This window comes from Bos indicus x Bos taurus, chromosome 19 (genome assembly GCF_003369695.1).
Source record: "Bos indicus x Bos taurus breed Angus x Brahman F1 hybrid chromosome 19, Bos_hybrid_MaternalHap_v2.0, whole genome shotgun sequence".
In the NCBI taxonomy this organism is placed as follows: Eukaryota; Metazoa; Chordata; class Mammalia; order Artiodactyla; family Bovidae; genus Bos; species Bos indicus x Bos taurus.
In genome coordinates, this window is record NC_040094.1 from 13,624,754 (window position 1) to 13,891,364 (window position 266,611).

Sequence of the window (266,611 nt, forward strand, 5' to 3'; positions counted from 1 at the left end):
GGAAAAGCTACTGACTCTAGGATTCTGGCCTGGAGAATTCCATGGACTGTATAGTCCATGGGGTTGCAAAGAGTTGGACATGACTGAGTGACTTTCACCTTCACTTACCCTTTACCATCATCACCAATTTAAGTGCATGTTTCTGAAGAATCAGATATATTCTCCTTCTCACAGAGCACCACCATCCCAAGTTTGTGTCTTGTAAGACCAAAATTCCACAACCATGAAAGTCTCACTCCCCATTCCCTCCCACAGCCCCTGACACTGATGTCCACTTTGGTCCATGAGTTGTCAACCCCAGGATCCCCACTGGAGTGGAATCCTACAGTGCTTGCTGATGGGTTGTTTTGGAGGAGTTGAGTTTCAGTTTGAATCTCTTCCTATTTCCATCTGAAGAATCTGAATTTAGGGAGAGAATGTATGAAGAAGTGGGTGTACAAGGGACTGGGTGTCTGGGGCACAGATGAGCTAGGACCTGACCAGCTGCCTCATGGGCCCTCCTGTCCCATTTCTTGGCTTGCCTCATCTGCTTGCTCTAACTTTTTAGGCAGGCAACCTGGCAACATCTATTAAAACTTAAAGAAGGCCTTCTTCAATGAACAATGCATAAAAAATAGAGGAAAACAACAGAAGGGGAAAGACTAGAGCTCTCTTCAGGAAAATTGGAAATATCAAGGGAACATTTCGCCCAAAGATGGGCACAATAAAGGACATAAATGGTAGAGACCTAGTAGATGAAGAAGAAATCAAGAACAGATGGAAAGAATACATGGAGGAACTGTACCAAAAAGATCTTAATGAACTGGATAACTATGATGGTGTGGTCAGTCACCCAGAGCCAGACATTCTGGAGGCGGAAGTCAAGTGGGCAGGCCCACTGCTGTGAACAAAGTTTTTGGATGTAATGGAATTCCAGTAGAGCTATTCAAAACCCTAAAAGATAATGCTATCAAAGTGTTGCACTCATTATGTCAGCAAATCTGGAAGACCCAGCAGTGACCAAGGACTGGACAACGTCAATCCTCATCCCAATTCCCAAGAAGGGTATTACTAAAGAATGTTCAAACCATTGGACAATTGCACTCATCTCCCATGATACTAAGGTCATGCTTAAAATCTTGCATGCTAGGTTTCAGCATTACGTGAACCAAGAACTTCCAGATGTCCAAGCTGGGTTTAGAAAAGGCAGAGGAACCAGAGATCTAGTCACTGGATCATAGAGAAAGCTAGGGAATTCCAGAAAACATCTACCTCTGTTTCATCAACTATGCTAAAGCCTTTGACTGCGTGGATCATAACAAACTGTGGAAACTCTTATAGCAAACTCTTAAAGAGATGGGAATACCAGACCATCTTACCTGTCTCCTGAGAAACCTTATGCAGGTCAAGAAGCAACATTTAGAACCCTGTACGGAATAATTAATTGGTTCAGGATTGGGAAAGGAGTATGACAGGGCTGTCTGTTGTCACCCTGTTTATTTAACCTATACACTGAGCACATCATGAGAAATTCCTGGGTGGATGAGTTACAAGCTAGAATCAAGATAGGCAGGAGAAACATCAACAACCTCAGACATGTGGATGATATCACTCTAATGGCAGAAAGGGAAGAGGAACTAAAGAATCTCTTGATAAGGGTGAAAGAGGAGAGTGAGAAAGCTGGATTAAAACTATATATTAAAAAACTAAGATCATGGCATCTGGCCCCATTACTTCATGGCAAATAGAAGGGGAAAAGCTAGAAGAAGTGACAGATTTCCTCTTCTTGGATTCTAAAATCACTGCAGCTGGTGACTGTAGCCATGAAATCAGAAGAAGATTCCTTCTTGGCAGGAAAACTATGACAAATCTAGACAGCGTGTTGAAAAGCAGAGACGTTACTCTGCTGACAAAGGTCCATATAGTCAAGGCTATGGTCTTCCCAGTGGTCACGTATGGTTGTGAGAGCTGGACCATAAAGAAAGCAGAGCACCAAATAATTGATGCCTTTGAACTGTGGTGCTGCAGAAGACACCTGAGAGTCCCTTGGACAGCAAGGAGATCAAACCAGTCAATCTTAAAGGAAATCAACCCTGAACATTCATTGGAAGGACTGATGCTGAAGCTCCAGTATTTTGGTCACCTGATGCAAACAGCCAACTCATTGGAAAGTCCCTGATGCTGGGAAAGATTAAGGGCGGAAAAGAGGAGAGGGCATCAGAGGACGAGATGGCTGGATGGGATCACTGATGCAGTGGACATGAACTTGGGAAAACTTCGGAATATGGTGAGGGACAGGGCAGCCTGGCATGCTGCAGTCCATGGGATCACAAAGAGTCTGCCATGACTGGGTAACTAACAAAACAACAATTAAAACTTAAAAGGTTCATATTCATTCTCTGCCATTGCATTTCTGGGAATTCCATCTACACATACACTGACACATGTAAAAAGGTATATATTTACTAGGGTGTTTATTGTAACAGTACTTGTAATATTGAAACACTCGAAACAATCTAATGTTCATCAATAGGTAATTGGTTAATTATACATTAAATACACAAAATTGGCATCTTTAAAAAGATTAAGATAGAGCTGCATTCTGAGATAAAAAAAAGTCTGGAATATTCAGTTGAGTGAAAAAAGAAACTTCAGATCAATATGTAGACTATAAATAATATGTGTAAAAATAAAGGGAGTGTAGATGCAAATGTTATATGCATGAAAAATATGGTGGGTGTAGTCCCAGAAAACTGGAAAGATTACACACTTCTCCTGTGAAACAGTGAGTGTGACCTTTTGCTTTAGATATACTTTTGTACTGATAGAAATTTTTTTTTTACAATGACTGATAGTACTTTCATTGAAAATAGCTTAGGGACTTCTCTGGCAGTCCAGTAGTTAAGACTCGGTGCTCCTAATGCAGGGGTCGCAGGTTTGATCCCTGGTTGGCGGGGAAACGAAGATCCTCCAGGCCCGGAAGCATGTGGCCAGGAAAAAAATTTTTTTAAAGGTTAACTGCTTTACATAGAAGTATAATACAAGTAGGGAATTCCCTGGCTGTCCAGTGGTTAGGATTTGGTGCTTTCACTGCTGTAACCCCAAAGAACTAAGATCTTGCAAGCTGTGAGGAGGAGCCCCCCCAAAATACACACACACACACACACACACACACACACACACACACACACACACAATCACAATCTCCTACTGTGTCACCACGGGTAACAAGTCCCTAATTCTTTTAATTTTAAAATTTTTATTTAATTTGTCTGCACCAGGTTTTAGTTGCAGCATGTGGGATCAGGTTCCCTGACCAGGGATTCAACCCAGGGCCCTTGCATTGGACCACCAGGGAAGGCTAAGTCCCTAATTCTGGAAAATCAATTCTCTTATTGTGCAGTCATATTTCATACAGTGTGGGCCTCACTTTGTGGTAATCCAGTTAAACATAAGTCAGGTGCTGCTCCACCCTTTATTATACTGACCTCCTTGTCTGTGACTTATACTTCTTTGGAAATTACTAGAATGACTCTGCCCTATTTCTGTGCCAATTTTCTGGGAGTATAATCTGAGGAACACTGTCATTTAGATTCCCCAACTGGAAGAATAAATTACATACCAATCTCCCATGCATCTTCCTTTGGTTAACTCTTTCACAGACATATAATCATAGGTAAAGCAATGGTTCCTCAAGCGCCATCTAATGCTTAAAGTCAGGGGGCTGGCCAACTCTTCAGTGGATTAAGTGAAAGATAATGAAACAGAAGAAACTAAATGATTAATACAATTCTTTTCACCATGACAGGTAGACTTTAGATTTTCTACACCATCAAACTTAAGTGCTATATCAATTTTAAGATATAATAGAGGTTATGTTTAACATCTGACTGCCTGAGACGGTGTAATACAAACCAAAGAAAGAAAATAAAGTGAAGTCGCTCAGTCGTGTCCGACTCTTTGTGACCCCATGGACTGTAGCCTACCAGGCTCTTCCATCCATGGGATTTTCCAGGAGTGGGTTGCCATTTCCTTCTCCAGGAGATCTTCCCAACCCAGGGATTAAACCCAGGTCTCCCTCATTGTAGGCAGACGCTTTACCGTCTGAGCCACTAGGGAAACCTAATACAAACCAAAAGGCAGGTTTTAATCCCAGTTTAACAGTCTATGGGGTTGCACAGAGTTGGACACAACTGAAGCAACTTAGCAGTAACATTTAAAATTCCCATCAGAAATAACTATCTGCTTCACTGCCTTCAATAATACGTTTAAATGACCTTAAACAACGGAGAAATAGTATTTCCTAGTTTTCTCTCTCAACCCATAATTTTGAGTACTACCTAATCCATGGTAAACCCTGTGATGAAGTGAAAATTTTTATGACCCTAGGGGAAGCTGGGCCTAAACCCAAGGAAGAAATCTTAAAAGTTCCTGTGTATTAGTACTGCTCTAAATCTTTCTTTATGTAGTTTATAGTCTATTCTTTCCTGAGTATTTTATAATAATTTACTATTTCATGAGATAGATTAATTCCAACCCAATCCCACCTTTCAAGTGGGGCAAGTACTAAAAAGAGATAAAACAATTTGCTTCCAGTTCTACTGTAAATCAAGTGGGTAGATAATCACCCAGGGCTGTCCTTTCTACAGCAAGGTCGCCTTTAGGTACTGATTATTTAGGACAGTAATAAAGCCAAGGTATGTTGTAATTAAACTCTTGAGGGTCTTTTCTCCCACAGCTGAGCCCTTTCTTAAGAGTCACTTCCCATTAATAATGAAAATCTACCGCAGGCTGAAGATGACTGAGTTGTTTTGTCTGAAAACCTGCGTTTGAGCCGAACTAATCACCTGGAAATTAAAGGCTTTGAAGTACATTCCCAACCCCCTTATTCATGGCCTTTTAGTAGTGAAGCTAATCTGAGGCCTTAAAATTAACTACCTTACAGTGAACTGGAAAGGGCAGCACTGTGACTAATGCCAGGCTGCTGATCTGGTCTGCCAGGAAAGATGAGTAGAGTTATTACCTTCTCTCTCTAGCAGGGCATATTATAATCTGTTGACTTTAGGAACTAAAATCCTTTTGCTGTTCCTGAATTATGTATCACCTTAAATCTAATCTAATTCAAATGATTATTTTTCAAACAAATGTGTTTTCGTATACAGACAAACTGAATTAAAAAAAGCAAGGAACTGAATTTATTCCATTGTAGGCATATACTATATTTACTTATTCATCTGTCCAGTTGATGAGACACTTGCATTGCTTCTACCTTTTGCTTATTTTGAACAATGTTCTATAAACACGGAGATATGAGTATCTGTTCCTGTCCGGGTTTTCAATTCTTTTGGGTATATAATCACAACTGGAAGTGCTGGATCACACGGTAAACCTGGGAAATTCTGCTACTGTGCTGCAAAGTGGACAGATCCTGAGGACACTATGCTAAATGAAATAAACCAATCACAAAAAGGGAAATACTGTGTGATTCTGCTCTTGAGATATTTAAAAATGATTAGCATGGCAAATTTATATTTTAACATAATTTAAAAATAATAAAGAAAAGCCCAAGGAACTCTCTTATTAGTCTTGTAACGCTCACATTTCTGGTGGGGAGCAACTCTAGCAGATAAGCTAAGCTTTTGCACTACAGCTTCCACTGGCTGTAATAGAGGGAGGCGCAGAGCAGGACGCGCCCAGGGGCAAATTGCCTCGGCGTAAGTGAAAGAAAAACCGGCGTCAAAGGGTCTGGGAATGGGATACAGCTAAAAGGAAGATGTTCTAAATTTTGTCACAAGATTCACTTTCCTTAATCACTCCACTAGGATGGAGAATTCTCTAGTGAAACCCTTAAGTCTCCTTTCCTTTCACAACTTACTTCCTAATCAAAAATGTCCTTAACGTCTGGAATGCCTCTTCTGCCCGTTCCTCTCACGAACCGCACCCGTTTCTGTCTCTCACAAACCGCACCCCTCGGACCCCGGCTCCCTAAGATTCCATTTATCTTTCAAGACGGCTCTGGGCCACAGTCAGACCAACCGTCAAGGGTTACGACCCCGCCCAGCGAGTACCACATCTTGTGGGCGGGAGGACGGCCTCAAGCGCCCCGGAAGTCACCAGTCCTCAGGCGGGCGGAGGCCCCAGGGCCTTGCGGCTTCGGATTGGCCGGAAGGTGGCGATGATGCATTACGCGCAGGGTCTGATCCCGCCCCTACGCCCTGCGCGCGGCAAGCGTGAGGCGGGGCGGAGTGGGTGGCCCCTGGCGGCCATTACCCGGAACAATCCCCGGCCTCGGGTCAGCTGACCCTCGGCGGGGCAGGCGGGAGGGAGGGGGCGGGAAGAGGGCGTGAGGAGGGAAGGGAGGGGAGGGGAGGAGAGAGAAGGGCGGAGTAAGAGGGAGGGGAAGGGGGCGGGGTGGGAGCGGGTCACGTGATTCGGCATGGAGGTGGTGGCGGCGGCCGGGAGGAGCCGCCGGGGCAGGAGCCGCACTTGTTAGTGTTGGGGGAGGTGGGGACCGGGGGACGCAGACACCGTCAGCCAGGGACGCCGAGGAGAAGGCGGGAGGGGGGTGGGGGCGAGAGCGGGCTCCGACCCCCGGCCGAGGGGATGAAGGGAGCATGGGCGCCAAGGAGTCACGGATCGGATTCCTCAGCTACGAGGAGGCGCTGAGGAGAGGTGAGGGGGGGAGGGGTCTGGGCGAGCTGCCGGGGAGGCCGGCGACGGGCCGCCCGGAGGGTGGGTGACCGGGAAGGGGAGGGGAGCTTGAGGGCGTGGGGCGCCTGAGGCGGAAGGGAAAGGAGGCCACGATGGGGATTTTTGCGGGGGAGCAGGGTCGGGTGGGAGCAGTGTTTGGGGATTGAGATCGTGTGGACGGGGGCGAAGCTTTCCCAGAGAAAGGGGTGTCAGGCGCTGGCAGGGCGCTGACCGTGCTCTCTGGTGGCGTTGTTCTGGATGTGTCCAGGGAAGTCCTCCTCCCCTTTTTCCTTGGGTGGCACCAGCCCTTTCCAGCCCCCCTTATCCTTTACTGCCATTTTCTCCTATCACTCGTTCATAAACCCTCCAGCGACATCCTAACCTCGTACCTGACAGCCCTGGCTGGAAGGCAGGGGGAAGGCGGCTGCAGTGCTCTCTGTTCGCTAGCAGAAGCCCCTTCCAGTTGTGTGCCGTCTCTGCCGTTTCCAAGGGCTTTTTGCCAGTCTCTTGGGGGGCTGTCACCATCCACTGCCTGCCACCCCCTCACCCTTTGAGCGGCTGACTTTGATGAGAACGACCTGAAATTGAGTTGTGTTTGAGGTGAGATGAGACTGGACAGCTGGTGTTGCCACAAGACCTTGTCTTCGGTTTCATCGCCTCAGACATTGGTCAGAACCTTTCATTACACTTGATCCCCCCTGTTCGCTTCCCCTCCCTCCCCATAAAATGGCATTCGGAAATCCAGCATTCTGATATTGTGTTATAGCTCCCTTTAGAGACCGGCCTTCTTGCTGCCAGTTCTAGCCTGCTGCTTATTGGCTCTGATGCACAGTATGTTGTTAACAGCCCCAACCCCCTACCACTTAATCTGATACCACTGTCCATGATCACTAAAGCACACGCTAACTGGAAGTGTCTATTGCTCAGTTTATGGCCGGAATGTGACTTAATTTTTCATGACTGGGATTTGAGAGAGAGAAAGAGTGTGTGTGTGTGTGTGTGCGCGCGCGCGCGCACGTTTGCGCTTGTATTTCTTGTTAAAAAGTAAAAAAAAAAAACATTAAGCAGCTTAGGTGTTAGGCATTATTGTTAACAGGTTTCTAAGTCAAGAAAAGTCAAGAAACCAACCATGCTCCAGGTGATGGTATTAGTAGCTGCAGAAAAAACTAGATTACAAGACAGGCATTCAATATGAGAATTTAGTAGCAAACTCTTGTTCCTATGTTGGAAGGAAAGGGCAAGTTCGTTGGGCCATCACCTGAAATTACATACAGAATTTTGATATATTCTTGGGAAATGACCAGAATAACAAAAATAACACCTTTTAGGTCTTTTTTCACCCTGTGAAACAGTATACTGATTGTTCTTATGGGCAATCTTGCTTGAACTTTTTTCCCTGCTTCAATATGAGAAAAATTCCAAATTCTTGATGTGTTTCCAGCTCTAGTAGGCTAGTCATTTCCGGGATGCTGTTGAGCCTGACAGGTCTGGCCTCAATTAGGCAATGGCTTACATGGCATGAAAGAGGACTTCAGTCAAACTGATTTCCAGCTTTAAGGTTTAGAGGTGTTTCAGTTTGAGGGTGATTTAGCTCACATTAAGGAATTCTGAAATTGAACTTTTATCTAACTCTAGCCGCATATAAAGTAAGATTCTACCATTGTAAATATAAAGGAAATTAACAGTTGGTGTATTTTAAACTGATTTGACTGAAGGTCTTTGTTCAATTTGTTAGACAGTGTCTGCTTGTTGAATTTTAAAACGTATCTTTGAAGAGGTAGCAAAATATTTGTTAAAATCTTATTAAATTTGTTTGAATTTATGTTTTATCATTTTTGCTTGCAGTGAAAAATTAAGGCAAGAAAGAGAAGCAAGCTGTTGATTAAACAGCATTTCTAAATGTAAACCAGGAGCTTTTTTTTTAAAACAACTTTTTATTTTGTATTATGGTATAGCCGATTAACAGTGTTAATTGTGAAAGTGATAGCTTCAGGCGAACAGGGAAAAGACTCAGCCATACATACGCCTATATCCATTCTCCCCCAAACTCCCCTCCCATCTAGGCTGCCACATAACATTGAGAAGAGATGAGCTTTTTAAATAAATAAAAATAAATAAAGTGGGTAATTCTTTTGATTATGATACTGTTTGTTAAATGTCAGACTTTGATACAGAATTTTTTTAGTAAGCTTGTAGAAGGAATTTATAAAGTTTTTGATAAAGCTAGAAAATAGTTTGAGAACTTTTTTGAGGCATGTGAATAATCTAAATAGGTACTAAACTTATATTTGTTAGTCTTAGCTGCTTGCTTATATTGTATAAGGTGAATGGGGAGGGTGAAGGACAAACAAGTAAAAAGCTAACTTGACAAACTACTGAAATACCTACTTGCTTGGCTTTACTTAAAAGTAGTGAGCCCTAAATAATGCCTAACCATAATTAGGTGGTATTAAAAAAAAAGGTCAAGTACGTATTGCCACCTTCAAATATGGAGTTACGGGCTGTTTATCTTGCAGAATGGGGCCTTGGAAATGTGGTGTTATGTTAACGACAGATAACACCTACTGGACCTGAGTGAAAGGGCAGTCTAGTGACTTCTTGTTTACGTTTCAGAAGCTCTCGAAATTAGAAGATTGCTTTTGGATACTATTTTAGCTACACTGTATATCAGCCTAATAAAAATTAATAATTTCCTTAAAGTATACTTTAATCTTTCTTTTTTCAAAGGAGATGTATTAGTGGTAGCTTTTATTTTTGGCTTGTATCTCTATTTTTCTTAAATAGAACACAAGCTTTCCCTTGAAGGCTTGACTCTAGTTAAATTGCATATATTATCTAAAGTATAATATACTTACTATATTTTATGGATAGTGAAAATTTTAGCAGATAAGTTCTGCATCTCTTTACCTCAGTTCTTTATTGCATTAAGTTTGAGGCCGTGTATTCCTAAAAATGTATTCTAAATGCTTGGAGCATAGCATTAAAAAAAAAAAAAAAAAGGAAGGAGTTGCAGTTTAGAGCATTTAAGAACTCAGAATATCTTCTCCAGTTTTTTAATTCTTTTTTCATGCTCCTCCTTTCCTTGCATCATTCTGGAAACAGAATTATAAGGCTTTTTTTTTTTTAAGTAAGAATTGGCTAAATTAAAATTGTCCTTAAGTGAAGTTGCTCAGTCGTGCCCGACTCTTTGCAACCCCATGGACTGTAGCCTACCAGGCTCCTCTGTCCATGGGATTTTCCAGGCAATAGTACTGGAGTGGATTGCCATTTCCTTCTCCAGGGCATCTTCGAAGCCGGGTCTCCCGCATTGTAGACAGACCCTTTACCATCTGAGCCACCTTAGCTTTTAAATTGTGGTAATACAATACAGTGGGTAAATTTCTTCCAATCCTTTTCTTTGAGTAGAATTTGGCAGTTATATTAGACTAAGCAGCTAGGTGATGTCAGAAAATTTTGTTGTGGATTCATGTTTTGAAGTGTCTCTTTGCTCATACATTCAGCAACCTTTTACTGAGCATTGTCTACTTAGACATTGAAGGAACAGAGATGACTGAGACCCCCTCTCTCATAACCTGTGTCAGTGCTCTCCACTGAAATATACAGTATATACTTCAAAGTGTATGTAGGACTAGCCATGGGAGGTGGGAATAAAATATTAGGATTTCTATTTTAAGATTCTTTTTTTGTGTTTATTTGATAATGGGCATAATAACTTCTAAATGTTTTATGTATTAAATTTATAAATAATGAACACACAATATATTAAGTGCTACAGTACTATAGAAGGGAGTGCTGTGGGAGTGCAAAGTGTGTGGGAGTATTTGGTGACCTGGAGGTGCCCTGCCACCATACTCATTTCATAGTATGTGCTCAATAATTGTTTGTTAAAGAATTTAGCACTTAAAGGTCATTGTGTTTGCTAGTGAAATAATTAAGCATGTAATAGTTGAAGATTGCAAAGCTTCCCATTTTTCTTACCCATCAACCCTAATGTGCTCTAAGACATTGACTCTTCAACCAAAATTTTATCCTCCATGTTTTATAGTATTAATATTAAATTTTCATTAGTATTATACTAACCCTGATGTGATGTTAGCTGGTTTAGTGTAACATACCATTGTGCAAATGGAAATTGAATTTCACAGTTGGTACTTTCTGGGATGCACTGTTCTCTTTTATTAAGACACCAATTTGCCTTCATCGGTATTTGCTAAGTTTACCAGTGAACTCTCTAGCATTAGTGTGGAATGGTAGGTCTAGCCTTTTGCAAGTATGCCTCATCAACTGTTATTATATGTAAAGGAGAAAAACAGAGCAGTTTAAAAAAAAAAAATTTATTTGGCTGTACCAGGTCTTAGTTGCAGTGTGTGCACTCTAGATCAGTATGTGGGCTCTAGATCCCTGACCAGGGACTGAACCTACCCGCCTGCATTGGGGGCTTCCCTGGTGGCTCAGATGCTAAAGAATCCGCCTGCAAGGTTGGAGACCTGGGTTCAATCACTGGGTTGGGAAGATCCCCTGGAGGAGGGCGTGGCAACCTACTCCCATATTCTTGCCTGGAGAATCCCCATGGACAGAGGAGCCTGGTGGGCTACAGTCCATGGGGTCGCACCCCTGCATTGGGAGCATGGAGTCTTAGTCACTGGATTAGTTTGCTTATATGTAGTCACCTAAGTAGTTACAAAGATACTGTTCTTCATAATCTCCAGTTTGACACTCCATATGGAGTGTCAGTGACAAAGAGGAGATAAATACACCAGTGAACCCTGGATTTGGGGGGGATGAGCAGAATGAGGTGACATCACTTGACTGTTAACGGCCTCCCCATTTACCAAACTGGACAGCTGTTGTTTGTTTTTTCTTGTTCATTGTTTGCCTTTGTGCTCGGTTAGTGAGACTTCACAGTGACAGCATTCAGGGTTGCCTTCCAGAAAGATGTGTAAGTTCCTTAGAGTTGGGAATATTGTGACCAGCCTATAGCCAGGTGTTCTCTCAGGAGACAGGGAAGGTTTTTGGCCCTTGATTTTATGATAGGTCACTGGAAGAGTTAGGAACGTGAATATTTTTGTTGCTGTGGCTGTAGAAAATCTGTTTTTGGAACACTGGAGTTTAATGATGAGAGTTTAAACTCCATTGTTAGCCAGCTGCAGAGGTGGAGAGATTTTTATTTGTGAATTAAAAGTTGGTGGTTTGATAGTGGTACTGAGAAGGCTAAGATGTTCTTTTTTTTAAATTATATCTTAACATTAAAAAAAAATTACATTGGAGTATAGTTGATTTATAATGTTGTCTTAGTTTCCAGTGAACAGCAAAGTGATTCAGTATTCATGTATACATATATCTATCTATTCTTTTTCAGATTCCTATCCCATTTAGATTATTACAGGAAATTGAGTAGAGTTCTCTGTGCTATACAGTAGATCTTTGTTGATGACAGTCTTTCCAAACCGTTTCCAGAAAGCGTGGCTTCTCTTTTCAGTGCTTGTTTATGCTTCCATTTTTACCTTTTGGGCTTCATGATATTTGTGTTTAAATTGGGCCACCCACTCAGCCTCTTTCCTTTCTTTTACTAAGAAAGAGCTCTTGGAGGTCGGAGGTAGATAGTTGATTACTGACCCCCAAACCTGACAAAACTAGCTTTATGATATTTACTGTTAAAGTCAGAGGCCTTCTGTTAGAAGATCCATCTATTGAAAGATGAAGGCCTTCCCTTGTCACCCATTTTTATTAGGAATTTAATATTAATATAAGGCTCTCTTGAGAAATCCCATGTTTATCACTATCCTATGAACAAGGTTCAGGAAAATTGATGGTGGTTGGAGTATTAGGAGCAAAACTGTGAGGTGTTACAGAGGAAGTTCTCCTTCTGTTTCATTTCTATAAAGTTAGATTGTGTTAACATCTTACCCCTTGCAGAAAAAAGCTTTTAAGGTCTGCTGTGGTGTCTTACCTTTTCGTCATAACTTGTAAAAGAGTCTAGAGAGATTGCATTGTGAGAAGGACTCTTGTATCAAGCTAGGCCTCTCCTAGTCTTCCATGTGACAGTAAGTGGCACCACTATTCCAACACAGTTCCTAAAGCCAAAAATCGATAGACACCCTCCCTTCTTCTCTTTCACCATCTGACCTATCCTCTTATCCCCAGTTTGTTGTCTAGTCCCGTCTGTTAGCGTCTGCTCATCTTCGCCGCCACTTCTCAGTTGCCGTCATCTCTTGCTAGTTCATGAGGTTTCCTAGTTTTACATAGCAGCCAGTGTAATCATAAAATTCAGATGGGATCCTGTCATCCCTTTCCTGTCAACCTGTTTTCCTCTCCGCCTGGAAAAACTGTTTACAAATTTTCCCATGTCTGACTCATTTTTCACACCTGAAGTCCCAGCTCTGATTGCCTCAGATCGGCCTTCTCGTATCCTCTTTCATGATACTTACACTTACTTACATGATACTTAGACTTACATGATACTTACACTTCTGTCATTGTTGCACTGTTCTGCATAGTTCACAACTTGTGATTGTTACATTTATTGTCAGTCATGATGCTGCATTCCCAGTACCAAGATAAGTTCAGTACCTGGTGTATTTTGTGCTTAGCAAATATTGCATGATTGGGTGAATATATAAATGATGTAGAGATTTGGAGAACCACATAATGTTTGTGGAGGGTAAAGTGTTAAGTGCTGACAGGGATGAGTATGCTGAGCAATATATCCATCCCAGAATTTCTTTTCCTTTCATCAACTTTGAAAAAAATGGCTAAAGGTTTTGAATCGTAGTTAAAAACATGGGATCCTTAAAAGTAATACATAGTTTAGTGTGTTTAGTTCAGGTATTTAATCTAATAATGTACATTCCTGAGTAGTCATTGAGAGACTAGAATGGCAGTCAGTACTGTGTTTATGAACGCTTAAGAATGTCTTTTAGTAATACATAGTATTTGGTAATTTTGTTCATGAAGTGATTTTTTGGGAAGAGATTTATTTATTTTCAATTTGTTTTTATACATTGATATTCATATATTTTTCATCCATAATGACAAGTATCATTCTATTGCTGGATATGAGATTAGAGTTGGAAACTTAAATGCTTCAAGTGTTGTATAGAGTTACTTCGGAAGCCAAGAATAAAATTCACATCAACATATAGAGCATTCTCACTGGTTGTAAATAATCCAAATGATTTAAAACTAAATTTTATGAATAGCTTTAAAAAAAAAATTAAGCTTATTTTTCGTACACTCCACAGCTAATGCCTTTCTTTCTCTTAGTCTTTTAGTTTTAATCTTTATCACAATGATACACACACATAATTTAAAATCAAATTATTTTACAGGGCTTGTTATGGAAACAATAGTAGTTATTCTCTCCCAGTTTTCATCCAGCCATCAGCCAATACTTTGAACACTTTAAATTTATTAATTTGGTCCTTATGTCTTGAAATAAAATGTTGAGGACTTGGCTTTTTTTTTTTTTAACACTGCTACCAGTCCCCAACACACACATATGTGCTCCTGTCCTCCCATTTTCTCTTCTTAGTGTGTGTATATTTTAATTTTGTTTAGAGATAGTTGTTAACTGTTTATATATTAGGCCTTTGTAAGTGCTCTTCTCAGCTAAGCTATTTAATGTACTATTAATAGGATTACTTTCCCTTTCCTGTACACTTTATTTCCTCTTAAATATTTCCTTATTAATTGCTTTTATTTGTGTAGGTTTCTATTTACTGTAATTCAACCCCCAGAGTTGCCACCAAATGTTAAATCTATTCCATATGTTAATAGACCTCAGATGTTCACTCAGTTCACCATATTAGAAAAAAACATTTCCTGGAGCCTTCTGGCCTGCTGCAGTCTGTACGTTTTGCCCTTGCACTTCCAGCCTAGCTGCTGTCCCGAGATCTCCTCTGCTGTCCTGTGTTGGATCCTGTTGTCTGTATACCTCCTTTCCTCTTTCTTGATTTACTCTTCCATTTTGGTGAGGCCATACCACACAGAGTGTGGCTTCTTGGTCTCTCAACCAGGGATTGAACCCGTGCCCCTCTGCAGTCAAAGCTTGGAGTCTTAACCACTGGACTGCCAGGGAAGGCCCTAAGCTGGTGCTTCCCTGAAAATTATTATTGTTTCTCTAGTCTTTAGTATCCGAGAGGCCTTCTGTGTTTTAATCAACCAATTATCTTGAAGTTCCTATTGAAAAATCCTAACACTTAATCTCCAGTCACGTGGGTCTTAATTTAAGGCTCAGGGAAGATTCATTGCAGTAATCAGAGAGATACTGGGGTGGAAGGAAGACATTGCCCTAGAATGCAGTTTTCATGATCATATATGGTTTAGTGGTAAAGAACCCACCTGCCAATACAGGAGACATAAGAGATGTGAGTTCAATCCCTGGGTCAGGAAGATTCCCCTCAAGAAGAAAATGGCAACTCACTCTAGTATTCTTGCCTGGAAGATCCCATGGACAGGGGAGCCTGACATATCACAGTCCAAGCAATTGCAGAATCAGACACGACTTAGCAAATAAATGACAACATCCAGTCGCTCAGTTGTGTCCGACTCTTTGCGACCCCATGAATCGCAGCACGCCAGGCTTCCCTGTCCATCACCAACTCCCGGAGTTCACTCAGACTCACATCCATTGAGTCAGTGATGCCATCCAGCCATCTCATCCTCATCCCCTTCTCCTCCTGCCCCCAATCCCTCCCAGCATCAGGGTCTTTTCCAATGAGTCAACTCTTCATATGAGGTGGCCAAAGTACTGGAGTTTCAGCTTTAGCATCATTCCTTCCAAAGAACACCCAGGACTGATCTCCTTTAGAATGGACTGGTTGGATCTCCTTGCAGTCCAAGGGACTCTCAAGAGTCTTCTCCAACATCACAGTTCAAAAGCATCAATTCTTCAGCGCTCAGCCTTCTTCACAGTCCAACTCTCACATCCATACATGACCATAGGAAAAACCATAGCCTAGACTAGACAGATCTTTGTTGGCAAAGTAATGTCTCTGCTTTTTAATATGCTATCTAGGTTGGTCATAACTTTCCTTCCAAGGAGTAAGTGTCTTTTAATTTAATGGCTGCAGTCACCATCAGCAGTGATTTTGGAGCCCAAAAAAATAAAGTCTGACACTGTTTCCACTGTTTCCCCATCTATTTCCCATGAAGTGATGGGACTGGATGCCATGATCTTAGTTTTCTGAATGTTGAGCTTTAAGCCAACTTTTTCACTCTCCACTTTCACTTTCATCAAGAGGCTTTTGAGTTCCTCTTCACTTTCTGCCATAAGGGTGGTGTCATCTGCATATCTGAGGTTATTGATATTTCTCCTGGCAAACTTAATTCCAGCTTGTGCTTCTTCCAGCCCAGCGTTTCTCATGATGTACTCTGCATATAAGTTAAACAAGCAGGGTGACAATATACAGCCTTGACGTACTCCTTTTCCTATTTGGAACCAGTCTGTTGTTCCGTGTTCAGTTCTAATTGTTGCTTCCTGACCTGCATATAGGTTTCTCAAGAGGCAGGTCAGGTGGTCTGGTATTCCCATCTCTTTCAGAATTTTCCACAGTTTATTGTGATCCACACAGTCAAAGACTTGGCACAGTCAATAAAGCAGAAATAGATGTTTTTCTGGAACTCTTGCTTTTTCCACGATCCATCGGATGTTGGCAATTTGATCTCTGGTTCCTCTGCCTTTTCTAAAACCAGCTTGAACATCAGGAAGTTCACTGTTCATGTATTGCTGAAGCCTGGCTTGGAGAATTTTGAGCATTACTTTACTAGCGTGTGAGATGAGTGCAATTGTGCGGTAGTTTGAGCATTCTTTGACATTGCCTTTCTTTGGGATTGGAATGAAAACTGACCACTAGTACTAAGGTATAAAACTCCACAAGGGTGGGACATGTATGTTTTACTCACTGCTGTATCCCTAGCACTTACACAGGGCCTATCATATATTAGCTACTCAATATAGATTTGTTGTTTTTTTGTTTTTAAGAATTACTTACATATATTTCATTGCACTGGGTCTTCAGTGCTGTGCTGGGCTTTCTCTAGTTGTGACGAGCAGGAGCTACTCTTCATTGTGGTGCACGAGCTTCTCCTTGCTGTGGCTTCTCTTGGGGAGCACAGGCTCTAGGCGCACAGGCTTCAGTAGTTGTAGCACTTGGGCTCAGTAGTTGTGGCACATGGGCTTAGTTGCTCTGTGGCATGTGGAATCTTCCCAGAGGGAAATTGAACCCCTGTGCCCTGCATTGGCAGGTGGATTCTTAGCCACTGTACTACCAGGGAAGTCCTCAATACATATTTGTTGAATGAGTGAATTGCATATCAAAGCATTCTTTTCTAAAAACTAGATTGAATTTTTAGAGGAAGATTGGTTTGAATATATGTGTGTGTGTGCCCAGAGGCCTAAAACTCATGTTTTCATATCTATAGTATATATGTATTTAAATGCATCTTTTACTTTTAAAAAATGGTTAGTTGTATTAGGCATGTTATTATGTCATTTTTGGCTCTGCTTTAAAGTTGGTTTTGGAATCTGTTGGTGAGCAGCTGTGGTGGGAAACTGTGATGGGTTTAGAACAGTTGTTGGATTAATAAATCTGGTTTAGAAATTCTTTAGTTTATGTAAGCATCTATAAATGAAGTCTTTCACTGTGTGGAATTTTATAGATCAGAAGTTATTCATTTTGTCAGATGTTGACTCGACCTCTTTAAAGCTGATTATGGAAGGACAAATTGCCTATTCTTTATAAGTTTGGAGGTGTAGTAAGGAGGAATTACCTAATGGTGGATCCATTTTATATTGTCATATCACTGGTACCATCTTAGAGATTCAAACAGAAGTTGATGTGTGATTACCAAGCAAATATATTTAAATTACAAAGAAATAAGACATCATCTGAATGAACACTTGGCAGTGAGTAACATCTCGTAGAAAAATGTTCCATTTTGATTGGAGCATATTTCTTATTTCAGTAGAGTGTAAAATTAAATGCAACTTCTTTTTCTATAGATCTGCTTTTATAATGCATATGTCTGCGATTTACCCATGGCCCCAGGCCAGAAACCTAGTCATCAGTTGAGACTTTTCCTTTCCTCTGTTCACATTTAATCAGTCACAATGTCCCTTTGGTGCTGCCTTCTTATTATCTTCTGTTCCTTTTCCACCTTTAAAGTTGTTGCCTTAGAAAAGACCTTCATCTGTCTCCTGGACTATTAATCTCATACCCTTCCAATCCATTATTTATTTTTCCACCAGTATAGTCTTTCTGAAATTCTCAAGTGCCTTTCAATGGAAGGTACCTGTATCCTATGGTTTAAAGTCAGTCTAGCATGGCAAGCACTCGTAGTTTCTGTGATTTGGTCCTTGCCTGAATACTCTTTACCTTTGAAAATGCTGCTTCCTAGATGTTGGAATGCTTTCTTATCACTTACATATAGTTAAGTGCACAAGTCTCACTGTACAGCTTGATGAAATTTTAGATGTGTACCCAAGTAACCACCATGTAAAATCTAGAAAAAGAACATTTCCCACACCCCCCTAGGCTCCTTCCTGCCCTCTCCCAGTTAACAGTACCCCTCAGAGGTAACCAGTGTTTTGACGTCTGTCACTGTAGATTAGGTTTGCCTATTTTTGAGTCTCGTGTAAATAGGATCATGTAATATTTGCCTTTTTGTGCACAGTGAACTGATTTGTTAAAAAGTTGAGTGTAAACTCATTTTTAAGGCCAAATTTCAAGGCTTTTCTCTATGAAGTAAATTCTTGAGAAGAGTACTAGTGTCTTGAAATTAGGGTCAGTGTGTATTATTTTTATTTCTAGAAGCTGACATAGAGGCTGACATGAATTGATGTGCATCTTTCTTCCTGTACTAGCTCCCTCATCAGATCCTCATCCCTCAAAACTGAGTCCAGGCATTAGGTCCTCTCAGAAGCCTTTGCTGATGCTGCTCCTCCTTTCCCTCCTGCTGTAATGCCCTTTTACTGTAGTAGTTACTCCACTGCATCACAGCTGCTGGTTTAATTGTCACCTCTACTTTATGTTGAGTTCTGAAATGCTTGATAATGAGAACTCTGGGATCTAGAAGGTACCTGGCAGGGCTTATATTAAAATGTTTACAGAATGAAGGGGCCAGCTTAGTGCCTTTTGAATTATGAAGAAAGCTGACAGAATAAAGCTAATAGTAATAATCTGGTAAACTGTGTTTTTACAGGATAAATTATGGTTGTTTCATGACATTTATGCAAATATTTGAATGCTCCAGGAATATAAATATTTAAAATTGAGTTACAAACTGGCTCTGAACTAAAATTATCGGAATCCATGAAGCACTTCATAGAAAATACGGAGGAAAACAGAAACACAACCTTATGTGCAAGGACTAGTAGATTTCTAATTTGTGTTATAATTCGAACCTTTGATTAAGTTTGAGTGCCCACTTTTTGCAGATGAGCAAAAAGTTTTAATGGTTCTGAGACACTCATATTTCTCATAAGCTGTAAATACTAGTATGAATAGATACAAGGGAAAAGTCATGTCAGAAGTCCATGTAATTTTTAGGAATGTTTTCCATATGATTTACACAATTTGATATTACGCCTACTTTAAAATTTTAAACTTCTCCATAATAAGCATTATCTGGGCTAATTGGTTGGTTCTCCTCATTTCAAATTTCTGTCATTTGCCTGGGTGACATTTTCTCTACTTTCATCTATTTTAATAATTTTATATTTTATGAAGTGTTGGACAAACGTGATGAGGCTGGAGTATGAATGGTTCTCATTCTACTCATGTTTTTGGACTTCTAGACTTTGCTTCGCAGAAGGCAATGGCACCCCACTCCAGTACTGTTGCCTGGAAAATCCCATGGATGGAAGAGCCTGGTAGGCTGCAGTCCATAGGGTCTCGAAGAGTCAGTCAGACACGACTGAGCGACTTCACTTTCACTTTTCACTTTCATGCATTGGAGAAGGAAATGGCAACCCATTCCAGTATTCTTGCCTGGAGAATCCCAGGGACGGGGGAGCCTGGTGGGCTGCCATCTGTGGGGTCGCACAGAGTTGGACACGACTGAAGTGACTTAGCAGCAGCAGACTTTGCCTAAATCTTCCTGTCTTCTCTAGAACATTACTGAACTACCCAGAGCTTACTACCCTTGAATTCCTGTGACTCTTAATTTGTATACTTATTATTTCAGTATTTTTACGTATGTATGGTGGTGTTTTATGTGTATTAATTCAATCTTCCTGCTAGAGTGCAAGTTTCTTGAGGAATATTTTTTCAAAAAAAGTCACTTTGCACAGGTAGATGTTCAGCATTTCTTGGGTTATCTAGTGGCTAAGACAGTAAAGAATCTGCCTGCAGTGTGGGAGACCTGGGTTCGATCCCTGGGTTGGGAAGATTCCCTGGAAGAGGGCATAGCAGCCCATTCCAGTATTCTTGCCTGGATAATCCCCACGGACAGAAGAGCCTGGTGGGGTCGCGGAGTCAGACACGACTCAGTGACTGAGCACACAGCACAAGAGAACGAGATGGTTACAGTCATTGGTGTCTTTACATGATTATGATGTGTTGTACTTTATATAAAATCAATAGTTATTTCTTAGTTTTCTTTTAAGATACACACTTGGCCCTCTGTGTTCTGTGGGTTTTGTGTCTACTGATAAGGAGGACTGACTGTATTCATTGTACTGCTCCATTTAATGTAAAGGACTTGAGCATCTGTGGATTTTGGTATTCTGGAACCAGTCCCCCACAGATACCAAGGGACCACTGTACCTTTTAAATTTCATTTCCGTGTCTTCATCTGAATCTTTAAATAACATGTGGCTCATACCTCAAACTTTGTAGGAATGTAAGTGAAGGTTACAATTATAGGTCCAAGAGAACTATACTGCATAGAGGTTCAGTATGTATTAGAAGAATTTATTAGAAGATAGGCATTTGAACACCCCACTCCAGTACTCTTGCCTGGAAAATCCCATGGACGGAGGAGCCTGGTAGGCTGCAGACCATGGGGTCACGAAGAGTCGGATACGACTGAGCGACTTCACTTTCACTTTTCACTTTCATGCATTGGAGAACGAAATGGAAACCCACTCCAGTGTTCTTGCCTGGACAATCCCAGGGATGGGGGGCCTTGTGGGCTGCTGTCTCTGGGGTCGCACAGAGTCGGACACGATTGAAGCGACTTAACAGCAGCAGCAGCAGCAGGCACTTGAGGAGGTGGCAAGAATACTGTACAAAAAAGATCTTCATGACCAAGAAGAACTGTACAAAAAAGATCTTCATGACCAAGATAATCACAATGGTGTGATCACTCACCTAGAGCCAGACATCCTGGAATGTGAAGTCAAGTGGGCCTTAGGAAGCATCACTATGAACAAAGCCAGTGGAGGTGGTGGAATTCCAGTTGAGCTATTTCAAATCCTGGAAGATGATGCTGTGAAAGTGCTGCACTTAATATGCCAGCAAATTTGGAAAACTCAGCAGCGGCCACAGGACTGGAAAAGGTCAGTTTTCATTCCAATCCCAAAGAAAGGCAATGTCAAAGAATGCTCAAACTACTGCACAATCGCACTCATCTCACACACTAGTAAAGTAACTCTCAAAATTCTCCAAGCCAGGCTTTAGCAGTTACATGAACCATGAACTTGCAGTTGTTCAAGCTGGTTTTAGAAAAGGTAGAGGAACCAGAGATCAAATTGCCAGCATCCACTGGGTCATCGAAAAAGCAAGAAAATTCCAGAAAAATATCTATTTCTGCTTTATTGACTATGCCAAAGCCTTTGAGTGTGTGGATCACAAGAAACTGGAAAATTCTGAAAGAGATGGGCATACCAGACCACCTGACCTGCCTCTTGAGAAGCCTATATGCAGGTCAGGAAGCAACGGTTAGAACTGGACATGGAACAACAGACTGGTTCCAAATAGGAAAAGGAGTACATCAAGACTGTATATTGTCACCCTGCTTATTTAACTGATATGCAGAGTACATCATGAGAAATGCTGGGCTGGAGGAAGCACAAGCTGGAATCAAGATTGCCAGGAGAAATATCAATAACCTCAGATATACAGATGACACCACCCTTATGGCAGAAAGTGAAGAGGAACTAAAAAGCTTCTTGATGAAAGTGAAAGAGGAGAGTGAAAAAGTTGGCTTAAAGCTCAACATTCAGAAAACGAAGATCATGGCATCCAGTCCCATCACTTCATGGGAAGTAGATGGAGAAACAGTGCAAACAGCGTCAGACTTTATTTTTTTGGGCTCCAAAATCACTGCAGATGGTGACTGCAGCCATTAAATTAAAAGACACTTACTCCTTGGAAGAAAAGTTATGACCAACCTAGATACATATTCAAAAGCAGAGACATTACTTTGCCAGCAAAGGTCAGTCTAGTCAAGGCTAGTTTTTCCAGTGGTCATGTATGCATGTGAGAGTTGGACTGTGAAGAAAGCTGAGCACCAAAGAATTGATGCTTTTGAACTGTGGTGTTGGAGAAGACTCTTGAGAGTCCCTTGGACTGCAAGGAGATCCAACCAGTCCATTCTAAAGATCAGTCCTGGGTGTTCTTTGGAAGGACTGATGCTAAAGCTGAAACTCCAATACTTTGGCCACCTGACGCAAAGAGTTGACTCACTGGAAAAGACTCTGATGCTGGGAGGGATTGGGGCAGGAGAAGGTGATGACAGAGGATGAGATGGCTGGATGGCATCACCGACTCGATGGACATGAGTTTGAGTGAAGTCCCGGAGTTGGTGATGGACAGGGAGGCCTGGCGTGCTGCGATTCATGGGGTTGGACACGACTGAGCGACTGAACTGACTGACTGATGCAAGTGAAAACACTGCAAGTGGATTTTTCAGCCTTTCAAAATTTTCACATTTATTAAGCTCTTCACAATTATTTCCTGATTTAAAAAAGAAAACTGATTTGATGTTTGCATTTCTGTAAAACCCTTTCTAAACACTGTGCTTGTGTATTCCTAATATTAACAAATAAAATACACTTTTCTCATACATATGAGAGAAAGCGAAATTGTACTCAATTATGATTGCTGATTGTAATAGGAATATAGCTTTATGTCTAGTACTTTCAACTATGTCTTGACCTTATTGTAAGGAACTTCTGAAATGTTTTATGTGAATTTTTGTCTCATCTTCACAGACTCGGGTGTATATGTCATTTTTTTTTCTGACTTCAGTAATGTATTATTACTATAGTAAACTACTATAGTACACTGTATATAGTATGAACTTTACTCTTTGAACCATTTAAAAGTGCATACTTCACTGCCATTAAGTACATTTCATGATACTGTGCAACCATCACCAGTATCTATTTCAAGAACTTGTTCATTAACAGAAACTCTATAATTGTTAAATAATAACTCCTCACTTCTGCCACCCCGCCCCAAGCCCCTGATAACCTTTATTCTACTTCTATCTCTGAATTTGTCTGTTCTAGGTACCTGAAGCAAAATCATGCAATATTTATCCTTTCATGTCTAATTTCACTTAGCATAATGTTTTCAAGGTTCATCCATGTTGTAACATGTAGCAGATTTCATTCCTTTTTATAGCTGGATAATATGTATATACTACATTTTGTTTATTCATCTGGACATTTGAATTGTTTTTACCTTTTGGTTATTGTAAATGATGCTTCTAGGATCAGTGGTATACACATATCTCTCCAAGACCCTGCTTTCAGTTCTTTTGATATATACCTTGGAGTGTTGTCCAGTTGCTAAGTCATGTCCAACCCTTTGTGACCCCATGGAGTGCAGCACGCTAGTCTCCCCTGTCTTCACTGTCTTTTGGAGTTTGCTTAGATTCATATGCATTGAGTCAGTGATGCTATCTAGTCATTTCATCTTCTGCCACCGTCTTCTCCTGTCCTCAGTCTTTCCCTGCATCAGGGTCTTTTCCAATGAGTCAGCTCTTTGCATCAGGTGGCCAGAGTATTGGAGCTTCAGCTTAACATTAGTCCTTCCAGTGAATAGTCAGGGCTGATTTCCTTTAGGGTTGACGAGTTTGATCTTCTTGCTGTCCAGTGGGTTCTCAGGAATCTTCTCCAGCACCTCAATTTGAAAGCATCAATTTTTTGGTGCTCCTCCTTCTTTATGGTCCAACTCTAACATCTGTACATGACTACTGAAAAAAACCATAGTTTTAACTATACGGACTTTGTGGGCAAAGTGATATCTCTGCTTTTTATTTCAATACGCTGTCTAGGTTTGTCATAGCTTTCCTTCCATGGAGCAAGCCTCTTTTAATTTCATGGCTGGAGTCACTGTCCACTCAACGTTTAACAGTTTGATGAACTGCCAAATTGTTTTCCTAAGTGTCTGCACTGTTCTACACTCCCACCACCAGTGTATGAGATTGCAGTTTTTCCATCACCTTGTCCACACTTATTTGTCTTTCTTTTTTCTTCTTCTTTGTTTTTGCTGTTTATTTTTTATTTGGCTGTGTGGGGTCTTAGTTGCAGCACATGGGATCTTTGTTGTGGCCCGCGGGCTTTGTTTGTTTGGAACGTGGAACTTAGTTCCCCAACCAGAGATCCGACCCGCATCCGCTGCATTGCAGGGCGGATTCTCCAGGGAAGTCCCTATTTGCCTTTCTTATTTTAGCCGCCCTAGTGGATAGCAGTTTTGATTTGTATTTCTGTAATGGCTAGTGATGGTTGATCATCTTCTTCTGTGCTCCGTCATTTGTGTATTTTCTTGTTTTTGAAATGAGTTGTTTGCTTTTTTGTTGTTGTACAAGTTCTTTATGCTTCCCTGGTGGCTCAGAGGTTAAAGCGTCTGCCCGCAATGCGGGAGACCTGGGTTTGATCCCTGGGTCAGGAAAATCCCCTGGAGAAGGAAATGGCAACCCACTCCAGTATTCTTGCCTGGAGAATCCCATGGACAGAGGAGCCTGTGGACTGAAGGCCACGGGGTCACAAAGAGTTGGACACAACTGAGCGACAAGAAGTTCTTTATATATTCTAGATATTAATCCCATGTTGGATATATGATTTTCAAATATTTTCTCCCTTTGTGAGGGATGTTTTTCATGCTCTTGATAGTGTCTTTGGTGGTCAAAATTTTGATGTCAGGTATTTAGTTTTGTTTTTAAATGTTATAGAGTGTGTAGAGGATAAAGCCATAAAACCCCAAAAGATTGAGCCCGCAGCTGTAGAAATCCAGAGCAGAAAGAACCCTACTTCCTATATCCAAAACACTTCCCCAAATAAGAGAATCCTTTGGACATAAATAATATGCACAGGCTGTGGGTAAATTGAAAGCAAACAATATTCATAAAGGCAGTGCTGTCTGAAATGAAAGTACTGGAGAGCCAATTTCATGATCAAATTTAGCCAGGTTGGAAAATTGGGATATTCACTGAAGAACAGTGTAAAGATCAACCTCTGTCATTGCAAGTCAGTTCAGTCGCTCAGTCGTGTTTGACTGTCTGTGACCCCATGGACTGCAGCATCCTGGGCTTCCCTGTCCATCACCAACTACTGGAGCTTCCTCAAACTCATGTGCTTTGAGTCGGTAATGCCATCCAACCATCTCATCCTCTGTTGTCCCCTTCTTCTCCTGCCTTCTATCTTTCCCAGCATCAGGGTCTTCTCCAATGAGTCAGTTCTTCTCATCAAGTGGCCAAAGTGTTGGAGCTTCAGCATCAGTCCTTCCAATGAATATTCAGGACTGATTTCCTTTAGGAAATTAGGATTGACTGGTTGGATCTCCTTGCAGTCCAAGGGACTCTCAAGAGTCTTCTCCAACACCACAGTTCAAAAGCATCAATTCTTTGGTGCTCAGCCTTCTTTATAGTCCAGCTCTCACATCCATATATGACTACTAGAAAAACCATAGCTTTGACTAGATGGACCTTTGTTGGCAAACGTGCACAAATGATAATTGATAGCCCTCACAAGGAATGAGATGTGCCTTGTGTCTTTATCAAGTCTAAGGAGGCCTAAAGCCTATGTGTTATATATGCTGTCAGAGTAGAGACCATTTTATTGTTAAGATGGTACTTAGTGATGCAAATAATGTTTATATGTCTTAAAATCTTATGTTTTTGTAGGCATTCTTTTAAAGAAAGTTTTGCTTTTTTTTTTTTTAACTTTCTACCTGGAAATAGATTGTCAAAAGTTATATCTTAATGGGCATATAGAGATTAATAGATGAGTAATACTGGGTGATAAATACTTGCTATAAGAGGTTTCTTTTTAGCTTTGTAACCTCACAAATGTAGTTCTTGCCATATCAAAATTTTACTATACCAGTGTTCTTTGTGTGATTTTATTAGAGGTTGTCAGCCACTCATCTAATGATTCTTACTTCACAAGATTTTATCTCTTGGCAGTGGCTTTTTAAATCTTAATATATTGGAGAAAACTTCTTTTCTAGACTTAAGGCTGATATTCTGTGTTAGCCTGAATATTTTTCCCCCAGCTTTTGAATGTTGTTTAACTGAGTAACCAGCTTGAATCAATGATTAATACTTTAATGTTATAATTTGGTACAATTACAGTAGAATACTCCAAGGAAGAAGTTAAATTTTCTTCATTTTAAAAAAGTTGAAAAAATCAGAATATAATTGGCAAAAAAATTGATAGGAAAAATTCAGTGCATATTCTGACCTACTGTTTTTTGATTACATATGTTGGAAGATATGGGTTATCCTTTATTTCCAAATTAATGTAGAAATTAGAAATTTGTTAGAAAAATTAAAAAAGATGAGTCAAAATTAGTATTTACTTTTTTCACCTTCCTCCTGCTGACATTTTGTGCTTAGAATTCACATCTCAATTCTGATTGGCATGTTAGACTTATTTCTGCAGCTTTCTGTCAGATTGCTTCTACCAGTGTTGATGGAATAAGGGTAATCATAACTCTGGCCTTATCCATGGAGTATACTTAGCTCTACTACATTTAAAATAGGAAAAGGAAAAACAGTATTAACCAGAGACAATTTAGTATATGTTATTTATACACTCATGGGTGTGTGTATATATGTTTGATCCTAGAATGCAGATTCCGGCATTATGCTATATAATTTATGGTGCATTATAGATATTTCTTTAAATGATCAATAATACTGTTCATGTAGTACACTATAACTTAAATTATCAGAATTAGTGTTTTATTGTTTGTAATAAAAAAACTTACCATGAATGGTTTCAAGTTTCCTTCTTGTATAACTTAAAATATGGAATGGGCCTCTTTTCTTTCATGAATTGTAATATTCCTTTCTAAATATGGATTAACTTCCAGTACTTTCTCTTTTGTGCTTCCAGTGTTGTGAAAGTACCTCTGAGGTTTCCTTAACGTTGGGTTTTTTTTGCACCTGTGCTGCTTCCTCTGGGACATCTTCATCATTTTCAACACAACCACTGTCCTTATTTGCCTTTCACTGAAAGTGAAAGTGAAGTCGCTCAGTTGTGTCAGACTCTTTGCGACCCCATAGACTGTAGTCTACCAGGCTCCTCCGTCCATGGGGTTTTCCAGGCAAGAATACTGGAGTGGGTTGCCATTTCCTTCTCCAGAGGATCTTCCCGACCCAGGGATCAAACCTGGGTCTCCTGCATTGTAGGCAGACGCTTTACCGTCTGAGCCACCAGGGAAGCCTTTCACTAAGTTCCTCTAAATGCATATCTACAATGGCAGCCCACTCCAGTACTCTTGCCTGGAAAATCCCATGGACAGAGGAGCCTGGTGGGCTGCAGTCCATGGGGTTGCTAAGAGTCGGACACGACTGAGTGACTTCACTTTCACTTTTCACTTTCATGCATTGGAGAAGGAAATGGCAACGCACTCCAGTGTTCTTGCCTTGAGAATCCCAGGGATGGGGGAGCCTGGTGGGCTGCCGTCTATGGGGTCGCACAGGGTCGGACACGACTGAAGCGACTTAGCACCAGCAGCAATCTCTTAAAAGATAGTAATATCAATATTTCCATGGTCAACTGTTTCTTCTAAATCTCCATTTATGTTCTATTTGAATTTAGCATTATTTCTTCATTTGTTTGCTACATTTTTTGTCTTTGTTGATGAGTTCCCTCTTTTGATTATTCATTTTCATAAAATGTCATGGATTTATTATGCAAGTACCTTTGCTTTCCATGTGAGAACTACGTAACAGATGCTAAGTGACCAATTATAGACATACTTTTAGAGAAGTGACAGGAATTATCACTGATGATGATGTGCCTGTTTGCATAGAGATTTTTGCACTGAAGAGATAGCAGTGAAGTTTGGACTTTATGCGTTATTTACAGTTAATATGAATATGATAACTGAAATTTAAGCTATGTTTTGGGGGGACTTGGGTTATTCAGCTAAACTGCAGTAACTGAAATTCTGCATTGTGTGGTAACCATACAAAGCAAGGACTGCCTTTGTATTAAGAAGAATAACTTTAGTTTCTCTACAGTTCATAAATGCTTTGGTGAGGATTTGATTTCTCAAGAAGGGAATAAATGTGTGTATGGTTTGTAGAATAAAAGGGACATGTGTGCTCAGGCACTCAGTTGTGTCCGACTCTTTGCGACCCAATGGACGTAGCCTGCCAGGCTCCTCTGTCATTGGGATTCTCCCTGCAAAAATAATGGAGTGGGTTGTCACTTCCTTCTGCAGCTGATTTTCCTGACCCAGGGATCGAACCTGGGTGTCCTGCATTGCAGGTGGATTGTTTACCTACTGAGCCACTAGGGAAGCCAAAGGATATGAGGCTTACCTATATAACCTCAGTTTTTCTTACACTTAAAAATTCTACGAGCTTACTGCTTTTAACATGGACAGTGTATGATGTGCTTACATTCTGTGGGTAGATTTTTAGATGCTTTTTGTTTCTTACCTACCTTGTGAAATTGATTAACAAAGATAGTGTTATTTCACCCCCAAAATTTATTAATGATTATTTGTTTTAAATTGTTTATAATTAAAATAATTAGGAACAGTTTGTGCCCACCAGTAGATTAGTAAAGTGAATTATATTCACACAATGAATATCATAGGCTCATTAAAACTGATACTGTAGAAGAATATTTAATAACATGGAATGCTGTTCAAAATATGATTCAGTGAGGAAAGCAGTATAATGTGTGATCTCAATTTTGTAAAAATGGTATACATGTAAAGGAAAACAAATTTGAAGAATATATTGTAAAATATTAACAGATTATCCCAGTGTTGTGAAGTTGACGGTGTTTTTCTTGTCTCCTTGTATGTGTGTTTTTCAAAATAGCTTAAGTTGTATTTTCTTATTACCAAAAAAAGAGGCAGTATCACGTTTTATGCCACTTCATGAATGACGTGTGTTTCTTTCATATTTAGCTGTAATAAGGAGTTCCATGTCTTTTGATATTCCGGTGGAATTAAAGTCACATTGAAATTTTAAATATTTATTTGTTTTTGACTGCGTTAGGTCTTAGTTGAGGCACGTGGGATCTTCGTGGTCATGTGCAGGCTTCTGTCCAGTTGTGGCGTGTGGGCACCAGAGCACAAGTGCTGTGTAGTTGCAGCACGTTGGCTCCCTTGTTGTGGCTCCTGGGCTTGGCTGCCCCAGTGCATGTGGGATCTTAGTTGCCCAACCAGAGATCATACTTGCATCCCCTGAATTGGAAGGTGGATTCTCAGCCACTGGACCACCAGGGAAGTCCCCCATTGTAAATTTTCTGTGACTTTTTTTAAGATTAAATTTTCAGGTTAATGTATAAATACGTTTTGTGTGCTTTCTGGCCATTATGAACATGGAGTTGTGTTTTATGAAGCTTTCAACAGCTTTTATTAATTTATTCCCTTTACCATTTAACAACTTTTCAAAGTTTTTTGTGCTGCAGAAAAATAGAGGCCTTTTGCTGGTATCACAATTAAAAGTGTTTGTGTTGACAGAATATCAGGTAAAGAGCTCTAGGACTTACTGAAAAATATTCAGTTTTTTTCAATATAATTGAAGAAATTTTTCTAAAAATTGTAGTACATTTTCTTCAAAATCAAAGTTTGGAGAATGATTTGATAGCTGCCTCTTTCGTTAGCTTATAAAGAATTGAAGATGTTTTGAGTTTATCATTAAAGTAATCTAGATAAGTTCCTATTAAACATTTGAATACTACTTTGTTAATCTGAGTTATATACAGAAGTTAAAGGTAAATTATTTTTTAAGTGTTCAAATAGAAAAAATAAAGTTGAATAGTAAGAAATTACATTTCTTTCACAAATCTCTTTTGTGTGTAACTTGTAAGTTCCTTTTGCCTTTCCCCCCTTTTAAAACCTTCATAGTTTGTTAGATTTGACAAAAGCACTTAGATTTCTTATTGAAATAAACAACTGGATGATTAATTCTTTTACTAAATGCATATGTACTGTTCTAGGCTCTGTTGTGAGTACTAGTTGTACCAAGATAAGACATGATATGACCTTCAGGGCCTTATGATTCATGTAAGATAAAACAGGGTCATGAAGGAGAGTTTGGCGATGAAAGAGGACTGAAAGATGATGAGGTGATCAGGTAGCATTGTAAAAAGTAGGATGGTATCTATTGAGAAGGAGGGAGCATTGTAAAGATAGGCAAACAGGGATGTCATCTAACAACCAATAGCACTTTTATCAAATGTGTTTAAAAATTAAAAAGCAATACAATAGAATTACTGAAACCTGGAAAAGAGAGAGAATTTCACTGATGATCCTGTTGCCTGACACAGCCAGTCATTTGCTTTTACTTTTTTTTTTTCCCAATAAATGTTTTATGTTATTTTAACCATAGCTTAAAGCTCAACATTCAGAAAACTAAGATCATGGCATCTCGTCCCATCACTTCATGGGAAGTAGATGGGGAAACAGTGTCAGACTTTATGTTTTTGGGGCTCCAAAATCACTGCAGATGGTGATTGCAGCCATGAAATTAAAAGACGCTTACTCCTTGGAAGGAAAGTTATGACCAACCTAGACAGCATATTCAAAAGCAGAGACATTACTTTGCCAACAAAGGTCCGTCTAGTCAAGGCTATGGTTTTTCCAGTAGTCATGTATGGATGTGAGAGTTGGACTGTGAAGAAAGCTGAGCGCCAACAAGTTGATGCTTTTGAACTGTGATGTTGGAGAAGACTCTTGAGAGTTTCTTGGACTGCAAGGAGATCCAACCAGTCCATTCTAAAGGAGATCAGTCCTGGGTGTTCATTGGAAGGACTGATGCTAAAGCTGAAACTCCAGGACTTTGGCCACCTCATGTGAAGAGTTGACTCACTGGAAAAGACACTGATGCTGGGAGGGATTGGGGGCAAGAGGAGAAGGGGACGACAGAGGATGAGATGGCTGGATGGCATCACCGACTTGATGGACGTGAGTCTGAGTGAACTCCGGGAGATGGTGATGGACAGGGAGGCCTGGCGTGCTGTGATTCATGGGGTTGCAAAGAGTCGGACACGACTGAGCAACTGAACTGAACCATAACATGTGCAGTTTTATATTGTCTAGTGTTTTCTGAGATGTCTATTTTTATTAGTGCCATACATGCATATAGCTCAAAGGGGTAAATAGTTTAAGATTTGTTGAATGATAAGCAGTTGCCTTATCTTCATATTTCCTCCTTCTCACAAGAGACTATATTCTAGGCATTATCTGTTGACTTCCCGACTTCTTAGCATGTGAATTTAGCTTTCTTCTCCTCCCTCCCCCTTAACCACTTCCCCATTCACCTCTCCCTATTACTTCATCCTTCCACTACAGTAATATAGTAATTTTGATGAGATAGATATTCAGTGTGTACCTTAGGACCATGTACATAATTCACAGCCACCGTTATGTAGTGAGCTATGATTTTTCTATCGCAATTTTTTTTTTCCCTTAGTGCTAATAAGGGTGGTTTTATTTGTGTTTGTTTAGTGTTCCTAAGTAAGAATCACTAATTCAACCCTATACTCACCTCTCAAGATTATCAGATGTTATCAGTTTCTTCTAATGTTTTCCTGTAGCCTTTGAACTCACCTCAAACTAGACTGGTTACTCTTTGAACCTAGTCCATAGTTAGGATCCTGGGAATTCCTTCACCCTTATCCTGGGGCTTCTCCTGTTCTAGATCTTTGTTACTTCTATTCCATATCTTCTGCTTTTTAGATTTTTCCTTGATTTGATTTCCTTGAACTTTTTAAGCATGAGTTTATCTAAAATAAATTATTAAAATTTGTAAGTCTGAAAATATATATATTTTAACAGTGTAAGACTTTTTATTTTCATAGCTGGCATTACAAATAGCATATTGATAAAAAAGACGCTGTCCTCCACAAATTCCTCACTGTTACTGTGACCACATCATTTAAGCTGTGTGGACTCTGCTTCCTACTTTTTATTTCATTCAGCAGCTGTGGATATATGTAAGGCTGAAAACATCTTAATTCTGTCCTCATACTTAACTGAAAGTTTGTCTGAGTTAGAATTCTAAGTTAGAAATCAGTTTTCTTCAGAATTTTGAAAAAGTGTTGCTTCATTTTTACCCTGGCTTCCCATTTGCTGTTGAGATATCCAGTGCCATTCTAATTCTCGAACCTTTGTATTTGTTTCTGTTTCTGGACGGTTACAGGATTTTTATCTAAAATGTTCTGAAATTTCACAATGATGTCCTTTAGTATGGCTCTGTTTTCACCTATTTAACACTAAAAACGGAATCCTTTAATCTGAACAGGAAATGAAAAAAAATTATAGATGATTTCCTCTCTTAGATTTTCTTTCTTCTTGCAGCTCTTATTTGGATATTGAATTTCTTGGACTAATCCTCTAATTTTCTTAGCTTTTTCCATCTTGTCTTTTTACCCTTTGGGGGAGATATCTTTAAATTTACCTTACAGGTTTTCAATTGATCTTTGTTTTTCTTCTCTCATTTTTTTTTTAATTTTTAAGAGTGCAATTTTTTCTTATTGAAAATTTTCATGTGGTAAATTTACATGTGGTGAAATGCACAGATCTTAAGTGTACACATCAATGAGTTTAAAAACATGCATTCATGTTACCTACACTACTTTCAAAATAGATCTTAAATATTTAGTTCAGTGAATTCTGACAAATGCTTTACAATTATGTTATTACCCAATTCAAGATATAGAATATTTCCATCACCCCAGAAAGACCCTTCATGCTTCTTTCCAATCAATTATTCCCAGCCACCAGCTGCTGCTGCTGCTAATAAGTCGCTTCAATCTTGTCTGACTCTGTGCGACCCCATGCATAGCTGCCCACCAGGCTCCTCTGTCCACGGGTTTCTCCAGGCAAGAATACTGGAGTGGGTTGCCATTTCCTTCTCCTCCACCCACCAGAGGCATCCACTTTTCTGATTTCTGTCGCCATGTATTAGTTTTGTTCATTTTTACACTTAATGTAAGTGGAATCATATTGTGTGTATCCTTTTGTGTCTGGCTTTTTTTGCTCAAAAAATGTCTGAGAGATGTGATATTCATCCATGTTGTTGCTGAGTAGTATTCTCCTATGTGAATTTAGTATTCTTCAGTAGGACATTTGGGTTTCCTCATTTTGGCTATTATGAATAAAACTGCTATAAACATTTTTGTACAAGTCTTTCTGAACGTATGCTTTCATATATACCTAGGAGTGGAGTGGAATGGTTGGGACATAGAATCGGTGTTTGTTTACCTTTATTAAAAACCATCAAATAGCTTTTCAAAGTGGTTGTATAATTTTTTCACTTTCACCAGTTTCAGTTGCTGTGCTTCCTTACCAATGCTTGGTATTGTGAGACTTTTTAATTTCAAACATTCAGATTAGTGGGAAGTGGGATGGGGGAGCCTGGTGGGCTGCCGTCTGTGGGGTCGCACAGAGTCGGACACGACTGAAGAGACTTAGCAGCAGCAGCAGTATCTCAGTGTTGTTTGAATTTGCATTTCTTTAAAGACTGCTGCTGCTGCTGCTAATATAGTCCTTAAAGACTAATAATGTTAAATACTTTTACTTGTGTGTGTTGGCTATTTGTATGTCCTTAAGAGCCCTTTTTTGTTCTGTGAATTGTGTTTAATAGTGTTGTTTTTTTTCTTCATCTTTTTTATATTTTATCTTTGAGGATATTAATGATTTTTTTTATTAACAGGTTTTTTCCCCTCACTCTATAGACTGTTTCCTAAATTTTTTTCCTGTTTTTTTTTTTTTTTTGCTTCTTTCATATTAGAGGCATTTTGCAGATGCCTAATCATCTTGTTTCTCTGCTTATAATGCTGATTAGAAGTTCTGTATTAGGCTTGTTGCTGAGCATTTTTAATGTGCCCACCCCCAACTCAGTATATTTAGGTCTTTTCTCAGAGAAAAGTCCCCTCTAGTCTTTTGTTTGGAGGATAAATTTGTGACTGTTAGATTCTGGAAGCTCAGAGGAGGAAGAGGAGAGATTTCTCTACGTTCCCATTCATATATTTATTTAGTACCCTTATTTTTAGAATGGCTTACCTAATCTCATTTATCTGATGGCCAGAGAAATGTTTCCTATCTTCTAGACAATCAGGTTTTAGTCTTTTGCCATGGCTGGGGAGGCTTAGTGGCCAGGCTGTATGAAATGGAGTTGGAGATCTCTGGAGTATCACAGTTTCTTAAATAGCTTTGAGCCAATAGCACAACTGCCTTCTTTATTCTTATGCTTCTACACAGTCTAGAGGTACCCTGGTCCGACTCATTCTGAGCCTTAATAGGGTTCTGTCATATAAAAAGCTCACCTCCTATTGTCAGCTTAGGATTCAGCTTTATTACATCTACTAAGTCCTAATATTTTATATATGTCCATCCTTTATAACTTCCAAAATTTTCTTAGCTTTATCTCCTATGCTGATTTCTTTTTTGGGGGGGGTTTATGCATTTAAAGAAAACAGTCCCTTTACTGAGTTTCAGTGGACTCTTATGCAGGGAGTGAAATTAAATATTTCAATCTAGTGTTCTTTTAATCAAACTCTGTTTTTTGTCATATAGTGTATTGTATGTTAGTTTTTCAAATTGTTATATTTTCATATTTGTAATTATTCTTGGTTGCTTTATATTTGCATTGCCTAAATTGCCTATAATTTACTGTTGCCTTAGTATTAGATATTTAAATTTATTCCAGTTTTTCATTGATTACATTATGGTGAAATGAACGTCTTCATTCATTGAAGCTTCTCCCAAATTTAGGATTATTTCTTTAGGATAGAATTCAAGAAATAACATCTTTTGTCTGAATCATTTTCTTTTTTAAAAAATTAATTTTATTGGAGTATAGTTGATTTACAAAGTTGTGTTAATTTCTGCTGTATAGAAAAGTGATTCAATTATATCAATACATGTATATATTCTTTTTCACGTTCTTTTTCATTATGTTTGTCATAGTATATTGGATATTGTTTCCTGTGGTATATATATAATAGGACCTTATTGTTTTGATATCATTTTCTGAAAGTGATATGAGTGTTGATTTTACTAAAGATTTTGTCAGAATTTGGTATTATAATTTGCGAAAAAATTATTTGCTAATTGAATAGTCCAAAATGGCAACTTATTTTATATTTTTTGATTTAGTTGTCAAACTGGAAGCTTTCCTGTAATTTTTGGTAGCTGTATTTACTCATTGTCTTTTTGTCATTTTTCTTACCAACATTTTAAGTTTAAAGAAAATCACTTTGTAGAACCTCTTTATAATAAAGACTTTAAATGTAAATTGTCTGACAGATTTGCTGTATTTTCTCCAGTTGGTTTACCATTTTATTGATTGCTTTTTGCTATTTTTTTAATATGCATAAGTTTAAAATTTGTATATGGTTAAACCTGTGAACTCTATTTTGTACACTTTGGAAGTTTCACATTTTTACTCTTTAATAGATGTAAAAAAAATAATTTGAATTTATGACTTTATATTTTTAGTATTGAGCCTTAAAAAAATTTACCTGAAATTTATTTTAGAGTGAAAGTTAGTATCTGAATTTTTGTGTTTTTTTTTTTTTTAACTGCTAAGCAATTAATCCAGTATGAGCCAGGGAAACATTTCCGTTTTCTAAAAAGTCTTTAAAAAGAATGAATATGTGTGCTGCGTCACTTCAGTCGTGTCAGACTCTGTGTGACCCCAGAGATGGCAGCCCACCAGGCTCCCCCATCCCTGGGATTCTCCAGGCAAGAACACTGGAGTGGGTTGCCATTTCCTTCTCCTTGAATATGTGTAGTAACTCCTATTTTGCCTCATAAATTTCGTGCTGATTATTCCTCCACGTAGTCTTGCCACAGAAACTTGTGTATTTTCTCAGAGAAACTTGAATTGCATCATATGTAATCTAGACTTCCCTATTTTAAATTATTTTGTTCTGCTTTGGTTGTTTGGGAAGTGTTTGTACACTTTTGGTTTTGTGTAATAACTTCAGAATGTTGCCATCTTGAAGTTGTTTATAAAGCCATGTATGGTTATCAGGAAATAGCTGACAATTATGAAGTGCTTATTGTGTGCAATAGAGAAAAGAAACTCCTAGGCTTGTTTTATGTTTATTTTTTGATGGCCAGATTCAATTCTTGGTTTTAATAGTTCGTTTTGTTTTATTTTTGTTTCTTTAGCTAGGACCTTAGTTTAAAATATATTTTCCTGATAGCCTTTATCCCCTCTACTTATAATGGCCATATAACTGGTAGCCTGTTTCTTTTGAACCAGGGCCTTTTGGTGAAAAGATTTTCTTCTAATAGTAAAGCTACTTTAGATCTTTATGTCAGGATTTCTTATTAACAATAGAACCTCTCTTTTCCTTGATTGCTAGAAAGAAAAACATAAAAACCCCACTTCATATTGAAATGAAATTTAGTGTTTATATAATTCTGTCAACTTTAAAAAATTTTTACATTAAAATAAACAACAAGCAGAACTCTATCCAGTAGTGTTGTGCAGCGTGAAATGCTTCATTATCTCTAGATACTGTGTTTTTCTAGCAGCAGAAAGGATGAAATTGTGTTTATGAAACAAGGTGAATTTGGTTATATGAAATTTTTACTTACTGTCAACCCTTGCATTTTCTTTTTATTTGTTTATTGCCTATTAGCTTAATGGTTCTCTGAGATATATAGATTTCTTTTATTTTTATTTAAAATTAAAAAAAATTTTTTTTGGCTGTGTGGGGTCTTGGTTGCTGTGCAGGCTTTTCTCTAGTTTGGGCAAGGTGAGGGGCAGGGCACCTCTCTAGTTGCAATGCACATGGTTCTCATTGCGCTGGCTTCTCTTTTGGAGCAGCGGTTCTAGGGTGCAAAGGCTTCCATAGTTGCTACTCCGGACTCTAGAGCACAGACTCAATAATTGTGACGTGTGGGCTTAGTTGCTCTGTATGTGGGATCTTCCCAGATTGGGGATTGAACCCATGTATCCTGCATGGCAGACAGATTCTTTAGCACTGAGCCACCAGGGGAGTCTATGGATTTCTTTTAAAACGTGGGTTTAAGATGCTTATCCACTTTAATAATAGCAGCATGTTTCTGTTTCTGGGAGAAAAACAGCAGCACCACAATTTTCAAAAATAGAGTCAAATTAGAATATTTTTAGAATTATAAAAATCATGAATAAATAGCAGGCTCTTAACAAATCTCAGTTATATTTATTTTTCCTAAAAATGCAGTGAAATATTCATTTCAGTTTTAGATAAAACTATTACTATTAAAAATATGATCAAATTTCTTCAAAAGGCAGAACTCTTTTGGGTACCCCTGTTCTAATTTTTCCTCTTATATATTTATTCCATGGCATTATTTTGGGTATTTTAATAAATATATATATAAAGTTTTATTTGTAAAAAATGCCTCTCTGAATGAATCCTTCTAGTAATTACTTTGTTTCCTGACAACTTAATAACCACTGCCATGAGGTCACAGTGTAGAGTTATGATAAAAGGAATAAAATTTTTGTACATAACTAGGACAGAAGTTCCTTGGGGAAATATTGAGTGAATGATTACAGGAAAGATAATTCTTTAGTTACAGATTAATTGTCTTGAAAGTTAAATCCAACTTTAAAAGTCATTTTTAAAGAAAAAAATCATTTATGAAACTAAATTAACTAATTAGAGCTTGGTTGACAAGGAAAGCTGGAAAGTAATACATATTTTCTTCATTTAAACAAAATTAACTTTCACTTGTTGAATTAACTTCCTTTTCATTTTCGTTCAGACCATAAGTTGGTAATGCTGCTGTCGGTAACTCTACCTGAGTATTTAGTAGAATAGTAGTGGCTTTTCCCTCCAGGGCTTATTGATAACCATTGCTATTAGAAAATCTGAGATAAAAAAACTGGTAAGGGACAATATCTAAAATACTCAAGAAAATTAACTATGGTATATGAATCCTTCCTATAAAAATTTGAAGCTGTTAGATTTATTATAATTTTAATTAAAAATTTTTCAGATAAAAGCATTTGTTATTACCAGGTTGGTGTGCACCTTCTTATCATAAAGTATGAGTAAAGACTATTGAGAAAATATAAAGCATAAACTCAGTTTGACAATGTAAATATGTGAATTTCTTGAAAGAATTCAAAATTGTCCCATTTAAATAATTCTTTTCAAAATTGCTTTTGGCATCTGAAGGAATAACATATAAAAGTTTGTCAGTTGTTATATGTTATTATCATTAGTAGTACTGAATATGACATTTTTTCCTGTCTTTTATTAGGCGTAGTATTTGCCAAGGCATTGATTTATTTTCAATACTCTTTCTTCTTAAATGACAGCAGTGTTGAGAATATAGGCACTGTGTGTGCTCTTTTTCACTAGTTTTCCAGGATAGTTAAAAAATTAGTTATTTCCACTCTGTATGGAAATTAAAAGAACAATAGCAAATTTCATTAATTTGTTTTCTTCTAATACATTTTTTAATTTCCAAAGTTCATTAACTTGTTCTCTTCTAAATTGGTTTTCTTTGTCATGCCTGTCATCAAGGATCTTAGTGAAACATAAAGATAGGTGAATTCTCATAGAATTGTGGGGAATTTTTCATGGTTTCTTAATTGAAAAGTATAAAAAATAACTTTAAACTTGAATATTATGGATTTAATTAGTACTGGTAGTAGAATATAGAATGTCAGGCTTTTAATTCTGTAATTAATTGCTAAAGATGTACCTGTGTTGTTATTTGTGACTTTCTTTACCAATGGGAGTCTAAAATATAAAATTTGACTTACTTGGAAGATGATGTCATTGGAGAACTGAGCTTTCATTTCTTTGCAGACATCTCAGTGAATAGTAAAATTTCTAAAAAGGAGAGATTTAGGATATGCAGTAAGTCCCCTACTTATGACTCTCCGAGTTGTGAACTTTCAGAGATGCGAAGGTGCATTTGCATATCCAGTCACATTAGTTAATTCACGTGCCTGGGATACATCGTCATGCCTGGGATACATCATCATGTGTGTGCGTCCTCTAGAAGTACTTGTGCTTTTATGTAGTTTATAGTACTGCATAGCCAACAGTAGTACAGTATCTTTTTTTCAAACCCAGATGTCTAGAAGCAAGCATAAAAGCAGCAGTGAGGTAGCTGGTACCGCTAAGAAACACCAGGTGATGTAATGATGAAAGCAAAAATGAAAATGACGGAGAGAGTGGAGTGAGGCGAAAAGATGGAATTGGAGGCCTAGAGAAAGGGCAAAGAGAGACAAGAAGAAGAAATAACTGAAGAACCAAAGGGATTCACAGTGCAGGAGACGCCAAGGGGATTTTCTTTGTTTGAGGAGGCACTGTTAGTTTTGGAGGCACAGGACCTGAACATATGACAGTATACAAAGATTGCAGCAGCCATTCTGAATGCAATCCCTTGCTACCGTGTCATCTAGATGAGCAAAGAGCTACTACCCAGGTATCACTGGATCATCTTTTCAAGATTGTTTTCAAGGGTCAGTAGAATTGAAATCAGCAAGGATCCAGAACCTGTGCCATTAACTTCAGGTGTGAGTGAAATCGCAGCTTGCCATCTGTCTCCTATTAATGATGATCCTTCAGCTGTGCCATCTCTGATCTCCCCTCCCTCCTCCAGTTCACTGGATGCCAGCCCCTGTATGCCAGCTATTGTACTTCCCACTGTACTTTTCAAGGTACTGTACTGTGATATTAAAAATATTTTCTTTAATTTTTGTGTTTGTTTTGTTAATGTACTATTTGTGTGAAATGGGGCTACTATTGGGGCTTCCCAGGTCGGGCAGTGGTAAAGAATCTGCCTGCCAGCGCAGGAGATCTAAGAGACAGTTTCGATCCCTGGGTGGGGAAGATCCCCTGGAGGAGGAAATGACAACCCACTCCAGTATTCTTGCCTGGAAAATTCCATGGACAAAGGATCCTGGCAGGCTATGGTCCAGGGTCTTGGCAAAGGGTCGGGCATGACTGAGTGCATGCACACACACACACATAGGTACAGTACTGTACTATAATATATAGCCTATTGTGTTAGTTGAGTTACTAACTTTGTCAGATTTATGACCGAATTGGACTTGCAGCTACTGCTGCTAAGTCACTTCAGTCATATCCGACTCTGTGTGACCCCATAGACAGCAGCCCACCAGGCTCCCCTGTCCCTGGGATTCTCCAGGCAAGAACACTGGAGTGGGTTGCCATTTCCTTCTCCAATGCATGAAAGTGAAAAGTGAAAGTGAAGTCGCTCAGTTGTGTCCAACCCTCAGCGACCCCATGGACTGCAGCCTTCCAGGCTCCTCTGTCCATGGGATTTTCCAAGCAAGAGTACTGGAGTGGGATGCCATTGCCTTCTCCTGGATTTGCAGATGTGTAGTCAAAACAAAACTTGTTTGTACGTAGGGAACTTACTGTATTATGTTATAAAAAAACTTCTTAAAAGGAAAGAGAATGAAAGTAGTAATTTTTTTAAATTTTAAATTCATGGATATTAAATGTGACTGGCTTAGCAGGTTTTAGGGGATGGTGATGAAAGAAACATCATTGGTTCCCTTCAGTTCAGTTGCTCAATCATGTCCAACTCTTTGTGACCCCATGAATTGCAGCACACCAGGCCTCCCTGTCCATCACCAACTCCTGGAGTTCACCCAAGCTCATGTCCATCTAGTCGGTGATGCCATCCAGCCATCTCATCCTCTGTCATCCCCTTCTCCTCCTGCCCCCTAACCCTCCCAGCATCAGAGTCTTTTCCAGTGAGTCAGCTCTTTGCATGAGGTGGCCAAAGTATTGGAGTTTCAGCTTTAGCATTAGCCCTTCCAATGAACACCCAGGACTGATCTCCTTTAGAATGGACTGATTGGATCTCCTTGAAGTCCAAGGGACTCTCAAGAGTCTTCTTCAACACCACAGTTCAAAAGCATCAGTTCTTCGGTGCTCAGCTTTCTTCACAGTCCAACTCTCACATCTATACATGACCACTGGAAAAACCATAGCCTTGACTAGACGGACCTTTGTTGGCAAAAGTAATGCTTTGCCATAGCTTTCCTTCCAAGGAGTAAGCATCTCTTAATTTCATGGCTGCAGTCGCCATCTGCAGTGATTTGGTGGACCCCCAAAATAAAGTCTGACACTGTTTCTACTGTTTCCCCATCTGTTTGCCATGAAGTGATGGGACCAAATTGCATGATCTTCGTTTTCTGAATGTTGAGCTTTAAGCCAACTTTTTCACTCTCCTCTTTCACTTTCATCAAGAGGCTTTTGAGCTCCTCTTCACTTTCTGCCATAAGGGTGGTGTCATCTGCATATCTGAGGTTACTGGTATTTCTCCCAGCAATCTTGATTCCAGCTTGTGCTTCTTCCAGCCCAGCGTTTCTCATGTTTCTCTTAGGAAACCTGAAACCAGTGTGTGGGCTGGCCTTCTCTTCCTCCATCCCTCCCTCCTTCCCATTTATCTTTCCTCCTCCCCCTTCTTTCCTTCCTTCCCTTTTTCTTGCCTTTCTGCTTCCTCCTTCCCTTCCCTCCTCGCTTTCAGTCTTTTTCTCTCTCCTCAAGAGAATCAGTACAGAGATATACGTTAGCCTTATCTGACTCAGTTCAGTTCAGTCGCTCAGTCAGGTCTGACTCTTTGCGACCCTATGAACCGCATCACGCCAGGCCTCCCTGTTTACCCAACTCATGTCCATTGAGTCGGTGTCCTTCATTCTTTCTGGAGTTATTTCTCCACTGATCTCTAGTAGCATATTGGGCATCTACTGACCTGGGAGTTCATCTTTCAGTGTCCTATTTTTTTGCCTTTTCATACTGTTCATGGAGTTCTCAAGGCAAGAATACTGAAGTGGTTTGCCATTCCCTTCTTCAGTGGACCACGTTCTGTCAGACCTCTCCACCATGACCCATCCGTCTTGGGTGGCCCCACATGGCATGGCTTAGTTTCATTGAGTTAGACAAGCTATGGTCCGTGCTTATCTGACTAAACTATTGCAAAAATCCTTTTTTTTTTTTTTTTTTGCCATCCCCAGCAGTTTGTGGAGTCTTAGTTCCTGGACTAGTGGTTGAACCCTTGGACCTTGGCAGTGAAAGCTCAGAGTCCTAACCACTGGACTGCTAGGGAATTCCATCCGCCCGCCCACCACTTATTTGGGAAGAATCTTATGAGATAGTGTCTGTAAAAATGCCTTTAAAGCATAAAATGCTAGGTTGGATACAAGGTATATTCTTTTTTTTTTTTTAAGAGATTAAAGGCACTGATGACAACTTGTCATTACATTTGGTAGATTTGCAGAGAAATTTGGGCTACTGATTGTCTTTTGACTAAGTTTTTTCATCTCTGGGGGAAAGGAGAGTACTTGGAAACATATATTGTAGAGTAGTTGAACTGATCAGTGCAGTGTTGCTGATAGCTCAAAAGTTTATGAACTAGGAGAATGATAAATTGTGTGTTTGATCTGAAAACCTGCTGGAAGCAAGTGAATGAACTAGAAAACTTGTCATCAACATATGTTAAATAGTCATTTTATATTATGGAGAATAAAAAAAGCCAAGTGAATACTTAAAGGCATTCTTTCCATGACATTTTTAAGACTCTCCTGCAGCATTTTAAGTATACAACAGATTTCCTGTGATCAAAAACTAAGTGGTGTCTTTTCTGATTTATGTTCTTACAGGCAGTTTTCAAAGGCACATTCATCCTTAGAAATTATTTGAGATTGCTAAGTGACATATTTGGCATGTTTCAGAATGTGAGCTGCCATTCTTAGTAGAAGAAAACCTGAACAACTTGCCTGTTTCTCCATTTGTGCTCTAAGCTGATGAGTTGTTATTGGTGCATTCATTGATAAAATAGCTCAGCTGTCCAGCACACATATTCCATTCTGTATTTTTTTTTCACATTTTTATGCTTGTTAATAGAAACTAACAGGAAGACACAGAATTTTCTCTTCGACTACTGCAATTTTTTATGCAGTGCAGCAAAGCTCAGGGATGCTGGGCAAGCAGAAGTAGTGGCAGATGGTTCAACCTGATGGTCTGCAAAGACAGAGTGGTTCCTTTTGATTACAGATACTGGCAGTCTGTGAAATGAAGATACTGAGCCACAGTCTACCACCATGCACTAACCGTGTGCGTGGTGGTAAAGCCAAGAACAACTTTGTATGGGCATCGTAGAAGTGCTGCATTCACTTTTCCACACACCCACACGTAGCAACACTGCCCGCATTGTATCTGTGAGTGCTAAGGCTAAACGGCATTGACGTTGCCATGCTGTTTTCTACTTTGAATTACAGATGATTTAAAACTAGTACATAAAAGCAGGGAACTAGATTTATACCTTCTCAATAACAAGAGAAATGGAGATTTATTTTCTCCATTATTTGAATAACTAACTGTACAGGGCCATACAGGATAGATTCTTTTAGAAATTTTTGTTTGAATTATAGAGACTATATAAACAACAATGAATAAAAGGCTCGGAAAAGTACAATTGTAGGCATGTAATTTGGTAGAGCCATTTGGAAGGAAGTTTGATATTTATTAAATGAAAGAAATGTGAATGACCTAGTTAGCACTTTCTAAAGAAGCATAATATATGTGTATATGTATATATTTTATTAGGAGGCATGATTTTTCATGGCAAATGTTGTATGAAGGAAAAAATGAGAAACAAGATAAATGTCCAACAATAAGTGAATATCTAGACTATCTGTAGTATTGTTGCATAACGGAATACTGTGCAGCACATAAAGGAATGAGCTACATTTCTATGAGTAGTACTTATAAAGGCATGAAAAAAGATCTGAAAGGAGGTAGACCAAACACTGAAGAAGGGTGTGGGATTGAAACTAGTGGGAGGAAGTGACAAGGATTTGGTAGTGGTGAGGCCTTTAGCCTTATGTGCGTGCAGTTTGAATTTAAAAGAAGACTGCTTTTACTTATTATTTGTGTAAAAAAAAGTTAATCAGAAAGCTATCCCAAAGTACTGTCCAGTACAACAACCACTTTGTTTTTGTATAATATCATTCATTGTGTATATATTTTGTACGCTTTTAATAATCTTTGGTCAGTTTATCTTATAAATATGTTTTCAAGGTTCTATGAAGTCTTTTTTTTTTTTTTTTTGCCATCTTTAATGATACTCTTACATTATTTCTTTAAATGAAACTCCCAGGAATGAACCATATGATCAAAGGATATGAACATTTCCTGCTCTTAAATATTTCCATATTAATTTACAAAAGGATTTTTACCAGTGTATGATGCTACCAGCAAAAGTGAAGTGCACTAACTTCATAACCTCAGCATTCAAATTTCTTCTTAAAAGCATAACATAGAGATTAACATTATGGACCCTGGAAATTGAGTCCTTGGGTGCAAATCACGTTTCTGCCACTCAGCTGCCTGACTTTGGGCAAGTGACTTACCTTTTGTTCTCCAACTTCCTCATCTGTAAAATGGAAATAATAAGTGTGTACTCTGTAGGGAAATTACAAGGATTATATGAAATAATATTTGTAAAACACCTGGAATAGTGCCTCCCATAGAGCACATGTTAGATAAAATTAAAAAATAATAATAATAATTTGGAGGCCCCTTGGAGCAAGACTGTGTCATACATATCCAGTTTGTATCTTATCTGACTTGTTTGATATTGTGTGATTCTTTTTCTTCTAAAACTTGTCACTTTTTATCTTGAAGCAAAAAACATACCATGAAAATATATAAATACATAATTTTTGAGTACATGGTATCTGTTTTAATGATAAGGAAAAAGGTACATTTATCAGAGTTAAGAGATTGTGAGTCATCATTTGATTTTCTGCCTTTGCACAAGTAAATGTCTAAATTATACCTATTCTACAGAATTCAGTTCAGTTCAGTTGCTCAGTCGTGTCTGGCTCTTTGTGACCCCATGAATTGCAGCACGCCAGGCCTCCCTGTCCATCACCAACTCCCGGAGTTCAGTCAAACTCAAGTCCATTGAATCCGTGATGCCATCCAGCCATCTCACACTCTGTCGTCCCCTTCTCCTCCTGTCCTCAATCCCTCCTAGCATCAGAGTCTTTTCCAGTGAGTCAACTCTTCGCATGAGGTGGCCAAAGTACTGGAGTTTTCAGCTTTAGCATCGGTCTTTCCAGTGAACACCCAGGACTGATCTCCTTTAGAATGGACTGGTTGGATCTCCTTGAAGTCCAAGGGACTCTCAAGAGTCTTCTCCAACACCACAGTTCAAAAGCATCAATTCTTCGGCGCTCAGCTTTCTTCACAGTCCAACTCTCACATCCATACATGACCGCTGGAAAAACCATAGCCTTGACTAGACAGACCTTTGTTGGCAAAGTAATGTCTCTGCTTTTTAATATGGTATCTGCTGCTGGTGCTGCTAAGTTGCTTCAGTTGTGTCTGACTCTGTGTGACCCCACAGATGGCAGCCCACCAGGCTCTCCTGTCCCTGGGATTCTCTAGGCAAGAACACTGGAGTGGGTTGCCATTTCCTTCTGCAGTGCATGAAAGTGAAAAGTGAAAGTGAAGTCACTCAGTCGTGTCCAACTCAGCGACCCCACGGACTGCAGCCTAGCAGGCCCCTCCATCCATGGGATTTTCCAGGCAAGAGTACTGGAGTGGGTTACCATTGCCTTCTCCGAATATGCTATCTAGGTTGGTCATAACTTTCCTTCCAGGGAGTAAGTGTCTTAATTTTATGGCTGCAATCACCATCTGCAGTGATTTTGGAGCCTCCAAAAATAAAGTCTGATACTGTTTCCACTGTTTGCTCATATATTTCCCATGAAGTGATGGGACCAGATGCCATGATCTTGGTTTTCTGAATGTTGAGCTTTAAGCCAACTTTTTCACTCTCCTCTTTCACCTTCATCAAGAGGCTTTTTGGTTCCTCTTCACTTTCTGCCATAAGGGTGGTGTCATCTGCATATCTGAGGTTATTGATATTTCTCCCAGCAGTCTTGACTCCAGCTTGTGCTTCTTCCAGCCCAGCATTTCTCATGATGTATTCTGCATATAAATTAAATAAACAGGGTGACAGTATACAGCCTTGATGTGCTCCTTTTCCTATTTGGAACCAGTCTGTTGTTGCATGTCCAGTTCTGACGCTTCCTGACCTGCATATAGGTTTCTCAAGAGGCAGGTCAGGTGGTCTGGTATTCCCATCTCTTTCAGAATTTTCCACAGTTTATTGTGATCCACACAGTCAAAGGCTTTGGCATAGTCAATAAAGCAGAAATAGATGTTTTTCTGGAACTCTTTTGCTTTTTCCATGATCCACCGGATGTTGGCAATTTGATCTCTGGTTCCTCTGCCTTTTCTAACATACTGTATGTCCCACCTGGGTTTCATTTAGTAGGATACTAAATGAAAGAGGAGGAGATACTTCTAGTGATGACAAACATTAGGTATAAGATAATGAGAAAACGGTTTTATTGAGCCCCATTGTGAGTCAGTATTGTTTTAGATGCTGTGATTCAGTAATAAGTGTAAGGCTATCAATAGAAGAATAGATAGGACATTCATTTGATCATTAAAAGAAATCTGAATCTCTATCCAAAAATTTATTGAACACCGTAGTATTTAAGATTCTTTGATTGGTGTTGGGGTACAGATTAATAAGGTCGTTTCTTTGTTCTCACGAGCAGAGGGGCGATACACAATTAAATCAATGAATACAGTGTAAGTTGTATTATTTAAAGGGTGAAGCATTGAAAAATTGATGCTAAGTAAATGGCGATGAAGAAGATCATTCTATGGGAGGAACACATAACTTTTTAGGTAGTGGGGCATGGAAGCCTTTAGAATATGCTTCTAGGAAAAGCACAAGAGAGACATTCGGCACTGTCTTTAATAGGCAGTGCAAGAGTGACAGTGAGTATAATATTGTTAGGGAATGGTAAATACAGTTAACTCTTAATCAACTCAGGTTTGAACTGCACAAGTCCATCTGTACTCAGATTTTTTCTCAGTAGTAAATACATATGTATGATCATGATTGGATGAATCTGAGAATGTGGGACTAAAGATACAGAGGAACCATGTATTCAGAAAAACTGCACATACAGAGAACCGACTATAAGTTTTATACATGAATTTTTCAATTGCATGGAGGGTTGGTACCCTAGCCTCCCCCCAACTCCCACCCCTTTCATTCATTTTTCGAGTCAACTGTAATGGAATAGTTGGAGCCTTTGTGTAGCTACTTCTCATTCTAAGTTCTACAGTTAAATTTTTCCAAAAAAAAAAAAAAGGACTTCCCTGACAGTCCAGTGGTTAGGACTCCATGCTTCCTCTGCAAGGGGCCCAGGTTTGATCCCTGGTTGGGGAACTAGGATCTCATATGCCAAGCGGCCAAAAAAAAGAAAAAAAAATATCTTCTATTTATTGCATGCTAAAACATCTTAGATCCTTTTGGTCTAAGACAAGGATTCTCATCATCAGTATTATAGTCTTGGCTAGTTTATCCAAATTCAATATAGAATAAACTCTGTAAAAATTAGTTTCATTTAAAATCTAATTTTTAGATGTAAAAACTCTTGCTTGGGGTTTGTATTCTTGATGTACAGAGTAACGTTACTTTTATTAACCCTTTACTGGTTTTCTGATTCTTTGAATTCTGCATTATCTAAATTTTTCTAGTACTGTTTCTCAGTTTTGAGGTTCTGACCTATAACTGATGTTTTTCTGATTGCTCCCTATATATTTTATATATTCAAGTAACCATTAAATTACAAGCTACCCTGGTGGCTCAGACACTAAAAAATCTGCCTGCAATGCAGGAGACCTGGGTTCGATCCCTGGGTCGGGAAGATCCCTTGGAGAATGACATGGCAACCCACTCCAGTATTCTTGCCTAGAGAGTATCCATGGATAGAGGAGCCTGGTGGACTCCATGCAGTTCTTGGGGTCACAAAGAGTTGGGCATGACTGAATGACTAAGTGCAGCATAGCACAACCATTAAATTATCTTTTATATGCTCTCCTGATTATATTAGATATCCAGATTTAGTTCAGAAGTTTTACTTTTATGCTAGGTTAATGTATCTTGTACTTACCTTTGCAATGTGTTCATGCCAGACATAATTTATTCACCACTCATTTGCTTTTTACCATTTTCCTGTGTCATGTTTGTAGAAATTTCTTTGTTTCTTTTGCGGGATTTCTGCTTTATTACTTGTGCTTTTATGTTCAGTTAACTGTTTATATTTTACCATTCTTTTCCTCTCTATTAGATACTTTGAGAACTTTGAAAGAATGGTTATTTTGACTTTTCCTTAAAAATGCGGTATTTCTGTGTTTTAGAGTCAAACAAAATACTGTGCATGCTTAGAGGGATTTGTGAAAATTTATCTTGGTAGACGTGTTCACTATAAGAAATTAGATTTGTACTATTGAGTGATTTAAATGAGATTAAGAGAAACATACTAGATTAACTGAGCAATTGAAATGTGTTTTTTAAAAAATTATTTTTTTAGTTAAACTTTTTTTTGTCTGTGCTGCATATTCATTGCTGCTCCTGGGTTTTCTCTAGTTGCAGTGCGCAGGCTTCTCATTGCCGTGACTTCTGTTACAGAGCAGGGCTTCGGTCTCAGTAGTTGCGGCACATGGGCTTAGTTGCCCTGTGGCACGTGGACTCTTTCCTTGCCAGGGATTGAACCTGTGTCCCCTGCATCGGCAGGCAGATTCTTAACCACTGGACCACCAGGAAAGCCCAAAATGTATTTTGTATATGTGTATATGTACATATATATATACAAACACACAAAAGAGAGGGTGAGCTAGTTTTAAAGTACTCTACACTTTGAGTTCTGTAAGTTTATTTGGAATTTAAAATTTATTTCTCCACAGAAACAGTGTTAGAAATGATGATTAGATTCATAGGGTGGTGATTTACAGAAATTTAAGTCACTGTGTATCTGAAATATTGTATATTTGCAATAAAAAAGTAATACAAACAATTCTGTGGGGATACTAGATGAACTACAGTAATAATAAAGTTGAAAAAGTTATTTTAAAATATATCTAAATGCTAATATTTGAATATGTGGAATACTGTTCCCTGCTAAGTCAGTGAGTGCTTTTCAGATGCAGCCTCAGAGTGTTTATCAGCTGCATTAGTCACAAAGAAGGTTAAGAGTATTCTTAGGGAATTTTTGTCTTATTTGTAAATAGCTGGGGAGTTGTCAGTAAGTCAGGTGTTTGTATTTGTAGGAATGTTCCTATGCATTTGGGTTAGATTTTTCACATGGGTAAAATCTATTCTTTTTTTAAGTCAGCCTTCTTTTGCTCAATATAACAACAACTTCATCCATGTTGTTAACTTGGTTCAGTAGCTTTTGCCTCTTCTGTGCTGAATAGTATTCTGTAATCTTAATGTATAATGATTTTTTGTTAACCTGTTCAGTGAACATTTGGGTCATTTCCAGTTTTTTGCTGTTATCAGTGAAGTTACTATGAACATTTTGTACAAGTCCTTTGGGATCGTATAGTTTTATTTCTCTTAGGTAAATACTTAGGAGTGAAATTGCTGGGCCATAGGATAGGTATGTGTTAGTAAGAAACAGCTAAACTTTTTCCTAAGCAGGGTATGCTGTTTTATTATATTCCACTGCTGCTGCTGCAGCTAAGTCACTTCAGTCGTGTCCAACTCTGTGTGACCCCATAGATGGCAGCCCACCAGGCTCCCCCGTCCCTGGTATTTTCCAGGCAAGAACACTGGAGTGGGTTGCCATTTCCTTCTCCAAACTAGCAGTGAGTAAAAGTTTCACTTCCTCTGTATCCTTGTCAACATTTGGTGTTCTTAGCCTTTAAAGTTTTAGCCATTTTAATAGTTGTGTAATAGTGTCTCATCAATGGTTTTTTTCTTGAGGAAGTTTGTTTTTTTTTTTTTAACATGGACCATTTCAACAGTCTTTATGGAGTTTGTTACAATATTGTTTCTGATTTATGTTTTGTTTTTTTGGCCCCGGAGCATGTGGGATCTTAGCACCCTGGCTAGGGATGGAACCCGCACCTCCTGACTCCTGGAAGGGGAGTCTTAACTGCTGAGCTGCCAGGGAAGCCCCTCATCAATGGTTCTAATTTACATTTCCTATCTTCTTTTATGAAATGCTCATATAAGTGTTTTTTCTGATCTTTCACTTGGGCTCTCTGTCTTTCTAATGTGCGTTAAAGGAAGGTAATAGAAGGAGTCTGATACTTAGAGATGAAGTTGTAGATGTTCAGAAGCAATGTAGTTAGTAACTCTTAAACCAGGCAGTGATGTTTTCTGTATTGATGAGACGGCTAGGGATTGGACCTTCAATGATCTCATTTGCTTTTTGTGTTTTGATGGGTAGAATTCAGAATAAGTAGAAAGCTTATTAATTTAGATTGTAATAATAGAATTTAAACTTTGGGTTCCCAGGTAGAGCCATAGCCATATCTGCCATAGCAACAGTTTGTATGAGCATTGTTACGACTCCTACGAGCCATTAGTTTTTTTGAGGGTAATATTTCTTAGAGATCAAAATCAGTACTTAACAATACTAACATTGTCCTTGATTAGCCAAATCAGTCTTTTTTTGGCCTCATGTCTTTTTAGAATAAATACATAAGCATTAAAATTAGTTTTTTTACTTTATCTTATTTAGAGTTAATTTCCTGTGTCAAAGTGAATGTCTGCTTAAAAGGAATTGATCCTTTATATTAGAAACTCTAGTTTATGGAACAAATGTTAGGCAAGATTCAGAATTTCTAACTTTGTGCCGCTTGATTAAAGATTATGAATATGTATGTGATTTTAATCCTTCAACTTTACTTTTCCCCTTCTTATCAGAGGAGAAACTCTTATGTACCATTTGACCCTAGATATATTCTGAAACTTTTTAATTAAAAAAATTTTTTTTTAATTTTAATTTACTATTTTCATCTCTGCTGGGTCTTCATTGCCGCGTGGGGTTTTCTCTAGCTGTGGTGAGTTGGGGTACTCTCCAGTTGCAGTGCGAGGGCTTCTTGTTGCAGTGGCTTCTCTTGGTTCGGAGCATGGGCTCTAAGGTACCTGGACTTCGTAGTTGTGGTGCACAGGCTTAGTTGCTGCGTGGCAGGTGGAATCTTCCTGGATCAGGGTTCAAACCCATGTCTCCTGCATTGGCAGGCAGAATCTTAACCACTGGACCACAAGGGAAGTCCATATTCTGAAACTCTTGTTTTCTGAAGTCACTAGTGGCAAAAAAAAATGCTGTTCGTAGGCTGTCTCTTAGATCTGAGACATTCAGGTTGGCCTTTATTATCTACTTGAAGTGACTTTGCAGTAGTTTTTGTTTTAAGTAGTCTGCCAGAGGCTTTTGGTAGGTAAATTCACTTTTAGATCAACCACATTAAGCATATTAAAAAAAAAATGTATTGGGATATAGCCGATTAACAATGTTGTGATAGTTTAGGTGAACCACGCAAAGGGGACTCAGCCATACATACATACATGTATCAAGGACATTTATAAATTAATAGCGGTTGTGATTTTCTTTCTACTTTGGGCATTTTCCTTCTGTATTTGGATATTCTTATTCTAGTTTGGCAGAGAAAAGCATATTTCCTAGTGTGTGTTTACTTCTGTGGTTATCTTCTGCTTCATATGTTGTTAAATTTTCATCCATGCCTTTGGAACCAAATTGTTAAATAGCAACTCCTGTCTTTTAGCAAAAATCTGAATGCATGATAGGCTTTGGCTGTATAAGAAGGATGAAGAAATAGATTGCTTGGTCCCTGCTTTCAAGAGACTTAAAATCTACTTGGAGAAATAAGACTTAACCATAACCTTTGAAAAAAAATTGTGATTTAAGGCAGTGTATAATAGGAATATAGAGTACCAATATTGTGAAATATTTTATAAGCATGTAATGAGTAGTAGTGAAGTAGTGAACTTTTAAAAAAAGCTTACCTTTACAAAAGTGGATTAAATTTCATATACTTTACATATATGTATATGATTTAAATGGAAGTTAAAAAGAGTATAGTTTCACTAGAGTTCAGAGAATGCACATGGAAATGAAAATATCCATCTTAGGTCATTGCAGAAAAAGGTTGATGACTACTGGTATAGACAAAAGAATTATAAAAGTTTAGAGATAAGCAATGTTCTGGTTTTTTTATACTGATTTTTAAGGGGGGACAATCACAATATAGACATTTATTTTCCTTTCAAAGACTGCATTCTCATCCCTTCATCTGATCCTGTAGAAGCATTTAAGTAGTTTTTCTATCTAAACTAGAAAGGAGGATTTGGCCTGTTTATTATTGGTAATATGACTATTGTATTGGTCTGCTTGGGGTGTCATTTCCTCCTCCAGGGGATCTTCTTGATCCAGGGATTGGCAGGTGGATTCTTTACCACTGAGCTACCTGGGAAGCCTATCTCCTGCTATATTCCCATCTTTATTCCTGGCTTCTGCTGAAGTAGTTGCTTAAGTTTGGGTCTCGTGGACATAACTAAATTCCTTATCAAATAGATATTAGCGTTCTCTTCAGATCAAGCCTTTATCATTTTTTTGCAGTATGGATAGGCTGAGAATTTTCCAAACCTTAAAGTTCTGGGTCCTTTTTGTTCAACAATTCCTTCCATTTATCTCTTTCTTTACATTTTACTAAAAACAAGTAAGAGGAAAACAAGTCTTCAACGTTTTGCTTAGAAATCTCCTCACCCAAATAACCAGTTTCATCACTTCAAAGTTCTGTATTCTGTAGAACACTAGAACATGACCACAGTTCAGGCAAGTTTTTTGTCACATTTTAATAAGAATCAGAGGCTTCCCTGGTGGCTCAGTGGTAAAGAATCCGCCTGCTAATGCAGAAGTGGGTTTGATCCCTTAGGTCGGATCAGGAAGATCCCCTGGAGAGGGAAATGGCAACCCACTCCAGTATTCTTGCCTAGAAAATCCCGTGGTCAGAGGAGCCTGGTGGGCTGTAGTCTATGGGGTCGCAAAGGACTTGAACATGACTTAGCGACTAAAAAACAACAATAAGGGTTATCTCTCCTCTGGTTTCTTCTTCCTCATTTCTATCTGATATCTTTTTACCCAACTGAACTTGGGTTCATTGGCCCACCACTCAGCAAAGCAGTCTCCTGACGCCAGGTAATGGTGAAAAAATGCATGGCCTTTCTTTGCAGAGCACCACGCAAGGAGAGTGCACAGCTAATGATCAAAAGACCTGAACTCCCCCTGTGACTTTCAGGCAAGGGTTTTAAAAGGCAGCAATTAGGGATTGGGGTCATGGAGTGCATGAATCAGCTAGTGGACATCCTTCTGATTGGTTGGTGGTGATATTCAGGAATCTTAATCATCAATTTTCTGGTTTCAGTCAGTTTGGGGGTCTTTGTGCTTGTGGTCATGCTTGTGGTCAGCTTGTAGTTACCACCCTCCACTGGGTAGGCATCTTAGTTTCTGTAGAACAGCTCAATGATACATGTCAGACTGTTCTCTGTATCCCTCCAGTGACTTAGTTTTGTGACTCCGTTCAAGCTATTACTTTTCTTGCTTGACTGCTTTTCCTTTGTTTCAGCATTTTCCACTTCTTTAATTGTTAACTACTTGAGTCTCCTCTTTGGCCAAAACAGAGAGGGACACAGAGGGGCTAGTACCCAGGAAGAGTCTGTGAGGTCCCACTTGGTGTCAGTCTCCTCCTTTTCTTTGATGCTCCTTGGTCACGAGGGGCAGGGGTGGTACAAGAAAGGAAATAAAGGGTTTTTTTAATTAATTAATTTTAATTGGAGGCTAATTAATTTATAATATTGTAGTGGTTTTTGCCATACATTGACATGAATCAGCCACGGGTGTACATGCGTTCCCCATCCTGAACCCCCCTCCTACCTCACTCCCACCCATCCCATTCCTCAGGGTCATTCCACTGTACCAGCCCTGAGCGCCCTGTCTCATGCATTGAACCTGGACTGGCAGTCTATTCCACATATGATAATATACAATGCTATTCTTTCAAATCATCCCACCCTCGCCTTCTCCCACAGAGTCCAAAAGTCTGTTCTTTACATCTGTGTCTCTTTTGCTGTCTCGCATATAGGGCCATCTTTACCATCTTTCTAAATTCCATAGATATGTGTTAATATACTGTATTGGTGTTTTTCTTTCTGACTTACTTCACTCTGTATAATAGGCTCCATCCAGTTTCATCCACTTCATCAGAACTGATTCAAATGCATTCTTTTTAGTAGCTGAATATTCCATTGTGTATATGTACCATAGCTTTCTTATCCATTCTTCTGCTGATGGACATCTAGGTTGCTTCCATGTCCTAGCTATAGTAAACAGTGCTGTGATGAACATTGGGGTACACGTATCTCTTTCATTTCTGGTTTCCTCGGTGTATATCCCCAGCAGTGGGATTGCTGGGTTGTATGGCAGTTCTGTTTCCAGTTTTTTAAGGAATCTCCACACTGTTCTCCATAGTGGCTGTACTAGTTTGCATTCCCACCAACAGTATAAGATGGTCTCCTTTTCTCCACACCCTCTCCTGCATTTATTGTTTGTAGACTTTTTTGATAGCAGCCGGGAATGAAGTTTTGGGTAGAGAGGTTAATCATAAACTCTGCAGGGGGAACTTGGTTTCAGTGGGATTTGGTTTCAGTCTCACCAGAATGGCATTAAGCATTCATATTCCTAACCAACATTCTGTTAATGATGTATTCTTTAAGATGTTGGAGACTTTCTCTGTAGCCCTCTTCTTTCTGAACTTGCCCTAGAATTGCCTTTGATGTCCATACTTTTGCCAACAGTTCCTTAACAGCAGTCTAAGCCTTTTCTATCAAGTATCTCAAAACTCCTCCAGCCTCTACCCATTGTTGTTGTTCAGTCGCTAAGTCGTGCCCAACTCTTTGAGACTCCATGGACTGCAGCACACCAGACTCCTCTGTCCTTCACTGTCTCCTGGAGTTTGCTCAAATTCATATCTATTGAATGGGTGATGCTGTCTAACCATCTCATCCTCTGCTGCCCCCTTCTCCTTTTGCCTTCTGTCTTTCGCAGCATCAGGGTCCTTACCAGTGAGTCAGCTCTTTGCGTCAGGTGGCAGAGTATTGGAGCTTCAGTTTCAGCATCAGTCCTTCCAGTGAATATTCAGGGTTGATTTCTTTTAGGATCTGCTTCTGCATTTTTATACATTTGTTACAGTAGCAGCTCACTTCTCAGTACCAAATTCTGTACCTATTAAACAGCTTGGGCTGCCATATCACAGGGCTTTCCTGGTGCCACAGCAGTAGTGAACTTGCCTCCCAGTATAGGAGATGTAGGCTCAATCCCTGGGTCAGAAAAATCTCCTGGCACAGGAAATGGCAACCCACTCTGGTATTCTTGCCTGGGAAACTCCAAGGACAGAGGAGACTGGCGTCTCAAAAGACTTAGACTCGACTGAGTGACTAAACAATACCACCACCATAACAAATACCATAGACTGGTTGGCTTAAAAAACAAATTTATTTTGTCTCAGTTCTGGAGATGGAAAGTCTACAAAAGTTTAGATTCTAGGAGAGTTTGGTTTCTGGTAAGGACTATTGGCTTGCAGATGGCTGCCTTCTTTCTGAGCTCCTCACATGGCCTTCTATGTATGTGGGAAGGTCCTAGAGACACTGTGAGTCATGTTTCTTCTTACGTGGACATTAATCTGATTGGCCCCACCCTTATAATCTCATTTAACAGGAATTACTTCTTAACTTAAATAGCAGAGACATTACCAACAAAGGTCCGTCTAGTCAAAGCTATAATTTTTCCAGTGGTCATGTATGGATGTGAGGGTTGGACTATAAAGAAAGCTGAGTGAATTGATGCTTTTGAACTGTGGTGTTGGAGAAGACTCTTGAGAGTCTCTTGGACTGCAAGGAGATCAACCAGTCCATCCTAAAGGAGATCAGTCCAGAATATTCATTGGAAGGACTGATGCTGAAGCTGAAACTCCAATCGTTTGGCCACCTCATGCGAAGAACTGACTCATTTGAAAAGACCCTAATGCTGGGGAAGATTGAAGGCAGGAGGAGAAGGGGACGACAGAGGATGAGATGGCTGGATGGCATCACCGACTCAATGGACATGAGTTTGAGTGAACTCCGGGAGTTGGTGATGGACAGGGAGGCCTGGAGTGCTGCAGTCTGTGGGATCTCGGAGTCAGACACAACTGAACAACTGAACTGAACTGACTTCTTAACTCCAAATGCAGTCACGCTGGGGGTTAGAGCTTCAGCATATGAATGTGTAGTGACACATACATTTGATCCATAACAGAAATGTAATTATGGTTGACCTTTGATTAACTTTAGGGGTTCAGGGTGCTGACCCACCACCCTAGTTAAATTTGGGTATAGTTAAATATGGGTTACCAATGAAATGTATGTTGATTTTCGATGCCTCTTTGTCTAATATTTTCTCTTTAACCTTTCTATTTTCACTTAATTAACTTTCTTATTTCATTTGCCTTCATTTCTTCAATCTTGTTCTACTTCTACTTCCTGCATCATTTCTTTCTTAGGCCAGCAAACTGATGGTGGGAATTTTGGTAAATATTTTTCCATAACGCTGGAGATCTCAAATCAGGGCCCAGTGGCCTTCTCTGTTATCAGAAGATGACATAAAATGAGGAGGAATGGATTTGTATGAGGGCTAATGTATATCTCTTTGGCTTTCTTTTTCAGATTTTTCAGATGTTTAGAGCATGGGTCCCCAAACCTCCAGCATTTAAGGCCTCATGATCTGATTTGGGGTCCATACGTGGAATGTGTTGCGTTCATATGAACAGTGAACACTTAGTATAGAAGTCTTAAATCAGATTTAATTTTTCATTAGCCTCCAGGTGTGCATTCCAAATTTTAAAAGTTTACATTTTATTATACTTCTTTCACACTCTTACCAGAATAACTCCTGAAAACATAAAACTCATTAGCATATTTATCACCGTAGATATTCCTTCCACTTCTTTTCCCATACTTTTCTTTCACAATTCCCACAATTTGCATTCCAGCCTCTCAAACTGTTCTGCAAACCAGTCATCTTCAACCTTTCTGAAACCAGGGACCCGTTTCGTGGAAGACCGGGGGTGGGGGTGGGGATGATTCAGGTGACTTACTCTGCACTTTATTTCTATTGTTATTACATCCGCTCCACCTCAGATCACCAGGCCTTAGATCCTGGAGACTGGGGACCCCCAGCTCTAAACATTCCTAACATCCTCTGACCTCTGTGCTCACTCCCTTCCTGATACCTGACTGTTCTTCCTGTTTCTCTGTCTTGGGCTCATTCTTAATTTTCTAGCGTGGGAATGGCCCCCTTTTATGAAACTTCCTAGATTCCTCTGTAACCTTCTGTACTCCCATATCACTTGCTTATACCATTTAGGCTATTTATTATATTCTACTTTGTGTTATTAGAATGTTACTTATGTATTCATTTATTTAGCAAACATTTGAATCCCTGGGTTCTACTTACAGACTTCAGTTTATTGTTTTGGGTTGGAGCCTGGGCATCAGAATTCTTTCAGTGCACCTCAGGTGATTCCAGGAATAAGAATTTATGGAATAAAGGTAAAACACAGTGCCCACAGACAGAGTTCAGAGCTGTGGTGGCTTGATGCTGAGATGCTGGTGGAGTGCCTCGGGAAGGTGCGTGGCAGTGCTTGCGGTGCATGATGCCTCTCTAATAGTCCTTTGGAAAACAAATGCTGAAAGCTGTTTTCTCTTGTCACCTTTTTTTCATAAAAACAAACATCCTCAGATTTCTTTTGGTTAACGAAAAGAGGTGCTAATGCAGGTTTCTCATTAAAAGTGAAGTGGTATAAAGTGAACTTTTGGAAACTGGGGGATACCTCTGTATGTGTGTACGCGTGCATGCAAAGTTGCTTCAGTTGTGTCCGACTGTTTGCGACCCTGTGGACTATAGCCTGCTTGGACCCAATGGCTTCTCTGTCCGTGGGATTCTCCAGGCAAGAGTACTGGAGTCAGTTGTTACCATGCTTTCCTCCAGGGGATTTTCCCGACCCAGCGATCAAACCCACATCTCTTATATCTCCTGCATTGGCAAGCGAGTTCTTTACCACTAGCTCTTCCTGGGAAGCCCTGCCTGTATATAATTAGTTGAAATACATAGTTTTGTTTAGCTTTCCTGATATTTTATGTAGCTGTATGGGCCATTCAGAATATGCTTGGATTACTATGTAACTGGAAACAGCTAGACAAACAGCAGTGAAATGTTTTTTCTGCTTTTGTTTATATTCTTGTTGTTGTTATTCAGTCGTTCAGTCATGTCCGACTCTCTGTGACCCCATGGACTGCAGCACGCCAGCCTTCCCTGTCCTTCACCATCTCCTGGAGTTTGCCCAAATTCATGACAACTGAGTCTGTGATGCCATCCAACCATCTCATCATCTGTTGTCCTCTTCTCCTCCTGACTTCAGTCTTTCCCAGGATCATGGTCTTTTCCAGTAGGTCAGCTCTTAGCAAGTGGCCAAGGTATTGGAGCTTCAGCTTCAACATTAGTCTTTCCAATGAATATTCAGAATTTATTTCCTTTAGGATTGACTGGTTTGATCTCCAAGGGACTCACTCTCAAGAGTCTTCTCCAACACCACAGTTCAAAAACGTCAATTCTTTGGCACTCAGCTTTCTTTATGATCCAACTCTGACATCCATACATGACCACTGGAAAAACCATAGCTTTGACTAGACGGACCTTTGTTGGCAAAGTGATGTCTCTGCTTTTTGTCTTTTTTTTTGTTGTTGTTCACTTATTATGTCTAATATATTGTCCATAGAGTTGAACTATGTACACCACCATATAGTGTGTAAATACTGACACTTTTAATTTTGCTTTTCTTTGCATTTTTTAATTCTAAAGGCTTGGCTAGGCACTTTTTCATTATTAAATGTTGGATTGAATTGCTAAGCAGTGATATCGTTTTGTTATTCCTGATCTTGGGGAAATCTTTTAATATTTCACTTTAAAGTTGGAAGAATTTTTACATGAAAGCATATGAAGTGTGATTTTTTTTTTAAAGATGTGATTTCTCAGATAAAGAAAATGCCCTGCTATTTCTAATTTGCTGAAAGTTTCATTTTGAAATAATGAAAGAGTTTTGAAGTTTATTAAATATCTCTTCTGTATCTGTAAAAATAATAGTAGATTTCCCCCCTTGTTTTATTTTCTTAATTTGATGCATTATGTTGAATTTTCAATGCTAAACTAATATTGTTTAGAAGAAATGCAAGTTGGTTGTAGCTTTGACTAGACGGACCTTTGTTGGCAAAGTGATGTCTCTGCTTTTTGATACGCTGTGTAGGTTTGTCATAGCTTTTCTTCCAAGGAGCAAGTATCTTTTAATTTCATGGCTGCAGTCATCATCTGCAGTGATTTTGGAGCCCCCAAAAATAAAGTCTGTTGTTGTTTCCATTGTTTCCCCATCTGTTTGCCATGAAGTGATGGGACCGGATGCATGTTCTTAGCTTTTTGAATGTTGAGTTTTAGCCAGCTTTTTCACTTGCCTCTTTCACCTTCATCAAGAGGCTCTTTAGTTCCTCTTCGCTCTCTACCGTAAGGATGGTGTCATCTGCATATCTGAAGTTACTGATATTTCTCCCGGCAATATCGATTCCAGCTTGTGCTTTATCCAACCCGGCAGTTCTCGTGATGTACTCTGCATATAAATAAATAAGGTGACAGTATACAGCCTTGACGTACACCTTTCCCAATTTTGAACCTGTCTGCTGTTCCATGTCTGGTTCTAACTGTTGCTTCTTGACCTGCCTACAGGTTTGTCAGGCAGCAGGTAAGGTGGTCTGGTATTCCCATCTCTTTGAGAATTTTACACAATATGTTGTGATCTACACAGTCAAAGGCCTTATATTTTAAAAATCCATTTAAAAACACCCTCTGCTACTGCTGCTAAGTCACTTCAGTCGTGTCCGACTCTGTGTGACCCCATAGACGGCAGCCCATCAGGCTCCTCCGTCTCTGGGATTCTCCAGGCAAGAACATTGGAGTGGGTTGCCATTTCCTTCTCCAATGCATGAAAGTGAAAAGTGAAAGTGAAGAAGGGTATTTGGGAGGGGGAAATTCCAGAAAGTTCCAAAAAACCACAAAACTTCAATTTGCCAGTCCTGTTACATGCAGACAACTATATATTGATAGCATCTAACCCTAACCCCGGTTGGATCCAGGGATTCCCTCAGGAGGACCGCGTTGGCGATTAAAAGGATAGATAAAAGGAGAAAGACACAGAGGCTTGACCTGACTGGTTTACGTGGGAAACTAATAAAGTTCGTGACACCGAACTTGCTCTGACTCCGGAGGCCACAGGCGCTCTCTCGAATCGCGGAAGGTGCCCCACCTTAGGCACCTTCTCGAGTGGGTCTTAGAAGCCCAGGCAAATAAGTAGTCTCAGAGAGCCCCCACGCTCCCATCATTCATCCTGAAGGAAGAACAGAGAAGAAAAGGAGAGAAAAGGAAACAAGAAAGAACGACACGGGGAGACCAAGCCTGATGAGCGAGGCCCACAACTTTATTTTCCAAAGTAGCTTTTATACCTTAAATTGTGCATAGAGAATAATAGGGGGTGTAGAGTCATGCAAGGTCAGCAGTCTTTGACTCCTATCGAAGCCAGGCTTTCTTTCTGCAAACTTATCATATGCAAAGGCTTTAGGTGATTTACATCATCTTCTGGCCAGGAGGCCTGTTAACATTTTATGACCCTTTCTTCAGAAAACTTATTTTTCTTTAAAGGTGATTAGTCTAAAGTCAGGCGCCACCCTCCGAAAGCATTAGATAAAGTTGCATTCCTATAGGGCAAAAGTGTGGTGGGCTGTAACAAGGAAAGAATTAACTCAAGGGTCCAAGGTTACAAACATTAAAGTTACTACTTACATTTCTATATAGCAACTATATTAATCAATACACTCCCAGGGACACAGTAGGTAAGGGATATGGAAACTTGGCAGCAAGCATTAGCTCAAGAAAGAAATCCTCTACTAGTTCTATTCTTAAAATTTTAATTTTCTGAGAAGCTCTGCATTGTTAGAATATCTTAAGCTTCCCGTGCCTCTCGTGGTTGGGAGGCTGTGAACAATCACATGGGTAGCTGCAGGAGTCCAAACAAACCTGTCAGGCAAGCTAGAAAGTCATCGGAGGGGTTTGAATTGAAACACTCCTATTATGCCCAGGAGATTTATTAACTAGAGCTCTAAGTTGATTTTTTTCAGAGAAAGGTGGTTGGGGATAGCCCCCGTTAATGTCAGAAGAGTTGGTGAAAGTCGTGAAATAGTAAAACAGACAGATTCTGGTTTGGGGTAGACGCTCAGGCAGATCCAGGGGGGCCCTTGAGCCCTGACTCGCCTTGCCCATCAGGGCTCTCCTGCATGACCTTGTCATGGGTGGGAACTCCCGTGCTGGCTCCTGGCAGCAGTTTACCTCACATTTATATTGTTTTAGGTATTATGAGGAATTGTTTAGTTGCTAAGTCGCGTCCAACTCTTTGCAACCCCATGGACTGTAACCAGCCAGGCTCTTCTGTCTATGGGATTTCCCAGGCAAGAATACTGGCGTGATTTGCCATTTCCTTCTCTAGGGGATATTTCAGTTTCCTGTGTTGATAGGCAGATTCTTTACCACTGAGCCACCAGGGAAGCCCATTAGAAAGGATATGGAGATGACTTAAAATACAGAGTATAAAAAAAATCTAGAGGAGGACTTCTTTAGATCATATGCAAATACTACATCGTTTAATATAAGAGATTTTGTTCCTCCCTGGATTTTGGTGAGTGGAGTGGCAGTGCTTGTCTTGGAACTGATTCCCTGAGGATACTAAGAGGTGACTTGGGTGCCTTCTTTACAATTAATGAATGACAATACTTTCTCTATGCTTGTCTGTCATACCTGCAGAAATGGCCTCCTTTTTCTTGATGTTTCTCCTCCTTGCTTTTTCTTTTCCTTCCGTCCCTTTGTTCCAGGGTTAGGTGGGTCTGCTGGGGTAGTAATATTAGTCTGCAGGTAAGGAGGAAAAAGGAGAGGGGCAGAAAAAGATTGTTCTTTTTTGAACTTTTACCTCCTCCCTCTGGACCTCATTTGTCACAACTTTCTTCCAGAGTTAGGAGTGGAAAGGGAACAGGGCTGCTCTCATTGCTGCTGGAAATCTCCTCTCCTCCTAGACTGGCATTATTGGACATCCATTCTTTTCCTGCATTTAAACCTTTATTATACACAGACACACACACACACACACACACACACATAAGTGACAGTGTTAGATTCAAATATATGTATGTTTTGTTTGTGCTCATAACCAGTTGACCACAGGTTTCCAAACTTGGCAGCTGGTGGGCCATATTAAGACTGCATATTGGTTAATTTTTTTTTTAATTAACTGCTAATACTTTTAAAGTAGAGAGATTTCACAAAAATTTTACATTCTTGGGTTCCTTATTGCTACATTGCAGCCTATGCCTGGAACTTAGTAGCAGCTTCATGCTGGGGAAGGAATATGTGTTTTCTAGGGTTCCACAGGCCCTACCTGCCCCACTTCATTTATATTACCAGTATTTCTGTTTTTGAACTTTGCATCATTAGTCTTTACTACCACCAGTAATTCCTTTTATTCTTGAACTTGTGTTCCAGAGCAGAGGAGCTACAGAATATTTTATTCATACAACTTTTTTTCCCAGTGTCGAATCTGAGAATAGTCAGGTACAAAGGAGATGCCTCATGTTTCTGGCCTTTTGTGTTGGAATTACACATGTATGTTCATTTATTTGGACAGTATTTATTGATAGTGATGGGAGAGAATCAAATGAAATTCGGTTCAGAAATAGTGGAGAGTGTTAAGTACAAGTTTCTTGTTAGTGCCCACCACCCTGCCTATGTAGTCCGTCACTGGGATATAGACTGCCTGGATGACTTCAGCGTCCTCCCCTTAGCTCACACAGTATACTGTTGCTTTCATCCTGCGCTGAAAACCAAGTAATGAGAGAGAGTGGGAAAGTCTTAGATGAGAAGGTGTTCAGGAAACACAGATTTGTGGTTACGTTTAAACCAAATCCAGCCACATCAGTCACTGTTACACCAGTTGATACAAGCTGTAAATCTTACTTCTCTATTCCCAACTGGCACAGTGGTAAAGAATCCACCTGCCAATGCAGGAGGTGCAAGAGACGCAGGTTTGATCCCTAGGTTGAAAAGATTTTCTGGAGTAGGAAATGGCAACCCACTCCAATATTGTTGCCTGGAAAATTCCATGAGCAAAGGAACCTGGTGGGTTACAGTCCATGGTGTCACAAAGAGTCAGACACAACTGAGTGACTGAGCACGCATGCATATAAATCCTACTTAGCTCAGAAGACAAGTATTTTCTCTTGTAACTGGTGATTCAGTTCAGTTCAGTCACTCAGTCGTGTCCGACTCTTTGCAACCCCATGAATCGCAGCACGCAAGGCCTCCCTGTCCATCACCAACTCCTGGAGTTCACCCAAACTCGTGTCCATCAAGTCGGTGATGCCATCCAGCCATCTCATCCTCTGTCATCCCCTTCTCCTCCTGCCCCCAATCCCTCCCAGTATCAGGGTCTTTTCCAATGAGTCAACTCTTCAAATGAGGTGGCCAAAGTATTGGAGTTTCAACTTAGGTTGTTTATATTGATAAGTTGCTATATTAGGTTTATTATAGGTCAGCTAGGTCTTGAGAATGTCATGCTTTGGATGCCCAAATGTGAGAAGAAATCACAACAAGGAGATCTTGATATGAAATATATATATATATGTGCAAATAGTCACTAGAATCACAACTAGCTATCTGCTTTGTTCTTAGTTGTACTTAGTGATGTAGTTTGGGAGCACTCTTTCCCGTTTTTAGGTGTTCTTCCCTGTGCACAACTATGTCTTTTATGTTTACTGTATTGTCATTGCTTATTCATGAGTCTGTCTCTTGGCTGAGTTCCTCGAAGGCAAACTTGGCTTATTAGTTTTGTGTTCCTCATGGCCTAGCACAGTTTTTGGGCATGTGATCAGTAAGGGCCCAGTAACCTTTAATTAATGATTGGTTGACTGATTGCATTTCAGAGGGTCTTACTGGAGGGATTCTGTTTCTGTGGTAAACACCATAATCTTTATTTTATTTCTGTTTCAGTATTTGCCTTTTCTTTGTAATTGCTTTTATCAATACTTTCGTGCTCTAATCATTAAGTGACTATCAAGTACTTTATTTTTCTTACCATATCTTGTATTTGAGTGTGAGTTGCTAATTCTCACTAATTGAATATTTTGAAAACTGATCTTGAAATCAAGGCTTTCTGTTGAATGAGGTTTGTGTTCAGTTCTCTTAAAAATTTGTGTTGATATGAGAAGAGCAAACTTTCTCCCTTATTCCCTTGTCTTTTATTCATACTTCCTGTTTGAGCGACTTTCACTTTCACTTTTCCTGTTTGAGAAAGGATTTTAGTTCTGTTCCTATAGTTTTCAATAAGATTCTAGTTGGTTTCTTAACTCTCATGAGTGTTATAGGTTAGTTGAAATGTTTCTACAGTTCCTTAGATTAAGCAAAACCTAAAGTAAAACCAGTCCTTGAGATTTATTTATTTGGCTGAGCTGGTTCTTCAGTAGCAGCATGTGGAATCCAGTTCCCTGATCAGGGATTGAACCCCGAGCCCCCTGCATTGGGAGCAAAGAGTCCTAGCCACTGGACCACCATGGAAGTCCCAAGATTTATTTTTTTGAAGGTGAAATACCTCTTTAAGATATTATCATTGTGGTCAGATGTATTAGTTTACTGTCAGACTTTCCACTTTTATTCTGGAGTCCTTTCTTCATTTCTAATCTGGTCTTGTTCTCTGTGCTTACTGCGTAGCTGTCCTCCTCAGATACCTTAATCATCCTGGAAATTTCCTTTACCTCTCTCCTGTTGCAGTCCGTCCAACTCTCACATCCATACGTGACTACTGGAAAAACCATAGCTTTGACTAGATGGACCTTTGTTGGCAAAGTAATGTCTCTGCTTTTTAATATGCTGTCTAGGTTAGTCATAGCTTTTCTTCCAAGAAGCAAGCATCTTTTAATTTCGTGGCTTCAGTCACCATCTGCCTTGATTTTGGAGCCCCCAAAAATAAAGTCTGTCACTCTTTCCATTGTTTCCCCATCTATTTGCCATGAAGTGATGGGACCAGATGCCATGACCTTAGTTTTCTGAATGTTGAGTTTTAAGCCAACTTTTTCACTCTCTTCTCTTACTTTCATCTAGAGGCTCTTTAGTTCTTTGCTTTCTGCCATAAGGGTGGTGTCATCTGCATATCTGAGGTTATTGATATTTCTCCTGGCAATCTTGATTCCAGCTTGTGCTTCATCCAGCCTGGTATTTCATATAATGTATTCTGCATATAAATTAAATAAGCAGAGTGACAATATACAGCTTTGATGTACTCCTATAAAGAAAGCTGAGTGCCAAAGAATTGATGCTTTTGAACTGTGGTGTTGGAGAAGACTCTTAAGAGTCCCTTGGGCAGCATGGAGATCCAACCAGTCCATTCTAAAGGAAATCAATCCTGAATATTCATTGGAAGGACTGATGCCGGAGCTGAAACTGCAATACTTTGGCCATCTGATGTGAAGAACTAACTCACTGGAAAAGACCCTGATGCTGGGAACAATTGAAGGTCGGGGGAGAAGGGGCTGACAGAGGATGAGATGGTTGGATGGCATCACCGACTCGATAGACATGAGTTTGAGTAAGCTCTGGGAGTTGGTGGTGGACAGGGAAGCCTGGTGTGCTGCAGTCCATGGGTCACAAAGAGTCAGACACGACTAGTGACTGAACTGAAGTGCTATAGTCAGTGTTTCCTGGATCTGTCTTCTTTCCTTTGTTTACCCCCTCATTTTGTTGTAGGGCAGTCTCCTGTAACTTTCTGGAAAAGGTACAAGAGAGTATCGTACTTTTTTCCTTGTTATATTTTTACAGTACCCTATTCTTATTTGGATGTAATTTTCTTATTCTCCTTTTCTGAAAATATTTGAAGGTTTTCACTTTTTTTCATCCTTCATTAGTATTTCTACTTACCCCTCCTTTCCCCTATTTGTCTTGGTAATTTTCTTATTGAAATCTTCCTCAATATTTGGTGTTCTTTGACTGTTCATTCTTTTTTTTTTTCAGTCTATGCTATTGATACATAATTTATATACAATAAAATGCATAGATTTTAAGAATTCAGTAAGTGAACAGTTGTTCACTTTTGTAGCCACCACCCCAATCAAATATATAAAACATTTCCACACCTCAGAATAGTTCCCTCCTATCTCTCTGCAGGTGTCTGTTTCCTACAACTCCAGTCACATACTCCCTACTTCACTACCTGTCAACCACTGTCTTGGACACCATAACTGGTTTTGCTCCTTTGCGACTTTTATATATAATGTAGTCATATGGTATATGCTCTTCTGTGTCTGGCTTATTTTGCTCAGTGTAGTTTTTGAGATTCATTTATGTTGATGCATGGATCAGTAGTTTCTTCATGTTTACTGCAGAATACTATTCCATTGTATGCTATACTGCATTTACTTCATCACCTGTTCCTTTATCAAGGGGTTATTGTTTCTAGTTTTTTTTTTCCTATTGTTAATAAAGCTCCTATGTATATTTCTGTGCAGTATTTTCTTGTGTAATTAACAAGGAGTGGAATTAATTGGGTTATAAGGTTAAGTATATGTTTAACTGTATCGTGTCGTGAAGTTGCTCAGTCGTGTCCTACTCTTTGTGACCCCATGGACTGTAGCCTACCAGGCTCCTCCCTCCATGGGATTCTCCAGGCAAGAGTACTAGAGTGGGTTGCCATTTCCTTCTCTAAGGAATCTTCCCAACCCAGGGATGGAACCTGGGTCTCCTGCATTCCACGCAGATGCTTTAACCTCTGAGCCACCAGGGAAGCAACTGTATAATGACTATCAAACTGACTTTTTATTTTAAATAGTTTATGCATTAAAAGATTGATTGGAAGACTTATATGTTTGAGTATATCCCTTGTTGTGGATGCTAGATGGCATCCAGTGTTGCTGGATGGCATCACCGATTCAATGGACGTGAGTCTGAGTGAACTCCGGGAGTTGGTGATGGACAGGGAGGCCTGGCGTGCTGCGATTCATGGGGTCGCAAAGAGTCGGACACGACTGAGTGACTGAACTGAACTGAACTGATATCCCTTGTTGACTTGTGGATTTTCCTTTTGGGAACCCAGCCATTTTTAAAAGGGAATGGCGGCATCCCCCTCACCCCATGTCGGTAACAGTAGGTCTTTGTTCTAGGATCATTTACTTTCTTCAGAGAAGAATGCTTATTGATTCTGCCCAGGGGGAGAACAGGGGGAGGGAGGGCAGCACGATGCAGATGCTGACTTAATCTTCACCTTTTTTCATACCTCATTGTCCTTCCTGTAGCTAAACCCGGTGTGGTCGAGTATGGAGCCTTTCTGTCTCTGTGTCTTTGGTTTCTTGATATATATCTACATCTAAAAGTGGTGTGCGGTGGCTAGATGGTAGATTGGTGCCTGACTCTTGTGCTTTAAGGGACCTGAGATTAGTCTAAGCACTTCTCTTGTAACTTTCAACCAATTTCTCTTCCATCCCGCTTTCTACCGCTACCCTCCCTTTTTTGTGTGTGGTAACTGGTACAGTGAATTCCGGAGCCTTTTTTGGGTGCTCTAGACAGGTTAAGTTAGTTTACTTTCTTGTCCACATTTCTCAGTTGGTTTCAATTGCTTAGGTTTCAGTTTTCATGGGTCTGCTTAAGTGAGTCACCACTCTTCCAGACACTAATGTTCCCCAGAAAAAGATTGACTCTCATAGTTCCTCAGTTCTTCTTTCTCCTATTTTCTTTGTCCTTGTGAGTTTGTGTCCTTTTTTAATTCTTACTGCAATTTTAGTGAAGTCTGTAGAGAGAAAGGAGGTAAAGAAAAATCCCACGTGTTGAACTTTCTAATTTTTCCAGAGATTGCCTTTTCTTTCTAAATTAATATTATGTTTTCCTACCTTAAATTTTCTAGGCTTGATTCTCTTTTGTTTTCCATCCTGCCTAAATTTTTATTTTGAAAATTTTGAAGGTTTCACTTGTATAGTGAACACTTTTAGGTATTCCTTGTCTGCAGGTTGGAGACAAGGAATTGTCAGATTTTATTTTTTAATAAAAATACTGTTTATTTTCAGTAAGTATGGATCTCTGGCAGTATTTTAGTGTCTGATAGTCTATTTTGTGCCTATACAATAGCTTATTCAGTCTGTCTGTTTGCTTTTGTTGTTGTTTAGTTACTCTGTCGTGTCTGACTCTTTTGGCTATCATAGACTGTAGCCCGCCAAGTTTCCCTGTCCATGAGATTTCCCAGGTAAGAATACTGGAATGGGTTGCCATTTCCTTATCCAGGGGATCTTCCTAACCCAGGGATTGAACCTGCGTCTCTTGCTTTGGCAGGTGGATTCTTTACCACTGAGCCACCAGGGAAGCCCTGTTTGCTTTTACAAATGCTTTAAAAAGTTTATGTGTATGTCTTCTCATGTTATAAGTGAATAGATTCATTAGTCATCAGTCATCATTGCTTTTTTTAAACATATTACCAAGCATTCCTTCAAATATCTGTAACCAACAGTGTATAGATTCTCACAGTGATTGATTTTTCTTGTCTTCTCTGGACTACGAACATCTAATTTGTTAGTAAAGCCATTAATGAAAAGTAGGCATACTGAAGAAATAGGTATTCCAGTCGCTGAAGGAATTTCTCCTCCATAACTATAATTTATAAAATTATCTTTCTTTTGTTTTTTCACTTTTGCATTCTAAAAAGGGGGGGGAAATCAGTAAATTGGGATGTTAATATTATGAATTTATTTTTTTTAATGAATTAAGCATTTAGTAGTTATACTTTTCTGTAGCTGCTTATTTGTGTATTAGTTCTTATTGTTTTATCATTGACCTACAGGTTGTAGAATTTGTGAACTTTCCCTCCCTACCACAGACTTCTTGACTGATAATCTGTGTGCCAGGCACTCTTCAGTCTTTATCTTGCTGGCCCTTTCTGCCTTCCTCGAGTGTGTAGACCAGCCCCTTCTTCTTGTCCTTTGGAAACTGCTTTTGTTTTTCCCAAGTATTCCTTGTCAGTCTTGTTTGAATATTTTTTTCTTTCTCAGCAGGTACTGGAAGCATTGCTTTCTTCCAGTTTTGTCTCTATGTCATTTGTGCTCTTTATTCATGACTTTAATTGCCAGCTACATGCTCATGACTTTCATCAAACCTTGCCTAAACTTTACACTCATAATTGTAAAAACTCAGTGGGTTTCCTGAAGGTTGCTCATTTTCAGTATGTCCTTATCATTTCAGTTCAGTTTAGTTCGGTCGCTTAGTCGTGTCTGACTCTTTGCGACCCCATGAATCGCAGCATGCCAGGTCTCCCTGTCCATCACCAACTCCCGGAGTCCACCCAAACTCATGTCCATTGAGTCGGTGATGCCATCCAACCACCTCATCCTCTGTCATCCCCTTCTCCTCCTGCCCTCAATCTTTCCCAGCATCAGGGTCTTTTCCAGTGAGTCAGTTCTTCACATCAGGTGGCCAGAGTATTGGAGTTTCAGCTTCAACTTCAGTCCTTCCAATGGATACCCAGGACTGATCTCCTTTAGGATGGACTGGTTGGATCTCCTTGCAGTCCAGGGGACTCTCAAGAGTCTTCTCCAACATCACAGTTCAAAAGCACAAATTCTTCAGCACTCAGCTTTCTTTACAGTTCAACTCTCACATCCATACATGACTAATCATTTAATTTTATTATTTATCATTTTTCCTTCCTCACTTTTTTTTCTTACATTCCCTTTCTATATGCTAAGACCATCCTTCAGAGTTTCTCAGGGTAGAATCCTGAATGTTATTCTACATTACTTCTACTCTTCAGTTAAGTTTCAAATTCTGTTGACTTTTCTTCTAAATAGTTCCCCAACAGCTTCTCCTTTTTCTTCTCATAGTAGCAGTCCACCTTTTGCTTCCACATTTTGCTTACCACAGAACTTGTAAACTACCTGAATTTTATCTGACTGTGTTCTGTTTCCTATCTGCCTGGAGTTCATACCTGAATTGTGTCTGACTGAATCCCTTCCTTACTGTGTCAGAACAGAATTGCTATGACTTGGTCAATGACTGCCTTAGGTTTATCTTACTACTCCCAGCCTTGTTCATTTTTTTCTGGTAACTTTATACATCCTGCTCTGTATACTTTCAAACAAACTATTATCTCTGCCTGGCATGCCCTTGTCCGTTTCGCTTGGGTTAACCTTTAAATTTCCATCCAGCCTTCCATCCATAAGTCTTTTTTTTTTTTTAATTTTATTTTATTTTTAAACTTTACATAATTGTATTAGTTTTGCCAAATATCAAAATGAATCCATCACAGGTATACATGTATCTTTCTTCTCCAGCGTGGGCTAAAGGCACCATTTGTGGTACCTTCACTTACCGCATAGTACTAAAGAATAGTTTTCTCTCCTTGTAGACAGAGATTGTTCTATTCAGTGAAAGGCTTCAATGCCTAAAATAAAGTAATGGCTCAGTAATTTTTTTGTTAGTGGATGTCTAAAAATTATAGTTTATTAGCATCATCTATTTATAGGTTACTTTCTTTGTTGAGGATGATACAGTTTAAGCTAAATTTGGGAGCATGGATAAATAGGTGCTCAAAGAGTACAAATAACATAATTTTTATTCCAGAGGAGTACATTGCTGCTGAAAAGGTATTAATGTCAGAGCCTAATGCCATTCAGCTTACCTGCTAATTGTTACCTCTTCTTTACCCCTGCCTAGAATTTGTATGCATAATTTAATGTTCTGCCAATTGAAGACAGTGGGTCAAGAATTTTCATATTTATTTTTAAGATTAAATTTGAAAATATTAGAATTATAAAAAATATCTTTGGATTTATTTTACTTATTTGGGAAGAGAAGTAGTATTTGCTAGTTTTTGTTAGGAACTGGGTTGAAAAAAAAGTAAAGATTTTGAGAGACATCTTTTCTCCTCAGGTTTCTTACCCATCTTCTGTTTCTGAATTGCAGTTACAGATGTCGAGCTGAAACGACTGAAAGATGCCTTCAAGAGGACTTGTGGACTCTCGTATTACATGGGCCAGCACTGCTTCATCAGGGAAGTGCTTGGAGATGGAGTGCCTCCAAAAGTTGCCGAGGTAATCTTCATGCTCTAAGTTTTCCTTTGAGATAGTTATCCACCAGTCTGAATTCTTGAGGGTTCTCCTGGTCTTGACCGATTTAATCTTCCCTACAGTTATTTTTCTTGCTGAGTAGGTAAATAGGTCTTGTTTTAGATGTCAATATGGCTGTGTTGTTAGAGGCCAAATGGGAGAACTGCAGGCGTGCAGCTGAGCTTCTGTGTACTTCTGATCTTTAAGAGCCGCAGATCATAATCATGGGACCATTTCTATGATTGGCTTCTTATTCTTATGAACTTTGTCACTCTGACATGTCCTTTTTATGTTGGGAGTGTTTTTATAAACTTTGAGTTTTAAATCTTTCCATATAGTAAGACCTAATTAAATTAATTCTGTAAAATTATTTTGTATATGAAACTTGTAAAGTCTTATTTAGATTCCGTAAAAAATTTTTAGGTAGAGATGCAGTGAGCTAAGTTGGTATAAATATTCCCTTTCTAACATTAAATTCACTGCCTTATGCAGTGAATAAAGTATATATACAGTTATGTAATATGTCATTTGAAAGGTGAAATGAGAATACAGTTAATAAAACTGAAAATTATAGTAAGAATTTTAAGCTTAGTGTATTTCATAAACCTTAATTCACTGTCCTAATTAGTGACGGTTGTAATTTCTAACCTGTGCTATGTGCTTTTGAGTTTATGGTTTATAATATAGAAAGTACACTTACTGCTTTTTTTATGTGTGTTTTACTTTTTTTCTTGGTGGGGATATATGGTGTATTAATTTTATCATGTATTCTTGTGTAGAATTATTATGTACTTTCTTGCTGTCTTTATTTTGGATTTATGACAATTTTTTCCTAATACTATTTATTGGGACCTTTTTTCAGTATGAATCCATCCTCCTGTTTTGTCTTAAATGCTAATATAATATAAAAATTTGGAATTTAGAATTTTTCATTTTAGGATATAATTAGCAATTTAACGCAGAGAGGGCAATGGCACCCCACTCCAGTACTCTTGCCTGGAAAATCCCATGGATGGAGGAGCCTGGTAGGCTGCAGTCCATTGGGTCCCTAAGAGTGGGACACGACTGAGCTACTTCACTTTCACTTTTCATTTTCCTGCATTGGAGAAGGAATGGCAACCTACTCCATTGTTCTTGCCTGGAGAATCCCAGGGACGGGGGAGCCTGGTGGGCTGCCGTCTATAGGGTCGCACAGAGTCGGACACGATTGAAGTGACTTAGCAGCAGCAGCAATTTAACGAATTAATATAAGTTGCCAATTAGAGGAAGGGATTTAAACTGGATCCATAGTAATTAAAACAACATTCTTCCAAATTCAAATATATACTAACTTGAGCCTTTCTTTTTCTTCAGCTTCTTCCTTAGGTCAAAATTGTCAGACTGTAAATTCGTGCTGCCGAGAAAACTTAAGTTAGAATATCTGATTTATTTCTTTGGATCATGTATAAAGATTTACATGTGTCCATCTACATATCTATAAATAGATGTCCGTTCAGGTCCTTGTTCAGTTTTTAATTGGGTTATTTGTCTTTTTAATACTTGAGTTGTAAGAGTTCTTTATGTATTCTAGATCCCGGTCCCTTATAAGATACCTGGTTTGCAAAAATATTCACTCGTCACATAATTCACTCTCTTGATGGGCTTACCCATTCTTCCTTTCATTCCTTGTTTCGTCTGGGAAACTAAGGTCACAAAGATTTACTCTTCTTTTTCCCTGTAAGAATTTTAGCTTTTACTTTTAGGTCTCATCTGTTTTGTGCTAATTTTTGTGTATGGTGCGACGAGTCCAACTTTGTTCTTTTGCAAATAGCTTTTTAGTTGTCCTGTTACCAAGTCCAAGCTCCTATTGCTCATTGCATTACAGGTCAGTAAATCAAGAGATGTGTTGTTGGTGCCAGAAATAGCAACTTTTTCGAAAAGCCAGCAGATCAGGAAGATAGATGGTCAACTAGTGTCCCAGAGAACTGTCTTATACCTGAATTAGAAGTTAGGCTTTACACTGAAAGGGGAGAGAGGGTGTGGCAGGTTTTTGCAAACTTTTCGGTACCTTTGTTCTTACAGCTGTCCAGGCAGGTCTCATCACAATGTTCCTAGACCTCCTATGAGATAACAATTATTCTCCATTCTACTTTTTATTTCTATATGAGTGAGCCTTGAGAATGGGCTCTCCTGTATGTTTCAGGCTATAGCATTCTTTTACAAAAGGTGCAGAGCCTGCATGACTAAGCAGAGGCAGCAGAGCACAAGGGTTAGAGTTAAAGGAATGGATTCAGTATGGAGTCAGGTTTCTTCCTGTCAGTTACAGTCGTAGCACTGTTTGTTGAAAAGATTATTCTTTCCCATTGAATTTTCTTATCACTGTTGTTGAAAAGCAGTTGACCATAAGCATACGGTTTTATTTCTGAATTCTCAATTCTATTCCACTGATTTCTGTCTGTGCTTGCATCAATACTGCATTATCTCGATTACGCTAGCTTTGTAGCAAGTTTTTAAATCAGAAAGTGTCATCTCCTTAGCTTTATTCTTTTTCAAGTTGTATCTGTTCTGGGTCCCTTGCATTTACATATGAATTTTAGTATCAGCTTTTCAATTTCTGCAAAAGAGGCTGCTGAGATTTTAATAAGGGTTGCATTGACTCAGAGTACAGCCATTTTAACAATATGTTAAATCTTCTGATTCATGAAATTAGAATGCCTTTCTATTGATTTAGATTTTTAATTTCTTTCAGTGATGTTTTGTAGTTTTCAATGTACAAGTCAAATGTCCATCAGTAGAACAAAATGTGGTATATCTGTAGAAAGGAATATTGTTAATAAAAAAGGAGTGAAGTTTTCTGTTACATTCATGGATAAACCTTTAAAACATTCAAAGTCAAAGATGCCAAACACAAAGACCACATAATTTTTTGTTCCATTTGCATGAAATGGCCAGGGTAGCCAACTCTATAGAAACAGGAAATTAATGGCACTTTCGTTAAAATTTTAGCTGGTTTTTTTCCTTACTTTCTTGCATAGTAGTTGCCTCTTACCCCTGTTGTTGTGGAGGAATCTGTCCTTCTTGAAATGTCAAATACAGGTTTCCCTGTTAGCTCAGCTCTCTGATATGCTCAAGAAATGTAAGATGATAGTTAAACGGTTTTTTCTTGTTTTTTTGGTTAGGAGTGACACTCTTTCAGGCTTTCTACAGCTAAGGTGAAAATGGAACTCCCTGGAGCGTCATTTATATGTGAATATTTTGTAAATTTCATTTTACCCAAAATTATTTCAGGAGTCTCTGTCCTTTGGACTATGTGTTAAAAATTATCACTGGCTAGAATAACTAAAGTAATTGTTTTACAAGAACGATCTTAATTTTAAGTTGTAAAATCTACAGTGATAGTTTCAAATTTCAATTTCTTTGCAGCTTACACATTCTTGTGTGTAAATTCTACCACAGTATTAAACACAAAAAGAATTTTATAAATGCTTTTAGTGATGGTGGTGAGCTTCATTTATTCTATTATTTACTGACCTAGGCTTATTTTAAGTGAGAAGTACTTTAGCACGTGAGTATTGATTAGTGCATATAACATAGTGTAAGTTTTAAAGTACTATAAGGAATTAAGTACTTCTGTCTTTGATCTCTGGTGTGTTTTCGTGGAACGGGTGTCTGTATAGTGTCTCATACAGTAATCTCAAAGAATGAGTGACCCCCATTAAGCTTAGTTCTGGAACAGTTTCAGCATTTGTGTAAAATGAGCCTTTTGCTTATTTCAGGCATCTCTCCAAGGCAGGCAGGTTAATAGATAGATTTCATCAACTTTTGTGTGTATTTGGGAAAAGGATTGAATTTATGAGTATGTTTCATCCTTGCAGAGTACATAGTTATTTGCTAAAGAGGAAATAGTACATTTGAAGTAGAATGGAAGTATAAATCTGGGCAGATAGTTTTGAAATTTGAATTTAGATAATAGTGGGTAGGCAGACTCATAGAATGGAAGATCTGTATTCTCTAGTTGCAGGGAAATGAGGGGATTTCTAAACAAAGTGATTAGTTGCAAAGCTAAGGAAATAATCATTCCACTGTATATAGTCATTGTGAGATCTTTCTTAAAATCCTTTGGAGAGTTTGGGCCTTAAATCTAGGTGAAGAGGGTCACCTACTCCTGGTGAGATTGTGAAAATAATGATTTGAGGCAATAGTCGTGTTTTAACACCAGTATCAGATCCCAGCGTTTGAACCTGGGTCTCCCACATTGCAAGCAGATGCTTTACCGTCTGAGCCACCAGGGAAGCCCCCCTTTATAAGAAAAGCCACAGAACCCCTTTAAGCTGCCAATTGTGGATGGAGAAAGAACTTTATTCCCTAGTTTATCAGAGCTTTTCTTTACAGTAGTAGTAATAACATAATATCAAGAGCAAGGAAAGATAGTTTTGGAATCTTCATGCAGAAGGATGCTGAAACCATCCTCTTGTTTGAACATTAAATCTTTTCCAAATTAGAGGAAAATGCACATTTTAAGCAAAAACAATCACAGACCCTGGAGTGTTTTTAGCATAGTGATCAACATGTGCAGACAAGTAACTGATTAGTAGTATATTTTGCCATTAGTATTGATAAATTTATGCTGAAGTATTCGTATTGCATTTAGGTGGCCCTTGGGATTCGAGACATGCATTTACTAGACAGTCTAGGTTTAGGGGGACTACCCATAGAATACAGGTTTGTGATTTTTTGTTTGTTTGTTTTGATGTTTGTTGATCAGTATTATTGATTGCATTCCTTTATGTTGGATTTACTAGCATCATGGATAACAACTTTCTTGACAACTCCAGTCATTGACTGTTATCTCTTGATGCTATTGATCATTGACTATTATAAAAGACTAATATATCAACCAGAGAAAAGCAACTAATGTTTTCATTTGTTACATTAAATCCTAATCTTGACCTTATGGCTAACAGGAGAAAACTAAGCAGGCTACTGATTTAAAATCTTTCCTTGGAACTAGAATCTATAAAATATCCACTGGTCTTTATCTTAACTGCATCACTTAAAAAAATTTATTAATTTGGTTGTGTTGGTTGTGGCATGTGAAATCTTCGATCTTTGTTGTGGCACACAGACTCTTAGTTGTGACATGTGGGATCTAGTTCCTCTCCCAGGGATTGAACTCGGTCGCTCGCACTGGGAGGTGGAGTCTTAGCCACTGGACCACCAAGGAAGTCCAACTGAATCACTTTTGTTCATAGTGTAATATTCATGCTAGTTCTTAAATTTTATTTTATTTTTAAAAAATATTTCTCTTTGTATGACTGGTCAAAAAAGATTCCAAAGGGTCTGTTAGATGAAGATAGTGAGAGAATATATCACTCCCTTCTTGTAAAATTATATATAGACTTTTTTAAAAAGTACATTATTGTCTTGATGGTTCTTAACTGCCAAGTTTTATCCTAGAACAATTTTTTCCTTTGTCTGTAGATACCACTTACTGAACAATGGGGTACACATTTAGTTGGCAGTTCTATAGTTCGGATGGATTTCTGGTTTCACATCAGACGGTGCTTAAAAGCTCATTGATTACACTTTCCATGGACTTGATGTAGCTTGCATTCAGTTCTTTTATCTTCTTCAGTGTTTCCACTTCTTTTTCTCCTGAGATGTTACTTCTGACAGCCCATTATTTTAGCATGTTTCTGTCGAAACTGCTGATTTTGCATTCTCTGCTGATCAGTAGCTGCCATCTCTTCTTACTTGGCTTGGTGCAGTCATTTTGGTTTTTCTCTTCTTGGCTTTCTTGAGTTTGTCCTTGTCCCTTTTCTCTGCCTGGAGGAGCTGGTGGATTCCCTGTGACTGGCTGGTCCTGGTGGCAGCTTCCAGTCCGGCAGCTTCTGTGACTCTAGGAAGTGATGGATCTATTCATCCTTTGAGGAATCACTGCACAGCTCACACTATTGTGTCAACAGTGAGTTCTAAGCACAGCTGCCTGTTACAAACGGCCTGACGGAGTGAGCTATCCTAGAGCAGTTTTTCAACAGTTTCATAAACTGTTGGAAAACAAAGTTTATAGTAGAAGAGCTGACATGTTATTAAGCATAATGGGACTAGGGAACTCCTTGTATAAAACATTGTGTCAAATACGTTACATAAATTATGAATGTCTAAGTGGTATGCCAGATGTCAAAGAAGTTACTCACTTACATTGGTACTAAAAATTACTCTTATAGAAAATAACTTATGCATAATCACTTATTTTGAATCCTGGGTATATTAAGTGAGCTATTGACATGACTAGTGAAGTAGATTATGAAAATAATTGGTATCCTTTTCAAGTCAGTCTTGATAAGACACGTCTATCCAATAAACATATTCCTTAATTGGTATTATAAGATAAAATAAGGTTGATTTAATGGATAGTTGAGAGTGTTAAAAACCTTTGCCTAAATTTAGCTGATAAAATTCAGCCAAGTTTGACTATAGAAGCTGGAAATTTTATATAAAATGAATTCTAAATGATGGGAAAAATAACAACCCAAGTTTTCTAAACTTGGGTGAATGTAGAAGGAAAGCATATTCATTGTTATCCTTTTCCCCCTTTCTGCTTGCCTATGGAATAAATACAGCTGTGTTTTATTGAGTGCCTACCTAATAAATTTCTGTTTGTAACAGAAATGGAATGGTTTTATGTTTGCCTTGTATATGGTAGTTATTATCTTTTAGACTATCATCTTTGAGTAGTATGAGTTATTATATTCTGTATTTATATTAAAATGTAAGAAGGGTTATAAAATACAGTTGAACTTTCTATATTTCCATATTTTTGTCATTAAGTGGTAAATATGAGTATCCTTTCTTAATGTACTTCTAAATGTAATTTCTTGATGCTTTATATTTTATGAGTAGCTGCCTGAAAATATGAAGAGAAAAGAATTTGTGTTCAGAGTCATTTATGCTTACAGCTTTAAGGTATACTTTTTTGTCCCTGGGTCTCTCTCAAGTCATAGGAACATCCTGAAGTACCTTTCTGAGAATCTGAGGTGTGGTCCCAAATACTCTATTATAAAAAATGATGGACATAATTGTTAACTGTGTAATGGTTAACTTTTTCATACTATATATATGTTGTGATTTTGAATACAAATATATACAATTCATATGTTGTAGTTTCAAAATATATATAACATTTTATAGTTATCTAAAATTGTGATTTTTAGGGTTAACTTTGCAATTAAGGAACATTTCACTCAATTTTGAGACTTTCACAGGTATATTCTCAGGAAATAAGTGCCTGAAGAAACAACAGTATATCCTCCTATATTCACACAAACTAATACAGGATAGCATTTTATTTATTGGAAAATGTTTATGTATGATGGCTTAAAAGAAAGTCCTTATATAGTCTATCCTTTTTTTTTACAGTGTTGTTTTTAGTAAGAGTCTCATTTATTCCCATTATTTAAAATAGTTATTTGTTGTAAAATGATTTTTTGTGAATATATAAAAGGTTTTTGAAATGAATTCAAAATCATAGTGTGTAATAAATGGGTTATAATGTGCACACTAGAATGTTACCACTGTATTTTCTCCCATGTTAATTACCTTTTCTCAGCAATGTACATTTAATAACTAATTCATATATTAGTTATTATATTTTAATAATTTATTAAATTATTTTTATATATTTTAATATATATTTTAAATAAGTCTTGTCCTATAGTTTTAGCTGTTACAGCTAAATTATTGAAGTCTTTAATTTATTCTTACTTTTCCTGAGAGTTTGATACTAGTAGAATATATTTCTTCATTAGGCAGTCGTTGACATTCTTCCTTTTAAAACAGAAGATATTGAAAATGCTCATTCTGCTCATTATAAATGTAGTATGATGTTTTTTCTGAGAGTATTCTTTTTTGTTAGACTGTTGATTCCTTTTTTTTTTTGTAATTATTTATTTATTCTTGATTGCTCCGAGTCTTTTTTGCTGGGTGTGGACTCTGCCTCGTTGTGGCAGACTGGCGCTGCTCTCGGTTGTGGTGCACGGGCTTCTTGCTGTGGTGGCTTTTCTGGTTACAGAGCGCGGGCTGCAGGTGCATGGGCTTCGGCAGTGGTGCAGGCAGGCTCAGCGGTTGTGGCTTGCGGGCTCTGGGGCATGTGGGCTTCAGTGGTTGTGGCACAGGGGCTTAGTTACTCAGCGGCATGTGGAATCTTCCTGGACCAGGGATCAAATCTGTGTCCCCTTGCATTGGCAGGCAGATTATTATCCACTGCACCTCCAGGGAAGTCCACAAGGAATTTTTTTTTAACTACTTTGTAAAATTATATTAAATGACTTAATAGTAAAAAGGAAAATTATTGTACACTCAACAGTATGAGTGAATCTCACAATAATTTTGCTAAATAAAAACATAATTGGTAAAAATAGAGCACATGCTATGATTCCATTCATATAAAATTCTTTAAAATACAGAGTCTGTCATGAAATGAAGCTTACCTAGAGACTGGGTACTGATGCTGGTGCAGAAAGAGAGGGAAGGATAATTCCTCAGGGATAAGAAACTTCTGAGGTGATAGGAATGTTTGAAACTTTTCTTGATTATGGTGATGATTTCATTGATATGGCATGACATATGACAAAACGGATAAATTGTAAACATAAAATATGTGAGGGTAATTGTACCTCAGTTATTCCTCAAAAACTTTGTAAAACATTTGATTGGATGTACTTTTTGAGCTTTTCAGGAAGAATATTTAATCTACTTGGAAAAGTGAGCCAGAAATATAAAAATTGATTATTGGCAGATGTATGGTTTCCTTTTCAGTCTTTGTTAGGATATTTGGGTTTTAGTTCTAATTTTATTATGTACTTCATGTTCTTTTAGTAGTCACTTAAGTTCTGAGGCAAAAGAACCTCTAAACCTTTCATCAAAATCATTGTAGGAATTTATAGGTTTATGACCAGCTTGACTATAATTAGAAGAGTTTGAAGTGCAGTTAAATTGTGATGTTCTTCTGTTGACTTTGAGATCTGCCTGAATTGGAGGAGAGAAGGTTGTGGGCTAGGTTAGTCTGGGAAAGTTGGAGCAGTGAAAGGAAGGAATTCTCATTGATAAATCTGGAGTTCTACCTTTTTCTCCTGATTTAAAGTCACGGGTTAAATTAAACTTTTAGAAAACAAAAGTTACAGCAAGGCAATTCTAGAATGAGATCATTGATCATAAAAGGTCTAGGATAATTAGCTTCTAAGAAAAGTATGGATAATAAAGTAGATAAGGACAGACATGGGGAGCCAGTTTGAAGATAGGGATCCAATCTTACCATCATGGATCAAGATGTGGAACAGCAAAGAAGAAAGCTAGGCAAGAAGTCTCCCTAGACAGAATTCAGGAATATTAACTCCAGGGAGAAAAATTTTCACTTGAAACTTAGTAGTTGAATTTGTAGCATATTAACAGGTTTCTTTCTTCAACCATCAGTGGGTTTATGGAAAATTCCATTTCTTCCTTCAGATGGGAATAGATGAGTTATAAAGGACAAATATTTGCTTTAAAGGAAGCTAGTGAGTAGAAGGGGAGTTACAACCCAGAACTTCAAAGACAATATTTAATTATATTAAGTCAGGGCCAAGCTAATTGAGAGGGTATACCAATAATTTACCTCACTGATGTCTAGTGACACTGTAGTTTATACTGAGTCTCTTTTCTAGTTGTGTATTTGAATAGACTTCAGTAGGCAAGATATCTTCAGAGATGAGAAAGGAGGGTATAAACTGAATCTTAGCACTTGCCATCCAGTGTGGTGGCAGCAGGAATTTACTTAAGACAGAGGTAATAATCTGGTTTGTTTAGTCATTCCTGGGAGTAGTTTATTGGTCTGACAGTCTATGAGATATAAAATAAGTAATGTACAGAGGTATTCTGAATGTTTTGTTTAGGCAAGGCTCCTTTGCTTTTGGACTTAAGGAAAAGAGAGAAGATAATGAATGTTCTATTGTCTATATTTGAAAAGAATATTTATTAGTAACTTACTTCCTGACTCTTCCATAAACATTTAATGGCATGGATTCATGACTAGCATGTAACAGTCAACAGTTTCCTGGGATATATATTTGACACAGGTCTGGGATAATTCTTAATGTGAAAAATAGTGGATTGTAGGACAAATATTAATGAAATAAATATACCAAGAATATGGAGCAACTAACATGTTTTAATTTTTTCTGAAAATAATATTTAATGTTTCCCTTTAATAATAAATTTCAAAATGTATTCTTTAACAATAAAGTAAGTTGACAGAATAGTAATCTATATAAATAAAATTAATATCTGTATCTTAGGATATCCTGTGAAAATAACCAGACTTGTGTCACAAAACTTGGCTACATATGTTTGGGGAGATAGGACTTACAAACTATTCTATATTCTGTACATGAACTTTTCATCTTTAGGATAATTTCAAGGAGAGAGGCATCTTACAGAATATCTCATACCGAGATCCAAGAATACCATGTGACTTACCACAAGTATTAAGTCTCAGCAGAATGAGAAAATAAACCATGACTTCAAATATGGATCTTAAATCAAGTTATAAGGGTAGATGGGCCGACATACAGGCTTTATTATTGATAAATAATAAACCGCCTTCTCCCACCTAAAATCCACAGTGACTAAATATATTGATTTTTTTCTTTTATGTAGAAGAATTTCAAAGGTAGGTATTCTAGGGCTTGAGTGGCAGCTGCCCTTTATCGTTAGGGTTGTTGTTTAGTTGCTAAGTTAATTTGGAAATCAACCCTGAGTATTCATTGGAAGGACTGATGCTGAAGCTGAAGCTCCAATACTTTGGCTACCCAATGCAAAGAGCCAACTCATTGGAAAAGACCCTGATGCTGGGAAAGATTGAAGGCAGAAGGAGAAGACTCTTTGCCACCACATGGACTTTAGCCTGTCAGGCTCCTCTGTCCTTGGGATTTCCCAGGCAAGAATACTGGAGTGGATTGGTATTTCCTTCTCTGGGGGATCTTCCTGACCCACTGCCATCTCCTGCTTGGCAGGCGGGTTTTTTACTGCTGAGCCACCAGGGAAAACTGTATTATTAGGGACCCAGTCATATTTGATCAGTCTTTTTGGAAGTCCATCTGTTGACTTTCAGTTTTATCTCATTGGTTCTCCCAAGTTGCAAGAGATGCTAGGAAATGTAAAAATTGTAAGTTTGAACAAGTATGATAGTATCTTAGAAAAAATTAGGGTTCTATTACAAGAAAGAAAAGAAAATAGAATTATGTAGATAACTAATGGTTTCTGCGATGTGCTGTATCGTACAGGGTGTATTATGATCCAGGATAAATAGCAACAGGAATATACTTAAATACATTGGACAGTTGAATATTTTATTTAATAAAACTGCCTTTAAAAAATGTATGCAATAAATGTTTTAGTTATAGTGTTCATATTGAATTATAGTGCTCTTCTGTTAATTGCTCTATACTTCATGTTTTATAATCCTATGAACTCTTATTTATGATCTGAATTATTATTTTTATCATAGTGATATATACATATAGTTAAAGTGGAATCAGAGATTTAAAAACAGGAATCCTTGTCCCACCTATTTAAATCTCATCATGGTTCCAGAAGCAACCACTTTCCAGTAATAGTTTCTTATATACATACCTCCATTTTCTAAATACTGTTCTTTACTCCTCACTCTTAATTTTAGATTTTATCCTTTACTTTCCAATGATGGTGGTGGTTGTTCAGTTGCTCAGTCGTGTCTGACTCTTTGTGACCCCATGGACTGCAGCATGTCAGGCTTCCCTGTCCTTCACCATCTCCTGGAGTCTGCTCCAACTCATGTCCATTGAGTTGGTGATGCCATACAACTATCTCATCCTCTGTCTTCCCCTTCTCCTTCTGCCTTCAATCTTTCCCAGCATCAGGGTCTTTTCCAATGAGTTGGCTCTTCGCATCAGGTAGCCAAAGTATTGGAGCTTCAGCTACAGCATCAGTCCTTCCAGTGAATATTCAGAGTTGATTTCCTTTAGGATTGGCTGGTTTGATCTCCTTGCAGTCCAGGGAACTCTCAAGAGTCTTCTTCAACACCATAGTTCAAAGGCATCAATTCTTTGACACTCAGCCTTTTTTATTGCCCTGCTCTCACATCTGTACATGAGTACTGGAAAAACCATAGCTTTGACTAGATGGACCTTTGTCAGCGAAGTAATGTCTCTGATTTTTAATACTCTGTCTAGGTTTGTCATAGCTTTTCTTCCAAGGAGCAAATGTCTTTTAATTTCATGGCTGCAGACACCATCTGCAGTGATTTTGGAACCCAAGAAAATAAAGTCTGTCACTGTTTCAGTTGTTTCCCCATCTATTTGCCACAAAGTGATGGGACCAAGTGCCATGATCTTTGTTTTTTGGATGTTGAGTTTTAAGCCAGCTTTTTCTACTCTCTTCTTTCACCTTCATCAAGAGGCTCTTTAATTCCTCTTCGCTTTCTACCCTAGGGGTGGTGTCATCTGCATATGTGGGGTTATTGATATTTCTCCCCACTCTGCCGGGTCTTAGTTGCAGCATGTGGGATCTAACTCCCTGATCCTCCCTGGCCCCCTGCGTTGGGAGTGCACAGTCTTAGCTATTGGACCACCAGGAAAGTTGCTTTCCAATGGTAGAAGATATTTAACATCCTTGCACACTCCATACCATGTCATCCCAATGCAATTGTATCATAACCTTTGATTAAATTGCTATTTGTTACTAATAGCATTATGACTGTGTAAATATTCTCTGCAACATGTAGTATTATTTAATTTTTTATTAATTTTTTTGTTTTTTTCCTGGAATTGTAACAGTTTCCTTCTTTTTTAAAAAATTGAGGTATAGTTTATTTACCATGTTTTATAATGTTCAACAGAGCAATTCACAATTTTTAAAGATTATGCTCCATTTATAGCTGCTATAAAATATTGCCTATATTTTTATTTGCTTAGTTTTCATACCTGTGGCTAAATCGTTCTACACCTTCCAACAGCTTTTTAGTTTAATTTTCTGTGAGACGGTAGTTAACTTTTTACACTGATCTTCTAAATGTATTTTTAGCTTAAGTATTTTAGTTGTGGTAGATTCATATATACATGTCATATCCAACTATTTATACCAGGCTGTCTGTTTCCTCTAATATTCCATGGATTTTTGTGCTTTTTGGAATTCCTTGTCCTAACCATGAATGAAAAAAAAAATTTGATGCAAGATTTAATTAGTGACGTTACCTTACTGGCTATTGGAGTAATGTGGGACATTGAGATAAAATATAGGAGGTGAATTGAGGGTGAATTTTAATCACATCATTTGCATGTTGTTAAATTACCATTAATGACAACAGTGGGAATATACTAGATATAAAATTCCATCTGTACAAAGCAGCTGACCTCAGAGGAAGGAGAAATCAGGCTTAAGAATTGTTTAATTTTATTTTTTTCCCCTCATGAAAGAAGCTGAAATATCCTTTAAAATCAGGTTAGCAGCATCTCTGAAAATGTTTTTGTTTTTTTCTAGATTCTGGCTAGAGTTTAGCTCTTCAAATAGTTTATAAATCTAAAAATCAGTTTATAATTTGTGCTGTTCATAGAAATTAGTAGTAGGCAAAATAGTTTTATGTATCGGTGACAAATTTAATAGTATTCTATCTTTGAAGAATAATTTTTTCATAAGTTTCTGAATGACAGAAGCAGTAAAGGCATTTTGACAGTTGTACAGAAAACTATACTGGCATATCATACCTCATGTTAGGACTCATCCTGAACTATTTTTCCCATCTTTGCTTTTTCTTGTAGTTACATTTTATTTTCAGAAACTTCAGATTAGGAATCAAAAGACTTACAGGAGCAGTCTTCAGAAAAGTGTATTAAACCAACTTTGCTATGTATGCCCCTTCTTTGCTTTAAATGAAATAGTAGTCTTTCTTTTCCTGGCAGCTTTTTCCTTAACAGTTTCCTAATTATTGAGGTACAATATGTGCTCTTTAATTCACCCATTTGAAGAATATAGTCAGTAGTTTTTAGTTGGTTCTCAGAATTGTGCAACCATCACCACAGTCAGTTTTATCACCCTAAAAGAAACCTTTTTTCCTCCATCCCCTCCTGTGCCAGCCCTAAGCTAACGAATATGCTAGCTACCTTCCATCTCTATAGACTTAGCTATTTTGGACATTTCATATAAGTAGAATCACATCATATATGGTCTTTAGTGACTGGCTTCTTTGACTTAGCATCTATCTTGCAGCATGTATCACTTCTTCATTCCCTTTTATAGAATAATATTCTATTATGTGGATATATCACATTTTGTTTATTGTTTATCTACGGATAGATATTCGAGTTATTTTCACTTTGGGGCTATTATAAATAACAATGCTATGAACATTCATGTGCATTTGTGTGGACGTATGTTTTCATTACTCTTGAGTATATACGTTGGATGAAATATCTGTATCTTATGATAACTCTGTGTTTAACCTTTTGAAGAACTGCCAGATTGTTCTGCAAAGTCGCTTCACCATTTTACATTACCATCAACAGTGTGTGAGGGTCCAGTATTTCTCTACATCCTTGCCAACCTTGTTATTTGTTGTTTTAGTTGGTAAGTTGTGTCCAGATCTTTTTGCAACCCATTGGACTGTAGCCCGCCAGGCTTCTCTGTCCATGGGATTTCCCAGGCAAGAATATTGGAGTGGGTTGCCATTTCCTTCTCCAGGGAATCTTTCCAATCAAAGATGGAACTTGTGTCTCTTGTGTCTCCTGCATTAGCGGGTAGATTCTTTACCATTGAGCCACCTGGGAAGCCCAACCAGAGATTGAACCCACAGACTCTTAACCACTGGACCACCAGGGAAGTCCCACTGCTCCGTTATAAATAAGGGACTTGAGCATCCATGGATTTTGGCATCTGCCAGGAGCTTGAAACCAGTCCTCCGTGGACACCAAGGGACAACTGTATGTTTGTTTTTATCATGCTGTGGGTATTGATGGGTTCAGGCTGTAAGTTCCAACCAGTCTTCTTTTGGTTGTGTCAGTGAAGGTTCCACAGCCTTTGCAGTGCTGTTTGGATCTGTACTGCATGTGCAGCCCACCCAGTGGACAGTCTGGAACCTGGGTGTTGATCTATCTTCAATTTGTAATACTGTTTAGGGTCAGATCCATGCTGGTTAGGGCCACATCCATGCATGTGCAGTTTGGAGACCCAGGAGTTGAAAAACATCTTTCCTGAGCTGCTTCCTCCTCTCAATATCCATAATACTTTTCCTTTCCCTGAGCTCCCATTTCTAGTCCTCCTATCAGAGCCAAGCCAGAGGACAACAGAGAGAGGAAAAAACCAATAATGAGAGTTTGTCTCACCTGCTTGGGACTGGAGCTCCTCTAATTGGAGAGTACGATAGGCTGAATCATGGACCCCCAAATCTCCAGGTGCTAGTTCCTGGAGTCCACATGTGGCGTGTCTGTGGAATTGTGGTAATAAATGGGCATGTTCTAAAATGCCAAGTTTATTACCTTACCTGAAACTATTTTTATTTATTTAATTGAAAAAATCTTCCTTGACTACTGGAAATAGGTTTACATAATTATGTATTCTTGGTTGTTTCTCAGTTAGAGATTTTCAACAGTGATTATTCTCTGAAAATTTATTGTGTGGGTGGCACTGTGCTAATGATGATATTGAAGGTATTTATAACCTGTCCTCTTTGGTTTTGTAATAAGTATTCTAGTTGCCCTTGTGATTTAATTAAATAAAATTGGCTGTTTACACAGTGTTTATCACATCCTCATATAAATTGTTGAGTTGAGTCATGATTTTCCCATTTCTCATAGAGTTATGTAGTATTTACCTATACCTAATAGTTAGGTGGCGTGGTGTTTAGGTCAGTATAAGCTACCAAAGGCGTAAGTTTCGGAAGATCATGATCTGAGCATTCCTGGCTCTTAGGTGGAGGGACAGGTCAAGTTAATAACAGTATAATACTGTAGTTTGCTCATTTTTTGTCTCAGTGAGAGATACTGACTATGAAGGTAGTTCTCAGAAGAGCTGTCCTTACTGCAAATTTTACGTTTAAGAAATAAGATTGATAGGAATTGCCTGCTGATCCAGTGGCTAAGACTCCATGCTCTCCATGCAGGGGACCTGGGTGTGATCTCTGGTCTGGGAACTAGATCCCACATGCCGCAACCAAGAGTTCTAATGCCACAACCAGAGCCTGCATGCCACAATGGAAGACCTGGCACAGCACCTCCCCAAAAAAATTATCACAAAAAAATAAATAGAAAAAAAATGCAAAAAATAAAAATAAATAAATGGGGATGATACAGATCAGATCAGATCAGTCGCTCAGTCGTGTCCAACTCTTTGTGACCCACCCCATGAATCGAAGCACGCCAGGCTTCCCTGTCCATCACCAACTCCCGGAGTTCACTCAGACTCATGTCCATCGAGTCAGTGATGCCATCAGCCATCTCATCCTCTGTCGTCCCCTTCTCCTCGCCCCAATCCCTCCCAGCATCAGAGTCTTTTCCAATGAGTCAGTTCTTCGCATGAGGTGGCCAAAGTACTGGAGTTTCAGCTTTAGCATCATTCCTTCTAAAGAACACCCAGGGCTGATCTCCTTTAGAATGGACTGGTTGGATCTCCTTGCAGTCCAAAGGACTCTCAAGAGTCTTCTCCAACACCACAGTTCAAAAGCATCAATTCTTCGGCCCTCAGCCTTCTTCACAGTCCAACTCACATCCATACATGACCACAGGAAATACCATAGCCTTGACTAGACGAATGTTTGTTGACAAAGTAATGTCTCTGCTTTTGAATATGCTGTCTACGTTGGTCATAACTTTCCTTCCAAGGAGTAAGTGTCTTTTAATTTCATGGCTCCAGTCACCATCTGCAGTGATTTTGGAGCCCAGAAAAATAAAGTCTGACACTATTTCCACTATTTCCCCATCTATTTCCCATGAAGTGGTGGGACTGGACGCCATGATCTTCATTTTCTGAATGTTGAGCTTTAAGCCAACTTTTTCACTCTCAACTTTCACCTTCATCACGAGGCTTTTTAGTTCCTCTTCACTTTCTGCCATAAGGGTGGTGTCATCTGCATATCTGAGGTTATTGATATTTCTCCCGGCAATCTTGATTCCAGCTTGTGTTTCTTCCAGCCCAGCGTTTCTCATGATGTACTCTGCATATAAGTTAAATAAACAGGGTGACAATATACAGCCTTGACGTACTCCTTTTCCTATTTGGAACCAGTCTGTTGTTCCATGTCCAGTTCTAACCGTTGCTTCCTGACCTGCATACAAATTTCTCAAGAGGCAGATCAGGTGGTCTGGTATTCCCATCTCTTGAAGAATTTTCCACAGTTTATTGTGATCCACACAGTCAAAGGCTTTGGCATAGTCAGTAAAGCAGAAATAGATGTTTTTCTGGAACTCTCTTGCTTTTTCCATGATCCAGCGGATGTTGGCAATTTGGTCTCTGGTTCCTCTGCCTTTTCTAAAACCAGCTTGAACATCAGGAAGTTCACGGTTCACATATTGCTGAAGCCTGGCTTGGAGAATTTTGAGCATTACTTTACTAGCGTGTGAGATGAGTGCAATTGTGAGGTAGTTTGAGCATTCTTTGGCATTGCCTTTCTTTGGGATTGGAATGAAAACTGACCTTTTCCAGTCTTGTGGCCACTGCTGAGTTTTCCAAATTTGCTGGCATATTGAGTACAGCACTTTCACAGCATCATCTTTCAGGATTTGGAATAGCTCAACTGGAATTCCATCACCTCCACTAGCTTTGTTCGTAGTGATGCTTTCTAAGGCCCACTTGACTTCACATTCCAGGATGTCTGGCTCTAGGTCAGTGATCACACCATCGTGATCATCTGGGTCGTGAAGATCTTTTTTGTACAGTTCTTCTGTGTATTCTTGCCATCTCTTCTTAATATCTTCCGCTTTTGTTAGGTCCATACCTTTTCTGTCCTTTATCGAGCTCATCTTTGCATGAAATGTTCCCTTGGTATCTCTGATTTTCTTGAAGAGATCTCTAGTCTTTCCCATTCTGTTGTTTTCCTCTATTTCTTTGCATTGATCATTGAAGAAGGCTTTCTTATCTCTTCTTGCTATTCTTTAGAACTCTGCATTCAGATGTTTATATCTTTCCTTTTCTCCTTTGCTTTTCGCTTCTCTTCTTTTCACAGCTATTTGTAAGGCCTCCGCAGACAGCCATTTTGCTTTTTTGTATTTCTTTTCCATGGGGATGGTCTTGATCCCTGTCTCCTGTACATTGTCACGAACCTCATTCCATAGCTCATCAGGCACTCTATCTATCAGATCTAGGCCCTTAAATCTATTTCTCACTTCCATTGTATAATCATAAGGGATTTGATTTAGGTCATACCTGAATGGTCTAGTAATTTTCCCTACTTTCTTCAATTTAAGTCTGAATTTGGCAATAAGGAGTTCATGGTCTGAGCCACAGTCAGCTCCTGGTCTTGTTTTTGCTGACTGTATAGAGCTTCTCCATCTTTGGCTGCAAAGAATATAATCAATCTGATTTTGGTGTTGACCATCTGGTGATGTCCATATATACAGCACTGGATCAAATAATTTTGCCATTTCAAAGGACTTTTAAAAAATCTACAAGAGTAAGTTCCAAGACAAAATGAAGAGGTATATGTCAGTTTCTGATTAAAGTTCAACAAAATGTTGGTGCCAAGAAAGATCAGTTAAGTTGTTCTTTACTGTCTCTCCATTTGATGCCTGGCACATAGATAATATTTGTTATGTGGGGTGTAATTTTATTAGTTTTTTGGCTTTATAAATAATTTCTTTCTTTCTTTCTTTTTGGCTGTGCTGTGCAGCGTGTGGGATCTTAGTTCCTAACCAGGGGTTGAACCCATGCCCCTTGTGTAGGGGGCACAGAATTTGAACCACTGGACAGTGAGGGAAGTCTCAGTTTGCTTCTTCTTTTTAATTGGGAAAGTGTTATATTATTTTTTGTTTTCAAATACATTCATGTTGTAAATGTGTCGATCTGTGTGGAATTTTTTTCTGTGGTCACTTGCCCTTTAGGAGAAAAACTAGCTATTATAGCTAATAGTAGAGAGAAAATATTATGTAGAATACATTTAACAGAAAATTTTTCCTAAAAATTCTTTCTGTGATACATTTACTCAAATATTAAGATCTGTTCGTCCTAAACTTTTTAACTGAAATTTTTAATGAGATAAATACAGATTCACATGCACTTAATAACAAAGAAAAGAGCACTTAATAACAACAATAAAAATATATTTTGCCAGTTTTTCGTGAAGATAACATTTTCCAGATGCAAAAAAACCACAGCCAGGTATTGTCACTGGTATTATCCACTGATCTCATTTCGCTTTCCGTGTGTGTGTGTTTAATTCTGTATAGTTTTATAACTGTGTGGGTGCATGTATCTACCATCACAATCAAGATACTAGATAGTTGCTAAAGTCATCAAAGCTTGATAGCTTGATAACCTGTGGGTTTTCTGTTGGTAGAAGTTGCAGCATGGAACCACATGCAGTATGATTTACCACAGTCCATTTATCAGTCTTCCAGCAAAGTTCCTTTGGTTTCTGGTTCTGATTGGTCGGGGGCACTTCTCATGATACCTTTAGTTCCTAAGAGTTGAAGTCCCTCATTCAAGTATGTTTGGGGATCCTTTCGTTTGTCCAAGAGAGCCCTGAAAAAGGGTCAGCAGCTTAATTGTACTGGTATTTTGAAAGCACTGTATTGAATGTTTTTGGACTGAAAAATAGTCCCCATTACTGATTTTCATTGTCTCTTTTTTCCCCTTACTAGGATCAGGAATACTTTTTTCAGTCACCCATAAGAACCACATTAAGCCCTCACCAGCCTGTTTATTTGGAGGATAATAGGGCATTTATTTCATGTCCTTGAATCCCAAAGAGATATGACCTGGGCTTACGATGAGCCTTTTCTCTACTAGGTCACTTAGAGCATCATGCTGTAATGACCAAGGTGGTTCATTTTATCCTTCTATGGATAATTTCAGCTGAATCCCAAACTGGCAATAACAGAGTTATATATGATAACGTGGTTTGCAAACATTACAGGAGGTACAAATAAAAGTAATTTGTTAATTTGAAACCAGACCTTTCCCTCAGAGATACTATATGACTGTGAGAGACTTTGGTGGTTGTTTATTAATATTATATGCTGCTTTTAGTATTATACTTTGAACAACCACATAATTCTGTTAATGGGGATATTAACTTTGAATACTTGGTAAAAATTGTGTTTGCCTAGTAAATTCACAGTTTTTTATCTTTTCATTTAACTTACACATTTGTATATATTATGTTTTTCACGATGCCAGTACTGATGTTACTACCATTTTATGAATGAGAAAAAGATACCGAGTCTTAAGGATGTTAGGTTACTTGCCCCAGTATTAAACCTAATGAGATCCAGGATTCAGGTCCAGGTATCCAAATCCTTATTAGCTACTGTTCTGTGTTGCCTCCCATGGATGATGATAATAACTAAAATTCATGGAGTTATTTACTATGTACCTGGCTTAGAATAATTATTTTATGTAAATTATCTCATTTAATTTTCACCATACCATGTGGCTGGTGTTATTATTAATAGCACCATGGAGGTTGGTAGTCCCATTATCTAGACTAGCAAATTGAAGTTACATAATTTATTTGACCATACAACTCCTAATTAGAAGAGCTAGGATTTGACCCCAGATCTTTTTGGTTCCAGAGTTGGTAACAATTATGTTTCACTGAAAACTTACCTGCAGTTGCAAGAACCTACGTTTGTCATGTTAATTCTTTTACCCTCATAAGATGCACGACACTGCCTTCTATTGAAAAACCGTCTTCTCTGGTGACCATGGCTTCATTTCTTACGTGATTTATATCCCTGTCAGTGTGATATGGCCAGTGAGGACAATTAGAAAATATATCTTTTTTTTCTTGTTCTCTTTCTGTACTTTTAAACAAATGATACATTCTCATGGTTCAAAATTTATAAAAGAACAGACGGTGAAAAAAATCTCCTTTCCACCTAGTCCCCTAAGGCCACCTCATTTCCCTTCCCAGAAGGAAGAATATTTCTTACCAGGATTTTTTTCCTTGGCCTTAGTGTGCAGCTTGTGGAATCTTAGCTACCTGACCCAGCCCCTGGCAGTGAACCGAGTCCCCTGACAGTGGAAGCGTGGAGTCCTAACCACTGGACCAACCGCCAGGGAATTCCCTCTTACTAATTTTTGATGTATCCTTTTAAGAGTTAAGATATATCTTAAAAGTGTGAATTGGGATATTTACTCTATTTTTTAAAAATTGCCATCACAGCAGTTTCTTTAAATTTCTAAAACAATTTGTTATCCTGGAATTTACAGAATCTAACTCTTGGGATTTTTTGTTTGTTTTGGTAAGAACACTTAAGTTCTCTTAATGAATTTGAATTAGTAGTATATAATGTATTAATAGTATTATCAACTATGTTCATGTTGTACATTAGGTTCTCAGACATCCTCCTTCATCTTACAGCTGAGAAGTTTGTGCCTTTCTCCCTTCCTGTCCTTGTTTCCCCCAAGCCTTGGTAACTGCTTTTCCACTCAGTTTCTAAGAGCTTGACCTTTTTTTTCCCCTTGAAAGATTCCACATGTCAGTGACACCAGAAGTTTTCTTTGCCTTTATGGTTTATTACTTGTAGTATAGTGCCCTCAAGCTTTATTCATGTTGCTGCAAATGGCAGGATTTTCTTCTTTCTTGTGGCTGAATAATGCTGCTGCTGCTGCTGCTGCTAAGTCGCTTCAGTCGTGTCCGACTCTGTGTGACCCCACTGTAAATGTATGTGTGCTTAATCGCATCTGACTCTGCGACCCCATGGACTGTAGTCTGCCAGGCTCTTCTGTCCATGGGATTTTTCCGATAATCATACTGGAGTGGGTTGCCATTTTCTCCTCAAGGGGATACCACATCTTTATTCATTTATCCATTGATGGATACTTAAGTTGTTTCCATATCTTGGCTATTGTGAATAATATTTGCTGCATTGAAAGTGGGAGTACATATATGTCTTTGACATCCTGTTTTTGTTTCCTTGGATATATTCCCAGAAATGGGATTGCTGGATTATATGGTAATCCTATTTTTAATTTTTTAAGGAACCACCATATTGTTTTCCATAATGACTGTACCAATTTACATTCCTGCCAATAGTACCCTGGGGCTCCATTTTCTCCACAGCCTCACCACTTTATTTTTTTTCCCAGTTTTATCAAGATACAAATTGACATCCAGCATTGAAGTTTAAGGTGTACAGCATAATGATTTGACTTACATATTTCTTGAAATGTTGCCACAGTAAATTTAAACATCTGTCATTCTATATAGATATAAAAAAGAAAAGAATTTTTACTCATGAGAAGACCTCTTTTAATTTGCTCTCTTGATAACTGTCATGTACACCGTGCAACAGTGTCTCATCTTTTTAATGATAGCTATTCCAACAGGTGTGAGGTGATATTTTCTTGTGATTTGATTTGTATTTTCCTAATGACTAGTGATGTACCTAATGTACCTGTTGGTCATTTGTATGTCTTTGGAAAAATGTCTATATTCAGTTCCTCTGTCCTTATCCAAACCCAGTTTCTTTTTTGTTTTGTTTCTTTTGGCTATTGAGTTCTTTATATATTTTGGATATTAACCCCTTATCGTACACATGACTTGCAAATATTTTTCCCATTGCTTCATTGCCTTTTCATTTTGTTGTTGATCTTGTTTGCTGTGCATAAACTTTGTAGTTTGATGTAGTTATTTATTTTTGTCTTTGTTGCCTGGAATGAATGTGTGTTTGGGTTTGTGTGGTGTTTCTCAAATTTGCCTGATGATAAGATATCCCAGAATGTTATTTATTTGTTGAATGCATATTTTTGGCTACTGAGGGAAATAGGAATATAAGAATATCTTGGCACAAAGACATCTCAGTTCTTAAAACTGGCATTTTAGAGCCCACATATTCTTAAATGTAGCTACAAGGGAGCAGTTGCATATGACAGCGCCTTGCAGTTCTCTTAGTTTGGCTATTGACTTCCCTCCAGGTTTATTTTTACCAGTAACCGGTGTACGTTTGTGCAGAAAGAGTGCTGTATGCTCAATTACTTCTCTTTTTAAAAATTTATTTGATTAACGCATAGTTGCTTTACATCACTGTTATTAGTTTCTAGTATACAGTAAAGTGATTCAGTTCAGTTCAGTTCAGTTCACTTCAGTCGCTCAGTTGTGTCCTACTCTTTGCGACCCCATGAATCGCAGCACGCCAGGCCTCCCTGTCCATCACCAACTCCCAGAGTTCACTCAAACTCACGTCCATCAAGTCAGTGATGCCATCCAGCCAATCTCATCCTCTGTCGTTCCCTTCTCCTCCTGCCCCCAGTCCCTCCCAGCATCAGAGTCTTTTCCAATGAGTCAACTCTTCACATGAGGTGGCCAAAGTACTGGAGTTTCAGCTTTAGCATCATTAAGTTACACTTATATTAGGTTGATGCAAAAGTAATTGCGGTTTTGCATTAACTTTGCCATTTGATATTGAAATACATTCTTAAATAGATGTGGTTTCATGATACATTACTTTAATGCACAATTTCTTGCTTTATGTTTTTTGCTAATGAATTATTACTTGCTGTTTATTTTACGTTTATTTGGGACTAGGGATTTGTTGATCTCCTTTGCTGTGCATAAACTTTGTAGTTTGATATAGTTATTTATTTTTGTCTTTGTTGCCTGGAATGAATGTGTGTTTGGGTTTGTGTGGTGTTTCTGAAATTTGCCTGATGATAAGATATCCCAGAATGTTATTTATTTGTTGAATGCATATTTTTGATGTTAGACAACAAGCAAATTCAAGCGATTTTGTTACTCAAGTTCAAAATGGGTCGTAAAGCAGCAGAGACACCTTACATCAACAAAGTGTTTGGCCCAGGAGTTGCTAATGAATGTACAGTGCAGCGATGGTTCAAGAAGTTTTGCAAAGAAGATGAGAGCCTTGAAGATGAGAAGTATAGTGGCCGGCCATCAGAATTGACAACAACCAACTGAGAGCATAACATCAATAAGCTGATGATCTTACAACTTACATGAGAAGTTGCTCAAGAACTCAACATTGATCATTCTAAGATCATTTGGCATTTGAAGCGAATTGGAAAGGTGAAAAAGCTCGATAAGTGGGTGCCTCATAAGCTGACCACAAATCAAAAAAAATTGTTTTGAAGTGTCATCTTCTTTTATTCTACACAACAAGGAACCATTTCGTGATCAGATTGTGATGTGCGATAAAAAGTGGATTTTATGCAGCTACCAGTGATGACTGACTCAGCGCTTGGACTGAGAAGAAGCTCCAGAGCACTTCCCAGAGTCAAACTTGCTCCCAAAAAAAGGCTCATGGTCACTGTTTGGTGGTCTGCTGGCTGTTGGCTGTCCGATCCACTACAGCTTTCTGAATCCCAGCGAAACCATTACATCTGTGAAGTATGCTCAGCACATTGATGAGATGCGCCAAAAACTGCAACGTCTGCCGCTGGCATTCTTCTCCACGACAATGCCTGACTACATGTTACACATCCAGTGCTTCAAAAGCTGAACGAATTGGGCTACGAAGTTTCGCCTTATCCTCCATGTGTACCTGACATCTCACCAACTGATTACTACTTCTTCAAGCATCTCAACAACTTTTTGCAGGAAAAATGCTTCCACAACTAACAGTACGCAGAAAATGCTTTCCAATAGTTTGTCAAATTCCAAAACAAGGATTTTTATGCTACAAGAATAAACAAACTTATTTCTCCTTGACAGAAATGTGTTGACTGTAATGGTTCCTATTTTGATTAATGAAGACGTGTTTGAGCCTAGTTATAACGATTTCAGATTCAGGGTCCGAAACTGCTATTACTTGTCACCAATCTTAGTTTCATGCACATTACTTCTTGACTTGAACTGATTCCTGGATGAGATTAAGACATGGAAAAGGATAACCAAACATGTTAGTATCTTGCTTGATTGATCAGTCTTCAGAGGAATGGTAGTCTAGGTTCTGGAAATGTGATTTTAGATAGATGTATTATCAAGGACATTTCTGGCATGGAGGGACTTGATTATTTCCTCTGTGGCTACTCCAGCTGCTCGTTTTTTCTTTAGCTTTCTTTTGTCTGATTAATAATCTCAGCAGTGGGACTTCCTTGGTGGTCCAGTGGTTAAAAATTCACCTTGCATGAAAAGACAGCCTTCAGAATGGGAGAAAATAATAGCAAATGAAGCAACAGACAAACAACTAATCTCAAAAATATACAAGCAACTCTTGCAGTTCAATTCCAGAAAAATAAATGACCCAATCAAAAAATGGGCCAAAGAACTAAATAGACATTTCTCCAAAGAAGACATACAGATGGCTAACAAACACATGAAAAGATGCTCAACATCACTCATTATCAGAGAAATGCAAATCAAAACCCAATGAGGTACCATTTCACGCCAGTCAGAATGGCTGCGATCCAAAAGTCTACAAGCAATAAATGCTGGAGAGGGTGTGGAGAAAAGGGAACCCTCTTACACTGTTGGTGGGAATGCAAACTAGTACAGCCACTATGGAGAATAGTGTGGAGATTCCTTAAAAAACTGGAAATAGAACTGCCTTATGATCCAGCAATCCCACTGCTGGGCATACACACTGAGGAAACCAGAATTGAAAGAGACACATGTACCCCAATGTTCATCGCAGCACTGTTTATAATAGCCAGGACATGGAAGCAACCTAGAGGTCCATCAGCAGATGAATGGATAAGACAGATGTGGTACATATACACAATGGAGTATTACTCAGCCATTAAAAAGAATACATTTGAATCAGTTCTAATGAGATGGATGAAACTGGAGCCTATTATACAGAGTGAAGTAGGCCAGAAAGAAAAACACCAATACAGTATACTAACGCATATATATGGAATTTAGAAAGATGGCAACAATAACCCTGTATACGAGACAGCAAAAGAGACACAGATGTATAGAACAGTCTTTTGGACTCTGTGGGAGAGGGAGAGGGTGGGATGATTTGGGAGAATGGCATTGAAATACGTATAATATCATATATGAAACGAGTCGCCAGTCCACGTTCGATGCACGATACTGGATGCTTGGGGCTGGTGCACTGGAATGACCCAGAGGGAGGGTATGGGGAGGGAGGAGGGAGGAGGGTTCAGGATGGGAAACACATGTATACCTGTGGCAGATTCATTTTGATATATGGCAAAACCAATACAATATTGTAAAGTTAAATAAAATAAAATTTAAAAAAAATTCACCTTGCAATGCAAAGGACACTGGTTCAATCCCTGGTCCAGGAAGACCCCACAGGCTGTGGGGCAACTAAGCCTGTGCACCACAGCTACCCAGCCCATGGGCTGCAGCTACTGAAGCCTGCACACCCTGGAGCCGGTGCTCTGCAACAAGAGAAGCCACTGCAGTGAGAAGCCCATGTACCTACAGAGTAGCACTCCCAGCAACTAGAGAAAGCCCACGACAGCAGCAAAGAACCAATGCAGCCAAAAATAAATAAAAACTAAAAGAAAAGAAAATCTGAGCAGTGGGGACTGCATAGGGCCAGGATAAAGAGGAGAAATGGACTGAGACATTCATATTGTCTTTTTATTTCCTTTTCACCGCATAGTGTATGATATTTGTAAATAATGACTGCGTTCTTATACTTAGCCCCTAAGCTTATTTAGTTCATAATACAGATGAAATGAATACATTCACAGTTGTATACTTTTAAAGTGTTCTTTAAATTATTGTTACTTACTCAGTATTTTAACCACATTATAATTTATGTAGAATTCATGGGGTTAACCAGGGAAATCTGATCATTGGTTGTAAAGGAAAATGCATTCTGAATTCTAAGCAGTTCTTTCTATAAGGTGTAGTATGTGAGTGGGGAATGATTTCCTTGTTTCTTAATAATTAAATAACTTAATAACTAATTGCTTGAGTTATTTTAAGGGCTGCTTATATGTGAAATGATACACATGGCTTTTTGTGTGTGGCTTATTTCCTTTGTGTAATGTTTTCAGCATTCATCCACGTTGTAGTATATGTTAGAACGTCATTTCTTTTGATGGCTGAATAATATTCCATTGTAACTGATAACTTATTTATTTTTTAATTAGTTCTTGGCTGTGCTGGGTCTTCATTGCAATGCATTAGCTTTCTCTGGTTGCAGTGAGCAGGAGCTACTCTCTAGACGCAGTGCTCGGACTTCTCGTTTTGGTGACTTCTCTTGTTGCGGAGCCTGGGCTGTAGGCACTCAGGCTCAGTAGTTGTGGTACACAGCCTTAGTTGCCCCGTGGCATGTGCGATCTTCCCGAACCAGGGATTGATCACATATCCCCTGCGTTGGCAGGCAGATGTCAACCACTAGACCACCAGGGAAGTGCGATAACTTTTAGTAATAGTCAGTTTTATCTCAAACATCCTTCTCTGTTTAACATTTCTCTTATGTTGTTAAAGTTTTTGTGTCTTGCTAAGTGTTAGATGTTGTAAACTGATGTGACACATCACCTTGAAAATGTAAAATATCATGAATTGAGTGAAATTTTTGATTTTCATTTACCCCCTTTAAATTTGGGGGCATTGAAACAGATATGTATATTCACCTGACCTAGTCCCAGCCTCATTTTCCGGTTCTAGAGATAGGGACGGAGGTAGAAGTCACTGGGGATTTTGGCATGTTATCATGAGTCCGTAGTTTTTGCTGTCACCACTAGAACCCCCGTTGGAAATCTACTACTACTCAGAGATGGAATTCAGCTATTTGAATTGCAAAGTGGGAACCTGAACAAGTCCTTTTCCCCTACTGCTCCTTAACCATAGTTGATATGCATAGTGGTTAATCCCATGCTGTTTGTTCTCTAGATGGAATTAGATTAGTAACAGTAGGAGAATATTTAATTCTTTAATCACTACCATGTAGCATCGGAGAAGGTGATGACACCCCACTCCAGTACTCTTGCCTGGAAAATCCCATGGACGGAGGAGCCTGGTAGGCTGCAGTCCATGGGGTCGCTAAGAGTCAGACATGACTGAGCGACCTCACTTTCCCTTTTCACTTTCATGCATTGGAGAAGGAAATGGCAACCCACTCCAGTGTTCTTTTCCTCGAGAATCCCAGGGACAGGGATGGGGGAGCCTGGTGGGCTGCCGTCTATGGGGTCGCACAGAGTCGGACACGACTGAAGCGACTTAGCAGCAGCAGCAGCATGTAGCATTAAATTGTATTAGCTTAAGCAAAAAGGTCATAGCTTTGTTGGCTAAAATTTCCAAGCTTGATCTTATTCTTCTATCCTCACATATAATTCTGACTTTTTAAAAAATTCTGAACACATTACATTTAATCTTGCTGCATTTAGCCTTGTGTTCCTGCCTAAGATGAAGTTAATTCTATATTCTATTGCCTGTTTTATTAGTCATTCCTCCCAGCTTTTGTCTTTTACGAAATTAATACACATGCCTTCTATGTCATAATCCAAATCACTGATTTGTTGTTCTTCAGTTGCTAAGTCATGTCCAGCTCTTTGCGATCCCAAGGACTACAGCTCACCAGGCTCCCCTGTTCTTCACCATCTCCCAGAGTTTGCTCAAATTCATGTCCATTGAGTCAGTATTGCTATCTAACCATCTCATCCTCTGCTGCCCACTTTTCATTTTGCCTTCAGGCTTTTCCAGCATCAGGGTCTTTTCCAGTGAATCGGCTCTTCGCATCAGGTGGCCACAATATTGGAGCTTCAGCTTTATCATCAGTCCTTCCAGTGACTATTCAGGCTTGATTTCCTTTAAGATTGACTGGTTTGATCACCTTGCAGTTCAAGGGACTCTCAAGAGTCATCTCCAACAAAAAGTGTTTAATAGTTGGCAGGTTGGCACTTCTTTAGACCTATTTTTTCCAAAAAAGATGTAGAATTTTTAATCAACACTCTTTTATATTTGAGTTTCAATGAGATTTGCATGACCCTAACTCTAATTATTCAGTCCACAATTTATTATCTAAAATATGTTGTTATTGATATGAGACCTTGTCATAAACTTTCCTAAATAAAGTCAGCATGTTCATCTTAATTATTATTAGTTAATTTAATCACTGTACCATTTTAATTTTCGGGAACATGATCTTTGTCATAACATGGACTGTAATTAACTTTTTATAACTTCTAGGCTAGCTTTATAGCTGGGCATATGAAGAAATTGGTCTACTTCTTATGTGATCTCTTAAAGGGAAAGGTATATTTTTTAAAATTTTACTTTACAGCTTTTTTTCTTCTTCTTTTTGGCTGCACTCAGTCTTCATTGTATGTCCTCTGGAGGGAACGACAGAGGATGATGGTTGGATGGCATCACCAACTTGATGGACATGAATTTGAGCAAGCTTAAAAAGTGAAGCAATTTTTTTTGGTCACACAGTGCTGCTTGCTGGATCTTAGTTCCCCACCACAGATCAAACCCGGGCCCCCTCCAGTGGAATCTTGGAGTCCTAACCACTGGACCTTAAGGGAATTCTCATAAAAATTCACTTTTATAGAGATTTGAATTGAATCCTTTTTCAAAATAGGTGTAGAAAAATATAAGAATTGATATATTCAGTTATTATTAGAAGATTGTTTCATTCACTTGAAAATAGTTGCTTCTTATATTATTGGTAAAACAAAGAATATGTCAAGTTGACCTTTTGCCAGTGCTATAGACTGTTTGTTTATTTTTCCAAATTAAACATTCATCTTATCATTGCAGGAGAATCTGAAGCATAAGATTAATTCAAGTCTAAAATTGATTTTGCTAAGATTTCTGTATAAGATTCAAAATCATTTGAAGTAAAAACAAGTGGTATCTGTATAAATTTGATCTAAAAGGACCTACTTAAGGAGAAAAAAAAGATCTATTATAATTATCTTTGAAAATGTGTTTTTCTAATGTCATTCATATAAAGAGGAATGCTGCTGCTGCTAAGTCACTTCAGTCATGTCCAACTCTGTGTGACCCTATAGACGGCAGCCCACCAGGCTCCCCTGTCCCTGAGATTCTTCAGGCAAGAACACTGGAGTGGGTTGCCGTTATATAGTGAGTGCTGAATAGCAGTAAATAGTCACATAGAATCCCTGCCTCTTATATAACTTACATTTTTCTCAGGAGAGACAGATAATTAGCAAAACATACAAAGTGAAAAATTGCTAGTCTTTTAAAACTCCCAAGTGACTATACTTTGTGTAATTTCAGCTTTCCTTTAAGAGAGTATAAACAGAAGGATATATGTCATTAGTTCTTTTGATCCTAAGCAGCCAGAGAATCACTTAAGTTTCCTGAAATAATGGGTTATAAGTAATACAAGGCTTCCCCGATGGCTTAGGTGGTAAAGAATCCACCTGCAATGTAGGAGATGCAGGAGATGTGGGTTTGAGCCTTGGGTTGGGAAGATCCCCTGAAGGTAATGCAACTGACTCCAGCATTCTTGCCTGGAAAATCCTATGGATAGAAGAGCCTGGTGGGCTACAGTCCATAGGGTTCAAAGGAGTCCGACACAACTGAGCATACAAGAAGATAGAAATCTTAGACTACAGCTATGTCTGGTTTCAACACTGAAATGAGTTCACATTCAGAAGAAGGGAATGGACTTTAGGAACTTCAAAATTGTCTAGGATCTTATGTATTTTAATTATTAGTGTGTCCCATGAATCTACTCCTAATTTCTTATAGCTGTAGCATTTTAATGGAAAGTAGGTTGGCACAATGGGACTGTAGCTGCCAACAGACCTGCATAGTGGGGTGAAATGTCTATTTTCTTAAGTGCACTCAATAATTCAGAAAATATTTGTTGTCTGTAATGTATGAAGCACTAAAAGATTTATTGCAATTTTTAAGATCTAGCAGAAGCATAAAGAAAGAAATAAAGCAGACTGAAGCATTTTGTTTTTTGAATATGCAACTGTGTTTGTTTTTTTTTTTAATAGCTGCTTTGGGTCTTTGTTGCTGTACAGGCTTTTCTCTGGTTGCCTGAGAGCAGATGCTACTCTTTGTTGCGGTGCTTGGTTTTCTCATTGCCATGGCTTCTCTTGTTGCAGAGCACGGGCGTGCAGGCCTCAGTGATTTTGACACACGGGCTCACTGGCAGTGGCTCTTGGACTCCAGAGTGCAATCTCAGTAGTTGTGGCACTGGGTTTAGTTTCCCCGTGGCGTGTGAGATCTTCCTGGCATGCGTTCATGGTTAGTCACTCATTCATGTCCATCCGTGTTGTAGCAGATTGCAAAATTTCATTCTATTTTATGGCTGAGTAGCATTCCATTGTGTATATGTAGGTATATACACACACCCCACATCTTTATCCATTCATCTGTTAATGAATACTTAGGTTGCTTCCATATCTTGGCTGTTGTAAATAATGCTATGAACATTAGGATACGTGTATCTTTTTGAGTTAGTGGCTTTGCTTGGCAATGTCAAATCTTTGGCACTTAACACATCAGAAAGAGCTCTGTAAATCAGTACTGGAGTAATGGAGGGCATGCTCGGTTACTCATGCAATTAGGTGCCTGGCCCAAAAGTGGTGTCATTTCTCTATATAACCTTTTAGCCAGAAGTTGATATATAGCCCTGTTCATCTGCAAGAAGCATGGGGGAAATGTCTCCATGCCTTATGTCCCCAAGGAAAGGGAAACTGTGTTTGTGAGAGCATCAGAATTCTCTTTTACAAATATCTAGGTCCAGTATTCTCATGCTTTATGTTCTCAGAGCATAAAAAAGAAAGTTTTTATTTATTTGGCTGTGCCAGATTTTAGTTGCGGCACACGGGCTCTTCCATCTTCATTGCAGCATTTGTTTTCTTTTAATTGCAGCGTTCGGGATCTTTATTTGTGGCATGCGAACCCTTAGTTGTGGCATATGGGATCTTGTTCCCTAACCAGGGATCGACTCGGGCCGCCTGCATTGGGAGCACCCGAATCTTAGCCACTGGCTGCTGCTGCTGCTAAGTCGCTTCAGCCGTGTCTGACTCTGTGCGACCCCATAGACGGCAGCCCACCAGGCTCCCCCGTCCCTGGGATTCTCAAGGCAAGAACACTGGAGTGGGTTGCCATTTCCTTCTCCAATGCATGAGAGTGAAAAGTGAAAGTGAAGTCGCTCAGTTGTGTCTGACTCTTCGAGACCCCATGGACTGTAGCCCACCAGGCTCCTCTGTCCATGGGATTTTCCAGGCAAGAGTACTGGAGTGGGGTGCCATTGCCTTCTCCGCTTAGCCACTGGACGACCAGGGAAATCCCTAGATTCCCTTTGGAAGTTATCATTTAGAATTATCTTCTTGTTATCCTACTTCTCTGTTACCTTAGTTCAATAATGTCCTCTAGAAAGGAACATTGAAACATTGTTAATATGAAACATTTAATCTGTGTCAAATGCAGTGATTAACTTAGTTGGAGATGAAATGAAAAAATTGTATGTATGTGGGAGTATTAGTATACAATCTTCTGGGTTTTACTTTCCTAGATGTGTCCACTGAAAAGTTTGAGAAACAGTCAATAATACCCAAGCAGCAAGCACCCTTAGTATCGTGATTGTGATCTCTAAATAGAACTTCCCACTTTAAAGAACCAAGCTGCTTGAGAAAATATCTGATTCTAGGTTTGGGTCAGGAAATTTATAAAGTGAGCTTAGAATATCTTGTTGTACCAGAAAGGAAGGAAAGTGTCAGACAGTACTTAGAGTCATAAAAAATGGATTCAGGAGCCAATTTGAAGAACAGTCTGCCTCTACAAAGGGATAGGGAAATTGATCATGGCTAAACTATGAGTGTAAGGAGATTGAAACATATCAAATATATTTTAAAAACTACCCCTTTTAAGGGGATTGAGGGAGAATGGAGATGTGTATATGTGTGGCTGAGTTCTTCTGCTGTTCATCTGAAATTGTCACAACATTGTTAATCAGCTATACCCCAGCAAAATAAAAAGTGCAAAAGAAAAAAAATATACCCTTTTTGGATACAGGTTTTGAAGACCACTCCCAGATTCATGATTCACAGGAAGGGCTCCTAGGACTGAGCATAGTCATACTCAACTATTCTGATTCATTATCACAAAAGGATACAAAGCAAAATTAGCAAAGAGAAAAGGAATATGGGGCAAAATCTGGAGGAGACCAGGTGTAAGCTTCTTCCATTCCTCTTCCGGAGGGGATATACTTAGTTTCTCTAGTGGTAAGTTGTGACAACAGGTGTGAAATGTTACCATCAGGGACGCTCTTTAGAGAGACACGCATTGCTTAGGGCTTTTACTGAAGCTGGTCACCTGGACACCTTCTAACTTATCACAGGCCAAAATTCCAAACTTCCAAAAGAAAGCAGATGTTGAGCATAAACCACATTGTTTTCATAAACAGTTTAAGCAGTTAACCACATTTAACATTTAGGGAACAGTTAGATTCAGGAAGTCTCCCCAAAATCCAAGTTCACAGATACCAGTCAAGGGCCAAACTTGAAAGCGGATTTAAGGATAACCGTCTCAAGTAGTCTATATTTTCTTTTTTCTGCACAGATACCTCTGAAAAATGCTGGGAAACCAACTCATATTTTAAAAACTGGTTAATGAAGGAAAAGAAGTGCATCTCAGGGTAACCAAAAAGAGAGATAAGCAGTCATTATGTGCCTCCTGATGAAAATACAATAGCACCAACTGGGAGATGGTTCTTGCCAAAAAATATAATTTAAACGTGATCAGTTTTCTGGGTCTAACTACCTATTTACAGGAAATACAGAGGACAGACAATATAGGTCTGTCCCAAGACCTGTTCCCAAGGTCTACATTGTCAAAATGTAGACCTTGGGAAACTCCCCAGGACAAATGTCTTTGTTTCTTCAGCAAATAAATTGTGTTGAAAAAGAGAGGGAGAGAGAAAGAAAACCTACAGATCCAGAGAGTTAAGAGACTAGCAATCAATTATATATTTTAGATCTTAAGTTGAAAAAAAAATGAGATAGTTGGAGAAATTTGAATACTAACTAGATATTTGATGCTACTAAGGAATTTTTGTAGTATTTGTCTCAGTCCATTTTTAGGCTGCTATAACGATACCATGTTCTGGGTAGCTTATAAACAGAATTTTATTTCCCATAGTTCTGGAGGCTGAGAATTTCAGGATTATGGTGCCTGCAGATTCGGTCTCTGGTGAGGGCCCACTTCCTGGTCATAGATGGCCGTCTTTTTGCTGTGTCCTCCTGTGGCTAAAGAGGTAAAGGAGCTTTCCTAGGTCTCCCATTTATGAGAGTACTGAGCCCCCTGAGTACCGCAGCTACTGAGCCCACATGCTGCAGCTACCGAAGCTCGTGCAGACCAGAGCCCATGCTCTGCAACAGGAGAGGCCACCACCACGAGAAGCCGTGCACTGCAACTGGGGAGTAGCCTCTGTTCGCTGGAACAAGAGAAAACCTGCTCATCAACGAAGACCCAGGGCAACCAAAAATAAATTTTCAAAAAAAGACCACCTGTCCCATTTATAAGTGCTTCGCCCTCATTACCTCATCACCTCCTGAAAGTCCCATTACTGGGTTTCAACATAGGAATTTGGGAAGAGAGGGATTTTTTTAGTTTTGATAATGATATTATGCGTTATATTTTAAAAATATCTTGTGAAGAGAGACAATATTTTCATATCAAATTAAGAATAAACTATAATAAGTTTTTAAATTTTATTTAGCTACTTATTTTAAAAATATTTTTGTAATGGAAATATGGTTGATTTACAATGTTGTGTTAGTTTTTGGTGTATAACGCAGTGATTCTATACACACACACTATTTTATATTCTTTTACAGGACATTGAATATAGTTCCCTGTGCTGTACAGTAAGACTTTGTTGTTTATCCATTCTATGTATATAATAGCTTGCATCTGCTAGTTCAGAACTGCCAATCTATCCCTTCTCCCTTCCCACCGTTGACAACCACGAGTCTGTTTCCTGTTTCTGTGAGTCTGTTTGTTTCATAAATAAGTCCATTTGTGTCGTGTTTTTTATTTTTTAAAATCTGTTCTTTGGCCACACTGTGCAGCTTGTGGGATCTTAGTTCCTCAACCAAGGACTGAACCTGGGTCCTCAGCATTGAAAGCACAGAGTCCTAATCACTGGGCTGTCAGGGAATTTCTTGTGTCATATTTTAAATTCCACTTACAAGTGATACCATAGTATGAAACCCATCATGAATCTATCTTTATGTCATCCTTGCTAAGGGGCCATTCTAATCTCCTCTATATCATTCCAGTTTTAGTATATGTGCTGCTGAAGTGAGCACTACAGGTTGTTTTTGTTTTTGTTTTTATTCAAGCACACAGTTAAGAGTTTGTTGTTGTGTAGACATTTCTAGAAAAATCAATTTTTCATTAACAAATTTAGATCAGCTAAATTTGATGTAAGAAGACTAGATTTGACAGTTCAGAAACTTTTGATATGAACAAAAACCAGCTGACAATCAAATATCTATTAAAAATTTTAGTGGAAAAGTGATTCTCTTGAAAATTATATAAAATGAATGAAAATTTGAAGATATTAATTTGGTTCTTTTGACTGTGAATCAAAATTGTTTAAAAAATGTAATAGTGTTTACTCAGGAAAAGTTGTATTCAAGGGCAAAGCCATGAGCTCATCAATGCTGAGTTAATTCTTACTGATAAACAGAATGGAGTCAGGCTGCAGTCTGCCTTCTGCCCTAAGAGTAGCCTTTCTCACACAGGGGCTGCTCTTCCACCTGGGTTCTAGAATGAGAAGACATGTGACACCAAGCCTCAGAGGACTGGAACTAAGGCTCAGGTAGTTAAGTGATTTGCCCAAGATTACGTAGCTGGTAAATTAGTAAAGCCTGGCTTCAACTCAGGAATTGCATCCCTTACTGCTGTCCTCTAGGAACAGTGGCATATCCTTGTACTTTATGTCCAAAAGATGCTAAAAGGAGAAGGACGAGGATCGTAGAACGTCAGTTGAAATGTGACACGGTCTTTCCTTTACACTGTACACCTACGTACATCTGCCTTTTTAACCTTCTAACTATATGGAGAGGGTTAGGTTCTTTGTATATTATAGTATAAGTCTTTCTCTTTTAAAATGCAGACTAATTCCCCAGTCTTCTCAACTAATCATATTATTTACTGGATGATATCACTGTCTGAAAAGAGGCTAGTGAGATCATTACCATAAGCATCAATTTTACACATTAGTGTAACAGTATGCCAAAGTCTCAATCCAGATGTTAATGGCTACCAAATGTTTAAGAAAATATGTTTTTTATTCTTCTTCCTTTCTAATAGCTACAGAAAATTATTAGAGGGATTTTAAAATAAAGTTTTTATAACAGATTATAGTAATAAGTTAACACGTGCCTTTTAAAAAGTGGCAACAAAATATCCTTGCTTATCCTGTATAGCCTCTTTCAGTGGATCCTAAGAACAGTGTAATGAGCATGGCACTTAATATTTCATTAATGTTAAAGTATTGTCAGTTATATGGTGACTGTTGATATAAAAATAACTTCTGCAGAGTGAAAGAAAGATATTACACATTTAATGTTAGATGCATAATGATTTCTGGAACATTAATAAAAGGTGGAAAATACATTCATCTTAGATCAGGGGATGTGGTAATTTTCTTGGGCCTGCTTTCATCATCTGTTAGATGAACTTTTGAACTTTGTGGTTTTAGAAAGTTATTGCTGTTCTTATGTTTTGGGCATGAGGGACCACTATATTCATTCCAACCAGACGTATTCAAAACAAAATCTACAATTTACAGGTACTTGCAAAACTGAAAAATCATATCTTACTCAGACTTTGTTGGTTAAGTTTACTTTTATGACTTTGCTCTCTTTGTATGAAAACCAATGAAGTGACCACATTATCAAGTTAAAGTGGAAAGAAAGGGATGCCAAAAAGTGGAAAGAAAGGGATGCCAAAAACATAGTGTCTGTAGATTGGGTTTGTGAATACTTTGAAATTTCTTTTGTTTAATCTTCAGTATATTTGACCAAAATGGTATACATCTTGCTGGGGATGTTTTTCATTTTACATGCTAAAGAATATGTGTAATTGTGCTGTGGAACAGTGAAAGAGTTAAGAGTTCAGTGTTAGGAACCTCAGTTTCAATCTTGATCCTGCTGCTTCATTGATGTATGACTTGGGAAAGGTTATTTCAGTCTCCTTGGGCTCTAGTTTTTCTCAGCCATAAAATAGGGACAGCAGTAATATCTTCCCCATGGAATTATCTTGAGGTTTAATACTGGTGAAGCAAAGCACTTGGATTAATACTAGACTTCACTGGTGGCTCAAGTGGTAAGGAATCTGCCTACAGTGGGGGAGACCGGGTTTGATCCCTGGGTCAGGAAGATCCCTTGGAGAAAGGAATGGCAACCCACTCCAGTATTATTGCCTGGAGAATCCCATGGACAGGAGAGCCTTGGGGGCTATAGTCCATGGGGTCACAGAGAGTCAGACATGACTGAGCAACTAACACAATAATATATAATTTAAAAGTATTAGCTATTGTTTTTATAAATTTATTAATGGAGTTGATGTTGGGTTAAACACTATGTGCTGTGATTAATTTCTCACTGGCATTGTGAAGACTGAGCTACAACATGGAATAACATTTTAGAATACAGTAGTAAACTTCCAATTTATCTGTCCCATGTTCTATTGTCATGTGTTTTACATATGCTATAAACACATTAGAATTTTACTGTTATTCCTTCCCTAGTAGCTCAGCTGATAAGGAATCACCTGCGATGCAGGAGACTCAGATTCGATTCCTGGGTCAGGAAGATCCGCTGGAGAAAGGATAGGCTACCCACCTGAGTATTCTTGGGCTTCCCTGGTGGCCCAGATGGTAAAGAATCTATCTGCAATGAAGGAGACCTGGGTTCGATCCCTGGGTTGGGAAGATGCCCTGGAGAAGGGAACAGCTACCCACTCCAGTATTCTGGCCTGGAGAATTCCATAGACTTTATAGTCTGCGGGGTGGCAAAGACTGAGCAACTTTCACTTTCTTTATTCCATTAGCCAGCCAATTATCTTTTAGACCAGTGAAAAATAAGGAAATTCCATATTTGATTTATTCGATTTCCTACTCTTTTTTTCTTTGTGTTGATACAGTTATTTTGTTTGATATCTTATTTCCTTCAGCCTGAAGTGCTTTCTTTTACCCTTTTATGTAGTATACGTTTGCTTCTCTGTTTTTATTTTCCTGAAAAAGTCTACTTTTTCTTTTTAAAAGGTATTTTCATTGGGAATAGGATTCTCAGGGTTTCTTTTCTTTTCTTTTCTTTAATTGCTTTAAAATTGTCATTCCACTGTTGTCTGGTTTATGTAGTTTTTGATGAGAAATGTTTTTCTCAGTGTAATGCATTTTTTTTCCTCTGGCTACCTTAAAGGTTTTCTTTTTACCTTTTGCTTTGAATAGTTTGGATACGATTAGCTGGTTTTGGGGAGTTAAAAGTGATTGTCCTACCTGTTCTCTGAACAACTTATATCTGAGGTTTTGTGTCTATTAGTTTTGGAAAATTCTCAACCTTTATCTTTTCAGCTATTCTGTTCCCTTCTCTTTTACTTCTCAGATTTCAGTTGCATGTGTGTTAAATCATTTTGTATTTTCTCACAGCCTTTGGATTTCCTGTTTTGTCCCCTCCCATCCCCACATATTTTCCCCTTTGTGTTTCGTTTGGATAATCTCAAACTTGAGCCTGTTGAGTTTGCTGTTGAGCCATTCCAGAGCTTTATAAAACTCTATTTCTATGTTTTTCCTTTGTCAGTCTGTGAGGTTTTGGGTTTTTCTCTGCTTCCTTGTGTGACTTATAATTTGTGGTGGGAAGATGGATGCTTTATATAGGACAGTAGAGACTGAGCTAAACAGTGTTTGTGCCTGGCTGAGTCTTAGCACAAGTAGTTGAGTCAGTCTAGACTTGAGTTGAGCTGGTTTTTTAGTGTGTTGTTATGACTTCCCGCAGTGCACACTACAGGCTTCAAATTCCACACTAAGGTTACCTCTTTTAGATTAGAGGCCCGTTTGCCAGGGGAGATTTGTAATGTCTGCTCTACCTTTAACTTTTGATCTTATTTTCTCTTTGGTACTGTACCTCGGAGAAGATCTCTCTACAGTCTTCCCTCTCCTTCAGTGGTAGACTGCTGTTATTGATTGCTCAGTGTTTGCTAACACAGTGGTGGAGGTGGGTGAGGGGTGCCAGGGTGGGGGATTTTCTGTTGTCCTATTGCTGTCTCAGTTTTAGGCGGTCCTTACGTCTCTGCAACTTGGAGGGTGAGACTTTCTCACTGATTCTGCCTCTTGCCAAATGGTAGGGGACCTTTAAAGGTCTGTGGCTGTGATGTTTTCCTGACCCTCCCTTAGAGATAGAGGGTACCTTCCTCTTGGGCTTCCCTGGTGACTCAGACAGTAAAGAATTTGCCTGCAATGCTGGAGATCCAGGTTCGATCCCTGGGGTGTGAAGCTCCCCTGGAGAAGGAAATGGAAACCCACTCCGGTATTCTTGCCTGGGAAATCTCATGGACAGAGGAGCCTGGTGGGCTGCAGTTCATGGGGTCACAAAAGAGTTGGACACGAATTATGCAGGGGCCAACTCGAAATAGTTACTACTCTACAAAGTATATGTGTTATATTCTTTTTATGTTTTGTGTATTCTGATTTGGAAACATCTCCCTGTGCTAGTTTCTGCTGAACATGCTATCAGTGGCACTGTAGACACACAGTTTCTAGCATCAGCTGTCATAGTGTTATTAAATATATTTATAAATATCATTTAATGAATATGTATTTTCATATGTTGACTCTTTAAGTTTTATTCCTTGAATTATCTTTAATCATGTATTTTAATGACAAATTCTTCTTGGCAGATACTAGGTCATGTTTTTTTCTTTTTTAAACTACACAGCACTTCTAACACCAAATGTGTGGAGTTTTTTCCCACATCAATCAGTTCTCTAACTCTCTGGACACCAGCTGGGTGTCCTATAAATCAATTCATTTCTGATACTAACTACCCAGAGTTAGTGCAGACATCCAGGTCTGCCCCCCACTTCAGAAGATGCCAGTTTCAGGTCCCCAACTTCTTCTACTTCTCACCAATCAGCTGTAAGTCAGGGGTTCCCATGTATCCCTCCTGGGATTCAGTAATTTTCTAGAAAGGGCTCACAGAACTCAGGAAGGCATTTTATTTACTGTTACCAGTTTACTATAAAGGATACAACTCACAAACAGCCAGATGGAAAGAGATGCATGGGATGGCGGATAGCGTGGGGCCGGAGGGACAGTTCAGAGGGAGATGGTGCACAGTACTTCCATGTCTTGGTGTTACACCCTTCTTGCACCATGATATGTTCACCAACATACCCATAGTTTAGGGCTTCTTCTGGAAGTTCCATTACATAGGCGTGTTGGTGGTTAGCTCCATTTTCAGCCCTTTGCTCCTTCCCTGACTCTGGAAAGTGGGGCTGAAAGTTCTAACCCTCTAATCACGTCATTAGTTCCTCTGACTACCAGCTCCCATTCTAAAGCTTTGTAAGCTAACCCTAACCTGCCAAGGATTAACCTATTAGCATAAATTCAGGTGTGGTTTAAAGAGGCTTATTATCAATAACAAAAGATGATCCTTTCATCTGTGGTGGTGGGGGTAGTGGTTTAGTTGCTAAGTCGAGTCCAGCTCTTGTGACCCCATGCCAGGCTCCTCTGTCCATGGGATTCTCCAGGCAAGAATACTGGAGTGGGTTGCCATTTCCTTCTCCACCTTTCATCTGTATCACTCTGGGAATTCCAAAGATTTTAGAAGCTCTTGCGTTGTTTTTTTTGGAACCTGGCAGAAGACCAAAATACATTTGTTATATGACAGTATCACACTAGGCTCTCAACACAGAACTGTTGAGTGAATGAATTTATGTGACTGCTGTTACTGTCACTTTCTTATGAATAGCTTTTCCTCTTTATTTCTGATTATTATAATATTCAATTTTAAGAGTATAAAAATGTCTTTATTTTCTTTTTCTTTTACTTAAAAGTTGAATATATTTAATGTACAGCATTGTATAAATTTAAGGTGTACAGCATGTTAATTAGGTGCATTTATATATTGTAGTATAATCACCATTGTATTTCTGAACATCCACTTACAGAATGTTGATTTTTCAAATCAAAATGATATGTAGACATTTAACAGAAGTTGAAGGAGGTTCTCTGGTCAAAATTCTTATCACATTATGGGACTATTGAAGGGGAAGAACTTATCTCTTTGGACTTTGATGAGGACTCCCAAGAGAAAGAAAATTCAGTGAGTCAGCCAGTGATACATATACTTTAGGATGGATACAGTATATTCTTGATTGAGTGTGATAACAAGGTATAAAGGAGGAAGAAGAGGGAGAAATTTAACATCTTTGCACTGAAGTTTATTAGGACCTTGTTTGGAGATGGAGATAAGATTTATTAAAGGTGATGTTACCAGCCTCAAATTCCTCAATAACTGAAATGTCTAAGGTTGGCTTTACCATTTATTTTCTCCTAGGTGATTTACTGTTCTTTTGGTGGAACATCCAAAGGACTACACTTCAATAACTTAATAGTTGGACTTGTCCTTCTTACAAGAGGCAGAGATGAAGAGAAAGCAAAATGTAAGTACTTTTATTATCTCAAAAAGTTAAAATACCACATTTATGTACAGAATAATCTACCTCAAAATTTTGATGACTGTCAAAGGATTTGAATTGATGTTTCTTCAAAGAAGATATACAAATAGCCAATAAGCACTTGAAAAAATGTTAAACATAAGTAGTTATTTGGGAAATATAAATTAAAATTACAGTGAGATACCACTTAAGTGTAAGATAGATAATGCAGCCACTTTGGGAAACTAACTGGCAGTTTCTCAAACTGTTAAACATTGAGTTTTCAATTTCATTCCTAGATATATACCCAAGGAAACTGAAACCATATATTCATTAAAAAAAAAAGTTCATAACAGCACATTCATAATGGTTACAAAATGGAAACAATCCTAATGCCCATCAACTGATGCATTTATCATAAACAAAGTGTAATATAACCAGCAATAGAATATTGCTTGACAGTAAGAAGGAATAAAGTACTCTGAAAGAGCAGAAAAAACTTCCTTTCTAGGTTGTTTGGCTGATTTAATAATTAAGTTGATGTAAGACAGGTTAAGAGGAGAAAACCAAACACTTTTCGCACGTACGTATTTGTTGTAGTCATTCGTCGTGGCTTTTCTCCCAAAGTGCAAGTGTCTTTTCCTTTTTTGTGACTGCAGTCACCGTCCACAGTGATTTTGGAGCCCAAGAAAATAAAGTCTGTCCCTGTTTCCACTGTTTCCACATCTATTTACCATGAAGCTATGCAACCAGATGCTATGATTTTAGTTTTTTGAATGTTGAGTTTTAAAAATCAGCTTTTTCACTCTCCTTTGTCACTCTCATCAAGAGGCTCTTTAGTTCCTCTTCACTTTCTGCCGTTAGAGTGATATCATCTACATATCTGAGGTGGTTGATATTTTTCCTGGCAATCCTTAGTTCCAGCTTGTGATTCATCCAGCCTGGCATTTCGCATGATATACTCTGCATATAATTTAAATAAACAGGGTGACAACATACAGCCTTGACATACTCCTTTCCCAGTTTTGAACCAATCCATTGTTCCATGTCTGGTTCTAACTGTTGCTTCTTGACCTGCATACAGATTTCTCAGGAGACAGGTAAGGTGGTCTGGTATTCCCATCTCTTTTAAGAATTTTCCACAGCTTGTTGTGATGCACATAGTCAAGGGCTTTGGCATAGTCAGTGAAGCAGAAGTAGATGTTTTTCTGGAATTCTCTTGCTTTTTCTATGATCCAGTGGATGTTGGCAATTTGATCTCTGGTTCCTCTGTCTTTTCTAAATCCAGCTTGTACATCTGGAAGTTCTCAGTTCATGTATTGTTGAAGCCTAGCTTGAAGGATTTTGAGCATTACCTTGCTATCAAGTGAAATGAGTGCAATTGTCCACGACAAACCTAGACAGTGTATTAAAAAGCAGAGACATCACTTTGCCGACAACAATCCTTATAGTCAAAGCTCTGGTGTTTCCAGTAGTCATGTACATATGTGATAGTTGGACCGTAAAGAAGGCTGAGTGCCAAAGAATTGATGCTTTCAAACTGTGGTGCTGGAGAAGACTCTTGAGAGTCCCTTAGACTGCAAGAGACCAAACCAGTCAATCCTAAAGGAAATCAGCCCTGATTGTTCATCGTAAGGACTGATGCTGAAGTTGCAGCTCCAATACTTTGTCTACCTGATGTGAAGAACGAACTCATTGGAAGAGACCCTGAAGCTGGGGAAGATTGAGGGCAAGAGGAGAAGGGGGCGGCAGATGAGATGGTTAGATAACATCACTGACCCAATGAACCTAAGTTTGAGTAAACTCCAGGAGATAGTAAAGGACAGGGAAGCCTGGCTTGCTACAGTCCACAGTGTCACAAAGAGTTGGATTCAACAATGAACAACAAATTTGTGTTGTTTTTTAGTTGCTGAGTTGTGATCCACATAGTCAAAGGCTTTAGTGTAGTCATTGAAGCAGAAGTACATATTTTTCTGGAATTCCCTTGCTTTCTCCATGATCCAGCAAATGTTGGCAATTTGATCTCTGATTGCTCTGCCTTTTCTAAACTTAGCGTGTACATCTGGAAATTCTTGGTTCACGTACTGCTGAAGCCCAACTTGAAGGATTTGAGCATTACCTTGCTAGAGTGTGATATGAGCACAATTGTACAGGAGAAGTCCAAAATTAAGATATTAGGAGAGTTTTGTTCTCTCTGAAATCTACAGGGAAGAATCCTTCCTTTTTCCTGACTTCTGGTGGTAGCCCTCAATGCTTGGTATTCCTTGACTTGCCAGTTGCTTCCCTCCAATCTCTCACTATCTCATCTCATGGTTTCTTTCCAGTGTTTCTGTCTTCTGTTCTTATAATCAGTCATATTGAATTAGGACCCAACCTAATAACCTCATCTTAATTTGATTTTATCTGCAGAGACCCTTTTTCAAATAAAGTCACATTCATGAGTACTGGGGTTAAGACTTCCAACATTTTTTTTGAGGGGGGAGATATAATTTAATCCATAACAGATGGTCAGAGCCTTCCAGCAAATATTCCCCCCTAACAGAATCAGCCATGGCATGTGGGTGGGCAGGCAAGGAACCCAGTGGGCCTTCAGAGGAATAGAATGTCTCTTCTTTCTATCACCTATGTTTCCAAATAAATTCAAATTCTCAGGTACTTGGAGATTAGGATTTCAGCATATCTTTTGGGCGGACGCAGTTCAACCCTTAACAGCAGTATTTCAAACATAATATGTACTTCTACCCAACTTTATTATTTCTTACCATTGTGTCATATTTGTCCCAGATCTTGGTTTTTTTTTTTTTTTTTTACAAAATTAAAGATCATGGCCAAGCCAAATAAATGGTATACTATACAGATTTTTCAGTTTGCTTTTTGTACTGAAGATTATTGATATTTACCATGTTGGAACCCTAGTTCCTTTATTTTAATTGCTTTATAGTATTTCATTGTGTGTGTGTCTCAGGTTACCTATTTTTTTGTTGGTAGACATTTATCTTTTTCCCCCCACCTAAATTTCGCTATTATAAAGATTGCTTTGGTGTATGTTGTACCTCATGCTGATATGTATGAGAGTTTTTCACAAGTGGAGGTGGAGTTGCCTAGGAACTGAACTTCTAGCATAAATCTTCATCTTTACATTTTGACAAGGTACTCTCCAAGGTGTTACAGTAATAGATATTCATTAACAGTATATAAGAGTTCCAGTTTATCCTAGTTTATTGCTAACACTTTGTATTGTCACACTTAAACAGTTTTTGCAAGTTTGGTATGTGAAAAGATACCACATTGCTGTTGTAATTAGCATTGGTTTTTTTTTAAGGGATAAACTGTATATTTATAAAATGCTCAGTCACTCAATAATTGTTACCTTTCTCTTTCCTCCCTACATCCACCAGGGTACTTTTAATCTATGTTAAAATTAATTCATTATTTCTTTTTCCTAGACATTTTTAGTCTTTTTGCAAGTGAATCCGGGAGCTATGTTATACGGGAAGAAATGGAAAGAATGCTTCATGTGGTGGATGGTAAAGTCCCAGATACACTCAGGAAGTGTTTCTCAGAGGTACATTTAAAGATTTACATTGCATCCCTGTGGACAGAGTATTAAATCTTAGTTGTATGAGTTTAGCTGTGATGAATAGATGTTTATGTGCAGCATATTCTTGACATTTTTGTATTTAACGGTTGAAGTTTTTTAACGATTTGTGTGCTAGACTCAAAGGTCCATGACACTTACTGCTGCTGTGTTTGTGAATCTGAAAATTCCCAGTTCTACTGTAAAGGCAACTATCTCTACTTATGGTAGATGACACATACTCCCCCACTCTCACACCAGCACGCACACACACACTCACAGGCGATCCTGCAGACACCTGAGCATTGCTTAAGTTGTGGTGCTCTTAATTGCTTTTTGTCATGAGCACGTAGAAATAGCACTCATTGGCCTTGAGCTGTAGGTGACCTCTGTGATCCATCAATGCCTATTTTATCATAAATGCATTTTATAATTTATTTTTTAATTGGTTTGCATAGTGAAATATTTGGGTTTTAAAAATTGGCCATTTTCCTGTTTTCATAAATAATATATTTTCATTGTAAAAAACCTTTAACAACAGAAAATGTATATCTTTTAACAGAGAAAATTTTTCTTTAATTTCTTTTCAGAGGTGTGCTTACATGGGAAGTCCCAAGAGGTGGCAAAATAAAGCTCTTCTACAAGTTTTTGATCCTTTCCTGCAGCACTCAGTGCTGTGTAATTTCTTGTGGCCATTTGATCCACTTCCATTTCACAGATATTAGAGTCTTTCACTGCTGTTGGTTTTATTCAGAGTTTTTATTCAGTTAGTTTAGTCACCTTCCTACCTATATAAGCACTGATTATTAATACTCCAGGCATCTGCATATATCTGGTTCTAATATCTATTTGGACTCTGGCTTTAGCTTTTCATCACTCTGGCTTTAAGTTTCCCCTGTGTTAATAGCACCTGGAGATTTCCCTTTCTTGCTTTTCAGCTTGGCTAAGTAGTTTTTGGTAGTAGTTATGGTGTTACATTTTATTCAGCAGTTCTACATGTTTGGTGCTAAAAGGATTGTCTTCCTGCATTTTTGGTTGTCTTATTGACTGGAAGTTGCTGTGATAGTATTTCAGTACCTTAAGACAAACTAGATCATGTTTTTTGTTTTTCCTCTCTAAAATTTGCTGGCCAAATTTTATTAGGAAAAAAAAAGAGTTATCTAATCTTTGCAAGCCTGATAAATTGGATTTTTCACAGAAATATCAAGTGGTTTGCTTATTTTAGGGGAGAATGTGTATTTTTTTCATTTTAATAAGGTTTATACAGACATTCCTGTTTTATAGACAGGGATTTAATTTGGTTAGCCACCCAGTTCTCTTAAAATTTAGGCACAATAGCAGGTACATATACTAAGATAATAATTAGTGCTGTACAGAAAAATTAAGTAGACCACAGGAGATAGGTGGTGATAGGGAGGCGATATCTAGGTGTAGGTATTTTGTTATGGGATGGTTAGGAACAGCTTATAAGAGAAAGGGACATTAGAACAAAGAATTTTAAGGAAATGAGTATGGTAGTAAATGGCTAGGGAAGTCTTATATGAAGAACAAGGTCTTTGGAAGAGAGGAGATCAAAGAAATGAGAGGCCAAGGTTTGGGGATACTCATGTATATAGCTATTTACATCATTAGGTACTTATGGTTGTTTAAAGAAAAAAAAGACTGTGAATGGGCTAATTTTACCTAATTCAACTATTTGATGTATTTACCTACATAATTTTTGAGTAAGGTATGTGATGTGATCCACACTCTTGCTTCTTGAGTTACTATGTTTCCAGTAACTTGAGATGAAGGAAATCCACATAGGAGTTACATTGATTTTTTTCTTATTGAATTTTTTTGGTTGTTGATTCTCATGGTGGGAATTCGTACTTTATATTGCTCTTCAAAGATGTATCAATTTCAGAAGTTTGTTTTTAATTGCCATTTATAGTACTGGAAGTTTTTTCCTAGACTGCTATTGTGATAGTTTATAAAAGATTTCCATTTTGCTTCCTTATTTAGAGCCATGACTCAAGAACATAGAAAGTCATGTTTGACAGATGGGATTTTAGTACTGCCAGTTATATGGAGTGATCCTAATGGGCAAGCAGATTAGAGAGGTCGCTTTGTATTTCACTGAGTTGCCAGGCAGTATATATAGTGTGTGATTCAGGCACAGAGGCTTTGGAGCCTGGACTGCTTGGGTTCAGATCTATCTCTGCCACTGTATAACCTTGAACATACAGCTTTCAGAGCTTCAGTTTTCTCGTGTGTAAAATGGGGATAATAGTATCTCCTATTATTGCTTGAGGATTAAATGAGTATAAAAATACTTAGAATTGTGCTTAGGGCATTGTAAATACACATTAAATATTAACTGTATGTGAAGTTGTTAGAAGCACCTATTATCATAGGCAGTTTTTTCTTAGTGGTACATGAAGGTGCGTCTTATAATAACATCTTAGCTTCATAAAACCGTTAAAACCACCATGTTCACTGGATATAAGATGCTTTTGATTAATAAGATGTGCTTTTATGTATTACTATAAAGAACAAAAAAACTACCAGTTACAATTAAAGGGTATTATTGATTTTAAGACTTATCCCAATGTCAAAGATGTTAACGTGTAAAAATGTGCCTCAGCTTGTGGAATTTATACTGCAAACCCTCTTTGTAGACCAAATGTGGGTAGAGAAAGAAAATGGATCTGATCCTCTAAACATGCAGCGATGTCCTCATGTCCCTGCAGCAAGTCTGAGTGCCATAGTCCTCCATTTAGAAAGCTAAGACTTCCAGTGTTGTCTTATTTATTTGTTTATTGGCTGCGCTGGGTATTCATTGCTGTGTGTGGACTGAATTGCCTCCAGTGAGGGCTCTCCTTTGTTGTGCTTCATCAGTTTCTCGCTGTGGTGGAACACAGATTCTAGGCCCACGGGCTTCAGTAGTTGCAGCACGCAGGCTCAGTAGTTGTGGCCCACGGGCTTAGTTGCTCCTCGGCAGGTGGGATCTTAGTTCGCTAACCAGGGATCCAACCTGTGTCCCCTGCATTGGCAGGTGTATTCTTAACTGCTGGACCACCAGGGAAGTCCCTCCAATGTTGTCTTGATTGCTTGAATTGTACTGTTAAATATTCTGAAACCATGAAGCTAAGCATATTACTGTACTTAATAGGATGCTACTAACAATATAGAAATTATTTCTACCGTAACTCTTTTAGGTTATAAGTTATTTGTATCACTTAATAGCTCCATCAGGATTATAGCTACTAGGCTCCTGAGTGTCGTTCTTCATTGTATTTCTATGTGGGTTGCTTCTGCCTTTTTCTCATAGAAATATCTGGCCCATACTCTTGGCTTCCAGTCAAAGAGATTGACTTGCACGGCCATATGATGTTTTTTCTCAGCCTGGAAACTTTTTTTCTCCGCAGATTTAGCAAGACAAGTACTTGGAAAGAAAGCAAAGAAATAGAAACCTCCTTGCTTCTTTTTTGTATTTTAGTTGACTTGTGAATGTACGTTTTCAGTGATGACTTTTGGAAGGGGACTCCTGGATAGTTTTTAATTTGCCAATGAAATTTAAAAGATTATTCATATTCCATACACATTGATTAAAATGTGCTAATTCTAACCAATGGAAGTGTTGAAGCAGGATAAAGCAAATGAAAAATGGCTTTTATTAAGTATTGAAAGAAATGCAGTTTACACTGATTGCAAGATGTACCTTAGCAAATAAAATGTGACTTAGTGGAAGTTCACTGCTTTAATGAATTGATAAAATAATTTGCAATTAGCATATAGGTTTTATGCAAATAAAAGTTCTGAAATAGTTACATTTGAAAAGTTTTTTTTCCAAATACATATATAGCCTATAATGATATTTAGATTATTCTTCCTTTATAGATAGTAGAAGGGAGTAAACATCAATTAAATGCAAATTTTAAATTGTGTAAGTTCTACGTAAGGTACCTTAAAGTTTAACTAAACCTGTGTTTTCTTGTTTTAATTTTAGGGTGAAAAGGTAAACTATGAAAAGTTTAGAAATTGGCTTCTTCTAAACAAAGATGCTTTTACCTTCTCTCGTTGGCTACTGTCTGGAGGTGTATATGTGACCCTCACTGATGATAGTGATACTCCCACTTTCTACCAAACTCTGGCTGGAGTCACACATTGTAAGTAATGGCATTTTATTGTGCTCTGTTCACTTTTTAACACAATTGCCTGGTAATAAGAGAATATGCCTATTATCAGTGTGGCTTTTTTTTCTTCCAAAGTGTAATAACGTGGAATGCTGGAGGCTTGAGTACATAACTGAAAAAGATAAACTTTTTTTGTCTACTCACTGAATACTTTCGTACTCCAAATGTGTAAATTTTTTCCCCTCACACCAAGCAATTCTCCAGTGCTCTATGGACACCAACTGCGTGTCCTACACTTCAGTTCAGTTCTGACACTGTCTGCTGGGATTAGCGCAGACCCACCCCACAGGTTTAGGTCTCAGTCCCAAAAGACTGCCCCTCTGCCCTCCCTGCTTCAGATGCCAAGTCCAGATTGTGACCTTTGCTTCTGACTGACCACCTATAAATGAGACTTCCCATGACCCTCTCCTTGGGTTTGGTAATTTACTAGAACTTCAGGAAACATTTACCTTTACTGATTTATTATATAATAAAAGCTGTATTAAAGGAGACAGATGAACAGCTGGGTGAACAGATACGTAGGACAGAATCTGGAAGGGTCCCAAACCCAGGAGCTTCTGTCCACATGGAGCTGTGTTGCCCCCTTCTTGGCATGAAGATGTGTCTAGGTGCTCTCCAGACCCTGTGCTTTGGGATTTTTGTGCAGGCTTTGTTACATAAGCATTATCAGTTATTAACTATTTCTAAATCTTTTCTTCTTTCCAGAGAATGGGGGGTTCGGGGATGGGGTTGAAAGTTCCAAGTTTCTTGTATGGCTTGGTCTTTCTAGTGACCAGCCCCTTTCCAGGAACCTACCGAGAGTTACTTCAGGCATCAGAACAAAAGATTCCTGTCACCCAGAAAATTCTGAGGATTTAGGAGCTCTTCATCAGACATTCCTGTCACTCAGGAAATTAAAGAAATGTCCTCAAAGAGAAAATGTTAGCAAGAACTGGGATCAATATCACTTATTTCACAGCAGCCCTCTACTAATTGTTCTTAACCAAACTATATTAGTTCCTAGGGCTGCTGTAACAAATTAACACAATCCATAAACTGAAAAAACAGAAATCTACTCTCTTACAGTTCTGGAAGCTGAAACCAAAGTGTTAATAGAGCCATGTTCCCTCTGAAGATCCCAGGGAAGCATCTTTCCTTGCCTCTCCCAGCTTCTTGTGAACCCAGGCTTTGCTTGACTTGTGGCAGCATAATTCTAGTTTCTGCCTCTGTTTTCATATAGCCTTCTGTGTGTGTGTGTGTCCTCTCCCCTTCTTTTAAAGACACCACTCATTGGATTTAGGGCCCAGTCTAAGTTTAGGATGATTTTAACTCTAGAACCCTAATTCGTTACACCTGCAAAGACCCTATTTCCAAGTGAGGTCACATTCTGTGATTCCAGGTGATAATGAACTTTTGAGGGATGCTGATTAGGCCACAGCACAGGCCTAAATGTTAACTTCTACTGTTCTTTTCTGTGGTTACAGAATGGACGTACTCTGGGCTTTTGCTTATGCTGCTTAACACCAGAAGGAATGCCTTTCCCTTTTATTCTCCCTGCAAACGCTAGTCATCCTTGAAGATTTAAGTCACATGCTGCTTGCTTTCCATGAAATGTTTTCTTGCCTTCCTGTGAGAAATCATCTGTCCTTCCTCTGAACTCTCATAACACTTTCTTTTGTATTCTTCTTGGATGAACTTACCACTTTCATCTTTGTATTATAATTATTTATAATATTTTATTTATTTGTACATGTCATTTCTCTTAAATCATAGAGAGTCTGTATTATTCTTTTATTCACTCTCAGTGTCAAGCCTTAAATAAGTATTTGTTGACCGAGTAGAGGACCTTGGGTATCAGGCACTGTTTGTATTTATTTTTTCTTGTAATTTATGAGTTGGCTACTAATTATTCACCAGCTGCTTTCCCTCTCATTTTTATTCCATTGTTACCAAAAATTCTGACACATAAATCCTGGCATGAATAGGCAATTAATTTGATGCTCCTACTTTTTCAGCACTACCATCTTTATTTTGAGAGGAAAGCCTTTTTTAAAAAATAGTTTTGTATAAAAAATTAGGAAATCTTTTTATACTTTAAGCTCTATCATTGTCAGTCATATGGATGTTCTGCTGAACTCTTGCTTTTATTTGTAATTGTATGGTAAATTATTTTTCTATTATTGGCTAAGGGTGTGATTACTTTCCTTGAGTGACACGTTATAGAAAAAATTGTTCTGGCACTTAATAAAATGGTAAACAAGACTTTTTAAAAATCATTTATTTTTGGTTGCTCTGCATCTTTGTTGCTGTGCTCAGGCTTTCTCTGGTTGCAGCGTGTGGGCTCTAGGGCTCTCGGGCTCCAGCAGTTGTAGCGCACGGTCTTAGTTGCTCAGCATGTGGAATCTTCCCGAACCAGGGATGGAACCCGGGTCCCCTGGATTGGCAGGCGAATTCTTATCCACTGTACCACCAGGGAAGTCCCATAAACAAAACTTTACTTCACGACTTTTACTTTTGCAGTAGTGGAGAGAGATTGGTCTTACCTCCAAATATTATAAGGAAAGCAACTTACAGCCAAGGAGCAAGGTGAGGTGATCAGTGGAAGGAAAATTACTAAGAGAAATCATCAAGGGTAGGGGAATTCTTACTAAAAGCTGGCCAAAGACTTATTCATTAAATATGGGGTATGAGGAACTTGATCAGGTATCAAAGATAGGGGATGATACAGCAGGATTCTTTGCTAAGATTCAGCTGGGCAAGCCAAAGACAGAATAAGGGGCCAACTTCTGAGCCTAGTAGAAAAGAGGGCTCAAAGGAGTGGGACTAAATTTTAGTCAAGGTGAGAGTCTCTGTCAGCTGCTTCAAGTTGAATTAGTTCTGACATACTTTGCAAACGCAAATGCTGCTTCAGTTCAGTTCAGTCGCTCAGTCGTGTCCGACTCTTTGCAACTCCATGAATCGCAGCACACCAAGCCTCCCTGTCCATCACCAACTCCTGGAGTTTACCCAGACTCATGTCCATCGAGTCGGTGATGCCATCCAGCCATCTCATCCTTTGTGTCCCCTTCTCCTCCTGCCCCCAATCCCTCCGAAAAACAGGGTCTTTTCCAATGAGTGAACTCTTTGCATGAGGTGGCCAAAGTATTAGAGTTTCAGCTTCAGCATCAGTCCTTCCAATGAACACCCAGGACTGATCTCCTTTAGAATGGACTGGTTGGATTTCCTTGCAGTCCAAGGGACTCTCAAGAGTCTTCTCCAACACCACAGTTCAAAAGCATCAGTTCTTCGGCACTCAGCTTTCTTCACAGTCCAACTCTCACATCCATACATGACCACTGGAAAAACCATAGCCTTTGTTGGCAAAATAATGTCTCTACTTTTTAATATGCTATCTAGGTTGGTCATAATTTTCCTTCCAAGGAGTAAGCGTCTTTTAATTTCATGGTTGCAGTCACCATCTGCAGTGATTTTGGAGCCCCCCAAAATAAAGTCTGACACTGTTTGCACTGTTTCCCCATCTATTTCCCATGAAATGATGGGACCAGATGCCATGATCTTCGTTTTCTGAATGTTGAGCTTTAAACCGAGTTTTTCTCTCTCCTCTTTCACTTCCATCAAGAGGCTTTTTAGTTCCTCTTCACTTTCTGCCATAAGGGGGGTGTCATCTGCATATCTGAGGTTATTGATATTTCTCCCGGCAATCTTGATTCCAGCTTGTGCTTCTTCCAGTCCAGTGTTTCTCATGATGTACTCTGCATATAAGTTAAATAAGCTGCTTATTGTTTATTTTTCAAAGCACTGTGTCAAAGATTACAGGCTTGTGTAAATTTAATCAGTCAAAATAATTATCAAAATATTAAAAATGTTATCCCATTATATGGCTCCATTTTAATTTGAAAATGATCTTTTCAGTTTAATTTTTTATCAGTTGGGAAGATTTTGAGATTTTTAATGGTATCTAAAAGTACCTGCAAGGAGATCCAACCAGTCCATCCTAAAGGAGATCAGTCCTGGGTGTTCACTGGAAGGACTGATGCTGAAGCTGAAACTCCAATACTTAGGCCACCTCATGCAAAGAGTTGACTCATTGGAAAAGACCCTGACACTGGGAGGGATTGCAGGCAGAAGGAGAAGGGGACAACAGAGGATGAGATGGCTGGATGGCATCACTGACTCGATGGACATGAGTTTGAGTGAACTCCGAGAATTGGTGATGGACAGGGAGGCCTGGCATGCTGTGATTCATGGGGTCGCAAAGAGTCGGACACGACTGAGCAACTGAACTGAACTGACTGAAAAGTACATGACCTTTGTCTTGTTAAAAAATATTTTATCTTGATTTTATGCATTGTTTCATCTGAAATAATGACCTAATTTCTAAACTGAGTGGCTTTCTCCTAGGCTCATTGTACCTACTAATATCTCTGCAGCATTTTAGCACTATTGACAGTGTTCTTGAAATTCTCTTCTCCCTTGATTTTGAAACATTGTAGTTTTAAGTTATTTCTCATTGATCAGCCTTTAGTTCTGTTCTATTCTTAACTGGCATGCATGCTTTTGCTTCATTACAGCCATTTCTTTTGCTTCATTTATCCTTCATGTCTTTGCAGATGATACCTAGATGAAGTTTACTGATCTTGAGGTATCAAACTATATATTCATTTTATTAAATGCCTCCTGGATATATATTGTAACATCTTAATTTCATATATAACACCTTTCCTTACTTTAGTCCATTTGTAGATCAAAAAAAGCAAACATCCTATTCTTCCTCCTATGATTTTTTTTACTCTCTTTTTTTAAATTGAAGTATAGTTTTTGCTTTTGTTGTTTAGTTGCCAAATTGTGTCCAACTCTTTCTGTGACCCCATGGACTGTAGCCTGCCAGACTCCTCTGTCCATGGAATTCTTCAGGCAAGAATACTGGAGTGGGGAGCCATTCCCTTCTCCAGGGGATCTTCCCGACCCAGGGACTGAGCTGGGTTTCCTGCATTAAAGACAGATTCTTTACTGTCTGAGCCACCAGGGAAGCCCTTAAATCTTTATAGCTAGGCTCAAACACATTTTTATTAATCAAAATAGGAAACATTACAGTCAACTTATTTTTACCAACGAGAAATAAGTTTGTTTATTCCTCTAGTATAAAATCCTTGCTTCAGGATTCGATGAACTCTTGGAAAGCATTTTCTGGATCCTGCTGGTTGTGAAAGCATTTTCACTGCAAAACAAGTTGTTGAGATACTTGAAGAAGTGGTAGTCAGTTGGCTAAACATCAGGTGCATGTGGCAGAAGAGGCAAAACTTAGTAGTCCAGTTCGTTCACCTTCTGAATTACTGGTTGTGTGATAGGTGGTCAAGTGTTGTTGTGGAGAACAGTCGGGCTCTTTCTGTTGACCAAAGCTGGCTGCAGGCACTGCAGTTTTAGGTGCATCTCATCCATCTGCTGAGTATGCTGCTGCTAAGTCTCTTCAGTCGTGTCCGACTCTGTGCATCCCCATAGACGGCAGCCCACCAGGCTCTCCCGTCCCTGGGATTCTCCAGGCAAGAACACTGGAGTGGCTTGCCATTTCCTTCTCCAGTGCATGGAAGTGAAAAGTCAAAGTGAAGTCGCTCAGTCGTGTCTGACTCTCTGCGACCCCATGGACTGCAGCCCACCAGGCAAGATTCAGAATGCTGTGGTGGAGCAGACTGATTTCAGACATGCACAGCAGTAAATGGCAGCTTAACAGTAAGCAACAGCAAGCAATAGCTGGAAGCAAGGTCTTAATTTCCCAGACTGGAGTCCTAACCACTGGACCACAGGGGTCAGCAGTGAAGGCTAGAGTCCCTTCCTAGTCCTTGCCTGACTAGTTAAAAACGAATTCAGGCAAGGAGGCAGAAAGTAAAGAGTAAAGTAAGAAGTTTTTGTCTTCCTTCAGGCCAGTTATCTTGCTTTGTTCCCCTCCCCCCGCTAATTTGTATCAGGACTCTCCTCTGGGGTGCACATGCACCCCTTTAGCCAAGATGAATCTTGAAGCAAAGACTTCAGGGAGGAGCAAGACTCACTGTGGCCTGGAATTATCCTCTGACTTTTGACCCCAAGGAACCTTTGTGGAAATGTATAGTGTCTCCCTTATCCTAAAAAGGGAGAAGCGGAGATCCTTCAGTCGTTTACTCAGAAAGTGTTTTGCCTCTGTCCTTGCCATAATTATTTCCTCTCCATAATTATATTTCTTCAAGATGTTTACAAGAGAAAAAGACTGGCTGTTTACCTTGTTTCTGTTGTTACTTCCATTTCGGAGGGCAATTGTAAATTCCTCAGCTGGAGCCCACGTAGCTCTTGTCTCAGGAAATGCTGACAGGGGGCCGGCTGTTGTAAATGTCCAGCTTGGAACCCATCTGTCTCCTATCTCAAGATGGGCAGCAGACCACCAAACAGTGACCATGACCTTTTTTTAATGCAAGTTTGGCTTTGAAAAGTGCTTTGGAGCTGCTTCTCCGTCCAGCCACTGAGCTGGTCATCACCAGTTTTTGTAGAAAATCCACTTTTCGTCACCGGTCACAATCCAATTGAGAAATGGTTCATTTTTGTTGAGTGGCATAAGAGAAGACAATATTTCAGAATGACAATTTTTTTGATTTGCTGTCAGTTAATGAGGCACTCACTCAGCAAGCTTTTTCACCTTTCCAATTTGTTTCAAATGCCAAACGAGTGTAGAGTGGTCGACAGTGAGTTCTTCAGCAACTTCTTGGGTAGTTGTAAGAGGATCAGGTTTGATGATTGCTCTCAATTGGTCATTGTCAACTTCCAATGGCCGGCCACTATGCTCCTCATCTTCAAGGCTCTCGTCTCATTTGCAAAACTTCTTAAACCACCACTGCACTGTATGGAAGTATTTCTTTGGAGGGAATGATGCTAAAGCTGAAACTCCAGTACTTTGGCCACCTCATGCGAAGAGTTGACTCGTTGGAAAAGACTCTCGTGCTGGGATGGATTGGGGGCAGGAGGAGAAGGGGACGACATAGGATGAGATGGCTGGATGGCATCACTGACTCGATGGACGTGAGTTTGAGTGAACTCTGGGAGTTGGTGATGGACAGGGAGGCCTGGCGTGCTGCGATTCATGGGGTCGCAAAGAGTCGGACATGACTGAGCGACTGAACTGAACTGCACTGTATGGTCGTTAGCAGTTCCTGGGCCAAATGGATTGTTGACATTGCGAGTTGTTTCCACTGCTTTAGGACCCATTTTGAACTGGAATAACAAAATTGCTTGAATTTGCTTTTTGTCTAACATATCCCTAGTCTAAAATAAATATAAAATACACATCAAGTAGTAAGTCATTAGCAAAAAAAAAATAAAGTGAGAAATGTGTATTAAAATGCTGTGTAACATAACCACATTTATTTAAGGATGTATTCCAGTATCAAATGGCAAATTTCACCAATGCAAAAACTGGAATTACATTTGCACCAACCTAATAATTCTAGTAATCCAATTTGAAGTTACCTTTGACTTTTCTTTATCAAGCTTCATATTAAATCCTATCAGTCTCAACTCAACCATATTTCTTGCATCTTTCTTTGCCACTGTCATCATTACGATAGTTTTTCTTACTTATCTGACCTGACTGTGGTTTGATAATAGGGGTAATCAAAGACGCATTTCTGTTTTTGTTTACTTAGTTTGCATAAAAGCAAAAACAAACCATTCTTACTTCCCTGCTTTGAAACCTTTGAGAAATCTTCACATTCTTAGTTTATCATTCTTATTCTCATTTCTCCTCACTTATGTTCTCAGCTTCAACTGAAGAGCACTGGTCAGTATTCCATGACCGTACCATGAACTTTCATGGCTACCCTCTCTACCGTCACTCCTAATATTCCTTCATGTAAGAATACATTCCATCTTTCAGTTCCTGACAGGTAAAATGCTTTGTCATCAATCCTAACTCAAATGTCATAACCCTTTTGTCATGCCTTCTCCATTTTTCTGCAGTTGGAATTAATCACTTTTTCTCTTTGCATTCCTGCACACTTTACTTTTGAATTAAAGTATTTAAGATGCTTTTTGCCTTACTGTAAAGTCAGTTGAAAATGGCTTTGTTTTTCAACAGAAGTTACAAGTCTCTTGAGGACAAGGCTTGTATTCTATTCATCTTTGGGTTTTTCTTAGTTCAGTTATCTATAATGCATGTTGTTGGACTGAACTGTGTTGGAAAATTTTCAACAACCAAAAGTCTGCATTCTGAGTATTGATTTAAACATTTGAATTCCCCAGGGGAGAGCAGGAGGACTATGTTGTTTTAGGATTGTAGGACTAAACCTACAGGAGGGAGAAGGACCAAGATAAATCATCATGTTTGAATAAAGTTTAACAACTTCATAGTATGTAAGTGTTCATATAAAGGCCTACCATATTTTTAGAGTGAAAATGAATTGTATGTGTCAATTTAAAGAACTGCTTAAGATTGCAAAATAGTTGTTCTTAGATCTTGCCTTTAAAACTTTTGGTTAGAAAAATTATGTGAGCTACGGAAAATTGGTTAGCAGTAACTTGAGGCGCACAGAGATCAGTCTACTTTAAATATTATAGGGAAAAAGAAGATATGTGTGTACATATAACTGATTCACTTGGCTGTACAGTAGAAACTAACTGAACATTGTAAAGCAACCATACTCCAATAAATATTAATTTAAAAAATAAATGTCAAAAAAAAAACCCCCAAACACTACATGGAATAAGCTGTCTGAACTAATTATTTTATCTCCTTCTATAATGTACCTGTTGGTTTCCTTGGTGGCTATAGAAGTAAATTGGCAGTGTGTGGTAAAAACCTGAAGAAATAACTTATGCTTTTAATTTTCTCGCTTATTTATAATATTTTTAATTGCTGACCTCTTAGCTGAATTTTGTTGTGTCCTTATTTCTTGTAAGAAGGATATACAAAAATAATCAACTATTCAACCACTATTTTGTAGTTAATGGCCTTTATCTTGAGCATTAGAATTATTTGAAGAGGGTGTTAAAAATGCAGGTTACTGGTTCTGTCTTCAAAGATTTTTTATCTGTGGGCCGTAGGGCTCTGTACTTTTAACTCTGGGTAATTCTGATATGGATGGATCATGAACTGCATTTTGGGAAATAATTTGTTATCGTTGTTCAGTCACTCAGTTGTGTCCAAGTATTTGCAACCCCATGGACTACAGCCTCCTAGAGCTTGCTCAAACTCATGTCTATTGAATCAGTGATCTCATCCAATCATCTTGTCCTCTTTCGTCCCCTTCTCCTGCCTTCAATCTCTCCCAGCATCAGGGTCTTTTCCAGTGAGTCGGTTCTTTGCCTCAGGTCGCCAAAGTATTGGAGCTTCAGCTTCAGTCTCAGTTCTTCCAATGAATATTCAGGGTTGATTTCCTTTAGGATGGACTGGTTTGACCTCCTTGCTGTCCAGGGGACTCTCAAGAGTCTTCTACAGCACCACAGTTCAAAAGCATCAGTTCTTTGGCGTGCTCAGCCTTCTTTATGGTCCAACTCTCACATTCATTCATACATGACTACTGGAAAAACTGTAGCTTTGACTATATGGACCTTTGTTGGCAAAGTAACGTCTCTGCTTTTTAATATGCCGTCTAGGTTTGTCATTGCTTTTCGTCCAAGGTGCAGTGAAAGTGAAAGTCGCTCAGTTGTGTCTGACTCTTTGTGACCCATGCACAGTCCATGGAATTCTCTAGGCCAGAATACTGGAGTGGGTAGCCTTTCGCCTCTCCAGAGGATCTTCCCAACCCAGGGATTGAACCCAGGTCTTCCACATTGCAGGTAGATTCTTTCCCAGCTGAGCCACAAGGGAAACCCAAGAATCCTGGAGAGGGTAGCCTATCCCTTCCTCCAGTGGATCTTCCCAACACAGGAATTGAACTGGGGTCTCCTGCACTGCAGGTGGATTGTTTACCAACTAAGCTATCAGGGAAGCCATAATACTGGAGTGAGTAGCCATTCCCTTCTCCAGGGGATCTTCCCAGCCCAGGAATCAAACCCAGGTCTCCTGCATTGCAGGCAGATTCTTTACCAGCTGAGCCACCAGGGAAGCCCTTCAAAGAGCAAGTGTCTTTTAATTTCAGAGCTGCAGTCACCATCTGCAATGATTTTGGAGTCCAGAAAAAGTCATCACTGTTGCCTTTGTTTTCCCATCTATTTGCTGTGGAGTGCTGGGACCAGATGCCGTGATCTTAACTTCTTACTTTGTCTATGGAAAACAGGGGTAATGATACAACTTACATCATAGATTTGTGGTAAGGAGGGCAGGGAAGGAAAAGTATTATCCTGTACTCATCTTGGGCTCATTGGGTGGGGCCCTTTCAATTAGACTAACAAAAGACAGAAAACAAGAGAAAAACATAAGCTTACTTATTACTTACTAAGTTACTTACGCACTGGAACATTTAGTGATGAATAACTCAAAGGGGTGGTTAGAGCTTGAGCTTACATAGCATCTTAGCAAAGAACGGTAATTTGTGGAGAAGTGACAAAACAAAGGAAAAGAACTTTGAGCTGCTAGGAGTGGCACATTGTGGGAAAACAAATACATGGAGAAACTATTGCCTGATGTATGTGTGTTAGTCACTCAGACGTGTTCAACTCTTTGCGACCCCATGGTCTGTCCATGGAATTCTCTAGGCAAGAATACTGGAATGGGTTGCCATTTCCTTTTCCAGAAGATCTTCCTGACTCAGGGATCAAACCTGGGTTTCCTGCATTCCTGGGAATCCTGCTGATTCTTTACTGTCTGAGCTACTGGAGAAGACTTTGGTTGATTTGGCTGGTTAATAAGATTTGTTATGTAGATTCTTTCTTCTGGTGCCATCTCCAGGTTGATAAGGATCTAGAGTTTTCTCTGGTGATTAACATCTATCCTTCCTGGTAGAAAAGTTATTATTGTTCAGTTGCTCAGTTATATCTGACTCCTTGCAACCCCATGGACTGCACACTCCAGGCTTACCTGTCTGTCCTTGACCATCTCCTGGAGCTTGCTTAAACTCATGTCCATTGAGTTGGTGATGCCATCCAGACATCTTGTCCTCTGTCGTCCCCTTCTCCTCCTGCCTTTGATCTTTCCCAGCATCAGGGTCTTTTATAATGAGTCAGTTCTTCGCATCAAGTGGCCAAAGTATTGGAGCTTCAGCACCAGTCTTTCCAATGAATATTCAGGGTTAATTTCCTTTAGGATGGACTGGTTTGATCTCCTTGCAGTCCAGGAACTCTCAAGAGTCTTCTTCAGCACCACAGTTCAAAAGGATTGATTATTCAGTGCTCAACCTTCTTTATCTTATAACTGTCACATCCATACATGACTACTGGAAAAACCATAGCTTTCACTATACGGATCTTTGTTGGCAAAGTAATATCTCTGCTTTTAATACACTTTCTAGGTTTGTCATAGCTTTTCTTCCAAGGGGCAAGCGTCTTTTAATTTCATGGCTGCACTCACCATCTGCAGTGATTTTGGAGGCCAAGAAAGTAAAGTCTGTCACTGTTTTCATTGTTTCCCCATCTGTTTGCCATGAATTAATGGCACTGGATGCCATGGTCTTAGTTTTTTCAATGTTAAGTTTTAAGCCAGCTTTTTTACTCTCCTCTTTCACTTTTTTTTTTTTAGTTTCTTTTTTTTATTTTATAAATTTATTTATTTTAATTGGAGGTTAATTACTTTACAATATTGTATTGGTTTTGCCATACATAAATCCGCCACGGGTGTACACGTGTTCCCCATCCTGAACCCCCTTCCCACCTCCCTCCCCATACCATCCCTCCGGGTCGTCCCAGTGCACCAGCCCCAAGCATCCAGTATCATGCATCGAACGTGGACTGCGATTCGTTTCATATATGGTATTAATACATGTTTCAATGCCATTCTCCCAAATCATCCCACCCTCTCCCTCTCCCACAGAGTCCAAAAGACTGTTCTATACATCTGTGTCTCTTTTGCCGTCTTGCATACAAGGTTATTGTTACCATCTTTCTAAATTCCATATATATGCGTTAGTATACTGTATTGGTGTTTTTCTTTCTGGCTTACTTCACTCTGTATAATAGGCTCCAGTTTCATCCACCTCATTAGAACTGATTCAAATGTATTCTTTTTAATGGCTTAGTAATAACTCCATTGTATATATGTACCACAGCTTTCTTATCCATTCATCTGCTGATGGACATCTAGGTTGCTTCCATGTCCTGGCTATTATAAACAGTGCTGCGATGAACACTGGGGTACACGTGTCTCTTTCGATTCTGGTTTCCTTGGTGTGTATGCCCAGCAGTGGGATTGCTGGGTCAAAATCCCATGGACAGAGGAGCCTGGTAGGCTGCAGTCCATGGGGTCACTAAGAGTCGGGCACGACTGAGCGACTTCACTTTCACTTTTCACTTTCATGCATTGGAGAAGGAAATGGCAACCCACTCCAGTGTTCTTGCCTGGAGAATCCCAGGGACAGAGGAGCCTAGTGGGCTACTGTCTGTGGGGTCGTCCAGAGTCGGACACGACTGAAGTGACTTAGCAGCAGCAAGGCAGTTCTATTTCCAGTTTTTTAAGGAATCTCCACACTGTTCTCCATAGTGGCTGTATTAGTTTGCATTCCCACCAATAGTGTAAGAGGGTTCCCTTTTCTCCACACCCTCTCCAGCATTTATTGCTTGTAGACTTTTGGATCGCAGTCATTCTGACTGGCATGAAATGGTACCTCATTGGGTTTTGATTTGCATTTCTCTGATAATGAGTGATGCTGAGCATCTTTTCATGTGTTTGTTAGCCATCTGTATGTCTTCTTTGAGAAATCTCTGTTTAGTTCTTTGGCCCATTTTTTGATTAGGCCATTTGTTTTTCTGGAATTGAGCTGCAGGAGTTGCTTGTATATTTTTGAGATTTGCTGTTTGTCTGTTGCTTCATTTGCTATTATTTTCTCCCATTCTGAAGGCTGTCTTTTCATCTTGCTTATAGTTTCCTTTGTTGTGCAGAAGTTTTTAATTTTAATTAGGTCCCATTTGTTTATTTTTGCTTTTATTTCCAATATTCTGGGAGGTGGGTCATAGAGGATCCTGCTGTGATGTATGTCGGAGAGTGTTTTGCCTATGTTCTTCTCTAGGAGTTTTATAGTTTCTGGTCTAACATTTAGATCTTTAATCCATTTTTAAGAGGATCTTTAGTTCCTCTTCGGTTTCTGCCATAACGGTGATGTCATCTGCATATCTGAGGTTATTGATACTTTCCTGGCAATCTAGATTTCAACTTCTGCTTCATCCAGCCCACGATTTCGCGTGATGTATGTACTCTGCATATAAGTTAAATAAGCAGGGTGACAATATACAGTACTCCTTTCCCAGTTTGGAACCAGTCCATTGTTGCATATCTGGTTCTAACAGTTGCTTCTTGACCTGCATACATGCTTCTCAGGAGACAAGTGAGATGGTCTGGTACTCCGATCTCTTTAAGAATTTGCCACAGTTTGTTGTGATGCACACAGTCAAAGACTTTTGCATAAGTCAGTGAAGCAGAAGTAGTTGTTTTTCTGGAATTCTCTTGCTTTTTTTTATGATCCATCGGATTTTGGCAATTTGATCTCTGATTCCTCTTATTCTAAATCCTGCTTGAACATCTGGAAATTCTTGGTTCACGTACTGTTGAAGCCTAGCATGGAGAATTTTGAGCATTACTTTGCTAGCGTGTGAAATGAGTACAATTATGCGGTAGCTTGAACATTCTTTGACACTGTCTTTCTTTGGGATTGGAATGAAAACTGACCTTTTCCAGTCCTGTGGTCACTGCTGGATTTTCCAAATTTGCTGTTATATTGATTGCAGCACTTTAACAGCATCATCTGTTAGGATTTGAAATGGTTCAGCTGGAATACCATCATTCCACTAGCTTTGTTCATAGTAATGCTTCCTGAGGCCCACTTGACTTGGCCCTCCAGAATGTGTAGGTGTGTGATCACACTATCATGTTTATCTGAGTCATTGAGATCTTTTTTGTCTAGTTCTTCTGTGTATTCTTGCCACCTCTTGTTAACTATCTTCTGCTAGGCCATACTGTTTCTGTCCTTTATTGTACCCATCTTTGCATGAAATATTCCCTTGATATCTCTGGTTTTCTTGAAAAGATCTCTAGTCTTTCCCATTATATTGTTTTCCTCTATTTCTTTGCATTGGTCCCTGAGGAAGGCTTTCTTATCTCTCCTTGCTATTCTTTGGAACTCTGCATTTAGATGGGTAGGTCTTTCTTTTTCTCCTTTGCCTTTAGCTTCTCTTCTTTTCTCAGCTATTTGTGAGGCCTCCTCAGAGAACCATTTTGCCTTTTTTGCATTTCTGTTTCTTGGGGATGGTTTTGATCACTACCCCTTGTACAGTGTTACGAGCCTTTGTCCATAGTTCCTCAGGCACTCTATCAGTTCTAATCCCTTGAATCTATTTGTCACTTCCACTGTATAATCGTAAGGAACTTGATTTAGGTCATACTGTTATGGCCTAGTAGTTTTCCCTACTTTCTTCAATTTAAGTCAAATTTTGCAATAAGGAGTTCATGATCTGAGCCACAGTCAGCTCCCAGTCTTGTTTTTGCTAACTGTATAGAGCTTCTCCATTTTTGGCTGCAAAGACTATAATCAGTCTGATTTTGGTATTGACTATCTGGCGATATCCATGTGTCGAGTTGTCTCTTTGTGTTGTTGGAAAAGGGTGTTTGCTATGACCAGTGCGTTCTCTTGGGAAAACTCTGTTAGCCTTTGCCCTGCTTCATTTTGTACTCCAAGGCCAAACTTGCACTCCAGGTATCTCTTGACTTCCTGCTTTTGCATTCCAGTCCCCTGTGATGAAAAGGACATCTTTTTTTGGTGTTAGTTCTAGAAAGTCTTGTAGGTCATCATAGAACTGTTCAACCTCAGCTTCTTCCGCATTAGTGGTTGGGGCATAAACTGGAATTACTGTGAATTACTTGAATTACTGTGATACTGATTTGGCTCACAGTATTTGGAAATACTGTGAATTCCATTTGGCTTGGAAATGAACAGAGATCATTGCATCATTTTTGAGATTGCACCCAAGTAGTGCATTTCAGATTCCTGTTGACTATGATGGCTACTACATTTCTTCTAAGGGATTCTTGCCCACAGTAGTAGATATAAGGGTCATCTGAAGTACATTCACCCATTGCTGTCCATTTTAGTTCACTGATTCCTAAAATGTCAGTGTTCACTCTTACCATCTCCTGTTTGACCACTTCCAATTTACCTTGATTCATGGACCTAACATTCCAGATTCCTATGCAATGTTGTTCTTTATAGCATCAGACTTTACTTTCACCACCAGATGTCCACAACTGGACGTTGTTTCCATTTTGGCTCAGCCTATTCATGCTGTCTGGAGTTATTTCTCCAGTCTTCTCCAGTAGCATATTGGTCACCTACTGACCTGGGGAGTTCATCTTTCAGTGAGGCCAAACTATGATAGGGGTAATAACGACCTCCTTCAGAGGACTTACGCCAGCATGCCGCAGCTCCCAGGACTGTTGTAGTCAGTGCCTCTGACCTCGAGACAGGCTACTGTCGACACACACCTCCGCCGGAGATTCCTGGACACTCACTTGCAAGTCTGACTCCGTCTCTTGTGGGCTCACTGCTCCTTTCTCCTGGGTCCTTGTGTGCACAGCGTTTTGTTTGTGCCCTCCTAGAATGTTTCCCCCGTCCTGTGGAGGTTCTGTAATCAAATCCCACTGTCTTTCAAAGTCAGATTCCTTGGGGGTTCTCTGTCCTTTTGCTGGATCCCCAGGTTGGGAAATCTGTTGTGGGTACCCTAACTTTTCCAAGAGGGCGGGAACTTCTTTGTTATAATTGTTCCCCAGTTTGTTTCTCATCTGCTTGGCAGCTCTACAGTGAAGCTAATGGTGACCTCCTCCAAGAGGACGTATGCCATATGCCGTGCCTCCCAGGTCTGCTGCAGCCAGAGCCCCTGTCCTCGAAACAAAACACTGCTCACACGTGCCTCCAAGGCAGGTCTGGCTCAGTCTCTTGTGCAGGTCACTGCTCCTTTCCCTGGGTCCTGGTAGAGGATCGGGAAGCCATCTTTTCAAATTAGGCCGGTAGGGGGAACTAGAGGGCTTTTCTTATATCTGCTGCTTCTCATTTGCCTTCAACTCAAAATAATCCTTATACTGAAGCAGCATTTCCGGTAGCATATGGTGCTACATGAAATGTTACCTTTTTTAAAGGACTCAGCATTGTGCCTGGTATAGAATAGGCGCTTTACAATGAATATGCATCCTCTCTTTTTTTTTTGGAGGTGCCGCAAGGCATGTGAGATCTTAGTTCCCAGACCAGGGATTGAACCTGTGCCCCCTGCATTGGAAGCACAGAGTCCTAACAAGTGGACCACCAAGGGATTCCCTTCGGAGAAGGCAGTGGCACCCCACTCCAGTACTCTTGCCTGGAAAATCCCTTGGACGGAGGAGCCTGGTAGGCTGCAGTCCATGGGGTTGCTAAGAGTCGAGCACGACTGAGCGACTTCACTTTCACTTTTCACTTTCATGTATTGGAGAAGGAAATGGCAACCCAATCCAGTGTTCTTGCCTGGAAAATCCCTTGGACGGAGGAGCCTGGTAGGCTGCAGTCCATGGGGTTGCTAAGAGTCGGGCACGACTGAGCGACTTCACTTTCACTTTTCACTTTCATGTATTGGAGAAGGAAGTGGCAACCCAATCCAGTGTTCTTGCCTGGAGAATCCCAGGGACAGAGGAGCCTGATGGGCTGCCGTCTATGGGGTCACACAGAGTCGGACATGACTGAAGCGACTTAGCAGTAAGGGATTCCCTTCATCCTCTTGTATTAGTAAACAGTTGGCTAGGAAATGTCAGTAAGCTTCATCCCACTTTCTCAGAGAGTAATTGTTTGGGGAACAAGCAATTTTCTAGAAATTGTTTTGGGAACAAGCAATTTTATAACAGAGGACTGTAGATCACTACAAAAATTAACTCATCCATGTCAATAGGAAGAAAATGTTTTCCTTACTAATTTGCTTTCCTTTACTTTACAGTTTATAAAAATAAAGGTATAACATACAACTCAATTGCTCCTGGCTTCAGCAAATAGCTGCTTTCTTAGTGGACTTTCCTATGAAAGCATTATCATAAAATCAGAATTACTGCTAAATTTCTTAAAGAAATTCTGACATGGGCAGGTTTATATTCTGATGACTGTGATTTATTGTATTAGTTATAAATTCTAAGCTTCTAGCTAAGCAGTTCACTGTGGACCACATTGCAGGGTTTTCCACTCAAAAATATTTGGTACATTAAACTTTTGAAATAATATATTAGGAATGTGGAAAATTGGGATAAAAATAGAGAATGTTATTAACTTGTCATTTATAAGTAGACATTTATTTTAAAGCATCAGTGACTGCATTTAAATTTGTGTAATAAGCCAAGATATCTAGGAAACAAAAAGGAGTTATAAGTTTTCACTTGTAAATAACATTTATGTTAGAGTACAGATGTATTTACTTTTTCACATATGATTATAAAGTAAAACTTGAAGTCCAGTAAGTTGAACATACTGCCATTTTTAATCAAATTTTTTCTCTTTTATGTATATCACAGATGAAACTGGGTCACTGTTTATTTATATTATTACACACTGAATACTGTATATTCAGTACAGAGTTTAGAATAATTAACTGATTTGATCTATACAAGATTTTAAATTTTGTCATGGCCAGTAGTTTTTAGAACTTAAGATTCCAAACTATTGTTACTTTACCTTTTATTTAAATTTAAGAAATTGAATTAGAACTTTTTGGATTTTTGGCAGTGCCACCCACAGTGCAGAATTTCAGTTCCCCAACCAGGGACTCAGTGAAAGCACTGAGCCCTAACTATTGGACTGCCAGGAAATTTCATGAATTAGAACTTCAGCCAAAAGGTCAAATTGTTAAACAGATTTTTATCAACAACAGATTTTTATGATATGTTTTTATTTTGTAATTTGCTACTTAAATACCTAAGATTAGATTTCCTAAAAAGATCTTTTTTGTCAAATGTTAATATATATACAGTGTTTTATTGACAAGTTAATTTTTATACATTTTGATGATATTCCGAATTGGAGAACATGTATAGATAACATAAACATTTTCTATATAGTTTAAATATTTGAAATAGTTTGGTACAGATTTTATTGGTGTTGTCATCATTATTATTGATATCTGAAAGAAGATTCTACTTTCTAAGACTAATCATTTGGTTTTTTCCTTTTAGTACCCTTTCCTCACCCATTTTGTTCATCATTATTTAGCATCACATAGTGTTGAACTTTGGAGACACAGACTATAAACTCAAAATGTAATTTGTTTTAATCAACTTTTTACAAATTTAGTGTATTGAATCCCCTACTATTGTACATGCATAGTCTTATCTAAACACAGTTTGGAAGCTCTGCTTGAGTTTGAAGGCTCATCTTTTAGATGCTTCGGAATGTCTACATTCTCACTGAACTGTCTACTAATTCTAGGTTGAATTGACATTTTTAACATTCCTTTTTTTTTTTTTTGGCAGGGGGTGGGGAGGTGTCACTCACTGGAAAGTAAAGTTCTTTCTTGTTTTTTGTCTTTTATTGTGGGTCCAGAGCATAAATCCTTCTTACAGGTTCTCCTTTTGCTTTTTTTTAATTATAGCAGAATATAACGGTTAATCTTTGTTTTTGCTTGTCTGTCCTATTGTTAGGTTGGTGCAAATGTAACTGCGGTTTCAGACCATGAATTTTAAATCGTTATAACTAGGTTCAAACACATCTTTATTAATCAAAATAGGACCCATTATAGTCAACACATTTTTGCCAACGAGAACGAAGTTTGTTTATTCCTGTAGCGTAAAAATCTGTACTTTGGGATTCTAGAAACTCTTGGGAAGTGTTTTCTGCCTCCTGCTGGTTGTGGAAGCTTTTTACCTGCAAAAAGCTGTCGAGATGCTTGAAGAAGTCATAGTTGATAAGAGGTCATGTGAATATGGCAGATGAGGCAAAACTTCATAGCCCAGTTCATTCAACTTTTGAAGCATTGGTTGTATGATGTGCTGTCGGTCCTTGTCGTGGAGAATTGGTCCTATTCTGTTGACCAGTACCAGCTGTAGTCATTGCAGTTTTCTCATCAATTTGCTGGGCAGACTTTTCAGATGTAATGTTTCGCTGGAATTCAGAAAGCTGAAGTGGATCAGACAGGCAGCAGACCACCAAACAGTGACCATGACCTTTTTTTCATTCAAGTTTGGCTTTGCGAAGTGCTTTGGAGCTTCTCAGTCCAGCCAGTGAGGTGGTCGTCACTGGTTGTCATATAAAATCCACTTTTTGTCACACATCACAGTCCTATCGAGAAATGGTTTATTTTGTTGGGTAAAATAGAAGAAGACAACACTTCAAAATGATGATTTTTAAAATTTGCTGTCAGTTTATGCAGCACATGTTTATCAAGCTTTTTTATCTTTCCAATTTGCTTCAAATGCCAAATGACTATGGAGTGGTCAATGTTGAGTTCTTCAGCAACTTCTCATGTAGTTTTAAGAGGATCAGGTTTGATGATTGTTCTCAAATGGTTGTTGTCAACTTCTGATGGCTGGCCATTACACTCCTCATCTTCAAGGCTCTTGTCTCCTTTGCAAAACTTCTTGAAACACCACTGCCCTGTACGTTCGTTAGCAGGTCCTGGACCAAATGCATTGTTGATGTTGCAAGTTATCTCTGCTGCTGTATGACCTATCTTGAATGTGAATAAGAAAATCACTCAAATTTGCTTTTTGTCTGACATCATTTCCCTAGTATAAAATAAATATAAAATACACATCAAGTAATAAGTCATTAGCAAAAAAAAGTGAAGTGAAAAATACACATTAAAATGATGTATAAAATAGCCACATTTATTTAAGAATATATTCCAGTATCAAATGGCAAAGTACAACATTGCAAAACTGCAATTACTTTTGCACCAACCTAATACTACCTGTTTTCCATAGAGATTTTTACACGTGTTTTTGCCTTTGTTTGTAATATCCTTCTGCTGCACTCATTTTTCCTTTCTGATCAACCCTTAGGTGTTCTGTGTGTACCTCTTTTTAATATCAAGACTTCCAGGGCCTATCTATCTGCTAATGTGCTCTCTGAAAACTGTGTCTCTGTTCCTTCGTTGTACTTTCCACACTAGATTAAAATGACCCATTTTCTCTTCTACTAGAATCTAAATAAAATTATTTTGTTCACAGTCATGTCTAATTTTTAGCACAATGTCAGACACACAAAATGTCTTTATGAATGTTTGCCAAATATTAAATGATCTTGACCATTGGTCCTGTTCTTTTTTCTTCCCCCCCCCCCAAAAAAATGCTTAGAAAGAAAGAAAGTGAAGTCGCTCAGTCGTGTCCTACTCTTTGCGACCCCATGGACTGTAGCCTACCAGGCTTCTCAGTCCATGGGATTCTCCAAGCAAGAGTATTGGAGTGGGGTGCCATTGCCTTCTCCAGGGGATCTTCCCGACCCAGGGATCGAAACTGGGTCTCCTGCATTGGAGGCAGACACTTTAACCTCTGAGCCACCAGGGAAGCCCCCAAAAAAACGCTTAGGAAGGTTCCAATTTACCACATGCAGACTGAGCACTTACTAAAGGAAGCACTGTGCTCCTTGTACATTGTCTCACTCAAGCCTGTACCACCTCTGAAGTTAATTTTATCTCCATTCCAAAAATGAGGAAACCACAGCTATGAAGAGTTAAAGAAACTTTTCTCAAGATCAAATAGCTAAGAGGTGCTGAAATTGGGATATTAGAACCCAGAGTGCATATTATTATCCCTTTAGAATTTGAAGACAGTTTATTGACACACAGTCATTTTGCTTCTTTAATCTTTTATGAGTGGTCTGTGACTGCAGGTAAAAGGAGGTGGCCATGTGGTAGTTGTGGTTGCGGTGAGCCATCTTCCTCAGACTTGCTTTGGACAGCCTTGCAGGCTCACTTTTCCAATTTCCTTTTTTTTCCCCCTTGGGATACCTTCAAATGATTATTATTTTGAATTTCTCTTTAATAATTAATTTCATTGGATCCAGCAAGATCATTTACCAGCAGTGAAATAGGTGATTAGAAGAACTATGATTTTTAAGGACTGCGTTTTAAATTGAGAATTTTTTTCCTTAATGATGATCATATTTTCATAGAGTTCAGGTATATTATTTAGAAGAAAATATGTGTGCTAATTCTTTCTGTAAATATGTGTTTCAAATAGTAGAATCTAGATCCTGAGGTAATTTATAAATATTTGGGGCTAATTTTAGGGCCATTGAACTCTCTTTCATTGTTTTTCTTTTCTTATCGGAGTCAAATTTATATAGTTTCTATTTTAGCATTTATTATCTCAACTAAAATATACATATTATTATATTACCTTGTCACATTTTAGTTTGCAATGTTAAGACCTTCTTTGTGTAAGAAAAAAGTACTTGAGTGATTCTTCGGCCATCAACTGCCTAGTAAATCTTCATGTCCCTTCTTCAATATCCTCTTCATTATCTTCTTATCTGGTTATAATGATGTAAGGCTTAAGTAGATTACAGAAGGTCATTGCTTTTGAGAACAGGTTGCTTTCTCAGAAATGTTGCAGAACTGTGTTACTCTTTGAAAATACTTCGTATTTTCCTGGGCCTTGTTTTTTGTTTTTAAATGAGAATCCAGTTCTGGCATTAAAAAGCGCTTTCTGCAGCTGGAGCCTTCCGGTAAGGTGGGACTTGATTAGGATGGCTCAAAGGGCAGGCCGACAACTATTTAGACTGTTGGGAATATGTTATGCTACTGTTGTGAACCAGAAAAAATTATACCCATAGGTGGGTGATAAATTCATTCCTGTTTAGCAAATAAAATAGAAGTTTTGGTATTGATTTATGAATTGCAAATAGAGTAACTACTGCCATTATTACCTCTAACTTCTTTAAGTGAAAATAAAGTTAGTTGTTTTTCTTCTCAGCAGTTCAGCTAACAACTCATAGAAGTTTCATATAATTTTAAAAATCAATTCCAGTTACAAAGTAATTGAACCTTTGCAAAGGTTAATTCATCAAGAGGTTACAATATAGTAATGAATGTAGTATGAAAGTAATATATTTGTTATTTGGTTAAATAAGAAAAAATATATGATAGTTATATTGTATGTACCTGAGACATGTACCTTGTATGAAACTTGTATCTTTTTTTGTGTCATCTTTTTTGATGATTTTTGGCTTCCCTGATAGCTCAGTTGGTAAAAAAAATCTGCCTGCAATGCAGGAGGCCTCTGTTCAGTTCCTGGGTCAGGAAGATCCCCTAGAGAAGGGAAAGGCTACCTACTCCAGTATTCTGGCCTGAAGAATTCCATGGACCATATAGTCCATGGAGTCGCAGGGTCGAACACGACTGAGTGACTTTCACTCACTTTTGATGATTTTTCTGTAAAATCTTAAAAATGAAATTTATCCCATTGATTATTTAAAACTGAACTAGGGGAAATTCCCTGGTGGTTAGGATTCAGCACTTTCATTGTTGCTGCCTGGGTTCAGTCCCTGGTTTTGGAATTGAGATTCTGTATCCTGCAAGCCACGAGGCATAGCAAAAAAAAAAACCCCGCTCTGAACTAGGATTTTGTGTAATGTGAAAAATCATACAGTGGTATAGATGATAGAATGAAATTATTAGATATAATCTTCCCAAACAGCCCAGGTGACAATCAAGTACATTTATGATTATAGTTAAATGAAGCCAGAGAACTGTGTTTCCTTTTCCTTTTTTTGATTACCTACATTTTAAATATTTTTCATGCAGCAAAATATACCACTAGTTTAATAAAAATAAGTAATACAAATTTTTAAATCAATTTAGTGTTATTAGTATTTTCATTTTTTAACTTCATAAAATACATTATCTTATATCCTTATCACTCAGTTACTTATTACTTTTAGTAAATAATAAGTGATTAGTTTCCTTTACTTCAAAAAGCAGGAAGTGGAATGTGACTGCTTTCTGACTTAGTCACTCAGTAGTGTCCAACTCTTTGCAACCCCGTGGACTGTAGCCTGACTGTTTCCTCTGTCCATGGGATTTTCTAGGCAAGAATACTGGAGTGGGTTGCCATTTCCTTCTCTAGAGGATCTTCCAGAGCCAGGGATCAGACCTAGGTCTCCCGCTTTGCAGGCAGATTCTTTACTGTCTGAGCCACCAGGGAAGCCCTTACTTCAAGTGTAGGGTAACTTCATTGTTGCTCCTGGACCCCTTCTCCATAGGTTTTAAGAGTATATGTTCTAGGATAGGCAAGGAAAGAACTTTCCAGGAGAGCATTCATCTTTGTAAATTGTGGGGACTAATTACATGTCTCAAAGCCTTTTTTGTTTGCAGCTATGGCAGGTATATAGTTATTCCCATGAACTTTTCTTTCTACTTAAGAATAAATTAGAAGAGTGTCTTTCTGAAAATCTCACTTCTTTCATTTACTGATCTATAGGATGATGTGTACAAAATTTTGTTCTCCCAGCAAAGGATTTTTATTTTTTGTTTTCAAAAAAAAGTCATTCTCTTTTAGATCTTTAGACATAGTGAACATCAGAGTAGAGTAGGGGATAGGAAGGAAAGACAGAGAAACATTAGCTTTCTGTCCTGGGAGCCCCTTGAAAGTCAAGCCAAAGGAGTAGTTTTTTTTCTTAAAATTTTATGTAAGTTGGTGGAATATGTTTTCATTTATTAACCAATTTTTATGACTATGATATTTGTATAAATACAGTACAATACATACGTTGATTTGACTATCTCTTAGATATCTTGCTGATAAGGACAAGTTTTTACCTGAAATTTTTTCTTAAAACTCCTAAGAAATAGTGTAAGAATGAATGCTTTGAAGTCACTGGAAATTTAAAATACATTGTTCTTGTCTTCCCAGGTAACTTGTAAGATATTGTCCATTAAAAAATATTTATGGAGTGCTCAAAATGTACCAGGTATTATTCGAAGTTTTAGAACATAGCAAAGAATAAAATAGACCCAAAAACCTGCCCACAAGGAGTATATGTTCTAGTTGGAGGAGACAGCAATAAACAAAACAAATGAGTCGTAGAGAGCAAAGTAAATAAAGAAGGAAAGGGGTGGAGGAATGTCATTGGATGGGATGGACTTTGGAAAATCTTGAGAATGTGACATAAGAGAAAAGATCTGAAGGAGTTGTGGAAATAGCCGTGCAGGTATCTTGGTAAATAGGGTTAAAAAGTTTTGAAGCAGAGAAGTAGCATGATTCTGTTTAAATTGTTCTTTTCAAATGACGTTTTATTCTTAGTGAAAAGTTCTCCCCATTTTTATGAATTATATGTCTTGTACTTGTTAATCTATTGTAGTCCTTATGTTTTTTAACTGCATGTATTGATTTAAACACACTTCTTGGCTGCCCACCAGGCTATTCCTAACTCAGCAGTCAAAAGTGGTGTTTGTTAGTTGGATCATGGCACTCCTCTGCTTCAGACCCTCCAGTGGTTCACAGTTTGACTTAAAATCAGAATCCTTCCAGTGGCCTGTATAATCTGACCACCGTTTTCTTGGTGACTTTATCTCCTACTACTCTCTCCTTACTATTATTATTATTCCCTCTGCTTACTAACTTCACTTTAGCCACTCTTGTTCTTTCTCTTCCTTGAGCTTTCGAGGCATGCTCTATCTCAAAGCCTCTATCCTTGTTCCTTCTGTCTAAAGTGTTTTTTCTCCATGCTTGGACCCCTTGCCTCCTTGAGATCTCTGCCCATGTTATCCTCACATTGTCAGGAGGTAACCGTCTCCAGCCAGTAGTTCTGTCCTGTGGAAATTTTGCTGAGACTGAGGCTAGGCAGTTTCATGGGCTGGCAGTTTCAATGGCTCACAGTTTTGAAGTCTCAGAATCTTGAAGGTTGCAGTCTGAAGACTCTGTGGTCCTAAGATGCTGTCATTTATGGAGTTGGAGTCTTGTGGTTGTGCAACTTCAATTCAGGGATGCCAAACATATTTTTAAAAAGCAGTGAATATTTCAGACTTGTGGGCAGTATGGCTCTTCATTACAATTATTCAACTCTGCCATTGTAACATATTAGCAACCATAAACTGTGTATGTAAATGTTATTGTGTGCTAATAAAACATTATTTATACAAACATGCATGTGGCACCCCACTCCAGTACTCCTGCCTGGAAAATCCCATGGACGGAGGAACCTGGAAGGCTGCAGTCCGTGGGGTCGCGAAGAGTTGGATACGACTGAGCAACTTTACATTCACTTTTCACTTTTATGCATTGGAGAAGGAAATGGCAACCCACTCCAGTGTTCTTGCCTGGAGAATCCCAGGGACAGGGGAGCCTGATGGGCTGCCGTCTATGGGGTCACACAGAGTCGGACACGACTGAAGTGACTTAGCAGCAGCAGCATGCAACCAATGAGGCTAGAATTTGTAGACCTCCAGATTAAAAAACTGGTAGTTTCTGGGCTCTCTGGAATAGAAACATGAGCTCACCTTCAGAACATTTGAACTAGAGGTGTACTTCGTCTAACCAAAGCTGCAGCTAAACGCCCACCCACAGTCTGTTATGATTAATGATGTCAGATGGACGTTAGGAGCCGAGCATTTCTTGTTTTCATCATTCCTTTGTATAGATAGTGGTTTCCATCTGGTATCACTTAATCTGAAGAACATCTTTTTATATTCCTTTTGGTATAGTTCTGCTGTTGATGAATTCTCTCAGCTTTTGTTTGTCAAAAAAATGCTTTATTTTACCTTTATTTTTGAAGGAGTTTTCATAGGTTATAGAGTTTAACAGGGTTTTAGTTTATTTTCTCCTTTTTGATCCTCTTCCTCTCCTCGTGCCCCCATTGTCTTCTAGCTGCCTTGTTTCTGAAGAGAAATCATTGTTTAATTCCCCTGGTTATAATGTATTTTTTCTCCCTTCTCATGCTGCTTTAGAGATTTTTTTTTTCTTTATCAGCAACTTGGTTACATCTTACCTTGGTTTGGTTTTCTTTGAATTTTTCTTACACAGGGTTCATTGAACTTCTGGATTATGGGATTATAGTTTTTATCAAATTTGAAAAATTTTCAGCTGTTAAGTGTTTTAAACATTTTCTGCCCACTCTTTCCTGGGACCCCAATACTATATATGCTGTGCTTTTAAAAATTTTTTATTTTTGGCTGTGCTGAATTTCGCTGCTGCGCAGGCTCTTCTCTAGTTTTGAGGGCTACTCTCTAGTTGCAGTGAGAGGGCTTCTCGTTGTGGTGGCTTCTCTTGTGGAGCATGGGCTCTAGAGTGAGCAGGACTCCGTAGCTGCAGAGCACAGGCTCTGGAGGACACGATCAGCAGTCATGGCACATGTGCTTAGTTGCCTCACGGCCTGTGGGATCTTCCTGCACCAGGGGTCAAACCCGGTCTCCTGCATTGGCAGGTGGACTGTTTTACCACTGAGCCACCAGGTATACTTTTGATATTTGCTGTACTTTTGATATTGCCTTATAGGTCACTGAGATTCTAATAATTTTTTCAGTCTTTGTTCCTTGGAAGGAAAAAAACCACACATATAGAATGTAACCATAATTAGAGCTTATCTGTGACTTTTTTTAAAAAGAAAATGCATTTTCTGGTGAATGAGGAGAAAAAGCTGTTCATGTTTTCATGATGCCCCTATTACTTATCACACTATAAATTCTAATCTACTTTCTTTCTCATTTATTGACTTCATAATTTGAGTTTTTTTTAATATATATCTTTTAACTTTTTATTATATAATGGGAATTAGCCAATTAATAGTGTGTTGTGATAGTTTCAGGTGAACATTGAAGGGAACTTCATTACTTTTAACATCTTTTATCCTGTTCCTTTTCATTTCTTTAATAAGTACCGAATGTGTAAGTAGTTACCATATCAACAGGATGAATCAGACATAGAATCCTTCTGTTAGGATGTTTACAGTATAGCCAGGAGAGAAAAGAAAAAAAAAAAAATATATATATATATATAAAATCATCAAATCCAGGATAGAGATTGAATATTAGCAAAAACGAGTACAGATAAAAATGTTGTGGGAAACCAGAATGAAACATCTCAGTTGTTTACGATTTACATGTTGGACTTAAAACAGCCTACTGGGGAAAAAATTCCATTTTAAAACCCGTTTTATGTTAATTTGACTTACTTTTCATTTCATTTTAGGTATAATGTGTTTGTTTTTCAGAGTTTTGTTTTAGGTAGTTGTTAGCAGTATAACTGAGAAATTAAAATATATCCTTAGAAGTTGCATTTTCAGGATGAGCTAACTAACTGCCTAGAAGAGAAGACTGAGGTTTTATGATCTTGTTTGATTTGACTCTCAGTGGAGGAATCAGACATCATTGATCTGGAGAAACGCTATTGGTTGCTGAAGGCTCAATCCCGAACTGGACGATTCGATTTAGAGACATTTGGCCCATTGGTTTCACCACCAATTCGTCCATCTCTAAGTGAAGGTAGGAATCATTCTGTTTCTATGATGTTCCTTGCTTAAACACACATGAGACCAGCTTTTATTTCTAACCAGTATATCTTAACTCTAAAAGGCCATAATGTTACAGGTTTGCAGGTTTCTTGCAAATAGTTCGGTGGGGAGGAAAATTAAATTGGGAATTAAGATTATAGTCTTGAGCGTCCTATTCTACTTATGTAACCTTGCATAAGTCAGTTTAGCTCCCTCATCGGTACATTTGTGCTAATTAGTCGCTCAGTCATGTTTGACTCTTTGACCCCATGGACTGTAGCCTGCCAGGCTCCTCTGTCCGTGGGATTCTCTAGGCAAGAATACTGGCGGGGGATGCCATGCCGTCCTCCAGGGAATTTTCCCAACGCAGGGACCAAACTAGGTTCTCTTGTGGCTCCTGCATTGGCAAGCAGGTTCTTTACCACTAGGGCCACCTGGGAAGCCTCCCTCTCACCTGTATATTCTCATATGTAAAATGTTTTGACCATGACAGTGGTTATGAAACTGTACTCCTGTGGGTGCCTCAGAAACTCACTCCTATAGTCCAGGGATTAGGGAGGTGGCCACTGAGCAGGGAAAGCTCTGGACTTCCACATACAGCCCCGCCTCTTCCTCAGCTCAAGAACCTCCACAATTTTTCTTTCACATAAGAAAGTTCACTGGGGAATTCCCTGACGGTCCAGCAGTTAGGACTCCTCGATTTCACTGCCAAGGGCCTGGGTTCAATTTCTGGTTGAGAAGTAGGATCCTGTGTGTGGCACAGCAAAAATTAAAAAAAAGAAGAGAAAGGTGCCACTGTTGTGTCACTCCTTCCCCCACCCAAAAAAGATTAGGAAACCACTGGACTGGTCCATATCTACAGTTCTCGCTTAGCCCTAAATTTCTCATTGCTATCACTTAAAAAGATGGAAATGTAAACAGTAGTTGTCGGGTGATATCACAAAAACCACATATGGTGTCTGAATACTTGGGTTTTCTTTCTGGTCCAGACCTTGTTAAACTTTGTTTTGGCAAGTTGTTTAACTCCTCCTTAGCTATGATTTTCCTACTCTTTAACTGAGGGCACAGAAGTAGAGTCTTGTAGACTATCTGTATTCTTCACATTCCCTGTGTATTTCGGAAATACTTGTTAGGGGAACCAGAAGAGATAGGACATCACCTACTTCAGAGGTGCAGTTGTGTTTTTAACCTTTTTAGAATTAGAGAGTGATAAGTCATTTTATTTGAAAATAAAATTATTTCATTTCTATGTCATATAAAAAGTTTGAAAACCACAGATTATATTATAAATTCCCTTTTATTTCTGAAATTTAAAACATTTATATTATCAAGTAGCACAAAGAAGACTGCAATACAGAATTTCTTTCTCTTATACTGTATTACTCTTTTTTTGCCTCATGAAAGAGCTTAATGGAGCTTATTAATAACAGCACAGTATATCTTTGATATGCAGTTCAACTTTTCTTCTTTTTTCCTTTTTCTTCTCATTCTTTCCAAATAAGGATAGTTGTGGTCTCTGGCTTTTCTTTTTTTTCGGTTCTTAATTTTTTTAATTTGTTTCTACTTTTTACATACTATAGTCATTTTTAGCTATAGGATTTGATATAAGATAGAGACAGGCAGGCAAACAGAACCAAACACTAAATGATAGTAATGTATTTTGCAGTCTGTTAAAAAGTTAAGTTTTATAATTATATCAGGAAAAAAAAAACCTTCCAGAGACAGTGGGAGCTACTGATAAACTTTTATTTTTAATTCAGTAGTTTATGGGAAAAAGTCATGCCTCCTTTCATAAACATGTCATTAACATTAGGAAATTTGTTGATTCTGATTTATGTTGTCTTTTCCTATTTTACAGGTTTGTTTAATGCTTTTGATGAAAATCGTGACAATCACATAGATTTTAAGGAGATATCCTGTGGGTTATCAGCCTGTTGCAGAGGACCTCTTGCTGAAAGACAAAAATGTGAGTGTGTTAAACATTGTCACAAAATTTGCAAACGATACGGAGAAAAATAGCAGCATTCATTCATGTAGAAATCATCTGTGGATTAAGGCTTAAATTTTCATTACTTTGGCAAATATCTATGTTGAAGTTCTAGTGAGGTCACTGTAAGGATTTAGTCATCTTTTTTTTTTTTTTTTTTGTACTGTGGAGTGATTTGGAATCTTTGTCATTAGTAATGGGGTTGATTTTCCAGATGAAGGTGCAGTTCATAATAAATGAACTACATCGATCATGATATCTTTGAAAATGTTAAGCACTTAGAAAATATTTTCTGGTAGTCTATATAGAAAATTTTGTATCTTACATGACTTGAATTATAGTTTATTTTCTGTCACTTCTATACATTAATATTTTATTAACAAAATGAAATTTATGATCAAAACACAATTTTATTAAATACTAAAAGTCTTTTAAACCTACTAAAAATGTTACGCCATAATTTATAAGCATTAGTATATTGCTTTAATAAATCTTAACCATATTTGAGAAAATGTAAGTTTACATTTAATTGGAATCTAATTCTAATATATTTACAAAAGTCATTATCTCTCTGTCTTTCAAAAATACAGTTTCACAAATGTTGCCTATTTTGGCTATGCTACTTGTTAGATTTCTTTTTTCTTCTTTGATATGGTATACTATTATTCCAGCATGATTTTATGATAGATTATTTGTTTCCATTAAAGTTCAAATACTAAATAAAGAGACTGACATCTTTGCTTCTCAGTTGAGGTTTATTATTGCCTTAAAATTTTTTAAAAATTGTTTTTTGCTAGTGCAAGTTAATAAGCTAGAATGATTCATTTGATGTTAATTAGCAAATGTTAGTATTTCTAATTGTTCAGTTCAGTTGCTCAGTTGTGTCCGACTCTTTGCAACCCCATGAATGGCAGCACACTGGGCCTCCCTGTCCATCACCAACTCCCAGAATTTACCCAAACTCATGTCTGTCGAGTCGGTGATGCCATCCAGCCATCTCATCCTCTGTCATCCCCTTCTCCTCCTGTCCCAAATCCCTCCCAGCATCAGGGTCTTTTCCAATGAGTCAACTCTTCGCATGAGGTGGCCAAAGTATTGGAGTTTGAGCTTCAACATCAGTCCTTCCAATGAATACCCAGGACTGATCTCCTTCAGGATGGACTGGTTGGATCTCCTTGCAGTCCAAGGGACTCTCAAGAGTCTTTTCCAACACCACAGTTCAAAAACATCAATTCTTCAGTGCTCAGCTTTATTCACAGTCCAACTCTTTCTAATTGTTAGCCTGTTGTAGATAAACAAAAAATTGAAGAGTTGAACTTGTTCCTTGGCAAAAAAAAAAAAAAAAAATAGTTGAGTGTACCTTTAATTACACTGGAGAGGGAAAATCTTTGTATGGTTATCTCTTAGTATCAGCTGGGAGTTGGTTCTGGGACCCCTCTAGGACACCAAAATCCATGAATACTCAATTTCTTATATAAAATGGCATAGTGTTTGCATATATAAACTACATATATATTCTTATGTACTTTAAATCATCTCTAGGTTACTTATAATACCTAATGCAATGTAAATAGTTGTAAATACAATGTAGATGCTGTATAAATAGTTGCCAGTGTGTGGCAAATTCAAGTTTTACTCTTGGAAACTTCCTGAAGATTTTTTAAAAATTTTTATATATTTTTGTTTTGTGGTTGAATCTGGGAACGTGGAACCCCTTGGTATGGAGGGCCAAATGTACCAGCTTGTGTTGATTCTTAATATAGATGGAATATTTTCAGCATTGTGAGAATCAATTCTGAAATGATCAGTTTAAAATATTGAAAATTAAAGGCTTGAATTACCACCTCAAAATCTGCAAGATAATGTATAGTAACTTTCAGTTCAGTTCAGTTGCTCAGTCGTGTCCGACTCTTTGCTACCCCATGAATTGCAGCACACCAGGCGGCCCTGTCCATCACCAACTCCCAGAGTTCACTCAGACTCACATCTATCGAGTCGGTGATGCCATCCAGCCATTTCATCCTCTGTCATCCCCTTCTCCTCCTGCCCCCAATCCCTCCCAGCATCAGAGTCTTCTCCAATGAGTCAACTCTTTGCATGAGGTGGCCAAAGTATTGGAGTTTCAGCTTTAGCATCAGTCCTTCCAAAGAACACCCAGGACTGATCTCCTTTAGGATGGACTGGTTGGATCTCCTTGCAGCCCAAGGGACTCTCAAAAGTCTTCTCCAACATCACAGTTCAAAAGCATCAATTCTTTGGCGCTCAGCTTTCTTTATAGTCCAACTCTCACATCCATACGTGACTACTGGAAAAACCATAGCCTTGACCAGATAGATCTTTGTTGGCAAAGTAATGTCTCTGCTTTTCAATATGCTGTCTAGGTTGGTCGTAACTTTTCTTCCAAGGAGTAAGCGTCTTTTAATTTCATGGCTGCAATCACCATCTGCAGTGATTTTGGAGCCCCAAAAAATAAAGTCTGACACTGTTTCCAGTTTCCCCATCTATTTCCCATGCAGTGATGGGACCAGATGCCATGATCTTAGTTTTCTGAATGTTGAGCTTTAAGCCAACTTTTTCACTCTCCTCTTTCACTTTCATCAAGAGGCTTTTTACTGTAGTAAATTGGATCTTATTAATATTTTTCAGTTTATAAGGAATTTAGCTCTAGATTTAGAGGCAGGATAAGGTTCTCCAGCCTGGCTAATGATTTGGAGAGAGAGACTTAGAAATGTGTGCAGGAAGCCCTACAAGTTCAGAGGACTTCCATGACATAGTCTGCTCCAGATGAAAATTTAATCCAGAATGTACTTGCTTGAGAAACTTTGTAATTTTACTAGGGCAGCTTCTAGTAATATGTATTGTACTTCAAAGTATAAAAGTGATTTCCCTCCAAAAGAGTTTCTTTTGTTTAGTTTGTTTCAAGGTGTTTGATGTTGACCGTGATGGAGTTCTCTCCAGGGTTGAGCTGAGAAACATGGTTCTTGCACTATTAGAGGTCTGGAAGGACAACCGCACTGATGATATACCGGTAAATTCTGCTTGTATATACATTTTGGTGCATGTAAACTTCACACAAACAGGAAAATGCAGTGAATAAAATTTTTAAAGAGATCAAGAATAAAGGATTTGCTTTGACTTCTAGTTGCTATATTATGCTACTCAAAATATCTGTAGTTAAAAGTACAAAATTGGGAAGAGAATTTGCCTTAGAAAATTTAATAAACTGAATGTATTGTAAATATTTGACCAAAATATATACTTTTGTTATTGTTTGGTCACTAAGTTGTGTTTGACTCTTTTGCAACCCTGTGGACTGTAGCCTGGCTAGGCTCCTGTGTCCATAGGATTTCCCAGGCACCAATACTGGAGTGGGTTGTCATTTCCTTCTCCATAGGATCTTCCCAACCAAGGGACTGAACCCATGTCTTCTGCATTGGCAGGCAGGTTCTTTACCTCTGAGCCACCAGGGAAGCCCAACATCATATACTTAGTCACTGACTAATAAAAATGATAATCTGCTTTTTTTCTAATTACTTCTTTGGGTTTCTGTTTTTACAGGAATTACACATGGATCTATGTGACATTGTAGAAGGCATATTGAATGCACATGACACCACAAAGGTGAGTGCACCTGGGACTGACTTCTTTCTAAAAATACCTCATACTTTGAATTGGTATATGTAGCTGGTATATATATTTAAATCTCTTGTACATTGTCTCAACCAAGTGCTTATTTGGACCAGTGGTTACAGTCCCTCCAAGCTGTCTCTAAAGACAGCCCATTCCGTATTTCCAATTTTAGTATATGTGCTGTCGAAGCAAGCAAAGCCTATTCCACCTTTAAACAACTCCGCTGAAGTGTTATATACATAAAAACATTTATATTTTATAAGGTAGGCATGTTATAAAAATTAAGTAAATACAGCCCATGCAATCTACAGTTTATAATCTGTATTTCTCCCATTTTAATAAGTTATAGAAAGGCTAACCTTGTACTGAGCAAAGGAAATGCTGGTAAAATGAAAACACATTGTATGATTCCATTTATATGAAGTTTGAGAATAGAGACAAAACCAGCAAATGGTAATAGGTGTTACAACAGTGGTTTTGCAGATGAGTGATTCAACTGGGAAGGGCCATAAGGAGATAATGGAAATGACTATCTTAATCTGGATACATACATTGTTTTACAAAATTTCTAAAGTAATACTGGTAAAGGTCTCTTCTGAGTTCTTTAATAGCATCCAGAATAACCATGTAATAGAAATAAGCGTGTACTTTACAAATAATAAATTCTTGAACTTAGTTTGACAACATTTATTAGTTAGGGATATTATAATAGGTTTTCTCCTGTAGCTTGCTGTGATTTTCATACAGAATGTATGAAAAATGTCATTTTTAGTACACTTTGAAACCAAAAAAGAGTAACATTAAATTATATTTTAGGGAAATGTAATATAGATACTCATTTTTTATTTTTATTAAGTTCTTTTCAATCTCTAAGAACTCTGATGAAGTTGCTAAATATTTCTAAGAAGGGGGTCTTAGAAAATTGTTAGGATTTTATAAACACTTCGACCACTTGAGTTTGTATTTGCGTCAACCTGGGGCCTTTTGTAGGTTCCATAGGTAACGTATGAACCAGAAGATAATGTGAGTTATTTCCCAGGTGTTGTCGAAAGAAGAAGATGGTTGGTGATAAATTATCCTCATTGCCATTGACTACTTTAACGAAAACTTTTAAACTTATCCTGGCTGGCCTATTTCTCAGATGAACAGATAGCACCTGCCTTAAATTGTTGGATTTCTTTCAGACAAATAATCATTAGAAGTTTAATAAACCAGATTTTACTCAAATAAAAAATGAGGGCATTCTTAATATGAGGTCTTTTAAAATACTGTTTCTCTTTCAGATGGGTCATCTTACTCTAGAAGACTATCAAATCTGGAGTGTGAAAAATGTTCTTGCCAATGAATTTTTGAATCTACTTTTCCAGGTATGTTTAAGGTAAATGACAAGTGCAGAGGGCAGTGATACCAGTAGTTCTTCATCTTTTCCATTACGTAGTAGTTAACTGCCATCTAAGCTACAAAACCATATATTATAAAAAAAACTACATTATCCTATATACTACCTGAAAGATGGTGAGATAAAGCATGAGTGCCTACTGAAGTTTCTCAAAGTCATGAGAAGTTAGGAGAGTGGAATGTAGCTGATCATGTTTATCTTAAAACTCATCACAGAGCAGAATGTAGACACAGAGAATAATTTAAATTGTGAAAGCCATTATAATTGCTATTTTTCTTCAAAGACCCCTCCTAATAAGGCCGTGGAACAGAGATGGTTCACAAATAGGCACCTGTAAATTTTTCACAAAATATTCAATCTTTCCAGTTAAGAGATTATCTTAGATGCAAAGTTATTTCTTTTTTTTTTCTAATTCTTTATAAGGTCCAAAAAAGATCAAAGGAGAAGGAAGAAAGAATAGCTGCTAGGAATGAGCAGCCAGATTTTAACTGTTTTCCCAGTTAAAATAGGTCTCTTGCTCCCATTTTAAAAAATAGTTTATGAAAAAAATAAATAAATAAAAAATAGTTTATGGTTTCCATTTTTCATAGTTTTTCATAAATACGTAAGTTGACTTAATAGTGATATTTTAGATTCTCCTTATTTTCCTTTCCTTGTAAAAGCACCCCTTGTAAAAGCACAGAAAAGTTTGGTATCTTTGTCTTTATCATGATCTTCCATTATAAATAAAGAGGTCTATGACATAACTGTTAGAATAAATGGAAATTGAACTCTTCCTAGTGGATAATTACTAACTAATGTATATTTAAAGCATATGCAATCTGATACGCTTATAATAGCCATTTAAATCATTCAGCTACTCCACTATCAGTTTTCAACAGGAATTTAAGTTGATGGCTTTGGAAAATAAAAAATGTACAAAAGTAATATAAATCACTACTGTAAACAGAAATGACTTACTTGATAATATGAAAATTGATGAGCTCTTTTTTTAATCTCACTTAAAATAATATTCTCAAATTTTAAGTCATAATTAATTATATAAACATTTCGACCACTTGAGTTTGTATTTGCGTCATCCTGTAGTTCTCAGGCAGCAAAGCATTTTGAATTTTTGTATTGGCTTGACTATTTTCTCATGCTTATCAGGGACTTGCTGTGAAAGTATTTTCCTGTGATTCTAATTTATAAATAAACGAATGCTTGAGATTTGTTTCTGTATGTCAGTGTTTCCAGCATTATATTAAACAGTTGAAAGATTTTTTCATTGAGTACCCATTTACCCATCATCTACCTTTTACTGTGCTCACTTTATCCCATATTTAGACATGCTTTTAAAACTTTACGTTCACTTAATATATGTGTAAACAGATTGCTCTGAGTTATCCCCATGGATCCAGTCTAATCACACTAATCCTTAGAAGTGGAAAACTTTTCCCAGCTATGGTCAGAGAAAAAGAGATGGCATTGGGAGCAGGGCTAGAGAGGTGCAGATCTGTTAGCTTTGAAGGTAGAGAAAGAGCCGTGAGCATAGGATTGTGGGTGAATTTTAGACACTGGAAAACGGAAGGAAGCATATTCTTCCTTTGACCTCCAGAAAGGAATACCACCCTGTTGCCATCTTGATTTTAGCCTGGAGAGATCTCTACCTTACTTTTGACCTGCATAACTGTAAAATAATAAATTTGTGTTGTTTTAAGCTATACATTTTGTGATAATTTATTACAACAGTAATAAAAATCCAGTACAGAGGGAGATAACCCATATTTATTGATTGGAAGGCTCAATGTGTTAAAGGTATCAGTTCCCCTTCAGTTGACTTAAAGATTTGTGCACTCAAAATCAGAATCCCCAGAAGCTCGTTTTTGTCACTGAGATTTTATAGAACATGACCAGAGGATTCTAAGTACACAGAAAAGTACAAGGGTCAAAAATATAGCAAAGAAGAAATTCAGGACAATGGATTTATATTACCAGATATTAGAACTTTTTATAAAATAGCAAGTGTTACAACAATGTGAAGTCTGCATAAAGTTAGATCAACCAATGGAACAACATTGAGTGTTCTTACACAGACCTACGTAGGTGTGATCACTTGATTTATAACAAAGAAGACATTGCATTGCGGATGAGAAGGGGTGGTCTTTTCAGTAAGTGGTACTGGATTAATTAGTATTCCTGTGGGAAAAACTATGCATCATTATTCATCCCATTACATGAAAAATAATTTTAGACCCTGTTACACAAAGTGAAGTAAGTCAGAGAAAAACAAATATTGTATATTAACGCATATATATGGAATCTAGAAAAACAGCACTGATGAACCTGTTTGCAGGGAAGCAATAGACATGCAGATGTAGAGAACAGAACTGTGCCACAGCAAGGGAAGGAGAGGATAGAATGAATTGAGAAAGTAACATTGACATATATACACTGTCAGGTATAAAATAGATGGCTGGTAGGAGGCTGCGGTAGAGCACAGGGAGCCCAGCCTGGTACTCTGTGATGACCTATAAGGGTTGGATGGGAGCGGGAAGGGAGGCTTAGGATGGAAGGGCTGTGTGTGTAATTATGACTGATTTGGGCTTCCCTGGTGGCTCAGACAGTGAAGAATCTGCCTGCAACGCAGGAGACCCAGGTTCGATCCCTGAGTCAAAAAGATTCCCTAGAGAAGGGAATGGCTACCCACTCCAGTATTCTTGCCTGTAGAATTCCATGGACAGAGGAGCCTGGCGGGCTACAGTCTGTGGGGCTGCAAAGAGTCAGACACAACTGAGCAACTAATGTGGCTGGTTCACACTGTTGTACAGTGGAGGCCAGTGCAGCATTGTAAAGCAGTTATCCTGCAGTTAAAAATAAACGAATTTTTTAAAAGTAATTTTAGGTAGATTATAAATCTTAATAAATTTAGAAAGTAAAGAATAAATAAAGTGTCTAGAAAATAACATAGATATTGAATGACTTTGAGGTTGCAAAGAGTTCTTAAACAGCGCAGAGCACGCCAAGCACAAAAAAAGTTTTAAGTTGGACTTCAGTAAAATTAAGAATTCTTTTTTTCAAGAGATGCCATTAAGAAAATAATAAGAATTTATTTGCTTTACTTGTGTCCAGCAAAAGACTTATGTATAGAGCATGTGTGTGCTAGTCGCTCGGTCATGTTCAACTCTTTTTGACCCCCTGCACTGTACTCCGCCAGGTTCCTCTGTCCATGGAACTCTCCAGACAAGAATACTGGAGTGGGTTGCCATGCCCTTCTCCAGGGGAATCTTCCTGACCCAGGGATCAAACCAATGTCTATTACATCCCCTGCATTGGCAGGCATGTTCTTTACCACTAGTGCCACCTGGGAAGCCCATCTAGGGCATACAAAGAACAAAAATCAATGGGAAACAAGGCAGAAGCTTAATATTAAAATGTACAAAAAACTTGAATGGGTGCTTCACAAAAGAGAATATCCAAATAGCTAATAATTATGAAAGGGGGCTAACTTATTTAGTCATAATGAAAATACATATTAAAATTGTACTTGGAATACCATTAGACATCCACTAGAATGGTTAGCCTTGAAGTGATAATGAAGCATTGTTGAAGATAAGAAAGTGTAACTTTCACATTGCCAGAAGGAATATAAATTCTTACAAGTATTGGCTGTTTTTATATATACTCTATAGAAACTTGTATATCTGAACACCAAAAGACGTAGAATAAGTTCTTCTAATCACTTCTTATTACAGCCCCAAACAGAAAATGACCTAACTCTACCTGTCAACAATAAATACATAAAAGTTAATGGTGATACTTGCATACATATGGTTTAGTTTAAAGCAATAAAAATAAATATATTACTGCTACATACAACCACATCAAGGAATCTTACACAATATGGAATGGAAAATACTGGACCAGAAAAGCAGACAAAAAGCAATCCATGGTGTGGAATTCAGGGTAGTGAATACATCAAAGGGTACTTAGTGTCTGGGAAGGAACTCAAAGTGGAACTTCGGGGTAGGTAGCAATGTTCTGTTTCTTGACTAGATGAAGGTCGTGTGAAACTAACACAACATTATAAATCAACTATACTTCAATTTAAAAACCTTTAAAAAGTATTGTCTCAACAATAAAACAATGAACTATTGATAAATGGATGAGTCTCATAAACCTAATTTATGTTACTGTTAAGTAAATTTTACCTCAAAAGGTAAACAAAATTATAAACAGGCAGGCTGATATATTTACAGGGAGCTGTACTAATGTCTATAACTTACTTTGAAATACATGCAACAATTAAGATGGATTAATAGATGAATTGAGGGATGGATAGATGAAGTATAATGTTAATGTCAGAATTAGGTAATGAGTATGAGGTGTTCAGTGTAAATTTGTTTCAACTTTTCTGTATTTTTGAAATTTTTCATGATAAAATGGTGGGGGGTGGGGAATAACTTCTTTTATAATGATTTAGAGAAGGCAAATAAATGAGGAGAAAATGAGCCTTAAAAAGCATACTTAGAACTTCCGTGGTGGTCCAGTGGTTAAGAATCTGCCTGCCAATGCAGGAGACGCAGGTTCGCTCCCTGGCCTGGGAAGATTCCACATGCTGTGGAGCAGCTAAGCTGTGGGCCACCGCTGCTGTTTCTGCGTGCCACAACTACTGAAGCCCACTCACCCCAGAGGCCACGCCCCACAACAAGAAAAGTCTCACCCACAGTGAGAAGCCTGTGCACTGCAAAAGAGAGTCGCCCTCGCTCACCTCAGCTAGAAAAAGCCCAGGCAGCAACAAAGACCGGGCATACCAAAAATTTTTTTTAAAAATTCTTTTTTTTTAAAGCATATTTAGCGCTAGTAGCATTAATGTTCTTCTTAGAGCTATTTAAGTTGAAATGCTACCTTTATCCTTCATTTCCGGTATCCTTTTCGTCTCCCCTTTACCTTTCTACCCAAGTGCCGTAGTATGCTCTTGAGATTTCAGGAAAGAAGATAATATTCTCTGTGTGAGATAATTAAGGTATATAGCATTAATGAAACATTCTAAAAAGTAGTTTTTTCCTTCCTTTCTTTCTCCTTTTCTTCCTTTCTCTCTCTCTCTTTTTTTCCCTCCTATCACAGAGATTTGGAAATTGCTTCCATTGAAATGATTTATTTCTTTAAAAAAAACACACAAACTTTAAAGTTCAGATTTGCTCAAGTGGATCATTGGTAATTCATCAGCCAAAAGCTATTGCTAGTTTAGGTTCCCGTCTAGAAGTGGATATTATATAGAGAATGTGAAATATTATATGGTCCAGTCATTGGCACCAGTGAAGTTTAATTTACCATTTTATTTCTAGGTATGTCACATAGTTCTGGGGTTAAGACCAGCTACTCCAGAAGAGGAAGGACAAATTATTAGGTAAGTTTATAGATACAGTCTGTGTATATTTTCATTAAATAGTTAAAATTTCTGACATCTGAAATATATTGTTACTGTGATGACTTGGTATATTGTATGTGTTCTGAAAGAATTCCCCCCTCTAAGTTAATTAAGGCACCCATCACCATCATATATCTTATAATGAAAATTTGTACCTTTTTACCAGTCTCTCTCCCAGCTCCTGGCAGCCTCTTTTCTATTCTGTTTCTGAATTCAACTTTTTTTTGGATACCATGCAGTATTTGTCTTTCTCTGTCCGGCTTATTTCATTTAGAATAATACCCTCAAGCTTCCTCTGTGTGTTTTTGTAAAGACATGATTTCCTATTTTGAAAGGCTGAATAAAATTCCATTTTATATATTCATAAACAGCACATTTTCTTCATCTTTTCATCCACTTTTGGACACTTGGATTGTTTCCATGCCTTGGCTATTGTGAGTAATGTTGCAGTGAATGTGAGAGTAGAGCTGTCTCTTCAAGCTGATGAAGCGATCCATATCAAGACACATTACCATTAGGTTGTCAAAACCCAGAGACAGAGCTTTTAAAGCAGTAGCAGCATAAAGATACCTGTGTGTATCCTTCATAAAATTTAAATCGCTGAAAGAAAAAGAACACTGTAGCCAAGAATTCTATATCCCGAAAAAATATTTCTTCAAGAGTGATTTGGATTTTGAAATGAATTCTTATATAGAACAGAAGCAGTAGAAGAAAGAATAGGTAAATTTGGCTTCATGTAAATTAAAAACTTGTTCTTCAAAGGGCATTGTCAAGAAACTGAAAAGAAAATCTACGGACTGAGACATAATATTTGTAAATCATAGATCTGACAAGAATCAAGTAACTAGAATATATAAAGAACTCCTACAACTCATCAACCAAAATATAACTCAATTTTAAAACGGGCAAGGGACTTCAATGCACATTTCTCCAGAGATGATTTATACAAATGATATACACATGGTTGTCCAGCAGTTGAAAAGATGCTCAAAATCGTTTGTCATTAGGAAAATGCAACTCAAAACCACATGAAATTCCACTTTGTACCTACTAGGATGTTTGTGATTTTGATGTAGAGAATTTGGGATTCTCATTGCGTCACTGGTAGAGTTTGTAAAATGGTGTAACTGCTATAGAAAACAAGTTAGTATTTCCTCAAAATTGCAATTATCACATAACTCAGTAATTCCCTTCTAGGTATTTATCTAAAAAATTGAAAATAGACACTAAAATGCTTGTACCCAGATCTTCCTGTTAGCACTGTTCATAATAGCCATAAGGTGGGAATAGCCCAAATATCAATCAGTAAGGTGAATGGATAAACAAAATGTATATATATGCCATGAAATATCACTCAGCCATAAAAAGAAATGATGTACTGATACCTGATATGACATGGATGAACCTCGCAAATGAAAGAAGCTAGACAATAAGAGGTGACGTATTATACAATTCCATTTGTATGAAATATCCAAAAGAGGTAAAACTAAACTATCAGTACAGAAAGCAGATTGGTGATTGTTAAGGGCTAGGGGAAAGGAGTAACAGAAAAGAACTGCTTAGCTGTGGTGTATGAAATTGTTTTGGAAAAGTTCGCATAACATAAAATTAACCATTGTAAAGCATATATAATATTCAGTGGCATTTAGTACAATCAGAATGTGCAGAGACCACCTTATGTTATATGAATTTCTTCTCAATAAGAATAGTGTTTTTAAAAATCACATTGTGACACCACTTCACACTCACTAGGTGTGTAATAGAAAAGACAGACAATAACAAGTGTTAGTGAGAATGTGGAGCAACTACAACCCTCATACAATAATGATGGGGAAGTTAAATGGTACAGCTGCTTTGGAAAACAGTTTGCCAGTTGCAGATTATCAGGTATTAGGTAGATAAGCAAAACATACACCAACACCCTGTGGAAAATTACTCAGTAATAATAAAAAAAAAACCACAAAGTAATAGTATCTGCTCCAACATAGATGAACTTCAAAAACATTATGCTAAGTAAAAGAGGTCCGATGCAGGAGACCATAACATTCCATTTATTTATTTAATTCCCTTGCCCATTTTAAAATTGTGAAATGTTCAGAAATGGCAATCCACTTCAGTATTCTCGCCCAGGAAATCCCATGGACAGAGGAGCCTGACTGGTACAGTCCATGGGGTCCCAAAAGAGTCGGACAGGATTTAACAACTATACAACAATATATCTAATATAGAAAGAACTCTTAAAAATCAAAGTTAAAAAAATACCCCCAAAAAATGTGTAGAAAAAAAGGACAAAAGACATGAATAAACAATTCACAAAAAAGCTATATAATGGCCCATCGTCATATGAAAGAATCAAATTGACTTTATAATAAGAGAAGTACAAACCAAAGCTACCCTGAGACATCATTTGTCTCTTTTGCACATTGACAAAAAATACTTTTGACAAGCCACTCTGCTGGCAGTACTGGGAGAACAGGCATTGTTAAACCCTGCTATCAGGAGTGTGTGACTCAGACAATAAAGAATCCACTTGCAATCCAAGAGATCTGAGTTAGATCCCTGGGAAGATCCCCTAGAGAAGGGAACGGCTATCCACTCCCATTATTTTTACCTGCAGAATTCCATGGATAGAGGAGCCGGGTGTGGGCCACAGTCCATGGGGTCACAGAGAGTCAGGCATAACTGTGTGACTTTTTAAGAGATAGAAAATAAACTAGTGGTGTCATGAGGCTGAGGGCAGTAATTTGACTAAAAAAAATGACTAAAAATAAGGCATAAGATGTCTTCTGGGGGTATCTGAAATAATCTAAAATTGGATTGTGGTAATGGTTGCACATGTCTGTAAATTTACCAAAATCATTGAGTTCTAGACTCAATTCAGATAACTTGTATGTTATTAAATTATTCCTCAGTGAAGCTGTTTTTGAAACATCAGTTGGAGGCTTAATAGTGGTATTATGACTCCTGAAATTGGCTTATCAGTGTTTCACTAATTTAATATGTGGCCATTTCCCAAGTATATCTGTTTCACGCTTTTCCTTTGAAAAGTTTCTAATGATAACTTGTGAGTGTATGGTCATCTGTTTTACACACCATTTGATGTACTGAATTTCTTTTGTATGTAGAGGATGGTTAGAACGAGAAAGCAGGTATGGTCTGCAACCAGGACACAATTGGTTTATCATCTCTATGCAGTGGTGGCAGCAGTGGAAAGAATATGTCAAATATGTAAGTAAGATTCCTATTTATCTACATTTAAAATAAGATTTTTAACTCCATCAGACTTTGTGTGACTACTGGACAGTAATAAAATGCTCCAACCTAGAAAAAGATTTAAAGGTGAAAGAAATGATGCTTGCTAAGGACCAACCTGCTTTTCTAAAAAGCAAGTTCCAGAGCAAGTAATAGATTCACTAAGAAATCAAGTACTATATACTTAGTATTTATAGCACATTATGAAAACAAAAGTGTGAGACTGTAATTCTCACTTGGACAGTGGTTAGCAATTCTGATTGCATAGCAGAATCACATAGAAAGCTTAAAAAAAAAATTCCTGAGCAAATAAATTTATAAAGCATAATTGGAGAAAGGGATTTAATTAATTTAAATAAGTCATTTTTATATAATGAAAATTTTCTTTTGAAATCTAATTTAAATGAAATGCATTTTGCTGTCAGAAAAGCTGTGAGAAGATCAATATATCTTTAATGATTTGCCAAGAGGTCTACAAACTGAAGTCCAAACATATGATTAATAATTTAAATACTCAGGCCTAATTCACAGGCCATAGGTCAGTGTGATTCTATTGTTCTGTTGTCCATACAGTTATGACTTATTTAGTTAATAGTTGAATTTAAAATACTAATGGCTCCAAATCCATACTTAATGTAGTTGCCAGTTTTTAATCATTTGTATACTGTGGTCACCATTTTTTTGCCATATAATTTCCATACTATTATTTTCTTAGTTATATAAATAACTTTATCGTTTTTATGTAAATAAATATATCTTAATATATCTTATTTTAAATCTTATTTATATCACTATCTTAAATAGAAAATCAGTGTCACATTCCAGAAGTAGAAGATCAAAATAAAAATAAATTTAATGGAAGTAAAGTATATTAAATTCCAAGTAGTATTGCCTTTTGAAGACTGATACTGAGGCCTGTTCTCTGTTAAAAAGAGAAATTATCAAGTATTAGATGGGCATATCAAGTATTCAGTTAGCACATTAACACCAAACTGAGATCCTTTCCTCAAAATAATCAAAGGACTGGAAGAGAATTGAATAGGGAATAATTTTTTCACTGTGAAGTAGAGTTATTTAAAACCCAACATAATCTGCTACCTTTCATATATTTTAAGAAAGTTAATAATTAATAGAAGATACTAACATTTGGATCTGTAATAAAGACTATGAATCTGTGTCCTTCTGAATTATTTGAAGTTTTAACAATAAAGCTATTTAACTTTTTTTAGTTCAATAGAGTTAATTGGTATGTAGAAAGAAATCTGGGTTTTATTCTCATTCTTCTTGCCACTCTTTTGATTAAATCACTGTAATTTCTTCAGAACTGGCTTTTGAAGAATCTACATATTAATAGTTTTCACCTGGCTTACAGAGGTTAAAGCGTCTGCCTCCAATGTGGGAAACCCGGGTTCGATTCCTGGCTTGGGAAGATCCCCTGGAGAAGGAAATGGCAACCCACTCCAGTATTCTTGCTTGAAGAATCCCATGGACAGAGGAGCTTCGTAGGCTACAGTCCACAGGGTCCCAAAGAGTCGGACACGACCGAGTGACTTCACTTTCACCTGGCTTACAGATCAAAGAGGCAAAAAACATCTAATAAAATATTGATAAAATGTCTCCTTGTTTTGGCTAAAATTAGGGCTTCCCTTGTGGCTCAGATGATAAAGCATCTGCCTGCAATGCGGGAGACCTGGGTTCAGTCCCTGGGTCGGGAAGATCCCCTGGAGAAGGAAATGGCAACCCACTCCAGTACTCTTGCCTGGAAAATTCCACGCACAGAGGAGCCTGGTAGGCTACAGTCCATGGGATTGCAAAGAGTCAGACACAACCGAGCAACTTCACAGGGATGCTATAATTGTATAAAAAGAATCTAAAGCTTCCACTGTGCTATTGCTATGCTGTGACTTGGAGTTTCGTTCAGTTAGTTACTTTCTAAGTGGTGCCTTCAAGCCCTCCATCCGGATATTCATCAGTTTCATCTACTAAAATTTATGTTGCTGTTTACTGAATACCACTTTACTTCCTCTAGCCATGCTGTCTGTCTCCTCAGATGCCTCTGGGACCTTTTTCTACTGGTTAGCACCTTTAGTCTTTACCTTCACTTAAAAATATCCTGATCTTTTAAAAGGACTCACAGATACATATTCTCATAGCACCTTCCTTTCTGCTTCTCCTCAATCTTAGTTCTCTCTGTTTTTCTGTGTGTTTTTTGTTCACTGATTTTTTTTTTTTTTTTCCTCACAAATAAGCTTAGTAGAAAATAGTTCTATGCAAGCTGCCTCTGCTTCTAGGGCTCTGTGTGTGTTTTCAGTCACTCATACGTGCCTGACTTTTTCTGACCCCATGTACTGCATGTAGTCAGCCAGGCTCCTCTTCCATGGAATTTTTCAGGCAAGGATACTGGAGTGGGTTGCCATTTTCCTCCTCCAGGGCATCTTCCCAACCGACAGAGGGATTGAATCTGCATCTCCTGCGTTGGCAGGCAGATTCTTTACCACTAGTGCCACCTGGGAAGCTGCCTCTCCTGATTTTTCTCTGGTCATCCAGACTCAGTATCCTTCCTAGATTCTTCTGCCACCAATCCTATAAATACTGTTCTCTCCTTATTCTACATATGCCATATTCTTGTGTTTCCAGAAATCTATATAGTCCCCAATCTATATCTCATCTCATACTCTGTCCTGAGCAATAGACTCAAATGTCCACAGAATCTCAAACCAGAGTAAGCTCATTCCCAAAACAATCCCATTCACTTATACACCTTATCTGATGAAGATGTCAACTCCCATCTAGTCGTCTAAGTCAGCATCTCATGTTCTACTTTGGAATTATCTGTGCCCTTCTTTCATACACAATTAATTGCCACTTTTTTTTTTTCCTCCTGAATCCATGCTCTCTCTCCATCTCCTTATTTCTGGTTCTAGCTTTATGGTTGAGTATCTCAGCATCTCCTGCCTAAATTATTATAGAAGTCTTCTAACTTGTGTCTCAGTTTTCACTTTCTGCCTGCTTTTTGCACACTATAGAGTTATTTTTAAAACAAAAACTGGATTATACTATCCCCTATTTAGAAGCCTCTCACAGAAAAATCCTGTCAATATAATGTCAAGTGAAAGAAAAAGAAGCAATATGCTGTATTTAAAATGTGTTTTCTGACAACAACCAGAAGGATAGTTTATATTTACTAAATGCCAGGCATTTTACATGTGTCACTCATGTAATCTTCATATAACTCTGAGATACTAATATCCTAGTTTTTACCTATAAAGAAACTGAGGCTTGTAAGTTTATTTTATGAAAGGCTGCATAGCTGGTAGGTCAGTACCCTGCCCTTAATTCTAACCGTATCCCCCACATTTATTTTTTATAGATATGTGTATATGTTCAGTCACAAAAAATAAAGGAAACACATCAAAATGTCAACTATAGTTAATGCTAAGTGATGGAATCTGAGTACTTGTGATGTTTAGTTTCTTCATGTTTTTCTGTATTTCCTATAATAACAATGTAATCTTTAATAATAAAAGAATAAATACTATTTAGCTTTTTAATATTGATAAAAACCTTCCATGATTTTCAACTTTCAGCAGAATAAAGTCTAAATTACTTGATGTGGCACAGGGTCGCTTCAGTCTGTTCCCCTTCTACCTTACCAGTTTTACTTATATACACTATTCTTCTTTGAAGAAATTAAAACTCAGTTATACATCCAAATGTTTTAAGTGCCATAGCCAGCCACAGGAGAATTAGAAACAGTAGACAGTTGGGGGATTCATTTTTGAAGGCTGCATAATTGTCAGATTATTGAATTTTACCTCTTAATTTCTGACTTCATGGTTTTTAGGATGCCAGCCCTGTGGTGATTGAGCCATCATCTGTGCTGAATGGAGGAAAATACTCATTTGGAACAACAGTACATCCTATAGAGCAGAGTGAAGATAGAATTGGAGGAGGCAGCCCAAGTTATGTGAACACCACCGAAGAAAAATTTTCAGACAACGTTTCTAGTGCATCTGAAGCCTCAGAAACTGCTGGCAGTGGTCAGTACAACTTATTTTCCATGAGGTTTAGGCAGGGTCATTTCTTAAAGTGGTACAGTTTGTCAGAGAGTATGCTTGGTGGGATATGGGCATCAGGCTTCCATTCACAGAAACAGGTTTTGAATGAAATAGTCAATTAACAGATTCTTGAATATATTAGTAGCTTTACAAAGATGAACTCTTGTATATTATACATCATTAATCTCTCAATTTGAAAATATTTTCACAGTTTTCATTGATGAGGTCAATCTTTCCATATTGTTATTAAATCATTTTGTCAATAAATTTAGATTAGAGAAGCCATTTTTGAAGAAAATCTAAATTTTTATCTCCAGAACTCTAACCATAGCGCACCTTCATTGGACCAAATGCATCCTCATATTAGATTCAGACATTCCAGGCTGGAATTTGGGAGTTATTTTGTCAACATATTTAGAAAGAATTGATAATGTTGCCCATAATCCCCTTTGGTTGTTGATACCTACCTAAAACTTAGTAGTTTTACACTTATCTGGAAGGCACTTTGCTATATTTTGGCCCAAATGAATTTAGTTGATTCCTGTTATTCTCCAGGACTCTCAGTCTTATTCTGTTGTTTCACCTTTGAGATTTTTCTTCTCCCTTTTCTGTGGAGTAAGAAGGCAAATTGAACAGAGCTAGCATTTTCTCTACCGGAGAAGGCAATGGCACCCCACTCCAATACTCTTGCCTGGAAAATCCCATGGACGGAGGAGCCTGGTGGGCTGCAGTCCATGGGGTCACTAAGAGTCGGACACAACTGAGCGACTTCACTTTCAATTTTCACTTTCATGCATTGGCGAAGGAAATGGCAACCTACTCCAGTGTTCTTGCCTGGAGAATCCCAGGGACAGGAGAGCCTGGTGGGCTGCCGTCTGTGGGGTCGCACAGAGTCAGACATTACTGAAGCGACTTAGCAGCAATAGCAGCAGCAGCATTTTCTTTACAGAACTCCTTGTAGAATCTCAGTTCAGTTTAGTCGCTCAGTCGTGTCTGACTCTTTGCAACCCCATGGAGTGCAGCATGCCAGACTTCCCTGTCCATCACCAACCCCCAGAGCTTGCTCAAGCTCATGTCCATGGAGTCAGTGATGCCATCCAATCATCCCATCCTCTGTTGTCCCCCTCTCCTCCTGCCTCCAATCTTTCCCAGCATCAGGGTCATTTCCAATGAGACAGTTCTTTGCATCAGATGGCCAAAGTATTAAAGCTTCAGCTTCAGCATGAGTCCTTCCAGTGAGTATTCAGGACTGATTTCCTTTAGGATTGACTGGTTTGATCTCCTTGCCATCCAAGGGACTCTCAAGAGCTTTCTCCACACCACAGTTCAAAAGCATCAGTTCTTCGGTGCTCTCTTTCCCCATCTGATGTTATTATAGAGATCACTCAGCAGTCCTAAAAGTGCTCTCCAGGTTCGATGCACGATACTGGATGCTTGGGGCTAGTGCACTGGGATGACCCAGAGGGATGGTATGGGGAGGGGGGAGGGAGGAGGGAGGAGGGTTCAGGATGGGGAACGCATGTATACCTGTGGCGGATTCATTTTGATATTTGGCAAAACTAATACAATTATGTAAAGTTTAAAAATAAAAAAAAATAAAAAAATTAAAAAAGTGCTGTCTTTGATCAGCTCTTCACTGTTTCTTGACCCTCCCTCAGGTCCTTTTTGATATATGCTCACTCTGCACACAGCTCAGCTCTGTGCTGTCCACGTGCGGAGCAGCACCACAAGTAGAAGGTTAAAAGTGGTTGATGACTAGAATGTTTACCAGAGATTACATGTGGTTGAGAGTTGCAATACCTTAAGATGCCATTCAGGTTCACAGCTCTTCAGTCAGACTTATCAATCATTTTCCTGTATATATTTTTCTGTTGTAACATCCATGCCTTCCTTTCAAATAGATTTATTAGGGGACAGTTTCTTCTGTCCTAGCATTCTCCATTCTCCTGTTGGCATTCTTGTTTTTGCGCCTGCTCTTTGGTTTAGAGACTTGTTATCACCCTTATCTACTAAGAACCTTTGCGGGCAGAAGAGAATTAAGGAAAGGTACGGGAGAGTCCAGCTACTTGGCTATACTTCTTCCTTTCCTATCAGAGGACATAGAATTCTTGTGAATTATTAGATATTCTAGGAGTCTGGCCAAATGTTCATTTGATAATAGCTTTTAAAACTTTTATTCTACCTAGTGTTATTCTAGGTATTTTCCAGAAAGGAATACCTCTGTGTCTTCTACACAATTACAGAATCTAAGACTGTACTGACATGTCCACAGAATAATAGCATTAACCTAATACATGGACATTGAGTTCATATCTTCAAGCCTATTTTATGTATAATAAAACAGAGATTCCGTCTTCTTTGTCTTTTACAGGTTTTCTGTATTCTGCCACACCAGGAACAGACATGTGCTTTGCTCGACAACATAACACTTCTGACAATAACAACCAGTGTTTACTAGGAGCCAATGGGAATATTTTGTTGCACCTCAATCCTCAGAAGCCAGGGGCTATTGATAACCAGCCACTAGTAACTCAAGAACCAGTAAAGGTAAGTAATTTGACATCTCTTTCAAGTTGCTAATACATTTCATTCTAAAGAGTTCAGCACACAGAAAATGTTTGTGATTCATTTTATTAACCTGTTGTAGATAGAAATGTTTCTATGAGAGTATTTTATGACTTACTACTTGCATAGACTCAGTTTAGTGATCCTTGGAAATGTTATTTTTCTTACTTAGAACAGCTGCTATGAAAATGTAGTTTCACATGTATATGAAAAAAGCTTTTTTAAAAAATAATAATACTTTTTACTGTTGGAAAGAAGTCTATGAAAGCCATCCTTAATATTTTCAAATGTTCCAGTGATTTTCTTTCAAGTGATTTACCTTGAGTTTCCTTTCTTAAATAGTTTATTTTGAAAGTTCAAAATAAAAACCTTTTAGAAAATTCTTTTTTTTTTCTAGTAATGTAAAACTGAGTAGTGACATGTGTTTATTTTCCTGTGTCTGCTGTTGCTGCTAAGTCACTTCAGTTGTGTCCGACTCTGTGCGACCCCAGAGATGGCAGCCCACCAGACTCCCCCATCCCTGGGATTCTCCAGGCAAGAACACTGGAGTGGCAACTAGGTTTTGTTAAAACACAAGAGACTAATTTTAAATCCAACATTTGGGGGAATTCCCTGACAGTCCAGTGGTTAGGACTCCGAGCTTTCACTGCTGTGGGCCTGGGTTCCATCCCTGGTCAGGAAACTTAAGATCCCACAAGACAAGAGGTGGGGCCAAAAAAAAGAGTCAACATTTACATTCCATTCTTTCTAAGGCTACATCATTAACACTAGAAGGAGGACGATTAAAACGAACCCCACAGCTGATCCATGGAAGAGATTATGAGATGGTTCCAGAACCTGTATGGAGAGCACTTTATCATTGGTACGGAGCAAACCTGGCCCTACCTAGACCTGTAAGTACAGCCAGTATTGCCTTATATAAGCAGCATTTATAATAGGGCCTTCTATTAATTCACTATGTGAACCTCACTACCCACAAATTAGCTCTTAACCATGATAGAGCTTTCAATACCTGTTCAAATTAGTTGAATAAATTTTAGGTTCTTTTATGTTCATTCACTCATTTACTCATACATTTATTGAGCACTGTATTAGGTTCTAACCACAAAATGATATTCCTTTGGGAATGGGCAACTTATATAAAGCGAAGGAAATAATCACTGGACTAAATAGAGTCAAGGAATTATGAGGCTAGGCAATTACATAAGTCATCCACATAAACACAAACTTTAGATGATGCAGAACTTAGACTGGAGCAGAAGTCTGAGAGCCAGTGCCAAGAAGTTCAGTGAATATAGAAACAGTGGTGCAGATGTTATTTCTAAAATTGTTATTCCCATTAGCCACACAGACATCCACTTAGCTGTTCTGGATTTTGAGGTTTGTCTTTTTGAAGGAGGGACATAACAAGATCACAATAGATGATAGTAAGAATTCAAAGCCAGTGAATTCTGATCGTGACCATTAATAGAATGAGTCATTTAGAGCATAAGTGAAATGCTCTGAAGTAATTTAAAGAGCTTGGAGTGTGTAACATGAAAATATTAGTTAACTCTACAGCATCATTTTGTTTATACAGTAAACAGCAGTATTCATTGCCTTAAATACTCTTTACATTATTGATGCAGTAAAATACTTTATAAGCAGATTCTTTTGCCATATCAAAAAACACTCTCCCTTATATAATGTCCAAACTAGAACTTTTTTATACCAGGAAGGTTTTACATAGATAAGATATAGTAAGTTAGATCACTTCCAAAGAGTGAAACTCTGCTGTATATCCATAGTCTATAATTTTATAATGATTTTGTTATTAATAATTATATTTACAAAAATTATGTTTAAATCTTAATCAGGAATTTACGGTTTGTATTTGTTGGCTCCAAAAGGTTTTTACTATATTTATCAACAGAACTCCTAGGTAGTTACATGTAAATATGAATATACGTAGATGTATATGCATACATATTCTTTATTTATTGGGGTTTGGGGTAGTCCTTGAATTAATCACTTAATTTCTGGGACTTTCCTGCTCTGTCTAATATTCTGTACCTGTAAGGGAATCATTGTGATAATTGGATAGATGTTTGATGGATAGATAGATGCAGTTTGATATTTTAGAGTCTGCCTGAATTCACATTGAGTTCAGTTCAGTTCAGTTGCTCAGTCGTGTCCAACTCTTTGCTACCCCATGGACTGCAGTACACCAGGCTTCCCTGTCCTTCACCAACTTCTGGAGCTTACTCAAACTCATGTCCATCGAGTCGGTGATGTCATCTAACCATCTCATCCTCTGTTGTCCCTTCTCCTGCCTTCCAATCTTTCCCAGCATCAGGCTCTTTTCCAGTGAGTCCGTTCTTCACATCAGGAAGCTTCAGGACTGATTTCCTTTAGGATTTATTGGCTTGATATCCTTGCAGTCCAAGGGACTCTCAAGAGTCTTCTCCAACACCACAGTTCAAAAGCATCAGTGTTTTAATCTCTAAATCTTAGTTTCCTCTTCTGTAAAATGGAGTTAACAATAGTATCTACCTCATTAGACTTGTTTTGATAAGTAAATAATGCATATGATTAGCACAGCATCTGAGTTATAGTAATGGTCAGTAGCAAATTTTGCCTGTTGCTGCTGTCATCATCATTATAATTATTAAATGAGTTTTTTCAAAGCCTCACAAAAGGTCATGCTTTTTAACATTGATATCAGATAAATATTAGTTAAGCTACCATTTTACTACATTAAAGCTTCATTTGCTGGTTTGACAATATTTTTTCACCTCTAAATATGATAATTTGCCTGATTTCAGGAAAAATTGCTATAAAAACACTTAAAGTATGGTGTTCCACGTTAAAGAATACTAAATATATTTGCCACAGCAAGGTTAAAAATCAATACTTTCATCGCCATGTTTACGTAAATCACACCATTTTTTAAAAATATAACTTTAATTCTTGTGAACAAGCTCGTTGACAAATTGAGCAAAGTAAAAAAGAACAAAGAAAATAAAAACCATATCCTACTCCTTAAGAAGTAATTACTATTAACATTTCAGTGTATGTCTTCCCAAACATTCCTCTGTGCCTATTCATGTACAAATTAGTATAAATAATTTTATGAAATTGAATCATATTATGCTTGCTGTCTTGTAATCTTTTCAATCTAAGATAGATGTTATTGATATCTTTCTAGGTTAATAACATAATTTATTAACCAATCACCATGGATAGACAATTAGTTTGCATCTAGATTTTCATTGTTTAAAACGATTTTCTGGTGAATATTCTCTTTTCCAACGTGTGATGATTTCTTTAAGATAAATTCCTGTAAATGGAATTGCATTTATTGTTATCCAGTTGTAGTTCAATTAGTTCATAGATAAGAATAATTAAAATGTAAATAAATATGTATATATGTTTGATTATGCATGAATGTATAAGAATTCGTTGATCTGTAATTTGCTCACAAATTCACTTATCTTGAAAAGTAATCTACACATTAATAAAAGTTACTTCATTATCAGTTCAGATTCTGCCAAAAGTATGTTTTCTCTGTAGCCTGATAACTACAGGTACAGAATTATTGATCTTTCCCCAAATCACAGTTAAACTGAAGTCCTAAGAAAATTTGACTGTTGGCTACAATTTGTAGCTCTCAGTGACTCTAGAAGAAATGGAGAGACTTTTGTTTTTCTCCATTGGTCTTACTGTTGGGGAGAGCTCCTTTTACTGCTTATTATTTAAATAGTAGTTGATAAAGCTTACAAGTGGAGCTTTTGTAGTATATATAGCATATCAGAACATGCAGAATACTTTAAAGAAATAGTCCTAAAGGTTTGGTTTGTATCATTGTTTTTATCTGGCTCTTTACTGCCCCCTCTTGATATTAAAAAATGCTCTGTTGCAGAATACATTGATTTCTAAAGCAAAAGAAAATGAAAGCCCAATTACTTGAGGTTGTTAAAGATTCTGTAAGATTTTATGTTTTAGAGAGTTTGAGGACTTCCCTGGAGGCCCAGTGGTTGAGAATCCACCTGCCAATGCAGAGGACATGGGTTCAGCCCCTGTCCTGATGAATATATCCGACATGCCACTGGTGAACTATACTCCATGTGCCGCACTACTGAGCCTGTGTTGTGGAGCCCGTGAGGGCTGTTTTAACCATGTGACTTTCAGTTTAGTACATCCAATTTAGTTGTTTTAATCATAGACAAAAAAGTATATGAACAGTCCAGTTAAAGAAAACATAGATAGTAAATTTTAACATGGAAACATTTTTGTTCTCACTACTAATACAAGAAATACAATTTAAAGTACATTTAAAATATTCTTTATATGTATTAAAGAAATTAAAGTCATGTCCAGTGATAAGGTTTTGTGACAGTAATACATTCATATAATTCTGGGAATATTGTAAATTGCTGCATTTTGGGTGGCCATATAACTTATGCAGTTAATGACATGAATGTGTGTGTGCTCAGTGATTTTAATCTTGTCCGACTTTTGTGACCCTATGGACTATCCCTCCAGGCTTCTCTGTCCTTGGGACTCCCCAGGCAAGATTGATGAATAATCCTGTACTTTTTTACTTGTGACTCCATTCGTAAGAATTTGTCCTCTAAAAGAACATCATTTTTCTATATGAGATATGTAAAAGTGAAAAGACTTATTGTGTGAAAATACTAGAATTGTAGATAATATTTAAGATTTTCCCTTTAATATTGGTATTACTTGCTTTTAAATGAAGGGGGAGAAAATACCTACCAGGAATCCTAATCCTGGAAAATGGACTTAGATGCAGGAGCCTGAGGGCCTATAAACCCATGTCATGTAAACTGGTGACTTTCTGACCTATAGGCAGTGAAGCTTTTGAACATTTCATTTTGAAAGTAAATCTCAGAAATTAGGTAAAAAATGGCAGGTTTTATTTCTTTTATAGTGATCACTTCATATATTTTAAAACAACAGGTGATCAAAAATAGCAAGACAGAAATCCCAGAACTGGAATTGTTTCCTCGCTATCTTCTCTTCCTGAGACAGCAGCCTGCCACTCGGACACAGCAGTCTAACATCTGGGTGAATATGGGTATGATGAGCCTGAGAGTGTTTCCTCAGCATTTACCAAGAGGTAACTTAAGAATGCAGCAAGAATACCGTGCATTTCCTTGAAAAAAATAAAAATGAAAACCAATTTGCTCCAAGCCTGGTGCCACTATTACTAATACACATTTTCATCTGTTTTCATACAGAATCAGAAAATCTCTTATGGGCCTTAGATCTACGGTCATGCGCAAGACTAGCTGGGGTAGAGGCAAAGTCCCAGCAGCAAATGAAAAGGGTTGTTTCCTTTTCTGGCTTGCAAACATACAAAGATAATAAGCAGAAATGAATTTTATATACTTTGTTTCTTTGAGAACAAGCCATTGTAAATTATGTGCTTGACCTCAGTTAGAGTCTGCCAGCCAGTGGCTGTTCTTTTCAACTCCACTCAGATTTCTAAGAAGTAATTTCTTCTGCAATATCCTCTTCTTGTGTGTGTGTTTTGAGTTTTTTGTTTTGGGGGGTTTTTGTAATAAAACATGATATATTTCTCATGCTAGGCCCAAGGAGCCTTTATAACAGATAATACAAAGGAAAAGATCTGTTTTTAAGAATGAAAGTGAACATTTTCTTCGAAAACATCAAGCCTATCAAAATGATATATAAATAAGTTTTCATTTTAATGTGATAGATGCAAAAAGTTCCCTTTTGATTTCTCTCTGAGGTTAAATTTTACCGATGGGCCAGGCTTGCTCTATGCTTTTGCATTACAAATATTTGAAATAGTTCTTCAGCAAAAATAATGAGTTCATCCATTTACACAAAATCTCAGACTATGTTAACAATGCCATAATGTTATTATAATCGCTATAACTTATTATTGCAAAAACCACCTATGAACCCAAACCAACCCTGTAAGTATCATCCCTTCTTTGAAATTTAGTAGGATTAGTTTTATTTCATCATTAAAGATTATATTCAGATAATATATGGAAATTCTTACATGTACTGTTTGGTAAGAATTATGCCAAAGCAGTGCCCTCAAACTTTGTCTTTAGGTAACACATTATAATCAAAAAACAGTGAAATAAGAATCTCTCTGAAACACTCTTAATTTAATTTTCCATTGAATAATATCAATAGTATTTGCCTTTCTTTCATGGCACCCATAGTACATATCTTTTTCAATTCTCTTTGAAAGATATCATGAGAGGCAAGATGTGTTGTTGCGCTTTTAGTAAGTATTCTTTATAACTCTTGTGCTGATCCTAGATTTTTGCTGCTTCTGTAAATTCCACTAGATTTGTTGGTGCTATTCAAAAGTATGAAATTATGTATAATAAGTGGCAGCCTGCTTAATGAGCTATGCTACAAAAACTGTCTAGAATTCAAATAAATTTCTTTATATGGCTTAGGACAATAGAAATTGACTTGGACACTAGCAAATGCTTATGAATCCTACAACTGTATAGTCATTATGCTCCAAATTTGTTCTTAATTTGAAATTTTATTTCTTACTAATTAGTTATGAAATCAATCATTAATCATTTTGAAGTTTATAAAAATATGCTTTCTTGCTGTAATCTTATAACTAATCCTCTGATTGTGTATTTAGAGAAATTTGCCCTTTTGTTTTCTTCTAGGATTATCCTTTGCTTGCTGATAGTAAATGATTTGCTTTGCTAGAGTTTAAAAGTTAATCGTAGTTGGGTTTTGTTCTCCATACATAGTTTTCATCTTTCTTTCTAATTTATCACAGCTATTTACTGGGCTCTTTTATTCCTTTTCGGCTTCCCTGGTTTCTGAGACAGTAAAGAACCTGCCTGAAATGCAGGAAACCTGAGCTCAGTTTCTGGGTTGGGAAGATCCCCTGGAGGAAGGCATGGCAACCCACTCCAGTATTCTTGTCTGGAGAATCCCCGTGGACAAAGGAGCCTGGCAGGGCCATAGTCCACGGGGTCACAGAGTCGGACACGACTGAGTGATTAAGCACACAATTTATTCCTTTTGAAGTGACAAGTTTCCAAACCTTACTACAGTTATCAATGACTTAATGGTAGCCTTTTTAATAGACAAAGCTACAGAAGTCGTTGTTAAATGATTTTTCAGCCTATTTTAGGTGAGTTAATTCTTGGAAGCTCTGAAAAAGTAGATGATGCCAGTGCTTTTCTCCTCTGTTTAGTAAGTAAAGACTCAAAGCACATTTAATGGGAGGGAAAAAACCTAAGGTACCATTGAATGGGTGGAAAATTACCTGGAGTGTATAATTGTACCCTTGATAGATTATATTGATACATTGAGTGTATTTTTGTTTTGGGTTGCTCAGTGAACTAAATATAATCTCCCATAGGCAGAGATGACCATTTTAAGCTTCAGCTTTTGTCTAGATTTTTGGCTGAATAGTTACCCAGGGTTTAGCAGATGGTTTTAGCAACCTGTTTTTGATTTCCATAATCTCTTGTCATTTTATCCCCCTTTTCTTTTGAAATATATGGCTAGACTTGATACATTCTTCCTTTAGTCTTTACTCTTTCCCTTTATGCCTCTTTTTGTTTGCACTTTGAGCCCTTCAGGAATTCAAGGTCATGTTTACTGTCCTCTTATTGGGTAGACAGACCTTTATGGTTCTCCCTAGTACCTTTTGATAGGGCAGTTTCTTTTTTGTCATGGGACGTTTCTTGGCTTATTTTAAAGCTCTGTTGGCCATGTAATATCTGTGCCTACTTAGAATTCTAAGTAAAAGTTTCTTGAGTAATTGTGCCACAGTGGACCAGGTAATTGGGCCACTTAATGAGAGTGAGGGATTAGCAATGCAAATACAGTTTATTTTAAGAAAGTAGATCAGGTGAATCCAATTATCCTTCTGTGGTATTCAAATCCAGTCCCATTTCCCAGTGTAAGACTCTTCCCCATTCTTTAACACTGAGTTTTGATTTTGCTATCGAGTATGACCCAGCTGAGAGCCAAGAAATCAGTGCCCATTGATATTTGCCACTCTTCTTGGATTCCAGATACTGCCAATTATTTGCGTGTCTGATTTTGTTGTTCTTCCTTTCAAAGTTAAGGCTTACTCTAAGACGCTTAGGTCTCCTGTCTTCATTTTAAAGCTTCTTAAAATTTCTTAATTTATAAAATTATTAAATCTGTAATTCTTATTTCTCATTATTATTTCCTAAAATAGTATGGTCCCCATTACTAAAAGTGGTGCTTTCTCTTTTTTTAACATTTGCCTTTTTCCTTACTGTGATTACTATGACCATAGGAAATGTCCCTTCTCCGAATGCACCATTAAAGCGGGTCTTAGCCTATACAGGCTGTTTTAGTCGAATGCAGACCATCAAGGAAATTCATGAATATCTATCTCAGAGGCTGCGCATCAAAGAGGAAGATATGCGCCTGTGGCTATACAACAGTGAGGTAAGAGGCATGTCAGTCAAGGAAAGTCCTCCTTGTTAGATCCATGTTTCATAAGTATGGAGGGTTTGTCGACATTAATTGTTCATGGACAGTACAATCTTATAAACTCATTATTATAAAGTAACAATAAATACATCTTTTTAACAAATAGTTTATTTCAGATTTGTCTTAAAGTAAGGGACACACATATTGAAATTCAAACAATACGAAAGTATGTGGTGAAAATTCTTCCCATCCTCTGACCTCTGTCTTCCATTCTCCTTAGAGGCAGTGCTTTTAATTATTTATGTATTCTTCCTAACACATGCAATATGTTTTTATTTTACTCTGAAATTGGATGGTAAGTAGTTTTAACCGGCTCTTTATCCCCTAGTTCCTTCTTTCTTACATCTTTCTTTGGTCACCATTGAGAACTGAGAAGCAGTATAGTAAAGAAAGTTAAGAGCACAGCTCCTGGAGCCTCCCTGCCAGGGATTAAGTCCTGACTCCCTCCTGTTAGTTAACTAACCAAGGACAAGTCCCTTAACTCTCTGTCACAGTTTTTCCATGAGTAAATGGGGAAAATAATAATATTTCCCTTAGGATAGTTGTAAGACTTAGATGAGTTAATTTTCCAAGCACTTTAGACAGGGTGAGTGTCAACAAAATGTATAATTCTGTTGCATGGCATTTGGTTTTACATTTTCATTTCCTAGTTAGTGATCAAGGTCCATCTTGAATACAAGCACATTTACTCAGTTTAGTATATACTTACTATATATTAATCAAAACTTCTTTTCTGTAAGCTGTTTAGAAAATCTAAACCTCAGTGAATTTTGGTTTGTGTGATCAGTCTTTCCTGGTCTCCCCAAAATCAGATATAATTTTTTTTAGAAATATAAAATATGTGTTTACAGAGTATAGATTCTTTCCCTCATTTTGCCACCAAAATTATAAGTACTTTTGAATAACTGTAATATGTTAAATGTCTGTACATGAGTTATGTACATGTACCTTCAAGGAATTTTTTAAATTGTCATTCATTTTTATTTCGGCATTTGTTTCAAAGTTAGTAATTAAATTAACAAAACATTTCCTCCTCCATACACAGAATTACCTCACTCTTCTGGATGATGAGGATCACAGATTGGAATATTTGAAAATCCAGGATGAGCAGCACCTGGTAATTGAAGGTACAAGATGGAAACATACATCTGTATTAGATTGTTAGGGGAAGAATGAAAGGTTTAATTACTCACCAATAATCTACTTCATGGGGCTTCCCAGATGGTGCAGTGGTAAAGAATCCACCTGCCAATGCAGGAGATGCAGGTTCGATCCCTGGGTCGGGAAGATCCCCTGGAGCAGGAAATGGCAACCTACTCCTACTTTGTTCTTGCCTGGAAAATTCCATGATGTTGCAAAGAGTCGAAGACGACTGAGCAGCTGAGCATGACAAGCCTACTTTATAGGTTTTTCCAGCTGGTATTTGATCAGTTTTCTTCATAGTAAAGAAAACCCATTAAACCTTTATGTAATCCTTTTGTAATGGGATATTATTTAGATTGCTTTAAGAGGAAAAACATGTCTACATTCATTATCTGGCAAGGGTGGAAACAGTTGTAAAAACAAGTGAATTCAGTTATAAGTTTACAGTTTATTAAAATTTTCAAGCTCCCTCCTTGAGTTTGAATGAGGAGATTAACATTCTTGCATTGTTAGTGATGCAGGCTTTTCATTAGTCCTCAACACTGATCAAGAAAGCTTAGCTCGAGTAACATACATTTACACACTGGCATGTATAAGTCATTGAAAACTTAGTGTGTCTTTTCTCAAGATTCATGAAACATTCCTAGCTGCCTTTGTATTAAAATGAATACTCCGGCAGTTTCACAATTTAAGAAAGAATTGTAAAAAAGAAAGAAGAAAGAATTGTGATAGTTCCAGTGTTTTAGGCTTAAGAATTTTAATTCCTTCTATTGAAGGTTGAGTATAATTTTACTTCAGGTATGCAACTGAGGAATTAGTTTACTAATTAATTCTAATCACTGACTATAAAGCCCCCTATCTAAAGAATTGGAATGGTTTCAGAGCCAATTACAAAAAAAATTTTTTTTCAGTTTCTGGTTTAGAAATAAGTTTTTGTTTTTAAACAGTACACTTGAGTGGGTGTGATTTGATTGGATAAGAGATTAACACATTATTGTCTTTCTAGTTCGCAACAAAGATATGAGTTGGCCTGAAGAAATGTCCTTTATAGCAAACAGTAGTAAAATAGATAGACACAAGGGTAAGTTTCCACTGTATTTATTTTTAAACAGATGATCTTAAAAGTATTATTTTATGTTTTCTTCTTTCAACTGTTGAAGTGTTAACAAATTGTAGCTTTCTAGCTCAATAGTGATTAGGCCCCGTCTTATTTTTCTTTTTCCTGAAGCATCACATTTCTTTCTAACCTTGCAATTAAATTATTTATTCATTTTAAAAGATACAATTCTAGGAGAGAGTTGTTTGAACTCTAAAAAACCATCAGAGCAATTGAAGAGAATCATTGCTACTTCCAGAGTACAAATGAGCATAGATCCAATAGATTATCATGATTGCCAGTGAGGCTCCGTGAAAAACTTCTACTTTAACATTGCAAGACCCAACAGAAAATTATTATCTCCATCTAACTGATTAGAAAAAGTATAAAAATCATTGCATTGAATACAAATCACTGTTTGGTCTATGACATCTTGCTGCAGCTAGGCTTCTGTTCTCATATTGTTTGTTCCAGTTCCGACAGAAAAGGGGGCCACAGGTCTGAGTAACCTGGGAAATACATGCTTCATGAATTCAAGCATCCAGTGTGTTAGTAACACGCAGCCACTGACACAGTATTTTATCTCAGGGAGACATCTTTATGAACTCAACAGGTAATCTTCCTTGAGTCATTGGCTCTTAACTTTTATAATTTTGATATGAACCCAATATTACCTAAATCTGTTCTTTATTCACCCTGAGGGAGAAAATTCTTCATCTTATTTGCCCTGTTAAGCATGAAGTAAGCTTCCCTAGTGGCTCAGTGGTAAAGAATCCACCTGCCAGTACATGAGACATGGGTTGGTAAAGAACCCACCTGGGTCAGGAAGATCCCCTGGAAAAGGAAATGGCAACCCACTCCTGTATTCTTGCCTGAGAATTTCATGGCAGAGGAGCCTGGTGGGCTACAATCCATGGGGTTGCAAAGAGTCGGACACAATTGAAGCAACTAAAGGACAAGGACCAAATGTTGCTTCTCTTGTTTTGAAAATGTATTTTGATGTGAGAAAACAGATACTAGGCATTTCTGTGTTCACATGATTGTGATTTATAAGAATCATTAAGCAATACATTTTCCTCCCAAACTTGTAGGACAAATCCCATTGGTATGAAGGGGCATATGGCTAAATGCTATGGGGATTTAGTACAGGAGCTTTGGAGTGGAACTCAGAAAAATGTCGCCCCATTAAAGCTTCGGGTAAGCATGTTAAAATAATATAAAGGTATTAAGTCTTAAGCAGCTGTTTAAGTAATTTTCTTTGTTTTTTATATTTATCTTTTAATTTTAGCTTAATGTTTTTGGGTCTTTCATAAGACATAAACTTTTACTTGTTCAATTATAAGCAAAATACTCTTATAGGCATAGTAGATAGAAAAAGTTCAGAAGTACAGTCTAAATTTATAAATTTTATCAAGTATTTTACTTGTATATATAGTAAACTTTTCTTTTTTCGACCTTCATTATTATCAGTATTCCAACTGCAAGGTAGCCCTGAGTCTAATTAATGATACTCAGTAGCTTTTTAACATTACTAAGATAATTAGTTCTATCCATAGAACAAAAAAAAAAAGTAGCAGAAAGAAAGACTGTAATTAATGAATACAAATTTTACATTAATATTATTTATAGTGAATTTTAGTAAAGTTTGGATTATTTTTTATCTTTATTTAAAAGTAAGTTGAGAACTTCCCTGGTGGTCAAGTGGCTTATTAGACTCCTTGCTTCCAATGCAGGGGGCCTGGGTTTGATCCCTGGTCAGGGAACTAGATCCCACATGTCACAATGAAGATTGATCTGTGTGCTATAGCTAAGACCTGGTGAAGTCAAATAATTTTTTTAAGGCAAGGCAAAAGCTTTTTAGGTTAAAAATTAATAATCATAGTAGCTAAAAATTTGGTTACTTATCACTTACCAGCCACTATCTGATTACTTTATGTGTATTAACTCATTTAATCTTCTAAATGGCCCCATAATATAAAGCAGTGTTACAGTCCCCATTTTATGGCTCAGGAAACTAAGGAGCCTATCCAAGGTTGCAAGCTAGTTAGTAAGTCTTCACAGTTGAACACTGGGCTATTCTGCCTCTAATAATAAAAGTTAGGATACAACAACACCAGAAAAGCTAACTGTAAAAGAAAACAGGGAATCTTCCAATGTGACCAAATGCTATTTTAATATTTTCATATTGTATCTTAAATAGCAATGGCAACCCACTCCAGTGTTCCTGCCTGGAGAATCCTAGGGACGGGAGCCTGGTGGGCTGCCATCTATGGGGGTCACACAGAGTCAGACACGACTGAAGTGAATTAGCAGCATGTACCTAAAGAACTGTTTGCCTATATTGATACTAAACCAGGACACAGGACTGGCCATAATACTTTTTTTAGTGGGCTGGGGGAGCATCATTTGATATAAAGATTAGAAAGATTTCCTGATTATCCAAAATATATTTGCTGAAATAGACTAAATACTATATTGTTTGGGCTTCCCTGGAAGCTCAGCTGGTAAAGAATCCATCTACAGTGCAAGGGACCCCAGTTTGATTCCTGGATCGGAAAGATCTGCTAGAGAAGGGATAGGCTACCCACTCCAGTATTCGTGGGCTTCCTTGGTGGCTCAGCTGGTAAAGAATCCGCCTGCAATGTGGGAGACCTGGATTCGATCCCTGGGTTGGGAAGATCCCCTGGAGAAGGGAATGGCTGCCCACTCCAGTATTCTGGCCTGGAGAATACTGTGGACTGTATAGTTTACTTATTCTCATGTCTCTGATTGAATTATGGGTATGGTCAGTCTCAATTTTATGGGATAGCAAATAATGAATTGGATTCCTTTTACATTTGTAGTGGACCATAGCAAAATATGCTCCCAGGTTTAATGGGTTCCAGCAACAAGACTCCCAAGAACTTCTGGCTTTTCTCTTGGATGGTCTGCATGAAGATCTCAACCGAGTCCATGAGAAGCCATATGTGGAACTGAAGGACAGTGATGGCAGACCAGATTGGGAAGTAGCTGCAGAGGTTTGTCACTTTTGAGTTTCTAATGTAAGCACAGATAAAATATTCTGGCCCCAAATAAGTTTTGCGCAACTTAAACACTAACTAAACTGTTCTGTGATCAGAATTTTACTGTGAAAATGAAGGAATTTTATAATTCTCTGCTTATTTCTTGTGCCATAATCCCAAAACAAAGTATCGTTAATGAACATAGAAAAACGTTTCCTTTCCACATCACACATTTTGGGGAGAGGATGTAGGAATAATTATTCAGTAGAACTTTAGGAGTCCCCATAATTGCTAAAGTAATGTGTATAGTGACTAATAGGCATATTTTATGTGCCTTTAATGGACAAAGAACTCACCATTGTTACCATGGTAAAAAGAAAGAAAAGAAAGTAGGATTTTTCATCTGAATTTAGTATTTTATATATTGAGCAAAAAGAAACACATTCTAAGGAATTTCCTGGCAGTCCAGTGGCAGAGTCCATGCTCTCATTGCAGGGGGCCCAGGTTGGATCCCTGGTTAGGGAACTAAGATCTGAGCGCTGCATGGTGTGGCCAGAAAAAAAAAGAATTACATTCTATTCAATCACTGGTTTTCTTTACTTTCTCAGTAGGCAATATATTTAAAATTATATACCTGATTTGTAAATCTGTAGACAGAAAGCTTATTTTTGAAGGAAAAATTAAGGATTATAATCTTGACATTAAATCTAATATATTTAACCATTGCCTTGAATTTTTGGAGAAAAGCTTATGTTTTGAATTTGGAGGGGATAAAAAAGTTCTCTCATCTTTTTTCTTGCTAGGCCTGGGATAATCATCTAAGGAGAAATAGATCAATTGTTGTGGATTTGTTCCATGGGCAGCTAAGGTCCCAAGTCAAATGCAAGACATGTGGACATATAAGTGTCCGATTTGACCCTTTCAATTTTTTGTCTTTGCCACTACCAATGGACAGTTACATGCACTTAGAAATAACAGGTAGGTCACAAAGTTCTGAAACATTATTTAATTCCTTTGTCTTTTACCTTGTATTCAGTCAGCTTGAATTTGTAAGTTTAGTCATTTGTTTATAGTGAGTTCTCATAAAGATTGGTAGTCAGCATGTTATAGTTTTTTAAAAATTTTATTGGACTATAATTGATTTACAATGTTCTGTAATGATAACAAGTCTGGTTTCAGGCATGATTTGAGGTTTGAAAGACTTGAACATGCGTCCATTTTTGTGCTCATTGAGTTCTCTTAATTTTAAATGTGCCAGAAGCTCTCTTGAAAAATCTTGCAAAGCCACTCACACTTCTTTATTGGGTGAACATACAAAAATAATGATTTTACTTAATATTATTTTAAACACCACCTGTTGTAGTGTGTACATATAAAAATTCTAGACAGATGTTTACTAGTTGCAAGTCTCACACACACACAGGTATAAAGCTTTCAGTGAAACCTGAATTTTACTAATAAAAATCTTTTCTCTTTACTAGTTATTAAGCTGGATGGTACTACCCCTGTACGATATGGACTAAGACTGAATATGGATGAAAAGTACACAGGTTTAAAAAAACAGCTGAGTGATCTCTGTGGACTTAAATCAGAACAAATCCTCCTTGCCGAAGTACATGGTTCCAACATAAAGGTGATATTAACTATTCTCTCTGGGAAACCCTTGATTCCTTCAAAAATCACAGTTTTCTCAATTAATTATTGTGTTAAATGACCAAGGGAGATAATAAAACACAACAAAAACTGGAAAAAAATTGTAAAGCTTTTCATTCCAGAAGAAACTAAAAGAGTTGTCCACCAGAATAAAAGAGTAAAATGATGGTGATATTTTTAAAGAAGAGAAACATGTAAGCCCAGAGCCCCCTATATGGAGTGGTCTAGCTATGTCAGTACAGTCTGAATTTACCCCAAGGACCGCCACTGCTTTGTTTTATGTCTCTTATGTGTTACTACTGTTCCTAGAATTCTTTAAGTATTTTGTGTATTTATGAATGTGTGTTCTTAATACTTATTTATAAATATATATACCTGGCCTTTAAACACACTAAGAGGGTAAAAACAAAGTGATGCAAATCACTTCTTCCTCCATACCAGCTGGAGAAAGAAGCAATAATAAATAAGTTGCCCTAAATTGAGTTCCTACCATTGGTATTATTTATATTCATCTTCAGGATTTTTAAACAAGTTCCCACCTCCTTAACATTTTTTTCATGTGTAATGCAGAGGTGAGATCTCTGGGGATTTGGGGTTTAGATTCTTGAAATGAAGGGCAAAACTTAAGTCAGTTATACACATCATACTTCCTTCCTATGAAAGAGGATAACGGTTTCTCCAGTAAAGTTAGTTTTCATTCAGTTTATCAAACCTGCATCTTTTAGTTATTTTAGAAAATTTATTCAGACATCTTGTTTGCTTTACTGATAAAAGAATCTAAGACATTTGCTTCAAATATATCAGAGATGATTCTCCATTTTGTCTGAAACATCTCCCCCTTCTCCTCTTGCTTCTTTTTCTGTAGAATTTCCCTCAGGACAACCAGAAAGTACGGCTCTCAGTGAGTGGATTTTTGTGTGCATTTGAAATTCCCATCCCTGGATCTCCAATTTCAGCTTCTAGTCCAATACAGACAGGTAAGAGAGAACTAGAGCTCTTTCTCATGATTTTAGCTTTGAATAATAGTCTAAGGGTTGTCATTCTTTTTCGGTTTTTGTTTAGGCTAAAAATATTAGAGAAAAAAAAAATTACAGCAAAAGAATGTTGGCGCCTGTAGGAAACCGTACTGAACATCTTAAATTCTTCATTTTATTAATGAGGAACCTAAAATTCAGAGAACCTAAGTTGGATAGATAGTTCTTAGCTAAATCTACCACTGGAGTTCAGATCTTTTAACCCTCTTATCTAATACTAACATGGCAACAGGTGGTATGAAACAAATGTGCTTTAGAAAACAGAATAGTGAATTTGTCTAAAAAAGAAGTTTGTTTATACTCTGATATTTATATGGTCATTCATATAATTTAATATGGTCATCCAGTTAGTCTTCTTGGCCATCGTCTCTTCTTTTTATTGTTGATAATTAGATTTCCCAGCTATCAAAGGCTTCAGAGAGAAGGGGGCTCCTCTCATAGGTGCTCAGTAGATAGTACTGATGGTGGGTTGGTGGATGATTTATTATTGCTTTTTTTGTTTGTTTGTTTATATCATTTATATCACTGTCCTATAGAACCCTCTGCAATGATGAAAACTTTCTTTAATCTTTGCCATCCAATAGAGTATCCAATGGAGAAGGCAATGGCACCCCACTCCAGTGTTCTTGCCTGGAGAATCCCAGGGATGGCGGAGCCTGGTGGGCTGCCGTCGGTGGGGTCACACAGAGTCGGACATGACTAAAGCGACTTAGCAGCAGCAGAGTATCCAGTAGTCACACCAACTGTTTAGCATTTGAACTGTGGCTAGAAAAACTAAGAAAATGCATTTGTAATTTAAAAAGCAATGTCTTTCATCAGTTTTAACAAATGTTTCATTGTGGTGGGGGAGGGTGCTAATGGGGGAGACTGTGCTTGTGTGGGGGCAGGGAGCAGATGGGAGTTCTCTGCAGGTGTTTTTAAAAATAAAGTGTTTGTAAAATATCTGGCTAGAGACTACATGGAGAAATGAATTTTTTGAGACTAAGAAAAAGAAAAGCAGAACTATTTTCATGCCATAACATAGGACTGATAAAGATTGTTGTAAAAATTTCACTTACTCTTTCTAGCAGTTACTCTTGTTTAGTCATTTAATCGAAAGTATTAGTAATGAAAGTAAAATCTAAAATGAAAGTCTTACAGTTAATCTAGAATTATTTGACCTATGATTACTTCCAGTCCTAAGTTAAAAGAGACTGTCAGTGGTCTGGGTCCCAGCAATGTTTGAGAAAAGAGGAAAGATAAAGGTACCACAAACATATGATGCTGTGCTTACCTTTGAATTTGTAGATTTCTCCTCCTCCCCATCTACAAACGGAATGTTCACCCTGACTGCCAACGGGGACCTGCCTCGACCAATATTCATTCCCAATGGAATGCCAAACACTGTTGTGCCATGTGGAACTGAGAAAAACTTCACAAATGGAATGGTGAATGGTCATATGCCATCTCTTCCCGACAGTTCCTTTACAGGCTACATCATTGCAGTCCACCGGAAAATGGTTAGTTCAATGTTAGGCAAATTACTGCTGGTCTTTCCAGTGCTATTTATGAAACAGCAGTTTCTGCCTTGGCAACATCTTCAGTGTGTGCACTTTCAATGTGTTGGTTACAGCCAGGATCTAGTATCACATCTGACAGCCTACATAGGAAATGATACTCCTCACTCACATTAAGCAGCAACAAGACAGCTGGTGCATCGGAATACTGTTGTCTCTAGAAAGTTTGTGACTCCTATATGTTCATGTCAGCGTGTACATCTTCGTTACCATATAAGTGTGGCTGCCTTAGATAAGGTTTTGTTTGTTTTGGAAGGAGAAACAAGATTCCTAGGCAAGACAAGTTGTTTCCTAGGACTGCTGTAGCAAATTGGCACAAACTTGTGGCTTAAAACAATAGAAATTAATTCTTTGACAGTTCTGAAGCCCGGAAGTCTGAAATCAAGGCATCAATATGGTTGTGCCCCTCCACAGGTTTTAGGAGAGAATCCTTCTTGCCTCTTCCAATTTGTAAATACCTGAAAATAAACTTTACAAAAAATATACAAGGTACCTATGTAGAAAACAATAAAATATTATTGCTAGAAATTAAAGAAGACTCAATTTGAAGGAATAGACTATGTCCATGGGATGGCAACCCACTCAAATAGTCTTGCCTGGAGAATCCCATGGACAGAGGAGCCTGGAGGGCTACAGTCCATAGGGTCACAAAGAGTTGATCATGACTGAAGCAACAGAGCATGCACTCATGGATTAGAAGACTCAATATTTCAAAAATAACAATTCTCCACAAACAGATCTATAGATTCAATGCACAGTCCTAATAAAAATGCAAACTCTGTATGTTACGCGTGTATGTGTATAACTTTATAAGCTGATTCTAATATATGGAAGCGCAAAGCACTAAAATAACCAAAGCAGTCTTGAAGAACAAAGAATGAGGAATTGAGCTATCAGATATCATGATTTTATTAAAGCTTCCCTGGTGGATCAGATGGTAAAGCGTCTGCCTGCAATGCAGGAGACCCGGGTTCAATCCCTGGGTTGGGAAGATCTGGAGAAGGAAATGGCACCCCACTCCAGTACTCTTGCCTGGAGAATCCCACGGACGGAGGAGCCTGGTAAGCTACAGTCCATGGGGTCACTAAGAGTGATTTTATTAAGCAATGATATTTGAGACATTGTGTTATTGGTATGAGAAAAGGCAAATAAACCAATGAAATAAAATAGCCCCCAAACAGGTTCACACATGTATGGGCACTTGATTTATAACAAAGATAGCATTACAGAGCTGTAAAAGACAACTCACTTAGTAAATGGTGCTGGGATAATTGGGTATCCATATGAAATTTGACATACCTAGATCTCACCACATAAAAATCAGTTGCAGGTGGACTGTAGAGTTAAATATGAAGGCAAAACAAAGGTGAATATGTTCATGACCTTGGTTTAGGGGGAAAACTTCTTCAGTAAGGCACAGAAAGCACTAAATATAAGAGGAAGGATTGTTAAATTGGGCATCATTAAAACTAAGAACTTCAGTTTCATCAGAAGACATCACTAAAAGAATTAAAGTCAAGCCATGGAGTAGAAGATGTTTGTAACTCATATTATCAACAAGAGCTCTCATACACTGCTGATGAGTGCACATTAATACAGCTACTTGGAAAACTAAGTTTTCTAACTGAAGATAAATAATTCCACCATTCTATTTTGTGTTTTTAAAAATGTCCATTAGTAGTAGAAAGGGTAAGGCAGTTGAGTCGTAGTCATAGAATATTATGCAGCATTGAAAATGAATGAATTTATACTTATTCCCAACATAAAAGAATCTCATAAAAATAACGCAGGAAAGAAATCAGAAACAAAAAGAAATGAAATAATATATTTATAAATAAAGCGTTAAAGACAGGGAAGATGAAATTTACTGTTTATTATGCATAGGGTATAAAACAAAGAAAAGCAAAGATATAATTACCAGAATTCAGAAAAACTGTTACCTCTAGGAGGAAGCTCAAAGAAAGCTTTGGAGTGCTGACCGAATTGCTTCTTGACCTGATTGGTGATTACACAGCTAATTACTTTGTGATAATTCTTTGAAATGTACATTTTCCCTTTGAATTAGTAACTCCCAAGTTAAAGTGATTTTTCTGACCATGTAGATGATGGTCTGTGGATCATTTTCTAGACAGGGTTGTTTGAGTAAACATCCTAGAGAATTAAGGGATATATTTGTGTCTTAGAATTTTGTTTAAGTGCAGCTCAAATCTTGTTTAAGCACAGTCCCATCAGCTAAGATCATTGGAGTGATTCATGCATTTCCCCATGTCTTTAAACAAAGCATTATCAGATTAAATATTAAGAACTCTGATGTATTTTAAAAAAATCTTTCTTACAAAACAGCTCCCTTCATCTATCATGTATGTTATATAAAGTGGTTGGTAAGTGCTTAAAGCATTATATACAGGTTTTTTTGTAATTATTGGACCATAAAGTGTGCTCTAAATTTTTACCTTTTAACCAGTTCCCTGTTTCCAGTTTACTTCATAATCTAATAGCTGCTTTGGGGAGTGCCTAAAATCGATGTGAGAGTTGAACTGTGAAGAAAGCTGAGCGCTGAAGAATTGATGTTTTTGAACTGTGGTGTTGGAGAAGACTCTTGAGAGTCCCTTGGACTGCAAGGAGATCCAACCAGTCCATCCTAAAGGAGATCAGTCCTAATGTTTATTGGAAGGACTGATGTTGAAGCTGAAACTCCAATACTTTGGCCACTTCATGCGAAGAGTTGACTCATTGGAAAAGACGCTGATGCTGGGAGGGATTGAGGGCAGGAGGAGAAGGGGACGACAGAGGATGAGATGGCTGGATGGCAGCACCGACTCGATGGACATGAGTTTGAGTGAACTCCGGGAGTTGGTGATGGACAGGGAGGCCTGGCGTGCTGCGATTCATGGGGTCGCAAAGAGTTGGACGTCACTGAGCGACTGAACTGAAAATCGATTTTACCATCTGTCCCAAGTCAACTCCCTTTCTTATTATGTGAAAGGCAATGCCATCCTTCCATGTAAAAGGCTCAAGGCTAGAGATGTTCTTAGATTTTTTCCCCCTTTTCTTCTGAAACTCTAGTATATCATGTCTTTTAATTTCTTCTTTCAAAATACTACTTGAATTTACCATTTTCCTTCATTTTCATTGCCACCTTCTTCTTTCAGACACTTTAATCTCATGATTGAATTACTTTGAAAATAGTTTGTCTTCTATTCCCTTCTACAAGATAGAAAAAGAAGAGGAATAAGGCAAGGTAACCTAAACAAGAATATCAGAGAATAAAGGGAGAAAGAATAGTGTTGTGTTGACACAACTACTAAAGGGAAGTCAACTTCAAAAAAGGGAAGAAAGAAGTGGCTACATGGACTAGAGACATCGAAAAGAATGAAAACTGAAAAGTTTGGCCAAGTAACCAAGTGAAGAAATAGGGCAAGAATTTAGCACAGTTAGGTCAAGTGAGATTTTTCAGATTAAAGAAGAAGTTGTTAGGATAGAACCAAAGAAAGATTCCTGTACAGTAAAGCTGGGAGCATTATCCCACGAAGAACTGAGCAGGTATGGGAGGTATAGGCCACAGGGCCCTGGAAGAAGTTACCTCCAAGAGGAAGAAAATCATATGAGTTTAGAAAAGAAAATAACACTGAGAAGGGTAGAGGAAAGAGATAGTTGCTTAAATCTCATTTATTTAGTAGCATAAGTCATCTACTGAGAGTTGGAGTGGAAGAAAGGTATAAGTTTAAGGAGAGAAAAACTAATCAAAGTTTTTTGATTTTTAAAAAATAGTTCTTCTGAACTATGTCTCCTTTCTATAGGTCTTATAATAATATAACCACCAATACATGAAATGGAGTCTTAAAATCATGTATTTAGCTAATAAGTGAATAACAGCAAAATAAAATACTTGGGGATCTGAAATAAGAGTCTTCCACTTAGAAACTAGTGAGTTTATAAGTTGTTGGCTTAGCTTCTCTACTACATAAAGTTCAAATTTAAAGAATTAAATGTCCAAGTGCTCAGCAGATTTTTTTTAATAATCCTGTAACTCCCAGCAGCTTTTCTATTATACTAAACTTTTGTTTTAAGTCACCATTTCCAGGCTAATTCTGTGCAGTATCTCGCATGTTAAGAAGTGATAAAAATCTCCTTTAACATCCTCAGAGCAAACATCTCAAAAGTTTACCTTTTATTCCATCATATAATTAAAATATGATTAAAAAATTTTTATATATGATTCATTGTGTGTGAGAAATGTTTATCAGAGAAAACTATGTAATTTGAAAATATTAAATGCTGAAAACCCAAGTTTGATAGAGGGCAACTCTGAAATTGGCACCCCTTCAGTGTCTCCACTTTGAATAACCATTCTCTTCACATTTTAATAAAAGATAGTTCTGTAAATAAAGAGAAGTGTGATAGTGACTGATTTGAAAATGGTAGTGATGCTTGTTCAGGGCAGTCCTAGAAGAACAAAAGAGAGGAATCAGAGGCCTCTTCTCAGCTCACTCTTCTCTTGTTTGTACTTACAGATGAGAACAGAACTGTATTTCCTGTCATCTCAGAAGAATCGCCCCAGCCTTTTTGGAATGCCTCTGATTGTTCCATGTACAGTGCATACCCGGAAGAAAGACCTGTATGATGCGGTTTGGATTCAAGTGTCACGATTAGCCAGCCCACTCCCACCTCAGGAAGCTAGTAATCATGCTCAGGATTGGTGAGTCTCTGGGCATCTTCCTAGATGTACAGTTTCCAAATGTAGAAAAAGGAGAATTTATGTTAATTCTGGGTGATTTATAGGACTCACTACAATTCAACCATTGGTTTTGGTTTTCTGAGTAGGAGAGACACTACACTTTCCTTTCATCACCTAGACGTTCCAGAGTCTTATAATCCTTATAATCTCTGATCTCTTACCTAAATCTTTCTGGCAAGTATTATAAGTAAAGAAATTTTTTAGAAGAGAATTGTTGTACAGTTCTCTGCCGGAGTGTTACCTGGCTGTTTTATCTCTTTATCTTTCTTTGCATTCCTTACTTACTGTTGACCTGGTTATCACTGACATGATACTGGACAACATGGGCTATCCATAATCATTCAGTCAATGAGTTAGACAGAAAGATGGGAACTGCTGTGACAGGCGTAATACTCATTCTTGCCCTTACAATGGTTGCCATTACAACCATGAGTCCTTATCATAGTTTCATTACCTTTAGCAGTCATGTGATAGCCACTACAAATTGCCGAATGATCCATAAAGTATATTGCTCTTATGTTATATTCTTTGTGTTGCTTCTTATTGGGGCAAGGATGAATAGTTTGTTTTTTTTTTACAGTCGGAGAACTCATAAAGCTATCTTGCAGTTAAAACATTATTCTAAATATGTTATATAGCTTATAGCTTTAGATAGTTAGGGCAAGGAAAAAGGGATGTCTGTCATGTACCACATCAGGGATTCTGATTAAAGAAGCTTCTAAATATATAGTCAGTCAACTCCTCTAAAACCATTGTGACCTTTCACTTTCCTGTGTTGTATCCGTGTTCTTGTCATAGAAGGAGTCTGGTTTAATGTGAATTAAATCTTTTGATAGAATTAGGGCTGAAAGATAACTAGCATTCGATCTCATGATTAGCTTATTTTATGAAATTTCCGTGGACCACATGGACTCTGTCAGAGACATCTGGCAGTCTGCTGTGTTTCCCCTCTACAAGCAGGGAGCCCTGAGTACAGCTGTGCAGGGCTGAAGTTAATGGGTTAGGATAACCAGCATGGAGCTGTCAATGTGAGCATACTGCTCTCACAGATGCCCCTTTTTAGGGTTACTTCAGAGAAGATGAAAGAGACTCCAGATAAGAAATGTTTCTTACACTCTGATTTATGTTCTGTTTCAGTGATGACAGTATGGGTTATCAGTATCCATTCACTCTACGAGTTGTGCAGAAAGATGGGAACTCCTGTGCTTGGTGCCCATGGTACAGGTAAAGTCACCTTCTGAAAAGAAAAATGTTAGTAGAATTGCAGCTTCAGATATTATACCTTTTTCGTAAGCTTTCCAGTTTTTAGACGTAATAAGTAGTAATGGGAAGCTTGAAATAAACTTAGGAGTTCTTCATTCATCTCTTCCCTGTGAGGTCTATAGCTAAGTTTTGCTCTTGAGACTTAGCTGATTTTGTTAACTCTACAATCCTCATCAGATTCATAGTTTATGATCAACATTTATCATTCTAGACGTTCTGCTCCTTAGTTATAAATCAGTTTAGCAATTCTGAGTTCAGTAAAACATATTCTATTTACTAGACCTTACTGGAAGTCTATTTTTGGTTTTAAGAAAAGTTATAGAGATTGATTAGTCACTAGTGTTCCAGCTTGGAAAATGCCTGTGTACTGAAGTCAACTTTCAGAGAACTGTAATAGCCTTAGCAAACTTGAGATGTATAGGCAGTGAAGCCATGGCCTTTGTCATGGTTCCTACCCACTCATAAATTTTTATATGTATTTAATGTGCCATTTGACAAACAAGGAAATAGGCATTGTTATGCCCCATAAGCATTAAGTAACTAAATTTAGAATTTCATGAGAGGTAAATTATCTCAAATATCCACTTCCCTTATCATTTATTTACCGTGAAGTTTCACATATTCATGTGGATTAACAATTGGTTATCAAATGCCTTGAAAAACTAAAGATTTGAGAAGTGTTAAGTGTGATTCAGTGAACTGCTAATAATTACTAACACATATTCATGCATTTATCAGTCTGAAGTTAGAAGCCCATGACGAATTGTGATGCCCAAGAAGGAAAGTAGAGAAGTAGAAAAATAATTTTTTATTTTTTGGCCATGACTTGCAGGATCTTAGTTTCCCGGCCAGAGATGGAACCCCTGGGACATGGTAGTGTAAGCACCAAGTCCTAATCACTGGACCACCAGGGAATTCCTAGGGAAAATTAATTTTGATAAAATTTGGACTCATTAATTATTCTTTCCTCAGTAGATTGTTTTTCCCCTCTTTAGATTTTGCAGAGGCTGCAAAATTGATTGTGGGGAAGACAGGGCTTTCATTGGAAATGCCTATATTGCTGTGGATTGGGACCCCACAGCCCTTCACCTCCGCTATCAAACATCACAGGAAAGGGTAAGTACTCCAAGTCACCATAAGATGGCAGTTTTTATATGTAAATAAAAATATACACATTTTTATATGTAAAATATATGTAAAATTTTCCCCAGCTTAACTGTATCATGCTGTTTCTATTTTCAGACAATTTAAATAATTACCAGACAAATATTCATTGATATTCTCTGTGGCACTTAGATATATTAGCATGATTATGTGATTTCAGTTTCCCCACTTGTAGAGATAATTGTGGGGCTTCACAGATGGCACTAGTGGTAAAGAATCCGCCCGCCCGTGCAGGAGACGCAAGGGACTCTGGTCCGATTCTGGGGTCAGGAAGATCCCCTGGAGTGGGAAATGGCAACCGACTCCTGTATTCTTGCCTGGAAAAATTCCATGGACAAAGGAGCCTCATGGGCTACAGTTTATGGGGTCAAAAAGAGTTGGACACAACTGAGCACCACCCCCCACCCCCCTACACACACAAACAAAACACGAGTTAATTGTATTGTTGTTGTTGTTCAGTCACTCAGTCATGGCCAACTCTTTGCAACCCCATGGCCTGCAGCATGCCAGGCTTCCCTGTCCTTCACAATCTTCCCAAGCTTGCTCAAACTTATGTCCACTGAGTCAGTGAGGCCATCCAACCATCTCGTCCTCTGTCCTCCCCTTCTCCTCCTGCCTTCAGTTTTTCCCAGCATCAGGGTGTTTTCTAATGCCTCAGCTCTTCGCCTCAGGTGGCCAAAGTACTGGAGCTTCAGCTTCAGCATTAGTCCTTCCAGTGAATATTCAGAACTGATTTCCTTTAGGATTGACTGGGTGGATCTCCTTGCAGTCCAAGGGACTCTGAAGAGTCTTCTCCAACACCACAGTTCAAAAGCATCAACTCTTCGGCGCTCAGCCTTCTTATAGTCCAACTCTCACATCCCTACATGACTACTTGGAAAAACCATAGCTTTGACTAGATGGACCTTTGTTGGCAAAGTAAGGTCTCTGCTTTTATATGCTGTCTATGTTTGTCATAGCTTTTCCAAGTAGCAAGCGTCTTTTAATTTCATGGCTGCAGTCACTATCTGTAGTGATTTTGGAGTCCAAGAAAATAAAGAAAATGTTAATAGTAAGTAAATCTTGAAACCAAAGTTTGGGCATAAGTAAGAAGATATATTCTCTGGCCAGGGCATGTCAAGCATACCAATCTCTCTACCTGTTTATTAATTATTATTGAAGTTGCAGCATTCGGTAACCACTATTACTTAGCTCAAATGCATTCCAGGACTGTAGCTGCCACCTTTAATAGATACAGTGGTCAGAAAAATTAGAGAAAGGATTGACTGTTTCAAAATGGGACACCTAAGAGTACACCTCCTTGCCTGTTCTTCACACTTAGCATTCCTCCACTGCCACTCTCAGGCCAGAGCAGTTCTTCAATGTTGAAAATAAAACTTCCAAAAGAATACTGACTCCACTAACTCCATATGCAAAAATGTTTGAAGGGAAGATTGACTAGATGGCTCGTGTGTAGAGATAGGAAGAATCCGATGGAGAAGTAAAAGCAACAGAATTAAAGGGGATGTTTTAGTCACATGAAGAAATGTAGTGGATTTTGCATTTATATGACTCTTGATGGAAATTTCTTTCACTGTTTCTTAATACATTCCCTTTAGATAAGGTAGTAATTAAAATTAAATTTTCTCTTTCTTTTTTTTTTTTTTTTTTGAAGTATAGTTGACTTACGGTGCTGTGTTCTGGTGTACAGCAAAGTGATTGACTTATACATATATACATTCTTTCCCATTATGGTTTATAATCACGGTACTGACTACAGTGCCCTGTGCTATGCAGTAGGACCTTGTCATAAATAGTTGGCATCTGCTAACCAACCAGTCCATTCTAAGGGAGATCAGTCCTGGGTGTTCTTTGGAAGGAATGATGCTAAAGCTGAAACTCCAGTACTTTGGCCACCTCATGAGAAGAACTGACTCATTGGAAAAGACTCTGATGCTGGGAGGGATTGGGGGCAGAAGGAGAAGGGGACCACAGAGGATGAGATGGCTGGATGGCATCACCAACTCGATGGACGTGAGTTTGAGTGAACTCCGGGAGTTGGTGATGGACAGGGAGGCCTGGCGTGCTGCGATTCACGGGGTCGCAAAGAGTTGGACACGACTGAGCGACTGAACTGAACTGATTCTCGAACCTCCATTCCACCTTTCCCCATCCCCTTGGCAACCACAGTCTGTTCTCTATGGACTTTTCTGTCTCTCTGTGCTGTTGAGGAGTGGGGGAACTCCCGATTCCAGACCAGATTCCCTGTTTGGAACCCTAACTATGCCCCCACACACCCTCAGGCTCTCACTAACCAAGAATTCTTTATGGATAGTTGCCAAATGAAAGGAAGCTGCAGAGAAATTGATGTTTTGGCAGATTTTGCTCATTGGAGCAAGATTAATTCAGTGACCTCCACCACACTTCCTTTGAAGAGGGAAAATTTTAGCAACTGAAAGATTCTTAAATCTTTGTTAGCACAGAATCTGACAGGACATTACTGTGGCAAGATAACTCCTGTCAAAGATGAAAAACTATTTGGCTGTAAATCTCCTTCCCTTTTTAAGAAGCCCAGTGTGCAATCTGAAAAATTCTAGAGGACATCCTACTTACAGGAAGAAGGACCTGTGTGACCTGTTAAATCTCACCCCACTTCCATTTTCAGTGATGCTTTTAGGGTACCATGGAAACCAAGCTGCTGTTGAGATATCCTTCCTTTCTGGGGAATGGGGCCACATGACTAATACCTTCCTACATGTGGATTCTGCATGTGCTTGGAGAGTCACGTAGACAAAAGAGATATCTTGGTTCAAAATTGAGATTATTCATGTGGCCCCGTAAAATATGTTTTATGTTTTTTACTCAAGTAATTTCCCTTTTAAGAGTTTATTCTAGGGAAATACTCTGATTTGCTGAAAGATTTCATCATAGCATTTGTTAGAGTAGTTAAACTAGAAGCAACTAGTATTTTCCTCACATTAGAGGAGTGGTTAAATAAAGTATGGTATAGTGATTGGGTAAAATACTATGCAATCACTGAAAATGAGGATTACCAGAAGTTTTTACACCAACATATATGGAAAGATGCTAATAATATCATGTGAAGTTTTTTATAAAGTAAGATAAAATTGCATATCCTGAAAAATATATAAAAAGGGCTGAAGAAAATCTGCCAATATTTTGACAGTTTGCCTTTATAAGGTTTCCTGCCTTTTAACATTTTTCACTGCTTTCCAAAATTTCTACATGAATGTTTTATTTGATAAAGAGGGGAAAAAAATAGGCAATTGCTCTTATTCTTTTAATTTTTTCCCTGTTTGAACCTCATATTCATTAATAGAAAATTAAACTAGATAACTTCTTAGATCTTCTCTTTTTCTAATAGTCTTATAATGTATGAAAGCTATTACTTCATTACTTTATGTTTTGGACTAAGGATGAGCTTTCAGGCAACTTAGAGAAAAATAAAGGAAGAGGGTGCCAATAAGTAATTTAGACTATTTGAATAATTATAGAGAATCTGGAGCTAGATCCCAAGGGGAAATTTTATTAATAAATAAAAATTACTGTCATCTGTAGATATGTTTTTTCATCCATTTTCTCATTCCTTCCTGTCTCTATCCAGCTGTCTAGCCTGTGTGTTGTATAGAAAATGTAGTCAGTAAAAGTCAACATTCTTTACCTACTTACTGTAATTTGTGGTTGGCCATAAAGCATCCCTGGTAGAGATAATATAGATAATATTTAACTGGCTGTGAGAAAAGAGACAGTACTATATTTGACATACCTCTTTTTCTTTTTTCCCCTAAACCTTAAACTTTTTATTTTGTATTGAGGTATAGTCAGTTAAGAGTGTTGTAGTAGTCTCAGGTGAACAGCGAAGGGACTCAGTCATACATATACATGCATCCATTCTCCCCCAAACCCTCCTCCCATCCAGGCTGGCGTGTAACACTGAGCAGAGTTCCCTGTGCTATACAATAGGTCCTTGTTGGTTATCCATTTTAAATATAGCAGTGTGTACATGACCTTCCCGACATACCTCTTTTTCTACTCTGATTCTAACCACCATGATACAGCATGTTTCTTTTTGAAGCATGTCAGTGTTCCCTGGGGAAAGTGTCAGAAGTCAGTGACTCAAGGTCAATCCAGATTTCCCTTTCTGAAAGGGTTTTCCTTGAAATTCCCCATTTTCAAATAAATTCTTTAGAAATGATGGGTGATGCAGTGCTAAGCTCTTCATTGCATGATCAACCCCAACCTTGATAGTTTATACAAACATTTGACAGCCTCTGACTCAGCCATCTCACGCAGGGAAAAAGTCACACCTGAAGAAAGCTGTTCTAAACTGAGAGCTCAGGAAGGAAAGCTGGAGGGAAATTGCCTTGGGCAAAGAGAACCATTTCACCTCTGGAAGGGAGGAGTAACAAGTAGGGTGAAGGGACCTGAGTATGACCTTTGCCAAAAAGAGACATTCATTGTTGTGCTTGTCCGGGCTCCACCCTGGGATGTGATCCCTGTGTGTGGTCTCACGGTTGTTCACAGTCATGCGATGTGTGCCTCACCCGCTGTGGTTCCTAATTGCTTTCTAAGTGGCAGCCAAGAATGGCAGAGGGAAAATTTCTTTCTGTTGCATCCTAGGCCCCTCAGTGTCTCCTTCCTCCTGATTCCCACGCCACCTCCTTCCTCGTGTTGGCCTCTTCCTTGCTTCAGTAGGACCACAGAGGTCTGGGCAGGTCTTAGGAAAATCAGGTTGTTTTGAGTCTGCTGTTCCTTTGTTAACCATGTCATATAAAAAGGCACCAAGAGGCAAGAGACAGGTAATGATACACATGGTGTTTTTTTATATTCATAATTTTGTTTATTTATTTATTTTGGCTGTGCTGTGTCTTCATTGCTGTTCAGGCTTTTCTCTAGTTGCAGTGCTCGGGCTTATGGCAGAGGCTTCTCTTGTTGCAGAGCACAGGAGTTAGGGCGTGAGGGCTTCAGTAGTCACAGCTCCCAGGGTTTTGAGCACAGGCTCAATAGTTGTGGCGCACGGGCTTATTTGCTCTTCAGCATACACATGGTGTTTTGATAACTCTGTGTTATGACTTGGCATCAACATGCAAATGATTGTGGCTTTGGGTTTTAATGCCCTGGTGACTGTCCTCTCAAGGTGAGTTTTTCTGTACCCTTTCTTATTTAATCCAGATCTGGCCTCTGTGTTCCAGTGATATTATTTCTCCTAGCCTCTGTAGAGCCTGCAGCATACTAATAATGTCCCCTGTCCCTGTTAAAAAAATAAATGTCCTAACCTCAACACCCTTGACTTGAAAGCCAGCCTGCATATAAGCTGTTTTCAGATTTCAAAATTGTAAAATAAACAGGCAATTCCTTGTTGGTTTTGTTTTTGTCATTTAGTAGCATGCAGAAATTTTTCCCAAAAAGCTATGGTCATTTAAGTAGAAATTTGATCAAAGATGTTATTGATGTGATATCTGGGAATAAATGTGCAAATGCTCTATTTACTCAGACTCTGGTTTGGTTGTATTTTAAAGTAAAGTAAATGAGGTTGAGTCACCAAGAGGATGATGCAGAGCAGGTGACCATTCTAAGCTCCCTCCTACCCCTTCTCCCTCCTACCCCTTCTCCCTCCTACCCCTTCTCCCGTTCCTCGTTTCCTCCACCTGCAGGTTGTAGATGAGCACGAGAGTGTGGAACAGAGTCGGCGTGCACAAGCTGAGCCCATCAACCTGGACAGCTGTCTCCGAGCTTTCACCAGCGAGGAGGAGCTGGGGGAGAATGAGATGTACTACTGCTCCAAGTGTAAGACCCACTGCTTGGCAACCAAGAAGCTAGATCTCTGGAGGCTTCCCCCCATCCTGGTATGTTACAACCCCACCTCTGAGAGAGTAGCAGTCTAGCTTGAAGGAAAGAAGCTGTGAACAAATAAGAATTTTTGAGAATAATCTTTCTTGCCACAGTGTTTAAAATGCTTTTCCTGGGAATTCCCTGGCAGTCCTGTGTTTTGGACTCAGCAGTTTCATTGGCAATTCAGTCCCTGGTCAGGGAACTAAGATCCCAGAAGCCACGCAGTTCAACCAACTATTTACATACATAAAACACTTTTGCTAGTGTACGCAGACCTGAATTGTCCTACATACATTTACTAGTTTTGTATCCTAAAGAGGGTACAGCCTCCAAGGGAAGAGAAGTCATATGGACCAGTAACTGCAGTTGAGTGAGACATGCGAGAAGTGCCCCACGTGGTAAAGCCTGGTGAAGTTGAACTTCAGGAGAAGGTGAAAGCACTTCTAGCTCTAGGGAGAGAGGAAGCTTGAGGTTTGCGCTTTACAGACTATAGAAGAGCAGGGAGCCTGAGCCTCCGGTCCCGCTGTGCTTGGTCACATAGGCGCAGACACCGCTGAATTAAATGTGTGTGCACCAGGTACACAGGGCCAATGTGTTCTTTCTGATTTGATGCACTTCTGCCTTCTCCATCCATGGATCAGGAGACTCTCCTGTTGATTGTCAAGAGTTGGAGTGTCAGTTCTTCCTATTCATTTAAGAAAGCTTTTTTCCATAAGGGAGGAAATCATATTGATAACCAGACCTTGCATCTATTATTTTATTCATATCTTCTTCCTACCACTCTGTGAGACTGAATGTAGACAAGAACAACTCCCCAGGGAAGGAAGCACAAGAAATTACTAACAGGGATTGGCTAGCTCCAGGGATAGCTTCTCTGGTAGCTCAACTGGTAAAGAATCCACCTGAAAATGCAGGAGACCCCAGTTCAATTCCTGGGTCAGGAAGATACCTGGAGAAGGGATAGGCTACCCACTTCAATATTCATGGACTTCCCTGGTGGCTCAGCTGGTAAAGAATCCGCCTGCAATTCTGGAGACCTGGGTTTGATCCCTGGGTTGGGAAGATCCCCTGGAGGAGGGCATGGCAACCCACTCCACTATTCTTGCCTGGAGAATCCCCGTGGACAGAGAGGAGCCTGGCAGGCTACAGTCCATGGGGTCGCAAAGAGTCAGAGACAACTGAGCGACTAAGCACAGCACAGGGATGGGAAGCTGAGCATAGGGACAGGCTTGAGAACAGGTAGGTGGGAAGGGGTAAGGTTTATTTTTTTTGATTGAGGTATGTAGTTAACATGTAGTTAAATTCATAGATTTAAAATATCTAGTTTGATGAATTTTGACAATTATTTATACTCATATGACCATCAAATAAAACATATCACATATCATGAAGTATCAGCATTTATAAAACTGTGTTTTTGAGACAGGAGACTCAGGTTCAATCCCTGAGTTGGGAACATCCCCTGAAGAAGGAAATGGAAACCCACTCCAATATTCTTGCCTAGGAAATCCCACAGACAGAGGAATCACTCTGGCAGGCTCCAGTTCAGTCCATGGAATCACAAAGAGTCAGACATGACTTAGCAACTGAACACAAAGAATAATGAGGAGTAAATGTTATATTGATAGCTCGATGGGCTTTTGTTACATCCACATACCAGCGTGGCCCTTAGAGAGGGATTCGCTTTATGTAAATAGTAAATAGTTAAGCATTTAGGGTAGAGGTAGCCACCCAAATATCTGTGCCCACAATCAGTTCAGTTCAGTCACTCAGTCATGTCCGACTCTTTGTGACCCCGTGGATTGCAGCACGCCAGGCTTCCCTGTCCATCACCAACTCCCAGAGCTTACGCAAACTCACGTCCATTGAGTCAGTGATGCCAATGAGATGGTGATCCAACCATCTCATCCTCTGTCGTCCCTTTCTCCCGCCCTCAATCTTTCCCAGCATCAGGGTCTTTTCCAATGAGTCAGGTCTTCACATCAGGGGGCCAGAGTATTGGAGTTTCAGCTTCGGCATCAATCCTTCCAATGAATATTCAGAACTGATTTCCTTTAGGATGGACTGGTTGGATCTCCTTGCAGTCCAAGGGACTCTCAAGAGTATGCTCACGATAGGGAGCATAACAACACTGTGTTTAAGCCTGAAGAAATTCATTGCTTTTGAAAAGAAAGAGAGAAGCCAGAAAGGAGAAGGAAGATTCTTAGGCTCTTCAGGACAGTGAAACCCCCTGATCTCAGCCAACAGAAATGTTAAGAAAAGAGAGACCTCCTGTTAGAGGCTGGGTAACTTTCATCTGTTAAAAACGCCTCCACTTTTCTTCAAATGATTCAGTCTGTAGTATTCTAGCCTCGTGTATTTGTGAATGGATGATATTGGAGAGAGGTAAAGGTCAGTGTGAGTCACAAGCCCAGAGGACATGGAAGAAGAGGCTCCTTTGATGTTGAAGACATTTGGGAGAGAGTTTGGATGTACACCGATTATGAAATTAGGGAGATTACCGTTTTAGCCACATAGCTAAAGGTCAGTGGCCTCTTAACTAGGTTACATAAGAACATATATTCTTTGGTGGGGGGAAAGACATATTTTTGGAACATATACAAATGTTTTAGACTTTTTTTTAGTGTGTAATTTGTGTCTTCAGAACACGTTAATACAACTCTTTTCTCTTCTTCTCCAGATTATTCATCTCAAACGATTTCAGTTTGTAAATGGTCGATGGATAAAATCACAGAAAATTGTTAAGTTTCCTCGTGAAAGTTTTGACCCTAGTGCTTTTCTGGTGCCGAGGGCCCCAGCTCTCTGTCAGCGTAGACCACTCACACCCCAGGGGGATGACCTCTCTGAGCCCAGGATCCCGACAGGAGAGGTGAAGAAAGCAGACGCTCAGAACTCCGCTGGGGAAGATGTCGTGCTCCTGAGTAAGAGCCCGTCCTCACTGAGTGCCAACATTGTCAGTAGTCCTAAAGGTGAGGAACCCAAAGCTCACTCCGGAGGGGGCCCTTCCTGGGCCCTCTAGGCTGCATGTTTCCCTCCGTCTTCCACTCTAGAGCAACAGCTTGGTTGTACCGGGATCCTTCTGGACTCAGTACATTTGAGCTCTGTGAGTTTTAGCAAGAGATACAGCCTCACTAAATCTCTTTTCTCATTCATAAAAAGAAGAAAATACTCAGTTCACAGAGTGAGAAATTGATACATCAAGAATTAAGCACTGTAGAGACTTCCCTGGTGGTCCAGGGGTTAAGAATCCGCTTGCAGTGCAAGGGTCCAGGGTTCAGTGCCTGGTGGGGGGACTAAGCTCCCACCTGCTGCAGGACGACTAAGCCTAAGCACCTCCACTGCTAAGCCCGGGCACTGCAAAGAAGGTCCCTCATGCCGTAACCAGGACCCAGTGCAGCCAAATAAATAAATATTATTAATAAAATGGAGAGTAAAGCACTTTACATAGCTCCTGGCATTTGGTGATTATGAATGATAGTTGTCATCCTTGTTTGCTTATATCAGAGGTTCTCAAAGTAAAATTTGGGGAAACCCCTAGAGGGTGCCTGAGACCCTTTCTGAAGATCAGAACTGTTTTCATAAAAATACTAAGTATTTGGGAATTCCCTGGCAGTCTGGTAGTTAGGACTCAGCGCTTTCACTGCTATAGCCCCAAGTTCAGTCCCTGGTAAGGAAACTGAAGATGCCACAAGCCATACGGTACAGCCAAAAAAAACCCAAAAGCTAAGTATTTGCCTTTCCACTCTCATTCTCTCACAGGTTGACTTAGAGCCAACATATATGTGATACTGTCCATGAAATATATGTGTCTTGTGTTTCTCAAATTCCTCAGTTTTAACTTCTAATATGGTAAATATATACATGGTAAATATTGATAAATGGAACTCACAAAAACAAAAGTTCTCAAGATCCTCAGCAATTTTTGAGGGATATAAGGGAGTCAGGAGCTGTTTGAGACCTGCTCCTTTGCAGGATTGTTGTGAGAGGTAGAAATAGTAAAGTTTCCGATGTCACGCCTTGCGGGAGTAAGTGCTTGATAATTTGTAGTCATATTTTTTAATCTAAAGAAAAATGCATATTTGTCAAACCCCTTCATCTAATATTATTTTGAATTGAATCTGCCTTAAATCATCTTTCTGCTCTTTTTCTAAGTCCATACTTAACTGTACTTCACATTTTCAGGACATTGCTGCCTTGAGAGGGTTGGCATTGAGGAAGACAAGAATGTAACTTATCGGCCACATAATAGGAGTAAAGCCTAGCCAGTCAGGATGCCCCTGGCTTTACCTTTTTGTGTACACTTGTGCAGTTGACTGCAGAATTAGCTTTTGGTGGCTGGTTCAATTTGTGACATTTGGATTTATCTTTTATTCCCTTTCACAGGTTCACCATCTACATCAAGAAAAAGTGGAACCAGCTGTCCCTCCAGCAAAAACAGCAGCCCTAACAGCAGCCCTAGGACTTTAGGGAGAAGCAAAGGGAGGCTCCGCCTACCCCAAATCGGCAGCAAAAACAAATTGTCAAGTAGTAAGGAGAACTTGGATGCCAGCAAAGAGAACGGGGCTGGGCACGTTTGTGAGCTGTCTGATGCCTTGAGCCGAGGGCACGTGCTGGGGGGCAGCCAGCCTGAGCTGGTCACCCCACAGGACCACGAAGTAGCTTTGGCCAATGGATTCCTTTATGAGCATGAGGCATGTGGCAATGGCTACAGCAATGGTCAGCTTGAAAACCACAGTGAAGAAGACAGTACTGACGACCAAAGAGAAGATATTCATGTTAAACCTATTTATAACCTATATGCAATTTCGGTAAGTGGTTTCTTGTATGATTTTTGGAATGATCTACCTTTTCAGTGGTTGGTTTGTTCATCTTCATTCATTCATCATTTTTTCAGAGCCTGCTCATTTGCAAGGCATTGAGCTTGGTGATAGACTAAGTTAGCAGTAAATATCTTGGCCTTTTGGGTAGAATCCAAGATGCTCACAGTTTAATAAAGGGAACAGTCATGTAATATTCTAGGTGGAGTCACAGGCTTAAGCCATTCAGAAGTGTGTGTTTCTGAGGGAGTTTTGCTTTCCAAAAATAATTACAAAAATAGAATGGTAAGATTCAAAGTTTTAAAATTTTCAGTTTTCCTTCTTGGTTTGTTTTTGGAAGAAGGAAAACACTTTTCCTTGGATTGGATCCTGGTACTTGCCCTGGCCTGAGTATTGTCAACTACTAATACACCTCCACTTTCTTCTCTCTTACAGTGCCATTCAGGAATTCTGGGCGGGGGCCATTACGTCACTTATGCCAAAAACCCAAATAGCAAGTGGTACTGTTACAATGACAGCAGCTGTAAGGTAAATGTCCCCGATCTTTTATAAAAGAAACAGAAATGTCAACAGATCTAGAAGACATTTGTTGAAATAATGGATTTTCTCCAGAATTATTGTTTAGTCACTAAGTCATGTCCTACTCTTTGCAACCCCATAGACTGTAGCACACCAGGCTCCTCTGTCCATGGGATTCTCCAGGCAAGAATGCTGGAGTGGGTTGCTATTTTCTTCTCCAAGGGATCTTTCTGGACCAGGGATCAAACCCGTGTCTCCTGCATTGGCAGGCAGATTCTTTACCACTGAGCTACTAGGAAAGCCCTTTCTCCTGAATAGAAAGTAGTTGTTTCTGTTAGAATCCATATATAGATGCCTTCAATATAAAGGAATAAAAGTGACATGCAGGGAATTCCCTGAAAGTCCAGTGGCTGAGACTTGTCAGGGCCTGGGTTCCATCCCTGGTCAGGGAATTAAGATCCCACAAGCCACACAGCATGCCCCTTCACCCTAAAAAAGTGATATGCAGAGCAGAAAATGAAAACAGTGAAAAAATAGAAGGTATTGATTAATAAGAAAAAGGTCTTATCTTTTGAGCTATTAGAATTTAAAGAAAGTGAAGTCGCTCAGTCGTGTCCAGCTCTTTGCGATCCCGTGGACTGTAGCCCACCAGGCTCCTCTGTCCATGGGATTCTCCAGGCAAGAATACTGGAGTGGGTTGCCATTTCCTTCTCCAGGGGATCTTCCCGACCCAGGGATCCAACCCGGGTCTCCCACGTTGCAGGCAGACGCTTTACCCTCTGAGCCACCAGGGAATCCCATTAGAATTTAATGTGTTATTTTGTTTTCTATCATTCTTTTGACTTGTCTATGGCCTGTATATTTTCCCAAAACCAAACATTGAAAATAATGGTTCTTATTTTAGGGGCAGGTATGAGAAAGCCAAAATATTAAGCTGATTGGAAGCGATCAGTTTTAGTCATGAAAGAGGGTTGGTCCTCCCTTCCCTGGTGAGGATGTAGAGTCAGCGTGTGTGCTGTGTGCTTAGTCGCTCAGTTGTGTCTTGAACTGGGGCCCGCCGGGCTCGTCTGTCCATGGGGATTCTCCAGGCAAGAATACTGGAGTGAGTTGCATTCCCTCCTCCAGGGGATCTTCCCTACCAGGGATTTAACCCAGATTTCCCACATTGCAGGCAGATTATTTACCGTCTGAGCCACCAGGGAAGCCCAGCTTTTTTGTTAAAGACTTTTCTTGCTCCTCCAGGAACTTCACCCTGATGAAATTGACACCGACTCTGCCTACATTCTTTTCTATGAGCAGCAGGGGATAGACTATGCACAATTTCTGCCAAAGATCGATGGCAAAAAGATGGCAGACACAAGCAGCATGGACGAAGACTTCGAGTCTGATTACAAAAAGTACTGCGTGTTACAGTGAAGCTACCACTCTGGCTGCTGGGTAGACTGGTGATGAGGGAGATGGCTCCCTGTAGCTGACATTTGGCAAAAGCATCGCTGAAAGGCAAGCTCAATGTGTACTTATTTTATCCTGTGACCCTGAAGCACAAAACTTAAAAAAACTCTAATTAAAATAGCAGTTAACATACCAGTAGTAATAATTTTGTTTGGAAGTGTTTCACGTAAGCTCCCTGGTAGAGAGCTTTCAGGCAGAGCCCACCACTAGCCTGTAAACTAAAGGGTTTGGCACCAGCCACCTGGGACCAAATAAGAACTAAATTGTGCTTGTCCAGACACGAACAACCCTGTAGCGAATATAGTTTACCAATAATCATAACAGAATACTACGAATCTCCTTGGAGTCAAAGTAAAACAAAAAATTGTAGTGTTGTCTGGGGACGACATGATATGCTACCTCCTTTTTCCTGAAGTTTTATTCCATTGTAGCGACTGACACGATGGAGAAAGCGAGATCATGAAGGCGTGTGAAGGATTCTTACAGCATGGACACAGATTTTTCAATTTACGTTTTAAGGCATTTCCCCACCCTTTCTATATCTTCATTGCTTTTTGTTTCTGTTGTTGTGTCATTGTAGTGGAGACATGTATAAGTGGTCAGTCTGAAAGGGAGGCTCTCTTAAGAGCTGCGTGCCTTCTCCCCAGGGCCTTGGTTGGGAGACCCTGTAGGAAAAAAAAAAACATCGTGGGAGATCCAGCTAAAATAGCCCTCCAGATAGAGGCAGCTTGCACTGAGGGTACTTCAAGTGCCCTCAAAAACGTTCCCCCCCACTGCTGAGGGTGGGAGGGGAGTGGCGGCCGACATCGACACCATCCTTCCACGCACTGATGCGCAGTGTCTGAGAGGGGACGGGGCCACAAAGCTAGATGGTGTTTTGCAGTTAGTGGTTGTTTGTTCTTTGTTTCTTTGTTTTGCACTTTAAAAAAAGAATACGTGCAAATGAGCTTTGCAGAACTTGTTCATATTTGATGGCTGTAAGGGCTATAAATTAACTTGATGGGGGTATTTTCCCCTATCATATTAAATTTAAAAACAAAATACATCCCAAACGTTGATAATGTATAAGTATTTTTAATGCAGTTGGGGGATTTAGGAAGTAAACTTTTTGTTTGCATCTCCATTTGCTTTTTTTTTAAATAGTTCTGGTCATCAAAAGTTATGTTTCTTTGCTTACTTCATTTTATCCTCCAATAATTCAAGACTGGAACAAAAATATAAATGTTATTTATTTCAGGCAACATTTTTTTTCTGTGTTGTTTCTAAATATATATTCACGGTAAATATTTCACTTTTTTTATTCATCTGGACCCTGGAAGTTGATTCTCATTAATTGTCAGATTCCATTACCCTTCCCTCCTCATAGATAGTAGGTACCAATGTAATTAAGCATTTGTGTTTTGATACCTAAGGTCAATTACTAACCAATTCTCAGAGCATTTAGAAAGGTAAATGGCTGAGTTGAAAGCCTATTCAGAAGAAGAATATAATTGCAAGTAGGAAGGGTTGGCCTAAATGCTATAATATAATGAAGTCAGACAAAACGCAGACTTTAGAGTTTCATGATTTTCAGTGTATAAAATCTGTCCATTCCTAACTGGACAAGTCCCATGAAAAAGTGGAAGATTTTAAATAATTTCCTTACAGATGTTTTATTTAAGCAGGTAGCACAATCTACTAATGTTGTTTGATCTGTGTTTGTTACATTGGTTGTAATTAATTTTTTTAATTCATGACTAGCAGAAAATTTATTAAATTAACTAACTACATTCACCTTGTAAATTACTGTATAAAACTTGTTGACAATGCACTGACTTTAGAAAGATGTTAATGTACATAAATAGAGTGTAAATAAAATAGTGTTGATGTACTGAAATATGAACTGTATAAAAAAGTATTGGTAATTGTATATGGAGTGTACCTGTTTCTCTGTAACTATTATCCAAACAAATTAAATACTGTGGATGCATCTATGTGCTCTTTTTCCTCTATACAAGTAAACACAAAAATGTCAAATTCTTTAGCCTTCCTCTCTGTGACCCTGTTTTAATTCTCCTATTTGAATACCTACCTGACTTACAGAGTTGGAGGTTCCATCTCTGAGAGAATGGAAGGTATGTTGAATGTAGAACAAGGTACTTGCAGCGACCAGATAAATTTGCTTCACATCCCTGTTAGGAAATTGTTTGGAAGACATTGAAAGTGTTCAGGAGAAGAGTAGCTTGCTCATTTGAAACTGAGAATTGAAGGAGTTTTTGCAATAGTTTTCATGCAGATTAAGGAATAAAGTGAAGAAGAGATGCACTTCTTACACAATGCCTGGAGATGATCCTTAGTTTATAGAGGACACTGAGAAACCAGGGATATATCCCAGGTTGTCATTCCAAGATGTCTCCAGGGAGACCATTCACAGTGTTAAGAAGAGTTGAAGATTTAGAGTTATGGAACCTTCACATTCAGTCCTGTTTATTTACTTTTAAAATCATAATACCTGCCTCTTGGGCTCATTTTTAGGAAATGAGGTATACAAATGCCTGACACAGTTTCTTGATAAGTGCTCAGTGAATGTGAAATCCTACCCCCATGAGATTCAGTCCTATTTGACAAGGAGATTTATGTATTCGCTTATTACGCTGACACTCAAAGAATTTCATATCTCTCTGCTTACATTCTCCAAAACACAGGAACAAAACATTAAAAATGTATAGAATGAAACATGTTGAATCAGCAGCAGTCGGAGCTTGTTTAAGGAAACAAATAAACAGAAAAAAGATCCAAAATGAAGCACCACTTCTAAAGTGCAGTCTGTGTCTCTGGCTTTTTAAATGACCGCCTTGAATATCTTCATCCTTATATCTCAAGCATTGTTCCTGGCACACAGGAAGTCAGTTATATATAAAATAATGTTTTACTGAAAAAATAAGAATAAGGGACAACTTTGGAAAGAAACAGCATAGAAAGGCGGATGGGTGTTTGACTTCTAGTTCTGAATGGCCCTGTAAATTGAGAGTGGTCATCAGCCTCCCAGCCCCTCTGGCTAAGGCAATTCAACATGGAATCTCTCTTCCACTTGGTGGCATTGCTCACTTCATTGTATATACCATTGAACAGGAGCAAGTGGATGCATTGGCTTATTTTCCATAACTGTTCTAAAGGTTAAATAAGAATTTTAATAGGCTACAGCCAGAACGTGCAGCTTAGGGAACAAAGATCCCAGCTTTCCTCGATGACGTATCACCAGGTAGGTTCCTTAGTATTGAAATCACAAGGTCAGAAATGTACCTACCTCATGGAGAAGGAAATGGCAATCCACTCCAGTATTCTTGCCTGGAGAATCCCATGGACAGAGAAGCCTGGTGGGCTACAGTCCATGGGGTCACAAAAGTCAGATACGACTTAGTGACTGAAGCACCACCACCACCAGTAACAGCTTGCAGACAAGCACATCCAATAATACTGATCTAAGGTCCTTCTGAATTTCAACGCTCCACACAGTCCTTCCTTTGAGAAGGAAAAAAACCTTACTCTTCTTAGTCCTCTCACTACATTATTACTATATCAGCATATTTAAATACTTTATTGAAATATGACTGAAATAAACTACACATATTTAAAGTGGACAGTCTGAGCAGTTTTGACATACACATACCCAGGAAAGCTTCTGGAGTAGGAAATGGCAACCCACTCCAGTATTCTTGCCTGGGAAATACGACAGGTAGAGAAACCTGGTGGGCTACAGTCCACAGGGCTGCAAAGAGTCGGAGACGACAGAGCACATGACCACAGGAAAGCATCACATCAATCAAGATGGTGAGCAACCAGTCATTCCTGAAAGTGTCATCCTATTTTGTTGTAATCCTTGCTTCTTGCCCACTTTGCTCCTAGACAACCACTAATCTACTTCCTGCCACTATAGATTAGTTCACATTTTCCAGAATTTAAATAGAATCATAGAGCATGTTCTTTTTTGTGTGTAATCTGGCTTCTTTCATTATGATTTTGAGTTCATCCATATTGCAACATTTATCAGTAGTTGATTTCCATTTTATTTTTGAGAACTATTCTGTTGTAGAATTCCACCATCATTTGTTTATCTCTTCACCTGTTAATGGATATTTTCGTTGTTTACAATTTTTGGCTATTAAAATACACAGAATGCTGTAAAAAAAAAAAAAAAAATGTACCTACCTCAGCGATGAGAGACCCATACAAGATGGTGCAATAAAAAGAGGCTGCCAGGCTTCCCTAGTGGTCTAATGGTTAAGAATCCACCTGCCAAGGCAGGGGACATGGGTTTGATCCCTGGTTCGGGAAGATCCCACAGGCTTCGGCGCAACTAAGCCCTCATGCCTGGAGCCCATGCTCCACAAGAGAAGTCACCACAATGAGAAGCCTGCACACCTCGATGAAGAGTAGCCCTTGCTCACCTCAACTAGAGAAAGCCCTCAGGCTGCCACAGGGCAGCCAAAAGTTAATCTTTAAAAAACAATGAGAAAAACGCTGCCTTTAGATTTCGTAGCAGTGGAAAGCAAGGTAATAAATACTGCAGTCGTTGCACCTTCAGAGGCCCATAGGGGCTAGGTTGGGAGCAGAGTGTCAGAGAAGCTGGTCCCGCCGTGGAGAAGGGAACAATGGGGACTGGTGAGTTCTAGGGCACCCATCCTACCTGAGGCTGCATTTGATTGTTGCCATGAAGGAATGCGGGCCCCAGCGTTTCCAAACCTCTTCCACCCCACAGAGAAGCCAGAAACCCAGGTATTTATACAGAACATCCAATTTAGAAATGTTGGCAGGGCCTTGTTTTGTTAATTTTTAAACATTGTACTGTCTAAGTAAAAGTTATTTGCAAGCCAGATACTAGCCACTGGTTTTATGCCCTCTGGTGAGTAGAAAGCCTTGGAGTCCATTATCAGGGTCAGATTCTGCCTCTTGCCGTATTACAACTATGCACTACAACAAGTTATTAATTTTTGTTTTTTTCATTCCAAGTGTGTTTATGTCTTCTCTCTTTTATTCTTTTTTTAACTTTTATCTTATATTGGTGTACAGCCAGTTAACAATGTTGTGATGGTTTCAGGTCGACAGCAGAGGGACTCAGCCACACATATACATGTATCCATTCTCCTCCAACGGACTGGTTCCAAATTGGGAAACAAGTACTTCAAGGCTGTATAGTGTCACCCTGCTTATTTAATGTATATGCAGAGTACATCATGCGAAATGCCGGACATCCAGCACAAGCTGGAATCAGATTGCAGGGAGAAATATCAATAACCTCAGATATGCAGATGACACCACCCTTAGGCCAGAAAGTGAAGAGAAACAAGAGCCTCTTGATGAAAGTGAAAGAGGGGAGAAAAACCTGGCTTAAAAGTCAACATTAGGAAAACAAAGATCATGGCATCCAGTCCCATCACTTGATTGCAAATAGATGGGGAAACAGTGGAAACAGTGACAGACTTTATTTTCTTGGGCTCCAAAATCACTGCAGATGGTGACTGCAGCCATGAAATTAAAAGACGCTTGCTCCTTGGAAGAAAAGCTATAACAAACCTAGACAGCATATTAAAAAGCAGAGACAGTACTTTGACAACTAATGTCCATCTAGTCAAAACTATGGTTTTTCCAGTAGTCATGTATGGATGTGAGAGTTGGGCCATAAAGAAGGCTAAACACCGAAGAATTGATGCCTTTGAACTGTGATGTTGGAGAAGACTCTTGAGAGTCCCTTAGATTGCAAGATCACACCAGTCAATCCTAAAGGAAATTAACCCTGAATATTCATTGGAAGGACTGATGCTGAAGCTGAAGCTCCAATACTTTGACCACCTGATGCAAAAAGCCAACTCATTAGAAGAGACCCTGATGCTAGGAAAGATTGAAGGCAGGAGGAGAAGGGGCGACAGAGGATGAGATAGTTGGATGGCATCACCAACTCAGTGGACATGAGTTTGAGCAAACTTCAGGAGCTGGTGATGGACAGGGAAGCCTGGCGTGCAGTCCATGGGGTCGAAAAGAGTCGGACATGACTGAGCGACTGAACTAAACTGATTCTCCCCCCAAACTCCCCTCTCATTCAAGCTGCCACATAACCTTGAGCAGAGTTCCATGTCCTATAACAGTAAGTCCTAAAACAAGTCCTTCACACCCTCAGATTTCTCATGCCCAATGAGAATACCACTTCAAAATGTTATTAGAAGGAATAAATAATGAATGTAAATAGGCACAGGCCCTGACACCTATTGGGTAACCAAATCACAGTATTCTTTCCCCACTTAGAGCAGCAGAATGCAGGTATACCATAACTAATACTGGGATCAAACTCATTACCAGTCAAGAAGCATACGACATAGGAGTGCATGTACAGAGCTCTGCGCTCGGTTCTCTAGGGGCAGCTGTTCCTAATCTGTCAATTCAAGAGCACCATCAAAATCAGCTAGGAATTGGGCCTCCCTGGTGGCTCAGTGGTAAAGAATCCCCCTGCCAATTCAAAAGACGGGTTTGATCCCTGGTCTAGGAAGATCCCACATGTGGCAGAGCAACTAAGTCCATGCACCACAATTACTGAGCCTGTGCTCTAGAGCCCAAATGCCACACGCCCTAGAGCCTGTCCTCTGCAACAAGAGGAGCCCCAGTGATGAGAAGGCTATGCCCTGCAACTAGAGTGTAGCCCTCTTCTCCAAAGCTGGAGACAAGCCTGCCCAGCAACAAAGACCCAGCACAGCCAAAAAAAAAAAAAAAAAATCAACTAGGAGTTTGTTAAACCTGCTGTTTCCAGAGTTCCACCCACGTTGTCATGTAATATCTGTGCTCTCTGCCTGTTGACACCCAGATTTATGAGATCATCTCCTTCCACGCAGTCCAAATCTCCACATTTTAGTAAGTTCTCAGGGGAGATTCTTTTGCAACCGGTTGGCACTGTCCTGCAGACTGGTCATTTGTGGAAACCACCTCTTCAGAGAATGACTCAACTTCCAGTCTAATTAGGGAAGGATGGTATGCTCATGCACACGAGTAAGGGGGATTGGTAGATATAATTGTCCCGGATGAAGTGCTGACCAAGGACGGTAGACAGTAGCTGTTGGCAGAGTACTTAAGGAAAATCATATAGGAAGAGGGAGTGAGCTATGCCATGAAGCAAAACCAGGATTTTCTCTTTTTTTTTTTTTTTTCCAACTTTTTATTTTGTATTGGGATATAGCTGATTATACCCCAATTATAAGAAAGCCTTCCTCAGCAATCAATGCAAAGAAAAGGAGGAAAACGATAGCATGGGAAAGACTAGAGATCTCTTGAAGAAAATTAGAGATACCAAGGTAATATTTCATGCAAAGATGGGCACAATAAAGGACAGAAACAGTATGGACCTAATAGAAGCCGAAGATATTAAGAAGAGGTGGCAAAAATACACAGAAGAACTGTACAAAAGAGATCTTCATGACCCAGATAACCACGATGGTGTGATCACTCACCTAGAGCCAGACATCCTGGAATGTGAAGTCAAGTGGGCCTTAGGAAGCATCACTACGAACAAAGCTAGTGGAGGTGATGGAATTCCAGTTGACCTATTTCAAATCCTAAAAGATGATGCTGTGAAAGTGCTGCACTCATTATGCCAGCAAATCTGGAAAACCTAGCAGTGGCCACGGGACTGGAAAAGGTCAGTTTTCATCACAGTCCCAAAGAAAGGCAATGCCAAAGAAAGCTCAAACTACCATACAATTGCACTCATCTCACACACTAGCAGGAAAACATCTATTTCTTCCTTATTGACTATGCCAAAGCCTTTGACTGTGTGGATCACAATAAACTGGAAAATTCTGAAAGAGATGGGAATACCAGACCACCTGACCTGCCTCTTGAGAAACCTGTATATAGGTCAGCAAGCAACAGTTAGAACTGGACATGGAACAACAGACTGGTTCCAAATAGGAAAAGGAGTACATCAAGGTTGTATATTGTTACCCTACTTATTTAACTTATATGCAGAGTACATCATGAGAAACGCTGGGCTGGAAGAAACACAAGCTGGAATCAAGATTGCCAGGAGAAAGATCAATAACCTCAGATATGCAGATGACACCACCCTTATGGCAGAAAATGAAGAACTAAAGAGCCTCTTGATGAAAGTGAAAGAGGAGAGTGAAAAAGTTGGCTTAAAGCTCAACATTCAGAAAACTTAAGATCATGGCATCCAGTCCCATCACTTGATTGCAAATAGATGGGGAAACAGTGGCTGACTTTATTTTTCTGGGCTCCAAAATCACTGCAGATGGTGATTGCAGCCATGAAATTAAAAGACGCTTATTCCTTGGAAGGAAAGTTATGACCAACCTAGACAGCATATTAAAAAGCAGAGACATCGCTTTGTCAACAAAGGTCTGTCTAGTCAAGGCTATGGTTTTTCCTGTGGTCATGTATGGATGTGAGAGTTGGACTATAAAGAAAGCTGAGCGCCAAAGAATTGATGCTTTTGAACTGTGGTGTTGGAGAAGACTCTTGAGAGTCCCTTGGACTGCAAGGAGATCCAACCAGTCCATCCTAAAGGAGATCAGTCCTGGGTGTTCATTGCAAGGACTGATGTTGAAGCTGAAACTCCAATACTTTGGCCACCTGATGTGAAAAGCTGCTTCATTTGAAAAGACCCTGATGCTGGGAAAGATTGAGGGCAGGAGGAGAAGGGGACGACAGAGGATGAGATGGTTGGATGGCATCACCAACTCAGTGGACATGGGTTTGGGTGGACTCCGTGAGTTGGTGATGGACAGGGAGGCCTGGCATGCTGTGGCTCATGGGGTCGCAAAAAGTCAGACATGACTGAACGACTGAACTGAGTGAAGGTGCATGGGAAGCATAGTAGATGATAACAATCAGGAGAAACCGTGTTGTAAAGGCCTGCTTATTTAACTTCTATGCAGAGTACATCATGAGAAACGCTGGGCTGGAAGAAGCACAAGCTGGAATCAAAGATTGCCGGGAGAAATATCAATAACCTCAGATATGCAGATGATACCACCCTTATGGCAGAAAGTGAAGAGGAACTCAAAAGCCTCTTGATGAGAGTGAAAGAGGAGAGTGAAAAAGTTGGCTTAAAGCTCAACATTCAGAAAACTAAGATCATGGCATCCAGTCCCATCACTTCATGGGAAATAGATGTGGAAACAGTGGAAACAGTGTCAGACTTTATCTTTTTGGGCTCCAAAATCACTGCAGATGGTGACTGAAGCCATGAAATTAAAAGACGCTTACTCCTTGGAAGAAAAGTTATGACCAACCTAGATAGCATATTGAAAAGCAGAGACATTACTTTGCCAACAAAGGTCCATCTAGTCAAGGCTATGGTTTTTCCTGTGGTCATGTATGGATGTGAGAGTTGGACTGTGAAGAAAGCTGAACGCCGAAGAATTGATGCTTTTGAACTGTGGTGTTGGAGAAGACTCTTGAGAGTCCCTTGGACTACAAGGAGATCCAACCAGTCCATTTTTTTTTTTTTCCAACCAGTCCATTCTAAAGGAGATCAGCCCTGGGATTTCTTTGGAAGGACTGATGCTAAAGCTGAAACTCCAGTACTTTGGCCACCTCATGTGAAGAGTTGACTCATTGGAAAAGACTCTGATGCTGGGAGGGATTGGGGGCAGGAGGAGAAGGGGATGACAGAGGATGAGATGGCTGGATGGCATCACCGACTCGATGGACGTGAATCTGAGTGAACTCCGGGAGTTGGTGATGGACAGGGAGGCCTGGCGTGCTGTGATTCATGGGGTTGCAGAGTCGGACACGACTGAGCGACTGAACTGAACTGAAAGGACTTGGAGGGTCAGACCAGTTCTTATGGAAGTATTTCACATTGCCAAATATGCTGGTGTGGTTGCAAAACATGGTTTTCACTACATACACATCAATCTGAGATCGTTTAAACAAATTTGTTCTTGCTGTAACAACTTTCTCTCTTTCAAATACACAGTCACTTCTGCCGAAAATTCTCTTGGTGCTGAACTTTGGACTTTACCTCAAGCCCAAGAGGAATGCAGATGGAAACCAGGCTTCAAGAATTTCACAGAGGGGAAAAAAAGGAACCAGGCAGGAGGTGGAGGGAAACAGGAGAATTGTGGAAAGGGAGAAGGAATGCATGCCAGAGGGAAGAGCCTGCTCAGTGTGGCTGGGAGAACAGAGGCAAGGAGGATCGAGAGGTGGGGGGAGGGGCTGGTGGCGGCACCTAAAACCTTTGGGGGCAGGCATCTGCAGTTCTTCATAGAAGGATCCTCCGCCCTGGTGCCTAAGCCCAGCCCTCACTGGGGTTATAGAGAGGAGGGCTTCATGTTGAACCTTGGCGGGGAGCGTCCCCAGGGTGGATCAGGAGACACCTGTCGTCAGCAGGGCAGCTCTGGCCCCTAGGCCAGGCCCATCGCCCTCACTGACACCACAGAGAACAACATTGCTCTGCTTCCTACAGGACTGTGTGACTCAGGTGGGTCCCTCAACTCCTCTGGCCTCAGTTTCTTTGTGAATCATGAAGGGTTTGCCCGAGGTCAGTAGTTCTTTAGCTTTTATTTTGAAACAACACTGGGGCAGAACCCTTCCAGCCAACTGCATTTTACCTGCAGGCTGTATATATCGCTGAAGTAGGTGAGGTTGGAGGTCCTCAGGTGGAAGTGACGGTCCAGGATAGGGTACGGCTTGAGCAGCTTTTGAGAGCTCTGGATCAGGTGTTCCGCAAGGCCTCTTGGATACTAAAGCATTCAGGAAGTCCGTCACGGGGAATTCCCTGGCAGTCCAGAGGCTTGGACTGGTTTGTTCACTGCCTCAGCCCTGGGTTCAATCCCTGGTCAGGGAACTGTGCAAGCCAGACTGCACAGCCAGAAAAAGGAAAGGAAGAAAGAAAACCGATCATGATGCAGAGCTGATCCCCAGAGAATGGTCCCCAGCAACAGTGCTGTCAAACCCAAGTTCCGGAGCCTGGCCCTGAGGCTACACAAACCGAAACATTGGAGTTTGGAGCAGAGAGAGAGTTCAGTCGCTCAGTCGTGTCTGATTCTTTGCAACCCCATGGACTGCAGCACGCCAGGCCTCCCTGTCCATCAGCAACTCCTGGAGCTTACTCAAACTCATGTCCATCGAGTCAGTGATGCCATCCAACCATCTCTTCTCTTGTCGTCCCCTTCTTCTCCCGCCTTCAACCTTTCCCAGCATCGGGGTCTTTTCCAATGAGTCAGTTCTTTGCATCAGGTGGCCAAAGTATTGGAGTTTCAGCTTCAGCATCAGTCCTTCCAGTGAATATTCAGGACTGATTTCCTTTTGGAGCAGAGAAAGTTTTATTGATAGGGTGGCAACCGAGAAGATGGAAGGGTAGATTTGTCTCAGATCCACTTTACTGGCCGGCCTGGGCCTAAGGTTTTTAGGGATAAAAAGGAGGGGGTTTCAGGGTGAGTGATCATCTTGTATCAGTCCTCTGATTGGTGCCTGGTGAGGGAGCATGGTGAAGTTTCATAAGAAAACACCAACCACCTGGTTCCAAGCAGCCGGGGTCTTCGTGCTTGTGGTCAGCATGGAGTCCTTCCTCCACCGGATGTGGGTCTTAGTTTTTGCAGAACAGCTCCAAGGTATGAGTCAGATTTTCATGAATAATTGTGACTCTGTATGTGCTCAGTTGTGTCTGACTCTGCAGCCCCTGGACTGAAGCCGCCATGCTCCTCTGTCCATGGGATTCTCCAGGCAAGAATACTGGAGTGGGTTGCCATTTCCTGCTCCAGGAGATCTTCCTGACCCAGGGATCTAACCTGAGTCTCCTGCATCGGCAGGCGGATTCTTTACCACTGAGCCACCTGGGGATCCCATGTGTGATTAGGACTCAGTTTTATAGCTAACTATCATTTCCTGATCGCTTTTCCTTTGCTTCTGTGTTCCCTCACTTCCCTAATTAGTAACCGCTTGAATGTGCTCTTAAGAACTCAGGGAAGGCCTGAGACCACAGCCTTTTGCTATTGGGTTGGCCAAAAATTTCGTTTGGGTTTTTCTGTTACCTCAGCTTTTTGGCCAAGCCAACACAAACAAGAAATGAGGGGGTGGTGGGGGCGGGGCTGGGAGCATGGAGAATTCCCTGGAAGACCAGTGGTTAGGACTCTGAGCTTTCACTGAGGGCCTGGGTTCAATCCCTGGTTGGGGAGCTAAGGTGCCACAAGCCGCATGGCACAACCAAAAAAGAAAAAGAAACAGGGTGCTTTTGCACCCACGAGGGCCCCATAGGGTCCTGCTTGATTTCAACAGGAGAGCATTCTCATTTGTCTGCTGGAAATGACCATGCCAGCAGAGTGGGCCTTTCCAAAGCCATTTTGCTTCTCTTGGTACATCTGGGCAGGGAGAGAAAGCCAGCCAACCAGGGTGAAGGCCAGTCAGCTTCCCTCCCCTGCAGAGACCACTGGAGCAGGCTGGGGCAGGGCACCTATCGGGAGCCAGCCCCAGGGCCTTGGCCTCTCGTGCCACCTGGAGAACGTCCCAGCTACCACTCCCTGTTTGCAGAGCTCCCAGTGGCTTGGAGCTGCAAATAAACATCCTCTCACTTTGGGAGAGATGGGAAAGGGCGAGGACAGTTTATCACTCACCCATCAAATGTTTATTGAGTTCCTGCATGCGTGCATGCTCAGTCACTCAGTCGTGTCCCACTCTCTGCGACCCCAGGGACTATGGCCTACTGGGCTCCTCTCTCCATGGGATTCTCCAGGCAATAATACTGGAGTGGGTTGCCATTTCCCACTCTAAGCAATGTTCCTGACCCAGGGATTGAATCTGAGTCTCTTGCGTCTCCTGCATTGACAGGCAGATTCTTTACCACTGCGCCACCTGGGAAGCCCTATTAAGTACTTACTCTGTGGCATAAAAGATAGTCCTCTGCTTGGAATCAGGAGAGAAGTTGAGGAAAGCACTCAGCCATGGAATGGACACGTACTGTTTGCCAGACCCCAAGCTATGCCCTTTTCGTTCATTATTTATTGCTCACCGCAGCTCTGTTAGGGATGCACTATCATCTCTTTTTATAAATGAGGAACCACAATCAGTGAGATTACAGTATCATGACAATCACTGAATGAGAAACTGACCATGAACTGCTTTCACAGCCGATAACACTTATGCAAATACAAAGTATTATTGTTCTATAAGGAGGTAAGGAGAGGAAGTAGGTGTCCTATAAGAAACCCCTCTTCCTGGAAGATGGAAAACTCTCAGGAGCAAACAGCCACGCAGTGACTCTTGAGGGACACCGACGTTCTAGCTTTGTCCTCATCACCTCTGGTGGCCCAGGGACTTTAGGAGCCAGATGGAGGAAGGGGTGTAGAAGGGGAGGTGGGACCAGGGAAGGGGAAAGGATGGACTCTGGGGCGGGTCAAGGCCACGAGCTCCAAACTGGACTTCGGAGTGTCTGATAGGATCTTATCAGGGATTTAGCAGGGATGTGATGGTGTCAGAGGCAGGATGGGAAAGACCAGGATTGAGAGATCTGGTTTCAGGAAGGCAGCCGCCAGCCACGGAAGCCACGAGAATCCCATGTTCCCCACGGGCCCCCTGCCAGACGGGCTACCTGAGAGGCCAACCCACCGAGGACAATGCTTCCTCCTCCCTTCAGCTGAGGCCTTTTCCTTCCTGGCCTTTCCTGGGAAGAGAGGGAAAACAATCGAGCCTGACCGTTTACATCCAGGTATTTGCACCCACAAGCCTGGGCTTCTAAACCGAACACCACATGTCCATCTGGCCACTGCCGTGGGCCAATCGCGCAGCAGGCAGACTCTGCAGGTGCCTTCCATTCAATTCTGACTGCCAAGTCCCAGCGTGGCAGCCCATTGTCTTTCTCTCCAGGGTTTATGGGCCCAACTTTGGTTTTCTCATCTCTCCACTATGATGATAAAGACACGTCAAGCCTCAATCCAGAACTCATATATGTCAGGACTTCCCTGGTGGTCCAGTGGCTAAAACTCCATGCTCCCAATTCAGGGAGCCTGGGTTTGATCCCTGGTCAGGGAACTGGATCCCACATGCCACAACCAGGACCCAGCACAGCCAAATAAGTTAAAAAAAAAAAAAAAAAAATATATATATATATATATATATATATACACACACACAGAAAACTCATATACATCGAGAGAGAGAAAGAGAAGTGGAAAGAGAAAGCATGGCTAATTTGGACGCTGGGGATGTAAGCAGTGTAAATTTGGAGGGAAATCTCAATGCCCTAGCTGATTAGGAAAGAACTGTTAAAACCCGGGATCTGCTGTGCTGCCCAAGGAACATTCTGGAAGTGGCAGCGTGGTCACAGTGCCTGGAAAAGGCTTGGATGAAATGTTTCATCTAATGCTGTTTGCTGGTTAGTTTGTTGAGGAAACCATTTCCTTGTTTAGACCACAGAGCAGCCTCCTCCCATTCCCTGGAACTTGAACTGTCATCAAATTCCACATGGCAGCCTCTGTGACCTGGCTTCTGGGCTGGCTGTGGCTGGCCTGGCCAAAGAGGCCTTGGGCTCAATGACGTTCACACTCTGAATATGCAGGTTGCATTGGATCTTACTTTTCTTTTAAATTTTATTTATTTTTTTGGTCTCACTGAATCTTCATTGATGATCACGGGCTTTTTCTAGTTGCGGTGAGTGGGGGCTGCTCGTCAGCGGGGTGTGTGGACTTCTCATCACAGCGGCTTCTCTTGTTGCAGAGCACAGGCTCTAGGCACATGGGTTTCAGCAGTTGCCGCACAAGGAAGGGCTCAGTAGTTGTGGCTCCCGGACTCTAACGCACAGGCTCAGTAGTTGTGGTGCATGGGCTTAGTTGCTCCAGGGCATGTGGCATCTTCCCAGACCAAGGATTCAAACTGTGTGTCCTGCATTCCCTGTGCCACCAGGGAAGTCCTGGATCTTACCCTTACAGCTCTTTCCCACTCTCTGTCTACATACTGGTAGCAGCCTTCTGAGGGTAGCTGGATGCAGCCTTCTGAGGATATCTGGATGTGACTCGAACGAGTCCTTGTAGCGACTTCCCTGGTCTTCCAGCGGCTAAGACTCCTGGCTCCCAATGCAGGGGGCCCAGGTTTGGTCCCTGGTCAGGGAACTAGATCCCGCATGCTGCAACTAAAGATTCTACATGCCACAACTAAAAAGATACCACGTGCTACAGCTAAGACCCATTGAAGCCAAATAAATAAATATTGAAAACAAAACAGGGACTCCCCCGGTTGCCCAGTGGCTAAGACTGAGCTCTCAATGGTGGGACCCTGGGTTTGATCCCTCGTCGGGGAACTAGATCCCATAAACAAATAAAAACTAGGTATTTCAAAACACAGCAAAACAAAGCTAGTGCTTTCAGCCGCCACGTGGTATCCACTGAACAAGACCTCTTGGTTTTTCAGGTACTGCTCATCCAACACCAGGACAGCCTCTCCCAGGCCTCCCCTCACAGACGGGGCTGCCAGGATCAGAGCCCCCACTGGTCCCTTCTGTGTCACTAGATCCTTCCCAAAGCAGAGCTGTTTCCCCCTGCATTCGTGTTTGGGAATGTCTCACTGAAAACTCGAGGAGCTGTAGAACTGTAGACATTCTTTATTCAGAGCAGCAGGGCCGACACGCTGTAGTCTCTCCTGGCTGACCCAGCGGACACAGCCCTGTGTGCCAAAAGGCTTTTCGGGTGGTGTTTGTGTAGGCAGGGTGCCCCTGAGCAGGGCTACAAATGATCTCAGCAAAGTCACCATTTACAGAAGATGGGAGGAGAGTGAGAGAACATGGGGTGAGAGACTGACCACCTCCATCTTGGCTGACTGTTATTGCCCTCCAGGGTCAAAGCGCTCTTCCGGTTTTTCTAGGCCACTTCCGTTCCCGTTATGACCCCAGTGTGAATCTCAGAAGCTTACTGATAGATGCCACACTGAACTCCAAGTCCCTCCGAATCCTACAACTCAGAGGCTTCACTTGGACCCAGCAAGTCACACTCACTTGTCACACTTGTCACACCCAACGCCTCTCCCCTAAGAGAGGTTCCTCCCAGGAAACCGCTGGGGAGACCAGGACCCTCCCACCACCCTCCAACCAGTCCCAATGTGACTCAACACGCGACTGCATGTGAAGCCAGAGCTTAAACTAGACTGAAACCCCAATTTGACCTGCAGCCTCATGGAGCCTGGCCAGGCCTGCAGGACGGAGAGGCAGAGCATCTGAGGGGCTACAAATTGGGAACCGGTTTCACTGGGGAACAGCAGAAGCCAGGGATCGAGCACCTCTATGCCTGGGGCCCACATATGGAAACAGGTGCTCAAACTATAACAAAACCAGGCTGATTGTGTCAGTCACTGAAGGAAAGTCTGCATAAATAGAGCTCGGAAGACCAGGCTTATCTCTCAGGATTGCCCAATGGGCAAAGTAAATATTTAGTCCCAGCCCTGGAATGGTGCCTGCTAATTCCGTGCTATGCTATCATTTTTCCCTTTATTCACTCACCTGCCAACATTTGCTGCCAGTCCCACCCTGAATGGCCAACCCTGGCCTGGTATCACCATCCTCCAAGGGCTCAGACGGGATCCTCCCGTTGTCTTCCCGTAGGGCATGTTGTTGGAGAAGGTGGGCAGCAGAGACTAGGAAGGCTTCACTTTTAAGATGCCTTTTGGTTGCTGTGTGAACCTCATGAGATGCAAGCCACAAATGGGAGGGACAGAAAGAGCCTGCCAGATCTAGGGAACAGCACGTGTCCCCAAGTCTCTGGCCGGACTGGTGGTTTCCACACTCAAGCTTCCCTCTAGTGAGGATGCCCCAGAAGCACTGAGTTCAAGCAAGGACTGTAGGCTTTATGTGATATCTTTTGGAAACCCGTGAATGGACTTTTGGGCCAACCCAATAGATGGGGCGGCCACTCACTGGCTGGAAACGGTGAGCTTCTCTACTCGCCGAGCCTCGGTTTCCTTCGGAAAAGTGATGGTAAGAGGGGGCGCTTGAGGATCCAATTGTCTGGGTCCAAATCCTACTAGCCAGCCCCGGCTCCCTGTCTTTCACCTCTTTATCTGAAAGTGGAGAACATACCCATCTCAGAAGCTAAGCATTGAGATAGTACCTCAAATTCTTCCACCTGCATAAACATTGGCTGCTTTGATTATACTGTTGTTATTTGTGCACAGTTGGGAGCAGCAATCCCTGCCCCAGGGTCCTTCCCAGCAGATTGAGAGCCTACTGCGTGCTCTGTGCTATTTGGACGTTTGATGGCCCCAGAAAACCCAAGCAATTGCATGTGCAGGATGTTTACTGAGGTTCGCCTTGTGGCCCAACACGGAGCCAGGGATCCTAGAGAGAAAAGTGGGGTGGTCGTGCAGGCGCAATGCCGACCTCGACAGGCCACCGCCGAAAGCTCCTTGCGGGTCACCCTAAATGGGGCCCGCCCTTTATCCGCCCCCTCCCCACCCTCCCCACCCTTGACCAGTCAATGGCTGGGGATCTGCAGAGAGGAGTGTGACCTTGAGCAAAGAGGCCTCTCCTCCCTGGAGAGGCCAAAGGCTAAAGATGTCCGAACTCCGACAGCACCCAGAGCTGGGACACGCAGTTCCTAGAAGGGGCCACCCCAAGCCGCGCATCACTGTCCCCATGAGCAGGAAACAAAACAGATGAAAAACCCCACGGTCCTGAAGCAGTTGTTCTAGTGGGAGTTGAGGTTCTAAAGGTTGCTGTCAGGATGAAATGAGATAATAGGTGTAAAGTACCTTTCAAAGGGTTTTGCATAACAGAACAGGCTTGCAGACAGGGATAACGACAGACAGATAAACAGATGGGGAGATTGCCAGGTGAAAGGACGGCAAGGAAGAGCCTCTAATGTGAATGGATGGGACTCAGAGTGTCTGGATCCTTCTCTGCCTGCACCCCAGGCTGTGACGTGGACGGGCGTTCCAGGCCCAATGGGGTCCCGCGCTTCTTAAGCCTTTCCTCAGTTTGTAAATAAAACCCTGGCATCAGGTCCCGCTAGACCCCACCAGAGCCGGCAGCCTGGCGCGGCCTGAGGGCTCCCTTCCGCCAGAGGTGGCTGGAATGATGGGCGGGAGCCTGGCTGCAGGAAGGGAGTCCTGGCACGCGCTCTAGAGGGGGGCTCCGGCGGAGACCAGGGAGATAAAGAGATTTCCCTGGCACCAGCCTCTCCCGAGGGGGAGGAAATCGACCAGCAGAAGGGCAAGCTCCAACGCCCTCCAGGGCTGAGCCAGCTGCCCTCCCCTCAAGAGCCGGATGAAACAGTCAGGTCTTCAGGGAGGGGAAGCCCACTGATTAATCTGCTCCCAGTTACCAGGGCCGTGGGCCCCTGGAGGCAGAAGGAAGCTGGCAAGGAGACAGAAGGGGGGTGGTGTCAGCCTCTTTGTCCCTCTTTTTTTTTTTCCCTTTCTGTCTTGTCCCTCTTTTGTTCACCCTTTTCTCTTGGCCTCAGTTTCCCAGGTGGGACGAGGGAAGGGCCATCAGACCCAGTAAATCCAAATATGTGACACCCAGAGCAACATAAACACAGATAAACGACAGCGATAATATAAGAGTGAAGTGATGTAAAAGTCGCTCGGTTGTGTCCGACTCTTTGTGACCCCATGGACTACAGTCCATGGAATTCTCCAGATCAGAATACTGGAGTGGGTAGCTGCTTTCTTCTCCAGGGGATCTTCCTAACCCAGGGATCAAACCCTGGTCTCCCGCACTGCAGGTGGATTCTTTACCAGCTGAGCCGCCAGGGAAGCCCAATGTAAGGGTGCCCCATGCAATTTGGGAGGGAAAGGCTAAAATGTATTTGTTGTTTATCTGAAATTCACATCTGTCCGGCAACCCTAGGTGGCTGCAGACCTTGTGCTGGGGGAGGCCTGCAGCAAATCCGGATAGGAGAGGCGCCATGGCAGACAGCAGGGACAGAGCCTGAGCTGAAGAGAGAGATGTGTCAGAGGGCGGGCGTGTGGGCAAGTTCACAGCTCCTCGGGGAAGGACCGGAGGAAGGTGAAATGGGAAGCCAGTGCCCAGGCCCTCTCAGTCCCTCAGCAGGGAAGCAGACTGCCCTCTGACCTCACCCGACAAGGCAGGGACAGGAAGGAGAGCTTCGGGGCAGCCTGGACCTCCACTGGCCCCCTGGCTCCTCCTGATGATGGACTGAGTCCCCTAGTGACCCTGGCAATGCTGGGCAAAGGTGGGCTGGGAGGTCCGACTCTGTGAACTTTTCTGTGGATGAGTGAGATGGGGTGAGGGCTGGGGGATGCCCCTGAGTGTCTGAGCAGAGAGGCAGATACAGTGTGTGTGTGTGTGTGTGTGTGTGTGTGTGTGTGTGTGTGCGCGTGTGTGTGTGTGTGTGTGTGTGTGGTGTGAGGTGGAGGAGATCCTCCCTTAGGTAGGAGCAGCATGGGTCCCCCACCACACACCAGCTGCTGACCGCAGAGGTGAGCCAGTGCTTCTGTTCTTGGAATTCCAACTTGTGCCTGCCGTTCCCTACCTCCATCCCTGGAAGAAGCCAGTTTTCCCCCAACTGTAGGCCTTACCCATCCTTCAGTGCTCTCTCTCTCTAATAATAATAATAATAAACATAATAGAGACTTCCCTCGTGGTCCAGTGGCTGGGCCCCCACTCTCCTAATGCAGGGGGCCTGGGTTGGACCCCTAGTCAGGCAATAGATGCCACAAGCCACAACTAAGACTTTGCATGCTGCAAGTAAATAAAGAGGAAGAAAACACACACACACACATGATAATAACTACAAATTATTTAATACAGCCTCTTGTTATGATATCTTGTTTCATCTTTATAGCAACCCTAAGTGGTAAATGAGCTTCCCTGGTGGCTCAGTGGTAAAGAATTCGCCTACCAATGCAAGAGACAAGGGTTCCGTCCCTGGCTCAGGAAGATCCCCTGGAGGGCATGGCAACCCACTCCAGTATTCTTGCCTGGAAAATCCCATGGACTGAGGAGCCTGGCGGGCTGCAGTCCATGGGGTCGCAAAGAGTAAGATGTATTGACTTAACAATTAAAACAACCACCACAAAGGGATAAATACCATCCTTATCCCCATTTTACAGATGAGCAAACAGGCTCAGATGGTGACTTAAATGACCGAAGTCACCTCAGAGCTAGTCAGCAGGAGAGGGGAACCAAACCCAGGTCTGTGTGGCTCCGGGGTGCCTGCTCTAGGGTGTGTACCTGTGGTTTGTAGGCCTCGGCCCAGGAGTCTTGGGGGAAAGGCTCAGATGGGGCTTTTTCTCCCTGAATCATCCGTCCCTGGCACAGAGGAAATAATAGCGTTTATTGAAAGAAAAATCTTGTTCCCAAACGTATACCCAGTCTGTTCCCTGGCCCCGGCGCCTCACCCCGCCTTCCAGGCTCTGCAGGGCCGCACATGTTGTAGGAGTCCCGTCTCGGCTGGGACGAGGGCTCTGAGGAAGGAACTGGCTTGTGACTTGTCTGTCCCGTGGCTCCCTCCAAAGGAAGCCCCTCCCTGGGCGCAGGCGGGCCAGGAACATGTCCTTGGTCCCCAGAGGAGATAATGCCTTTGTCCCAGTTGAGATAAACAAACAGAGCGGCTAGAACTCGTGTAATGTAAGGTGCAGGAGCGCCCCGCCCGCAGTCACGGGTCTGGCCTCCCTCCCAAGGTCACCAGCAGGAGCCTGAGGACAGCTTCCATCCCACCCCACTTGGATCGAAGGGCCACGCTCAGCCCAGGCCCCGAGCAGGGAAACCACTCAGCTCCATTCCTGCGAGGTTACCAGCTTTCTGGCTTCTTCCCACCCCTCACCCACAGGGGAGCACGGGCCTCAGGGGCCAGCACAGCGCGGTCTCCAACGTGGCCTCCGTGCAGGCAGGCCTGGAGTTCTTTGAAAGGGCAGCCTTCACCTATGTCCCTTTCCACCTCCAGCACCCTTGACTTAGGGCCCCTGTAGACCCCTGGACCCTCCCCTTCCCCGCCGCCCCCACCTCCCTTACCCACTCCCAACACTATCCGAACAGAGCCTCAGGAAGCAGGGCCAGCAAGTGTGCAAACGGAGAGCCAAGATGGGGAAGTTTATTTTCTAAGAATCATCTAAATACACGGGGAGTATTTTTAGCCCCTGGCTCCCTCCCAGATGCCAAATCTAAACACGGGCCGGAGAGACAGCGCGTCAGGGACACCGAGTGGCGCGTGGAGACGGGGTGGGACAGGGTGCTGTAGGACCCTGCCCTGTCCAGGCCCAGAGGTTGGATGACTGTCAGGGAGAAGGCTGGCCACGGAGCCGAGGATGCAGAGAATGACCGCGGCCTCTGACAGGTGCCCTAACCCCGCCATGTGCCTCAGCACCCTCAGCCCACGTGTGACCGCAGTACAGCCTTAGACGATTGTCCTGGAGGCCGCGGTGGCTCCAGCAGGCATTCACTGAACATGCTGGGAGCCAGGGAACTAGAAGTCAGGTGGTGGCCCAGCCCTTCAGCCACGGAGCCTTCCCCAGGCTTAGCCAGCTGCAATGCAGTGTGTGTGTGTGTGTGTGTGTGTATACACATTGTTATGCCCAATGCAAGGACTCAGAAGCAATGAAAGTAGAGCTAGGGGCTCCTCGTCGCGCCCCCTCATCTCTGGGGGAGCTGTGTCAGGAGCCAGGCCAGACTGGAAAGACTGATGCCGAAGCTGAAGCTCCAGTATTTTGACCACCTGATGCAAAAAGCCGATTCACTGGAAAAGACCCTGATGCTGGGAGAGATTGAGGGTGGGAGAAGGGGCGACACAGGATGAGATGGTTGGATGGCATCACCAACTCAATGGATAAGAGTTTGAGCAAGCTCTGGGAGATAGTGAAGGACAGGAGCCTGATGTGCTGCAATCCATGGGCACAAGGAGCTTCAAACCCATTCTCTTGAGACGGGCTCTGCAGGGGTGGGGGCCGCTCTCAGGAATACACTGGCCCCTCTACCCCAGCCTCTGGGATGTGGGGCCAGTCCCGGGGGTGGGGCCGCCTGAGTGACCCGCCCGCAGTGACCTTGCTGTGAGTGGAGCATGGACGGCACCTGCTCTGGCCGCCAGATGCAGGCCCTGGACAAGCCGTGCCTGTTCCGGGCTCCGCTGGTCAGGTTCATTACTGTGGGGTCAGAGGGGCGGCAGGGGGTGGGGGGGGCGGTGGGGGGGGCGGTCGTGCGCCTTCAGCCAGGGGGGTGGTGGTTGGAGAGGCCTAGGCTCCCCTAGTCTCTGGCAGAGATCTGGGACTTACTGGTTCTGCTGCAGTGTTATTAGTTACCAAATGTTGCCTGGAGGGCAGGGATGGGGGTGGGGGGCGCTGGAGGGGAGAGGCAGTTCAGACTTCCAAGAGAGAGAGCGCCGAGCCTGGGAGGGACCAGGAAGAGGAGGGCATAGCTGAGATCTCAGATCCCCCCAGGCTGTATGGGAACCAAAGAGAACAGGTTTCAGTCCCTACACCCCCTGCTGACACAAGCTGCCTGCTGTTGCCATAGTGACGGCAATACCCACCCCTCCACCACCACCCCACGGCTGGCTGTGTGGTCACCAGTGAAGGGAGAGGGTGCTTATTCTTGGCCACAAAGGAGAAAAGGGACAGGGAGGCTGCTATGGAGGTGGGGAGGGGGCATAACCCTTCTCTGTCCCCCAGGCCTAGCTGGGGGTAGTCAGGGCCTCTGAGGGTTTCGAAGCCCGAGAAGGCTTAGAGGTCACCTCCTCCAACCAGCTCCGCTCCAGAGGGCAGCAGCAAGCCAGGGCTTCGAGTATCGGGTGCTGGAATCCCGTGTGTGCCAGCCGAGCTCCACGTCTTCCGTAGGTGTCACCCCCAGACCGGAAGCCTGTTACCAAGGCTGTTCCCATGATCTCAGGTGGCCTTGCCCTGCAGTGGTGGTTTGAAGTGGGGCTTGGCTTCCCAGCCGGAGGTTGAGACTGGGTGGTGGCAGTGAAAGCTCCAGATCCTAGCCACTAGGCCAGTGGTCAGGGAAGGGCCCTGGGCCTTCAACTTCGCAGAAAAGAATTCCCACAAAGACGGAAAGTAGTGAAGCCAGTAAAGTATTTATTAGGAGGCAAAAGTGTACAGTACGTGTGGATAGACACACAGGCAGCCTCAGAGGGAGAGTCCCTGAGTCTCGCCCTCATGACAGTTTAAATCACTCACAAGGGGCATTTCTTCCGGGTTTCCTTTGGCCGATCTTTTTGATTGACCTGGTTCACAGTCCATCTTTGATGTAGCTCAGGACCCTCTCATGTGTACACAAGCATCTTAGCCCAGATGGATTCTACCGCAAAGGACTATGGGTGGAGTATCCCTTGACATCACTCTGCTTTGACCTCCAAGGAGCCTTTCTGCAATTATGTGGTCGAGGAGGTCTCCTGACTTGCAGAATGAGAGATGTGGTCTGGGGAGGGCCCAGCTTCCTGCCTTGATTGTCCTGCTCTTCTTGTCTTGGAGATTCGGTCCACAGGGAATGAATCCACAGTCACTTTACCCCCGGGGGGCCCATCTACCTCCCACCTCACCTGCACCAACTGACCAGGCCCTGGCCCTGGCCCCAGGGCCCCTCTTCACCCAGTAAAGCCCGTTTTTGGCCTCTTCCTCTCGTCTCATGTTCCTCCAAAATCCACTCTCAAAATCTATCTCACGCTCTTCCAAAACTCCAGCCCTGCCCTGGGACCCCTCAACCCCTGGTTCCCGGGGCCTGGCCTGACTTGGGACCTGCCTCTCGGGTCCCAGAAAAGACCTTATTTCTTTCTCCCTGTTTTGTGGACTGTCCTCTCCACACCTGCTACCTCCTAGTCTTACTCCCTCCTTGGATTCCAGGAAGAGAAAAAAACCATTAGAAACTGCCAGGGGGGAGGGGAGCCTTTATTGACAGCTCAAGGGCCAAAGACCCTGGGGTTCACGTGTGACCCCTCAGCTCCTGGACACTGCAGCAGGCTCCTGACTGCCCCCACCCCTCCCCTGCACCCGACACACTGGGCCTCTCCCCTGCCCGTTCTGCGCTCTCTCTCCCCTCCCCTCCCTCCACTCCAGGCATGAATATTGCTGGCTTCCAGATGCCCCCCGCCCCCTTCAAGTCTTCCAGTGGGCGCCCCTACCGCTGAGGTCTTCCCTGACTACCTTCCCTTCCTGGTTCAGCTGCCTCCAGCAGTGTGTCTCTTTTATTTATAGTGTCTCCAGCGAGACTGTGAACTCCAGGACGACAGGCATTTCTGTCTTATTCCCTGCCATAACCCCAGTGCCTAGAACATAGATGCGCAAGAAATATTGAGGCAAAGCAATGAACTCCACCACCCACCCTGGACAGGCTGTGTGCACACACTCTGCCCCTAGTACAGGGCGGAAAGGGCAGGCTGGGTCTCAGCTGCCTCTGCTGGGGGTTCACTGGGCAGCCTTCACCAGCCTCCTCTCCTTTCGGGGCCTGTGTGTGTGTGTGTGTGTGCACACGCACGCACTTAGTCGCTCAGTAGTGTCCAATTCTTTGAGACCCCCATGGACTACAGCCCGCCAGGCTCCTCTGTCCACAGGATTCTCCAGGCAAGAATGCTGGAGTGGGTTGTCCATTTCCTTCTCCAGGGGATCCTCCTGACCCATGGCTCGAACCCAGGTCTCCTGCATTGCAGGCAGATTCTTTATCAGCTAATTCACCAGGGAAGCCTTTCTGGGCCTCTGCTTCCTCCCTTATATAACGAAAGGCTGGACTGGAACTTCTCCAGCTGTCACTGTGTAGGAACTCTGAGGTCCCTTCTCCATTTCTCCAAGTAGGGTGTCATCGATAGGGAATTCACAAAGGTGGGAGGGGTGCCTAGTGGTCCCTGCTCAGAATAAGTCTCCAGGCCCGAGGCCCTTATCCTGGCACCCTAGGATGGGTTGAGGAGAAAAAGACAGCAGTAGTTGTGGGAACTAAAATCAGGCTTTCCTGGCCATCCAGTGGTTAAGAATCCGCCTTCTAATGCAGGGGACATGGGTTCGACCCGTGGCTGGGGAACTAAGATCCCACTTGCCTTGGGGCAAGTAAGGCCATCTGCCACCACCACTGCGCCCAAAAGGAAAGATCCCAAGAGATACAACTAAGACCCAACACAGCAAAAAAAAGGAAAAAAGAAAAAACTGCACAGATTTGGGAAAGTTTTTTCCAAAAATAGATCCATATTTTAATCACCATCGAAGTCCAATCTGAGAAGCCTGAGGGACAGAGGCCAAGCCCTCTTAAGGGCTGAGACCAGAGGTCAAGTGTCCAGGAGGGAAGGGTCACCGGAGGAAGCCCACTGTCAAGCAGGCGAGCACGGGGGCCAACAGGGTGGGCAGCGGCTGGGCCAGCAGCAGTCCCGGGGCCCCGGACCTGAAAACCTGGCGCTGGCCCAGGCTCTGCACGGGCCTGACGTTGTCCGTCATATTCACTTTCTGCTGGTCGTCATAGAACAGCTTCTGGGAGAAGGCCAAGATCTGTGGGAGGGACAGGGCTCGTCAGGGCGGGTAGGCCCTGCTCAGTGTGTGGCTCAGAGGAAAAGAATGAGGGATGCAGGCCCTTGGCGTCTGGGGCTGCGGGGCGCTGGTGGGGAGCTCGGCTTCCTAAGCTTTCGGTTTGGAGAGTGCATGGTTCCTCTTCCCACCGTCGTATTATCAGAGAAGAGTGCTTCTCAAGCTCGAGCTGGCATCAGCCTCACCTGGGGGCTTGTCGGGCCGCCCTGCGCCCGCGCCCCCGCCCCTGGGACGGCTGGTTTCCGGGAGCCGGGTAGGGGATACTGCACCCTCGTGTGGGCCCTGTGTACCTGGTCCCTGTGGAGCTGTATTGGCTTCTGGAACACGGTCCAGACCACCTTCTCGTCGCAGGTCGGTGTGGTGAGCGAGCCCAGGTAGCGGAAGTAGTGCCTCAGACTCTCCTCCTCGGGGAGCAGGTCGAAGAGGCTGACGCCTTCTTTCATTGTGGTGTTCATATCTGCGGGGACAGAGGTCACCCCCTCACACACCTCACTCAGAGCTCAGGCCCCCACCATGCAGACCTTCCTTTAAAATATATATATATGTATTTATCTATTTGGCTGTGCTGGGTCTTAGTTGCGGCCCTTGGGGTCTTTAGTTGCAGCATGCAGAATCTGGTTCCCTGACCCGGAATTGAACCCAGGCCCCCTGCACTGGGAGCACGGTCTTAGCCACCAGGCCACCAGGGAAGTCCCTGGACCCTCCTTCCTAGGACAAAGTCTCCACCCCCATCCCCTCTGCTCCTGTGACCCCCACCTCCCAGTCCCTGCCATCCTGACTCACTGGGTCTGGGGATGTCAGACAGCGCCTCCACCAGGGGCTGGAAGTTCACATTCTTGGATCCGTCCTGGAATGGGAGGGAAGGGGGCTTAAGAGAGGCTTGTGGGGAAGCGGGGTTGGGAGTGGGGTGACCACCAGTTCATTCTCCCAGTCTGGAGTGGGGGTGGGTGGGCAGTTTCTAGGACCCTGAGAGGCTCTGGGCTCCCCACATGAGGGTACACAAATCACTGAGTAACAGAGGGGACTTCCGAGCCTCCCCAGCCCCCTCCTGCCTTGCTGGGATCCCGGGCGCCTGAATCCTAGGAACCAGCCCCTCCGACCCTGGGGTGGCGGCCCACCTCCACCATGAAGGCCAGCACCGCGATCTCATCTTCGGCGAACTGGTTCTGGCTCGCATTCCCGGATAGCCCCTTCTCTTTCTCGTGCACTATGTGCATCTGGTCAGGGGTGAGTGGGATGGAGAGAGAGCCGGTCAGAGCGTGGACCGCCCTCCTCGCCCGAAGCAAGCATACCCAGGGCCCAGCCAAGGCGCCGACCCCAGGGGAAGAGGTCCCTCACCTCCATGGCAAAGCGCTCCCCGTCGAAGCTGTGCTCTGAGCCCCGATCCATCGCCCTGGACCAGTGCAGGTGCAGCTGCGTGGCTTGGTACCGGGTGCTCAGTCCTCCTCCAGCGATCGAGGGCTTATTCTCCAGCAACACCATCACTGAAGGGCACAGGAGGGTGCAGGGTCCTCGCACCCACCTCCTAGCCTCTCCCAGCCCCGTCCCAGCTCCCCCCAGGCAGGACCTTCTCTCCTATCTCCCTCCCATCCTGGGCTGCGGTCCTGAAGGGACAGGGCGAGTGGCACAGCCTGGCCCTTCCCCTGGCGCCTCACTGCCCGCCTCTCCCTCTGCACGCCCCCCACTGCCCGCCTAACACGCGGCTCAGCCTGGTCCCACCCCTCCACGCGTGGCGCCCCAGTGTTTTCAAGGCAGCGTCCAAATTCCCCAGCCTGGCTGGCTGACCCTGGGCTGGCTCTGTCCTGCACGCACACGGGGCTACACGCAGCCCCTTGAACACCCCAACTGTTGCACGCCCCCGTGCCTTTGCACACACTGTTCCTTCTTCCTAGAACCCGTCTCCGCCCCACCCCAAACTGCTTTGATTGAAAATACCACTAGAGCGTCCCCTCCTTTCCCAGGCCCACCCTGCTCTCCCTCTCTACCCCTGCCCTCCACGCAGGGCTTGTCGGCCCCTCCCCTGGCAAAGGTGCACCTCCCAGGAGGAGCCCAACCCTCCAGTCCTCAGGTAATGTGGGTCCCAAGACCAGGTGCCCCTGCTGCCTTGCCCGGGGTCTTCACCTCGCACGCCCGATACCCACCTGTATGCCCGTTGTTTTGCACGACCCACTGGTGCTTCATGTTGTAGCCAGAAAAGGAAAAGCGCCCCAGGTTTGGGTCCAGCTGAGTCTTGGCTGTGACGATGTTGACGGGGGACTGGCGGTTGTTCTGGCAGCTGCCTTCCCACTCGTCTGGCTCTGAGCAGGGAGGGAGGCTAGGCTGGGAATCAGGGGCACCTGGCACAAGGGTATGGGGCCCTCTGCCCCATTCAGGTCCACCCAGGTTCAGCAAGGTCCTCCTCTGGAGGCCAGCAGACTGGGCTGGGGGATGCCCAGCATAGAACTCCGCCCTCTCCCTCCTTCCTCCTCAACGTGCACACGAGTGCGCACGCGCGCACACACACACACACACACACACACACACACACACACACACACACAGAGTCAGCGAGGCGTAATGTGGGGCAGGGTGGGACTAGGCTGTGAGCTCTGGGGTACAGGACCACCTCGGATGCTCAGCTGTGAAAGGAGAATGCTGGTGATACCTGCTTCCTGGGGGTTCTGAAGTTCAAAGGAGCTGGGTGGCAGAGTGAAGGGAAGCCGTGAAGTCCCCTGGAAGGGCCACTTGCGAAACGACCCCAAGACCTGACACTGAGCCTTGTCCAGACACTGGGGGGCAGGACGGAGCCCCCACCCCACACCCCGCGGAGACGGGCTCCGTGAGTCTGGACCTCTGACACTGGGGGGCAGGGCGGGGGCGGGGAGTGCTGTCAGGCCAGCAGAGGAGGCAGCAAAGTGTGTTCCTCCCTTTGATGCTGCTGCTGCTTTATTTCAGAAGACGGAGGGCTGACTTCTTGGGTGACAGAGGTGATGACAGGAGGTACCAGGAAAAAGTCCAGGTCACTCTAAATCCCGTTTCCTGAGCACCAGGAGTGTGTGTGTGTGTGTGTGTGAAGCTGATATCTGCCTGCAGCCACCACCACCCTCATCCTTCCCACCGTCCCTGGGTCTCCATTTCTGCCTGGACGGTCCCTACCCCAAGACTCGCCGCACTTACCCAAGCAGGTGTAGTTGGAAGGCTTGACTTGAATCTGGTAGCACCAGTGTGACGCTGAAAGGGAGAGGAAGGACGTGAGGCCTGAGCAGACGCGTGTCAGTGCGGCTGCGTGCACCCATCTCTGTGAGTGCCGGCGAACTGTGTGCACACGGGTAACTGTGTGTGTGTGTGTGTGTTTATGTGGTGAGTCAGAGGCTGGGAACATCCCTGCAGTCAGAGCCCAGCTTGGCATGGGAGGGAGCTGAGGTCCTGTCCTGGGGGACAGAGGGCCCAGGAGGAGGAGACTTAAGAAGAAAAGGTAGGGATGGAGAAGGAGGCGGCTGAAGCAACCAGGCTCCGGGTGTCCCTGACGCACAGCTGGTCCCCTGGGCCTCTTGCCCGGGAGACACTGGCCCCTCCAAAGCTGGTCAGCTCTCCCCAGGGGCCAGCATCACTGTTGTTCATCAGCCACCCCCAACTAGACTTGGAGGAGAGGCTCTGGGGAAAAGGGAAGAGGAAGATTAGGGCCGGGCACCCCCCTCTCCTAGGACAACACAGCCGCGTTCAGCCTGGTTGCTTTCCCAGAGCTGATGGGTGATGGGGGAGACTAGGCTAGCCCCTCCCCAGAACACGCCCCCTTTACCTAGGCCTTCTCCCCTGTCCCACCACCTCAGTCCTGCTGAGGGTCCTGACCTTGCCTTCCCATCCCCCACTCTGCCTACAGCAGACACAGCATCGCCCTCAAAAAATGCTGCCTCAGGGATGTAGCCCTAATGAAAGATTGGCAGGAGGACAAGCTGCGCAGGGAGACCCTCTCCTCTGAGACTTCTGCTCAGTGTTTCTGTAAACCTGAAACTGTCTAAAATCAGCCTACTGATTAAAAAAAAGGCTGGGCCAGCAGAGTGGACGAAGCATTTGATCAGAGCTGGAATTCTTAGGCGGGCCACTTATGAAAGGTGGGTTTAGTGATGTCACTTAATCTCTCTGAGCCGTAGTTTAGCCAAGTGTAAAATGGAACTAATACCACCCACAGGGCTAACACCATCCACTCAGAGGATGAGAGGGAGGGTTAATGAGAGAGAGTGTTCCAGGCAGCCTGGAATTTAGTCAAGTCCTTCCCTTTCCCTTGCCTCCCTCCCTCCCTCCCTGCCCCCTCCTGTCGGGGCACAGATGGCCAAAGTTAAGGAGGGGCTGAGAGGAGAGAAATGAAGTGAGCTGGAAAGAACTCAGGGATGAGGAAATTCCTAAGAAAAGCACAGCTTCTCCAGCTCAGCCTGAGCTAAGGCCTCTAAGCACGTCCATCCCCACCCAACCCAACCTCCTCTGGGGTCCCTGCCATGAACATGAGATGGGGAAGGGGCAGGCTCTCAGAGGGAGGTGGGAGGGAGGCCAGTAGAGTGAGCATCTAGAGGACCCTGGCCCCCCACCCTCCCCCATTCCCCACCCCCACCCCCCATCCCTGGGAGCCACCCTGGGTTTCCCAGTCTCCAAGTTCTGGAGCAAACGCTTCCCCTACTTTGCTGGCACAGCCTCTTTCAGCAAAGGAGTGTCCCTGCAGTGTCTTCCCAGGCCAGTCCATCCCCTGCCTGGGACAGGGCTCTGCTGCGCCCTGTCTCTGCATCTGGGCAAGCCCCATGAGGGGCAGCAAAGGGTAGCGGCCGCTTCCCGTCCAGGCCCCTCTCTGTGCATGGGCAGAGGTGCAGTGCTGGAGCCCGTCACCTGGCCTCCAGTCCTGCTCTGAGTCTTGCTTCTTCTCTGCAGCAGACTTCCCTAACTCTTCTGAGCCCACTAGCGTCCTTCCTTCCCGAGGCAAGAGGAGCTGTCACGGATCTCCCAGATCCGGTGTCCTCAGACACACTGGATGGGGATTCAGCTGCGGCCATAAAAGGCTCCCTGTGTCTCCACCTCTCAGAGGTCCCGACAGCACAAGGGGCTACTGGAGTTGAGCCGGTCCTTCCCTGTAACTGAAGCCCGGCGGGAAGGGGTGTTTCAGGGCAAGCCTGACCTGAGCCAGGCTCCTCAGGACCCAGTTCTAGCAGGTGGAACCCCCATCACCTCCCCAGAGCCCATCTGGTCCAGCCTGAGCTTTTCTTAGGAATTTGGTCTTCCTGCCTTCTGGCTGCAGCTACTGGGATTATAATGGTGACCTCTGATCCAGCGTCTTAATCACAGAGACTTTTGACCTGCTTGGTTGAGTGCCCTTGTAACTACACTCTTCAGGAAGCCAAAGCCAGAAAAAATGTGATGTTGATGAGGCCAAGGCCAGGGTCAGGTCTGTATCCAAAGGCTGAAGGTAGGGGCTGGTTTTTAGGCAAGAGATGGCAGGCTCAAACCAGCTCAGGTTCTGTGCTGGCTCGTGAGCAGGCAGCCCTTGTAGATGACTTTCAGCCCGCAGTCTCAGGCCACTTCCCAGGGGGCCGGGGAAGGAGAGGAGCTACTCGAAGGTCTTGGCTCCAAGCTCTGGGTTCTGCCCAGTCCCTCTGCCCTGACCAGGGATGGAGTGAGGGAACGGCCATTGCCAGTCACTCAGCTCCGGCCCCCCACCCTTGACTTACCCATCCCTCCAGCCCCCTGCTTTAGAGATGACTGAAGATGTTCCCTCCGGTGGACCTTGCTCACACCGCCCTCCAACTCCAGGGGGAGGGAGGGATCTTGAAAACCAGCTCAGCAAAACCCAAATATGCCCCGGGCAAAGTCTCAGTAGCTTCTGGCCAGGTCTGGGTCTCTACAGGGGCCTGTGACCCTCTCTGCTCCTCTCTCCAGGGCAGCAGATACCCTGGGAACTTCAGTGTGCCGCCTGGTCACCCTGCAGCCTCAAGCTCCCTAGGAGATGAAGCGAGGGACAGCGCTTGGCATCTCCCAGTCAGAAAGCCCCAGCACTTCTGGGGCGCACAGCTTGTTATGAGGGGGTGGCTGAGAGAGGCTCCTGGCTTGCTGGGCCCAGGCCAGTGGTGGAGCAGTCAGAGCCATGTGGCTGCAGAGCGCCTGCCATGTGCCACACTAGCACTTACACCCACTGCCTTACTGGAATCCTTAGTACGGTACCTGAAGTCAGAATTACTTTCTGTTTTGTAAGTGAGGAAACTGACTTACCCAAGGAGGAAGCTGACTTACCAAGGAGGAAAGTGACTTACCCAAGGCCATGCAGCTACCCGGCAGCCACATTAATTGCAAAGCCGTTTCTCTTTCTATAAGCCCAGCAGCTTAGGAAGCTTTCAAACCTCCAGCCCTATATACAAAAATGTTCACATCCTGCCTTCTCGCTCAGGATGCCTCTCACGTCCCCACCATGGGCCAGCTAAGTCTCTCCTGAAAGAGGCACCCACACCCTCTTTCTCTGCTACTGGGGGGGAACCCTCAACCCTTGACTCACTTCCAGGGAGGAGCATCTAGCTTTAGAGAGGAGATGCGGCCAGGTGGACCCCAAGGACCATCCGAGGGGTAGCTGAGAAGGGGAATGGCAGATAGGGGTCTCCTTCCAAGAAGATGGTTCCTCTTGGGGTGTGGAGAAGATGCCAGATCAGATTGGATCCCCGTGCCCAGACGCCAGAGGCGCCTTCAGCTCCTTATCAAATATTAACACCCCTCTCCTGCCACCTCCCACCTAGGCGAATAATTAAGGGCTCAGCCTCACCATTAATCTTTAAACGAAAATCACCCTGGCCGGAAAGACCGGCTTGGCCGGGACCTCGGGTCTCCGGATGCCCCCGGCCAGGCTCCATACACAGCGCTGGAGGTAAAAGGTGCTGGCAGCCTCCCGGGGGCAAGGAATCAGGGCGGAAAGCGGCGATGCCAGGGCCCCACCGCACCCAGTTCGTTGCCCCTGGTCGGAGCCGGGGGTAGCCACCAAGCACTGAGCCCCCGCGGGACGGAGAGCGACCCACGACAGACCGAGGAGCGCGAACAAGGGCGTGACACGCCAGAAAGGGTGAGAAAGCGGAGGCGCGCGCGGGGCCGCTCAGGGGAGCATCCTTGCCCGCAGCCCGCACGGCTCCTGGAGGAGGACCGCGGGCCCCGAGCCCCTTCGCTGGTTCCCCGGCGCCCGCCCCGCCCGGCCGCACGCGCCGCCTCATCTCGGGCGGGCGCAGCCTGGGCGCGGGGCCGGAGCTCCGAGGGACCACTGAGGGGCCACCGAGGGGTCCCCGGGCCGAAGCCCTCGTTCACCTGCACGGGCCTGGGGCGGGGCGGCGGCGAGGACCAGGAGCGCCAGCAGCAGCCGCATCCTGCGTGGGAACCGAGCCGGGGGTCGCGCACCGAGGAGGTCGCCGCGGGTGCCGTGGTCATGCCGACCCAGGTTTTATAGCAGAGCCGCAACGGGAGGGAGCCCCGACAGCTGGACGCGGGTAGCGGCTCCTCCCCCTGGCGGAGCCTCCCCTCCCCTGGCTCTCCTGATCTGAGCGCCTCCGTTCCCCGACTAGCGCTCCCGCCCCGCCCGGGGTCACCTTTCCACCAGTGCGCGGGGCCCCCTCCCCTACCTGCATCGGAGGCTGCGCCCTCCGCCCGGCTCCTCCCCATCCCACACCTGCTCTCCTGTTGGGGACTGGGAGAGCGATGTCGCAAGGTACCTGGGCCACACAAGGGTGGGACCCCAGATTCCTGCCTTGGATCATGTTGGCGTGGACCCCTGCGCCGCCCTCTCGCCTCGGGAGCAGCCAGCGTGAGGGCTTGGACCCGGCCAGAGTTAGGGGCTGGGGGAAAGAAGCTAACCTTCGGAGGGGTAGCGGAGTTGAGGGATGTGCGATGCTGTTTCTCGAATCCGGTGTTCCCCGAAAGCGGGGCTTGCTTCTCTCTCTCCGGGAGTGACCGCCGATTCCCTGGGTCTTATCTCATTTTCAGCATCTCTCCCAGGCTGCTCCGCACTTAATTTCTAAGCAACCGAAAGACTGTTCTTCTAACAGAATGAGGAGGCCTGTGAATTGCTGTGCGAGGGTGTATGTGATGTCCAGCGCTGGGGATGTTGGGGCGCAGAACTGAGAAATGGATTGCCAAGGGGCTCACTGAGAGAGGAACTGATGAGATCAGAGAGGAGGGGTTGGTCCTCTTGAGACACCACCGCCCCCTGCCCAACTCCCACCCAGACCCCTGAGATAAGATGGGAAGAGAAGAGACTGGGGTCTGAATGGACCTCTCCTTATCTCATCTTTCAGAATCTTCAGAGCAGTTTAAGGATAGGAGACTTCCCTTGGAGGAGGCTCTAGCATTTGGGGAAACCGGGCTGGGCCCTCCCTAAAAAGGAAGCTGCCTCTGGTCCCAGGAGAGCCGCTCCCTCTCCTGGATTTGGCCCGGGGCTGCAGGAGACCCCTTCATGGCTCTGGGTACTGTGTGTCCCACATGGGGTGGGGGCGTCTGTGAGAGTTTCAGAAGCTCACTCGGACTTGGGTGGGCAATGTGGACTTGGGTGGGCCTGGGCCCCCTACATCAACAGGAAGCCCCGGTTTTCTGGTCAAGTCGCTTCCCCATCCGCTGCCAACCTCTCAGCCCCCACCGGCCTTTGAACCTAGGCGAGAGACCTCTGAAGAGGGATCGCCTCCCCCAGAATGATCCAGGCAAAGGGGCTTCCTCCCTGGTCTGAGTCCTGGTTCACTCCCCTGACCTGCTGGCCCAGGATCACACAGCCTCCCAGAGCAGCTTTGATCCTCAGAGAGGGGAGGGGAGAATACACACTAGGTGTAGGGCCCTATTGTCTGCACTGTCTTAGAATCTAATCACCAGCCTGGGGCTAGTGATTAAATCACCAGTGGTGGGGGGGGGGAGTGATTTAATCACAATTCAGGAGAAGATTCCACACCCTGGGGGTCTTCTCTGGGAAGCGGATCTGTGGTCACAAGGCAGTAAAAATCTCTCTTTTAGGACTGGGGAATGGAGCGAGGAGAAAGTCTATTCCAAGGAATGAAGTCTACTTCAGGGGTCCCTGTAACCCCAAGCCAGCCCCTCTTACAGGCAGGGAAGAGACTTGGAAGCCTTCCGTGAGGTTAAGAGGCTATTGACAAGTGACTTTAGGTTAGTGCTCAGCTGTTTCTGACTCTATAGCCCCATGGACTATAGCCCGCCAGGCTCCTCTGTCCATGGGATTGTCCAGGCAAAAGAGTACTGGAGTAGGTTGCCACTTCCTACTTCCAGGGGGTCTTTCCGACCCAGGGATGGAAGCCTTGTCTCCTGTGTCTCCTGCATTGGCAGGCGAATTTTGTACCACTAAACACCACCTGGGAAGCCCCTGGTGGCTTTAGAGGCACTTCAAAGTCCCTTTGGGAAGAGGAAGCTGATTTCAAAGTACTCCTGCTCCCCTCCAGTCAGGGCTCCCCTTAGTAGGACCGTTGAGCTGAGGGAGGAGAACCACGCCCCTGGGGGGGGGGGGCCTCTGAGGCATGAGGTGGTGAGGGGGGAGGATGTTAAGGATGGGCATTTCCTCAAGGCTGCATCTTTAGTCACTGGCACCACCACCCAGACTACACCATCTGTGACGCAGGAACTCAAGGAGGTGGGGGATGGCTCCTGCTCTATCTATCATCTCTGACTCCAAGGTTACACAAAGCAGGTTACCTTGTGTTGCCAAGGTCACCCAGCCTTATCTTCCAGCCTGGACCCCTGTCCTACCTGCCATAAACCCATTACCTGTCACTGTCTAGGTCACTCTGGTCCTAGTTCCTTTGGAGGGGACAAGACCCACCCACCCCCCCATTACAGCAGGAATCATAAGAGCAGGGATGGGCCCTAACACATCACAGTGACTTACAGGGCCCATAAAGCTGCCAGCCTCGGGCCCAGCAGTGCCAGCCCATCACAGCCTCCTTCCTCTTACTCCACATAGGATCCCTGAGTGTCCTTTGTTCAAGTCCCCAGTCTTCCTTTGACTCAGGGATGACCTTGGGCAACTTTCCTGCTCCTCTCTGATTGCAACTTCCTCATCTATAACGTGGGGAGGATAATCCTGCCCTGCTGACCTCTGTCAATAAACAGTTATTAGGCCAGAGCCTGCCCAGCCCAGACTTTCACAACCAGCCTCCAGGGTGTAGCTGCTGGCACATTGAAGATGCAGGAATGAATCACAATTCTCATCCTTTGGGGGTTTTCCTGCCATGGCCCTGTCTGGATCTGGAGGGAGGCATTGGGGAAACTATAGGGCTTTAAGGTCAGACAGCCCTGGATCACTCCTGGCCCCACCCACTTGCTCTGTGACATCAGCTGAGCCGTGGTTTTCTTCATCTGTAAAATAAAAACCATATCCCCATCTTCCTCCTAGGTTCCCCATCATTCACTATGAGAATTCAGTGACTAAAGCCTGAGAAGGGCCAACCCAGCCCTGGGCACATTAGCACGAGTCACCGTGACCTCTAAGTAGAGGTCCTTTCACCTGGATTGAACGTGATCCTAAACAAGCATGAATGTAGCGTTGGGTGGCGAGAACACTGAGGTCGGCCCAGAGAGGGTCCTTGGCCACATCCCGGGTCCTCCTGGTCTCGCAAGACCTCGGGAGGGGTGGGGAAGGCTGAGGGGCAAGGAGGGAACCCCCAGCCTCGGGGACCCAAAAGAGGGAGATTTGGATTCAGCCTCTCTTACGACTCTGATGGCCCTCGGGTAGAGGCACAAGGGAGCAAGATGCTGCACTCCTGGTGTCCGTAGGTCAGAGGAGGACCTAGGATGTAGCCCTTAGCAGGAAACGACCAGGAGGCCTGTGATCAGGGGGTGAGATGGGCAAATGGATAAGGCAGGAGATTAGAACAGGCTTTGGAGCAACACTGCCCTGGATTCAACATCCCCGCCTCCCACTCGCCCTGCACTCCTTCAAGCTCAGTGTCCGGATCCAAAAAATGGGGATGAAAGCAGGGCCTCCCTTCCACGGGTGCAGTTAGGATTCAACTAGAGGATGCTGGGGAAAGGGCCTGGCAGAGGTTTAGGTGCTCAATAAACATCGGCCATAAGCATAGCTATTACAGGTAACGGTAGCAGATGCCCATGAGGTTATGGGAGCCCATAGGAGGGCTACCTGGCCCAGCCAGTGGGAGCTGGTGGACGCTTCCTGGAGGAGATAAGACTCAAGCTGAGTTTTGATGAGACTCAAGCTGAGACACATCGTGGGGCAAGAGGGAGAGACTGGAGAGTTATCTGGCACCACACAGGAGGACTTGTCTGTTGGGGTTAGGAAGTTGGACTGATCTTTCCTTTGATGAGGGATAGATATCAAGATCCTGATTTTATAGGCCAGGAAATATCCCAAGAGAGTCATTTGGTTGTAGAAAGCAACAGAGATGCTCAGCTACTTCTCTGAGTCATAGAAGAACTGAGGCTGAGAGAGGGCAGCGACGCAGGCTTGTGGCCCAGTCCCTGCCACTGCCCCTGAGAGGGTAACAAGCAGGAAGGCCAGGGGTCTCCAAAGGGAGGAAATAGGCTGCAAGTGTCAGACATTTTTATCTCTCTTAAGTGGCAGGAGGAAACAAACTAGCGATATTTTTTCCCTTCTCTATACAAATTTAAAAGGAGATTTCTCTTAAAATACTGTGTTGCCATAATGACACCTGGTTTCACCTGAAGTTAACTATTCTCAAACCTTGAGTTAACCAATGCATTTTTCTTATGGAAATGTTTGTCTTAAGCTATGCTAATGTACTATGCATTTACCCCAGACTCTGTCTTCAAGTCGGTTCACCTAATGGCTCAGAACCTACTCGACAAACCAGTATGTTATACTCAGACATTGTTTCCTTAATCTATGTAAATGAAACTATTTGTATGGTAATCTGCCCTTCTACAAGATTCAAGTCAATCATTTTGTGGCCCGGGATAAATCGTCTGGTGCCAAGATTATCCCAAAATGCATCTTATGGATGAGGGGCCTGGTGCCATTCTGAGTTTTAAGACATTCCTTTCTTTCATTAACAGAAGGCTAGTGAGAAGGCAATGGCACCCCACTCCAGTACTCTTGCCTGGAAAATCCCACGGATGGAGGAGCCTGGTGGGCTGCAGTCCATGGGGTCTCGAAGAGTCGGACACAACTGAGCGACTTCACTTTCACTTTTCACTTCCATGCATTGGGGAAGGAAATGGCAACCCACTCCAGTGTTCTTGCCTGGAGAATCCCAGGGACAGGGGAGCCTGGTGGGCTGCCGTCTACAGGGTCGCACAGGGTCAGACACGACTGATGCGACTTAGCAGCAGCAGCAGCAGTGACTATATAACATCCAGCTGAAGACTAGCAGGGGATACTCTTCCTGCCCCCTTCTGATGCCTTTGTCAGAAGCTTTCTCCATCTCCTTTATATTTTAATAAAATTTATTTCACAAAAGCTCTGAGCGATCAAGCCTCGTCTCTGGCCCCGGATTGAATTTTTCTCCTCCGGAGGCCAAAAATCCTGGCGTCTTTTCTTGGGTCAGCAACAACTTTTCACTCCCAGCCCAGCCTACCCCTCACCACCCTCCCCCCTGCCGCCCCCAGCAACCCGGGCTCTTTCCATGCCATCTCATGCTCCCCAACACACTCCTCCCTGCCATTGGAACCCCTAGCCTCCATTTCCCCTTGCGTTTGGCCCCAGGCAGAGTCCCCTTCAATTAACAGATAATTCAGGGAAATGTTTGCAGAGATGTCAGCTTCTTGTCCTTGGCTATTGAGGTTAAAGCCACATGCAAAGTGGGTTCCGCCACGCCTGAACCTGAACCTCTGCCACGTGCAGAGACAAGAAGGTGCCTGTCCAGCCAGCATCTGTGGAAAGGAAGCTGCAGTCCCCCTCCCCTGGTCTCCACACTCAGCCAGTTTCTCTGGCCCGCAGAGGGAACCCGGGAGGGGAGCAGAGAGAGAGCTATCATGAGGACGGGAATACGGCCCTCTTTGGTAGAGAGCTTGGCGGAAACTTCTGCCCCTGAACATCTTGAAATAGTAGCAGCAAGAAGCATGGAACAATCCAGCAATGGAGATGCCATATGTTCTGTCCGCCCCGCAGAGGCCTCAGGAAAGCTCCCCCAGGGCTGCCCCTCCCCTCTCAGCCAGGGAGCCAGGTCACACCGGCGAGAGGCTGGGCTCAGAGCCGCTTTGGATTTTCCCACATAGTATTCATATATATTCTGGTTTGTGGTGGAAGGACCACCAGAGAGGGTGATGAGGGTGGTACCAGACAGAGGGAAAAAGGAAGGGCCATGTAGGCAGCCTTGTGGACGAAAGGGCATCGTTAAGGCTATGCCAACATGAAGAGACAGCCTCTCTTAGGCGGATGTGTGTCTGTTAACTTCTTTTTCTCTGGTCATCCAGATAATACCTACTCATTGTAGAGTATTTGGAAAGAAGCAGGGGGAGAAAACTGCAGATAACCTTATCTCCCAGAGGTAACCATTTTACAATTTTAACGTGTTTCCAAGGGAAAGTATTTTAAAGAAAACAGTCATTCCCACCTTAATCTGTTTCATTTTTCCAACTCCCCTTTCCGTTTTTATCTGCAGGCAAAACCTCGTGGACACGGTGAGCAATTCAGTATCCTTTTTTAGCTTTCACCGTGCAGTGTCAACATGCGTCCCTGTTACCTCACAGCCTCTCCAACTGTCGTTCTGTGGTTCCACAGTGTGCACAGCTTGCGTCATCAGTTTACTTTCCACTGTAAATAACACTGCAGAGAACATCTTCCCACTGGGACGGGAAGGGCCACAAGCTGCGGAAGAAAACCAGGGCTCCCAGGTCCTCTCCCTAGCTCCTCGCTCTGAAGGAGCACCACCAGCTTATGAAAATAGTTTGGAGATAGGGTTAGGGTCCAAGGGACCCCTAGAGGCCAGGTAAAGAATCTTAATCAGAAATTCTAACTCTTGGATTGCTGAAGTACCTGTCAGATACGGAATTTGGGCGGGGGGCAGGGTGGTGCACACATCAGTGGGTAAGGAATGTGTTTCTGTGTAGATTTGCAGAGACAATGTGAGAAAAAATGCATGCCTTGTCGGGGCCCCTTCCTATGGGTGTGTTCACACAACAACAGCGCCCTCTGCTGTCCCTGCTCCCCCAACAGTTCTGTGCCCTTTACAGTTTAGAAGGTCTTCCTCCTGTTTAACCATGGGTTAGTCTGTCTTTCCCTAGTGTTTCTTTTTCCGTTCTGGGGAACATGGTAAGATAGTGACAGTAAAATAATTTTCAAAGAGTTGAAAAACAGTTCTTGGTGGGCTGCCGTCTATGGGGTCGCACAGAGTTGGACACGACTGAAGCGACTTAGCAGCAGCAACAGTACCCTATACCTGATACTCAGATCTTTAGCTCTGATAAAAATAATTTAGCTGAGTAAATTTTAAAGACCTGTTTGGCTTTATTCAATGATTAATTTATTTTAAAATTTTAATTTATTTATTTGGCTGTGCTGGGTCTTAGCTGAAGCATCTTTATTTGTGGCAGGCAAACTCTTAGTTGCAGCATATAGGATCTAGCTCCCTGAACCCGGGCCCCCTGCGTTGGGAGTATGGAGTCATAGCCACCCCAGGAACCAGAACCCCAGGAAGTCCCTCAATGATTATTAATTGCGCAGCATCCAATCTAGTAGATTTAATGGAGTTCCAAGGAGCTGTACAAAATACTAGACAAAACAACAACAAAACCAGACTGGTTATGGCAAGTTCACTTTCCTGTAGAGAATAGCAGGGGTTATTCAGAATGAGGCAGATTGCTTAACTACTTCTGGTCCTCTGAAGATCCAGCCCGAGCCCCCCTTCCTTCAGGAAGTGACTCCCTGGCTCTGGCTCCCGCTTGCCCGGAGAACGGATGAAAGTGTCAGAGCTGCAGACAGAAGCTGAAATGTAGCAAGGCTGCAAAGATAATTCACCTCCCACCTTTGATAAGGGCAACAGGTGGGTACCTGTGGAAGGGTCAGATCAATCTGCCCTGGCTCTTCCCTTATTATGGCAACAGAGGAAGGGGGCAGTGATTCTGCCTTAGTAAGTAACCCCAAACTTAACCTTGCAGGGTAAAGCTTATTAAATGACTCTCTTGTGGGATGGGTAGGAGCAGTGCTGGCTTCAAAGGCATGGGACTTGCATAGTCGCACAGGGGCTGCACTTGATTTAATGTTCTGCTGTTGCCCTCTCGAAAAGCTTCGTTTTTGAACCAGGGGCTTCTGCGTTTCTATTTTGTAGCAGATCCGAGTTGGGGGCGGGCATGCGCAGCCTTCTCGCTGGCTCTCCACCCTCCCAGGGCGCCCGGAAGCAGCCGGGCAACCGCGCCTCGGAGAGCCCGTGGACCAGCAGCAGCTTGTGGAGTCCTTGGCTGGCTCGGGTTCTGCTTTCTCGCAGGAAACCCTGCACACTCGCTTGTCCCGGAGCGCCGTCGGCTGTGTGCAGCGGCGCGTGACTCTGAGGCATTCGCCACTCGCACCCGAGCACGGCCACCCGGCTCAGCCTTCACCAGGAGGTAGTGCTGGGGTTTGCCGCAGGCTCGGCTCGCCGGGAACACGCTGGACAGCACCTGCTCCGCAAACTTCTGCCTCCGCTGTCTGGTTTCACACTGCGCCCGGGGCTGGTCATCAGAAGGTGCGGGAAGTTCCTGAGCTCCGGGCGGCTCTGGAGGGCCGTGCAGAGTCACAAGGGACGCGGAGGTGCGGCAGGACCCTCCCCGGGCTCGGCGGAGCGCGTGAGCTCCGCGTCCTGGCTGTTCACTGTGCCTCTGAGCCCTGGTTTCTGAATTTGCCCCATCTTCTTCGGGCTTCTCAAAATTACTGCTAGTGTGATCGCGTTTAACTCTTCGGGCAATCTCTCCATCTATACCCTCAAAGGCAAAACCTCCGGACCGGAAGTTGCTGTACTCTACCTGGGGAGTCACTGGCACCTTCCTTCTTGTTCGGACTTTGGAAGCATGGGATGGCACACACACGAGCTGGGGGTCACCCAGAGTCCAAGGAGGGCACATTCACTGGGTGAAAGGTGAAGGGGAGGAAGTTCTAGGGATTTTTCTGTCCTTAATTTTTGAACCAGGGGCTCTGCTTGTTGGGGGCGGTCATGCGCAGTCTTCTCGCTGGAAATCCACCCTCCCAGGGCGCGGGGAAGCAGCCGGCCAAAGTCGTCTCGGAGAGCCTGTGGACCAGCAGCCATAGGTTTTGAACCAGAGCCCCTGGTTCAAAAATTATCTTCTAGGTAGCAGCGTCTACACAGCTTGGATGCTCATAAGGGGGTCGGATCCCTGAAAATTGAGGGAGGCCTTCCCAGTCTCACCAAACAATTCACAAGACAGGTTTAGAGTGGGCGGGGACTATGTTCACAATGTATGAGTTCCTACTAACACCAGGACAGAACAAGAAATTGGAGTTTTGCCCACCACTCCCACGATCCCTGGGTCTGGCCACTTTCCAAGCCTCCTCAGGCAACCTCAGAGCCCCTGCATGCCTCCAGTTTAAACCAGTGATGATCTGAACTGTTGAGGCAATTGATGACCCATGAGGGTTATTGGACCAGTGTGAACACACCCTGGAGTTTGGGCGTCCCCCTGAGGTGGGGACGCGGTTTCTCCTAGGGCGCAGAGGTCTGGGGGAGTTTCAGCACCGCAGGATGGACAGCACCCTAGAGCTGCAAGTCTAAACCCAATAGCCCAGGCGAGAGCCCCACTCCCCCAGCGCGAGCTTTAGTGGGGGAGGCCAGACGGAGATGCATTCAGGGCCGGGCCGAGCTCCTGGATCCTGATCTCAAGTCCCAGAGGCTTTGTGGGGCTTGGAGCAGTGTTCAGAGGATAGGACCCTAGTTTGAGGTCCGCAATGAGAGGGAAGGAGGCGGGGAGGGAGCCCGAGCCGACCTAGCCGGAGAAAGTTGGTGTTCCAGAACCGCCGAGCCTACGACGGAGATCCTATTCACTCCCCTGGAGCCTCCTTTCAATTCGCCTGGAATTCCAGTGTAGACGCTGACTCTGGTGCTCTTTACAACGGAACCTCAGGCACTCGCAGGCCAGGTATGCAGCCTCCACTTCCTGCCCAAGATTCAAAGGAAAGATAAGGGCACCGTTTGAAGGGAAATTAAGGTGTGGAAGGGCTATTCCAGGGGAGGGAGGCAGAGCGGTGACCTGGTAAACGCGAGCGAAGTTACAGACTTCGAGGAACCGTGTAATTGGCCCTTTGTCGTGCTGCGATTCATGGGGTGGAAAAGAGTCGGACACAGCCGAGCGACTCATCTGATCTGATCTGAAGGCTCAGATTACACACCTCGTGCCTGGGCCTCCCTGCAGCGGAACAGTCCCCAGAGCCTCCGGGGCCGGTTTGTCCAGGTCAGAGAGAAGCCCCAGGACTCAGCCGGCTAAGGCGGAGGGGGAGGCGCTTGTGATGGGCGGCCACTTGTGGCTCTGGGAGGGCCAGAGGAATTCCTCCCTCCTCTGGGAGGAATCCTAACAAGTTCCCCCTCCCCATCCCAGTGCCAGGATGAAACCCAGGGCTCCCACTAAACGTCACGCCATCTAGACACTGTTACACTCCACTGTCTAACTGGTCCCTGGTCACATCCACTCCACAGACAGTCCCAGGGTTCCACCTCCTCACTATTTCAACCTCCTGGAATTTCTGATTCCACCCACCCGGAAAACTCTACCCAGTCAGGCTTGAACATCCCCTTTGGCCTGAAATATCCTAGCTCCAACCCCTCCATCCCTACTTCTGTAGCCAATGTTACTCTGCAGAACTCTCCTGTCTACCCTTGTCAGTCTCTCTCAACAAGGCCCTGAGCTTCCTTGAGTCAGGAATTAGGTTGGCTTCTCCCATAGCAGCACTACACAGTAGAATACAGTAGGAGCCCCACAAGTATTTGTCAATCAAGCTTTGTCTTGCTTTACTCAGCATGGGTAGCATGGACTGAGGAAAGGTGGGCTCCTAAGGGCCAGTGGCTCAGGATCACCCAGGGAGAGTCTCAGTGAAATGACTGCTCCCTGATCCGACTGCTGGCCCCAATTTGGGTCTATCCAGTTGTACGATGTATTGGCAGTGTTATGAAAATGCCATGGTGGGGGAACCTTATGGTTTCAGGTGTTCTGAATTTCTTTGACAGGACTATAAGCCCAGAGATGGGCTGTGATTTTTCCCAGGTCACCTAGCAAAGTAGCAGAGGGCCAATGTCAAAGTTTTTTTAAAAGATGTGAACAGATGGAGAAAATCACTTTCCATCCCCAGAAAACTGAACTGGGGGTAACCTGGGTGTAGTGTTACTGGAGAAGGCAATGGCACCCCACTCCAGTACTCTTGCCTGGAAAATCCCATGGACAAAGGAGCCTGGTAGGCTGCAGTCCATGGGGTCGCTGAGAGTCAGACACGACTGAGCGACTTCACTTTCACTTTTCACTTTCATGCATTGGAGAAGGAAATGGCAACCCACTCCAGTGTTCTTGCCTGGAGAATCCCAGCCCACCCAAGCCTGGGGGGCTGCCATCTATGGGGTCGCACAGAGTCAGACATGACTGAAGCAACTTAGCTTAGCAGCAGCAGCAGCAGCCGCAGTGTATTCCTGCTGGAAAAGCTTCAGGGGGCCCTGGTCAGGGTGAGACCACTGATATCAGCCACACTGGCGCTGATCCTGGGCTTGCTGGTCCAGGATAAAAGGGGGACTGTAGAGAGCGTTTTTTGTTCCACTTGTTCATTTTATAAGACCCAGACAGAAGAGACATCTGCCCCGAAGCCGCACGGCGAGGTAAGGAGAGGGCCTAGGATAGTGTTCTCGGAACTGAATTATTCGAGAACAATTTCCTTCCACGTGAAGGAACCTCGACCTTCCAGACACCCATGAGGCAACCAGCCAGCGAGGTCCTTCAGTTTAGCCAAGTTTCCGCCTAGGTCCTGGGACCTACCTCGGATCGAGTGTAAGACGCTCTACTTCTAGTCTTGAGTGAAAAGCGAGACCGATCGATTGGTCTCCCTGCCCGGGGTCGCTGAGCGCTGATTGGCTCTGGCTCGGAAAGGAGAGAGGCGGAGGCGAGGCAGTGGGCGGGGCTTGGCGCGGACCCGGCGCCGTTTGGCGTCCTGGGTTCTCGGAGCCCAGGTAGGCCGGCCGGTCTTCAGGAGCTCGGCGAGTACTTCAGGCTGGGCAGGGCCCGGGGCTTCCCTCGCTTCTCGCAGCTATGAGGTCGAAATCTCAAGCTCGTCCTCAGTCTGGCGCCTCCTTGCCTCACTCAGACGCCCTCCTGAGGCTCTCAGGCGCTCTCGTCGCTAAAACACTTATAACTGCACCTTCAGTGTCGATATCGAAGCAGTGGTTTTCAAAAGAAATCATTTTCCACCGGCCGTCTGGTGCTGAAAGCAAGGCTGGGGATCTAGGTTCCTGAACACATCTCCACACCCCTGATCTCCGGGGTTCTGCCTCCAAGCATATTCCTGCTCTTTCTTTGTTGCTCATAATACACAAAACGGTGACCTTGGAATACTGGTGACCGTTGGTCACCTGGTCACCATTTCCTCAGCTGAAAGGGGGACAGATTCGAGTAAGATTTGAAATAACAACAACAAAAATCACAACAATAGCAAAAAGTTAGTAAATACCATGCCATCTGAGAGAACAAACTGGCAACAAATAGCTCAATTCTCTGAAAGGGAAATTAATTAAAAGCTCAGAGGAGATGCCAGAACACTTAGCTAGCAGGTTTAAAGAAGGGTGGCGGGAGGGGGGCTTCCCTAGCAGTCCTGTGATTAGGACCCCGTTCTCCACTGTAGGAGGCAGGGGTTCCATCCCTGGTGGGGGAATTGAGATCCTGCAAGCAGCATGGTGTGGCAAAAAAAAAAAAAAAAGTAAGGGGGCTCTGGAAAATTCCTAGCTGTATTGATACAAATAATCCAAGCCTACAGCCCAGAAGGGCAGGCCCAGCAGGGTTATAGACTATCCATTGTCCCAGCTTTCCCTGTGGGTTTATGGGCTTTGCTGCTTGCCTTTAAGGTGGAGCCACAATCATGCACAGGTTCCCTGAGGCAGTGCTCTGATGAATGTGACCCCAGTCCAGCTGTGTCCTACCCTTTGGACAGTGTAATCACTGAGGCCAGAAGCACTGGCTTCCTCTAAGGCCTCTCATATTCATGGAGTTATGGGCTAAGGCCAGCCCCAGAGGCCAGAGGCAGATATTTGCCCCCAGGAGCCTGGTCTGCCTGGGCGCAGGGGCAAGGAACTCAGGGAACAGGGACCCTGGAAGAAAGGATTCTCCTTTATTCCTTTGACCTTAGAAAAAAATTTTCTATATTCCAATGAGTTAAAAAAAATTTTTTCCCCATAACTTCAGATTTTCCAGCCCTCTTAATAGAAACTTGGAAGCAAAACTCTGTTTTGACATTTCCCAGCACCAGACTGCAAACAGCTGGAATCCTTTAACTGGACTGGTTCAGTGAGACTGCATTGGCCTAGTATTCCCAGTATCACTTTTTAACTCTTACAACCCTTCAGTGTGGGTGGTATCACCCCATTTTATACACGAAGAATGCAAGGCTCAGAGAGGTTCAGGGACTTGCCTGAGGCCATTTAGCTAGCAGTGGCCGATCTGTTCTGACGCAGATCTGTCTCATGTCAAAGTACACTTTAAATGGATACATTGTATGTGAATTATATCTCAATACAATTTCTAAAAATATAGCAGTCACTACTTTTAGCCATAAGAGGAGTATGTTTAAGATTAATATTTTATGGGTGGCAACACAGTGACTCATTGGAAAAGACCTTGATGCTGGGAAAGATTGGGAGCAGGAGGAGAAGGGGACAACAGAGGATGAGATGGTTAGATGGCATCATCGACTCAGTACACGTAAGTTTGAGCAAACTCTGGGAGATGGTGAAGGACAGGGAAGTTTGGCATGCTACAGTTCATGGGGTTGCAAAGAGTCTGACACGACTGAGCGATTAAACAACAACACAGTGACCTTATTTTGGTCAGTTCTTGGACAAAATTATGAACTGGCTTTATCGTGTCTCGTTTTATCATGTTCTCAGAGTGACTTTGTGTGAGGTTGGTATTCTGTGATTGTTTATGTCCAACAGAAGGACGTGAAATGTCCAGCCAGAGACCTGGCTCTGAGTGTTTGAGGTCTATGAACATCAGATCACTTCTAGTTGTCAAAGGCTGGTTTTTCTCTTCCTCGGCAGACACTGGGAACCTCAGCTGGGCCCTCAGGGACCCACAAGAATTCTAGTGAACACTTGGAATGTCCACAGAAACTCTGGTCCCACCCTCCTGCTGGTGTGAGCCTGGGCTCCGGTGCCTGGGATCTGGGAACTGGGGACACCAGGCCAGAGGAGAATATGCGTCATCTGTGATACAGGGATGTTTTGTACTTGTTATGTTTGTTGCTAATTCAGAATATTGAGAGGCAGAAGTTTGCCCCACTGTCTCTGCCAAGGAGCATCCTCCCCCCCAATACTCCAGTGATTACTTCCAGCCCCTCCCTGCTGGTTCCTCCCCCAGGACTCCGTCTGTAACTCAGGGAGGATTTGGAGGGTGGGGCTGAGGGGCTGAAGCTTTTTCAGGCCTGGCAGTAAGGGGACTTTTCCTGTCTCTGCCTGTTCTCCATTGCAGAGATCCAGGTTGGGAGTTCAGACTACTGATTAAGGCTTATTTTGTGTTGCGATTAATCTCAACAGGCATTCAGGGGGTATCTGGAGTCCCTGTACACCCTTCCTCAGTTCAGTTCAGTTCAGTTCAGTCGCTCAGTCGTATCTGACTCTTTGAGACCCCATGAATCACAGCACACCAGGCCTCTTTGTCCATCACCAACTCCCGGAGTTCACTCAGACTCATGTCCATCGAGTCAGTGATGCCATCCAGCCATCTCATCCTCTGTCGTCCCCTTCTCCTCCTGCCCCCAATCCCTCCCAGCATCAGGGTCTTTTCCAATGAGTCAACTCTTCGCATAAGGTGGCCAAAGTACTGGAGTTTCAGCTTCAGCATCAGTCCTTCCAATGAACACCCAGGACTGACCTCTTTGGATCTCCTTGCAGTCCAAGGGACTCTCAAGAGTCTTCTCCAACCCTACAGTTCAAAAGCATCAATTCTTCGGCACTCAGCTTTCTTCACAGTCCAACTCTCACATCCATGCATGACCACTGGAAAAACCATAGCCTTGACTAGACAGACCTTTGTTGGCAAAGTAATATCTCTGTTTTTCAATATGCTATCTAGGTTGGTCATAACTTTTCTTCCAAGGAGTAAGCGTCTTTTAATTTCATGGCTTCAGTCACCATCTGCAGTGATTTTGGAGCCCAGAAAAATAGTCTGACACTGTTTCCCCATCTATTTCCCATGAAGTGATGGGACTGGATGCCATGATCTTAAATTTTCTGAATGTTGAGCTTTAAGCCAACTTTTTCACTCTCCTCTTTCACTTTCATCAAGAGGCTCCTTAGTTCTTCATTTTCTGCCATAAGGGTGGTGTCATCTGCATATCTGAGGTTATTGATATTTCTCCTGGCAATCTTGATTCCAACTTGTGTTTCTTCCAGCCCAGCGTTTCTCATGATGTACTCTGCATGTAAGTTAAATAAGCAGGGTGACAATATACAGCCTTGACGTACTCCTTTTCCTATTTGGAACCAGTGTGTTGTTCCATGTCCAGTTCTAACTGTTGCTTCCTGACCTGCATATAGGTTTCTCAAGAGGCAGGTCAGGTGGTCTGGTATTCCCATCTCTTGAAGAATTTTCCACAGTTGATTGTGATCCACACAGTCAAAGGCTTTGGCATAGTCAATAAAGCAGAAATAGATGTTTTTCTGGAACTCTCTTGCTTTTTCGATGATCCAGCGGATGTTGGCAATTTGATCTCTGGTTCCTCTGCCTTTTCTAAAACCAGCTTGAACATCTGGAAGTTCATGGTTCACGTACTGCTGAAGCCTGGCTTAGAGAATTTTGAGCATTACTTTACTAGCATGTGAGATGAGTGCAATTGTGTGGTAGTTTGAGCATTCTTTGGCATTGCCTTTCTTTGGGATTTAAATGAAAACTGACCTTTTCCAGTCCTGTGGCCACTGCTGAGTTTTCCAAATTTGCTGGCATATTGAGTGCAGCACGTTCACAGCATCATCTTCCAGGATTTGAAATAGCTCAACTGGAATTCCATTACCTCCACTAGCTTTGGTTGTAGTGATGCTTTCTAAGGCCCACTTGACTTCACATTCCAGGATGTCTGGCTCTAGATGAGTGATCACATCATGATTATCTGTGTCGTGAAGATCTTTTTTGTACAGTTCTTCTATGTACTCTTACCACCTCTTAATATCTTCTGCTTCTGTTAGGTCCATACCATTACTGTCCTTTATCGAGCCCATCTTTGCATGAAATGTTCCCTTGGTATCTCTAATTTTCTTGAAGAGATCTCTAGTCTTTCCCATTCTGTTGTTTTCCTCTATTTCTTTGCATTGATTGCTGAGAAAGACTTTCCTATCCTTGCTATTCTTTGGAACTCTGCATTCAGATGCTTATATCTTTCCTTTTCTCCTTTGCTTTTCGCTTCTCTTCTTTTCACAGCTATTTGTAAGGCCTCCCCAGATAGCCATTTTGCTTTTTTGCATTTCTTTTCCATGGGGATGGTCTTGATCCCTGTCTCCTGTACAATGTCACGAACCTCTGACCATAGTTCATCAGGCACTCTGTCTATCAGATCTAGTCCCTTAAATCTATTTCTCACTTCCAATGTATAATCATAAGGGATTTGATGCGCTGCACTTTGTTGGAGCAGCCGTGAAGAGATACCGCACGTCCAAGGTAAGAGAAACCCAAGTAAGACGGTAGGTGTTGCAAGAGGGCATCAGAGGGCAGACACACTGAAACCATAATCACAGAAAACTAGCCAATCTGATCACATGTGTCTAACTCAATGAAACTAAGCCATGCCGTGTGGGGCCACCCAAGACGGGCGGGTCATGGTGGAGAGGTCTGACAGAATGTGGTCCACTGGAGAAGGGAATGGCAAACCACTTCAGTATTCTTGCCTTGAGAACCCCATGAACAGTATGGAAAGGCAAAATGATAAGATACTGAAAGAGGAACTCCCCAGGAGGTAGGTGCCCAATATGTTACTGGAGATCAGTGGAGAAATAACTCCAGAAAGAATGAAGGGATGGAGCCAAAGCAAAAACAATACCCAGTTGTGGATGTGACTGGTGATAGAAGCAAGGTCCAATATTGTAAAGAGCAATATTGCATAGGAACCTGGAATGTCAGGTCCATGAATCAAGGCAAATTGGAAGTGGTCAAACAGGAGATGGCAAGAGTGGACGTCGATATTCTAGGAATCAGCGAACTAAAATGGACTGGAATGGGTGAATTTAACTCAGATGACCATTATATCTACTACTGTGGGCAGGAATCCCTTAGAAGAAATACAGTTGCCATCATGGTCAACAAAAGAGTCCTAAATGCAGTACTTGGGTGCAATCTCAAAAATGACAAAATGATCTCTGTTCATTTCCAAGGCAAACCATTCAATATCATGGTAATCCAAGCCTATGCCCCAACCAGTCACACTGAAGAAGCTGAAGTTGAACGGTTCTATGAAGACCTACAAGACCTTTTAGAACTAACACCCCAAAAAGATGTCCTTTTCATTATAGGGGACTGGAATGCAAAAGTAGGAAGTCAAGAAACACCTGGAGTAACAGGCAAATTTGGCCTTGGAGTATGGAATGAAGCAGGGCAAAGGCTAATAGAGTTTTGCAAAGAGAATGCATTGGTCATAACAAACACCCTCTTCCAACAACACAAGAGAAGACTCTACACACGGACATCACCAGATGCTCAACACCAAAATCAGACTGATTATATTCTTTGCAGCCAAAGATGGAGAAGCTCTATACAGTCAGCAAAACCAAGACCAGGAACTGACTGTGGTTCAGATCATGAACTCCTTATTGCCAATTTCAGACACCCTTCCTGGTATCCATCAAAGGATGCAGAGGACAGGTCAGGTAGAGGCTGGGGTTCCGTTTCAGAGACTGTTTTGGCCTTTCCCTGATCTGTCAGGTCCAGGAGTGCAAGGCCTCATTCCCTGTATTTCTTCCCCATGTCCAGTATGGGTCCTGGCAGAACTGAATTTAAATCTCACATTATCTAGGGTTGGGAAAGGATAAATTAGGAACTTGGGATTAACATATATGCACTACTATATATAAAATAGATAAACAACAAGGTCCTACTGTGTACCACAGGGAACTGTATTCAGTATTTTTATTTTATTTTTTTTTCCCACAATGCTTGCCTTTTGAATCTTCATTCCCTGGCCAGGGATTGAACCTGGATCCCAACACAGAAACACAAAGACTGCTGAGTCCCAACCCCGGGACTGCCAGTGAATTACTTTCATTATTTCTATTAAATATTTATTTGGCTATGCTGGGTCTTAGTTGTAGCATATGGGATCTAGTTCCCTGACCAGGGATTAAACCCAGACCTGCTGCATTTGGGAGCCTGGAGTCTTAACCACTGAATCACCAGGGATGTCCGACCCTTTCATTAATTTTTTTTTCATTCCTTCATTACTATGAGCATGCAAATACTGTTCACAACAGAACCTTACTATGCAATAGAATTGCATTTCCTATTTTGTAAAATATTTTTGTTTTTCCTGTAGTTAATAGTTGACCTACTTTTCACTTGCTTAGTTTCTTTTGTAGCTCATGCATTTTATGCCATATTTCAGAACTCTTTCCCAAATGCTGTATCACTCCTAAGTTTTCTAGTAGGATGTTACTCCATATATTTAGGTCCATGATCCATTTTGAGTTAACTTTTCTATGTAGTGTAGGATTGTAGTTGAATTTTTTTGGGTGAGGGTGCATATGGCAAAGATTGTTTCCTCCCCCACCCCCCACCTGCCCCTCCCCCACCCCCACCCCCAATGAATTGCTTTGGTTCATTTGTCAAAAATCAGTTGACTGGGAATTCCCTGGTGGTCCAGTGGTTAACTCCGTGCTTCCACTGCAGCAAACAAGAGTTCTATCTCTGGTCGGGGAACTAAGATCATGTAAGTCCTGCAATGTGGCAAAAAAAAAGAAAATCAGTTAACCATATAGTGTAGGCCTATTTCTGGGCTCTCTATTCCATTTCTGTACGCCTCAGTCAGTCAGTTCAGTTCAGTCGCTCAGTCGTGTCTGACTCTTTGTGACCCTATGAATCGCAGCACGCTAGGCTTCCCGGTCCATCACCAACTCCCGGAGTTCACTCAGACTCACGTCCATCGAGTCAGTGATGCCATCCAGCCATCTCATCCTCTGTCGTCCCCTTCTCCTCCTGCCCCCAATCCCTCCCAGCATCAGAGTCTTTTCCAATGAGTCAACTCTTCGCATGAGGTGGCCAAAGTACTGGAGTTTCAGCTTTAGCATCATTCCTTCCAAAAAAATCCCAGGGCTGATTTCCTTCAGAATGGACTGGTTGGATCTCCTTGCAGTCCAAGGGACTCTCAAGAGTCTTCTCCAACACCACAGTTCAAAAGTATCAATTCTTTGGCACTCAGCCTTCTTCACAGTCCAACTCTCACATCCATACATGACCACTGGAAAAACCATAGCCTTGACTAGACGAACCTTTGTTGGCAAAGTAATGTCTCTGCTTTTGAATATGCTATCGAGGTTGGTCATAACTTTCCTTCCAAGGAATAAGCATCTTTTAATTTCATGGCTGCAGTCACCATCTGCAGTGATTTTGGAGCCCAAAAAAATAAAGTCTGACACTGTTTCCACTGTTTCCCCATCTATTTCCCATGAAGTGATGGGACTGGATGCCATGATCTTCGTTTTCTGAATGTTGAGCTTTAAGCCAACTTTTTCACTCTCTACTTTCACTTTCATCAAGAGGCTTTTTAGTTCCTCTTCACTTTCTGCCATAAGGATGGTGCCATCTGCATCTGAGGTTATTGATATTTCTCCTGGCAATCTTGATTCCAGCTTGTGTTTCTTCCAGTCCATCATTTCTCATGATGTACTCTGCATATAAGCTAAATAAGCAGGGTGACAATATACAGCCTTGACGTACTCCTTTTCCTATTTGGAACCAGTCTGTTGTTCCATGTCCAGTTCTAACTGTTGCTTCCTGACCTGCATACAAATTTTTCAAGAGGCAGGTCAAGTGGTCTGGTATTCCCATCTCTTTCAGAATTTTCCACAGTTTATTGTGATCCACACAGTCAAAGGCTTGGCATAGTCAATAAAGCAGAAGTAGATGTTTTTCTGGAACTCTCTTGTTTTTTCAATGATCCAGCAGATGTTGGCAATTTGATCTCTGGTTCCTCTGCCTTTTCTAAAACCAGCTTGAACACCTGGAAGTTCATGGTTCACATACTGCTGAAGCCTGGCTTGGAGAATTTTGAGCATTACTTGACCAGTGTGTGAGATGAGTGCAATTGTGTGGTAGTTTGAGCATTTTTGGCATTGCCTTTCTTTGGGATTGGAATGAAAACTGACCTTTTCCAGTCCTGTGGCCACTGCTGAGTTTTCCAAATTTGCTGGCATATTGAGTGCAGCACTTTCACAGCATCATCTTTCAGGATTTAAAATAGCTCAACTGGAATTCCATCATGTCCACTGGCTTTGTTCGTAGTAATGCTTTCAGTTAAGTCCGTATCTGACCTCGGGAGCCAGCAAACACCGTTGATCATGCTGACGGGCTCATACGTGCCTCCAGCCTCCTTACCCTGCAGAATCCCAGAGGCTCCTAGACCTCCTGCTCCTGTTTGGATTGGGAACTGCCTGGTACTGCTGCTATGTAGCTCACCCGAGAGCATCTCTACCCCTTCATCTGGGGGTCCCCGTGCCCCCTCCTATAACAGGTCCTCTTTGTCTGGATCCCATGGCTTCCTCATTCTTAGTTTGTTTGTTTTTTTTAAGCTCTTCTGGGTCTTCAATGGGGCGAGTGGGGCCTTCTCTTATTGAGGAGCATGGGGTCTAGAGCTTGCAGGCTCAGTAGTTGTGGTGTGGGCTTAATTGCCCTGTAACATATGGAATCTTAGTCCCTAACTAGGAATCGAACCCTGCATCCTCTGCATTTCGAGGTAGTATCTTAACCACTGGACCACCAGGGCAGTTCCTTTAGTTCACTTCTTTGTGTTTTTTGTGGAGCACGTTCTCTGGCAGTTTCCTGGTAGAGGCACATGGAAGGTAAGCTTTTGAGACCTTCAACATCTAATGATATTTTCTTTCTACCCTCACATTTGGTTGATACTTGAATGAAATAATTCCTAAGTTGGAGATAATTTTCCCTCCAAAGTTTGGAGTTTTCTTCTCATGTGCTATAACAATTCATAGTCCCTAATGTCTGATTATTTTTTTGCAGAAAGTTTTAGGACTTCTTTATGTGTTCCTGTATTCAGTGGCTTAGTCATGTGCAACTCTTTTGCTACCCCATGAACCATAGCCTGCCAGGCTCCTCTGTCCATGAGATTGCCCAGAATACTGGAGTGGGTTGCCATTTCCTCCTCCAGGGGATCTTCCCGACCTAGACTGAACCCATGTCTCCTGCATCAGCAGGTGGATTCTTTACATCTGAGCCACTGGGGACACCTTGTTGGTGCTGTGCCTCGTGTGGTAGTTTTCATCCACTGTGTGTGGTACGGTATGAGTCCCTTCAACCTGTCAACTCATGCTCTTCCATTATGGGGGTTAAAAAATAGTCCTACCATTTTCTCCTTCTAGAACTCCTACTAATACGAAGTTTAATCATCATCTAAGTTTCTTAGCTGTTTTTAAAAATCTATTCTGTAAATCTCCTTTCTGGGAAATTTTTCTCAACCTTAGCCTCCAATTCTGTCTGTTTTGGGGGGCATGAGGGGATACAGAATTGGGGATGGGGGCAGAAGAGGGGACGAGGACCCCCTGGAGATGTGTAAGGGAGTTTTTATTGCTCTGTACACTGCCCCGTTTGATGTTCCCAACCTTCCCCCCGGGTAATTCAGGTTGTGGAATTCTAGCTCACTTGGATGCCTAATCACTCAATTTGGCAGGATCCCTACCATGCTGGACTTTAGGGAAGTCCCTGCAGTAACCCCTCATTTTCCCTCATTCTGCCAGTCCTGCTGGATATATTTGGATTCACATTCTTCCCCAAGAGCCTGGCATAGCTGTGACTCAACTACTGCAATGAGCAGCTTAGATAGTACTTCTGGCTCACTGCCCGAGGGCCAGCACATGCAGGAGGTGTCAGGCCCCCTTCCCTCCCCAGGGTCTGCCTGTCTAGCAGCCCCCTTCCTTCTTGGATGCTGTTCACGTCCTTGGCGTGGCTGTAGGCATGTTCACCCAAGGTCTGGCATGTTGGCCCTCAGGCCACAGGAGCCTTCCCTGTGTCCTCCTAGGACTATGTTGTTGAGAACCTGGAGTAGTTATTTGTTACCATGGTAACCAGAGCTGTTTGGCTTTGATGGAGGGGACCTCCATTAGCATCAGTTCCTTGATGGATGAAGCAGAGATCTGGGGACAGGAAGGAAGGTGTTGCAATAAGCTGAAGAGCAGAAAGTTGGGGAAATTATCTGATGGTTCAGTGGTTATTAGACCTTGGCACTTTTACTGCTGTGGCTCCAGGTTCAATCTCTGGTTGGGGAACTAAGATCCCACAAACTGTGCCCACCACACACACACAAAAAGCTGGACTTCCTCTGGGGTTTTGGTGACTGCACCATGGCTTCTATGCCCCTGTTTTCTCATCTACCTAATGGGTTAGTAATATCCACTTTGTCTGCTTCCAGGGGTCACTGTGACGCCCTGGACAACATTAGTGATTAATTCATTGCCGACAAGCTACCCTTGTGGCACTAGTGGTAAAGAATCCACCTGCCAATGCATGAGACATCAGAGACACAGATTCGATCCCTGGGTTGGGAAGATCCCCTGGAGGAGGGCATGGCAAACCACTCCAGTATTCTTGCCTGGAGAATTCCATGGACAGAGGAGCCTGGCAGGCTACAGTCCATAGAGTCACAAAGAGTCAGACACAACTGAAGTGATTTAGCACAGCACATGAGGGCTACAGTATGGGGCCTATGTGTTGGGAGGTGGGGTTAGACCATCTCCTTCTGTGGGTGACTGTCCCCTCCTGTCCCATACAACCATCTTCAGGCACTCATCCAGGGTGAATAAAGAGGGGGTCAAGCAACTTGATTCACCATGCAGCACAATAGCCAATTTTAAAAATCCTCATTCTGAGATGATTCAACAGTCTTGAGGCTGCTGCCTGCCCTTCCTCTTGGTGTGAACTCAGCCCTGCCATTGTGCACTGTCCCCTGGGGCTCTTCAAGCCACATCCAGCCAGAATGTACTATATGCCCCAGAGAGCCTTAAACTGGAGTTGCCTGGCAGTTGTGGGCACTGGACTTGGGTCCTTACACGAATCTGAGGAGACCAGAACCTGATATTTACTTCTGCCAAATGAATGCTGGCCACACTCAGCTCCTTCGGAGCATCCTCTCAAAACTCTCTTGTTTAGACTTCTACTTCATCTTTCTCTCAGCCTGAAAAGAAGCCTCTGATTAGGAGGCTGATTAGGAGGTAGGACTGAGTTCTGGGCTGCTTTGATGATGCTGTGGGGTCACGGGGTGAGCCAGAGTATGGTAGGTTCAGTGTGGGCTTGGTCCTAGGCACCAGGGGACTGCTCCTTCACCAACTGACCAGCCTTCTGTTCTGGACTAATTTCTGCCCTATAGCCAGCTTCTTCATGCTGCCCAGTATCATGGCCATCACAGTTACACTCAAGTCACTAAGCAACTGAGTCGTTTACTCCTTCAAGAACAAGATTTGGGACTCCAAGTTGCAGAGCTCTTCACTGAAGACACCTGATTTTGCCTACCTGTCTGGACGTTGGGTTGGAGGGAGGGGCTGTGAACACCCACAGAAGTCAAGGTCATCTGGAGTGGAGGGAGAGACATCTTTACTGCAGGGAATGGGTATGTCTGTTTCACCCCACCCCGCACAGGTAGTAGGGCTTGCTGGGTTTGGATGCAAGTGGGAAGAATTGAGTTCCTTCAAAGTGAGTGAACCATCCTCTGGGCCAGTCTCCCCATAGAACTTATAGGCCAAGTCAAAAGGGGTCCATGGAGATGCCCATAGTTCTACTGGTTTCAGGACGGAGCACAAAAATTGACTATTGTCCACTCTGGAGTTGTTTGACTCCCCCCGCCCCCACCCCCGCCCAGGCAAACATAGGCTCTCCCTGGGCCTTCTCAAGGAACTCGGGCCTCTGAGGCGATTCCAGTTTAAACCTGTTAGGCAGACAAGGACCCTTGTGGATTATTAGGCCAGTGTGAACGAGGCCGGAGCCTACCAGGATGGGAATGGCGGCTGCAGGCAGGACTGCTGTCTTTTCTCGGTTGGCGGCGCCCAGTACGCTTCAGCACCGTGGGCTGGACAGCGCCTTCGGAGCAGTGGGGTGGGGCCCGACGGGAACAAGTGTCATCTCTTAACCAGAACTCACCCAGGGGAAAGGGCTGGGTTTCCGGGCAGGCTCTGAGCGGGGGAAGTGGGGGGGTGGGGGGGGGGCAAGGCATCGTGGCCCTAGTGCAGGCCAGTGATTTGACCAAAGAAGGGAAGGCAAAGAATGTGCCAAACTAAGGCTCTGGAAGGGCGAGTGCACTTGGCCAAGAAACCTGAGGAGGCTGGGATCCCCTCTGAGGCTGAGGTGAGACTCAGGGTTCCTGTTAAAGCATGATTAAGTCCTGAGCCTGGCCGCTCTAGGCTGGTCACAACTCCTCTATGGGGACTAATTTTTGACCAGTCCATGCCCAAAGGCTCCTGGCCCCAGAGCTTCCGAATGGGCTAGGTATCCCCAGCTGAGACCCCTCATCCTGGACTATGCACCCTGGGTGCAGAGGTCACAGGGCAGGTCACTGGTTTGCACCCCTCTCCATCTCCCCACACTACCCCCATCCCCAGGAAAGGCTTCTCCCCATGGCCCCAGTGGCCCCTCTGGGCACGTAGTAGAAGCAGCTCCATAAATATTTGTCAGGAAACCAGCCTCACCCTTCTTTCTTCAGGGAGGGTGGCCTGGGCTGGAAAACAGAACCTGGAGCTTTTGTTACCTGACTCAGCCAAACTCTGGACAAGTTCTCAGGATCCTGGGAGCCTTGCGTTTGTTTTTGGACACTGTCCTGGGGTTTCCTGTGCCCGCGAGGCAGGGGTACTGGTTCTCAGCCCCCAGCTGTCTCCTCTGGTCTCTGTAAGTGGAGAATGTGACTGAGAGAGTGGTTGCTTGACAGCTGCCAGGAAAACCAGCACTGTTTGGACCTAATTGGGAAGAAGAAGTGCGGATACCAGCTGTCTCCAGGTGTTTGCTGTTGTTTTTACTTGTCTGCACAGGTTATTTTTTGGGGAGCAGGGGGGCCTTCCCCGATGACTCATCAGGTAAAGAATTCACCTGCAATGCAGGAGACACAGGGAAACCAGGTTCTGTCCCTAGGAAGATTCCTTGGAGGAGGAAATGGCAACCCTCTCCAGTATTCTTGCCTGAAAAATCCCATGGACAGAGGAGCCTGATGGGCTATCGTCCAAGGGATCACAAAGGGTCACACACTACTGAGCTACTAAGCAAGCAGGGTCTTGGTTTTTTTTTTTTTTTAATTATTATTTGGTGGCAGTAGATCTTCTTGCTGTGCACTGGCTTTCTCTGGTTGCCATGCAGTCTTTCATTGCAGTGACTTGTCTTATTGCAGAGCAGGGGCTTCAGGAGTTGCAGCTAGCAATCTATTAGAGACACTTAGAACTCGGGGCTGGCTCACAGAAGAGCCGACCCATTTTGTGGACTAGTAGCCAATTTGGACATCAGTCTGAGTGAACTCCGGGAGTTGGTGATGGACAGGGAGGCCTGGTGTGCTGCAATTCATGGGGTCGAAA

At 41.2% G+C, this 266,611-nt stretch overlaps 2 protein-coding genes, 1 long non-coding RNA gene, 1 other non-coding gene and 1 pseudogene across 5 annotated transcripts; 1 reads left to right on the forward strand and 4 right to left on the reverse strand.

Annotated features, from left to right (window-relative positions):
- The first annotated feature begins 6,413 nt into the window (after positions 1 to 6,413).
- On the forward strand, positions 6,414 to 210,333 carry USP32 (ubiquitin specific peptidase 32). Its single transcript, XM_027518831.1, has 34 exons — positions 6,414 to 6,651; positions 71,104 to 71,231; positions 112,887 to 112,992; positions 116,433 to 116,551; positions 120,555 to 120,714; positions 148,105 to 148,236; positions 150,103 to 150,210; positions 153,144 to 153,259; positions 153,790 to 153,852; positions 155,145 to 155,228; positions 160,588 to 160,649; positions 163,796 to 163,898; positions 167,767 to 167,962; positions 170,352 to 170,527; positions 171,298 to 171,438; positions 175,508 to 175,625; positions 178,842 to 178,996; positions 180,087 to 180,168; positions 181,191 to 181,265; positions 181,755 to 181,893; positions 182,372 to 182,477; positions 184,124 to 184,297; positions 185,086 to 185,260; positions 185,764 to 185,915; positions 186,801 to 186,912; positions 188,257 to 188,468; positions 193,040 to 193,224; positions 194,401 to 194,487; positions 195,522 to 195,642; positions 201,345 to 201,536; positions 204,203 to 204,491; positions 205,906 to 206,330; positions 206,775 to 206,867; positions 208,101 to 210,333. Exons 1-34 carry the CDS (start codon positions 6,594 to 6,596, stop codon positions 208,272 to 208,274), a joined length of 4,818 nt encoding a protein of 1,605 aa, XP_027374632.1. The 5' UTR covers positions 6,414 to 6,593; the 3' UTR covers positions 208,275 to 210,333.
- On the reverse strand, positions 76,395 to 111,753 carry LOC113877335 (annotated as a pseudogene).
- LOC113878622 lies at positions 106,527 to 106,628 on the reverse strand. Its single transcript, XR_003507049.1, has one exon. It is a non-coding gene; the product is annotated as a U6 spliceosomal RNA (small nuclear RNA).
- On the reverse strand, positions 208,707 to 213,304 carry LOC113878027. Its single transcript, XR_003506889.1, has 3 exons — positions 212,977 to 213,304; positions 210,382 to 210,481; positions 208,707 to 208,975 (listed from the first exon to the last, which is right to left on the reverse strand). It is a non-coding gene; the product is annotated as an uncharacterized LOC113878027 (long non-coding RNA).
- A 20,065-nt stretch (positions 213,305 to 233,369) lies between these two features.
- CA4 (carbonic anhydrase 4) lies at positions 233,370 to 241,202 on the reverse strand. 2 transcript variants are annotated; one of them, XM_027518739.1, is made up of 8 exons: positions 241,032 to 241,202; positions 236,889 to 236,942; positions 235,874 to 236,029; positions 235,071 to 235,216; positions 234,851 to 234,949; positions 234,516 to 234,579; positions 234,023 to 234,189; positions 233,370 to 233,696 (listed from the first exon to the last, which is right to left on the reverse strand). In XM_027518739.1, the coding sequence occupies exons 1-8, from the start codon at positions 241,087 to 241,089 to the stop codon at positions 233,502 to 233,504; spliced, it is 939 nt and encodes a 312-aa protein (XP_027374540.1). In that variant the 5' UTR covers positions 241,090 to 241,202; the 3' UTR covers positions 233,370 to 233,501. The 2 variants fall into 2 exon arrangements, with proteins under 2 accessions (XP_027374540.1, XP_027374541.1); XM_027518740.1 differs by lacking the exon at positions 241,032 to 241,202 and adding an exon at positions 240,241 to 240,384.
- Positions 241,203 to 266,611: the final 25,409 nt, after the last annotated feature.

Excerpts from the sequence above, each read along its gene's own strand:
- USP32 (XM_027518831.1), top strand. The coding sequence starts at position 6,594 with ATGGGCGCCAAGGAGTCACGGATCGGATTCCTCAGCTACGAGGAGGCG. Across the intron at positions 112,993-116,432 it reads AGATGAAGAGAAAGCAAAAT|ACATTTTTAGTCTTTTTGCA; the intron begins GTAAGTACTTTT and ends TCTTTTTCCTAG. Across the intron at positions 153,260-153,789 it reads ACCGCACTGATGATATACCG|GAATTACACATGGATCTATG; the intron begins GTAAATTCTGCT and ends CTGTTTTTACAG.
- CA4 (XM_027518739.1), bottom strand. The coding sequence starts at position 241,089 with ATGCGGCTGCTGCTGGCGCTCCTGGTCCTCGCCGCCGCCCCGCCCCAG. Across the intron at positions 234,950-235,070 it reads GGGAGCGCTTTGCCATGGAG|ATGCACATAGTGCACGAGAA; the intron begins GTGAGGGACCTC and ends ACCCCTGACCAG. Across the intron at positions 233,697-234,022 it reads TACAGCTCCACAGGGACCAG|ATCTTGGCCTTCTCCCAGAA; the intron begins GTACACAGGGCC and ends TCCCTCCCACAG.